This window comes from Mus musculus, chromosome X, assembly GCF_000001635.26.
Source record: "Mus musculus strain C57BL/6J chromosome X, GRCm38.p6 C57BL/6J".
NCBI classification, from domain to species: domain Eukaryota; kingdom Metazoa; phylum Chordata; class Mammalia; order Rodentia; family Muridae; genus Mus; species Mus musculus.
Genome location: NC_000086.7, coordinates 7,468,671 through 7,712,463, shown reverse-complemented (window position 1 = coordinate 7,712,463; position 243,793 = coordinate 7,468,671). Strand labels below are relative to the sequence as shown.

Below are 243,793 nucleotides of genomic sequence, written 5' to 3'. Positions count from 1 at the left end.
CAGAGGTCTGGTCTACGTAATGAGTTGCAGGACTCAAGACTATGTTTGGAGAAGGGGGGGGGGAGAGAAGGAAAGAAAGAGAGAGAGAGAGAGAGAAAAGAAGAGAGAGGAGAGAGGGAGAGAGAGGAGAGAAAGGGAGGGAGAGGAGAGAAAGGGAGGGAGGAGAACGGGAGAGAGGAGAGAGAGAGGGAGGGAGAGAGAGGAAGAGGAAAGGAAGGAAGGAACCCAATACCTTGAAAGGTATTTCTTATGTTTCCTTCTAAACCTTTGAGCATTTCAGGTTTTAAATTATGGCATTTGATAGAGGTTGTAAGTCATCCAGTGTGGGGTCTGGGAAGCAAACCTGGTCCTCTGCAAAAGCAGCAAGCACACTTACCCACAGGGCCATGGCTCTAGCTTCTAGGTTCTTTTTGCAAAGAATGTTCTTGTTTTCTTTGTCAAAAAGAAAGTGGGTATAGCTTAGCCATTTTATTTCTGGGTACTCTATTTTATTGGTCTATCTGCCTACTTTTTTCAAATTCCACTGTCTTCATCACCACAGGTGCATAGTATAATTTGACATCCAGTATAATTGCTTTGACTATACGTGGTATATTGTGGTTCCATATGAATTTTTTTCTAAACCTGTTAAGTATGACATGGTGATTCTGATAGGCACTACATTAATTCTGTAACTTAATTTTGGTTGTATAGATATTTTCACAATATTAATTCTGTCTATCCAGAAGTATGGAATAATTTTCCATTGACTAATATCTTCTGTGACTTCTTTGTTCAATATCTTGAAATTTTCTTTGGAGAGGTCTTTCACTTTGGTTAAACATATTCCTACTTATTTTGGGGGAGTTATTTTGAATGGAATATTTTTCCTGTTTTCTTTCTTGGATAAGTAGACTTAGTATAAATGAAGGCTACTTGTTTTTTGTTGTTGTTGCTGTTTTTTTTTAAAGATTTATTTATTTATTATATGTAAGTACATTGTAGCTGTCTTCAGACGCACCAGAAGAGGGCATCAGATCTCTGTTACAGGTGGTTGTGAGCCACCATGTGGTTGCTGGGATTTGAACTTCAGACCTTTGGAAGAGCAGTCGGGTGCTCTTACCCCCTGAGCCATCTCACCAGCCCCATTGCTGTTGTTTTGAGACAGTTTCGTTATGTAGCCCTAACTGGCCTGGAACTCTATATAGACCATGCTGGCCTTGAACTCATTTAGGAACCTGTCTGTCTCTTGACTTCTGAGTGATGAAATGCTATTTTCAATGCTTATTTTGTATCCTACAACTTATTCTGAGTGTACATCAGGTCTACAAATTTTCTAGTAGGCTCAATAGAGTCTTTTAAGTTAAGAATCATATCAAGAGAACATAATTATATAATAATCTTGATACCAGCCAGGCAGTGGTGGCGCACACCATTAATCCCAGCACTAAGCAGGCAGATTTCTGAGTTTGAGGCCATCCTGGTCTACAGAGTGAGTTCCAGGACAGCCAGGGCTACACAGAGAAACCCTGTCTCAAAAAACAAAAAAAAAAAAAAAAAAAAAAAAAGGAAAAGAAAATAAAGAACAGAAAACTATTATAGACCAATTTCTTTGAACATAGATGCAAAAATCCCTAGGCAGGCATGGCAGAAGCTAGCCACAGGGAACTGTGATGATGTCTGTGGCCTATTTTACTACTGAGGGCCATGCAGATATCTGAGCTGTGTGCTGCAGACTTAGGACTATACTAATTTGAGCGGCCTGCACTGCCATCTGAGGCCATGGTGACATCTGGCATGTACTGCCGATAAGAGCCATGTCTGCGGTCCTACTACAGCCAGGGTCTGTATTGATGTCTGTGACCCATGTTACCACTGAAGACCATGGTCTTTGCTGTGACCTGAGGCCATGTTGGTGTCCTTGTTACTGGATGGGCCTCGTCTGGGTCTGTGGTCCTACTGCAGCTTGAGGCCATGTTCAAGGTCTGTGCTGTCATCAGAAACTTCTGCTGTGAAGAGCAGGGAGGCTACTTTTGCTGTGATATTGATGACTGCAGACGTACAGCTAAGACAGAAGACCACGAAAGGCTTCTGTGACAACCCCTATCCCAACTCTCCAAAAAGTACTAGCCTACAGAGGAAGGACTCAGTTCCTTAGGAGGCAGGCCACAGAGAGTCTGACTATGCTCCAGTGACTACAGAGATAACACAAATGCGACTTAGTTTTATTTTCTAATTTTTATTTATTTTTATTTTAACTTGTTTTGGTAGGGAGGTCACAAAGTAGTGTGGGGGACAGACATGGAAGGACTGGGAAGTGTGACGAGGATGTATGATGTGAAATTCTCAGAGAGTCAATAAAAATGTTATGTTAAAATATCCTAACAAAATGCTTAGAAACTGAATCTAGGAACACATTGAGAAGATTACACATTATGACCAAGTAGGCTTCATTCCCAAAAGGCAAAGGTGTTTCAACATACATATACAGCAAATGGAATACAGCATATAAACAAACTCAAGGACAGAAAAACATGAATTATTAAAGTAAGTGCTGAAAATCCATTTGACAGTGATAAAAGCTGTGAGACTGTAGAAATACATGGAAATATGTCAAAATAATAATGGCTATATACAATAAATCTATAGCCAACATTATATTAAATAGACACACTGAGCATTTCCTCGGAAATCAGGAATGAGATGTCCATTGTCCCCTACAGTATCAAAGTCTTAGATATAGCAATTAGATAAGAGAAGACATAAAAGGGACAATAGGAAGGGAGAAAACCACAGTATCCTTTCCTATTTGAGATAGGTTCTTATTAGGAGTTCTGGCTGGCCTGGGGCCTGTTTTGTAGACCAGGCTGGCTTCGCACTCATGGAGATCTGCCTACTTCTCTCTCCTGCCTGCGAAGCTCAAAGGGTGTGCTACTTCACCTAGCACATTTCCTGCTAGGTTTTTCAGTGAAGCTCCTCAGACTGTCTTGGAACTCGTGGAAATTTTCCTGCCTCAGCCTCTCAAGTGCTAGATTACAGATATGGGCCACCACACTCTGTGTGACTCATGTCCTTTTGTCTGTTTATTTTGGCCAGAGAGTTCAGCCCAGTTCTAGCCACATTTACCAGTCTCATTGTGTTCTGGGATGTTTTGATTCTTTTCAGTGTGTGTGGCGGGCTGACAAGTTGGGTATTTTAACCTGTGGCACAGGCCTAACTTAAATACTATATATATTAGGGATTATCTAGAAACAATTGTGTCTAAGGCTCTGACTTTTCTTCTCCAACCATCAAGCAGGAAAAAGGTTCAGGATTCTCAACAATAACCTTTTTTTAAAAAGAATCTAATCACCCATGGCAAGCAAAGAAAGTGCACGAGTCAGAAATACCTTTTAACCTAAGCCATGTTCGGGGACTAGAAGTGACTAGTCCTTTGGAAACTGGAGCCAACCCGTGCTGTTCATGGGCAGAAGTTCCCCTTTCTCTTCAGTGCATTATCAGCCCAGAGACATTCCTAGAGGTCAAACGTATGTGCTACTAGCATAATCCCGAGCAAGAGTCCTTTACCATATGGGCACAGGAGCTGGAGAGGTGGCTCAGTGCTTAAGAGTGCTTACTGTACTTCCAAAGGATCCAAGTCTGCTCCCATGCAGGGCTCCCATGCAGGGCAGCTTACAATTGTCTGTAACTTCAACTCCTGGGGAACTCAACATTAATGGTCTCTGAGCATTCACATATTTTCTCTCTCTCTGGAAGCATTTGTATTCACAATCACATACTCGTTCTCTCTTACACACATAAAACAACAACAAAATACAATAAATCTTAAAAAAAAAAGAGCCTTTGAAGACCATTCAAGATCCAAACTCAGGAAGTTGTTCTGAGATGCAACATTGCAGATTCTATTGTGTTTGTCTGGGGACAGACTTCATAGATTTCATGTTCCAAGGGTAAACTATGTACTGAATGGGGAATTTAACTTGTCCTGAACCCTCAGCAGGGAAATGAGGCTAAGAAATGAAGTGTTTCCACTTTGATTATCTCAGCTTCCACCCAAATTTACAGTTTACATACTGGTTTTGATTTCATCTTTCCACTATTTAAAATGGTTTTTATCACACTCTAAAGTTTGGTAAACAGTTCTGCTCTATCTAGTCACATCCCCATCCTTGCATCTCAAAGGAGGACAGAACATCTGTCTTCTCCCTGGCATCTGAGCGACGGGCAGTGGTCCATGTGTCAGTCTTCATCTGAGTCACCGGGGCCCATGTACTGGCAGATGGCGTTATAGTGGAGCTCCACCACCTGGTTCTCTCTCCTAAGTTGGACCAAAGCATGACTCTGCGCTCTGTCCCGACTCCTAAGAAGTCCCACCTGAGGAAGGATGGGGCAGAGTAAGCAAGGTCAGCCAACATCCACAGTGATCTGATCTTCAGACTCCTATTTCCAGACATGGGACTTACCTTTCCAGCATGTGGTCCGAGCACCACCATCACACGGTGGCCTTCTCCCTTGGGAATCAGGGTCTCCAGCATATCTTCTCTCACATCTACAGATGAGGGAGAGGGAATGAGGTCCACAGCAAGAACCAGCCTGGTTGGTAGGGCCTTTCTAATATTTATTAGAGCTACTCTTATATCCTGCTGATAGATGGAGTCACACTCTACCCATTTCACAGGTGAGAAAACCAAGGAGTAGTTTACAGAAGTTACCACAATACAGGAGCATTTTCCTACAGAAACTATGTACTGGGCATGTTTTCAGCCTACCCTATAGTGCAAGCTCAGTACACTCCTTCCTGTAAAGGCAATAGTTTTGATAGGGACAAACTGTCATTTCCTGCTACTCTAACTTGGAAAATACATAGGGTTTAGGCTATCTCTTTTAAGGAAGTATCTGCTCTGAAAGAGGATGCTGGGTCTTGCAAACAACCTGAATCCTGCCTAACTTCCCAGATCTTGGCCCGAGATTCTTTTTTTTTCTTTTCTTTTCTGTACTTTTCCATCCCCCTTTCTTTCTCCATTTCTTTTCTTTTTAAAGATTTGTTTATATGACTACACTGTAGCTGTCTTCAGACACCCCATCAGCAAATCCTACCGGTGTGCGCCACTACTACCGGCTTCAGACACCCCAGAAGAGGGCATCAGATTTCATTACAGATGGTTGTGAGCCACCATGTGGTTGCTGGGATTTGAACTCAGGACCATTGGAAGAGCAGTGGGCGCTCTTAACTGCTGAGCCATCTCATCAGCCCCCCTTTCTAGCTTCTAAAAAGTTTTTTTAGATTTTTTTTTTTTTGGTTTTTGAGACAGGGTTTCTCTGTGTAGCCCTGGCTGTCCTGGAACTCACTTTGTAGACCAGGCTGGCCTTGAACTCAGAAATCCCTCTGCCTCCAGAGTGCTGGGATTAAAGGCGTGCGCCACCACGCCCGGCTTAGATTTTTTTATATGCATGAGTATTTTACTTGCATGTTATGCCTGTAGCACCATGTGTGTGCCTGCTGTTCACAGATGTCAGAAGAGGGCGGCAGACAGATCCTCTGGAACTGGAGTTCCAGACAGTTATGAGCTGCCACATGGGTGCTGGGAATTGAACTTGAATCCTCTGGAAAAGCAGCCAGTGCTCTTTCTTAACCACTGAGCCATCGCTCCAGCTCCTCAAATAGACCCGTTCTTTATCATCCTCTAAGATGGGAACATCCCAGGTATAGTAGCTCGATTTACCTTCCAGAACTCGGCCTTCATCCGTCCGACACACACATGTGTCTGGGCTCAGGACATCTTCAATTGTCATCTAGAGAGATGAATAGAAGTAAGATGTTAGAAAGTTAAAGGGTGGCTGGGCAGGTGTATTTCTGAGTTCGAGGCCAGCCTGGTCTACAGAGTGAGTTCCAGGACAGCTAGGGCTACACAGAGAAACCCTGTCTCAAAGCAAACAAAAAACAAACAAAAAAAAAAAACCAACCAAACAAAAAGAAAGTTAGAGGGTACAGTCCTGGGTGAAGGAGGGGCCTCCGGTGGTGGGGAATCATACCTTGGTGTTATAATAGCGGCCACTCTTGTGTAGTTTGTCAATGAACCGCACACGTAGGTCCCTGTGCAACCAGTGCTTGTTTCTAGGGGCTGCTTTCTCAGTCTTGGGCACAGGTCCATCCTGTCTGTGGAGAAAGCCAGAAGCTAGCTTAGCTTGTTATACTCATGTTGTAGCTGGCCTATCTTTAAAAGCCATGCTGTAAAACCTGCCCCTACTGCTGTTCCCAGTCCCTTCTATGCCCTGCTTTGCCTTGACTCCTTGAGCCACCTTATACCATGCAAGTCCAGTGGATTAGCTCCTACCGGTCGGGAGAGTGTTTCCGCTTCTTCTCCGAACCCTTTTGCCTCCTCTTTGAGTCTTCCTGATTCTGTGCAGCCTTCAATGACGAGGCTGTTCCAGTTGCTCTGTTTTGTTGTTCTGTGGAAGTTTGGCTCACATGGCCTGTTCAAGGGGGTATAGGGACAGCAAGAAGAAAGCCTTACTGTATCATCGGCATTTCCATCCAAGGGTCATTGTCCTCCTGGCTAAGGCCCCATTCCCAATCCACCTCCTTCAAGAAGTCCCTCTCAACCACCAGGCCCACAACAAAGACAGCAGAGTCAACTGCCTGGTGTTCACAAGAGTGGAAGAAGAGCCACAGGCACCACTGTTCTGTTAGCCTCTCCTTGCTCATACCCTAACCCTAGTGTCATATTTAGCGAAAGAGGGGACTGCCACTTTAAATACATGAGGACCTCTTGGGGTAGAAACTGGATTCTCTGAGCAGTAAGAGAGGATGAAGATGCATGGTGTTAGATCAAACTCTTCTCAGTTAAGCTGAGGGCAGGGCTCATTGCTAGACACTGTCAAGGCTCTGGGTTCTAATCCCAGCACCATCAAACAAAAAGGAAATAAACTACTCTTGTCGCTTCTCATCCCTGACCTCTGACTGCAAGTCACACAGTGCCCTTTCTCCTTACACATCCGGAGAGCCTGCCTGTCCCCATGCTTCTCTAAGTCTCCAGCTCTAAGAGACTCACCTGGCTTCGAGGTGTGGCTATCAAACTCCTGCTGGGAAACAGGCCGCAGGCAATACTCACTAACAGTCACAATGCGGTTGCCCACTGCCAAGCGAACCATGGCCCGTACGTTGTCAGGATCTAGGCCTTCTACCTAAGGTGGGAAGGAAGGAGGAAGGCAGAAGGCAGAGTGTGAATGGACTACTGTTGCTAGCCCTAAAATCTCTAGCCATTACCTCAACCAGGCTTGGTCTGTCTGTCTGTCTGTCTGTCTGTCTGTCTCTCTCTCTCAGCTGTAACCTTTGCATTTGTTTGTCTTGTTTTCGAATAGGAGTTCTCCTAGGTAGCAGAGGTTGGCCAATAACGTAGAAATCCACGCATCTTTCAGTGCTGTGATTCAAGGTGTATACCACTATGCCCAAACATACACTGGGACCTTTGGTGATTAGGAGCAGGCATGGTTCCTTTGTCTGGTCTCTCAAACCATGACTCAAACCCGAGAAGTGGGACCAGGTCTCTGTTCCTGTGTTTCCCTTAGCAAAATGGAAAACGAAGACATGTGGTCTACATGCACATACCCGCTGTTTGTGTGGTGTGTGCACATGTGTGTGGAGGACAGATGTTGACAGCAGGTATCTTCCTTAAATATTCGTTATCTAATGCTTTTTCCTTTTTTTTTTTTTTGAAACTATGTAGATGTAGATAGCCCAGGCTGGCCTGGAACTCACTCTATTAGCAGGCTATCTTCAAAGTTACAGAGATCTGCCTGCCTTTGCCTGTTGAGTGCTGGGATTAAAGAAGTGAAACACCTTACTTCTTTGACATTTTTATTTATGTGTGAGCAGCGTGTTTTTGCTTGCATGTATGTGTTTGTACACCATGTCATGTGCATGTCTGGTGTCTGTTGAGTCCAGAAGAGGGTGTTGGATCTCCTGGGACTGGACGGTTGTGAGCTGCATGGTGCTGGAAATTGAATCCAGGTCTGGGAGAGCAGCAAATACTCTAAACTGCTGAGCCAACACTCCAGCCCCCACCACCGTTTTTTGTTTTTGAGACAGTGAACCTGGAGCTCACTGACTCAGCTCTGCTGGCTGGCCAATGAGCCCCATAGATCCACCTCGAGTCTCTCCTCCCCAGCTCTGGGCTATAGATGGGTGTATGCTTGGCTCTTCCGTGGTACTGGGGACCCAAACTCATGTCCTCATGCTTGCAAGCTAGTCAGGCACTTTACACACTGAGACATCTCCCCAGCTTTCACTTTGTTCAAGACAGGATCCAAGGCCAGACTAGTGTTTGTCATATACCCCAGGCTAGCCTTAAACTTGCAGCAATTCTGTTGGAGTTTCTTAGGTACTGGGTTAGCAGGGTTTCTTCAGCTTCAATACTGAAGTTTTGTGGAAGTTATGGGATATGGTCTTTTCTCCCTTCTGGCTGAGACTGAGGCTCAAAGGCCTTGCAGCTGCCACACTTTGCTGAGTTTTACACAGGCTTTGGGGTCTTCAAGCTTGGGTAGGAAGCTCTTTTCCATGAGCTATCTCCCAGCCCCTTGTTTTTTTGGGCACAAGTTTTGCTAAATACCTGAGGGTGGCTTTGAACTCACTATGGTTTTATTTTTTCTGCTTGGTGCCTCTTCCTACTTACTGAGCTAGATCCCTACTCCTTTAAAATGTTTATTTTACTTTGGACAATTGCTAGGCTGCCTTTGAATTCCCTACAGAAGCCAAGAAGCTCTTGAATTTGTGATCTCCCTGCCTCAGTGTCTGCAGTGGTAGGATTACAGGCATGTACCATGACACCTGGCAGCCTTTCCTAACCACCAGGCTTACTCACTCCAGCTACCTGACATGGCTTCAGGAATATGTTTTCTTACCTTGCCATAGAGGCCCCGGTAGGGGCCAGAAAGGACAACCACAGCTCTTCCATGCATCAGCCCTTGAGGTTGGCCTTCCTTATCATTCTCTCGATCCCCATCTGGTCTTGGTGGGTGGTGAGAGCCTACGGAGGCCAAGTCCTGAGCCTCCATCCGGTTGGCACCTAGCCCTAAGCCCTTCGGCCTTATAGAGTTGACTCGGGGCTTCACTACCCTGCAGAGAAAAATAGGCTTGTAGGAGTACAAAAGGCAAGCCTTCCAATATCCAACCCACCTCAGCAATCCTTGTTTTAATTGTTAATTTACTTGTGTATGCTTGTACACCACAACACACATGTAAAAATCAGACGACTGCTTGGGGGTGGGAGGGGCTGTTCTCTTTCAGCCACGTGAGTTCTGAGTTCATCAGGATTACAGACAAGGGCCTTTACCTGCCCAGCCATCTCACCAGCTCACATCTGTATTTAATTACCCTTTCTGATACCATATAAGGACTCTGTGAGTTATAAAAATGCCAACTTTTCTTTTTTTGTGGTGTTAGGGGTCAAATCCAGGGCTTCAATGCATAAGCCATTCTACCATTGAGCCTCACTTTTAGTGCCCCCATAGCAATTTCATGTAGTGTAACTAAATTAACTTGTCCCATATACTCTTATTACTCCTATCTACAAGTGCCAAGTTAGGTTTGTATAAACAAATATACTAACTAATATATTTACAGAAGAAATCATAATATGTACACAGAGCAAGGGGAACAGTAAAGAATGTTCACTATCAATCACAGTCATATCTGGCTTACCAAATGACTTAAATTCTTTGGGATTTACAACTGCAAAGGGATTTTGCTTTCAGTTCTACAGATGGAAGACCTTTTACATGGTAGGTAAGCTACACACCAGCCCAACAAAAGGACTATAAGTCTATAAAATAAGAGAAAAGATGCTTAGTTTGGGGGCTGGAGAGATGGCTCAGTGGGTAAGAGCACTGACTGCTCTTCCAAAGGTCCTGAGTTCAAATCCCAGCAACCACATGGTGGCTCCCAACCATCTGTAATGAGATCTGATGCCCTCTTCTAGGGTGTTTGAAGACAGCTACAGTGTATTTACATATACTAAATAAATAAATGTAAAAAAATGTTTAGTTTCTGCTAGTTTATTAGGGACTAAATCCTACTCTTGCAACAAACCTGTGAAGTTAGTACCGCCTGCATTTTTCAGATGAGGAAATTGATCCACAAAGAGGACCTTAGTGTTCTTTTGGAATAACAACGCTGTGGAAACCACAGTTTGAAACAGTAGTGGGTAACTAGTGATAATGTCCTCCCTCAGCACCTAGATAGTTCTAGATTAAATGTAACTACAGGGGTCTTATTTATACCCATTGTCCCCCCCATTCCCCCCACCAAACTCACTGACTGAAGGTATTGCCGATGCCCTTGCCAGGTTTCCATCCCATGCCCCGCAACATGGCCAGCCCATAGGCCTCCACAGGGACTGCCTCATAGTCGGCTTCCTCCGGCACCTATTGGTCAGGCAGGAGAAGAGAGTCAGGTTTTGCTTGGGATGGGCCCTCTGCCATGCACTTGCTGCCTGCCACTCACGGGCTGACTTTCTCTAGCCCTGGCCCCTGAACAGATAGCTTGAAGGACAGTTTTCATTTCTTATCACTCCTCACTCTGCTCCTCCACCCCCGAGTCTTTCAGTAACAACAAAACGTTTTTTAGGATTATTTTATGCTATGTGTCTGAATGGTTTGCTTACATATATGTATGCCCATGATGTGTGTTGTGCTTGGTTTCAGTGGAGGTCAGAAGTGAGCATTTGATGCCCTGGAACTGGAGGTATGGAGCAAGTGTTCTTAACTCTGAGCTATTGCTCTACTGCCCCTTCTTCCCAGTCTGTCTGCTTGAGACAGGCTCTCACTATGCAGCTCTGGCTGTCCTGGAACTCTCTCTGTTGACCAGACCAGGCAGGCTTTAAACTCAGAGATCAGCCTGCCCCTGTCTCCTAAGTGCTGGGATGTAATACATGGACCACCATACCCAGCTTCAACAAATATCCACATGCTTTCAAAAGATTTACAGGACCTTTTATTTAGGTGCTGAGGATAAGGAACTAATAAAATGGAAAAAGTCTGTTGGGCCTTATGATCTAGTTGTCAAGACATACAACAAATCGAGTTCTGAAAACACGATACATCAAGTGGTGACACATTTAAAAATAAAGTGGCACTGTCCAGTAGGCCCTGCTATGTATGAGGTAAGGGAGGAATCTAGCTTAAACCCAAGAATTTGAAACCAGCTTGGGCAACATGCTGGGACTCCCCCCACCCCCAATCTCAAAACCAAACCCAAACTCAAAAAATACCTGGCTAAGGGAATTCAAAGGGAGATGGGAGCCACGACCTGACATTTAATCAGATAAATGATAAAAGATAGCAGAACAGATGAGGATGTGAGAAGACTGCTCCAAACAGACTCGGTTGTAAAAATAAAGGGCATACTTGGGAGGTGGGAGCAGCTTATCTCTGTGAGCTCAAGGCCAGCCTGAGCTACACAGTGAAGCCCTGTCTCAAAATACAAAACAAGCAAAAAAAAGAGCCTGCAGTAAGGTTAGACTTTGTATGTATGGTTAAGAACCATGGAAATCAACAGGAAAGGTGGAAGCAGAGATGGTAAGGAATTAATGAGGAGAACTGGAAACGTCATGGGACCAAGAGTCACATGGGAGCCCCAAGAAAGACCCATGAGAAACTTAGTCCAGATGCTGCCTCTGCCCAGGATGCTAGTAATGTGGATGACTAAGAAGCTATTGGCTTCTGGATCTACTGAAGTGGAGATGATGAGGTTGGGCTGATAGGCTACGTGTAGAATATGAAATAAAAAGGGAAGTCAAGGATTGGCTCCAAGGATTTTAAGCTGAGAGGACGGATGGCTAGAATTGTGGTCATCTGAGATGTAGATGGTATGGAGGCTTGGAGATGGGGAAATTAGAGAGATGAGGTCAAGGCCAGAACAGGATAGAATGAAGTATGGGCAAGAAGCACAGCTCATTCCAGGACAACCAGGGCTATACAGAGAAACCCTGTCTCGAAAAACCAAAAAAAAAAGTATAGCTCAATAACAGGCATTTTAGCACAGGGAAGGTCCTGAATTCCAATCAAAGCATGAAAAGTAAAAAGAAAAAAAAAGTTTTGTTTTCTTAAGGAAGGCAAAGTGGGACGTAGTTTGCACACCTTTAGTTCCAGCACTTGGGAGGCAGAGGCAGGCAGATCTCTGAGTTTGAGGCCAGCCTAATCTACATAGACATTCAGAACAGTCAGGAATACAGCAAGACCCTGTTTCCAAAAAAGTAGGGCAGACCAAAGCCTGATTATAGTTGTAAGCATGAAGTTCAAGGTCATTTTTATCAACAGAGTGAATTCAAGGCCAGCTTAGACAACATGAGACTGTCTCAAAAAGAAGAAAGTAAAGCACACGAGAAGGCTAAGACCAGCTCAGCTGAAAGAGAGGATGTATCACAAAAATTGTCTGAATAAAAGCTAAAATACTAGCCAGGCGTGATGACACATATCTTTAATCCTAGCACTCAGAAGGTAGAGGGAGGTGGATCTCTGTGAGTTTGAGGTCAGCCTGGTCTACATAAGTGAATTCAGGATGGCCAGAGGATCTCTGTTATACAGAGAAACCCTGTGTCAAAAGGAAAAAAAAAAGCTAAAAAGCTAAGAAGCTGAACTCAAAACTTGACTTCCACAAACACACTTTCCATCTCTTTTGCTGTCATTTCTTCATTCCTTTCCAATGATACAGCACACTGCAAGTTGGCTCAGATTGACCCATAAGTGTTGCTTTCTTGGGCTGTTGCTGCCATTAAGAGTGCCCACTCTGAGCTGGGCGTGGTAGAGCACGCCTTTAATCCCAGCACTCGGGAGGCAGAGGCAGGCGATTTCTGAGTTCGAGGCCAGCCTGGTCTACAAAGTGAGTTCCAGGACAGCCATGGCTATACAGAGAAACCCTGTCTCAAAAAACTAAAAAGTGCCCACTCTGATCATTCTTCTCTCACTAAACCCTAACTGTCCTTCCAGCCCTCACTCCAGCCACTCCTATGAATGTGTGTGTCCTTGTGACCTCTATCCTGCATTAGGTTCCTTTCTTCCTTCCCTACCTTCACTTCCTAGTCATTTTTGGTCAGGACAGACAATGGGGACCCTGTTATAACCCTTGTCTGCTCAAGACATCCCCTTAGCTCTCACTTCACTCACAGTAAAAGACAGGAGCCCTCTGGAGCTCAGAATGCCCTTTCTGTCCTGCCCCCCTCTGCCTTCATCCACTGCCCAACCCCTCATCATTCACTGCAATCCAGTAGTAGGCTTTCTCAGTGCTCCTCAAACATGCAGTCTGAAATCAGACCAAAGAAAGAAGGAAAGAGGAAACAGGCCAATGCGGCTCCAAACAATGCACAGCCTCATGGCACCTGTACGTCCTGTCTACTTTGTTGTCCACCTCATTCACATCATCCCAGAATTCAAGTACGTTTTTAAAATGCCCTATCTATTTTGTTAATTTTTCTAATAAGAATGGAAGGAGGAAAGGCTAATTGGCAGGGCTTAGGGACACGCACACACACTTTTCCGGCTATGTGCAAGGAGGCTAGGCAGCCAGGGCAGAGGGAACAGTGTAGGAGGGAGGTAGAGGGGCCGCTCACTGTCTCAGCCTGAGGTTCGCTGTCTGATCCTTCCTCAATGGGAGTACATCCTTTCTGGATCATGGGGATAGTGAGCGTGGGGTCAACACCTGCATTCTCCCTCTCCTCCAGAGACTTCTTGGATTCTAAGGAAGAATGGGAGGGATCAATGAGGCCACAGCCTATCCTTCCAACATCTTCCCCTTCTATCTGCACTGGGGCAGAGCAAAGAGACAGGGTCCACTCACCCTCAATGAGTTCCTTCACAGCCTGGGACAACACACCGTCTGACATCAACACGGTGCTAGTTTCTGAGGATGGCTTAGGGTTCTTGGACAGAGGTTGCCTGCGAGAGCCATTCTGGATCAACGGGATAACCAGCTCCTTGGGGGCTTCTGGAGGGTTCACACTTATGTCGGGAGAGAAAAAAGGTTGGGAAAGTAGACATGTCACAAAGCAGAAATATCAGGCCGGCAGTGGTGACGCATGACTTTAATTCCAGCAGCACTCAGGAGGCAGAAGCAGGAGGATCTCTGAGTTCAAGGCCTGCCCGATCTACAGGGTGAGTTCCAGGACAGCCAGGATGCAGAGGAACCCTGTCTTGACGCCCCCTCCAAAGAAAGAAAGTATAAATATCAAGATAGAAAGGAGGTTAGGAAACAAAGAAAATCAATTTCAATGGCCAGAAAGAAAGAAAGAAAGATCAATGCCCAGTCCTATGGACCATGTTCACAGGTTACTATTCACAGGTCCACTCGTTTTTTTTTTTTTTTTTTTTTTTTTGAGACATCTCACGATTTAGCTCAGGCTGGTCTTATAAACTCTCAGTCAGCCTGGTGCAATCCCCTAGTGCTGGAATTACAACCATGGATCTCTTTAAGTATGTCTTGTGGGAATCAGCCTTAGGCCTTCAACCACAATGGCCTAAAAATCACCATCTTTAGTCCAGATTCTTCCCGGTTCCGGGCCGGCAAGCTGCCTTTTACAAGTCCCCCACTTAGGCCTTTCGGACCTTTGTTTCTTACTTAATTATACTGCTGATGGCCTCCCCAGACTTGAATTTGCCTAGTTCTCCAAATCGGAGAAGCTCCCACAATTTCAGCTGAGACAGGAAGAATCCTGTCATTTTTCCCTCCTTTCCCTTTCTCAAAAGGCACACATACTCAAGTCCCAACGACATTTTTTCTGAGGAATCTATACCTCTGGTTCTCAGGCCCCATTTCACCCACCTAACAAACCTCCCTCTTCTTGCCCTTACATTCTTATGTTCTTCCTGTTTGTTTTTTAGTTGCCCAGGCTAGCGTTCAATTCCTGATCCTCCTGCGCCAGCCTCCCAGGTCCTGACTTATAGGCGTTTGCCGCCACTCCTGGTTACCTCCATAAATTTCCCGAGGCAGTGTTTCAGGCTTTCCAGGCCACTGTCACCAGGACAAACAACTCTTACTCTGCCCTCCTGCTTAAGCCCATTTCACAGATTTCCAAAACGCGAAAGACCCGGCGTTTCACCTCTGCAGCTTCCTCCCTTCCACGGTCGCCAAGAAATCTTTCTCCTCTGGGGCCTGTCTTTCGCTATCTCCGAGGTCTGCCAGTCGCCTCCGGACAGACGTGCGAGTGAACCCGAAAGAAATTGGAGCCATTGACGGGGCAGACGGCGGCGGACTCTCACGGCCCGCCATCTTCGCTCGAGTCACAGGCGAGCGCTCCGCTTGCTGGGAAGTTTAGCTCGAGCCGTGAGGGGCTGGCCGGGAAACGTAAGAATCAATCCCAGCATGCAACGCCTCAAAGACAAGTGCCTTGTAGCCGTGGGAAACAGGAATCAGGGCGCAGAAACTCTTTGAAACGTCATAGGAACGTGCCATACGGCATCCTGGGAAATGTAGTTCTCAGTGGTATAGCCGCTGTGGAAGATTGATTAGGTTATTCCTCGGTATTCAACCGCTATGAATTCAGTTCTAGAGTATCCTATACCCTTTCCCGACATCCTCAGGCACCATGCACGCATGTGATGCACGAACATAAATTCAGGCAAAATGTTTATATACACAAAACAAAATAAATAAAACTCATAATGTGCTTCCACAATGTGAACCTTACTGATAGAGGCTGGAGGCTTCCAGGGCTAGGTCTACTTTAGCAGATGAAAGCAGTAAACCATGGAGACAACAATTACATCAGGCAAATAAAAGTTACATTTACTGCCGGGCAGTGGTGGCGCACACCTTTAATCCCAGCACTTGGGAGGCAGAGGCAGGCGTTCAGGACAGCCAGGGGTACACAGAGAGACCTTGTCTCGAACCCCCCCCCCCAAAAAAAAAAGTTTCATTTACACAAGATGACTTAATGGGTAATAGTGTCTGCTACAAAAGCTGAAGACCTGAGTTCTTGAAGATCCTACATAGTAAAAAGATAGAGTTAGCCACTAGTTGCCTCTGACGGCACCACAAGTGCCATGCTATGCATGAACACATATACATGTAAACATGAACAAATGAATAAAATATGAAAACAAATTTTATCTAATTATATGTAAAGTGAATAACTGTGCAGTGGCTGGTTTTGTGTGTCAACTTGAGACAAGCTGGAGTAGTCAGAGAGGAAGGAGTCTCAGTTGAGGAAATGCTTTTTTTTAAAAAAAGATTTATTTATCTATTATTATCTGTAGCTGTTTTCAGACACTCCAGAAGAGGGAGTCAGATTTCATTATAGATGGTTGTGAGCCACCATGTGGTTCCTGGGATTTGAACTCAGGACCCATTTGGAAGAGTAGTCAATGCTTTTAACCACTGAACCATCTTGCCAGCCCCGAGGAAATGCTTCTATAAAATCCAGCTATAGGGCATTTTCTCAATTAGTGATTAATAGAGGAGGGCCTAGCCCATTTGGGTGGTGTTATCCCTGGGCTGGTGGTCCTGGGTGCTGTAACAAAGCAGGTTGAGCATGCCACAGGGAGCAAGCCAGTAAGCAGTACCCATCCAGGTTCCTGCCGTGTTTGAGTTCTTGTCCTTCAATGATGAACAGTGATGTGAAAGTGTAAGCCAAATAAAACCTTTTCCTCCCCAACTTGCTTTTTGGTTATGGTGTTTCATTGAAGCAATAAAACCTTGACTAATATACGTAGAGAATGCAATAGAAAAATATCCATAGTGCTGGAGAGATGGCTCAGCAGTTAAAAGCACTGACTGCTCTTCTGAAGGTCCTGAGTTCAAATCCCAGCAACCACATGGTGGCTCACAACCATCTGTAATGAGATCTGATGACCTCTTCTGGTGTGTCTGAAGACAGTACTTACATATAATAAATAAATAATTAAATAAATCCATAAAGCTATAGGAAAAAGATTTTTTCAGACCACAAACTCTCAGTGTGGCTAAGCTCTTTAGGTACCTTCATCACCATACTGTGTTTAACTAGGGTTGTTTATATGAGCTGCTTACTTGAGCAAGGGCAGTTTATGGCAGCCACATCACTGAGGAATGTAACACCTACCAACCATTAACTGCCTATAGTTCCCAAGGGAGGATGGGGCCTAATGTGCTCTTCCCCCATCCATGATGGGTTGATAAGTTGTTTTGTGCATGTGAGTTCAGGAGTACAACAGCTGTTGGCATTTAGTCTAAGCTCTGCCCCATAGTTACTTGGCAATAGCCAGGTGTGCCTGACTGAGCTATAAAAGGGGCTACTTGCCCCTCCTCTCTCTCTTACTCCATATTCTCTCTCTCCTCATTCCCCTCCACCTTCTCTCTCCACGTGCTCATGGCCAGCCTCTACTCCTCTCTCTCTCTCTCTCTCTCTCTCTCTCTCTCTCTCTCTCTCTCTCTCTCTCTCTCTCTCCCCTCTCAACTCCCCTCCCCATGCCCTGAATAAACTCTATTCTACACTATACTGTCTGTGGCTGGTCCCTCATGGCGAAGGATTGCTTCAGCATGGACCCGCAGAGGCACCCCCTTCCCCCACACCTGACTGCACATCCACCAGACGTATTCCTTCTCCTCCCTTATATTCTTATAAAGCACAACAACGCCATGCCATGTCCACAAGATAGTCTTTCACTATACTCCTCCCCATCCTTCAAGCTCTTACACGATGTTCTCTCTCTCTCTCTCTCTCTCTCTCTCTCTCTCTCTCTCTCTCCCTGTGTGTGTGTGTGATTTAAATGTCCCATTTAGGACTGAGTACTCAAAGTCACTTCTTCACTTTGATTTTTTTTTGAAGCTCTGCATTCACCACTGCCCACAAAATAAATCTGTGCTCTTAAGCATAAATATTTAGAATGGGGCACAGCAGTGCACACTTTCAATCTCAGTACTTGGGAAGCAGAGACAAGTGAATCTCTGAGAGTGTTGCATAGAGAAACCTGTCTCAAATAAACAAAAACAAATATACAAATATCTAATAAGTAGTTTGACAACATGTCCATTCAGTAGAAACATCAGAGAGTGGCTTCCTACCTCTCAGGACCTGACCATAGGAGCACTTACGTTGCAGTGGGATTTTTATTTAATAACTTATGGCCTCTGGGAGCAGAATTATCCATTAATGCAGAATACTTGTCTTTAAAGTCTTTTTTCTTTTTTAAAAATCTGTTTTTAATTGGCTTATGCGGATGCCATAGTTAGTGTTTTCATTGTGGTGAACAGATGCCATGGCCAAGGCAACTCTTATAAAGGAAAACATTTAATTGAGACTGGCCTACAGTTTCAGGGGTTTAGTCCATTATCATCGTGCTGGGAAGCACAGCAGCATGCTGGCAGACATAGTGCTTGAAGAGCCGAGAATTCTGCCTCTTGATCTGAAGGCACTCAGGAAGAGACTCAATTCCACACTTGCCAGAACCTGAGGCTAGGAGACCTCAAAGGCTTCCTTAACAGTGACACACTTCCTCCAACAAGGTCACAGCTCCTCCAGTGAGGTCACATTTCCTAATGGTGCTACTCCCTATGGCCAGACATTCAAATATATGAATCTATGGGGGCCAATCTTATTGAAACCACCACAACGGATTTATGGGAATGAGCCAATAATCTGTTTTGTTGTATGTGTGATTCTGAGCATGGGTCACCTTACATAACTCAGGCTGGTGTGGAGCTTACTATGTATTGAAAATCCTTCTGTCTGAGTTTCCTGAGTTGGGATTATAATACATTAAGCTATTATCTTCCTTTTATCTATTTTAAGATTTCTTTTTTTTTCCCCTTTGGTTTTTTGAGACAGGGTGTCTCTGTATAGCCCTGGCTGTCCTGGAACTCACTTTGTAGACCAGGCTGGCCTCAAACTCAGAAATCTGCCTGCCTCTGCCTCTTGAGTGCTGGGATTAAAGGCGTGCGCCACCATGCCCGGCAAGATTTATTTCTTTAGCTTGACTTTTGCTGTTATTTTGCTATCGGCAATACAGGTTCTCGCTACACAACCCAGATAGCTATTTTGGAACTTGTCACCCCCATGTCTTGGAGCCTCTTTAGAAGCTGGGATTACAGGTGTGTCGCGCTATGCCTGGCTATTTTGTTGGTGGTGGTTTTGGGGGGATTTTTTTTTTTTTTTAGTGTGTGTGCATGCGTGTTTTGTTTTGTTGTTTTTTGAAAAAGGGTCTCACTTTGTGACACTAAGTTGCTTGGAACTCGATTTGTAGGTGAGGCTAACCTCCAACTCACCTCCCTCTGCCTCCCATATGCTGGGATTAAAGGCCTGTGCCATCACAACAACCTTTTCATTTTTCTGGAAGAGACTGGTACTTGCCATATTTGCCTGGTTTGGCCTGGAGTTCCTAGGCCCCCAGCTCTTGTTGGCTCAGCCTCCCCTGTAGTTTGAACCATAGGTGGCGCCACTTCACTACCCTGTTATTTTTACTACCAACACTATTGATACGGATGAATTAAAGATGGTATCTGCTTATTCTCAATGACGTCACTGCCTTTGAGGTAAATTGTCACAGCTGAAGTGGCAACTACTTCTAGAGGCAGCACAGGCAAAGAGAGCAAGCTTCCTTCTTCCATGTCCTTCATATAAACTCCCAGGAGACGGTCTGGCCCAGATTAAAAGTGGATCTGCCCACCTCAAATATCCTGATTAAGTATTTAATCCCAGCACTCAGGAGGCAGAGGCAGGTGGATTTCTGAGTTCGAGGCCAGCCTGGTCTATAAAGTGAGTTTCAGGACAGCCAGGGCTACACAGAGAAACCCTGTCTCGAAAAACCAAAAAAAAAAAAAAAAAAAAAAAAAAACAAACAAACAAAACAAAACAAGAAAGTAACTTATCACTTTCCTAAAGAAAAAAAAAAAGTTGGGTATAATAGTGCATTCCTTTGATTCCAGAATGTGGAATACAGACACAAGCAGATCTCTGGGTTCCAGGCCAGCTAGAGCTAAAAAAAAAAAAAAAAAAAAATTGTTAAGAGCACTTGCTGCTCTTCGGGAGAACCCAAATTATACACATGAGAGTCTATGCCCAGTAAGAAATTTCAGTTCTTAACACACACTCTCTCTCTCTCCATATATATATATATATATATATATATATATATATATATATATATGTATACACATGTATATTCAGGTACATGTCACCAAGCCTGATTAACTGAGTTTTATCCTTGGGACCAAGGAGAGAACTGGCTCCCGAAGCTGGTCTCTGATCCCCACAGAGAATCCATAAGGTGAACACAGGTGCACACCGAACAAACCAGCAAATGAACGATGGAAGGAAGGAAATTTGGATGACTGGAAATGGGGCTGGAGCGATGGCTCAACTGGTAAAGATCATCTGTTGCTCCTGCAGGGGACCCCAGTTCTGTTCCCAGCACCTACACAGTGGCTTAGAATCATATGTATTCTAGTTCTAGGGGAACCCAAGGCCTCTTTTGGACCTATAAGGGCAGCAGGCACTCACATGATGCACATATGTGCAGGCAAAAACTCATACACAAAAAATAAGTAAAATATCTAAGGGATCCTACATACCTATCAACCAATACCTTATATAGTTGTTACTATTGAGGCAGTATTTCTTCTTCTTTTGTTAACTTCTTTTTTGTTTGTTTCCTGACACAGATACACTTTGTAGTCCAGGTTGGCCTTCAACTTATGGTAATTCCACTGGCTCAGGTTCTGAGTGCTTGCATCAGCATACCTGGCTATCTGATTGTGCACTCAGGACTTGTGTTGGATTTGCTGGCCGGCCAGGTCCTGGACCCTTCCTCCACTCCCACCCTCTCCCACCCACCCTTCTCCAGCACCGTGAACTCTTACAGAATGTCTCCCCTCAAAAATCAAGGTTTTCCTGCCTTAGGGATATTTGTATTCACCATCCTAGAGCCTCTGCCTGAGAAGCAGAAGTATCTTGAAATATGTCATTATTCATGATATTAATGTCTTTCAGAGGGCTGGAGAGTTGGCTCAATGGTTAAGAGCACTGACTGCTTTCCAGAGGTTGTGAGTTCAATTCCCAGCAACCACATGGTGGCTCACAACCATCTGTAATGAGATCTGATGCCCTCTCTGGTGTGTCTGAAGACAGGTAGAATGTACTCATATAAATAAAATAATTTGCTGGGCGGTGGTGGCGCACGCCTTTAATCCCAGCACTTGGGAGGGAGAGGCAGGCGGATTTCTGAGTTTGAGGCCAGCCTGGTCTACAAAGTGAGTTCCAGGACAGCCAGGGCTATACAGAGAAACTCTGCCTCGAAAAACAAAAACAAAAACAAAATCAAACAAACAAATAACATTCTGCTCTCAGTTCTCCTCCTCCTCCTTCTCCCCCTTTCTGTTCTTCTATTTGTTGTTTGTTTGCTCTCATCCAGTTCTCCTACACTAGTTAACTCTTTCAGCACTGCTGCTGGATAATCCTTAAGGCTCCTCCTTCTCCTCTTTCTTTTCTTTACTTTTTTTCTATTGTTGCACTCTCTCTCTCTCTCTCTCTCTCTCTCTCTCTCTCTCTCCCTCCCCCCCTCTCTCTCCCTCTCTCCAGAAACTCATTATGTAACCTAGACTGGCATGGGTAATGCACTGATCTTCCTGTCTGAGCCTCCCAAGGGCTAGGATTACAGGTATGAGCCACCAGTCCTGGCTGCTCCTTCTTCTGAACAAATGATCCCAGGTCAGCTATTTAAATAATCCTCCAGAATTTCCTACCTGCCCCTAGTAACTCCCAGGCTCCTCCCTCAAATAATATGCTAAGAACAACTCTGGAGGTTGTTCTTCCGGGATTTGGCTCCTGAGTATGCAGGCCAGCCCTGTAGCCTCTAAGGGTCACCCCATTTCTCACATTTCAAGCTCTGTTTGCAAAGCACTCAAAGCCACCACACTAGCCTCTCAGCCCAAGTACCCAGCCCTACCGCCACTTTCCAGGGTCTGCATCTCAGAAATGACATTTGAAGCGCCCCTTCTTCTTTCAGCATTTCATTTATTTATTTAATGTATATGTATTTGTGCATATGTAACTATATGGGCGTATATCACAGTATGTGCACTCTTCTTCCACCATGTAGGTCCTGGAAGACAAACTCAGGTTGTCAGGCTTAGTGATCTTTACTGGTTGAGAGCCATCTTGGAATTCATCACACTTTTTTTTTTCTTTTAAGACAAGAGTCTCACTCTCTAGGCTGGTCTTGAACTTAGGAACCTGAGTTTACCCGAGAACCTGCCTTACTTTCCCAAGTGCTGAGGTTATGTGACCACCATACAGGACTGTGAAGTCACACTAAGCTTAGTTACCATCCAGCCCAGCACCCACAACACATTCTCTTCCTCCTTCCTGCTTTCCTCTCTCTCTCTCTCTCTCTCTCTCTCTCTCTCTCTCTCTCTCTCTCTCTCTCTCTCTCTCCTGTTTATGAGACAAGGTCTCACTGTTACCCAGGCTGCCTTGGAACTAGTGGCAATCCTCCTGCATCAGTCTTTTGAGTGCTAGAATCAAAGCTTTGAGCACCCGGCTCAACAAATATATATTTTGAGGGTCCCCTATTACAGAAACCCTAAAGGAATATGTGGACTCCTCTGGGATAACCCCAAGGTGTCACCCCTTTGTCCCCTGCCTCCAAGACTTCTTTTCCCAATCACACTCCCTTGGCCCCATCGAGGGACATAACAATCCTTCATTTGTAGAATCCCCCTCTACTCTGATGTAAACCCAGGAGAGGCTCTGATCCCTGTCTTTGTACTTCTTTGAAGCTTAGGTGCATTGTCGCGTGTGGCAACACACCAGCTCCTATGGTAGGCAGGCAGGCATCCAGGAGAGCCAGAAATTAGTGGGGATTGGATTGGCCACTCACTCTAAAGAGTGTTTGCCTAGCATACATGATACTAGGGGTTCAGTACCTAAAACTGGATAAAACTGAGTGTATTGGGTGTACTGGTACCAGTCTGTAATGCCAGCACTTGAGAGGCAGAGGCAGAAGAGTCTAAAGTTTAGTGTTTCCTGGGCTATATTGCAAGTGTGAGGTCAGCCTAGGCAGTATAAAATGTCAAAAAAAAAAAAAAAAGTCCTGGACAACTTCAAGATTCAGTGAATTGTTTCTGGAATTCTTTCTCCATTAATAGCTAGAGATGTCAGGTTTCTGTAACCATGTCTTGGGGGAACTGTTTCTCCCAGATATTCCCAGAAAACAGGGCCTGTCTACCTCCATCCTCTCCAGGTCTGGGAATCCCTGATTCAGATAACTGTTGTTGTTGTTGTTGCTTATTTGTCAAGACAGGGTTTCTCTGTAGACTAGGCTGGGCTTGAACTTAGACATCTTCTTGCCTCTGGCTCCCTCGTGCTGAAATTAAAGGAGTATACCACCATGCCTGGCTCCTTCGGATATTCTTAATAAGCCCTGCTTACCTCTCAGAAGTTCTGTAAGAAGCCTCACCCCCCACCTCCTAAGACCAAGTACTTCAAGATTTCCCTGCCACAGGAATCCAGAGGCCCTCAGTTCTTCCATCAATTGATAACAGACCTTGCATGCCCTGGCATCCAGAGCGACCTTGGCAGGTCTCTCCTTAAACATCCACCTCCCAGGAGATTCCCTAGAGCCTCTTTTGTCTTGTCTTGTGAAGCACCCTTCTGTTTGGGTGTGGGTTCTCATGGGATTAAGAGGCCTGGAGCCCAGCAACCGGTGCTGGACACTGCTCTTGCCTTCATTGCTTGGCCAACAGAATTGCTCTATTACCAGTAGGACAGAATAGGTGGTAGCAAATAGGTCAGAGCAAGTGTGGTAGGGGACAGACCCTCTTCTTTCCCTGGTTCACATGGCTAACCTCCTCTGCTCATCATAGGCACTGCCACCTCTTACATGGGGCTACATGGCTAGTCGCCTGCCCGGTGGACATATGGCCACCTATGGCATGTTTTGAGCAAAGATTAGAGTAACCATCTGGTGCTCTGATCAGGTCTAGACACTGAGGCTGGCCTGTCCCATGCCTGGAGTTGGAACCCATGACCTACCTGGCTGCCAGCAAGGAGACCTGTGTGAGAACCAGTAGGAACACTGGGACTAATTTGTCCTCAGGTGCTGCCCTCATTATCAGAGAAGCCTGGATCAGAGCTCTTCTTTCCACAGTTGAGATGCTGCTATTCCAGGCACAGGAAGCATAATTTGAGATTCAGAGAAGTTAGAGCACATTCTGAGATTTGACAACCAAAGATTGGCATGTAAAATGGGAGGCCAGGTTTATCAGGACATTCTGCAACCTTCTACTGGGGAATTGGAATGGTATGGTAGGGGCGGGCTGAGGAATACCCGTGGAGCTTTGGAGGCCACCAGATGTTTGGGAGTCCTGAGCTTTACGGGGTTGGAGGATTCTGAAATAAATTGGTCAGGTCCACTGAAGAATGAGTAATGGTGGAGACCTAGAGGGTCTGAGAACACTGGGGTGGAATGAAATACCACCTACCACCAGTGGAGGAGCAAGGCCACTCTTATTTTGTCAAAGGTATATCTGGGGACTTGGGAGGTAGACTTGGGCACAGTAAGACTGTCTTAGAAGGAAGAAAGGAGCTGCAGTAAGATGTCCTATCACCACCACTTTGCAGAGAAATGGATGTGTTGTGTGTGTGTGTGTCTCAGAGGCTCATAAAACTGTTTAGGGCATCAACACTAAGGAACAATGCTGGTCTCTGTCAGTTTACACCCATGGGTCACTGGCCATCTCATTATATGGCACAGACACATTGTGGTCCCGACATGTATAGTAGCTAGCCAAACAGCCTCTCTGGTTCAGCTGTCAGAGCCCAAGTGTTGTCACGGGACAGGGGCTTGGACAGTCTCTCTTTCTTTCTTGCAATCCCTTGCCCTGCATTTTTGGCCTGATCCTGTGTGAGGGAAGACTCATTGGATCCACTACTTGATCCAGTCTTTTTATTATTCCTTCTTTTTCCTTATTTAATTTTTGCTTATAATCATAAACTGAACTCTGCAGTCCATCTATACTTGGAGGGGAATGAGGAAAATATGGAACCCACGGAGCTTCAGTGAGAGCAGAGATTGCAGGGTACTGTGAGCAGGTGGGGTGGGGGCGCTCTCCTGAGCTACAGAAGGAATGGTCTGGTGGGTAAGATATCTGCGAGTCAAACATATCGGAGGTGTCCACAGTAGGCAATGGTGATCTTCTTGCTATTCCAGGACTCAAAATGCTCCATGGCATCTACAGGACTCATGCTCTCTTTCACGAAAGACCATGTGGTGACATCCAGCCATTCAGACTTGGCAGTGCAGATGAACCACTGGAGTTTGGTCCAGCATTTGCCATGAAGAAGCTGCTAGGACTTGAATTTGCTTCAGGATAAAGTTCTCATCCTCAGATTTCTCCCCGTAGATGTCACCACCCTGGCACATGAATCCTGGAGTAATTCTGTGAAAGGACAAACCCTTATATCTGAATCCTTTCTCTCCAGTGCTCAGAGCATGACGGTTTCTGCTGTCTTTGGAACTTTGTCTGCAACAGCTCAAAAGAGACATGGCCCAAGGGTTCACCATCCACTGTGAAGCACTTGGTGGGGTTGACGATGGCTGCAGCAAGCGGTGACAGGGGACAGTGGCATCTGTAAAGCCTATTTTTCCTTTCTGAGACAAGATCTCACTCTAGCCCAGGCTTGCCTCAAGCTTAGAGCAGTCCTCCTGATTCAAGCCTTCCGAGTGCTAGGATTTATGAACATGTGCCACTATATCTGGCTTTGCCTATGTTTTAAAAAGGATTTACTTTTATTTGTGTGTGTGTGTGTGTGTGTGTGTGTGTGTGTGTGTGTGTGTGTGTGTATGTCACTTGTGTGTGTTTGCAGAGTCCAGAAGAGGGTGTTAGATCTCTTAGAGCTAGAGTTACAGGCCAAGATGAGACCTCTGCAAGAGCAGCAAGTGCTCATAAGCTCTGAGCCATCTCTCCAGCCCCCATGCTGCTTTGCTTGAGATATTCCGATCTAGGTGATGTGTAGGACAGCTTCCTTAAAGGCTTGGGCTTTTAGGAACCTGTGGATGGGTAGCAGGGTGCTTATAATTAGAAGAAGGGGGCTTGAAACCTTTTAGCTCCATGGAGGTTAGAGCATTGTCCAAGGGGATGGGTGGAGACAGTGAAGGGAGTGGGGGGGGGCACCTTAGGGGGCATGCAAGTGGGTGATGGGCTCAAGGGCTCTGGAATGGAGAACTACTTGGAAACTGGCAGATGTTCAGGCTTGGGTGCTTGAGATGGAATGGGTGGCTCCAAGGTCGTCTCAGAGATGAATTACTACCCAAGGGGCCCAGGATGCTAGATGAAGACTCCCTGGGAAAGCTGATGCCAGTACAGCTGAGATTCAGGGGACAAGGAGAAGGCATGACCAAGAAGAGATGCTTGTATGACTTGAGGCTCCTAGCAAGGGAGGAGATTTTCTGTGGAACCCTGTGCTTGGGCGTGGTATATCTGTTGCTCTCTTAAAGAAAAGTTATTACAAATCTGGGTGGTGGCGGCGCATGCCTTTGATCCTAGCATTGGGGAAGCAGAGGCAGAGGCAGGTGGATTTCTGAGTTTGAGGCCATCCTGGTGTACAGAGTGAGTTCCAGGACAGCCAGGGCTACACAAAGGAACCCTGTCGCAAACAAAATAAAACAAACCAAAAACTTGTTAAATCTATTGTGTGTGCACACATGTGTCACTGCGTGTGTGTGTGTGTGTGTGTGTGTGTGTGTGTGTGTGTGTATGTCAGAACATACCTTAGGAAGCTGTTTTTTCTGCCTCCCATTATGTGGATCCCAGAAGGCAAACCTCAGACTTCTCAGAAAGTACCTTCACCATCTAAGCCATTTCAGTGGCTCCATTTCCCTCGTGAATTATGAGAGACAGTTATCAACACTGTAGGAGGGAGCTTATGAGGCCACACCATCTCTCTAGGATTTACGGTTAATAATTGCTAGGAAGAGGGGCTTGTGAGTCCGTAGTTTCTGAAGGATTGACAGACTATTAACTGTGACTGAGCTAGTGAGTTAGTTCAGCAGATAATGGCATTTGGTGACTAGCCTGACAACTTGAGTTTGGTGGGAGAAAGATGAATCTCATGGTTTTCCTCTGACACCATGCTTGCCATGGTGTGTATACAACCCCCCCCCCATTCACAAATGATTTTAAGATTGTTGAATTGTTGGTGGAGAGAGGGATTATTTTACTATATTCTATTTGTGTGTGGATGGGGGGGGGGCGGCGAAGATCAGAAGACAACTGGCAGGAGTCTGTTCTCTCCTTAGATCGTGTAGTCACAGGACTACAACTCAGGTCCTATGCCTTGGAGGAGGCAATTGCCTTTACTCCAAGAGACAAGTTGTTGGCCCCTAAAAAAGTTAATTCTTTAAGATTTTTATTTTCTTTTTAATTATTTGCATGCGGATGTATGTGTGCGTGGTGAGTGCAGGGGCACTAGATTCTCTGCAGTTGGAGTTACAGATGTTGTCAGCTGCCTGACATAGATGCTGGGAACTGGACTCAGGTCCTGTGCAAGAACAGCAAGTGTTCCTAATCACCAAGCCATCTCTTTTCTTTGTTGCTCTAAGGAACTCTGATTAGGGACTGGAGATGGCTCACTGGCTAAGAACATTTGGTATGTTTTCAGAGGACCAGGTTCAATTCCCATCACTCACATGATGGGATCATCTGCAACTCCAGTTCCTGAAGGATGATGCCTCCTTTTCTGGCCTCTGTAAACACTAGGCATGTACATAGTGCACAGAGGTACGTGCAATTAAAGTACCCACATGCATTACATTAAATTAAGCTTTAAAGCAATCTAAACCAAACTCATTGATTTACCAAGCCAGAATAGAATAGTTTCTTTGGTTTGTCACTAGTGGGGGTGAATAGATGTTCATTTGTCTCCCCAGGAAAAGTTCAATGGGATACAGACAGAGTGGAACCCCAGCCAGTGCGTTCTCTAGAGCTGTACCCCTTTAAGAAGTGGAGATGGTGAGGATGTGTGTGGTAAGCCTGCCAAGAGAATTAGGAATATAGCTTGTAAATTGCCTGCATGGCACATCTCTCCTGCCACATTTACCTGTGTCCCAGAGACCAACCTTTACCCACTGACCCCTGCAAGGAGCTTCACTTTAATTCTTTTTTTAAAATAAAATTATTTAATAAATTGAGGGGGAGGTGTGAGAATGCTAGGCACACATGCATGTGGAGGTCAGCGGATAACCTGCAGATGATTCCCTCCTAACGTGTGGGTCCTGGAGATTGGAACCAGGTCATCAGGCTTGGTGGCAGCAAATACCTTTACACAGTTAACCATCAGGTCACTATTTATTTATTTATTTATTTATTTATTTATTTATTTATGGGGGTCTCTCTATGTAGCCCTGGCTGTCCTAGAACACATTATGTAGACCAGACTGGCTTCAAACTCACAGAGATCCTCCTGTTTCTGCTTTCTGAGTGCTGATATTAAAGCCACCACAATTCCTTTCCTCATTCACGATTTAATTAAAAAAAAATTAACAATTGCCGGCCAGTGGTGGTGCACGCCTTTAATCCCAGCACTTGGGAGGCAGAGGCAGGCAGATTTCTGAGTTTGAGGCCAGCCTGGTCTACAGAGTGAGTTCCAGGACAGTTAGGGCTACATAGAGAAACCCTGTCTCAAAAAAATTGTTATGTGTATGGATATTTTGTCTGCATGTATATATGTGCACTGCATGCATGCCTGGTGCTGAAAGAGGCCAGGAGAGGGTGTGAGATACCCTGGAGCTGGAGTTAGATGGTTGTGAGCCACCATGTGGGGGCTCGGTATCAAATCTGGGTCCTCTAGAAGAACAATTAGCGATTAAGCCATCTTTCCAGCCCCAAACACTATTTTCTGAGATAAATTCTCTCTCTGTATCACAGGCTGGTCTTGAAATCATGATTCTCCTGCTTCAGCCTCCCAAGTGTTGTGGATTATAGGCAATTGGTTTCATACGCTTGATAGGGTTTGAATATAGTATACTAATAACCACGAAGCTATCATTGTAATGAAGATACTGAACATAGCCATCCCATCAAGTGTTTTCTATTAGCTCTTCCTCATTCTTCCTTCCTCACCCTGGACCCTTCTCAAGGCAACCTCAGGCCCATGATTTGACATTGCACATCAGTAGTATGTATTTTACTAGATGATTATCTAAGTAAAGTCATACAGCATGCCCTCTTTACAGAGGTTTGTCTGGATTCTTTTATATACTATAGTTATTTTTGGTGACTTTCTTTTTTTACAGTGCTGGGTATAGAACCCAGGACCTCAAGCTACTTGTGTACTCTATACTACTGACCTATACCTCCAGTCCATACCATAATCATTTTGAGTTCAAATTATTCATCCTTTTATATCTCTAAGTTGTGTGTGTGTGTGTGTGTGTGTGTGTGTGTGTGTGTGTGTGTGTGAGAGAGAGAGAGAGAAAGAGAGAGAGAGAGAGAACTAGGTAGTACTCAGTGCCTTGTTTATGCTAGACAAACACTCTGCTCTCTGCTACAACTTCTAACCTCAACCACATCTTTTGATAACGTCTCCATTGGCCCTTGCTGTCTTCTGAGTGTGTACCAAATTTTGTAGCCAAGTTGTGTAGCCAAATAACTCTGAATTTCTGATCCTGTCTCAGCTTCCCAAGTAGCTGAGATTCAGGACTGTGCCACTACACCCAACATTTAAGCTTTGGTTGTTGTTTGAGATGGGGGGGGGGTCTCACCATGTAGCTTTGGCTGGCCAGGAGCTCTCTGTGTAGTCAAGGCTGACCTTGAACTCACAGAGATCTGCCTGCTTCTGCCTTCCCAGTGCTGAGATTAAAGGTATGTTCCACTATGCTCGACTAACATTTTAAAAAAATATGTTTTATGCTTTAAAGTTCTTGAGGCAAAGAGTCTCACTGAGTTACCCAAGCTGGTCTCCAATCCCAAATCCTCCTGCCTCAGCTGCCTGAGTGCTGCAACAATAGGTGTATATCACTATATCCAACCCACTGCATCAATACAGCAGTTTGTGCACTTATCTACTGATGGACTTTTGGGTTGTCTCCAGTTTGAGGCTGTCAACAAATGCTGTGAACTGAGTTACAAGCCCTTTCCCTCCTTATTAAGGCTCTAACTCCCAAGTGACTGCAGATAGGGTCTTAGGAGGAATATAAGGTTTTTTTTTTTTTTTTTTAAAGATTTATTTATTGATTATATGTAAGTACACTGTAGCTGTCTTCAGACACTCCAGAAGAGGGAGTCAGATCTTGTTACGGATGGTTGTGAGCCACCATGTGGTTGCTGGGATTTGAACTCTGGACCTTTGGAAGAGCAGTCGGGTGCTCTTACCCACTGAGCCATCTCACCAGCCCGGAATATAAAGTTAAATGGTTATATAAGAAGAGAAAAGTTCTCTCTCCTTTCCCTCTCTCTCCCTCTCCTCCTTCCCCTCCCCTCCTTCTCCTCCTTCTTCTTCTTGTGTGTGTGTGTGTGTGTCTGCCATGTGTATGTATGCATGTATCTCTGGAGGTCAGAAGAGGGAGTCAGATTCCATAGAGGCAGAGAACTTTTTGTTTTTGTTTGTTTGTTTCTTTCTTTCTTATATGTGTGTACACTGTAGCTGTCTTCAGACACTCCAGAAGAGGGCATCAGATTTTTGTTACAGATGGTTGTGAGCCACCATGTGGTTGCTGGGATTTGAACTCAGGACCTTTGGAAGAGCAGTTGGTGCCATCTCACCAGCCCCCTTCCTCCTCCTCTTCCTCCTCCTCCTCCTCTTCTTCTTCTTCTTCTTTCTCTCTCTCTCTCTCTCTCTCTCTCTCTCTCTCTCTCTCTCTCTCTCTCTCTCTCTGTCAACCCAGTGTAAGGAGGACAGCTAGAAAGCAGTTACCTGCAATCCAAGAAGGAAAGACACACCCAGGACCAAATTGGCCAACATCTTGATCTTTCATTTTCCAGTCTCCAGAACAAGAGGGAATCAATTGTATGTTTATGGTTGCCCAAGTGTCTATGGTTCATAAACACTCATACTCAAGTCTTTATGAACACTCTGCATGCTTTTAGATAAGTACTCCGGAATGGAATGGGTAGATCACATGTGTATATTTAATTTGTTTTCTTTCTGATTGTTTATTGTTTAATTTTTAAAATCCTGCCAAGTTGCTTTCTAAAGATAGTGTACCATTGTCCATGTCCAGCCGGCTACTTGAATTCCATTTCCTGCATATCTTGTTTAACTCCGGCTTTTCAGTTTTAACCAGTCTCCAGTTAAGAGAAGCAGATGTACTTGGGGCAAAGCAAGGCTAGACTCTGACTTTACAGCTCCCGCAACCAGGCCTCCTTGCCTGCGGCCAGGTAGGTCACCTCCTGGTCCGGGCGCCAGGCCTGGGACTGGCCAGACAACAGCAGCGTCCAGGCCTGGGCTAGGAGCCAGGTGAGCGCGCCCCTGCGCTAAAAACTAATCATCGGGCTGCCCTGAGTCCACCAGGTTCACCACAGGCCATGGACTCTCGCGCTGGGAACACGGCAGACCCTAGAGGGGGCAGAAGAGGTACTGGCTTGGGTGGAAAAGAGAGAAAGGGAAGGAGCCGACCCAGGCCACCCACTCCTTGCTTGTGGACTTCTAATCATTTCCACCCCACAAGTGGTAAACATCAGCGTTGGTGCCCAGGCAGTCCTGGCAATAGCCAGGGGCCCAGCGATGAAAACCTTGTTTTAGGTCCCCTACCTATAGTCTCCAGGCTGTGTGTGTGTGTGTGTGTGTGTGTGTGTGTGTGTGTGTGTGTGTGTGTGTGAGAGAGAGAGAGAGAGAGAGGGGGGGGGAGGGAGAGAGAGAGGTGGGGGGAGCACATCAGATTCAGGAGACCTATGTCATGAGTCTAGGAAGAAAGCCTGGAGGCATCTGCTGGTCCTAGGCAGGCAGGGTGTGTAGGGAATTAGGTGGGTGGGCTGGGGATCTGAGGAGGTGGGGATCTGGGGATGCTTGCACTCGGAGGGGACACTGGGCCTTTAAGGGAACTCTTGGGAGTAGCAGGGATTGACCAGTGTACTGAAGGTGAAATTGGGGGATTCAGGGTTGTTTGCAGGGAGGAGTTTATGTGGGAGAAGCAGGGTCCCTGGACACATGGCGAAAGAAGTTTGACATTTAGTGTTACTAGGGGACAGTATGGTGACCTCCAAACAAATAAATCTGTTGAGTGCTCAGAGGTGTTCAGGTCTATTGCTGTCAAATGGCTACCTTCGGGGATTTTATGGGGTAAGGCAGCGGGCAATGTATACACTTGCGGCGGTCAGGGGTCCTAGGAGAGGAGGGGACTGTCGGGCAGCCCTGAACAAGTGACCGGGGATCTCCGGATACCTGGAGGGGCATTTCTAGGTCTTGGACTTAGAAATCACTCACGTCGGGACTCCAGCGCTCTGAGTCCAAGACGACTTGTCTCCTTCTCCTCTGCAGGAGGTGGCTTACAAGGGTCCAGGAGTCCCCGAGCTCGGCAGCTCCTGGAGCGGCTGGATGCGCGCCCCCTGGCGGCACGAGCCGCCGCGGACTTGACAGCGCTAGTACGAAAAGCGGGCGCCACATTGCGCCTGCGCCACACGGAGGGTAGGTACAAGGACTTGGTAGGGCGGGGCAGGAGGGGCTGGGCTTCTAGCTAGCCCTGGGACTGTTAGAGAGTGTGATTCCACCCGGAGGGTTCAGAGGCAGCGAGACCGTGTGAACTAGAGTTTATTCCTTTAGGTTTATTGCGATAGATGAGTTTCAGGACATTTGTGGAAAGTGCTGGACTGGATAGTTATTAAGGTCAGCGGGGCTCTGACTTGGCATTCGCAATCTTGAACACTTGGTAGCTGTAACTACCGGCAACACATACACAAACAAACCTAGGTGTAGGAGGGGGCCTAATTGGGAAGAATAGTTAACAGGACTGGGAGCAGATTAAGAGTACATAATGGGGCTGAGCAGTAGTACTTTAATCCCAGCACCCAAGAGAGGTAGATGCAGGTGGATGGATCTCTGTGAGTTCGAGGCCAGCCTGGTCTACAGAGCAAGTTCCAGGACAGCCAGGGTTACAACAGAAACCCTGTCTCGAAAAGCAAACAAACAAAAAAAGTGCATAACAGATGTAAGATTGATTTCAATACATTTTATACATACGTGAAACTGTACCAAATGTCATTTCCAAAGAGGAGAGGAAATGTCATTTCCTTAGAGGAAATGATTTCTTTGTAAAAAGGTGAGTCTGAGGGCTGGAGAGATGGCTCAGTGGTAAGAACGCTGCTCTTCCAGAGGTCCTGAGTTCTGTTCCCAAGCAACCACACGGTGGCTCACAACTCTCTTTAATGGGATCCCATGCCCTCTTCTGGTGTGTCTCAAGACAGCTACAGTGCACTCATATACATAAAATAAATGCATGAATAAAGACATCTTTAAAAAATGGTGAGTCTGAAATGCCAAAGTGTGGAAGCTCTGAATACATTAGAGGCAAATTTTTGTTTGCTTGGTTTTGTGTGAATGTGTATGTTGAAAGATATCATTTTTATTTAATTTTTTCCTGCTCCACCCCTTAATTTTATTTTAGAGACTGGGTCTCTCTATGTAGTCCTGACTGTCCAAGAACTTACTATGTAACCCAGGCTGGCCTAGAACTCAAAGATCCACCTGCCTCTGCCTTCTGAGTGCTGAGATTAAAGGCGTGCGCCACCACATCTGACTTATTTATTTTCAAGTGTGTTTGTGTTGGTAGGTATATACATGTGAGTTTATCAGATTTACCAGTTTCAGGCAGTTGTGAGTCTTCACATGTGTGCTGGGAATTGAACTCTGGTCTTTAGCAGGAATAATAGGAACTCTTAACTACTGAGCTCTCTCTCTAGTTCCTTGTTTTGTTTCATGAGACAAAGTCTCATGATGAAGACCACGTTGGTCTCAAATTTGAGCCAATACTCCTGCCTTAGCTTCTAGAATGCTGGGGTTAGTCTTCTGCTGTTGGTTCACATGTGAGAAATGAAGTGAATTTTGCAGGCTAATTAGAGGTTGTGATCTAGATTCTCAGGAAATAAAAATCTTGAAATGGCAACTTTCCTAGAAGGCCTTGCTTTAAAAAAAATATTGTATTTATTTAACTCTTGGGGTACTGGGACCAAACTCAGGATGTGGCACATGCTGGGAACTCCCATTACCAATAAGCTACAATCACACTTAGGGTGTTGCTTAACGCATACAGCCTATGTGTTCTTCCTTTCTTCCTTCCTTCCTTTCTTCCTTTCTTTCTTTCTTTCTTTTTTTTTTTTTTTTGATTTTTTCGAGACAGGGTTTCTCTGTGTAGTCCTGGCTGTCCTGGAACTCACTCTGTAGACCAGGCTGGCTTCGAACTCAGAAATCTGCCTGCCTCTGCCTCCCGAGTGCTGGGATTAAAGGTGTGTGCCACCAACGCCCAGCTGCCTATGTGTTCTTAGCATCTGGAAGGAAGATATGGAGGACTGATCACATGGATGGCAAAGGATTACCTAAGAAGGAGCCAGGACAGCTATTTCTGTAGGGTCAGCCTTAAAGATTGCTAGAGAAGGAGAATGGTAGTGTGGTCCCTAAATAGTCTAATGGTGGGCAAATCTGTGTGAGTTGCACAAGTGGGCAAATAGGTGAGGTTGAAATGTTAGCTGGTGGGGCTAGAGAGAGATTGTTTCATGGTTAAGAGTACTGGCTGCTCATATGGAAGAACCAGGTTCAATTCCCAGCACACACACATGGTAGCTCACAATCACAATGTCATTCCAGTTCCAGAGCATCTGACATCAGGTACACATGTGGCACACAGACATACATGTCAGCAAAACACCCATACACAAAAATTAAAAGAATATTTAAGGGGCTGGCGAGATGGCTCAGCGGGTAAGGGCACTGACTGTTCTTCTGAAGGTCCTGAGTTCAAATCCCAGCAACCACATGGTGGCTTACAACCACCTGCAATGAGATTTGAGGCCCTCTTCTGGTGCATCTGAAGACAGCTACAGTGTACTTATGTATAATAATAAATCTTTTTTTAAAAAAGAATATGCCAGGCGTGGTGTGCATGCCTTTAATCCCAGCACTCGGGAGGCAGAGGCAGGCAGATTTCTGTGTTCAAGGCCAGCCTGGTCAACAAAGTGAGTTCCAGGACATCCAGGGCTATACAGAGAAACCCAGTCTCGAAAAACCAAAAATAAATAAAATAAATAATATTTAAAAAGTTAACCCAGGAGTCCTAAGTTGGTTTCCATGTCACATCTTTTGATGTCCCTCTTTGTCTCTTTCATATCTAAGGTGTTAGTGGTCTGGATTCTGCAGATATAGAAGTCACAGACAGTCGCTTGCCTCATGCTACTCTTGTGAAACATCGACCCCAGGTACTTAATGCTATGTCCTGTGTTAACCTTTTGCTTCTGTTGAGTTTTAGACAGGGCATCTTCTGTAGCCCAGGCTGGCGGGAACTTGATAGGTACACTAGGCTATCCTCAAACTGAAGGTGATCTCTCTGCCCTAGACTCCCCAATGCTACAATTATAGGCATGTACTTCCTATACTATGCTGGCCAGTCTTATGTCAACTTAACAAACGGCTGGAGTTATCTGAAAGGAGGGAACCTCAACTGAGAAAATGTTTCCATAAGATCCGGCTGTAAGACATTTTGTTAGTGATTGATGGGGGGAGGGCTCAGCCCACTGGGGGTGGTGTCTTCCTTGGGCCAGTGATCCTAGATTCTATAAGAAAACAGACTGACTAGGCAATGGTAGCACACTCCTTTAATCCCAGCACTCAGGAGGCAGAGGCAGGCGGATCTCTGTTTGACACCAACCTGGTCTACATAGTGAGTTCCAGGACAGCCAATGCTACCCAGAGAAACCCTGTCTCGAAAAGAAAAAGAATAAAAGCAGGCTGAGCAAGCTATAGGTAACAGGCCAACAAGCAGCACCCTCCATGGCTTCTGAATCACGACCTGCCTCCATATTCCTGCCCTGTTTGAGTTCCTGGTTTGACATTTTGGTGATGAACTATGATGTGGAAGTATAAGCCAAATAAAGCCTCCCCCCCCCCCCCCAAGTTGCTTTGGTCATGGTGTCTCATCTCAGCAATAGTAATCCTAAGGTACACACCCAGCTAATTTATGTATACTCTTGCCCCTTTTCCAGCATCAAAGGTCTGAGACTCTAGGTACATGGACGGAGCCACTTCCAGTAACCCAGAATAAGGCAAGCTATGCTTTGAAAGTACCCCAAGCCACTGGCCGATTTTCTGTGGAGCTGACCCGAGGTCCGGCAGGTTTTGGTCTCACTTTAAGTGGAGGCCGAAATGTATCTGGGGATGCTCCATTGACCGTGCATGGACTGCTGAAGGATGGGCCAGCACAGCGATGTGGTCGTTTGCAGGTCAGCTCTAAGCAACAGTCCATTCATAGATGTGGTCCTTATCTTTGTCCAGTCTCCATCTGCCCTTCATACAGCACTGTGTTCTTGCAGGCTGGTGACCTCGTGCTCTATATCAATGGCCAGTCAACACAGGGCCTTACTCATGCCCAGGTGGTGGAGAGGATTCGAACTGGAGGCCCCCACCTTTGCCTGGTACTTCAAAGGCCTCAAGACATGGATGGCAGTAGGATCAAGGAGGTTGGAGGACATCGGAAGACAGGTGAGGTGGTGGATTTCCCAGAGAAGAGAGGCAGGCAGAGATCAGAGAGGGGAAGGGGAGGCTCAGAGAGTGGAAAGGCTGGATCCTGAGGAAAAAGAGGTTGCCTAACCACCTGAGAAGCCCTGTGGATTCCATCTCCCAGATACTCTTTTAGAGAGTAGGGAGTTTACTCGTGAGAGACAAAGAAAAGGGCTGGCAAGAGTGCTCAGTAGATGAAGATGTTTGTCACCAAGCCTGATGACATTGAGCTTGATCCCTAAGGTCCCACACAGTGGCAGGAGAGACCTGATCCAACCCCCACCCCCACCCCCCAATCTTTAAGAACTGATCAGTAACTGAAAGAGCAGGGAGCCAAAGAAGGAGAGGTGAGAGAGAAGAGATTTGGAACACTCACAAGGGGAAAGCTTCGTGGTTCAAAAGCCAAGATCAGGGTTTGATTGCCTTTGGGCAATGATTTCTGTGGAGCATGTCCTGGATTGAAGAGGTATATTTATTTGGAGGCGGGGATGTTGAGGTTTGTGATGGAGTGACACCTTTAGGCCTTGATGAGAATTGTCTCTAAGGGCTTTTCTGGCCACTCTTAGCTAAGGCCCCGATTTCCATTGTCTATTCCACCACCCAATCTAACCCCTAGTCTTGCTATCTCCAGATCGCAGCCTAGATCCTAGGGGAAGCAGGGTGGAGTCTCGCAGCACCATTTCCCCAGTTCACCACCGGCCCAAGACCCGGACCAGTCCCAGACCTAGTCCAGAGGCAGTGGCTATTGGCCACGTGGTTCGCGCAGTGGAGCACCCCACAGAAGACCTGGAAAACCGTATCCCTGGTACCCCTGGGCCCTGGCTGGTGCCCAGCGAGGACCGGCTCTCGCGGGCTCTAGGGGTTCGGGGTGGGGGCGCGCAGCTTGCTCTGGAGATGGCAGCCGGAAGGCGGAGGCATTGAGCACCAATAGACAGCTTTGTGCTCACTAGGTGAGGTCCCATAAGGTTCTAGCATGCAGGACCGCCAGGCTCTAAGCTTTTCCCTTAGAGCTTTAACCTGGTTTAGTACCTTCCCACTGCACATTGCACAGTGGAGTGGTCCCCACCCCTTCAAGACGCCAGTGGTATGGCCCTCCCAGAGCCCAGAGCGCTCGCACCCCACCACCCCCACGTCCGCGTGCGCGCAGCTTCTCCTAGTCCCTTCCCGACCGGGAGGTAATAAAATAGTTGGATCCAGTTCTGACTTGCTAGGTGCTCTAGGCGGGGTGAGGTTTCCCAGTCCACCCTGGAAGGGAGGGGTGGCTTGATCTGGTTTCGATGAAGTCCCTTCGAAACCACCCGAAAGCTACGTGCAGCTTCCTTCATGCCTCCAGATGGGTCTTTATTTCTGCTTGCTTCCCAGTTTGCTTTGCTAATCCCTGCCCTTCATTCATTCATTTCACTTTCCGAGTACGCACATTACTGCTTGTGATGTGGGGAATGCAGAAGTAGGCCTGTTGTGGGAGTGTCCCAGTAAACTCAGGATTCCCGCATGGAATTCTTCAGACCCTTAGCTGACATCAAGATAGCAAATCTAGAATTCTGGCGCCTTCCTCCACCCAGAGTCTGTGGTCTCCCACTTCCGGCTTGGAAAAACTAGCTTTAACTGTGGTGTATAGACTGCTGTCCCAGGGGCGCGGGCTGGGGCCTTGGACCCCACTTGGAGACAGAGCGGGGAAGGTGTGAGTCAGCGCCTCCAGTAGGCCAGGCTAAAAAGGGCTGTTAGAAGAAGTCTTTGGGCCACGCCTCCTCTTTTCCTTAGACGGTGACAAACTGCACCAGGCGGTCCTAGCCTGGGACGAGACTAAAGTTTCCTCCGCCCTGGGAGTTGAATCCTACTGTCAAAAGCTTATATGGACAGTAGACTCCAACCCAGGGAGCCACAAAGCAGGTCCTGGCCAATGCTACAAATGTCCAGTCACCTTGCTGCTAACCACATCCTGCATCCTCAATCCCATCCCCCAAAGAGGGAAGTTGTGGTCTAAACAGGCAACTTTCCCCCCCACCCCATAAGGAGGAGGGGGGGAAGGGGAGAAATGACAGGTCCTGAGTCTCAGGTGGCAGTGGGGGTGGGGTGGGGCAGACTGCAATCCGAACAGGGACAGCTAGCAGCTGGGGTATAAAAAAGTGAGCACTTGAAGTGTTAGTGTGTGGTGACATGTGACTCAGAGTACAGTGGGAGTATGGTTCCCCAGAAGTCAGGAAAGGGTTCTAGTACACAGTTCCTAAACAGCCACACCCAGGGGACTAATATAGTAACCTCAGCCACCATTTACTTAGTTTAGCTTTACCCTGCTACTAGCTTTAATGGGGGTTTTTATTTCATCTACTTACATGCCTACTCAGCATTAGGTCATTTCCCAAAGGGGGAAAACGAGGCCCAGCGATCGCAAATAGACTGGATGGTGGAGAGCTCAAAGCAGGATTAGTTAAAGCTTGGTTTGGAAGCCTTTCCTCATAATCTTAACCGTATTTGACAAGTCCCAGTTGAACCTCGACCATATACCTGCTCTAGAGTAGTTCTACAGTGACTCCAGGGATAGTAAAAGTAGACCAGTGTCAGACAAGAATGACAAGAATCCATAAAAGATAACTTCCAAGAGAATTGATAGTTACAGAAATAATAATAATAATGATAATAATAATAAAGGTTATGGCTGGAGATTGTTGTATTCCTGTAATTTCTCCACGTGGCCAGCCAAGACAAGAGGATCACGAGTTCTAAGCCATGCTGGACTACCCAGTGAGAGACTGGCTCAAACAAACAACATCAAAGCAAAAAGGACCAGCTAGACTGTGGGAGGGGTGGTGGGCTGCTAGCCTGCTTGAAGACACAGCTTTTGAAGTGGAACCTGAAAGACCAGAAGCCAAATGAAGCCAACGCTGTGGGGGAGGGGCACGACAGTTATGAGAACGGCGAGTACAGAGGCCAGAGCTAAGTTTGTCATGTTCCACAAGTTCAGGTATTTGTCCCTGCTTGAATGCAGGCACTCAACACTGGGGAAAATGTTTCAACCTTTCCATTACTCAGGCATTCTCTCAACAATGGTGACTGTAAAAGGGAACCCCTTTCTTCATTTGGAAGGGACCTATGTTTGGGGCGGGGCAGGCAGGACCTTAGGGTGAATTCTAGCCTTTCAGTGATTGCGTTATACTTGAGTATAAACCAATGTCCAGAACACATTGGGGTGGGGGGAGTGTCCTGATTTCAGGTAACCAGGCACATGTCTCAGAGTTAGACACGACGAAGGCCAGAAGGAATTAATTAATTGCTTAGGAACACACCTCAAAAAGTCAACGTTTGTACCCCAAATTATACTCAAAGACCATCCCCTTACCTTGCCCAACTCTCAGCAAAAATGTGTGCTTTCTCTAGTCTTTCCCTAAAGCTTGTTTGGCCTCTCTTCTCAGAACCATAAAACAGAGGTCCAGTACCGAGGCCGAGAAGAAGTCTTGCCTGGAATTGGCCAGCACGGGTTACTGGGGGGGCTAGGCTCGAAGCAGACTGATGATATAGTCACTAGTATCCACCAGGTCGATCACCAGGTTCCGTTCCCAGTCTCTGCAGCACTGTCACCACCACTGCCCAAACTCTGGGAACTGACTGCATCCTCCTCATCCCAGTTTGGTACCAGTTGACTACAGAACCTGACCTGACCCAATCAGAAACACCTTTCAATTTTTATTCATCTCACTTATTGTGAACAATTACACCAGATCCAGGGGGAATTAAGTCTTACTACCTCAGACCCTGCCTGTTAGGTGGTTCTCAACCTCCCTAAAACTGCGACCCTTTAATACAGTTCCTCATGCTGTAGGACTCCTGACCACGACATTATTTTTGCTGCCACTTCATAAGTGCATTTTTGTTACTGTTAGGAATTGCAGTGTAAACATCTGTGTTTTCTGATGATCTCAAGGGACCCCTGTGAAAGGATCGTTGGACCCCAAAGGGGTCCTTACTCACAGGTGGAGAACCACTGCTCTATGCAAAGGGAAAACTTTTTAAAATTCAGAGCACTCCGAATTCAGGAAACATACCTGGCCTCGAGAATTTCGAGTTTAAACAGGGCCTCAGCTACCCCTTTTTCAGCTAAGGAAACTATTACTTCTTGACCTTTTGGCTAAGTTCAAAAGTAGAAAATCGAGTCACTCCCTTCCAAAGCCAGATTCCCTCGGTAGCTCTTTTGCATTAAAAAGAAAGAAAGAAAGAAAGAAAGAAGGAAAGAAAGAAAGAAAGAAAGAAAGAAAGAAAGAAAGAAAGAAAGAAAGAAAGAAAAAGTGAAGGGTCTACATATTCTTGCTCCTGGTACCTGGAGTTTCCAGGCACCTTGTAGATAAGGCTGTGTGCGGGACCCGTATCGTCTTCGGCCGCAGGGCAAAGGGGGCTTCCGGGGCGGCCTCCACCTGGCCCGGCCCCCTCCGGCCCCGCCTGCTTTGCTAGGCGCGGTGATTCATTCCCTCCTTTGCCCGGGGGGCCCCCTTCCCGGCCAGACGGCGGGACAGACGGCTGGGTGTGCAGCGACCTCGAACCCGTGAGCCAGAAAGCAGAGCTTCTGCGTCCCAGGGACTCCAGTACACCACCATGGCGGATTCTGAGCGTCTCTCGGCCCCCGGCTGCTGGTTAGCCTGCACCAGCTTCTCGCGCACCAAAAAGGGAATTCTCCTGTTTGCTGAGATTGTGAGTGTTCCCCGGCCGGAGGTTGGGTAGAGGCTGAGTGTGCAGGCTGGACCACTGGGTACGGGACTGTGGCGGTTGAGGCAGGCACGTGGTCCAGCTGCTTGCCAGTGGGATGCAGGTGGGTGAGTTTGTGGAGGAGGGTCGAAGCCAGCCAAGATGCAGGGCGTTCGGTGGGGCATGGGCGAAGGGGTGGAGAGCTGGTGGTTCACTGGTGAGGTGAGTTATCTATAACTAATGTTGGGGGCTGGGGATGTGTGGGTGCGTGTGTGGGTGTAGGTTCATAGTGGTCGGAGAGAAGGGGTCCTGGGGAGTGGGAGCCTCTCGTGGCAGGGCGTGGCCGGCCTGGGCACTAGCTGGCGGGCTGGCAGTGCGCCTAAAGGCGGGGCCTGTTGGGGTGGGGTAGAGCTAGTCCCCTCTAGGGTAGGGCGTTCCACACTTCGCCAGTTCTTCCTTGCCCATTTGGGACTGGATGGGAGGTCCTTTGCTCTTTGGATGGTTATAGGGAACCTTGGTTTTTCCATCCCCCTCCAAGTGGGCACCGCCTTTGGGTCACTCATAAAAGAGGTGCGGTTCCTTTAACGGAGCCCTGCCCTTCTAGTGTCAGTCTCCCCCCCCCCCCTTCCCAAAGGGGTTGCCTGGGGAACCGAACGTCCCTCCCCCTCAAGGCATGGACGCTGGCGCCACAAGCGCTCACAAAACACCTGGCAGAGCCACTCCCCTCAGGGAAAGGAGAACTGAAGCACATAATTCGGCATTTTTCTTACTGGTTGACCCTGGGCAAGCCACTTAACCTCTCTGTGACTCACTTTCCTCCTGTGTAAAATAAATGTATCTAGCTCATTAGATTCTCGTGATGATTAAGTGGAATACGACGTGTAAAGCCCTTAGACAATGCTTGGAAGAACACTGAGCATGCGAGAGGTGTTTCGTAATTATCAGATGTCATTTTCTCACTCCTGGTAGTTATTTGAGAAAAATGTTTTTTTTTTTTCTCTTTCTTCCCCATCCTCCCCTACCGTCTCTGGAGCGTGGGTGCAACCTAGGGCCTTGCATATGTTATGCAAATGCTCAGCCACTGAGCTACATCTTGGAAAGTAGATTTCCTCCCCTCCCCCATGGATATTTAGGTTTGAGAGCCCTCTTTTCTAATTTTTTTTTGTTTGTTTTTTTGTTTTTCAAAACAGGGTTTCTCTGTATAGATAGCCTTGGCTGCCCTGGAACTCACTCTGTAGACCAGGCTGGCCTCGAACTCAGAAATCCGCCTGCCTCTGCCTCCTGAGTGCTGGGATTAAAGGCGTGCGCCACCAAGCCCGGCTCCCTCTTTTCTAATTTAAACCATTGCTTTTAACCCGTGGCTGATTGAGCTCCGTTGCTCCCCTCTCAGATACTGTGCCTGGTGATCTTGATTTGCTTCAGTGCATCTACAACATCGGCCTACTCCTCCCTGTCGGTGATTGAGATGATCTGTGCTGCTGTCTTACTTGTCTTCTACACGTGTGACCTGCACTCCAAGATATCATTCATCAACTGGCCTTGGACTGTGAGAAAGGGGCCGGCAGTGCCGGGGCTGGGCAGGGGTTGGGACGTTGGAATGGTCTGCAGCTCTCACCTTTTTCTTGGCCCACTTCGCAGGACTTCTTCAGATCCCTCATAGCAACCATCCTGTACCTGATCACCTCCATTGTTGTCCTTGTAGAAGGAAGAGGCAGCTCCAGAGTTGTCGCTGGGGTAAGGGGCCCAAGAAACAGATGCAAAGTCTGGCCGCAGCAAGGATCATTTGGTGTGAAAACACTGTCCCTTGTCAGACACAGATCTTGTGAGAGGCAAAGGCAGCCCCTTTGTCAACCTGTTAGACTACCACGTGCTAGAACTTTGTCTCTAGTTGTAGGAAGCAAGCCCTCTGCATATGGGGCAATGGGGGTGTCTGTCCTGTGCTGAGAGGTATTGGGGAGATGGGGAGGTAGTAAGCATTCAGACTTCTGACCAGTCCCAGAGGTTTCCAGCCTTCCTAGCATGAGACTGGCGTCACTAACCTACAAGGGCCCCTCCCTGGAGGTGGATACAAAGACATGGGGGCTCAGTAGCAATGCCCCCTAATCCAGTCTCTTCACTCCTATCTATCCAGATACTGGGCTTACTTGCTACGTTGCTCTTTGGCTACGATGCATACATCACCTTCCCTCTAAAGCAGCAAAGACATACAGCAGCTCCCACTGGTAAGTGTGTGTGTGTACACGTATGTGCACACGTGTGTGCATGAACACTGAGAGCAGAAACAAACAAAAGGGCTGGGCAGTGGGAGCAAACACCTTTAATCCCAGCACCCTGGAGGCAGATCTCTGTGAGTTCAAAGCCAGCTTGGTCAATATAGTAAGTTCCAGGACAGCCAGAGGTATACATAGTTAGAACCTGTTTTTTTGTTGTTGTTTTTGGTTTTTTTGTTTTTAAAAAAAAAAAAATTAAGGGAAAAAAAAGGAAGAAAAAGGAAAAGGACCTCCTAGGGGAAGATATGACTGCCAACTGTGTCCCTTATTGATTCTTAATGTCTTTTGTGTCATGAAATGCCATGTGTCAGCATTCCTGTCTGTATAAATAGGCCTCTAGATTCATCGATGCTTTCTTTCTTCCTCCTGCAGACCCCACTGATGGCCCGTGATCGTCTTTCAGCTGTCTCTGCTACCTGTCAATAGCTCCTCCATCAAAAACTTTCCTCCTGTCGGGCGGTGGTGGTGCTCGCCTTTCCTCCAAGCTCTCAGGAGGCAGAGGCAGGTGGATCCCTGTGAGTTTGAGGCCAGGGCTACACAGTGAGATCCTGTCTCTAAAACAATTCCTTCTCCGGTTTCCACAACACTCCAGCCAATTCTCTGACCCCATTGAAAGTGCTTATGGTACAAGAGATTGAACCTAGAGCCGTGTGCATACTAGGCAAGTATTCTCCACTGAGCTACATCCCTGTAAAAGTGCCTTTATTGGGAGTTTTGTCTTCCAGCCTGCCAATCAACCCATCTGGGTGTGGCCACCTTTATGGGTGTGCCTAGATTCCCCTTTGCTCTGCAGTACCAGCAGCCGACATCAGTTCTGCTTGAACCATATCCCCACATAAGCTACAAAATGAGTGACCCACTACAAATAACCTTTTTCTCTGTGTGGGGTGAGCTGTGAAGGGCTAAATAAACAATAAAAATAATGTTTAAGTCTATAATGAATAAGTTAACTTTTTTTGATGTTAGCATCGGAAATTGAGGCAAAACCATTGGATCCAAGAAGCCAGGCCTGTTTCTTTAACAACTATTACATTGCTTCGCTAATACAAACAAGATGGAGTGCAGAAGGGGACCATGACTTAGTTTAGGACAATCATCATTTACACTGACTTTAGAAAGGTAGAATTCCTTCTAAAGTTGCCTTCCTTTAAGCCACGATGCAGTTCTTGTCCCGGGTCTGGCGAGGCATCACGGGGTGAGACTCCTGGACAAGTGGCTGGGCTGGGGAGTTAAAGGTTTCGGTTGAGGTGTCCTGAGTGGTCCTGGGCCTGCACAGGTGAGGGGGCAGTGGGATACGTTCCCCCAGGAAGAAGCCATCATCCTCAGAAGACTCTGAACTGGGGCTGGAGGGTGAGCTGGAGCAAGATCCTGAATCTGAACCTGATCCCAAGTCACAGCGATGGTGGCCATGTCTGCCAGGATGGTGGTGGTGATGGTGGCTCCCTCGGCGGCGGTGCCGCTGGCGCCGGCGGCGATGATGGTGGTGGTGGTGGCAGCTGGGGGTCCTGGGTGGGGGACTTCGTGGTCTACGGCGCTGGGCTGGAGGTGCACTAAGGGTCCTTCGTGGACCTCCTTCAGACACCAGAGGGTCTCGGAAGCTGACACGAGGTGTACTTTGGCGACCAAAGGCATTATCATCTGGATGCGGGGCAGGATGGCCAGGGGATTCTGTGGGTGGCTCAGGAGCACTGCGGAGTCCCAGTTCAGGCATAGAATGGCGGTGGGGGGCCCCTCTCAGAAAGTGGGAGGGCTCTTCAGGGCCTGCAGCTGGGAAAAAGGAAAGATGGACGACACCAGATATGTGCTTGTCCTGGCTGGCCCTTACCTCAGGAAAGATTTGGGAATGATTTCTTCCCCCTACTAGGACTAGGAAGTGGGACAGGGGTCAGACACTGGATACCCCAAAGTTTGCCTCTTGCTTCAGGCCTTGGGTGGAGAGAAGGATAGGGAGTAAATTAGCATGAGTAGGGAAGGTTTGGCCAGGAAATGGGCAGATGGGTTGGCCAGAAGCGGGTATTATTAAGGGCTGGAGTAGATTTTTGTTGAGATAGAACAAAGGGGAAGCCTGGGTGTAGTGGGTAGAAGGTGACCGGTTGCCTGAAGTGAGGGAATTACTTCAGCTCAGGATGGGACGAGTTAAGGTGTAAAGGCTTTGCAGGCACAGGGTGGACTAGGGTCAGCAGAAAGGTGGGGTCAGGGCAAGAGACTAGTCCTGAAATGGAGAAAGATGGGCCCAGCTATCTAGAGATAGATGCTACAGGATAAGACTGGGCAGCCCAGGAAAGGCCTGGTGGAGGTGGGGCTCACCAGGCTCTGCCTTGGTACAGGTGCCTTTGCTGGCTGTCTCTGATGTCCCCTCCGTAGCTGAGAAAGAAGCTGTAGAAGTTGTGAGCGGTGTGGTGACGGTGCCGGCGCTCCAGCTGCGTCGGCCGGGCCCTGGAGCAGTGGTCTCAGACCCAAGGCTGCAGGCTCGTGAGCAGAAGATCAGGCCTCGGCGTGGCAGGAAAGGGCGGCCCAGAAGAGGTCGACTGCAACGGCTACAGCAGAAGCAGCGATCTGAAGCGTGCCAGTGTTGGCCCTCATAAGCCATCTGGCCCTGGTCCAGGCCTGTGAGGACAAACACACGTGGGGAAACTGAGGGAGCACTCATGGGCTACCCTACCTAAGTGGGCTCTTTCTTAGGAAGAGGTGGGGGATTTGAAGTAGGGGACCCTGACTTTTCTCCTCACTTCCAGAAGGGAGCCTTTCTGTGGAGAAAGCAGATAATGTGAGATTTAACCCTCCTCTCCCTTATCTCTTGGGAATGGTGCTTTCTCTTTCTTTCCTACCATAAGCATAGCTGGGCACTGAGCTCTTACACGTGGCCATTAGGAGCGCCAGTCAGCTTTAGGTAGAAGGCAAATAAATGGAAGGCTGGAACTGGAAAGAGGTGTGGTTGTTGGGGGTGGGGCTTAGGGAGGAGCGGGATTTGGTGGGAAAGAAGCCAGTTTAAGAAGGTAGGATGTCCAAAAAGGTAGGGTGTGCTAGAAAGCAGGACTTCAGGTAGGATGAGGGAGGGAGGAAGGTGGAAAGGAAGAGAATATAGCTCTGCATGGTAAAGGCTTCCTTTTAGCGTGCTGGAATCAGACGGTGCTCTGTAGGTTCAGTTAGGTGTTGTAGGGGCGGCTGATATGTTGGTGGAATTTAGAAAGCATGACATAGGCTGGGGAAGATAGATAAGTGATAGAAAATCTGTTGGGCATGGTAGGAGCTCTGGCCCTGAGTCCCATCTCCAGCACCAAAGGAAAGGAGGGAGGTGGAGAAGGAGCTTTGTGGAGAGGGAGGGAGGGAGGGAGGGAGGGAGGGAGGGAGAGAGAGAGAGAGAGAGAGAGAGAGAGAGAGAGAGAGAGAGAGAGAGAGGTAAGTGGGGCTATGGCCTAGCTGTTTGTATGCCCCTTTGTCTTGTCCCAGCACGTTCTCACCCACCGATGTGTTCCCCACAGCCATCACAGTATTCCGCATGGCGGGCCTCATAGCAGGCACAGCAGTGGGGGCGGCTCTGACGCATGACATAGCGCTGCCCTCCTAACGAAGCTTCACACTCGAAACAGCAGAAGTGACCCATGTGCCAGTGTCGCCCCTCCGCCTCCGTACATTCAGGGGAGAAGATGATCTGTAAGGCACAGATCACCACGGGGCTGTCGAAAGAGCTTGCTTCTGGCTCAGTCCACCCTCCATTCCCACCTCTGGTCAGGGCGGCACAAACCTCATCACACGCTTGGCAGCGAGGACGCAGACACTCAGCATGGTGGCGCCCACAGTAGACCTTGCCAGCATGATAGAAGTAGATGAGGTCAACCAGCAGCTCCTGGCACGTGGTACACACAAAGCACTGAGGGTGCCAACAGGCACCAAGGCCTGCGCGGCTGGCAAAGACTGCAATGTCCCCACCGCCGATCTGCTTGCCACACTGCCAAATGACAGATGCCACCACAGTCACCAAGAGAGTCAGATGGATGGGGTCAGCCAAGCATGTGAGAACTTGGCCTCTCCCATGATGAAACTTTGCATATTTTCTTATGACAGGATCTCACGCAGCCCAGGCTGGTTCTGAATTTAATATACAGCTATGGCTGGCCTTAAACCCCTGATTTTCCAGCAACCAGCATCTCCTATGGGATAAATCTGAGATAGTTTCCACTCACAAGTCAATCACGATTTACTCTGCTTGTGGGAAAATCATAAAGACAAGACTTAATCATGGGTGGCCTTACAGGCAAACCTTTTTCTAGGCGACTGGGGCAAATATTAAGCTGCATCCAGTGGAGGTGCTGTAGAGATAGTCTCCGCCCCACAGAGGTCTCAGCCAATGGACCTCACCAAATAGTTTTAAAGACAGGCCCCCACCCACCAGGCAAGGCCTTGGGGACAAATCCCATCAACTGTGGAGGGTTCTCCGGCAGGATTCAGACTCTGCCACTATGCATCAGTTTATTAATCTTATTATTTGTTGTTATTAATTTGCATGGTTGGGGGATAGGCTTGTGAGTGAGCTCTTTGTTTTGAAACATGGTCTTACTATGGGATGCCCTCGAATTTGACAATCCTGCCTCAGCCTCCCACATTATTGAGATTTCACGTGTGAGCCACAAGGCCCAGCTATATGGATCAGATCTTAAGAACAAGTTCTGATCACAAGAAGAGCAGAAGAGACAGTCCCTGCTCTATGCCTTCTGCATGGGGGAGAGGAAACTACAAAAGTATCCATCAAGGCCTTAGAGACAAATTAGACCCAATATGGGTATCGAAGGGACACAGTATATTCACCAGAAGGCTCTAGAGACACCCCACTGGGTGTTAAGTGGTAGGCCTCAGAGCCTTCACTTGCTGAGACCCCACTATAGCTCACCTCCTCGCAGATGGCCCCAGTAATGGTCACTGGGAAGATTCGAACGGTGGCTCGTCCCAGATTCTCCCGCTTCCTCTGCTGGCTGAAGGCTCGCAACTCTTTCTTCTCCTCCTCTTCCAGGGCCGTGCAGTACTGTGCCTGGGGAGATAAGGAGTCCTTTGGACTTCATCCACGCTCACAGAGTATATAGTTCTAGGCCATTGTCTATAAGATGCCTCCCATTGGTGAGACCCATCCCTCGCCTCTTCTCTCAAGACTCAGCTACGTTTGGTCAAGGCATGTTCCCCTTTTGGCTCCTGCTTCTCCAGGCCTTTCCTGAGCTGACCCTGCCCATTTCTTGTCAGTTAGCCCTGGATTTGTCCAGGCCGTACCCCACTCCTGGCATGCCCGCCCAGCCTTCTCCCCTCCTCACCTCACTGTCGTGTGGGGGTAGCTGGTGCAGTAGCTGCTTTATTCTGTATTTCTCCCCAGGACTGTTGACATAGGGGACCTTGTCCTCTGGAAGGCAACTGAAAAACTGGTAAACCTGGGAGGACGTGAAAGGGTGAGAGAAAACAATTACAGTTAGGGATGAGCTAGGATACAGCGAGGTCATGGGTCCCTGGTTCTATGGGAAAATTAAAGCCATCTGAAGGGCACTTGTCCTGAAGCCAATCTCTTTCTCGAAACTCCTGAATGGTTGAAGGGACCGCAGGGCAAACTCTGCTCTCTTCTTCCCTTTAGAGCAAAACTTCTCAAAAGAGTTGAGCATTCCTGCCCAGTCTGCTTCCTTTGCTCCCATTGTATCTTGGCCCAACTCAGGTCACTGGGGATGTCTGTGCTGTAAAAAAATAAAATCATTGTTCTCGTCTTAGTCCTCATTGGTTAGAGCATCCTTAGTCCAGGTCCCTGCTGATTACTCTTGCTTCCTGAAAACAGTTTCTTCCTTGGGCCTCCAGAATACCACAAAGCCCCAGGTTCCTTCCTTCCTTCCTCACTGGCTGTTTGTCTCATTCTTTATTGTTCCTCAACTAGTAGACATCTGAATATGGGATGGTTATAGGGCTGAGTCTTTGGTCCCCTTGCCTCTGTCTATATATACCTTGTTAAAAATTGTGGGGCTAGAGAGATGGCTGAGCGGTTAAGAGCACTGACTGCTCTTCTGAAGGTTCTGAGTTCAAATACCAGCAACCACATGGTGGCTCACAACCATCCTTAATGACATCTGACTCCCTCTCCTGGCGTGTCTGAAGACAGCTACAGTGTACTTACATATAAAATAAATAATAAATAAAATCTTTAAAAAAAAAAGAAAGAAATTGCATTCACCTTGGCTATAATGGTGATCTGTTGGCTAAGGTGCCAAAAATGCAGCTCCGAGACCTCTCCCCATGTCCTAGGTAATGTGGTTATGTAACTAGCACCACCAACTCTTATTCAAACTTGCTCTTTGTTGGCCTTTTTAAAAAAATCTCTCCTTCCCTGACCTTTCCTCTTTGAGATGGGGGACTCAATATCTAGTTCTTGTTGGTTTGGCCCCTGCAATTTAGATCAGGCCGGCCTTGGTCTCCTAAGGGCTGGGATTACAGGTATGCACTACTGTGCTTAGTTTACCTAAGCTTCTTTCCCTTTTTTTAGGTTTTTCAAGACAGACAGGGTTTTACTATGTAGTAGACCAGGCTCGCCTCGAACTCACAGAGATCCTGCCTGCCTCTGTTTCCCAAGTGCTGGGATTAAAGGTGTGCACCATTCTCATACTACTTCATTCACCCATTCATCTTTAGAGTCATCTTTTACTTCTCAATCCCCAGCTCTGTCTCTCTCATATATATGTTAACTATGTAGGTGCCTGGAGCTTGATATATGGACCAGGTTGACCTTGAACACACAAAGATCTACCTGCCTCAGCATCTCAGATGCTTCAGATGCTGGTACTGAAAGCCTGTGCAACTATGCTTGGCTTTGCATTTATTTCTCTCTCTCTCTCTCTCTCTCTCTCTCTCTCTCCCTCTCCCTCTCCCTCTCCCTCTCCCTCTCCCTCTCCCTGTCCCCCCCCCACCTAGTTAGGGTTTCTCTGTGTAGCTCTGGCTATCCTGGTACTCCCTCTGTAGACCAGGCTGGCCTTGAACATTGAAGGATCTGCCTGCCTCTGCCTCCCCAGTGCTGGAATTCAAGCCATGTGCCCGGCCTGATTTCTTTTCTTAAAGACTGGAACTTGTTATGTAGCCTAGGCTGCGCTGGGTCACATAGTGAGTTCCAGTCCAATAAAGGGACACAGAGCCCTGTATCCTACCAAAACAACAAAAGAATAATGTATCTAGGATTGAGGCTGGGAGGTTGGGAGGTTTCCCACACTCAGTGGTAGTGCATGTACAAAGGTGCAGTGCCTTAGTCCTAGCACTGTGTAGATTTCCAAAAGCAAGCCTCACTCAGCAGTGACCCCGAGTATTGACATAGCTTCCTAGTCAGCAGACCTCATTCCACCCTTGCTATTACAGGCTGTTATAGCAGCCAGATATACTGTTACATAAGAAGACAAGCCATGCCCCTCTTCTCACAGTCTTCTTGAGCCTCTCCCCTCAGAGTAAAGTTGTCTCCATGACCCTCTCCATCCGTTCCTCTGCCCTTCCCTGCAGGCACTCTCACTTTGCCCACTCTGCTCCTGCCCCACTGGTCTCCTCACATTTCTTCACACAGATGTGCCAAGCACACCGTGCCTCTGTCCCTTGGCATTTCTACTTACTTAGCCTGGACTGTGCCAACTTCAGATCTCTGTAAGGCTCACTTCACCTCCTTCAGGGAGGTTCAGATAGGGCTTGCCTGGGCACTCTATTTATAATCCTGGCCGCCCTTCCTTTCCTCCCTCCGCTTTTGTTTTTTTTTACTTCCATATCCCTTATGCCACCTGATGCACAGTCATGCCTTTCCGAGAGTCCCCACACTCCAGGATTTAACTCACCAAAGACAGTTTTTAAAGATCCATATGAACAGAACACCTCTACATACTGACTATTCTTCTGAGACAGGGTTTCTCTGTGTAGCCCTGGCTATCTTGGAACTCACTCTATAGATCAGGCTGGCATTGAACTCACAGAGATCCTTTTTGCCTTTGCCTCCCAAGTGCTGGGATTAAAAGAGTGCACCACCACTTCCCAATAGCATGCATATTTTTTCTTGCCATTATTGTTATTTTTTAAATAGGGTCTTATTATTACTCCTGGCTGGCCTGGCATTCTCTCTATATAACATACAGCCTCAAATTTGTGGTGCTTTTCCTGCTTTAGTCTTCCCAGGGCTGGGATTACAGGCATGTATTACCACACCCAGCTATTTTTTTTTCCTGAACACTATCTTCTTTTTTCTTGGCTGTGGGCTTGAGTCCAAGGCCTTGTACATGTTAGGCATGTTCTTTACAACAGAGCCACAAATGCCAGACCAGACATAATACAACTGCCTATCTGACATTTACAGTGTAGCACGGACTATAATCTAGAAAAGATTTGAAGTGTAGAGAAGATGTTTAGATTATATACAAAAATAATGTGCCATTTTACATAAGGTGTAGGGTATATACAGATATTATGGAGTTTTATAAAAGAGACAAGAATTTTTGGATGTTGGTATTCCCGTGTGGGAATATAAGTGCCAGCACGTGTGTGCATATGTGTGTAATTTGGTGCTGGAGTTAAAACCCAGGGTCAAATACATGCTAGGGCAAAAGCTCTATGCCTGAACCATGCCCTCAGCCTTTGTTTTATGCTTTCTTTACTGTCTGTCCTCAGTGCCTAGACGTGTCCAACAAGTGGCGAATGCTCAGTACCATTGAATGCATGCATAATTCAATGGAGACATAGTGAATGACATGCTGAGATAGTCTGGAGTAAAGGATAGAATAGAAATGGGGCTGGAGAGATAGTTCAGTGGCTAAAAGTGCTCTCCTGCTCATCCAGAGAACTGGAACTCAGTTTCCAGCACACACACATGCCAGCTGACAACCTTTATAACTCCACTTCCAATGGATCTGATACCCTCTTCTGGTCTCTTCAGGCACCTGTACACACACACACACACACACACACACACACACACACACACACCTTTAAAAAAGAATGGGATGAAAAATGAACAAGACCCAGAGGAATTGGCCCAGTGATCACTCAGAACAGAGAGACACTGGTAGGTGGACCACACTTCAGCATTACTCCAGAAATAGGTCTGCACTTAAATGCATATGTGCCTGCATATGTGTGTGCCCATTGGGGAACTAGAGTGGGTAGCCAGCCTTTGGTCACCTGCTCCGGCTTAAGGCCAGGGGGTACCCAGGCATACTCCTCTGAGGCACAGCCTGAGTCGTCATCGGAAATGGAGTGGCGCTGGAAGTCTGAGATGAGCCGGCACATGATGCGTTCTAGGTCCACAGGTACAGTGCGTACAGCATGCTCCTCCCGCGGGCATTTGCAGTGCTGGCAGATCTTTCTGTGAGAGCCAGGATAGGAGTCAATTACTAAGGAGTGGTCCACCCAGATCTCTAGGTACTCCAGGTCCAACTGAAGGTCAGGACATGTAGATTAACACCAAAGGACTCAGAGCTGGGACAGAGCTCTGTGCCTGAGGCCAGGGCTGACAGGAGCTGAGGCTAAGAGCCAGGATCTGACTTTGCCTTGTGACCAGGCCATGGGACACTGGCTGTGCCAGGCTCAGCTTTTCGATGATGACTGGTCTGGAAATAGGGGCCTAGAGGACTGGGGGGTGGGGTGGGGGCGGGTTGGGCTGTGATTCTGGGTACAGGATATGAAGGGGTGGGGCTTCAGTTTCAGCTCTGGTGCTTGGGTCAGATCCTCTGGGAAACAGGTCTGGCAGGGGCGGGACTCCGGAGCTGAGACTAGTATCATAAATCAAGGGATTTCCTTAGGCAAACGAGTCTGTGCTCTGTGGGGTAACCTCTCCTGAAGAAAGGTCTCTAGGTTATGTGTAGGGGGAGAGGGGACACAATTGGGAGTCTGTGGGACTATGGGCTCTTAGACTTTGGGTGCAAGGCCACTGGGTATGGGGGGAAAAGTTCTGAGGCTAAGAAGGGAGGGGCCTGTGGACGGGGCTAGAAGATCGCTCTAGACATGGGACTTAGACTTGAGAGAAGATTCTTTTGGGGTTCAGGGCTGTGGAACTCTTCTGGGAACAGGTCTCTTGGGAATGAGTCAGGGGCGGGGCCCTGGAAAGAACTTTGAGGCTTCTTTCCCAACTGAGCTCTCTGTGGGCGGAGCTCAAGCAATGGGGCGGATCTCTGACAAAGGCTAGGGTCACTTACCTCCAGCCATGCAGCAGGAAGCCTGGGCACTGTTCCCTGCAGGAATTGCAAGGCTGGCCGCGGGCAGGGTCCTCTGCCTCTGGAGGCTGTGGTGGGTGGGAGCAGATGCAAGAAGAAATAAGGTGTGGGAGGAGGGAGGAAGAAGTCAACGCCTGCTACTCCACTCCCAGGCTCACAACCGCAGGCTGGGGCCTGTCTTACTGGGGGCAGCGCTGGGCAGGCTGAGACCGCGCCTGGAGCGCGGGGGAGGAGGAAGCATTCAAATCAGAGGCAGGGCAGCTGAGACTACTTTCCTGTATTCCCTTTCCAGGGAATTCTTCTGTCTGGGCTGGTCTGTCCCTCTTTAGTTCTCAGACAGGTCTGTCAGAGAGAGAGTCCTCTACCTACTAGAGCAGAGACCCTAGTCTGGGCATTCCCTCCCAAGTCTCCCTTCAATATCCAGGGCTCCAGCAGCACTCCAGTCCCACAGGGCAGGCGTCTGAGAACCTCTCCTTTCCCTGGGATCCCTCATGGACTCTGGGCAATGCCATTCCCTCAGAAGTTCTCCCGCCCCTCCCCCAAACCCTGGCTCCATCTCTCCTACCTGAGGACCGCAGGCCATCCCTGCTCCATTCAGAAAGCCCTAGCCCAAGAAATCTTTCTCTTTACCCGTCATAGTTTAGGACTACTCTCTTTTTTGGTCCAGATTCCACCTTTCTTGGTTAAAGATCTTTCAAAACAAGAGAGACACCATCCTATCTAGGAGGTCAGCTTCCAGACTCCGATGGAAACCTGAAATTCTTCTGATCCTAAATCTTAGTTCATTGACTCTTGGTACCCAGGGATGAAGGACCCCCACTTTCACTCTACAGTCCTTCAATGTATGAGGTCCCTTAATCAGACACTCAGGATACCCCACTCTTGCTCAACCTCAAATCTCAAGCCCCTATTCTTTTCACCTTTCAGATTAATTCACAGATAAGGGGGGCATCCCCAGATTGCAACAGTGATAAAAGTATGAGGCGTGTTAGGGGCTTGAGCCACCATATCTACACGTTTTTGCATCCAGGATTCTACTTCAGTCTCTGTGCCCCAGTCTGGGAAAGCTGGGGAAGGGAGTTCCCAGATCCTCCCTTAGGGTGCCTCCCCTCTGTCCCGGTGCCCTGCCCCCCTCGCCTGGATCTTAGTTTACCCCTGACCCCCACCACTGTCCTGAGCCCTGCTCACCGCACGCCCAGAGCGGCGCCTCCGGGACCCACGCGCGAACATGGCGCGCCCAGACAGATTCAAGCACGGCTGGTTCCGACGAATGGAGTCGGCTGCCACGGCGCGTCGGGCCTGGCAGCTCTGTTCCGTAAACTTGACTTAGTGGGAGGAGCACGCTTTCTAGGGCCCGCCCCACGGCCTGTGTAGTGTCTCAGTCACCCTGGTGTCCCCTATCTAAAGGTGAGTGCCTTGCTGGAAAGCCCATTATTGGCGTTCATCCCAGGGCTAGAGCCGGAGCAGACTGTCAGAAGGCTGAGCCTTCAGTATCCCTCGGTGCCGCATGGCCTTTAGTGTTGGAAAGCCGGAAGCAAACGGTTTGGATGTGGAGACATGGTGAGAGTGTTACACTAGAGTGCTTGTTTCTAAGAATAGGGTCTTGAAAGCTTTGGGGGACAGGGGTCAAAGCCACCTCTTGGTCCCTTCCCAGGTTCTCTTTTCCCGGGGTGAGCGTTACAAGGACCATCCCAACTTCATCTTCAGTGGTAGCTGGTGTTCTGTGGCGCTCAGCATCCTGCTAGATCTGTTCCATTTTGGTACCAGCATAGTGGGGTATTCCTGTGACAACCTGACCATGTTTGGGGGAGGACTGTGGAAGGACTTTGGAACTTTGAGCTAGAAGATCCATTCGGTGTTAAAAGCTCTGTGGGATGTTGTGTAGGAGGCTGGAAGATAATGTTGAGAACAGTGCAGAAGATGGAGGTCTGGCTTGTGAAATTCCAGAGAAGATTAAAGACTCTTTTCAGGGCCATTGCTGTTTTGATTGTGAAGATTCTGTGGTTTTAGTTAGTTGGGGCTGAAGAATCAGCTGTGATTAACAAGATACCAGAACTATTAAAGGGAAAACTTTGAAGCCGGGAGTGGTGGCACACGCCTTTAATCCCAGCACTTGGGAGGCAGAGGCAGGTGGATCTCTGAGTTCGAGGCCAGCCTGCTCTACAAAGTGAGGTCCAGGACAGCCAGGGCTATACAGAGAAACCCTGTCTCGAAAAAAACAAAACAAAAACAAAACAAAGAGAAAACTTTGCATTACTGGGACTACTGATGCTGGTTAGCTGGAGCTAAGAAATTAGCCGTGATTAAGAAGAGACCAGCATCACTGAGGTGAAATCTTCTGGGAAGTGTTTTCTGAGAGCACAAAGAGGCTGTGTTCCAGAGATAGCCAAGGTTGTACCTTGTGCTGTGGCTGGACTTGGTAATGTGTAAGAGTCACCCAGGTGGCACTGGTTTTGTAGGCATGAAGGGGTCACGCAGAGCAGCTGAGGCTCGGCACTGAGAGAGGCCATGGGGCCAGTGGTGAAGGTGCAGCCTCAGTTGCAACTGATGGCCCAGGACAGAAGGGGTCATGCAAAGGAGTTGAGGCTTGGCACCATGAAGAGAGCCTATGAGAGGCTGTTGGTGAAGCCTAGTTACAGCAGAAGACAGTAGTGTTTGGAGATGCCAGTACCATGAGATGACCATTAAGGACAGCAGCAGCAGTGGAGTCCAGGCATCTGGAGCCTAGAAGACAACGTGTGTGCTACAAAGGGCATGGCTGGAGAAGTGACCCAAGCCCTTGGAGGAGCCCAGAAGATTGTGAGTTGGATCCCAGACATTGGATGGTTGGAGATTGATTTTTGCTTTTGATTGTGACTGTGCCCTGATATTTTTCCCTCTTGAAGTATTTTAGTGGAGCCCACAGTTAAGAGACTTTTAATTTTAAAAGATACTGAACATTTTAAAGGGATTGAACTTTTAATATGCAAAGACCGTGGGACTTTTAAAGTTATTTAGATTTGGGGGATGAATAAGAAAGTAAGGGTTGGCCAGGTGGTGGTGGTGGCGCACGCCTTTAATCCCAGCACTTGGGAGGCAGAGGCAGGCGGATTTCTGAGTTCGAGGCCAGTCTGGTTTACAAAGTGAGTTCCAGGACAGCCAGGGCTACACAGAGAAACCTTGTCTCAAAAACAAACAAACAAACAAACAAACAAAAACAGAAAGTAAGGGTTGAGGCTTAATAGTGATGTGTTTTTGTGTCAAGTTGACAAGGGGTCAATTGTACTGGCTGGTTTTGTGTGTCAACTTGACACAGGCTAGAGTTATCACAGAGAAAGGAGCTTCAGTTGAGGAAATGCCTCTATGAGATCCAGCTGTAAGGCATTTAGTGATCAAGGGGGAAAGGCCCCTTGTGGGTGGGTCCATCTCTGGGCTGGTAGTCTTGGGTTCTATAATAGAGCAGGCTGAGCAAGCCAGGGGAAGCAAGCCAGTAAGTAACACCCCTCCATGACCTCTGCATCAGCTCCTGCTTCCTGACCTGCTTGAGTTCCAGTCCTGACTTCCTTTGGTGATGAACAGCAATGTGGGAAGTGTAAGCGGAATAAACCCTTCCTCCCCAACTTGTTTCTTGGTCATGATGTTTGTGCAGGAATAGAAACCCTGATGAAGACAAATTGGTACCAGCATAGTGGGGTATTCCTGTGACAACCTGACCATGTTTTGGGGGGGGGGCTGTGGAAGGACTTTAGAACTTTGAGCTAGAAGATCCATTCGGTGTTAAAAGATCTGTGGGATGTTGTGTAGGAGGCTGGAAGATAATGTTGAGAACAGTGCAGAAGATGGAGGTCTGGCTTGTGAAATTCCAGAGAAGATTAAAGACTCTTTTCAGGGCCATTGCTGTTTTGATTGTGAAGATTCTGTGGTTTTAGTTAGTTGGGGCTGAAGAATCAGCTGTGATTAACAAGATACCAGAACTACTAAATCGAAAACTCTGCATTAAAGGGACTATTGATGCTGGTTAGCTGGAGCTAAGAAATTAGCAGTGATTAAGAAGAGACCAGCATCACTGAGGTGAAATCTTCTGGGAAGTGTTCGGAGAGCACAAAGAGGCTGTGTTCCAGAGATAGCCAAAGTTGTAGCTGAAGCTGTGGCTGGACTTGGTAATGTGTAAGAGTCACCCAGGTGGTACTGGTTTTGAAGGCATGAAGGGGCCATGCAGAGCAGCTGAGGCTCGGCACTGTGAGAGGCCATGGAAGGCCATTGGTGAAGGTGCAGCCTCAGTTGCAATTGGTGGTCCAGGACTGAAAGGGTCATGCAGTGTTTTGGAGATACCAGGACCATGAGATGACCACCAAGAACAGCAGCAGCAGTGGAGTACAGGCAGCTGGAGCCTAGAAGACAAGGTGTGTGCTACAAAGGGCAGAGCTGGAGAAGTGACCCAAGCCCTTGGAGGAGCCCAGAAGATCGTGAATGGATCCCAGACATTGGACGGTTGGAGTGTGCTTTTGCTTTTGACCGTGCCCTGAAAATTTTCCCTCTTGAAGGAAGTTTTTCAGTGGAGCCCACAGTTAAGAGTCTTTTAATTGTAAAAAGACTTTGGATTTTAAAAGATATTGGATATTTTAAAGGGATTGAACTTTTAATATGTAAAGACTGTGGGACTTTTAACGTTATTTAGGTCTTGGTTTATGTGGAAAAGTCTGAAATCACTGGCGAGGTTCCCCCACTGCACCTCTGCCCAAAGAAGGAGGTCTCAGAGCCTTCCTTCCTGTTCCCCTATTTGTCTGTCTCCAGGTAGATCTCCTTTCCTGAGTTCATTTCTAGAGCTGGGTCTCTCCTGCTCTCCGCATCTCTGGGCCTTGGAGCCAGGAAAGGGGGTCAAGCATCTGCAGCTACAACTCAGAACTCAGGCGCCTGACTTGAGTCTTTAATTAGGATGAGGCAGCAATGGTCAGACAGGCCTTTCATCTTGGGCGCCCAGGAACTCCTCCTTCTGCCCACCTCAACCCTATTACAACACACAACCTTGCCACTTCCTGACTCTGGTCCAGCGAGAAGCTGGGGGAGGGGGGCACTTCTTCATCAGTTAATCAACCTCTTCTCCCCACCTGGCAGGCCTCTGGTTTTCCTGCTGAGGCTGAGGCAAGAGAAAGGAGGGAAGATACCACAGAAGGGTTCAGAAACAAAGGCTTGCGTAAGGTGAGGTCTTGTGGAGTCTCCTAGTTGGGGAGGCCTTGAGGATTTGAGAAGACTTCCTTGTGGGCCAGGAAGCCAGCAATGGAACAGTAAACAGTTGTAAGGCAGAATGGAACTCAAGAGTACTCTGTAGGCAAGGCTTCAGCAGGATGCTACAGGAACTGAGCTTCCTCTAAGTCCCCTTTCCTCCAGCCTCCTCTGCCTTCTGCATGTCCCCCCACCCCAAAAGGACGCGCACTGAGAAAAAGAGCCGGGACGACTAGATAGTTGAGGAGTTTATTGGGGGGGGTTCTCATATTTGCTCTTCCTTGGGGAGGGGGGTCTTCAAACAATACCGAAGGGCACAGGAAAGTAGGGGGTCTGGAGGGAAAAGGGAGGGGCCACAGTCAGACAAAATGGCAACACACGATCACAGGCACTACCAACGTCACAGACACAGCAGAGGGTCCAGGATTGGGGCTCCAGAGCCAGCCTCCCAGTGCTCCGGGACAGACGGGAGTGTGGAGGGAGAGGGCAGAGAAAGGGTGGAGAAGGTAGGCCAGCCCCACAGACCTGTAGATTCTGTCTTCTGATTATCTAGCCCTCTTCTGAGGGAGTCAGTAAGGGACATTTCGCTCACCCTCCAAACCACAATACTTGGCTCTTCCCAGGTTATGTCCGTTCTGGGGCGTGGGGTGGAATCAGGAGTACTCCTTCCTACTTTTAGCAAAACTCACCTCACAGCTCCCAACCATGGCCTCCTACACCCACTGCTCAAACTCCACTCAACTGAAACCGTATTTTCTTTTCTGCCCCATTACAGAATGGGCTTCCTCTTCTGAGAGCACCACACATCCCTCGTCCTCTTCACCTGCCTGTCTGCAATCCTGACCAGAACCTTCTCTCAAGCTTAGATCATTCCCGAATCCCACTTCTAGCCTTGCTCAAGCTCTTTGGAATCAAGCTCAAACTCCTGAATGTTCCAAGACACACCCCTTCTAGAGATGCTGGATCCAACCCAAACCTGCCCACTCCGGAACCCACCATGTGTTTAAGCCACACCCCTCCTAGTACCCCTCTCCCCAGTCCCTTTTAGCCCCATTCCAGAATGGTGTAGGACACCACTTCCCTTTTAGGCTCCACATCCAGTATGTGTGGAATTCAACTTTTGGCTGACTGGTCCTCTCTCTACAGAGGCCATCTCCTCTCCACCCATTTCATCCAAGCCACCTCCACCCCTCTACTCTTGGGGTTGAATTTCCATTTGAGAGCTTCTTAAGTTCAGGCGATGCTGGAGGAACCAAGGCTAGAGTTAGGAGGGGCAGAGGGAGAGAAGGAAGGGGGAAAAAGTCACATCGACCCACTCCATGCAGCCAAGGTCTGGCCCCCTTCCTGTCCCCTTTCTAGAGCCCCCTTACATCACGGGACAGGGCTGGGGAACCGATAGGGGCTGAGGAGTGCAAGGTCAGGGGTAGGGAGGAGCCCATTCAGGACTGGGCCCCTAGTGCATGGAGGAGTGGGTGAAGGTAGGGCTCAGACAGATAAATAGATATTTATATATAATATATATATATATAAACAGCAAAGACAGGGTCTCCTGGGTTGAGGGGTGGAGACCTAGGATATGGGGATGGGAAGGGGGGCAGGCCTTCTCTTGAGCTCTTGCCCACCCGTGGGGTCTTCGTGGGCTTCACTGACCTGTAGAGAGAAAAGAGAAGGGGTCCAGGTGAGGGCAGAGTCTGAGCTCCCAGAGGAGGGCAGTACCCTCAGGAAGGGATTGGGCCGCTAGGCTTTTTCTTCTCCAACAGGTCTGGAGTCAGCGCCATCCTAGCTGCTCTCACTAGGAAGATATTACCAACCCTGCTCAAACAGGGTACCAAAGGAACGGTTAAGGTCCCCTCTCTTAACCAAAATAGCCCATTAACCAGTACCGTTCTAGTCACTGTTGAAAATCCACATTGAGAAAAAAAAAATCCCTATCTCTGTGAGGTTTACATCATATCAGGAAAGGAGACAGGTTTCACAATGAACATGACATATTAGTAGATTATCAAATATAAGACGATAATAGGCCATGCATGATGGTGCACACCTTTGATACCAGCACTCAGGAGGCAGAGGGAGTTGGATCTCTGTGAGTTTGATGCCGGCCTGATCTACACAGTGAGTTCCCGAACAGCCAGGGCTATGTAGAGAGACCGTGTCACCAAAAAATCAAAAAAAAAAAAAAAAAAAAAGAAAAAAAATCCCTAAGTGAGCCTGTAGAGATGACTCAGGAGTTAAGAATGTGTGCTGCTCTTCTGGAGGACCCACATTTCACTCACAGAACCCACACTGGGTGGGTTACAACAATCTGTACATTTATCACCAAGGAAGCTGACCTTTCTTCTGGACTCCATGGACATTTGAACTTACGATTAAATAAAAGAATAAAAAAAAAAAAGTACTCTAAGTGATATATGGGTAGCACGAATGAGTCTTAGATCTCCAATCTAGTGTAATATATGAACCACAAATTAGTAAATTACAAATTGTGAGAAGGAAAAACATAGGGTATGATGCGAGAGATAACAAGCGGAGGTGTTTTAGACAGACAACCTTTGATATGTAGCTGGTGGTATATACCCGTGCCAAAATTTAGGAGGCAGAAGCAGGAGGAAAACAAGTTCAAGGCCAGCTTTGGTTCCATAATCGGACCCTAACTCAAACCAAAGCAAAACAGGGAGGTAGAGGCACTGTCGGGAAGTCAAGATCAGCTTTAGTGACCTAAGGAGCTCCAGGCCAGCCTTGGCTACAGGAGATCTTGTCTCAAAAATACTATCAACAACTAAGTCAGGTGTGCTGGTGGGTGCAAACCTATGAGTTCCAGCCACATGGGAGATGGAGACAAGAGTACTGCAAATTCACAGCCCACCTGGGTTATAGGATGAGTTCCAAATTGATCTGGGCAATTTAGTAAACTCTGTCTCAAAATAAGAAGTAGAAAGAGACTGGGCAGTGGTGGCGCACGCCTTTAATCCCAGCACTCGGGAGGCAGAGGCAGCTGGATTTCTGAGTTCGAGGCCAGCCTGGTCTACAGAGTGAGTTCCAGGACAGCCAGGGCTACACAGAGAAACTCTGTCTCGGAAAAACAAAACAAACAAAAAAGAAGTAAAAAGAGGCAGTGTTAGAGCACTTGCTTAGTGTGCAAGAATTCAAGTCTCAGTACTTGTAAAACAAAGCAACTCTCCCGACAGCCAGCCAGCCAGCAAAAAACCTCATTGAGTGAGTGACCAAAGCAATGGCTAGGGAAAGGTGTGTATGTAGAAAGCAAAAGCAAAGGCCCTGCAGTGCACCTAGACCTGGCCCGGGCCAGTTTGCCCGAAACAATGCTAGGAGGCGAAGGTCACATTCTGTCTGTGGGGAAGATAGGGCAGTGCTGCATTGGTGGGCCTGGGCGCACACTAACATCGTTTTTGCTTTTAAGTGAGATGCTACAACAGACAGTGAGGGAAGGACAGTGACTTCTGAATCTAGGCCAGTGGCCCAGCAGAATCCTTGAGGCTGCTGGGTGGGTGGTAGAAGGGGTTGTAAACAGGATAGAAGACAGGCACTTGGGAAGCACTCTAAGGAAGATAATTGTGAAAAAAAGGAAAAGGCTGGAGAGATTTTGAAAATAGGAACCAACAGGACTGGAATCCCCCCCCCCCCCCCACACACACACAGGGTCTCCAAGCAGCCTGGAAATTGCTTTGCAAAACAAGAGACCTAGGCCTGTCTCTAATTCCCCCAGAGCTGTGCTTAAAGGTGTGTCTCAGAGCCTGTCCAAGGAGTTTAAAAACAATTAAATGTGGGTTGCTGTAGAAGGCTCACCCAGGACCACATCTGCTCCCACCTAGATGCTGTTACCGTCTCTGTTTAAGACAGGATTGGGCTATACTGACCACGCAGGACTCGAGAACTTGCAATCCCCATGCCTCTACCTCTCAAGTGCTGGGATTATATATGTGCTCCATCACACCAGGCAGGGTTTTTTTTTTTTTTTTTTTTTCGCGACAGGGTTTCTCTGTATAGCCCTGGCTGTCCTGGAACTCACTTTGTAGACCAGGCTGGCCTCGAACTCAAAAACTCCGCCTGCTTCTGCCTCCCAAGTGCTGGGATTAAAGGCGTGCGCCTCCACCGTCCGGCGGCATTCATTTTTTAAAGGCCCAACAAAAAGGCATACTCGTGTTTCTAAGGCCTCCAGCCCTCCCCTTTTCCTCATTTGAAATTCCAAACTCTCTCTTTCATTAAAGGGTTAAGGAGAGGTAGCAGCTGACCTACATCCTGCTTTAGCGCTAGCGCCCTTCAAAACCCAACGTGTTTACCTTCTTCCACCTACTGGCGTTACCGCCTATTGGTTTACCAATGATTTCAAAGACCCTCCTCCCCTTCCCTTCCTGGAAACCTACACCACTTTGGTGATTCTCCACTGCGCAAGTGCCCCTACACTCCTTTCATTGGTTACTCTGAGCACTGCTCCGTCCCCTTCCTTCTCACGGTTCCTCTCATTGGCTAGTTTTACCAAGTTCACCTTTTTTTTTTTTTGGTTCTGCCTATCTATTGGTTCCTTCAAACTTCACTCCTTGTATGCTCCCTGCCTACCGCATCCGCCCAGTTGTCACTCACCAGATTACATCTGATTGGAGAAGGAGGTGGGCGCACCCTGTTGGCCGTAGCCTTGCTGCCCATAGTCGCCCTGAGGCCCGTAGCCACCGCCACCGCCGCTGGCTGGCTGCCCGTAATCGGGTTGATAACCACCCTGAGGCCCGTAGGAGTCCTGGGGCCCATAGCCTCCGGGGCCCTGCCCATAGCCCGCATCGCCGTAGGCATCGCCAGGAGCTGGTTGCTTTTCTGGGGCGCCTGGAGGTGCGCGCATGAATGGGGCGGCCCAGCCTGTCTCCTTGAACACGAACCATAGGTTGCCAACCCAGAGCACCAGGTTCAGGAAGCCAAACACCTGCAGGGAGACATGACCAAAGCTGTTGTCTCTTACCCATTGCCTCGGCAGCCCCAGGGTCTTTGAGGCTGAGTGAACAGGAATGGGCATTTTTAGGGCATAAATTCGTGGGCCTCTATGACTATCAGTGTACAGAAAAACTTGGGAGTGTGTGTGTGTGTGTTAGATTCCCATGATGTTCAACTTCTATCAGTGTTTACATGGACAAGTCTGAAGGCCCACATCTTGTAATCTTAGGAAGCTGGAGGCAGGGGCGATCACTTCAAGGCTAGCTTTTTTTTTTTGAGACAGGGTCTCTCTGCAGCCCTGGCTGTCCTGGAATTCACTCTGTAGACCAGGCTGGCCTGGAACTCATAGAAGTCGCCTGTCTCTGCCTCCACTACCCAGAAATTCAAGTCTACCTTTAAATTCATAGTTTGAGGCTAGCCTGTGCAACATGAAAGTCAGCCTCAAACAACTCATTTTTGGGCTGGGTGTGGTGGTGCAGTCTTCATCTTAGTACTCAGGAGGCAGAGGCAAGCAGAGGTCTGTGAGTTTGAGGCCAGTCTGGTCTGAGTAGTGAGTTCCAGGACAGCCAGGGTCACATAAGTAGATCCTGTCTCAAACAAAACCAAAACCAAAACCAACCAACTAACTAACCAACCAAACAAAAAAACCCAAAACAAACCACCCAACCAAACCAAAAAGACCCTAATTTTAAAAATATATTTGAGTACATGTTTATACATATACAAAATATAAATTTAAATTTATAAAATATATAAATATACATTTTAAAGAAACAGACATCACTCATTGATGCATATATAAACTTATGTATATACAACTTAGCACATAGATGCATATGTACATGTATAAATTTTTTTTGGTTGTCTTTTGAGACAGGGTCTTTTTATGTTCCAGGTCCTGGCTGTCCTGGAACTCCTTATGTAGAAGAGGCTAGCCTCAAATTCACAGAAATCTACATGCTTCTGCTTCTCAAGTGGTGTGTGTGTATATACCTTGAGACACGGGTTTTACTATGTAGCTTGGCAGTCCTGGAATTCACTGTGTAGACCAGGCTGGCCTCTGCCTTCCAAGTGATGGGATTAAAGGGTTCTAGGACTTGAACGCCTGTCCTCAGGAAGAGGGGTAAGTGCTCTTAACCATGGAGTCATCCCTCTAGCCCGTCTTTTTCTTTTCTTTTTAAATAGATTTTTATTTGTTTTGTTTGTTTTTGAGACGGTCTTGCCTTTTATCCAAGGATGACCTGGAGTTTACTACCTAGGCCAATCTGGCTTTAAATTAGCCCTGGGCATAGAGTAATGGCACAGAGGTTAGAATCTAAGTTTAATGACCAGCACCTACATGGTGGCTCACAAACACCTGTAATTCTAGTTTCAGGATATCTGACACCCTTCCTTTACCTCCACAGGCACCAAGAATGCAAGTGACTCATATAAGCAAAACATTCATACACATAAAATAAAAATAATAAGTATTTTTAAAAGTAGTCTTTTAAGTGCTAGGTTTACAGGCATATATTAACATCCTTGGCTCTAAGTATATGCTTTTCTTTTCTTTCTTTTCTTTTATTTTTTTAGACAGGGTCTCACTCTGCAGCCCTGGTTGACCTGGAACTCTTTTTGTACACCAGGCTGGCCTCAAACTCTCAGAGATCCACCAGTCTCTGCCTCCCAAGTGCTGGAATTAAAGGCATGTGCTACCATGTGCCCAGCTAAGTATATGTTATTTTTTAAAAACAATTAAAAATTACAAATAAATATGGAGCTTATATGAAATACTTAAAAGCAAAATTCTATATGCCATTTAGTACATGTTACACCCTCTTCTGAGCACCTTAAGTTTCCTTAAAGTTCCAGGTTTAAGCTGGTTAGTGGTGATCTACAGAGCAAGTTCCAGAACAGCCTGGGCTACACAGAGAAATTCTGTGTCAGAAAAACAAAAAATAATAATAATAAAAAAAGTAAAAAATAAAAATCAATCAATCAATCCATGTTTGGACAGAAAGTAAGACCTACATTTTATTCTGTTTGTTTTGACACAATCTTGAAATGTTGCCCAGGCTGGCCCAGAACTCCTGGGCTTATGTGATTGATCTTCCGCCTGTACTTGCTGAGTAGCAGAGACTATAGACCTATACCACTACCTCCAGTTGATATCCCCGTTCTATTTATTTTTTTAGCATATTTAGTTTATTTTTCTATTTTTGAGACAAGGCCTCTGTAGCCTCAGATGTCCTACAACTCACACTATATAGCCAGAGTGGCCTCAATCTCTTAGCAGTCTTCCTGCCTCAGGCTCCCACGTGCTAGAACTATAGGCCTGTACCACCACACTTGGGCTAATACCTCCATTTTATTTTGTGTTTAAAATGATCTTAAGGTTTTGCTTTATGACTGTAAGCATTTTGCCCACATGCATGCATGTATATCACTGCATGCCCATAAATCCCTTGGGAGTAGAATTATGGATGTTACAAATTGAACATGGGTCCTCTGCATGGTCAGGAGGTGCTGTCCCTTCCTAGCTCCCACCCCAGACAGGGTTTCTTTTTGTAGCCCTGGCTGTCCCGGAAATAGCTTTGTAGCCCAGGCTGGCCTCGAACTCAGATCGGATTGCTTCTGCCTCCCCAGTGCTGGAACTACAAGTGTGTACTACTTAGCTGTTCAGCCACCTCTCCAGCCCTTGTTATGTCCATTTAAAAGCCGAGTTCAGACAGGCTAAATTACCCAAGATTACACAATCAGCAAGTAGCAGGAAAAAAAAAAGACTTCAAATCTTAGCATCTGTAACATTGATATAGGATGTAGTTTTGTGTTGGGTTTGTGTGTGTGTGTGTGTGTGTGTGTGTGTACGTGCTGTGAATTCAGTGGATACTCATGTTTGGAGCAGGACCTATCATCAGCCTTCAGTTTGCATGTTCAAAATGATACCTGAAAGGCTTGTTACTAGCTGTAGGTCACAGAGCTTGCCACGTGACAGGATCTATGGTCAGACTGTTTTTAGCCGCTAGGGGGCGCCCAAGTAAGAAAACATTTCAAGATCTTGTTCTTTTGCATGTAAGGAAATCAATTCTAAAAGGATACTGAATTTCAGCAGCTTTGGCATGACTGGGCTGGGCCCAGTTATCCCCGCCTAATCTGAAAGACCTCATGTTCTCCTACTGGGAACAGATATGTGGTATCCCAGTGGTTATAATTGTTCAACCTTCTTTTGTTGGTGTGCCTCTTCCAGGGAGCCCTCATGGACCAACCTCCTGACTCTCCTCCCATTCTCTCTCTCTCCCCCGTTTCCCATGCCAGACTGTGTCTCCCAGCTTTTCTCTTCCAGCCCGGCCAGCTTCCCAGGGCTTACCACCGAGGTGTTGAGTCCTGAAGTCACAGGGTCCCTCAGTTCCTTGCATGTGTTTCCTGTCTGGCGGCACATAGGCATCTCCTTGATAATGTTCTCTGGGTCAGTGGCCATCTTCACATCGGACAGGCCTTTGGCCCAGGCGGATGAGCTAACTAGCCACATGAAAGCGAACACTGCTGTGGCCAGGAAGTCCTAGGCAGGGAGGCATGAGGAAGATGTTATAGTGAACGCACGGCTTTCTGCTGAGCCTTGAGCCCCTACAGACCCCAAGCCTTTGTGGAAGGGGTCATTTAGAAGAGGCTCGCCTCTTTTCTGCCTTTGCAGCTCTGAGGCTTATTAGATTTTCACCTGAAGGTCTCAGCTTGAGTGTCTGTGAGTGTCTATGATACAGAGGGAGTGTGCTAGTGATGCGTGGGTGCAGACGTTGAGGGAGGAACTAACTCCGTGGGATGTTTCTGAATCTGTGAGAAGTGTGTCTTACCACTTTTATTTGCATGTGGGAATATGTGTCATTTGATGTCTGGGATGAGGGTGTGAGAACCTCTCTGTGTAGGACTCGGTGTCTGTGTGGCAGGGTGACATGCATGACTGTCACAGTGAACCTCGGTACTCCTTCTTTTCATCTAGTCTGTGTGGTCGTGTGAGAGATGGTGGTACGGTTAGGTACGTGGGCCAGTCTGGCATTCTGTGTGGGCTCTGGGTATGTCCCCCATGATTCTATGATGCCCAGTGTGGATGGAGTCTTGGAGAGAGCAGCAGCAACAGCAGCAGCAGCATCAGCGTTGGGCTGCTTGGGTATGGGGCTTGTCTGGGAGTCTGTTTGGCCTGTGAGCCAAATGAGCTGGGCCCCTGCGGCCTCATGTCCTTGGTCACTGCATGCAATCAGCTGTGGGGACTCACCATCATTGGCCCTTTGTTGTTCTCTCGGTACTTGTTCTGCAGGAAGATGTAGGTGGCCAGGGCCCCCATGGAGTAGAGGAAGGCAAACACAGCCACGGTGACAAAGAATTCAGCCGAGGAGGAGTAGTCACCAACTAGGAAGATCTTGGTAGTGCCCCCTTTAACGCAGGAGGGTGCATCAAAGTACACTTGGTGCAGCCTGCAGAGAGAGGTGTTCAGGTGTGGTCCGGAATCCCTTTCTCACCTTCCTGGCCAAGAGCATCCCAGACTGTTTTGAGGTCCCAGGAAAAGGAGGAAATGGCCATTCACAGAGCACTTGCAATGTACCATTGATTGCCGAAAGCATCCTGGTAATATCTGTGGCACCCCTCCCTCACTGCAGCCCAGGTACTCCTGCCTCTGAGTTCACTGTAGAAAGTGACAGGTATCTCTCTAGCTTAGGGCCTTTGCACTGGCTGACCTCTTTAACAGGAATATTCTTCCCTCATTGTTTTTCAGCCTTTTGGCTAAGATCAAGTGTAGGGACGGGTGCTCTTCCTTAAGATAGCTTTCATGCCTTATTCTTTCAGCCCCTTCAGACTTTGCTTAACTATCAGCTTCTCATCAAAGACTTTCTGCATTTCACTTTAAAGGAAAGATTTCTTATCCATGTGTGAGTGAATGTGCACGTGTGTGCAGGTGCACATATGTTGGGGTGTACGAGGTTGCACCGCTTTGTGACAGCCAGAGTTTAACCTCGTGTCTTGTTCCTCAGGTTCCATCCCCCCTCTTTTGAAACAGGGTCTCTCTCTGGCTTAGAGCTTGCTGAGCTGGCTGGCATGGAGTCTAGCATGGGCCACCACGTTGGGCTTTGTTTAAGTGGGCTCTGTGCTCCAAGTTCAAGTCCTCACACCTGTGAGGCAAACACTTTACTGACAGAGCTATCTCCTCAGCCCTAGGATTTGTCTTTTCATCTTGCTTTTTGCTTTTTTTTTTCTGTACCTATGAGGAGGTAGGCCTTATTCCTATTTTTTTTTTCTTTTACTGACAGATCCCAAGGATCTGGAATCATGCCGGCTTCTCGCGCAGTGGCTTTGGGGGTGAAATGTTCAGAGATAGGAAGAGGTTCAGAGAAGTGCATTTGCTTGTATGAAGTCATGCAGCTAGTAGAGAAAGGACAGAACTTCTGTATGCATCCTGTGCCCTCCTAAATCATGTTGGCTGTTTTCTATGTCATGCTTTAGGTGCCTGAGAGAGAAGACAGATGCATGCGTGGCAGAGAAGCCAAACAGCTGTGAAATAGGAAAGGACAGAAGGGATAGGAGGGATCAGGATGTGTGAGGGACAGTCTGGGATGGTACTCAAAGACAATGGCCTTCCTTCCCTGTGCTGTGATGGGGGGGCTCATGTGTGGGCAGAATGGAACTGGTCTGGGGCCCCTAGCTCTGGCCTCAGGTTGATGTCCTTGCATAGCAATGGTTCTGAGCATGGAAGGTTCTAGGGGGAGTTCATGGAAGGCTTTTGTGACCTTGTGAATTCTCAAAAGGCTGGCTCTCATGCTGCTGATTACCCTTCACTCCCCACTGTGTGTGTGTGTGTGTGTGTGTGTGTGTGTGTGTGTGTTTGTCCTCCTCCAAAGTACTGGGGGTACAACCCAGGGCATGCTAGACAGGTGCTTTGCCACTGAGCTATACCCTCAGTTTCCAAACTCTTTTCTTCCTGGCTTGTGTGAACCTGGATACTCCTGGCTGTTCTCCTCTATTATTTCCTGTTTCTATCACTGCTCATAGCTTGAGCTGGCTTTCCTCTCCCTAGTGTGCGACATTCTGGGCCTCCGTTTAATCCTTGGTGTTCCCCAAGTCCCAGATTCCAACTCTTCCCTAAATCTGAATTCTTATACTTAACAAGCTTATGCCGAGCACTTCTCGTGTCCCAGACTTGGCACCAAGTGCTTTACAAGTGTCACCTTAGTGGCAATGTTCCGTCACCTGGAGGGCATCAGTATTTTCTCTGTTTACAAATGAGGACGTTAAGACCCTAACTGTTATATGATTTAGTCTGGTAGTCAAGGAAAGCTAAGTGAAACCATGGGTCTGTCTCCTCATCCTTAGGAGATAGTGACTCTTGCAGTTTGTCCTTACTCATGTATACCTAGTACTTAGCATAGTGCCTGGTACATGGTGGGGAACTTTCAGGGACATCTAATTTGGTCCCTTGATTTCCCACATCTATATAGTACCCTCATTGTTTTCTAGCAAAACTCCTGCATGAAGATATGCTTCTAGTATTTATCTGTATCTGCAGTTATCCTCTTTGTTCTGATGTAGAGCTATGAGGAGAGGGAACTTGGTCTGTTTGAGAAGTAAATGATGTTAATTAATATTATTTTAAAGCGTTTTTTTTAAAGATTGCATTTTATGTATTTAATGGGTGCATACCTGTGTGTATGTAGGTGCATGTATGTCACAGCTCATGTGTGGAGGTCAGAGAAAAATTTGCAGGGAAGTCTGTTCTTTGTACCACATGTGACATAGGGATCAAACTCAGGTTGTCAGGCTCAGTGGCAAGTGCCTTTATCTGCAGAGCACCCTCTTTAGTTTGAGATAGGATCTCACTTTGTATCCAAGGGTGGCCTGGAACTCACTACAATTCTGGCATAGTCTCCCAAGTGCTGGGATTACAAGAACTTGCCATTGTGCCGAGTGACTAATATTAATTGAGCATTTACTGCTTTAAGGTGATGCTCTCTCATCCATGATCCCCCACCCCCCGAACCCATTGCTGTGCAATCTCTCTACCACAGACTCCAACCCCAGCCCTGTCATTTACTTATGAATCTTACTTATTTCCTGTCCTCTATTACTACCCTTTGCCAGAATATAGTCAGACAGGATGACACCCTGTGTCTAGCTTGCACACCAATTGTCATAGAAGCCAGAGCTGTGCCAGCTACACAGCAAAGTGTTCGGTGCACGGGAAGTAATCCCAGGGGCGGTGGCCTCAAAGGTGTGAGCTGTGCAAAGGACTCTGGGAAGAACTGCTCTGACCCACCCTGCCCCTGCCTCTCCCAGGTCTCAGGATACCAGGGCAGGGGCACACCTGAATGGGTACTCAAATTCGACTTCGATGTTGAGGGCACTCTCCGTCTTGTTGGCACACTCCACGCTCAGCCGAAGCTCTCCGGTGTAGCTGCCGCACGTAGCAAAGGCGAAGATGGCAAAGACCTTGGGTAGCAGGGAGGTGGATGGCTGTAGTGAGCCTGTATGCATGTGGGAGGGAGTGCCCTCCTCTGGACAGATTGAGGGGGGGCAGCACAGACAGTAGCAGATGGAGAGGTCCCCACCCCCACCCCTCTAATCAGGGCTCATCGGGTCCTAGCACAAGCTGATTACAGGGGTGTGGCTGTTTCTCTTTCCCTGTGTCTCTCCGTTTTTTTACCTCTAGGTGCTCTGGCTTCTCCTTCCCTCCCCTCCGCCTCGCCTTTCCTCCTCTTTCCTCTATTCGTTTTCTCTCCTCTCCCCTCCCCTTTCTCTCATGATCACTATATCTCTGTCTCTCAGTATCTGTGTGTTTTTATGCATGCTCTCCACCTCTCTCATACACACTTTCCCCATTAATCTCTCTCCTCTCTCCCCCCCCTCTCTCTCTCTCCTCTCTCTCTCTCTCTCCTCTCTCCTCTCTCTCTCTCTCTCTCTCTCTCTCTCTCCTCTCTCCTCTCTCTCTCTCTCTCCTCTCTCCTCTCTCTCTCTCTCTCTCTCTCTCTCTCTCTCTCTCCCCTCTCTCTCTCTCTCCCTCTCCCTCCCGCGCCTGTTTCTTGCCCTGCTTGTCTGTCTGTTAAGTCTTTCACAAGGTCTCTCTGGTTCTCTGGCTCCCTTGTGCCTTCTGTCTGTTGCCTTCTGTTTTCTCTTTTGAGATTCCTTATATCTGTGTGTGCCTTTCTTTCCCCTACACATTTTCCTGCTCTGAGAGCAGCTCCCTGGCTCTCATTTCTTTTACTCAGCACTGCCATTACCACCGTCCCCTGCCTCTCATACTCTGTCTCCTTGGCTGTCTCTGGATTTTTCTGGTTTTGCATCTCTCTTTCAGCAGTCAGGGCTTCAGGCTCCACCTCCCATCCTTTCCTCCTTTAGTTCAAGAGAGGAGGTAGAACGTCACACTCTGTCACTTCACAACAGGGGTACCCACGGCCTTATGTGACGTCATAGCCTTCTGTTCCCTGTCCTTAAATCCCTGGGACCTTACTCTGGAGCCCAATTCCCTCATCTCCTTCCACCCCTGTCGTTCCACCCACCAGTTCAGTAGGACGCCTCCTGCCTCACCCCTCTGTTTTGCTGGAGCCCATCACCACCACCATCTCCCCCTGTACTTCCCCCACCTATAGCCCGGACCACACTCACCCACTGCAGCACCTTCACGAAGCCAAGGGGCTCCTTGACCACCCGGAACTGACCCCCAGCCACCAGCTGAGGAGAAAAACAGTGGGGAGGGGAAGGGGTGTGGGAAATAGGGATGGAAGTGAGGGGCCAGGCTGCCAAGCAATGATCCCTGGGGATAGGACATGTGACCCTCCGGGAGTGGGTGACATATGGAGAGGGAGTGAGGAGGAGAAAAACGACACTTTGGGGACGGAGTAAACATCAGGGTCTCAGCAGCCCCCCACCCCCAGGGCTCAGGAGTGGTGAAGTGTGAGGTGATGAGTCACATGGCAGAGGAGGTTGGGTGTAGAAAATAGATGGGGGTCCAGACTAGTTAGCGAAGGAAGGTCTGAACTGCTTAAAGGTGAGTCAGATTGGAGAAAAGGTTGAGTGGAAGAAGATGGGGTTCATTAGAGTGGGGGAGGGGGCACCAAGTGCTGAAGGTGAGTCACAACAGCAGAGGGGAGAGGTCTGCAGTGGTAAAGGTGAGTCAGATGACGATGGTTGTGTCTGAGGAGATGGGGATGGGGAGGGGTCGCTACCGGTTAGGGAGAAAGCCGATTTTGAGGTGACGAAGAAGAGGGAGATGGCGGAGGTGATCTCTTAAGGTGGGAAAGAGCTGGGGGCATGGGTTTACTGGACATGCGCTGAGAACGAGGAGTCTGGGGTTTTTTGGAGAGGCAAAATTGGATCGTCCTCCTCTAGATCTGCTCCGGGGGTGAAAGGGTCGTCATCTACCGGGGTGCATTCTTTTTGGGAGGGGCGGGTGCCAACCCTCCCCCACCCCGCCCCCACACCTTCTGTCGCTCTATTTCCTAGCTCATCTGCAGCCCCCCGAGTCATTTTTCATTATCCCCTCCCCTTCTCTACCCCTTTGCCCTCTTCCTAGACCCGAATCTCTCTTTTCCCCCTCCAGGTCGACAGTTCTTTTGGGGCATCTGGAGGCCCCCTCTGCGGCAGTGAGGACAGCCTTCGCTGCGGCAAAGAGCGCACTCCTTTTCTCCACCTCCCCCTTTCCCCTTGCCTGCTGCAGACCCCTAGCCCCAGCCCCAGCCCCAGCCCCAGCTCCAGCGACCGTATCTCTGCTCCCCTCGCCACCACCTCTCAGGGTTCGAGGGCCAAAGCCACCCAGATTTCTGCAAGCGCCGGGCTCTGTCCACGGTGCTGGAGCGCGTACCTGATTCACCACGTCCATGTCTGCCAGCAGCAGCATCAGCAATGCGGGGGGCGGAAGGTGCCTGGTAGCAAGGGCGGGCGCGGGGAGCGGCGGGGGCGGTGCGCGATCGTCGGAACAGCCCAGTCGGCGGCAGCCACGCCCCTTGCACCCTGCCTATCTTTTGAGCAAGCGCCTGCGCACCATGGCTCCCCCCCGCCCCATACTCCTCGCCCGCCCCAACTCGCCTGCGGCCATTCCATTCGGGAGGCTAGAGACTCTGGGTCTCTGAGCGAAGGGTCCTTTTAGAAAACAGGTAGCTCTGGGGGAGGGGGGTGGTAAGAGGACCGCTCAGTTCTACCGGATGACATTTTGCCAACCTGAGTCCTGTTTGTTAAGTGTGTTCTCTCATTTAATCCCTATGTAGCAGTGACTATTAGTCCTGTTTTTACAGATGAGGAAAATGAGTCTCCAGAGAGATTAAGTGACTTGCACAAGGTCACACAGCTAGGTAATGGCAGTGTTCAGAGTCCTTGCAGTTTAAACGTCTCCACAGTTTAAAGACAGTTCAAGGTCTAGAGGGTTCCTTTTGGAAAACCTGCATTTTAAGCACATCCAAACTCTAACCATCTCATTTTTTTTCTCTTCTTCTTGGTCAAATTATAGCCGACTATATAGTTTACCTTCTGTTTATTCCTTGGCCCTCTTTTAAAAATCCATGTATTTATTGTGTGATAGCTCCCTTTCTTTTAACAATACATTTATTTAGCATAGAGAGAGGGACGGAGGGAAGGGGAGGGGCAATCCTGTATAAGTGTGAGGAGAGGACTACCTGCCAGATAGGTTCTCTCATCTCACTGTGTGGGTTCTGCTGTCTCTTAACAGACTACTTACCTTCTTTCATGATACTAAAACTAGGCCCAGCACCCTCAGTGATGATTGCCATGTTACAAAATGCAAGGGAAAAAATATAGTTGAGATTAAAATCACCATTTTATACCCTTCTGTTGCTTGAATTTGGAAACATTTGACTGGATACCATTTATTTGTTTGTTTGTTTGTTTCTTTCTTTTTTTTTTTTGAGGCCGGTTTTTTTCTGTGTATCCCTGGCTGTCCTGGAACTTACTTGGTAGCCCAGGCTGGCCTCGAACTCAGAAATCCGCCTGCCTCTGCCTCCCAAGTGCTGGGACTAAAGGCGTGGGCCACCATTGCCCGGCTGTATATTTGAGATAGGATTTCACTTAGCCTGAGGCTGGCCATGCCTTTCCCAGGCAGCTGAGGATGACCTTATCCTCAGCTTATCCTTTTTCCTCCCCTGCCCAGGTGCTGGCATGTTATCTCTGCATCATGTGAGCTCTGGCTTTTTTTTTTCTCTGAGACAGGGTTTGTCTCAGTAGCCTTGGATGTCCTGGAATTCACTCTGTAGATCTCGGACTCATAGAGATCTGCCTGCTTCTGCCTCCAAGTGCTGGGACTAAAGGTGTGCGCCACCACTGCCCGGCTAGCTCTGGCTTTTATACTTTTCTTAACATTTAATTATTTACTGTGTGTATGTGTGGGTGCACAAGTCGAAGTCAGAAGACAGCTTTTGGGAGTCAGTTCTCTCCACCACATTGGTCCTGTGGATCTATCTCAGGTCTTCAGGCTTGGCCATCACTTTTACCTTCTGAGATATCTCCCTAGCCCCTGTACCTTTTATTTTATTTTATTTTATTTTATTTTATTTTATTTTATTTTATTTTTCTGAGACAGGGTTTCTCTCTGTAGCCCTGGCTGTCCTGGAATTCACTCTGTATAGATCAGGCTGGCCACGAACTTATAGAGATCTGCCTGCCTTTGCCTCCAAAATGCTAGGATTAAAGGCATGTGCCACCATGCCTGGCTCCCATATTTATTTACAAAACACAAGTATATAATAGATACTTCCCAATTGTTTGCGTTTTAGCTCTCGGTTGTTTGAATCTCATTTCTAATATTTACTCCTGTTTGATTTTGGACATGTAAAATGTTTTAAAATATTATGTGTATGATTGTGCTGGTTAAAAAAAGATAATTGCCAGGTGATGGTGGCACACGCCTTTGATTCCAGCACTCAGGAGGCAGAAGCAGGTGGATCTCTGTGAGTTTGAGGCCAGCCCAGTCTACAGAGTGAGTTCCAGAACAGCCAAGGCTACACACAGAGAAACCCTGCCTTTACCTCCCCTGCCCCCCACAGATAATCAACTACAGTGCACTTAGAATAGGGTTCATTTTACTATTTTGGAAGCCATTGACTTCTCACTGTTTTCCCCCTTTACCTTCCCTGCTAAGGTAACCATCGTTTCTGCTAATTTTAGCATCTCCAGTCTCTTTCCCTCTATTCTGTTTTCAGCATACCACCAGAGCATCTATTTAAAATGCACAGTTAACTGTGTCACTACCTTACTCAATGCCTTCCTATGGTTCCCCGTGCTTTTAGAGCCTAGCATTCAGGACTGCATGGTAGAGCCCCCAACCTTAGTTTTCAGTGGATTTTATGCTTCCGCTCTAACTTGCGCTTTCACCAGACGTTAGCCCAACTGCTCCAAGCCTTTGTTTCAAGTCCCTGTGTAACTGAGTTTGAGTCCTAGTCTTTGATTGTGGTTTCCCTCAAATTTTCTGGCTTGGTTGACTCAAGAGATAGAAATAAGAACTGCCTGTCTCACGAGTGAGGAGGGCTCTACTTCAGACACTCCCCACTGGTGATCCCGTTTGGCATCATTTGCTGTGCTACCTTCAATCCCTGTGGAGTGGAACCGACTCCCACTTTGGATAACTCTTGTCATATGTCCAAGTCTCCCCAGGTTGCTCCGAGGGAAAACCGTTAGCAAGGTGCCTGGCACACACTAAATGCCCAGTACACTTTCCTTGAGTGAATGATACCCCAAAGGCAGAACAAGAAGCAGAAGGAAGATCCCGTGCATCTGCGTAGGGAGGGAACGACTCTCAGGCGTTTCAGGAGGACCAAGGGGGTGGGGGCTGGGAATGGGTTCCACGGAGCTAGAAGCACCACTGTATGCTGTCATCTAGAATTTCTACCAATGGATTTAGACTTTTCTTGCCTTTCTCAGGCAGAGGTGGGAAATGGGAGACACTTATGATACTAATTCACCATCTCTGAAATTCTTGATGCTGTGCAGGGGACACGTCTGCTTAAGCCTCCAGGTCAGCTCCAACCTCTAGGCCTTTGCTCTGTCAAGAATCTTCTACAGCCTGTCCTTTGCACTGATCCGATCGAGCCTCTGTGATGTCTCTTCCTTTCCTTACTACCCAAACAGTATCTCTTCTCTTTACTTCCTCTTATCTGCCCAGTGCCCTCCTTCTCCCCGCACCTCCACTCTGTCTCCAGCTTTTTTTGGCTGCTGTCTCTTTCTCCTCCACCTCCTCCCTCCTTCCCTGACGCTGAATAATCAGGCCTAGCTGTCCTGGTTTCTGGAAATACTCATGTGTGGGCAGTGGCTGAGGGATGCAATAAGGGATGGATAGAAGCTGTTGGGCTGGCCCAGACTGCCAGTGCAAAGATACTAAGATTCAGCAGTGTGTGGTCCATGCCTGCCTCCCTCTGGGGGAAGGAAGGGCAGGGAGTTTATTGAGCAGTAGATGAGGGGTAAGGATTTAGAGGGCATGGACACAGGCCATCTCATCTCCCAGGTCCTCTTCATCAAAGCGGGAAAGAATAGACTCCTCATCACTGTAAAGGGAGGTGGTTCTCTGTGCCAGCAGGTCACTGGCAGCACTGTCCATCTCATCCAGGGTCAGGTGACATGCATCTGCAATCTCCTGCTTGGCCAGGGCCACAAATCGTGGGTCTTGGGCAAAGAGACCTAGGCCTTCGGAGATGAGCACCTGGGAGGGGGGCGTGGTCAAAGTAGGATTAGTGTTGATCCATGGCACAATGTGCACAGTGCAGGTCACTGTGAATAAATGACACACATGCAGCGCGCAGTGGGACAGGGTCAAGTACAGTATGCCGAGAAGAGGAATTTCCACATGCTCAACATAGAGTCTGGCCACTCTTGATCCTCGGCTCTCAGCTCCCACCTCTGCCCCTACTACTGAAGCCCCTTTCCCCACACCCATCTGGACTCACAGCCTCCACCAAACTGTCAGCACTGCCCCTCTTGCGGTGGCTGGGATTCGGATGAGCTCCAGGCACTTGCAGACAGGTGAAGGTACGCAGTGGGCCGCCAAGTTTGCCAAGGTATCCTTCACCCACTGTAGATTCCTCCACCAACAACAGGGGGGCATATAGCAGTCGACCCTTCTGAGGAGGGGCTGCCCAGGAACCCTGGGTCAGAATAAACAGACACCAGATGGGCAAGGATTGGTAAGTGTGAGAGTCTTCCATTCACTCTTGTCAGTTCCGTTCCTCTCCTCTAGTAGACACAACTGGAGTCACATGGGTGGGTGTAAAACGACTTCTTTATTTGTGGGGATCAAAGCCAGAGCCATAAACATTATGGCCAAGCAAACGTTCTGCTACCGAGCTACATTCCCTGCTCCACACTTGAGTTTATGTCAGAGTATAGACAGTGCCTGTTTGCATGCATTGTGTGGGAGGGAGTTAGTTAGTTAGTTATTTAAGATAGGGCCTTGCTCTAGTATCAAGGCCTGTAATTTACTATGTTGCCCAGGTTGGCCTCAATTTTTCAGCAATTCTCCTGTACTAGTCTCACAAGGGCTGGGATTACAGACACAAACCACCCCATGTAGATGTTTTGGTTCTTTTGAAAGAGTCTCATGTAGCTCAGGCTACCCTCAATTCCATAGATATCTGAGAATAACTTTGAAGTCTTTTTTTGTTTGTTTGTTTTTTTTGTTTTTTTGAGAAGTCTTGATCCTCCTATGCCTACTTCCCAAGTGATAGGATTGCAGGTATGTGCCATCATAGATGACTCTAAAACCTGGATTTAAATGTCAACTGTGGGGGACCAGAGAGGGGAATGAGCAGCCAAGAGCACTTTCTGCACAATCATGGGAACTAGAGTTCAAATCCAAGCACCCATGACCCACGTAGCAATCCAGGCCTCCCACGCATGCCTGTAACCCTAACAGTAAGGAAAGCAGAGACAGGAGGATCGCTAGAGATTGCTGGCTTTCTGCCTAGCCAAGAAAATGTGAGCCATTACTTCAAAGTAATATGTGGAGAGAGAGAGAGAAAGGAGGGCCCTGACACTCTCTTCTGGACTCTGCGCACTCCCATGGAATATATCCACACACACAACATGCACACAGACACACAAAGATACATATACACATACAAAAATTGATAAATGAATAAATAAATACTAACTGTTGTAAAAGTGCCAGTTGTGCTGTATATTAGCTATGTGACCATGGGTGGATAGACACTGAGCTTCAGTGATCTCCCATAAAGTGGGGACAGCAAAGCCATTTCACAAGTACAGTGGAGATTATGTGTGTTCCTTCAAATGCCCCATTCTTCTGAAGTCCCCGAGATGTAGTCTGTTTCTAAAGTTCAGCCTAAGATGCTATTTCCCCAAAGGCCACAACATCTCTTTTCCTCACCTGAGCCCTGCTTGGTCCTGAGGTCCGTCCACGATGGTAGGTGCCTGGGATAGGTAAATCTTCACAACTGCCCTGGCGTTGCAGACACTGGATGGTGAAGGAGGGCTTCCGACCTGATGGACAAAGGACAATGGCAATCCCTCTTCTGTTCTGTTCTGTTAGCCCTTAGGGTTCCATAGGGTCTATTTTTATGCTTGCCTGCAGGCGTGGGGGGCAGCAAACGTCGGCGTGGCACATGGTGCCCGTTTACGTGTTGCTGGGACCAGTGAGGTGGTAAAAGGACTGGGTTCGAAGGAGTCCCGGCCTGCTCATCCAGGTCAGGAGTCCTGTGGAAAAGGCAGAGCTGGCAGTGAACTCAGGTCTGGGATTCAGAGTTGGGGTACCAACACTCCCGTCCTCCCCTGCATGGCCCATGTAGTGTGGTCAGTGTACCAGTCAGGGACTTCCTGTTCCTCATTCTGATTGTCCTGCCCTTGAGTTCCCTTGAGCTGAATACTTCCTTCTTCCGGGATAGTGAACATGAAAACCCCAGAGCTTCTCCTGGAGAAATGATGCGTATTAATAGACTAGGTCTTGACCCTGCAACCCCAATAGCTGACCAGGCTCCATCTTCCTCTTATCCCATGCTTGCCCCATCCCCTGTACAAACACTAGGATTTACATTTACTTGTAGACAGGGTCTAATGATGTTGTCCTGGCTGACCTGGAACTCACTACATAGACCAGGCTGGTCTTGAACTCACAGATAACTGTTTGCTTCTGCCTCTTGAGTGCTGGGATTGAAGGCATATGTCACCATCCTTGATTGCACTGTCTTTCTAATATTTTCTTGTTATTCTCTTTTTCATGCTTCTTGTGTTACCCTCTATTCCTATTAGTCCTTGATTTGTCTTGGTCTTTTTTTTAAAAACAGGGTCTCAAACTCACTATAGAGCCAAGGATGGCCTTGCATTCTGGATTCCCCCTTCCTCTATCTACTGGCATCACTGCTGTGGTCAACCCACCACATGTGACACTCATTTGAGCCCCTGAAACACACCTTTCCTTCCCAAATGTCTTCTTCTTCTTCTAATTCTTTTTTTGTTTTGTTTTGTTTTGTTTTGTTTTTCGAGACAGGGTTTCTCTGTATAGCCCTGGCTGTCCTGGAACTCACTTTGTAGACCAGGCTGACCTCAAACTCAGAAATCCTCCTGCCTCTGCCTCCCAAATGCTGGGATTAAAGGTGCCCAAATTTCTTCTTGAAGGTCGCTAGCCCTTCTCCTATGTCACCCAATATAGTGTCTAATCTTTCTCCATCCTCACAACCTTCCGCAGATGCTTGACCATACCTGTGTGGTTGGGAGCCAGCCTGTATCACACTGGGCTGCCTGGAGTTGGGAGCCAGCCCATCATCATCACTCGGCCCAGTTGAGAGAGAATCTGGAAGTTTCTCCTTAACAGGTAGAGACACCGAAATCCTAGAGTTCCATCGAGATTGGGGCTGGGAGTCTATGGAGTCCTGAGAAGAGTCATTTGTCTTTAGTGTTTCATCAATGTAATGGCTAGGTTACTTGATCAGTGTTTCGCTCACTGGTCCACAGGGAACATTACTCCCTATGGGATGAATCTGGGTCTTGTTTTCCAACAGCCAGTGATAGGTATTGAATAGGTTTCCATTGTAGAGGAGGCTTCTCCCAGACACAGTATGGAATTCAATTAGGGGTCTGAGGGAGTGTTTTTTCCAGTCAAGAGCTTTGGAGGGGAGTAAAAAACTTGTCCTCACTTTGTATGGTTCTGGGTTGTTCTCAGCTTCCTCTTCCTCAGCCTCCTGACCCACTGCCTCTTCCTCTTCCTCTTCTTCCTCAGTGTCATAGGTGAGGGCTTGACGGATCTCAGGACCCAAGTCCTGCAGGCTCCTTAGACCAGCCTGTGGGGATGGATGGAAAAAGAAGGAAATTGGTAGCTCCTGCTCTAAAGTGCCCTTCTATCAGCTTGCTTCCCATGCAGAAGTGTGTGTGCCGGGGCTGTTTCTTCCTTTGTGACATGGGTTTCAGGAGATCATGAGGGAGGTCAGCCTCTATGCACATGGCCACCCAGGGCCCTGTCCTTCAGACCTGGAGGGCAGAGGATGTGCTTGTTGGGGCCTCTCTTCCTAGTAGCCCCTTTTCTTTCCTTCTCCGGAATTTTCGGAAATAATCTTGGATCAGGAATGTGGCATAGAATTTTCCCACAGTGACCTCCTCCTCTGGGGCAAGAAAGAGGGCAAAGTTACACAGGGATCCTGCACACTGTTCCTGCCTACCAGCAATAATCTGGGCAGAGAGTTAAGGAGCTGGGGGGATGGGCAGCTCACCATCGGGAGGAGGGATGACCTCATCCAACAATTTCTGCTTTATCCGCTTCCAGATCTTTTTGATGACCATCCGAAGCTCCTGGTTGGCTTGATCCAGGTTCCCTGAAAGGTAGGAGAGTATGGGGCAGGGGAAATAGAAGTGCAGAAGTTGTTCTTCATTGCTGCTGGGGGGTTGGGGGGGCAGGGCTTTGCTTTGAGTTTCACTTCACTCCTACAGCTAAGGTATGGAAGCAGGCCTGGAGAAGCCAGTCAGCCATTTTGAGGTTCCGACTTAGGAGCTGTCAGTCTCAACCCTCCCCAGGGCTTATGTCACTCCTGCCGCTCCCTTCCCCCATACCTTCTGTCTTGATCTTCAGGGATGTCCGCACCAGGGCAAAGAGTGTAGCGTTGAATGTCACTGTTCCATCTGAGTTGAGGGGCACATTCATTGCCACGAGTCTCTAGAAACACCAGAGACATAAAACCCACTCTGGGAAGATGGTAGGTATACTCTGAAGGCCCAGGGTAGAAACCTTTGTGTCATATATCCATCTCTACCAAAGGCAAGTCCCTTTCCTTTCACATAGAGTATAGAGCCTTCTTGGAGATCAGCAGGTGAGTGGGTGGGCAGGCAAACAGACCTTGCAGGCCACTCGGTGTGGGCATAGCTTTCCAAATCCCAATGGGGGCTGGATGCGTCTCAGCAGGGCAACCACATCCAAGTGCTTGATGCGGCCCCTGCGGCAGTCAGAGAAGTGCCACTGGATCAACAGTCTTCCTTAAGTCCCATTCCCAGTAAATCATTACCTCCCATACCAACACCTTAAGACTTTGAGGGGAGAGCATATATGGGGTGGGCAGAGGATGGGTGATGAAATGTGTGAATATGAAGTTATGGAACTAGGGACCTTGGAGGGCAGCACACTATCCCTAGGATTCTAGGTAAGACATTAGAGGGTATACTTGGCTCCGGGGTCATATTCAGACCAGATCCTCTTGAATTCATCAAGGTGGTGGGGTCCCAGGATAGACCAATCTCTGGTTAGGTAATCAAAGTTATCCATGATTACAGCCACAAAGAGATTTATAATCTGTGGGTCAATGAGCAGAGTTAAGTAAAGGGGCAGAGCTGGGTTTGGGGGTGTGTGGATAGGGGCTGGGATGATCTTATATGGTCATTGGGTCACAAGCTCCTTGGTTGACCATACTGTTGGGACAATGTTGTCAAGAGCTGGGCTGCCCAATCCATTTGGATATCTCTGAAGCACTCAGGGCCAGTTCCCATGGCAACCGTAGTGGCTGTGGGAAAATGGTTCTTACCAGGAAGGCACAGAGCATAAAGAAGCTGATGAAGTAGACGATGGCAAAACTGCTACCACAGGTAAATTCCTCGCCTGGGCCAAAGTCAGACTCAGGGTCACATCGATTTCCTGGAAGGCTGGCTAGCATTATCTCTTGCCAGGCCTCACCAGTGGCACACCTGGGGAGGTTCACAGAGGGGCGGTATTCTGAAGGAAGGGCTATAAAGTCATGTCAAGTACAGTTGTGGGGGTCTAGGGAAGGAAGAGGATAGCCTACTCTCTCACTAGGGGCTACATTTTGCATTTATTTACTGTGTGTGCATGTGTATGTGAGACCGAGATGGAGAGACAGAGACAGAGAGAGACAAAGACAAACAGACAGACAGATAGACAGACAGAGAGACAGACACACATACACACACACACACACACACACACACACACACACACACACACGAGGTGGGAGCAACCTGTGGAAGTCTTTTCTTTTGTTTCATCATGTGCATTCTGGGAAGGGAGCTCAGGATGCCAGGCTTGGCAGCAAATGCCTTTACTTGCTGAACTATCACATCAGCATCCATTTCAACACTTTAACTAGCATGACCATAATAACGGCAGTCAGAGAACGTCTCTTACAGATTAGGGCACTGTGGCCTAAAAAGGGGCCACATCTTACAGCCAGAAAAAGAATGGCTTAGACTAGAATATTTTGAAAGACCCTCTTAGATCACAGCCAGAAAAGGCCTCTGCTTATGTGGAACTCAGGCTGCCCTGATATTTCCATAGCTTAGGCATCTTGGGGCCCATAGCGGGTGCTTGAGTGCCCTAGGTATTCTGAGGGACAATGTAGCAGGGAAGTAGGAGTTTATCACCTGAACAGAAGCAGCACAGCCTGCGGAAAGGTCTGGAAATTGTTGTTTCGATTTATCTGCGTGCCGTCCTGAAGAGCCACCTTGCCAAACATCTATAGACATACAGAGGCTGTGTGCCGGGAGTGAACTTATGTTCCCATCCACTTCATATTCCTAATACCTAAGGGATCCTTATAATCTTGAAAGCAATTACTAATGAGCCCATTTTACATATGCAGACTTACCAAGGGTCATCTAGTGTGTCTACCTTTCTACCCCTCCATCCCCACACTGGGGCTATTCCTACCAAGTCTCTCAGACAGAAGGATTATTCTCTAGGGTTTCCACTTACCTGCATGCCAATGACTGCATAGATGAAGAATATCATTGCTATGAGAAGTGCCACATAGGGCAAGGCCTGGGAGAATGGGAAGGGGATAGATATTTCAGGTGCAGCCAGAGAAGTATAAATCTTAGAATGCACTCCTCTTCCCTAGCATGGGCCTGCTAGGAGATGTAGTCTACACTCAAAGTTCCCTGAATTACATGTGTCTCCCAAATGTGGACACAATATTAAATATAATAGGGTAAAGTCAGTGAAGCTAGAGGCATGTTAGGAATTGAGAATGCAGAGAAAGAGAGAAAGTTGAAAACGGTAGGATGAAAATGCTGTGGAAGGCTGGGAACTGTAGTTCTGAGTGGGGACTTACCTGGAAAGACTTGATGAATGTCCAGAGCAGTGTGCGGATCCCCTCACCCTTACTCAGAAGCTTGACCAGCCTCATGACTCGGAAGAGGCGAAAGAACGTGATAGATATGCGGGAGCTGTCCTCTGAACTCTGGAGTTAGGGATGTAGTGAGGGCGCTCAGTTTACACCAGCTCTAGTAGCTTTTTTTTTCCCTCATGCCTTGGCCCTCCCAGTCCTCAAATCTCTCAGAACTCAGGCCCAAGAGTGGTCAGGGGGCATTTCTAAGGACTCTTGGGCTGGGAGGGATGGTTGAAAAAAAAATTCCTGTTAGGAGTGAGAAGCTACCTCGCCAAGATGGCCTCCGTTCTGGTGGGACAAATGGGCAAACCAGAGGTGATAAAGGAAATGATATAATCATGTGCCCAAATGAATAAGGAGAAATGATGGTGCATACTCAGGGGATCGTGGGAAAGGTTATATGGTAGCAGATCAAGATGGTTGTAGACAAAGTTTTAATGGGGTGGAAATGTAGGGGCCAGGTAAAGGAGATGGTGGAGCAGAGACATTGAAGGAAACAATGGAGCAAAGCGTCATGGAAACAAGAAACAATGGGTGATCATCAGAGAAGCCAGTAATGCAGAAATGCAATTGGCAGCATTGTCCATCAAGGTTATTACCATGTAGTACCCATTGCATGAAATGATGAAGCCAATGATGCAATCAGTTGTGATAACCGAGCCGGGAAAGAGCCAGTATGGAAGATGGAGTTGGTGAACAATATGGAGCCAGCGAAGTAGTCAGAGAGGTGATGAAGCCAAAGCAGGTGTCAATGGAATTGATGGAGCCAATGGAATGGGCACGAGACAATGAAAAAGATAACAGAAATAATAAGGGAGGGATTTGGAGAGGTAGCAGAGCCACTGGGTAGGGTGCAAAATGAAATTGGGGAGCTGGTTAGCTGGTTAGAGGGAGGAATATGTTGGCAGAGCCCAGCAAGGACTCAAAAAAAAAAAAAGATGGATCTAGAATGAGGAGTGCTAGTCTCCGGGACTGGGGAGGATACAAATGGGAGCTGCCTACCCAAGTGAAAGAAGGCTCTAGGGAGAGGATAGAGGGGTTAGCACAAAGCCCAGTCCTCACATTGACTTCTGTGACGGCGATGTCGACTACACTGCCCACTACAATGAGAGCATCAAACGTATTCCAGGCATCTGCAAAGTAATGCTGTAGACAGGAGGAAAGAAGTGTGCTGTGTTCTTTTAGCCAGCAGACTCGTCCGTCCATGTAGGGGACCAATAATGGATACATGGTATTGAGGAGGCAGGGCCTGGCTTGGACCACAGATGGCCTGTACCTGGGTCCCTCTCATCATTATTATTTAGTCTTATGACTACTTGGTTGCTACCCTCCAACCTCCCTCGCCCCCACCAGGCTGTGGAATGTGCTTCCTCCCCCAAGGAGTTTCCTCATAGGGTGTGGGTCTAGGGCATACCTTGGGTTTAAAGGCGATGATTTTGAGCACCATCTCAATGGTGAAGAGGCCAGTGAAGACCATGTTGAGGATGTCCATGGCATAGTTAAAGGGAGCAGTCTGTTCATAGTGCTATGGGAAAAACCAGATGAGGACAGAGCCTAAGGCAGAGACACCCTACACACAAACACATAGTCCCTGGCCTGAGCTGAGGAGTCTAGGGATTGGAAACACTGTGTCTGACAAAACTGGTTCTTGATTCTCAGAGCACCTTGTATTAAGGCAAGGATTGTTCTGGGAACGAAGCATCAACATAAATCTCCCGCTGATTGACAGGTTCAGTGAAAAAAAAACCCTATATCATTAAAATATGCAAGAATTGCTGCTTAATGTAACTTGCTTCCCCGCCCCCTTGGGTGTGGTATTGATGTCTGGACTAGTTACTTATTTTGTGACCACAATGCAACAATCAACTGATAGCCAAATGGTGTAGCAGGAAGATCAACAAAGCCTGGATCACTGGCCAACAATGGGAAGGCAACCTACATTAGTGTTCCTCAACATTTGGGGCAAATAAGCAAACTACACTGACTCTAGGGTGCACGACATTTTTCATCTTAGAATCCGAGTCTGGAGTGCATATTACAATTGGGACAACTTACAACAGTTGTGGACCATTGCTTTCACATTCCAGCATCTTTAAAAGCAGAATGCAGGCTTTGGCCTTATATTTGAAGAAAAGTTACAAATGTGCTAACTTAAGGCTCAGTTTAAGGCTCCGTCAGTTAGGCAGATGTGTGTGGGTGGTGGTGGGGAGAGTGCGGGGCGGGGTTGGGGGCGGGGATGGGACAGGATGTAGGCTTGTTACTTGCAGCCTAATGCATTCCTAATAGCTCTCAAAGAGATTGTGTGAAGAGAACAAATGTCTGGCAATGACCGAGGTAGAGGGTTCAGCAGACCTGCATGGCTAGGGCCACCGTGTTGAGCAGGATGAGCAGAAACATGAGGTACTCAAAGGCAGCAGAGTTCACAGTGGCCCACACGCGGTACTGATGAGGATTCTTAGGGATGTATCGGCGGAGTGGCTGAGCTTTGAGGGCATATTCCACACACTGGCGCTGCAGAGTGGTATAGAGCATGGGTGAGCAGGGAAGCCTCCTAAGACCAGGGGAGACAGTTTGGTGGCCATGGGTCAGGAGGGAGAGGTCACCTGGTTCTTGTCCAGTTCACAGTTTTGGTACTCCTGCTCTCCCTGGGCACGGAATGTGATGATAACAAAGCCCACAAAGATGTTCATCATGAAGAAGGCGATGATGATGATGTAGACAATGAAGAATACTGATATCTCCACATGGTAATTGTAGATAGGGCCCTCATCTTCTGCGTTTGCATCTATGGCCTTGTATAGTAGCCTGCGGGAGACAGTGGGAGTTAGAAGTGAGGGCATGTTCGGGGATTCCCAGCCCTCTCCGACTTCCTTCCAGGCTACATTTCATATTCACCCTCAAATCTCCAAAACTCCCTAAATTTATAACCCAATCACTTTGGACATACACAAAGAGACCCACACAAGGCTTTTAAAGGGGACTACATCTTTGGTTTGTTTGTTTTCCTTTTTTAAAAAATTTATTTATGTGCATTAGTGTTTTGCCTCCATGTATGTCTGTGTGTCTGATCCCCTAGAACGGGAGTTAAAGACAGCTGTGAGCTGCCATGTGGGTGCTGGGAATTGAACCTAGGTCTTCTGGAAGAGCAGCCAGTACTCTTAACCAGTGAGCCATCTCTTCAGCCCCCTATTTTCCTTTTTTGAGACAGGGTCTCATCATGTAGCCTTGGCAGTCCTGGAACATAACCATGTAGGCTAGGATCCAAATTTTTTGTCCCAGAAACCTCCAGAGACTCCTATGCAGCCCTCGAAAGAAACCTATCCAGACCTTCAATGACCTTTCAAAATTCTCTGTTTCTGTAGACCTTTAATCCCCTTATGTAAGGCCCTGAAGCACCTCCCCAATGTGGTTCTCCAGAACTTCCCACAAGCTCTTAAAGATCTTGGACCCCAATCCTACAGTCTCCAATGCTCTGCTCAAATCCCCCATATCTAGGTAATATGTCCAAAAGCCTTTGTTGCTCTTTGTTAAACTTCTGAACCGTATCTCCTCAGCAAACCCCTTTTGAATTCCTCCATCCTCTACTTAACCCCTTGTAATGCTCACCTAGCCTTTTCAAGAGTTTCACCTATTCCCTCAGAAACCTTTCCCCAGTTTCTAGACACCTTTCTCCAAAGTCCCAATAAATTCCTAGCAAGGTTCTGGGAAATCCCCGTCCAGGCTTCTAACACATTCACCAGTCTCTAGAAAGCTATACCCAACTGGGTACAATGGCACAAATCTGAATCTCAGTACTCAAGAGCATGGGGAAGGAGGATCATTAGGTTGAGATCAACGTGGGCTACATGGTAAGACCCTGACTCAAGAAAATAGGCCATAGGGATATAGCTTAATGGAATATCATTGCTTAGCATATATAAAACCTGGTTTCAATTCTCAGGCATTGAAAAGTGGAAAAAGGAAAGAAAGAAAACCCTATTCAGTCTGGAGACCTTTATTACATCCCTAAGACACCCTCCCGTCCATTCCCAGGTGACCCCAGAAATTATCTAGACCCATCTGCCCAGCTTCCTGTCATCCTCAAGACCCTGCCCCTCACGCAGGCCAGCCTTCAAAGGTAGAGACAGTGAACAGGGCCATCATGGCTGAAAGGACGTTGTCAAAGTTAAAATCACTGTTGACCCAGAGCCGCTCCCGGACCAAAGGTCGTGACACATCTCCATCAGGGTAGATGAGGAAGGAGCCCCTGCGGATGTTGTAGACAGGTTAGATGGGGAGGAAGAGGAATGAGGAGTGGTGGCAAAGGGTTTAGGGTCTTTATTATGGATGCAGCAGGGCATAGGGGTGTACCTAGACAGCCTGGCCTCACATCCTGCCCTTTGATTTCCTGGCTGGGTTATTGTATTCATTCAATCTCTGTCTAGTTGATTTTTGCCTTCACTTTCTCTATTTTTTTTTAAATGAGAATACTAACAGAGCCCATTTCCCATTTGCCACAAAGAATGAGTAAGTCAATAAATGACAGTTAATCATGGTGGTGCACACGTTTATAACCCCATTACTTGTGAGGCACAGGCAGGAAGAGGTTAGCAAATTTGAGGGCAGCCTGGTCTATGTACGTTCCAGGTCAGCCAGGACTACATACTGAGACCTTTGTCTCACAATAGACAGACAGACAAAAACCAGATCAAGTCAGGCATAGGGGCACATGCTTATAATCCCAGCAAAACTCAGGTGGCAGAAGACAGGAAACTTGTGAGTTGAAAGCTATCTTGAAACTTTTAAGGCTGGCTTGAAACATATTGAGACCAAGCCTCAAAAAACAAACAAGGGCCAGCAAAACGGCTTGATGGATAAAGGTCCTTGCTTCCAACCTGATGATGTGAGCCCAGTCCTCAGAACTCACATGGTGGAAGGAAAGAACCAATTCTCTCAAGTTCTTCTCTGATCTCCACACATGCTCAGTGGCATGAGTACTCCCCATATGAATAAATACATGAATGCAAAGCAAGCAAGCAAGAAAGGAAAAACAGCCAACAAACCAACAACAAACAAAACTAATCTCTGTAACACAGTTGGTATATCACTGTCACCATTGTCATTGAACATTTTTGCCATCCAGGGGAAAGTAGTTCCAAGTGACCAAAGCTTCCTTGCACTGACTCTACGCCAGGCACTGTGCTAGCTCACCATACAGGCACTTTGCTATGTGTACATATTCCATATGCTACCTCTCTACTTCTCTTAACAGCCCTGTGAAACGGGCACACTCTTTATCCCTAGTTTCCATGTGATCTAACAAGGGCTAGACAAAGTGAAACAATGCTCCCAAACTCCATGAACTGGGGTTGAGTCAGGGATTCCTGGCTTCATGGTCTTTGCCTGAAACCACCTCCATCTACAAACATCTCTAGATGGAAGCTGGCATTCAGAGCAGGAAATTGCAAGAGGTTCTGGGGAGGAATGTAGCTAACACTGAAAAAATGCGGGAAAGGGTTATGGGGAGACTCTGAGGGCTTGCCGAGATATGAGGGCCTCTACATTAATAGGGGAGTTCTGGGGTATAATCTGGGGGGCATTTAGGGAAATTTGAAGGTCTTGGGGGACTTTCAGGAAACAAGACATATTTAGAGTTCTTGGTAAGAGGCTGTAAGCTGCTTCAGGGACCTTAGAGAAATCTATGTGATTTGGGGAGGGGGAGGTTCTGGATTCAGTAGAGGGTGAGGCTCCAAACACTCACTTGCATTCTTTCAGGGTGTGTTTGGCCTCATCAGTGCAACTGTAGAATTTTCCCTATAGGGAGGAAATGTGTCAAGCAGGTTCACCTTTCACTCCCACCCCTGCCTGGACCTCCCTTTGGATCTCCCTCACCTTGAACAGCTGAACACCAATGCAGGCGAACATGAACTGCAAGAGGGTGGTGACAATCATGATGTTTCCGATGGTCCGGATGGCCACGAACACACACTGCACCACATGCTACAAAACACCCACACACTTGACTGATGGACATCACAGGCCATACATAGCATGTAAAGGGAACTTGGGTGATGAATAGAGTTTAAGGACTTGGGTCAGGGGTATGTGGTTGCAAGTCAGAGATGTGTGATCAGGAATAAATGGTCGAAAGGCACTATGGCGGAATAGCATCCACCATAGCTATTATGACCATAGCATGTATGGTATCAATAAGGAGTAAGGGTTTTTCTAGACAAGGATATATAGTCATATGCCAAGGACACAAATTAGAAAAATGTGGCCATTGGTATAGTCACTTGTAAGGAACATAGGTCAGACCACATGGCCAAAAGGCAAGAATATGTGGTCACATGTTGAGTTCAGGCTGCATGCAGTCAGTCATGTCTTTGTACAATAGTCAGTTGGATCAGTTATCCTGATCCAGGGCCTGGGTCCTGTGGGTTTGGGTGAGCTGGGCTTACCTTGAGTCCCTTGGCTCTGTTGATGGCTCGGAGAGGCCGCAGGACTCGGAGGACTCGGAGAATCTTCACAACTGAGATGGCACTGGAGCTGGGGAGTAGAAGTTTTCAGGCCCTAATTAGAGCTTGGTCCTGGTTCTGGGAGGAATGGGGTGGGCTGGGGGAGGTGTCACTCACTGGATGCCGAAGGAGATGAGGGACACACTGACCACAAGGAGATCCAACAGATTGAACCAGCTACGGCAGAAAGAGCCTCGGTGCAGGAAGGCCCCAAACACTGTCATCTGGGGATCAGATTATATTGGATTAGACCTCCAACCTGAGGATATAGCTGATGGGATGGGTAAGAGCAGAGCAAGAGACCAGAGAGATAGGTTGTAGGAGTGGGCTGAAAATGGACTGGGACAACTGAGGGTATGGCTGACAGTCCAGTAATTACCTTGAGTAGAATCTCCACAGTGAATATGGAGGTGAAGGCATAATCAAAATATCCCAGAATCTGGGGACATAAGAAAGAGGAGGAACACTGTCATAACTAATGCATCTCTCTCTCTCTCTCTCTCTCTCTCTCTCTCTCTCTCTCTCTCTCTCTCTCTCTCCCCATCTATCTGAGACAAGGCATCACTTTGCAGCCCAGGCTGGCCTCAGAGTCGCAGTGAAATCCAGGCAGGTACAACCATGCCAGCTTGCTTGTGTACCTCTCAGTGTAAGCCTTGCTTTTCCTCCTCAGCATCAGGAAAGACTTTTATACATGCCAAAAGCCTGGCCATCCAAGATGAGGACTCCTCTGTGTCTGCCCAAATACCTAAGTATCCTTGGCCTATTTGACCTCTGTGAATACGTTTCCCCTAACCCCACCCCCACCCCCAGTCAAATCCTGATCCCCTGTCCCACACTTCTCAGAGTATGGAAATGGCTGCTGGCACTGTATCTGCCATTTTTGATCCTCTTTCCCAGTCCAATGAGGCGTCTTCTGGACTCTCTCTACTCTGGCTTTGTGCCCAGGAGAATGCCCTCTGTGGGTTCCTCCCAGCCCCCTGCCATGGGCTCACATGGTTTCGGAAGGAGTGAGCTCGGATGGGGTCCTCAGCAGCCAGGGACACACTACTGAGGATGATGAACACTAGGATGAGACTGGTGAAGATATGGTGATGTATGAGTGTGTGGCAGGCCTTCCGAAGCCTGGGGAGTGGAGAAAAGGCAGTGAGTAGAAACCAGGATTGGTGTTTTCTGGGAGATCCAAGGGGATACATCTGTGGCCCACTGCCTCCTGGGTAGTTCTAGGGCTCCCCGCCTGTTGCCCTGCCCTACTGGCATTCCCAACACTCACGGGTTGGTTTGGCTAAGGCAGAAGAAGGCACTGCCTTCAGGGATGGGTACCACCTTCTCCTTGGGTACTACTTCCTGCAAGAGTTCCACATGTCCTGCACCATTTTCCTCTTCCTCCTCCTCCTCTTCTTCTTCTTCCTCCTCCTCCTCCTCCTCCATGCCTGGTGCTGGGGATAGAGCAATGAGAAACCACAATGGAAAGCTCCTGGCACTGTGCTTGACACAGGGCGAGTTGCTTTCATTTCCTGCCCAGAATCTCAGCTCCTCAGCGGAAGGGATCTTCCATCTGTTTTGTTTAAAATGGTATGCCCAGCTCTTAGAACAGCGCTGGGACAGTGAGAGCCTGATGAATGTGCCTAGTGAGTGTTATATGCACACACACAATTTGATAACAAAGGCTCTGAGAAGGCCCACAGTAAAAGAAAATGTCCACCTCTCTTGTTTAACCTTGGTGTCCCAAATGTTGCTGGCTACAAACCAAGGCCATCCATTCATTTCAGAATAATTATGTTTTCAGTGCAGATTGTCTTACCCAAGCTGTGCAATCACTTTACCATTGAGTCATATCCCCAGTCCTTATTTATTTAATTTTTTGAGATAGTATCAAGTGTCTCTAATAAAGTCCAGGCTGACCTGGAACTCACTATTTAACAGAACACGGTGTCCTTAAATCTGCTACCTTTCCTGAGTGTTAAGACTACAGGCAGGTGCCACTGTGTTACTGCCTTCAGGATGACCTTGGAAGAGTCTGCTGGCCAGAGAGGATTTTGTTAGGAGTCAGGAGTTCTCTGCCTGCATTCTCTTTCCAATACTCCCTGTCACTTCCAATTGACCTGCCTACTTGCCTGCTCCTTCACTTCTTGCACCCTTTGCGTCCTCATTCTCTCCACCAGGCACCTGGAGACAGGAAGATAGGAGTCATCGATGAGAGACAGCAGGCAATGGACACAAAGGAGGCATAGAAGAGACGGGATATAGACATGGAAATAGATTGACAGAGGATGGGGTTAAAGCTATGCCACATTGCTAGGTATGGGGGGTGAGGGAGAGACAACCCCTAGGCTTTTTTTTTCTTTAGGATTTAGCTTTATTATTTTCAATTACAAGTATCCATGTGTGGGTATGTGTATGTGAATGCAGGTGACTCTTGAGGTCTGGAGGCCAGAGGCATTGGATCTCCTGGACCTGGAGTTGCAGGTAGTTGTGATCCACTTGACACGGGTCTGGGAACCAATTCAGGTCCTTTAGAAGATCATCAAGTACTCTTCAACTCTTCAACTTCTCCACCCTTTTAAAAAGACCTCTCCTTCTCTAGCCCAGGCTGCCTGGAACTCACTATATAGAGCAGGCTAATTTGAAACTCAGAGACTCCCCTGCTTCTGTTTTCCAAGTGCTGGGGTCAAAGGCATGCATCAGCACACCCAGGCTTCTAACTCACCAATACTTTGTTCTCCTTTGGAGGGTTTCCTTCACTGCTCTTCTCTCTGTTCAAGGAAATAAGGACTGATTGCTGCCAGTGGTAACAGATGGATAAGGCTGGGCTGGGCACCGCTGTCAGGACAGACCTTTCTTGGAGCTTCCTGCTTCTGTTCTACCTATAGTCTATCCTGACAGCACTCAGAAGGAGCCCGTGGAACCCTAACACTTCCATGCCTATCACTACCAAGAACAAAAGCCAAAATCTCATCTTGACCGAGAATACCCCCAATCTGGTCCTTTTATTCCTCCTAACGTGTAACCAACCCCATTTTCCTCCTGGCTGCGTCCCTGCCTCACTGGTGGTTTGTGGTTACTTGTTATGGTGCTGGGGATGGAAACCAGAACTTCAAACAAGTACATTTTCTTCCTCTAAGCTAGGTCACAGGCCCGGATGTTTTGTTGTAGATAGGTTAACACCATCACCACTTCAAAGGAGCGATCTTCTTGACCCTCATCTTCTATCCAGTCTCAATTTGGAGTCCATGTTGGCCTTGAAGTCCTTATCCTTCTGCCTCGGCCTTTCAAGTGTTGGGAATATAGGGATGGATCTCCAGGCTTGCTTTCATTTTTCACTATTGCTTTGTTCTGGTTTCTGCTCCGTCACTACTTATTATTAACACATTTTTTTTTGAGAAAGTCTGTGACAGAACTGGAACCCACTACGTAGGCCAGGAGGGCCTCTAACTCAAAGAGATAAACCTGCGACTGAGAGCCGGCATTAAAGGTATGAGCTACAGCACCTGGCCGGCTAACATTATTCTTCAAGTTACATGTCGATGTTCTTGAATTCTGCTTGCACTCCTCAACTACAAACAGCAAGGACTCTGTCTGCTGTCACACTGGCATGTCATGTCTAGCTGCTGACAGCATGTCAACCCATGCTGTCTCCTTAGTATTTCCAGCAGGGCCTAGCATAAAGTGTGTACTCAATGAATATGTGTTGAGTGAATGAATTACTGAGGACTGTATCTGGAGCTGGGGCTTTCCAGTACAAAAAGTCCCATGGGATGTGTGCTTGCGAGATCCACATCAGAGGGAAAGGAAGCCTTGGGGATGAAGCCAGAGCTCACCTGCCCTTGTCTTTGGCAGTGCCTGCATCCCCGCTGGCTAGGTTATCCACGGCAATGGCAAGAAACACGTTCAGCAGGATGTCTGGAGTGAGCTCAGGTTGCAAAGGTGAAGTAGCAGCCTGCCTATGTGCTGCCCGGGCCCACATCCTCACCCTGTCTGCCTTCACCAAGCTCTATCCATTCCCTAAAAGCCCCGAGGATACAGTTGCCACAGATGAAGAGGATGATGAAATAAACACACACCAGCATCCCTGGGAAGAAGGGCCCACCGTAGGCCATGATACCATCATACATGACAACGTTCCAATCCTCACCAGTCAGGATCTGGGGGTAGGAAATCACCAAAAAGTTCTCGGGACCCTCTATAACTCCAGGCCCTACCAACATGTGTACACATCTCAGGGTATCCAGGCCATACCTGAAAGACAGTGAGGAGGGCTTGGGGGAAGGTATCAAAGGTGCTCCTCTTGGTGTGGGTCTGGTCAAAGTTGAACTTGCCCCCAAACAGCTGCATGCCAAGCAGGGAGAAGATGATGATGAAGAGAAAGAGGAGAAGCAGCAAGGAGGCGATGGACTTCATGGAATTGAGCAAAGATGCCACCAGATTGCTCAGGGATGCCCAGTGCCTGCAACAGAAATAAAGTGCAGGGTTAACATTTATTTGGTCAGGAATCAGGAGCCAGGCAGGCCTCCCGTTTGGGGTACACTGGGGCAGAAGGGGTTAAAAGAGGCTGTGGTGCTAAGGTTGGAAGTGGTTTTTGGAACTGAAGTGTGATAAGAATAGGAAAGGAGGATTGCTAAGTTTGGAGTTAGAGTTGGCACCCAGGGTGTGGTGGGAGGTGAAATTAGTGGGGAGGCGTCGATAGAATTGGGTTTCATGTTGGGACTGGGATGAATTGGGCGTCGAGCCATGATGATTTGGGGTTGGAGGAGTTGGGAGAAGGTTATGATTGAAGGTTTGGTCTAGGAAAGGGGATTCAGAGGAGCTTGGGGTTTGGGAGAGCAGAATGGGGTTGCAGTCGGAGAAAGGTGGCTGGCCAGGAGTAGGATGATGAATCAGAGATTTGGGAATGGCATTATGGTTGGTGCTCAGTGATGGCGCTAGGGCTGGGGTTGAGGTGGGAGATTGGGTTGGGCTTGGGATTAGAGAGTGGACCTGTGGATTAGATGTAGTTGGGGCTGGGGTTAGAGAGGTTCTGTGGCTGGGGTGGGGGGTAAGCATGGAGATGGGCTTGGGGGTGGTGAAGTCAGTTGGGAACTGGGATGGAAATGGAAGAGGCACTATTCCTGGTGACTCTCCTCTCCACGAGGGTAGGAATCTGTGCTTTCTTTGCTTTTCCTAGGGCCCAAAGGTCAGCATGTAGCAGTGGGTGCTGAACAGATGCTTGCTAAATGAACGAGGAGGCTGAGAGAATTATCTTTGGAGCAAGGGAGTAGAGTTGGGTTGCATTTTAGGCCCCATGCATACATACCTGGTGACCTTGAAGATCCTGAGGAGACGTACACATCGGAGCACTGAGATGCCAAGAGGCTGCATGGCCCCCACCTCCACCAAAGTGGTTTCTAGGATGCCCCCACAGACCACGAAGCAGTCAAAGCGGTTGAAAAAGGAGGCAACGTAGACAGAGGGGCCCAGGCCGTACAGTTTGAGGAGCATCTCCACAGTGAAGAGGCAGAGCAGAACTTTGTTGGCATACTCTGTTGGGAGCCGGGGTGTGGGGCGTTGTGTAATATGGCAATGTTTTTAGGAAGCCAGGAGCTTTGGTGGGATCTTGGGGGAAGCAGGGAACAGGCCGGGTATGGGCTAGGGTTTGGTTGGGGTTAAGAACTGAAGTGAGTTTGTAGGTCAAAGCAAGTGAGGTTTGGAGCTGGGGCAGAGGGTAGAGTTGAGGCAGGGGCCAGAGTCACCCTTTGTGAGTCCAAGACAACTCCATACTCCATGGTACAGTTAGCATCTAGGATTTATTCTTCTTATTATTTTTTTATATTTATGTCCTATGATTTTGCTTCTGGGAATGAAATCCAGGGCTCCACACATGCAATCTTCCGCTGAGATACAGCCCCAGCTCCAAGCCTAGGGTTTCTTTGGGACTGAACTGGTTTGGAGTGGGGTTAGGAGCAGGACTAATAATAAACTTGGGTTTAGGACTATAAGGAATCATAACAGTTGATACTTGATGTAGGCCAAACACTACGCTAAGCATTTTACAGCTGAGCTCATTTAATCCTCCCAACCACTCCATGCCATGGACACTTATCATTGTTTCCATTTTGCTTATGGGGAAACTGAGGCACAGAGGGGTTAACTTGTTTGGAGAGCATGATGTTAAAGAGTCAGGATTCCACTTCCTGCTCTGACCCTCGGGAGCTGAATCCTGGGGTTAGTTGCTCGACGTTAATGGCATGGTGATCAGGACCCTTAACCTTAAAGTTTTAGTGGAATGACATTTGTGTTTGGCCATGTGCAATACCGAGACTAGAGCTTGATACACATAGCAGGTAGCACGTAAGTGTGGTCTGCACGGTGGGATAAGACAAATTAAGGTTTCTGCACTCGTCTGAATTGGAAGGTGGTATCAGCGGTCAAAGACTTCCTAGAGAGCCTGCCTTTGAACTTCTGGGGTGAAGAGAGCAAGGGATGAAGAAGAGAAGCTGGCAGGCAGAGGCTCACCTTGGGTCTGGGTGAGCCACAAAGGCTGCCCATGGTGCTCTGAAGCTATGGTCAACGTGTTGAGGAAGACGAGCAACAGTACAGCCCAGTAGCAGGCGTTGGACTTGACGGCCCGGCGGCAGCGTGCACGGAGACCCCGGTTGGCTCGGCGGAAGTGGCGGCTGGGCAGAGGAGAGCCCATCACATCATTGAGATTGGCCTATGTCAGCCCAGTGTGCAGGTCGGGGAGCCCAGAAGTCCACATGGGCCATGGAGGTGGACTGGTCTCAAATTCAGGGGGCCAAAAGATTGCACAACCTTTCACAACTTACCAGATCCTTGTTTTCATAATCTTGTTTCTAGAAATGATTGGAAAGGGGATATCATAAGGAGCAAAGAGGGACTCAGCAGCTATGACTGGAAGTCAGGTGTTTGAAGCTAAAGTAAGAGTGGGGGTCTGGGCTACATAGGGATTGAGGGCTGGGATTCCTCACAGGCAGCGTGTACAGCTAGCCATGGTCCCCTCTTCTTCATCCTCATCTCCAGGGGTGTCTGTCATGGAGCCAGTGTCACTGGCTGGGAGGCTGGCTGCAGACAAAGTGAGGTTAGAGGTGAGGACCCAAAGTCTAGGTTCCAGTTTTGGTTTTTCCCTCAGTCCACTCTCCCTAGCTCTGCCCCAGTCCTTGCTGGCTTAGTCCTCACCGTGGCTGCTGGTGGAGTGTGTGGAGCGAGTAGAGTGGCTGAACCATCGCAGCCGTCCGCGCCTCCTATTGGTCAGCTCTGACAGTTGTGGCCCTGTGGGGGATAGTTGTAACTGAGAAGAGTGGCTTGGTGGCAGAATTAGGGTCAAATCTAAGGGACAAGGAACTAGTTGGAGTCTTTGTATCTGAATCTGGGTTGAGATTCTGTGCCCTGATCCAGATTTGGGGCAAAGCCTAGGGTGGCTGCAGGCTTGGTCTGGGTTTCAGGAGGGCAATCACATCAGGGCTAGGAATGAAGCGGGGCCAGAATTGAGTTGCCTACGATGGCCCGCCCGTCCCTCTTCAGCAAGAGAAGCCAAGTTGCCGTCTACTGAGGGGTCATGAAGGTCTAACTCCTCAGCCTGTGTGATCCAGTCCAGGTAGCCCCGAAGGTCTTCTTCCATCTGCTGCTTCTCCCGAAGCTTCTGAAAGTCACCTCGTGCTTTTGCCTTTTCTCTTTCCTTGGAGAACTCCCTGGAGGAAGAGGGAAACAGACTACATAAGGAAGTCACCCCCAGTAACCTTGCCTTTACTACTCCAGCCACAGTAGCTTTCTAATTGTTCTTTGGATAGACCAAGGACATTCTAGCTTCCACGCCTTTGCGCCAGCTGTTCCCATGACTTAGAATACCATCAACACTTTCTCAAGAGGTCCTTCCTGATTTTTAAAAGAATCTATCTATCTATCTATCTATCTATCTATCTATCTATCTATCTAATCATTCATGTGCGAGGCAAGTGGGTGTCATGGCCTGTGGACCAAAGGACAATCCAAGGGAGATGGTTCTTCCCTGCTATTATGTGGGTCTTATGTCTTAAAATTAGGTCATCAGACTTGGCAACAACATCTTTAGCCACAAACCCATGTTGCTGGGTTCTGGTTATTATTAATATCTCTACCTACCTACCTACCTACCTACCTACCTACCTACCTATCTATATATAGACAGAGACAGACACAGAGAGAGTGAGACAGGGTCTCACATACTCTAGGCTGACCTTGAACTTGCCAGGCAGCCTAGGCTGATCTTGAACTTGTTATGTAGTCAATGTGATTCTCCTGCTTCTGCCTTCTAAGTGCTGGGATGACAGGTGTACATTCTAAGCCTGGCTTGATTATATATTTTTGAGAGAGTGTCTCATTACTAGCTCAGGGCCTCACCAAACTTGCAATCTTTCCTGCCTCTGGATGTTGGCTACAGATGTGCAATGCTACACTTAGCTTTGATGTTCCCAGTTATTTCTTTTTTTTTAAAAAGTATTTATTATTTGTGTGTATGTGTGTAAGCCTGCCTGAATATGTACATCAGTTGCCTTCAGGAGCCCCCAGAGGCCAGAAGAGGGAATCAGTTCCTTCAACAGTGAAGTTACAGGTGGTTGTGACCTGTCATGTGGGTGCTGGGAACTGAACTTGAACCTTCTACAGAGACAGGGTTTCTCTGTGTAGCCCTGGCTATCCCAGAACACACTATGTACCAGGATGGCTTCAAACTCAGGAGATCCTTTGTTTCTGCCTCTTGAGTGCTGGGATTAAAGGCATGCGCCACCAAGCCCAGCTTTGGCAAGCATGCTTTACTGAGCCACTTCCTCAGCCCCAGATGTGGGTATTTGTAATTGTAACATCTCCCTGTTCCTCTTTATTTTATTTTCTCTTCACAGTGCATATTTTGTGTGTGTGTGTGTGTGTGTGTGTGTGAGTGATGTGAACACATTTACTTATTATGTGTTGCTATTATTTGTATGTTCCTATGAAAATGCAGGTGTTTCCATGTTCCTTGTTTCATTTCTCTAACAGTGCCTGCCACGCAGTCGATGTGTAAGTTGGAATGACTGAGGGGACACATCAGATTATTTTAGTGCTGTTAGGGATTGAGCCCTGAGCCATAGAAATGCTAGACAAGTGCTCAGACTTCATTTTTTTTAAACTTTAGAAAAAAATGAGGCAGGGTCTCACTAAGTTGTTCAGGCTAGCCTTAAACTTGAGATCTTAGGCTCCCAGGTAGCAGGGATTGCAGGGTTGTGCTGCTAAGCCGAGCTCAGATGGAGTTTATGGAAGATTCTTGGGAATTTGGTGGCACAAAAGGGTGGTGAGGGGTTGGAGAGATGGCTCAGCGGTTAAGAGCACCGACTGCTCTTCCAAAGGTCCTGAGTTCAAATCCCAGCAACGACATGGTGGCTCACAACCATCTGTAATGAGATCTGACACCCCTCTTCTGGTGTGTCTGAAGACAGCTACTGTGTGACTTACATATAATAAGTACATCTTAAAAAAAAGGGGGGTGGCGAGATGGGGAGAATTATAGGGGAGAATATCCAGGCTTCTTACCCGCTTAGGACTCCAAGCACAAGGTTGAGGACAAAGAAGGACCCAAAGATGACAAGGCTCACAAAGTACACCCAAGGCAGCTCATACCCCATGGCATCCTGCATCTGGAGAGAGAACATACTCCATAGCATGCAGACAGGACAATCTGAGCTAGGGAAGAAGGGCAGGTGCAGCCTCCAAGCGGTGTGAGGACTTGTTCGCCTCACCCAGTAGAGGACGTCTGTCCAGCCTTCCATGGTAATACACTGGAACACAGTTAGCATGGCAAAGAAAAAATTGTCGAAGTTCGTGATGCCACCGTTGGGTCCTGGCCAGCGCCCGCGGCACTCGGTATGGTTCAGTGTGCATGAACGCCCAGAGCCAGAAGATGCACAAGGTGATGGGTCCTCCTCTGCTTCCATATCTGCAGGAAAATTGGAGCCTGGGGCTATGAAGCAAGTCACACACTGGTCCCTGCCACTCTGAAGCTCTGCCCTTATAGGGAATTTGTTTCAACGCCCTAGATATTTTTAAGGCAAAAGGAACCCTGGGCTCCTCTGCTAGGGTCAACCCCCTGGAAGTATTTGAACCACTGGGAAGCCGAGTCATTCCAACATGGGTCTGGGAAGAGTGAAAGTACATGAACTGGGGGAAGAGTCTTGTGAATATGAGTCTCTTGAAAAGAGGGCAGAGAAAAGGCTTGGGCTCGGGTCTACATAAATGCCTATGGGTGATTTTGTGGAGTTTGCAGTCTAAAATGCAGCAGACTGAGCCTGTGGCTGGAGTCTTGTGATACCTGCACAGTCATTGCTGAGGGAGGGGTTGTATTCTGGGATTTTTAGGGAGGAGTCTTGAATACAGGGATGGGTTTGGCTATACAAGGTTAGAATCAGAGCCTAGCAACCAAGTCCCGAGAAACGGAGTGGGCTTTCTAGAAGCAAGATGGGAGCCAGAAGTGAGGGCAGGGGGCGTGTCCTGTCCTGTGAGAGGGTGCTGGCTGACCAGATCCCAGGAAGTAGCATGTCTTGTGCATTCGTCCGAGGAATAGCTCGAGTCCGATGATGGCGTAAATGATAATGACGAAGAGCACCAACAGGGCAATGTGCAGCAGCGGCACAAGCGCCTTCATGATGGAATTGAGCACTATGTGCAGACCTGTGACGGGGAGGGGCAGGCTCAGCGCGTTCGCCATCAGCCTGGCGCCCCTCCTCCAACTTGGTGAGGGACGTATACTTACTCGGGACCCCAGACACTAGCCTTAGAGGTCGTAGCACCCTAAATGCCCGCAGTGCCTTTACATCGAAGCCTCCTGGCTTTCCTCCAGTATGCGGGGCATCTCCTGGCCGCCCAGGTCCTTGTTCCAGCAGCACGCTGAACAGCCTGATGGGGAGCATTGGGACGTGGAGGGGAGAGTCAGGGCTTTGGTTCCCGCCCTTTCCCTTATTTTTCATCGGGAAAGCACAACCCCCCTATAACTGGAAACGCAAATGGTTTTAAATATGTTAATATTACAGATTTTAGCTGCTGAATAGGGGCTGTCTGAAGCAAACGCTTCCTTAAGCCCCAGAATTCAATGGATTGCGAACTAGGGTGGGGTGCCCCCCTCCCCTTGCAGACGCGCACCCGACCACGACGATGATGAAGTCGAGCAGGTTCCAGCCATTGCGAATATAGGCGCTGGGATGGAGCACCAGCCCATAGGCTACGATCTTGAGCACTGTCTCCACGGTGAAAATCACCAGGAACACGTATTCTACCTGTTCCTGAGGGCGGAGCAGGGGGCGGGGCGTGAAGGCCTCGATTTATTTCGGGGCAGGGTCAGACCCCGTGGGTGAGTCGTAGGCACAGGTTAGGGTTGCTTTTGCCAGGACCAAGAGTGAAGTAGGGTAGGCCCCGGAGGGGTGGGGTCTGGCTGGGTGGTTTTATCTGTAGCTCTAAAGGGAACTGCAGTCTGGTTGGGGATGGGGTAGACCTCACCAAGTTGTGGTTAGCAGTGTTGGAGTCGTCCTCAGGGAAGGGGATATATACCCCCAATGCCACGCAGTTGGCAAAGATTGTCAGGAGGATGAGAATATCAAAAGGCCTCAGGTGAACACACAGTTAAGGACCCAGGAAGAGTGACATTCAGAACCCACATTCACTTAGTGCCCTCTTCATCTAGAGTTAATTCTAGACTTCAAGGTTTGGACATTCCCAACCCTGCCCTGACCAAGGCCTTAACTTTGGCTCCTCCCCATCATCATCATCATCATCATCATCATCACCACCATCATCATCATTTTGAGAAGAGTCTCATGTAGCTCAGGCTACTCTCAAACCTCAAACTTGTGCTATGTAGTTGATGACCTTCAACTTCTGGTCCTTCTGCTTGTACCTTCTGAGAGAAAGGCTCACAGGCATGTGCCTCCATATTTAGTTTAATGGGGTCCTAAGGATTGAACTCCAGGGCTTTGTGCATGCTAGATAAACACTCTACTGACTGAGCTACATTCCCAAGTTTACTTTTTTTTTTTTTTTTTTGAGACACGATCATGCTATGTAGCCCAGGCTGTCCTTGAATTTTCAGTTCTGCCTCAGCTTCCTGAGTTATAGGCACATGCAAGCATGGCCAGCTTAGTGCTAGACTCTTGATCTTGGTGACCTTCATTCCTCTGGACTCCCTGTCTATTCTCTCTCTCTCTCTCTCTCTCTCTCTCTCTCTCTCTCTCTCTCTCTCTCAATTTGCAATGCTTTGGATTGAACTCAAGGCATCTAATACACTAAATAAATACTTTACCACTGAGCTACACGCTCACCCCAGAATCTTTTCCCCCCAATATTTGATCATTGGTCTCTAGTAATCTCAGGCTTCCTCCAGTCCAGGCTTGACTTAACTCTAGACTCTTCGACACCCTAGTGATCCATCCTTACCCCTGAGCCTCGCAGGATACTTCCACTCTACAATGCTGATGCAGGACCGACGAATGGGATTAGTAAGGGTGAGGCAGAAGAGCGCTCGAGGTGATCTCTGAGCACTGGCCACCGCCACAGTCTTGTGTTTGTTGTGCTGGGTCCTTCTTCTTGGGGTCCCCAGGCCTGACGCCCCGCTGGTATCAGTCCCCACAGTTGGAGGCCCAGGACAGAGCCCCCATTCAGGGCCAGGGCCAGTCCCATTGGCTGGACTGGGCTCTGGGGTTGTATCTGTGTGGAGAAACAGGAGTCAGGGAAGGGACAGCATAGGACAATCATAGCCATTTCTTGTCCAGTCCCATCCCTGTATTTGATGGGAGAAGAACATGTAAAGCTATGGGGAGATGGGGGATGCTTGAGTTATGAGTTGAGGGTTGACAATCAATGTTGGAATGAAGTTTAGGGTAGAGGGATTTTTGCTAAGGAAAGCGGTCGAGGACTTGGTTAGATGATCACCATGCTGTGCATTTCAACTCCAGGACAAATTTAAGTTGTGGATTTTGTGTCTGCGTGGGTCTAGCCTCAATTGATATATGCAAGAATGGAGTTTGGTTGAGGTTTTATTTAGGGCTGAAGCTGGGTATTTGAATGACTTGGGCTTGGAATTAGGATCAAAGTGAGGGAGGGATACATTTTGAGTAGAATTTGCCTTTTGCATTGGTGTTTTCAGACTGTAGTTTCATGACTCTGTCTGTGGCTTTGTTTCAGCTTTTGAGAGGGGTAAAGGGTCAACCTGGTTAAGGTCCCCAGCTTTGAAGGAAATAAGACGTCTGGATTAAAATCCTTACTACTATTTAGAAGTTGTGTATTGCATTGAGTCAATTATGGGATTACATCTGAGCCTCAGTTTTCTTATCTGTATAATGGAAAGGATAATAATAGTTGCCTGAATTATAAGGATGTTGTGAGGAGTAAGTTGAGCTCAATATTCATACGAATGTCTAGTATGTGATATTATTTTGATTTTGAAAATGAGAAAATTGAAATGCAAGCGTTAATAATTTGCCGAAGTGGCTGAATCAAGAGCCAAACCAAGGCATTCTGACTCTTGAGCCTCCGCAGCTTACAGCAGCACTAGCTGTATGTTCCTGATCTGCATTCATTTTGTGTTTGTAGAAGGAAGGGTCTGCTCAACCTGGAGCATTGGCTCTGTGGTTAAGAGCTCATAGTGCTCCTCCAAAGGACATGGGTTTAATTCACAGCACTCACATGGCAGCTCAAAGTCTCCTGGAACTCAAGTTCTAGGAGATCTGACACCTTTTCTTACCTCTGCTGTCAATGCACACACATGACACTCATACATAAACTCAGGCACATACACACACTTATAAGATAAATTAATAACAACTTGAAAAAGGGTCTGTGCTGTTTCTGGACAGCCAGGGAAATCACTCCATAGCAGTACTGGCGTCTAGATGTTAGATGACCTTCAAGTTCATGATAAGGTCTGTAGCTATCATGCGGTTTGGATTCTAATGTCCCATGTGGTGGAGGTGGGGGATTGTCTTTTGGTTAGCAGGGTTTAGATTAAGGTTTAGTGTGAGGCTGGATTTGGAGTGAGTGCTAGGGTCAGGATTGAGTCTGGGTTTCATTTGGGAACTAAGGCTATGCATAAGGTTAGGGGCTATTGAGGATAACACATAGGCTAGGTTGTGCAATTGAGATTGGGTGACAAAGAAGCTCTTTTAAGGGGAGGCTAGGACAGGAAGAGGGGGATGATACTCTAGTTCCCCAGAGACCTCTCTGGGAGTAGGATCCAGGTGGGCAATTGGTAGGTGAGAGGATGAGGGTGGACCAGAGCCCAGGGTCACTTCAAGGGTCTTCAGGGGTGGATGGCTTCTCTCACCTTTCCCGACTTCAGATTCCGACATCCTCCTCAGGAGATATAAGGACCATCTGCACACAGTCCTCCCTCTCCTCTCCCAGCCTTAGAGAGATTAAGGTCACGGGGCGGGGAAAAATGGTGTCAGTTGGGAGGGTGAACAGGGGGAGCAAATGGGATATTTGTAGGTCTGAGATTGGCAAGGGGAAAGGCACTGGTTAAGTGTATAGTAAATCGATATCTGCACCAAGCAGGCAGAAACCAAAATACGAAAAAAAAAAGGTATAATTTTCCAATAGCATATAACACTTGAGGTACATAGGAAAAACCTAATATATATATATATTTATCTCTAGGAAAAAAGTCAGATAGTAAATATCAAAGGGACATAAAATGGAGAAATATGTAACATTTAGTGATGCTGTAAAGTTCCCCAAAGTGATCTTCTTGGCATTCTGCATTAGCTATACCAAACAAAATCTCAGCATAGTTTTCTTTGGAATTGACAGTCTTTGAGACAAATGACAAAAAATAAAAACAAAAACAAAAACAAAATACCAAAACACCACCACCAACAACAAAAAACCCCAAAACCAAAAAACAAAAAAGCCAAATCCATTTTGAAAAAGAACAAGACAACAAGATGGGAGGGCTTGCCATATATGATATCAAGACTCATTGTAAATCTACAGTAATTAAAAATAGAATACAGTCAGGGGCGGTGGTACAAGCCTTTAATCCTAGCACTTGGGAGAAAGAAATATTATTATTACAATTTTGAGGCCAGCCTGGGCTACATTGCAAGATTTTGTTGTCTGAAAACCAAACCAAAGCAAGACAGGATAGCACAACGAGAGGAGAAAGAGAGAGAGAGAGAGAGAGAGAGAGAGAGAGAGAGAGAGAGAGAGAGAGAGCTTAGTTCAGAAACTGAGTCAAGTATGTGATGTGTATGTGTGATTATGACAAATGTTAGCACTACTGGATAGTAGAGACAAAAGAGGCTGTTCAATAAGGAATGGTTTCATAAGGAGGTGATCTCCTTCTGTAGCCCAATCTACACTTGGGACAGGTGCTGAGATTACAGATGTTTACCACTACGCCTGGTCTAGTAATTCTTTGCTTTTTCCATCTATTTTGTGTGCATGATAGTGGTACTGCTGCACATGTGTAGATGTCAGAGGACATTTTGTAGGAGTCCATTCTCTTTTTATGTCTCTTGGGTCCCAGGGAGGATCGACCTCAGTTTGTTGTGGTTGGTGGTTAAGTAGGTTTACTCGAGCAATGACGTTTGTTTTATTTATTTAAAATCTATTTATGATCCTTTTGTGTGTGCTCACGAGCATAAATGTGTCACAGTGCACACGTGGAATTCAGACTCTTATCAAGTCATTTCCTGCCTTCCACCATGTGGATCTCAGGGAGAGAACTCAGGTTGTGAGGCTATCCTGAGTCACATCCCCAGTCGTAGCAATTATGTCTTAACCCTAGGAAGAAGGTATTATCCAAATTCTCACTTTACAGATGAGGCTAGCAAGACACGGGGGAACAGTCATTTTGTACACGTATAAACTTTTATAGCTTGGAAGATGAACGTGTCTTATAAATGAAAATTTTTCTCTGTCCTGTCTCTCAACTCCCCAGCCCATTTCCTTTTTTTTTCCCTTGGAGGAGACCATGGGACTACAAGTGAAAGAACTACAACTTCCAGGAGCCATTACGTAATTCACACCCCGCCTCCAGCGCCGCTGCCTGCGCAACGCTCACTCCTTAGAACTACATTTCCCAATGTTCCTCGCGCGGCACGTGACTCTCTGTCCTCGCCGCGCCGAGAGCAGCGCGGAGAGCTCCAATTTCTCTGATCTGGTCCTAGACCCAGCCCCGGAGTTAGAATTAACTCCACCATGGAGGAGGCTGACCGAATCCTCATCCATTCCTTGCGCCAGGCGGGCACGTAAGTACGCAACCCCCAGTCGCCTCCAATTGCTCACATCCGGGACTCCAAATCCTAGGACCCCCATTACCCGGGAACCTTAAAATGAAGACCTTGACACCCAAAGGCCCAAACTTACAGGATTCCGAAGCCTCTCCTCCTCCTCCCTGCTTACACTCTAACATCATGACTTTCCTAAATACTTTGATGTGGACATTGGGTAAAACCTCGAGGACTCAGACACCTTACAAACTGAGACCTGCATATGCTGGGATCCTGATATCTAGAGGTTCCAGGACACCCACACCAGGAAACTGATAACACAGGAGTCTGGCACCCAGAGTCTCCAGAATTCCTGAGACTGGCAACTTGATCTTCGAACAATAACTCCTGAAACTCCCAGGACTTATCAAAATACCAGGGCCCTACATTCTGACAGTAGCAGCACTTGGTAACACAGGAACACAAAGGATGCACTATTTGAGGGACCTAAAAGTCCTTGATGCCAAAATTTAGGATGCCCGATTTTTTATTTCTATTTATTGACCCTGACATTTGAGACTTCTGAAAACTCCAGCCTCTTCCTATGTAGCTTTCCCAAACCTCGTAGATCTAGGAGGCCTTGCCATGCAAAGAACAATGTCCTGGTGCCCAGAAATATGGAGACTGTGCCACTTGGACCATTTTCACTTTTGCAGATCCCAGAGGTTGGAAACTTTGAAGTGTAGGGGAGTTTGAGACTTTTCTGAATTCAGGTCACCCTCATTCACCGAGGTCTTAGGACTAAGTAAAGGTCATAGTCACCAGCACCCAGGATCTGTTGAAGCCTTGGTTGTTCCCTGCCCCGACCTGGATTCTAGAGCATTCCCTCTCTAGAAGTCTGTACTTTGTTTCCTAACTACTCAAGCCTGGTGCTTTCCTTTTTAGGGCAGTTCCTCCAGAAGTGCAGACTCTGCGAGCTTTCACCACTGAGCTGGTCGTAGAGGCTGTGGTCCGATGCCTTCGAGTGATTAATCCTGATGTGGGCTCTGGCCTCAGTCACTTGCTACCACCAGCCATGTCTGCCCGCTTCCGCCTGGCCATGAGTCTGGCCCAGGCCTGCATGGTGAGTGCCCTCCTCCCAGTGTGCACACTGTCTTCCTTCCTTTTTCACAAAGTCGCCAAGTTCTTTGACACTTGCCTTCTTCTCTGTCCCTTTGTATAGCTAAAGCTGCTGCCTCTGTAGCCAAACTGTGTGACTAGTTCAGACCCTACCTAGTTCAGTTCACGCTTTCTGTGTGACCCTAACTGTTCTATGCCTTCTCCTTATTTGTGAAATGGAGATGATATAATGAGCTTGTGTGGATTAAATGAGCTGATTCGGTTTGTGCTCAGGCTAATGTTAACAGCCACCTTCTAAGCTTGACATCAAAATCTCACTCCACTGTCACATAGTAGGCCATTTACCTATTTATTAGGGCTGAAGGAAGACCTTGACTGGGTTACATTCTCCTAAATAAAGCTCTGACTAGCTCTGCCCAGACCTCATGGGCATCCTATCGGACCTGCGATTACTTGTTTCATCAATGGGACTGGGGAAGAGGAAGGTCATTGTCTGTTCCATTGTATTGTGCTTCTCATAGTTCCAAAAATGATGCTCTCATGAAGCACCCACCCCTCTTCACTTCAGAGCTGTGCCCATTTACTGTGGTCAAGAGCAGAGAGGTCTACCTTTTCTTGTAGCTCACTGTCTTTGCAGCTTTGAACCTGCCTTTTAACCTTTTTGGTCCTCAGTTTCTCTGTGTTGGCTGTGTGTGAAAGCCAAAGTGAACCAGTGTGTAGCTCAGTTTCAGAGTTTGTACTTCATATGTATGAGGTCTTGGGTTCAAGTCTCCAGCATGCACAAAGCAAAAACTGAGTTGCTATAGGAATAGTTGATCACATACTTTGGCAGCCTGTATCCCAGCAGCCTGTGGCTATGGAGTGATTGTTGATTTTTCCAGAATACTCAATAAATTGCTGTAAGTCTATGGTAGATCTGTAGAGTATCCATCCAGTATACTAAAGGGGACAGGTCATCACAGTTGTTCGCCTTGGACCACTGTTTATGCAGTTTTGGTCTGAGCAGTAACCCTGTTGGCTCTGCCTATCCTGCTCATTACTCTCAGGTTTGCCTAGCTATCAAGAGCTCTCACTTTCTTCTGTCTAGGACTCTAGACATGGTCTAGACCATGGTCCCATGAAACTGTCAGTCCACCCCTGATCTGGGACCATGTTCTGGAAGATGGCCTTCAAAGACGAAAGAAATTATGTCTTCTACTGGGCCTGAAAGGAACTCGGTGGGAAGCACCAAGGTGGTGGGCTGAGGCTTTCTCTGATGTTCCCCTTCTCAGTGCTGTCTGCCTTTTGATCTTGTGGCTCCTGTTGATTTCATTGTGGAGTAGAGAACCTGGTGGTTAAGGGATATATATATCTATATATCTCTATATATGTATATACATATATGTATATATACATACATACATACATATAGATACATACACACATACATACATATATACACATACACACAAATATATATATATGTATGTATATATATATATATATATATATATATATGTATATATATGTATGTATATATATATATCATATGTAATTGTCCAGCTCAGTAGCCATGGTTTGCCAGAACAACCAGAAAGTGTCTCCAATTCAGCACTGTGTGTTCTGGTGTCTTCCTCTGTATATACCTTGCTTCTGGTGTCTATTTCTGTACCTAAGCCACCTCTCTCTTTTTGGCATCTCTTACTATATATAGGTGTCTTAGTATGTGCTCTGTTGCTGTGAAGAGACACTATGACCATGACAACTCTTATAAGAGAAAGCAATTGATTGAGGCTTACTTACAGTTTTAGAGGTCTAGACCATTATCATCGTGGCAAGGAGCATGGCAGTACACAGGCAGATGTGGTAGCTGAGACTTCTACATGTGGATCCCAAGGCGGCAGGAAGAAAGACTCTAGTCTTGGTTGGCATGGGCTTCTAAAACCTCAAAGCCCACCCCCAGTGACACATTTTCTCTAACAACACCACACCTTCTAACCCTTTCAAATAGTACCCACTCCCAGGAGACCAAGCATACAAATCTATGAACCTATGAGGCGATTCTTATTCAAACCACCACAACAGCACACTCCTGGAATGAGTTTTCGTATCAGTCACAAGTCTTTGATTGCAGATATCAAATAAAAAATTCCTAAATAACGTAGCATAGAAGCAGGTTGTTTTTATACGTGTGTGGCCATGATCCTCGGATATAACTTTCTTTTGACAGAATGCATGAATACTCATCGGAATGACTTCTTTTGAGTCAATATTTTGTACCAGGCACTGTGGTAACATGCTTATAACTCAATCTTTGTGACAACTGTCTGAGATGAGTACTTTTAGTGTCATTTTGAAAGATACTGAAAGCATTTTACTTATTTGGATTTATTTTTTTTTAAATTTTCTGCATATGAGTGCTTTTGCCTGAGTGTATATATATGTGCCATTTGTGTGCCTGGTAATGGTGGATGTCAGAAGAGGCCATCACACCCATGAAACTGAAGTTACAGATGGTTGTGAGCCACCATGTGGTTGCTGGGAACAGAACCCAGGTCCTTTGGAAGAACAGCTAGTGCTCCTAACCACAGAGCCATGTCTCTAGCCACTGGTATACTTTTCTTTTCACATGACAGAACTGAAGTACAGAGAAGTATTGGCCTTGGGTCACACAGTCGGTAACATGCAGAGCTTGAGTTTGAGTCCAGGAAGTTTGCTTTCAGGGTCTGTATGTCTTTGAACCTATCTTGAACTCTTGAGAGTCCGTCCTTTCTGGCTGTGTGTTTGCTGATATATATATATTTTGTCTGTTGTTGTTGTTGTTGTTGATGATGGTGGTGGTGGTGACGATGATGACGATTGTGTTAGTGCTAGGGATGGAACCCAGGGTCTTCTCATGTTAAGCAAGCCCTCTGAGCCACATCCCTTGTTCTGTTTATTTTTAGGCACTGCTTATATAATAGATTGGGCTATGGCTTCCCTCTCAAAGGCTCTGGATATTGCTTTCCTAAGCGTCAGTGCTCTCTTGACTTTTCACAGGGCAGAGATCCTGTGTCCTCTTGTGGCCTTTGGATTTTGCGTCATATTTCGGTAGCAATGCTATGCTTTTTTTGGTTTTGTTGTTGTTTCTGCTTTTTGAGACAGGGTTTTTATGTATAGCCCTGGCTGTCTTCTGAGCTTTAACGTCTGGTTTTTTGTTTGTTTTTTGATCTTGTAATACTGTCTAGGGTGGCTTTGTAGCTGTCACTGGGGCCTGGATACCTTGGGGATGCAGGGGAAAAGTGGGAGGGTGATGGCTAGTGAAGGCGACAGAGCCGGTATGGTAGTCACAGGGCTTCCAGAGCAGGAGGCACCTCCCTGCTTGGCAGATGGGGGTCTGTTTTTTTTTTTATCCTCAGCATCATTATGTGCTTATACTTGCTAACCCCCAGGACCTGGGCTATCCCTTGGAGCTTGGCTATCAGAACTTCCTCTATCCCAGTGAGCCTGACCTTCGAGATCTGCTTCTTTTCTTGGCTGAGCGACTACCCAGCGATGCCTCTGAGGACGCAGACCAGCCTGCAGGTATGGGGTCCTATAGGACTGGGGAAATGGACTGTGTTCCCAGGGTGATAGGGGCCTGAGAGAAGTGTCAGGAAGGGTAGGGGGCAGGGCATATCTTCTGGAGAATTGGGTGGATCAGAGGTCAGAGAACAGATGGACCCAAGACAAGCAGCGTGAGGACTGGGTTCCCAGCTTACCCTGTCCCTCGCACACTCACTAACTCCAGTCTTCTCACATGGGTGTTCTTAGTGGTCTCCAAATGTACCAGGTGAGAGCTAGCCTCAGGATATTTTGGTCCCTGAATTATTCTTCCCTCAGTTCTCTTCATAGTCAGCTCCCTACCAGGTGAGTCCAAAGCATGGGGCACATGCTGCTAAAGATGGCTATAAACGCCACCCACCCTGGAACTGTAAACGTGTTTAAAATGTTAGGAGATTTTTTTTTTTTGGTGTGACTTGGTTGCACTGTTCTTGAGCATGAACTTCGTAGATGACAACATCATGCCCAAGTGTCAAAAGGTTAAATCTATCCTCAGTGTTCTGTGGCTTCTGCTCTGTTATGTCAAGGAGGTCTTTCTCTGGCTGTTCGTTGAGACGTTCCGGCTCCCCTTTACCATCCTTCTCTTTCCTGCTTAGAATAGATGGTGCTAGTGGTCCTATTCTTGAAGTTCCTTTTCTGTTCTCTTGCTGACTCATGAAGATGGAGACCTCATTTTGGTTTTCCTGAGGTGGTCTTTAACCGGGTAACTGGTACTCCTATGTAGTTAACGCTCAGTGAGTGCTGAGTGGCTGAGAATGGTAGTTGAATCCATCTGCATCTGGAGGTGAGGGATCAGGTGTTATGGCTGGCTTCCCAGATTGGTAGCATGTTACTCCTTCCCTACCCACCCCCCTCGCCCCCTCATAGGTGACTCGGCTATTTTCCTTCGGGCCATTGGGAGCCAAATCCGGGACCAGCTGGCCCTGCCCTGGGTCCCACCTCTCCTTCGAACTCCCAAGGTGCAGCGCCTCCAGGTGGGAATCCCCACCTCCGTTTGGACTTGTCCCCTCCTTGCCTTCTTTGTCTGTCATCTGTTTGATCAGGTTGTTGTCCCTTTCATTAGTACCTCATTCTGGAGGCACTGACTTTGCTTTCCCCACAGGGCTCAGCCCTCCAGCAGCCGTTCCACTCCAGCAGGTTGGTTCTACCTGAGTTGAATTCCAGCGGAGGTGAGGATGCAGCTGTGTGAATCTAAGCGAGGAGGGGAGAGCCTTGTGTGAACACTGGTATGCGAGGACAAATGGCTGACACTGTCTCTGCCTTCAGAGCTATGGGAGTTCCAGGCCAGTCCCCTGCTGCTACCAGCCCCCACACAGGTGCCCCAGCTTCAGGGGAGGGCAGCCTCACTCCTTGAACACCATGCCAGCCAGCTCTGCCAGCATGTGAACAGGGATTGCCCAGGAGATGAAGACCGGGTGCGCTGGGCATCCCGCGTCCCATCCCAGGTACCGCCTGAGTTCAGCTCTCCCTGAGAGGCTCCTGTTTCTGGCGGCTCCTGTTTGTTCTCTGCATCTCGTTTCCCCCCATTCTGGCCCTCTCTTCATTGCTTCTCTGTGTATACCTGCCTGGCTCCCTGCCTGAAAGAGTGGATAAGAAGTGCAGAACCTACACCAAGCCCTTCCTGCCTGCTCTTCTTTTCTGAAAAATGGGGGTGTAGAGTAGTGACCTTGCATGAGTTTTACCTGGGACTGTTGGGGGCATTCCCTGTGGGGACAGGGCCTGAGCCTTTCAGTTTGTCTGACTGTGCATTTGTCAGTGATTCTCCTTTGTCTGGCTCTAGGTGACTGCACCATCTCCTCCTGTCACTGTCTTGTGCTGTAGTTCTCTGATGCACTCTATCAACCTTTCTGTCTCCCTGTTTGTAGCCTTCATCTTTCTCTGTCTCACTTTTGCCTATTTCTTCCTTTTCTTTCTCCGCCTCAGTCCATTCCATGTCTTTCTCTGTCCTCGCTTCCTCCCTATCTACTTCTCTGCTGGTCTCTTCTTTCTACCTTCTTCCTGTCCACTTCCAGTTTTGCCTTTCTATCTGTCCCTGCCGCCCTGATTGCCATTTGCTTATTCTTTCTCCCTCCCTGCCCAGTCTGCTTTTTTGGGGGGTGGGGGTGGGAGTGGGGGTGGGGGATGAGATTTGAGACAGCGTCTCACTAGATAACCCAAGCTGGCATCAAAATGTATAATGCCCTTGCTTCTGCCTCCTGAGCGCCGAGACTAAAAGCATGTGCCACCACACCCAGCTCCCGTCTCTTCTTTACACTTACAGGAAGTTTGATGTGTAAATATAGAGGAATCGCTCTAATGATACTTGTCTTCTAGCCCTTCTTTTATTCTCCTTTAGCTTCCCCACTGTGGTTTTAGAGAAAATCTCAGAGCTTGGACTACAGTTTCATGGTAGAACCTGGTTTCGTGTTCAGGATCAAATCCTAGCGAACCCAAACTGTCACATAATTTCAGCTCTGAGTACTCAGATGTGTCATTACTCACAGGAACATTTTTGTTAATGGAACCACTGTACTGTTTTTATACTGAATGAAATGAATGATTTCTTAGCACCATTTAATACTGACACAGTCTCTATTGTTAACTCTAATTTCTTTATCTTCCTGTCCCCAACTCTAGATTTTTTTTGGCCTGGTACTTTTTTTTTCCTGTGTCTATGCTGTCCATATCTTTCTGTCTCTTTCTAATTTGAAAGCTCCAGGCTCAGTTTCCTCTCTAGTCACTTTCTTCCCCAGGGTCAGGGGTGACTGGGTAGAGAAGTGCAGCTGTGGAGAGAGGGCACTCCTAGGCCAGGGCTGGGACCTACAGTGGTGGGAAGTTCCAGCCCTAGGGACCAGCAGGTATGCCTTCCTCTTGCCCTCTGTCCTTTCCAGGAGGATTCCCGGGCTCCACAGCAGAGACTGCACAAGCAGCTGATTGAACATCTGCGTCAAAGCTGGGGCCCACTTGGAGCCCCGACACAAGTCCGAGACCTAGGAGAGATGCTGCAGACCTGGGGTGCTAGGGCTATGACTGGTGTGCCCAAAGGCTCCCGCTTCACCCATTCAGAGAAGTTTACCTTCCATCTGGTGGGTAGGCTAGAGTGGACAGGGCGTGTCCGGATTGCTTTCTTTATAAATACCACTGTTACTGACAGAGGATCTGGTGCCCACTGAGTAGGTCCTCTCCAACTAGGACAGGGTGTCTAGATGGCTCCCCTAGCTTCTTGAGACTTTAGTGGAGGAAAGGCAGATAGGTGGGACTTGTGTAAGAGTGTGAAGTGCTCCTAGTACAAAGTCCATCTTTCCTTGGGCTTTCCTTTGGAAATTTTTTCCCTTTGGAAACATCTTTTCTCCTTAGACACTCATCTTTCTTGTGGACATTTTGGGCAAGGTCGTTATGGAGTCAGAGTAGTTATAGGGTCAGGGTGGACATAGGGTCCGGGTGGTCAGGTGATTATAGGGTCATGGCGGTTGTAAGGTCAGGGTGGTCAGGGTGGGTATAGAATCATGAAGAGGTTGTAGGGTCAGGGTGGATATAGGGTCCAGATGGTCAGGTGGTTATAGTGTCATGGTAGTTGTAGAGTCAGGATGGTCAGGGTGGGTATAGAATCATGAGGTTATAGGGTCGGGGTTGTCAGGGAGGTTTCCTTGTGGTCAGGCACTCTAATCAGCAGTTACAGATGGCACTTTATTCTCTTGTAGTAACAATCTGAAAACTGTCAGTGGTTGAGTGGACATGGGTACAGTGCTTGAGGGTGCTTTGGGGGTTTGAGGCTGGCCTGGGAGGGATAGAACTTTGTGTGATAGTCAGGTTGCTTTTTCTACCCATAGGAGCCCCAGGTCCAGGCAGCTCAGGTGGCAGATGTACCAGCTACCTCTCAAAGGCTTGAACAGGTAAGGAGACCAAGACAGACAGACAGACAGACAGACAGACACACACATAGAGTCAGCTGGGCTATTGCCTGTCTTCTGGACTTGGTAGCTCCACCTAGACTGGCGTGTGTTTCTCAGGACACACGGGCAGCTCAAGAGCAGGAGTTAGAGTCCCTTCGTGAGCAGCTGGCGAGTGTGAACCACAACATTGAAGAGGTTGAAGCTGACATGAAGACCCTGGGAATCAACCTTGTGCAGGTGAGGGGCTTAGAGAGGGACTTGGGCTGGACCAGGTCAGAACTGGGGCCTTGAGAGATGATCTGACATCTAGAGATCTATAGATGCCATAATCGTTTATGGAGCATCCTAGAGACCTTTGGTATTGTTGAAGGCTAAGGAGAACTTATGCAAAGAAACATGTAGGGTTGATGGCTTGCTAGACTATAGGTCTATATAGACTATATAGGCCTATAGGTCTGGCATCAGTCAGGCTTTGTAGGGGAACATAGGAGCTATGGGCATCAGGGGATCAAGGAGGATGTGTAGGGGCAGGGCCTTACAGGGCTTCTCAGAGCCTCTGGCTGTCAGTACAGAGCTGAAGATGCCAAAGCCTGTAGTAGGTAGGGGCCTTGGAGTTCTCTGAGGTCTTGAGCTGGGCCAGGGCCATAATGGGCTCACTGGGATCGTGGGCTGTGTGTATGACTGGGAGCTTGGCTGTGAGTGTACCAGGTGGAAACCGAGTGCCGACAAAGTGAACTCAGTGTGGCCGAGCAGGAGCAGGCCCTGCGCCTGAAGAGCAGGACGGTGGAATTGCTGCCTGATGGGGCTGCCAACCTCGCCAAACTGCAGGTGGGCTGGGGTTTGGGGTTGGGCTGAGAGGGGTGGGTAGATGGATCCAGCCCATCTTGACATATCCTTGACTCCTGCCAGCTTGTGGTGGAGAGCAGCGCTCAGAGGCTCATCCATCTAGCAAGCCAGTGGGAGAAACACCGGGTCCCACTTCTTGCTGAGTACCGCCACCTCAGAAGACTCCAGGACTGTAGGGAGGTAAGTGGCACAGTGGGCTGAGTGTAGATGGACTGCCCTGATAGATAGGGAGGGGGCTGAGGGAGGGGGCTGTTTCTGAGCTCTGCTCACTGCCTTCTGCCTATGGGTTCCTGCTAGCTGGAATCGTCTCGACGGCTGGCAGAAATCCAGGAGCTGCACCACAGTGTTCGAGCAGCTGCAGAGGAGGCTCGCCGGAAGGAGGAGGTCTATAAGCAGCTGGTAAGGCCTACTTTAGGGCCCTGGGTTGTAAGGGTGGTTGTGGTATAGGGCTTGGGCTCACGCCTGCCATGTTCCCACCTAGGTGTCAGAGCTGGAGACTCTGCCAAAAGATGTGTCCCGGCTGGCCTATACTCAGCGCATCCTGGAGATTGTGGGCAACATCCGGAAGCAGAAGGAAGAGATCACTAAGGTATGATGTCACTGTGGCTCTGATTGATGGCTCATGTAGGCAGACAAGCATAGGGGTGATCACACAGGGACTTTATGCTCACTACTAGGCAGAGCTGTTCAGGCACACTCCAACACATAATAGTCACCCCAACACAGCGACATGGGCCCTGACTGGATGTAAGTATAGGCACGTGAGTGTTATCACTGATCAGCTACCTTGCCCAAGATGTGCACTGATAGTTACCCTGGTTTCTACCAGATCTTGTCGGACACAAAGGAACTGCAGAAGGAAATCAACTCTCTCTCTGGGAAGCTCGACCGGACATTTGCAGTGACTGATGAGCTTGTGTTCAAGGTATGGAGCAGGCTGGCCTCCGGGAGGGTGGAGGCGGGACTGAGTTGTTGCCTGCCCCTCTGTGAGTCCTTTAGGTGCACTGTTGCTTGGGGCCTAGCTTTGCTCTGTGGAGGATGAAGGCAAAGTACTAGTAAAGGGTGGTCTTATAGGGGCATAGAGTAGTGGAAAAGGGGGAATGGCTTGCTGATATCTCGGAGATCCCCTTTGTCTTATCAGGATGCTAAGAAGGATGATGCTGTTCGGAAAGCCTACAAGTACCTAGCTGCCCTGCATGAGGTGAGGGGAGCCATGTGCCTGGTGGGTTGGCTGGAGAGGGCCAGCATAGGTGCAAGCCTTGTATTCTTGCTGTCTCCAGAATTGCAGTCAGCTCATCCAGACCATTGAGGACACAGGCACTATCATGAGGGAAGTTCGAGATCTTGAGGAGCAGGTGAGACCTGGGACTGGTAAGGGGAATGGAGACAGGCCAGGGGATAGTTCCTTGTTTTGCGCTGAGAGTCTTTGAAACCAGACAACTAACAGCTAGAGGCTTTGCCTTCGTGCCCACTGTGCCTGGGACCTGAAGCTAGCCAGTAGCCTACTCTGAGCCCTGGCTTTTAGCTTGCGGCTCCTAATGCCTCCCAGAGCCCATGGCAGAAGTTGCTGCTTTAGGTGGAGTGGAGGGAAGGACATACCCAGAAGCCCAGTGATGGGAAGGAACAGGCTGCTGTTACGGGAATAGGAGGAGCAGGGAGGAGTTCAGTAGAGGGGCAGCCTGCAGGGGCTGAAGAAGTGTGCATCCTGTTTTCTTAGATTGAGACAGAGATGGGCAAGAAGACTTTGAGCAACCTGGAGAAGATCTGTGAGGACTACCGAGCCCTTCGCCAGGAGAATGCTGGCCTCTTGGGCCGGGTCCGAGAGGCCTAGAGCCCTGATGGATGTCTCCTAACCACAGGCAGGAATTTGGGGTGCTGGAGACAGTGCTGAGGCACCTGTTCTAGCACTCTCTTTCATTTGGTATCCGCTTTCTCCTGCTGGGATCTTAAACCCAGCTGTCTGCTTATATGTTCCCATATCTGATCAGGGTGATTGTCCAGCTGACCACAGTTTATTGGATGGGCACTGGGGGCCAGGGGCCTTGGATCCCAAATAAAAGAGAAGTTCTTCTGTGGGCCACGCTTAGGCATGGATTGGGGCTTGTGGGTAGGGAACTGGGGTCAGTGGCAAGTGAGACGTGGGGTACATCTTGGAGAGTCGGTGTGTATTCATGGAACTCAGGAGATAGAGTGGAGGGGCTGCATGTGTGTACGTGCACACGAGCGTGTTCTGACAAGCTGTGTCTGACTTGTATTTTGGGCATTGCTTGAGGCTGCGTATGATCAGTTATGCCTGTGTGGTTTGGGGGGATGTAATTGTGAAGGTTCCAGTGCTGTTGCTGTGTAAGGGTCTGTATATACACCTATGTGTGATAGTGCCCGTGGTTCCAGATGTTGTGGGTGAGTGCTTTGGGGTGTGAGTCAGTAGGACTGCAGTCATGTGTGACTGCATGACTAACTTTGAAAGTTCACGAATGTACCAAGGCAGGCTCTTCATGTTTTAGGGTTTGGGTTGAGTAAATATTAGGATGGTGTCTGTCATCTTTCTGCTTGGCAGTGGCCAAGGCAGATATGTATAGCTGGTTGTGAGGGCTCTTTGACTGGAAAGTTCATCTTGGGGCTAGGTTGGAACTAGGGGCTAGGCTGGGATTGGCACCCCTCTCAGCTGTAAGGCAGATGATATGATCTAGGAGGGCAGCTAGATAGGGAGCAGAGGCCCTGATAGCAGGCACATCATCGCCCGGTTTCCATAGGTACACGTAGGACTTGCCTCCTTGCCCCCACAGCCTCAGTCTCATGGTTTTGGCCCCCTCCCCCGCCCACCTTTTCTTGGTTTTGAGGTCAAGGGCAGGGATTGGAGCACTTGTTGGGGCGTTGGCTCCTCTTCTTGCGAAACTCAAATTCATCTACGGTCCACACTGCTCCCTTCTCGCTCTCCACTCGCACAAAGCACTTGTGCAGGCTCAGGTTGTGGCGGATGGCATTCTGTGGAAGGGGGACCGGGACCCCAGTCAGGGACAGGGTTGACAGTCATCCTGAGTCTGAGACTGACCTGCTCCTTCCCCACATGTCTAGCCCCAGGCTAACCATCCTTGGAGCCATCCCAGCTGCCAGTGTGTACAGAGGAACTCACCTTCCAGGTGGCGGGGTGGTTTCTGAAGTAGGCGAACATGCGAGTAAACCAATGGTAGATTTCATTGAGTGTCCTCTGCCTCTCCGGGGCTTCCAGGATGGCCTGGAAGTTGGAGTCAGGTGGAATAAGGGGCATGTTCCTCAGGGTTGTGGCTGAGGGAGCAGCCTACTCTCGGCCCTCTGAGCTATGATAGCTTTGTAATTGTGGGTCAAGGGGAAGGAGAAAGAATAGGGTGAGGCATGAGGTCAAGGGTGATGTTAGAGATAGGGTGGACAAAGGAAAGGGTAGTTTGTAGTGTTACAGTTTGCTTTGCACTGACCTGGCTTGCAGTAGTTTTGGGTTGAGGGCTAGATCTGAGGTGAAGCTATCAAGAAGGATCACATCTTGGGGCTCCTCAGAGCTGAGGTTTGTTAATGGGTGAATTCTGCTCTTGGTGCAATGTAGGAGGCAAGCACTCCCCACCACAACTCCCCCCCTGCCGCCCACCAGCTGCTGGGCCTCTATTGCCCTGCTTACCCATCGGATAAGGGTGGCATAGGTGAAAGGGGGTCGCATATTGTGGTACTTGAAGTAGTCCATGTTGTGGAAGAACTCTGCAGAAGGTTGGCATAGATCAGAGCCTTTGGCCTCCTCACCCCCTACCCCACCTTTGTCTGCATCAGGAATCCAAGGTCTCAATTCCTACCACTAGCACCAAGGGGGGAGGGACAGTCTATGCTCACACATAGTACTGTTTACTGAGTACCCGCCGTAAGCTGTGTCTTCTTTGCAGTACTCCTGCCAAATAGCTCTCCTCACTTTAAAAAGGAGTCAAGTAATTTGTACATCAAAGGCATGTAAGCAGCTCAAGTGGCATAGCCAGCCTGACACCAAATATCTATGGTCCCTGGTAAACTCACAACCCAGGCCTGACAGGTGGGAGAGGGTTGGTTAGCTTGGTTGAGTGCACCTGACTTCCTGGAGGTGGGGACGGAAGAGAGGGCTCTTTGGACTCACTTGGCCAGGCTCCTCCCTCATGGTGACTGAATGAAGTAGCAGATGCCAAATAGGTCAGGCCTGGCTCCAATCCCCCAAAACACGGGGCCCAAGGCTATGCATTTATAACAGTTGAGGGCTTCTAAGCCTAATAAACTCAGGTGCAGTTTCCTCCCAGCTCTTAGTGGGGGTGAGGGGGGTGGGGGAGCTCCTTTGTACCCCCTGGCACTGGGGTGTGGACTCCACTGACCTGGGAAGGAACTATTGCCATGGCTTCCCCAGAGGTGCCTCCGCACTGCAAACAGGCCGCCGTCTGGAGCCTCCCGAGGAGCAGACCAGGCCGGGAGCACACTGCCCTGAGTACTGGTGGCTACGATGCAGCAAGAGCTCTTGTCCATTGAGGCCTGAGGGGTTGGGAGGGGTGTGGTAATCGAGACACTTAAGCTTGTCATTTCATTGTAGCCTTTCAAACATTAGTTTGTATTTTCTTATTAGTTAAACTTGTTTTTAGACAATTTTGTACATGTATGTAATACATACAGACCACTTTCACCCTATCTCCTCCCTCATCGCTTATCTTCCTTCTTCTCATTCCTTTCCCCCTTCATCCATGTCTATTTATTTTGGTCTTAAAATTATTATTGCCATTATTATTATTATTGACAGGGTCTTACTATGTAGCCCTGACTGGCCTGCAGCTCTCAGAGATGCACTTCCTCTGCCTCCTGAGTGTTTGCCTATTCATTTTCGTTTTGTCTGAGACAGTCTCACTATATATCTCTAGTTGGCCTTGCACCTTCTAGCCTAGTTCTACCTCTGGAGTGCTAGGATTATAAGTGTGTGCCACCACATCTGGCTTCCACTTTTTATTTTATGTATATATATATATATATATATATATATTTTTTTTTTCTTCCAGACAGGGTTTCTCTGTGTAGTCTTGGCTGTCCTGGAGCTCAGTGTATAGACCAGGCTCTGTAGACCAGACTGGCTTCGAACTCACAGAGATCTGCCTGCATCTGCCTCCCGAGTTCTAGGATTAAAGGCGTGCGTGCGCCACCACACTGAGTCTTCCATTTTACTTTAAAAAATGATTGCTTGCTTGGTTGGATATTTATGTAGGTGGGCTCTTGCTCTGTAGTACAGGCTAGTCTAACATGTACTATGTAGCATGTAGTACAGGCTAGTCTAACATGTACTATGTAGCATGTAGTACAGGCTAGTCTAACATGTACTATGTAGCACAGGATGGGCTGAGATTACTGCCAAGTCAGCTTGCATTTTATTTTAGGTATACGGGAGTTTTGCCTGCATGCATGTCTGGGCATCGCATGTGTGCCTGGTACCTGTGGAAGGCAGAAAAGTGCATTGGATCCACTGGAACTGGAGTTAGAGATAGCTGTGAGCGGCTCTGAGGGTGCTGGGAACCAAACTCTGGTCCCCTGAAAGAGCAGCAAGCTCTCTTAATCCCTGAGCTATCTGTCCAGTTCCCCAACCCCACTTTATTTTACAATTTGCATTTCCTGATTTGGTCATATTTCTATCTGATTTGTATGTGTGGTGTGTGTACACATGCTGGGATTACAGATTTACAGTGCTGCATCTGGTGTGGGTGCTGGCATCTAAACTCAGGTCCTTTTTCTGTCAGAGGTGTTCAAGACAGGGTTTCTCCGTGTAGCTCTGGCTGTTCTGGAACTAGCTTTATAGACCAGGCTGGCTTCCAACTCACAGAGATCCACCTGCCTCTGCCTCCCAAGTGCTGGGATCAAAGGCATGCGCCGCCGCCACCACCACCCAGCAAAACTCAGGTCCTTATCCTTGTATGGCAATCACTTTTCCCTCTCAAGTTTCTCCCCAACCGTGTTTCTTTGTGTTTTAGAAGAGTCAGGGTGTCTCTGTGTTGACCAGGCTGGTTTTGAACTTGAGGGTTCAAGTGCTCCTCCTTCAGCCTCTCCAGTAGCCAGGACTACAGGTGCATGCCACTGTGTCCAGTAAGGTCAATGCTTTTGAGAAGGGCACCACCCTATAGTCAATTGCAGGCTCTGGTGGAGCTCTGTAAAGCAGCATCTTAGAGTACAGGCATGAGCATGCGATGAAGCCATAGATGCTAGGGCTGGGGTGAGCAGGGGCAGAATTGGAATCCCCTAGCACCAACTGTGAACCTGGGAGCATCAACTAAATCTTCCTGACCTAAGTTGTCCTCATTTGTGCATTAGGATGATGGTGGTAGCTACCTCTGTTATAGTATAAGACTCATATCAGCCTGAGACTGGGTATGTGAAATGTGTGGTCACACACTGTTCGATGTTCTGAGCTTATCTTGAAATTTGAACATAAGGCCCTCCATTTTCCTTTTTTGCAGTGGCCCTGTGAGTTCACTGCCTTCTGTATGTGCCCTGAAAAGGCAGAATCATAATGTTTTGGAGGTCAGAAGGTTTGTAAGCAGAGTAGGCGTGTCTTTGGATCTGGCATATTAATTAGGTGGGAATGGTCTGTACAGGGCAGGGCTTGCATGTGAGAAGAAGACATTTGGTCCTTATGGGCTCCTGTCTTGCCCCTCAGCAGTTGAAGTCTGCTGCCTCTGGACTTGGGGTACTCACCACAGATGGAGCCTTGGCCAGCGCCATCTTCCCAGCCAGGTGGGCCTGCATAGCTCCCAGCTTCTCCTTTTCCAGCTCCAGCTGTGGGGATGTACACCAAAGTGGGGCTTCCACCTGGTCGTTCTCAGGCACACTTTTGCCCATGCCTTCCCTCACAGGGTCCTCCCTCCCATCCTTCTTTCCCGCAGCCACACCCCGCAGCCACACCCTGCAGGCATTACCTGCTGCTCCAGAGACTGCACCACTTCTCTCTGGAGGAGGCACTGGGCCTTGCCTTTCTCATCCAGGAGATGATCTGCTTGGCAGTGCCTGAGTAAGGAGAAGATTCCATGTAGCTGACCATGGTGGGTCAGGCCTCTTGGCTTAGTGTATCAGTTAGGGACGGCCTAGACCCTTTGGGAGATTTCTCTATGCTCAGTGCTCCCCCCCCCACCCCCTTGCTTGCCTTAAACACATGTGCTTCAGCAACTCTGGGCTGCCAGGCCTGAGCTTATTTACCCTTTGAGTCTGGCCAAAATGCTGGGATGACGTTAGACAGGAGGTATGCAGGGGTATGGCATTTCAGGTGTCAGGCACAGCCCATGCAAAGGCCTGGCCACGCAAACACGCACCATTGCCAAAAGTTAGGGGTGACTAGCAAGATACAGAAGGGGAGGGACAGCAGATAGAGAGCAGAGAGGCAAGAGCTCTATAGTCATCTAGAGGAACAGAAATTGGAGGATCAGGAATGTGTTTTGTGTGAGGGGAAGCGGGACAAAGCAGTTAGGCGTGTGGGCTCTGGAACCTGGCTGCCTGTGTTCATATTCAAGATTCATCACTTAGGTCCTGTGTGAGCTTGATTGACCCTTAATTCTCTGTGGCCTTAGATCCTTCTGCGTGTAACAGGAAGGTAACTATGAGCACATACCTTTATTATTATGTCTCTTCATACATGCGAGGTAAACTGGGCCTAGAGACCCATAACTTGCCCAAGATCACAGAGCCAGGGAGGGATGGAGTCTGAATCTTTATGATTCTTATTATCATCCATTGAGAGGATGGTGAGTTGAGACGTGAAGCCTAGACAGCAGAACTCTGTGGGTAGGGTCAGGCTACTCACTTGAGAAACTCTTCTGGCTCCTCGAAGACCTTCTCACAACCAGGCCACTTGCAGACTCCATTTGCCAGCAGTGGGTAGGATCCTTGGGGTGCAGCCAAAAGGTTGCTGGGGATGGGAGAATATGGGATGTCAGCAGAGGAATAGGTGCAGGGGTGGGGTGAGGTGTGGGCAGGGGCCGTTTCTTGCCAGCCCTGCCAACTCACCTGTCTTTCCTGGGTGTACCCGAGCGTGGGAAGGTGCAGAGTAGAGCTGGCTCCCTGGACACCCATTCCAGACTGGCCACATTGATCCCTGTGGGTAGAGACAGGGTACTTCTGGAGCTGCAGGTTAGACTCTACAGCTTGTTCCAGAAGGCCCCTCCCCTTCCTGAGCCTTGAAGACTCTGTCTCATAGTACTCTGCTGTTCCCACAGTCAAGGGCTTCTGACATAACAGCCTAAAGATGCCCATTGGTAAGTGATGGCATTTTGACTGATAATAGCGATTTGTGGTTTTTTTTGCATTCTATGTCTTCAAGGTTCTAAGTCTGATATTTTTTTTTTTGGAGGTTGGAGTTTCCGTGACTCTTAAGACCCTTCTATACCTCCATAGGGCTATAATTCAGAAAAGTTTACATTGCACATGCTCAAAGATTAGAGAACTTGGAGATACTGTGAAGGTGTTACCAGGTGGCAGGCCAGGCCGGGCCTTGAGGGAGAAGACCCCAGTGGCAGCAGAAGGTGGTGGGAGGCTGATCATGGCTGGGTTGTCCAGTGGACGCACTTGGAGCACAGGGGTCTGGGCATGGGCATCCACAGTGGAGAGCTGGGGAACACATGGACCATGGCTCAGCGGGGCTTGGGGCTCTGCTCCACAGCTGTCCTCTTTGTTCCCTCCTCCCAGCCTGCTCCGATTCCATACCTGATGCATGAAGTGTGGTCTGTCCTGGAGAAGGGCCTGTAGGTGGGGTGAGGGACCTAGTCGGGCCCCAGACGGTGCCACCATGACTAGGGGCACTGTAGGCAGCTGGAGAGAGAAGGGAGATGCCATGAGATGCCATGAGCCTCATCTTAATAGTTCTGTGTCTCATTCATTAGCTCTTTACTAAAGTCTCACACGGTAGCAACAATGGAACTATCCAGTTCACATCAGTGGAATCTGAGGCTCGTGGAGAGTGAATGTATCAAGGTCCAACAGTTTCAAGGGGTAGAGCTGGCCCCAACACTGTTACCTTCTTGGGCCCCAGCCATCTCGTCACAGTGGGATGAGGATACATGGCTATGTCCATGGAATCATAAGGTCTCCTATCGGGATGAGGATTGGGAGGGGTGGGGAAAGCCTTGAATCTCTGAAGCCTGGAGAGTGGGGATTTTCTTGGCCCTGCAATATCTGCATAAGTCAGACTTGCCTGGGACCCATAAACCACTTCCTGTGCCCCAGCCCCCCCCCCCCCCCCCGCCACATGCCACAGTAAAGGTCGACACCTATAGGCCCAAGTACCCCACCCTGCTTACCCCATTCTGGGCCCCGGGCCTCACCTGCAGCTGGGATGGTGGCAGGGGGTTCAAGGAAGAAGAGGTGTGGGCCCCACTTCGCAGGTCCCGACCTTGGAAGGGTCCCCCAGAGCCCCTGGTCCCTAGAAGTTCTGAGCCCTTGGGTGCAGTCTTCCAGCTTGGCAAGACTCCTGGGGATGGGCCAAGGGCCAAGGAAGGAGCCATAGGCTTGGCTGGCCTAGGGTTGGGCATTGGGTTCTTGTCAGAGGCAGGCTGCAGGGATAACAGTGGAATGGAGTCACATGCATTCCAGGGGTGGTGCAAGATAGCCTCATAACTACACCTCTGGTCTGTCTTACATACATATATGCTACCCTGACAGCAGGAACACAGATTGATGGATATATTCTACACATGCACATGTCCAGCACCTCACTTGCTTACATACACCATACCACTCTGTCGTGAATGTGGGGTGATGGGGAGTTGGTTTGTGGGACCCTCCAGTACCCCCTGCACTCTGTGCAGGCCACATAGTCTTTGCTGATTCTACTGGGGCTTGTCTTGGACTCTCTTCTCATCTTTTTATTCCAATGACTTGGGCATAGCCTCACAAGATTCAGTTGGATGCTGTGAGCAGGAAGGCTCCAGGGAACTGTGCTAGTGGGAAGTGTACTGCAATAGTGAGGCGAGTGGTGTTGCTGCTACCAACCTGGATAACGGCAGAGGAGCTGCTGAGATGTGACTGTCTTCCAAGTCTCGTCTGAAGGCAGAGTCAGGAGAAGTTGCCGGGAGCTTGGATGGAGGAGATGAGAGAAAGGGTCAAGATGATGTCTAGGTTTTTGGCAGAAGCAGCTACAACAGGAGCATTACTGGAGATGGAGGGTAGAGGATGGAGGAGCAGAGTATACAGTGATAGTCAGATGTGGCTAAATGCAAAGGTAAGCAGTAGAGGCAGGGAAGACTTGCAGCTGAATTCAGTACTGCAGAGCTCAGGGCCACAGCATGGGTCTGTCTTCTCTAAGCTTTCTTCTGTCTTGGAATTGGCGTGGCAGGTGCCAGGAAAAAAAGAGGGATAGGGTTGCTTGATTGAGGGTCCCTGGGCGCTCCTCAAACTAGCTCCAATCTCTGCCAAGCTTGGAAGTCCACTTCTTCCCTTAGCCATACTGCAGTCTTCTGATTTCCTCTTCAAAGCTCTACATGGTGACCCAGGTCCCTGTGCTGAGCCTCACTACCTTACAGTCCCTTAAAAGTGTGGCTTTCGTTTTTCAGGATCCTATACTTCCAGTCAGAGAGGGAACCAGATCTTGAACTGACTATAGAATTCTACCCTGATTTTAATTAAGAGGATAGCCAGGTTCAGAATTCTATAGTCTTCTCATGGCCTGGGACCTCCTTTTCTTTTTAGATAGGGTTTCTTGTAGTCTGGAACTCCTTATATACCCAGGCTGTCCTTGAACTCCTTGTTTCTGCATTCTGAGTACTGGGATTATAAACCACCATTTCAGGCTGATACTGCCTCATTTTTCTCTAGGAAGTATATATATGTACATTTTCCCTGCTGTGTTTGTGTGTGCATGTGAATATGTCATTCTCCGTTCTACTATATACTACATGTGTTGGGCATGTAGCTTCTGAGAACAGCCTGGGGGAAGCACGGAAGGGTTTTGGAAGGCAATTGCATCTTCTTTGCTATCATGTCTGGGGCTTATCAGAGTTGAGAGATTTATATGAGAACCTAGGTATTAAGACTAGTGTGTCACGGGCTAAAACATTAGCATGAAAAGAGGAGTCTGGGTCTGTGGAAGCTGAGACTGGCTTCCTAGAACCGTGATGCGATGAGCTGAAAGACTGCAGGCAGGCAGCCATGAGGTGATGCTCCTCCAAGAAAGAACAGCAAAGGAAAGCATCAGAGATGAGAAGGAGGCCAGGACTTACAGGAGGAATCAACCCTGCTGACGTCTTCATCTTGGTCTTATAGCCTCCAGAACGCTAACATGATAATTCTATGCTATGTAAGTCCCCCAGTTTGTGATACTTCATTACAGTAGCTCAAGCAAATGCGGATCAGGTTTGGTGAGTAGAATTTTCCACTATATTGGCTTAACCCATATGGCTGGACCATGGTCACTTTTGAAGTGCTCTTTATGTTTGGTCAGAACTTATAAGAAATCTCCTCCTTAAATACTTGTGGAACTGGTGTGACTGTGTGATGCATCAGTACATTCTCAGAAAGAGGACCTGAATTGGATATGGTCTGTCTAGTGGTACTAGGGACCTGGAGGGCTGGGCTGGCCAGCCAGCTTCCTGCACTGTCTGTTGGGGCGTTCCTGTTTGACTGTTTCTTAGAAGCTGTATGGAGGTTGTTTCTGGGACATAGAATATGTTTTCCTATCGGGGTCTACATCTGGGCCCTGTTGTCACAACCTGAACTTGGCCAGATTTTTCTGCCATTGACGTCATGGCGGCCGGATGCATTGGGCTTCATCGGCAACAAGGAGGAAGAGAAGGGGGCAGATAATCTACCCCACAGGTTTCGTTCCGAGAAGTGGCTAGTCTATCCTGTAGCCGGATAGGCCCAGGTAGGGTGATGTGGGTGCTAGCGGATGTGGTAGGTGACGTCCATCTGGCTACCATGCAAAACCCAAGTTCTATCGATTCTGTCTTTCTTGGATGCCAGAGGGGCCCAAGGTTGGATGCTTGGTGAGTATTAGGCAGGCCTCATGGATATTGAGACCCCCTTGAGTCTTCAAATGCTGTAGTAACAGAAACTCAGAACTGTACGATATCATTTCTCAAAGCCAACGGATTTTAGAATCTCAAGAACACAGACTCTGTAGGGTGCATGGATCCACCTTCTTACTGTGTGTATTGATGTCCCAGAGCCCAAAGAAATGGGAACCACCTAAAGCCAGGAAGCTTAAAACTCCATAAGGCCTCTTGCTGGCTCTGGAATGTCAGCCTCCCTCCCTCCTGAGCTCCATTATGACAGAGGATTGGAAAACCCTCTACTGTCCTGATCTGGGGTCAGGCTTTGCCCTCTTGGGACAAAGGGGCCTTCCTGTCCATCTCTGAGCCCAGTTTGCCCTTCTAGACTGGGAAGAGTATGTGATGGAGGAAGGCTGGGGTCTTTCTGTCCTCCTGTCTAATTTGGGACAGTAACAGGAGCCATCTTGCAAAGTTCGTACATACAGAATGCTGAGCAAGTGTCTATGACTGATAAATGGTCACTTACATATGGCTCCAGACCCGCTCTCCTGGGACAACTTTCCCCAAATTATAACATTCTTCCAGATACAGGGACAAGAGGAAGAAGACATTTGGCCTGGCCCTCATGGAAAGAGCACACCACCAGGCTTTTTGGAAGGGCCCCAGAATGGTTGTCCCAAGGAATGCAGTATGAACTCTGAGGGTTCATACTTAACTGATATTTCTCCATCGTTACTAGTGTTCTTTGGTCCGCTAGGACTTCTGACTCATGGGGCCCAGAACCTCACATAGACCAGAGCTTGTGAGATTTGGCCCCATGCTATGGTTATGGACTGGATCCAACTCATGAGGATGTAGAAGAGGGAAGGGCACCTCAGGTCTCCTGTTAATGGCCTCCTGGGTCCTGAGAGGTAAACTAAGGCCTGCAATGTGGAATTGCCAAAGTCAAGGTCCCACTGAGAATTCTGAGATCTGCTCTTGGATTTAACTCTGACACAACATCTCTGTGAGGCCTGGGGGTGGGGGCTGCTCATCTCTGAGCCCAGTTTGCCCTTCTAGACTGGGGAGGGAAGAGTACGAGGTGGAGGAAGGCCAGCATCTTTCTGTCTCGTGGCTGGGGTAAATCTTATGGAGCTATATAGCCGTATGTATGTATGGTATGGTATGAGATATATATATTGATATATATATATATATATATATATATATATATATATATATATATATATATATTGAGATATATATATATATATCATATGTGTGTGAATACAGATATAGAAGAGATACAGATAGAGAAATATATAGAGAGAAACATGAGATGGAATAGGAATCAAGCTCATAGAGAGAGACAGTGAGAGCAGTTTAGAGGAAAAGTGACAGAGAAAGAATGAACAAGACAGAGACATATACAGACAGACAGACATGCAGAGACAGAGAGAGAGGGAGTGAGAGAAAGGACTGAAAATAATCACTGGCCTCTGGCTGGAGGACTGATGCTGCTAGGTGCCAGAGACACCCATGGCTGGTATTGAATTGTTTTGCAAAGCAACATCAGAAAAATAGTGTGGGCTTTGTACAAGAATAAACACTAAGGAGCAGATTAGAGTAGAAAACCGTGGCAGAGACCCATGCACAGAGGGAATGGAATTTGTGATGAACACAACATTTCAACATGAGGAACAGTGCAGGACAGATTAACAAATGATTCTGAGACAATTAGGGGAAAATAAAGTGACTGGGTAGATAGCCCACTTTCCCACCAATACCTCCCTGCCCACTTGAAATGTCGCTGTCATCAGACGCTCTAGAATAATTTCCAGACCCACTAGAGAGATACGTTTTAATGTCTATCATTGTTGTTTGGCCTTGTGCTGAGCACCTACCATCATTAATAAAAATAATCCTCAGAAAGATCCTCTGAGGTAGGTACTGTTATAATCATCACAGTACATACGAGGAAATGGAGGTACAGAGAGGTTAAGAGCCTGGGTAAAATTCACACAGATGACTTGAGTTGAGGCTAGGTTGTTCCAGACAGTCTGGCTCCCATACCCACACTTTTGACCTCTGCAGTAAATGGAAAAAATGAAGCCATAAAGGAGACTGGAAGCCAACATGGGGTGAACAGTTATCTCATTTTCAAGTGCAAAAGACTTAAAACACAAAACCATACACAGAAGCCCCACAAGAAAAGAGTAATCTAAAGACCTAAAAGACACATGCATTACAAAGCACAATAAATAGGGAAAAAAAGCAAGTGATTGCCCGCCGTGGTGGTGTATGTCTTCTATCCCACTTCTCAGAAGGCAGAGGCAGATGGATGGGTCTTTGTGAGTTTGAGGTCAGCCTGGTCTATACAGTGAGTTTTAGGCCAGTCAGGGCTATAGAGTGAGACCTTGTCTCAGAAGACCCCCCCCCCCCATACAAATAGGGCTGGAGAGATGGCTCCATGGGTAAGAGCACTGCTGCTCTTGTAGAGGAGGTAGCTTCTCATTTTCAAGTGGTAAAAGGCTTTTAAACACAAAACCATAGAAAGAAGCCACATAAGCGCCAGCACCCACGTAACCATCTGTAACTCCAGTCCCATGAGATCCCACACCATCTTCTGGCCTCTGTGGGCACCAGGCACACATATGGTGCACATGCAGGAAGAACATGCATGCTCATAAACTAAGTAAATGAATACAATTAAAATACACATACACACAAATGATGAATTTCAGGGAAATATGTGTCATATACATATAGCCAATAGTTATTATCCTTTCTAAATTAAGAGCTATTAGCAATTTTGAAAAATCATGAGCAATTTAGTAGGATGAAGAATGTGATCATAAAACTCTAGCCTACAGAGCACAAATGGTCAGTGGTCATTAAAAGTAACCAAAATGCAAAATTTTAATACTTGTCATTTTTCTTATGATGGGGAAGGATTAAAAATGGTAACACACACCTAAAATTAACTTGAATAGAAACAACAGAAAATAAGACAACGTTTTGGAAAAGCAATTTGTAGAGAGGGCAAAACCCCTTAAGATGTACACCCCTTCTTCCCCAGCTACTCCATTTTCAGGATCCATGGAGTCAGGTATGGAGTTTTAGAATCAGAAGAAACCCAAATATCCCACCATCAGCACTTAATTCAGGTAATCAAATTCATGGTGATGTGAGGACAGTCACGGCAGACATAAAAGATCACGTGTTCGTTATTTTAGTATGCTACAAAAATGGTATCGCTTGAACAGAGCAGAAACAAATCCAATCTATAGCACGATTCTAATTTGTTTAAAAATGCTAATAGCAAACAGTGAGAACTCACCATATACCAGGCACAGTGCCACAGCACTAAACCTGCAGAGACCAGCTCACCCTCGTCCTGAACTGCCTGCTCTCCTTGCACATGGATTCTGCTCACAGTCATATAGTCCTTTGCTAAACTGTGGCTGACTGAGGGTGTTATCTTGCGTGACACAAGCAGAAGGTCAGTTAAATGCTAAGACTGACCTGACAGCTCACAAACCTAAGACACACAGAACTAATGCCCGTTCTTGGAAAACAGAGCTCTTAAGCCATTATTATTAAGCGCCAGTTGTGTACAAATATCTGCGCTCAATACCGGGTGCAAAAGCAGCTGAAGGAAGATGAGCCGAGAGTCAGAGAGCGGGAGGAAAGAAAGGGACTGTGGCTGGCCAGGCTGGAAGAGACAGACAGGCATATAGTCAGAGCCTGGGAAAGAGACAGAGACTGGGCACTGATGGAAGGCAGAGACAGGCAAAGAAGCAGGGGGAGACAGGAGAAGAAATGGAAGACAGCAGGAGGAAAAGAAACAAGAGATGCACTTCTAGTTTCTAGTTATAGCTGGACAGCATCTTGAGTTGCCTAAAGCTCCGGCATTCCTGGAGACCAGCAGTTGATAGACATATGTTAAAAAAAAATCCTGTTTATCTGTGCATCAAACAATCAAAGTACTTCTTTTTGCCCCTGTCTAAGGACCAACTGCTCCACCTATCTGGCATTTAGGATGAATGGTATTAGTTTCCAAAGTCCTTACCTGGAGTGGCTGGGTGTTTCCAGCTGTACTGGTGGGCTCCTGACACCCACCCTCAATACCTCTCTGCCACTTTCGCCAGCAGAGCTGTGTCTGGTGGGGGAGAGCAGGGACACTCGCTCACCTTGGTGAAGTGGACTGCTAGAGGGGGATCAGCCTGGCTTGTGGGAAACTGCCACATTATCAAAAACAACTTTGCTTTTATACCGAGAAGAAAAACCACGGCGTGGAAGCCGCAGACCTCGCTCTTCTAATAATCCAATTTTTTTTTGATGAGTGTGTGTGCTGATAATTGCAGGGTGGGGGGGGGGTTCTTGTAGTTTTTTTTTCTTTGCTCTCTTACTTTGTTTATTCTTTTCTTATGAGACTTAAACGGAAATTTTGAAATTTTGGGTTTTTTCTTTGCCCTTTACAAGTCATCTGAAAATATGATTTCTTCCCCTCACCACAGAGGTAAAAGGTATCAATGAGATAACAGGGCTCATGAGAAACCACAATTTCTTAAACAAAAGTGTGTAGAGTCAGAAAAAAAAAACTGAGGGAAAATAAGTCAAATCACAAAGGCATCCCGAGGCAGGTAGAGACAGCATTGTGTTTGTGAGACGTTGGAGGATCGCTGGGTTGAACAGAAGAAGGGATCTGAAGCCTGCCATGTGAATGGGAAGCAGCCAGGGGAGAGGTGGGGTAGTGCTCTGTCTCCAGAGGCTTCCTTCTGCTCCAAACCTCAGTATTTCCTTAGCAAGCATGCATATGATCACCACCATCATGTTGCCAAGGCTTGGCAGAGCTGGCCACTCCTGTAGCCTTTCTTTCCACAGAAGGCAAGAGGCATGGAAAGCAATTCATGGAGAAAAAAGTGGGCTGTACTCCCCCCACAAATTCACAGAATCAGAGAGTCTCAGAATGGCTGGCTCCCAGAAGCTGCTGCGAGTCTCTGAGTGAGCCCCACATCATGTTTGTGCTGAGTGCCCTGACCCAGCAGCCACCCACCTGGGAACAGCCCCAGTGGCTGTTAATGCAGCCAGCATCACCAAGAAGGGCAAGGGGAAGAAAGGCTGGCCATTGCAGCTCAGTGCCAGAGTGCTTGTTTAACACGCACAAGGCTCTGGGTTGTTAAAACAAACAAACAAAAAAACCATACACATAGCGGCCCAGGGTCCTAGTCCTGTCAGGAACAATATAGCCATAGCCTGATGATTCTAAACTTTGTAACAGTCTACTCTGAAAAGTTCCAGTTTCATCCAGTATCACATACCAGTAATCCCAGCACCCCAGAAACTGAGGCAGAAGAATCAAGAGTTTAAGGTTGCTTGGGGCTATATAGCCAGATTCCGTGTAAAAAGAAAAAGAAAAAAACAAAAAACACAAAAAAACAAAAACAAAAAACCAAAACCACAAACAAAAGGAAAGAAACACTCCCGTTTGCAAAGGTTTAGGATTCTAAACAGCTGTCATAATTTTGGTAGCCAACATTTAACTAGAATTTTCTACATTCCAGACAGAGCCAAACACTTCTCACCCTCTGAGGTCCATCTCATCATGGCTGTATTGTTTTTAGACCGATGGGCAAAATGGAGGTGCAGCTTGCTTAAGATCACAATTTTGGGAAATAGGGGTCCTTAGCATTGGGCTCTGAAGTGACCAGTTTTCCTGAAGCCAACAGTGTCATAGAAGTTCTAGGACTTGGAGACTCCTCTGGAACTTGATGTTTGTGAGGTTTTAAGGTTTGTATTCAAGATCTGGCAGCTGCGTGTCCTCGATTTGGCACAGACCGGCTCCCTGTAACCACTGTTTACTACAGACGAGCCTCCACAGAGTTTTTCCTGACAAGGCACGGCTAAGGCTTCCAGCCTTTGGTGCCCTGGCATCCTGCAGAGAGCTAAGAGTTCCAGGTATCCAACTGCATGGCCACCACCACCTCTTTGCAAGACTGGCTTCAGGCCTGAGGAAGAGAAAGTAGAAATACGTTTTTATTCACATGATGCTAACCTAGTAAACAATTCCCACACTCCTTTGCTCTTTCCCTCATTTGCACTTTTTGTCCCTTTCGGCTATCTTCTGAGCACCTCCCCCCGCCCCAACAACAACAACAAAAAAGAGACTGACTTTCCTCATCTTAACTCACCTTTTTGGAAATAACAAGACTGGAACTGATGGCTTGGCTTTATAAAGACAAGAGGGGAAAACAAAGTGAATAGAAAAAAAAAAGACCCAAAAATACCAGCCAACAACAACAACAATTAAAAAAAAAAAACCCTCAACCCTTCCTATCATTAGTTCAAAGCAAAACTTTCACTGGTTGGGGCTTCTAAGTTGGTGGGACACATCTAAGACCAAACATGGCCTGTGTGGTGCCTGGAAGCCGGGGGAGGTCCTGAGTTGAGAGGGAGGGAGGGGCAGAGGTGGGATGAGGTCCTCTTACTTTGGAGGTCTGCATGGATCTTAGGAGCTTAACAGTTGTGGTTGTGTGTGGGAGGGAATAGGGGAGGGGTGAAGAGCATACCTAACAGGTAATGGGCAGCTGACTGTAGCTATGCCCCAAAGTTAATGGTCCCTGCTCCCTGTACACTTGGGCCCAACTAGTCCCTGTATCTTCTATGTCTCTGAGACAGTTCTAGTCCCCTGCCCTGTCACCTGTCTCTTTTTGGAATAGGTACTCATTTTCTCAGGGTCCATGGTTTGGTCTGCATCTTCCTTTATATCCTCGTCACCATCTTCCTGCCATTCTGCGAAAACTTGGTCAGAGAGGTGGCAGGATAAGTAAATGAGGGGTAAGTGACACAGGTTTCCAGGAGGCTATTTGAATGGGGCTGTGGGTGCGGGAGTGTTAAGGTTACTGAAGTGTAAAGCTAGGGTCTTTGCAGCATGGTGGCTAGGGTTTTGCTTGTCAGAGGGTGGTATTTCCTCTCCACCATTACTATATTGGCTCATGTAGGTTCCTGGGGAAGCAAACTGGGAGGGCTAGGAGTTGATGGTGAATGGGGCAGGATTTAACAGGTCAGGGGGAGCATTCCCAGGGAAAGGGATCTTTGACAAAGAGCAGGCATAGATGAAGAAGAGAGTGATGGGGAGATCTGCAGATCCAGGAGAGAAGGGTCAGTGTGGGTGTCCTGAGGTGAGTGTGCTGGATATGTACAGGGTCAGCAAGGAGTCTTGTGTGGTTGGAGTGACATGACTGGAAGGGAGAGAACAGGAGGAAGGTCAGACGGGGCTAGCTGGCTTGTGCGCTTACGACATGGTGAAGGTTGGCTCTTCCTCTTAGTGTAGAGGAAGCCAGAGGGTGTTGGGAGCAGAGGAGAGACATTGCTGTTAGGACTTAAGAGGATGTCTTAGATGGCTGAATATGGAATAGGGGGTAGAACATGGGATGGAGACCAACCAGGGGGAGGTGACTACAGTAGTCCAGGGGACTGGGACTGGTGCTGGTCCTGTTGATGGAGTGGTAGTGAAAAGGTGGATTTGGGATTTAAAAAAAATGATGCTAGAGATGGGGCCCATGCACTTTCTAGGAAGTGGTTTTTACCGCTGAGCTACACTTAACCCTTTTTATTTTTTAGACAAGGTCACACTTGTAGCCTAGGCTTGGAATTCCGTGATTCTCCTGCCTCAGCCCCTTGAGTGCTGGGATTACAGGCATACATCACCATATCCTGCTTGGAAAATGCGTTGGGTAGATAACCTGCAGGATTTGCTGAAGAATGAGACTCTGAGGCAAGACCGGGGCACAGTTGATACCCAAAATGGGCAGATAGGATGGAGTCCTGAGAGCACTTGCTGCCTTGAACTTTCAGATGAGAAAAAAAAGTTCTACCTTCATTATGCCATTATTCTTCTGCTACTTGTAGCTGGACATATTCCTTTCATGACCCTGGACACAGACAGGAGGAGCAGAGAGACTGTGGGGGCCTTCCTGTTAGGGGTCTTATGAGGGTTAGATAAAAGCACTCCCTGAACCTGGCATATGGCAAACACTAAGTCTTACTAAGTTAGTAAATGGGAGTGGGGGATATGTGAATGAACACGATGGCAAAGTCCAGGTCATTCCCATAGGAGGTGCCATCTCAGAGGGAGAATGGAAAGAATTCACTAGATGAAAGAAACAGATGGGACAGCACTCTAAGCAGAGGAGATTGGGAAAGTGGGGGGGGGGGAGAAGAAAGCCACTGTGGGGTGCAAAGTGTCAAAATGAGCAAGAAGGGCAGGACTCTGATTTGAATGTACATTAGCTGATAAGCTTGTGATGACATACTATCAGTCAATGTGTGCTAAGTGTGAGTTGGAAAAAGCTAATTCTTCCAAAAAGGTTCTATTTCCTATTTTGCGATTGATTCATGCAATAGTGCCAAGTCCTGAAGAACATCAATGCTCAACTGGGGACTTTAAGGAACAGTTAAGAACGTTCATGGCTAGTTGCATTGGTCACAATAAGGCTGGGAGGTGTGTGTGGTGGTGTGGGGCCAGCAGGACACACCCAGTAACTGATAGAACTGTTTTGCTTTGGTCTCACAATCCGGTGCAGTCTGGGCTTTTAGGGGCTCTGGGTATTCGTGGAGCCATGGGGAGTCATGGAAGATTAGGGAAAGGTAAAGCCATTCCCCAGAGGTCCGATCTTACTGGTTGAATGAATTCTGATTCTGCGCTCAATCACTCAATAGCTCAGGCTCAGCCTATGCACCTTCTTCCAACTCAGCCTATTTATTGGCTACTCATGCTTTCCTTCACAGCACCTACACTACCATCCGTGGGTATGAGTTCCCATCTTGCCTCCAAAGTTTCCTTCTGGCTACATTTCTCTAGTTTCAGCTTTGGTTAATCCCATACTGGCACTGTCCTTTGAGATATAACAGCCTTCACCCTGGATCCCCATTTCTTTCTCGCTCCCACCTTCACTCCTCACATGCCTTAGTGCTCCCCCCCCCCCCCGCCCGCTACAGCCCCGCCTCCATGTCTGCTCACACACAGCCTTCCCGTCTCTGTTCAGTCTCTGTATTGGCTAGATCTACCTTGTTACCACCTCTTGAAGCCATAGTGTGCGCTCACTAGACTCCTCCATTGGCTCATTGCAACTATTATCGTCATTCTGTCTCTACATCATTCGCGTGCAGTTCTCCATTGGCTGTTCATTTTATCTGTCTTACGTCTCACCGCCTACGCAACCTGCGGATCTCCCAGTTTTTGGACCTCTGGGTTCGCTCCCCGTTGCCCCCATTGCTTGTAGCCATTTCATCTTCCCGCCGCCTACCATGCCCTTCGTGCTCAGACTTTCCCACTAATTGTCATACTCCTGCTGCTACATCTTCGGGCCCGCATTAACCCTACTCAGGCCTCTCCATTGATTCCGTTATCATCCCGCCTTCCATCCCGCCCACGCGCGGGCGTCCTCATTGGTTGCTAGCTTCTCCTGCTTGTCAATCACCTGTACGTCACTCCCGCGTGGCTGTCCATTGGCTGTTGGCCGTACCTGTCTCTAGCTCACCGCCTACGCTCCACTGGAGCCCCACCCCCCTGTTCTGGCTTTCTCATTGGCTGCCCGCCTTTTCAGGCCCTGCCCCCGCCGGTCCCACCGCCGGTGCCGTCGGTGCCGCCGCCGCCGCCGCCGATATGGCGCGCACGGCCCCTGTGGAGCCACCGCTGCGGCATCCCGCGCCCCCGTCGCCGGCTGCGGGAGAGCCCCGCGCCTCGGCTGAGGCGGCGGTGGCCCCGCGGAGGGTGCTGTTCGCTGACGAGGCCCTGGGGCTGCCTCTGGCGCAGCTACGCCGCTACCGGCCGTGGGGCGGGCCCGGGGCGGGCAAGATGGCGGCGGCGACCGGGCAAGATGGCGGCGGTGGCGGGGCTGATGAGGAAGACGATGGCGAGGATGGGGATGAAGGGGAGGAGGAAGAGGAGGCTTTTCCCGATCCCTCTCCGCCGTGCCCCGTTCCCGCTGGCGGGGGGTTTTACCTGGTGCCCACATTTTCGTTGCCGCCCGCGCTGGGCCGTCTGGAGCGGTTGGGGCGCGTGATGGTGGAGTTGGAGGCGCTGCTGCCGCCTCCTGGAGCGGTTCCCGGGGGTTCCGGGGTGTGGGTGCCTGGGGGACGCCCGCCAGTGGTGCGCGGGTTGGTGCGCGTGCTGAACCGCTCCTTCGAGAAGGCGGTGCACGTGCGGGCCTCACACGACGGTTGGGCTACCTTCTGCGACCACCCAGCCCGCTATGTCCCACGCAGCCCGCCTGGGGCAGGAGTGGGAGGAACAGGAGCAGGAGATCCCCTCCTGGATCCCGGGCTAGGCCTGGGCCCTGGCCAGATGTCAGCCTCCTCACCCGACGACGGTGGCTGCACTGACCGCTTTGCCTTCCAGCTGCCCTTTGCTGAGGGCGCGAGCGATGGGGCGCGCCTCGACTTCGTGGTGCGCTATGAGACCCCCGAGGGCACTTTCTGGGCCAACAACCATGGCCGCAACTACACTGTCCTGCTCCGGATCGCACCCGCTCCCACACCCACTGATGCCGAAGGGCTGCCCCAGCAGCAGCAGCTGCAGCAGCTGGAGCCACAGCCTGAGTGCCAGGGTCCTGTGGAGGCTGAGGCCAGGCAGCTGAAGAGCTGCATGAAGCCGGTGAGGCGCAGGTAATGTCTGCCAGCGCCACCTCCACCAACACAGGGCTGGATGTAGAAGCCTCCCATCCCAGCACTTCCCCCTCCCCCAGGCCTGCTCTCCAGGACAGGCAGGAGGGTGCATTCGGTCAAAGAGTAGTGCAGGCCAAACATGTGCTAGGCACTGTTTTAAATTCTGGGGTATCATCCATTTATTGAGTTCCACTATAAGGCCCTGAACAAGACAGACACCTTCCCTGTCCCCAACCATCCCGCAAAGGCTCCTCTGGGAAACAGAATGCAAAAGCAAACAAGCAGATAAGATAAATAGGGCTAAGGTTAGTGCTGAGAGGAAAATACTGTAAGGCTCTGGAGGGAGTGGCTGCTGCAGACGTGTTGAGGGTGAGCTCTTGTGAAGAGTCCCAGACGGTGATAACGAAGAGTTATGGACGAGCGAGTTGGTAGAGTTTGGACCAGGTAGGACTCTTTCTGAGGAGGTGGCATTTAAACTTGAGTCCAGAGTGGTACGGAGCAGTGATGCACATACAGGGGAGGTAGATGTAGATAGTGGGGACAGCAAAGTCCTGAGGTGGTTCTGGGTTTCGTATGACTGTCAGCCAGTGTGCTGGAGTGGAGAGAACATGACGTGCGAAGGTGTGGACTAAGGGTCTCCCGGCGTGGGGAGTCAGTCTGATTCCTATCTGCCACAGCAGGAAGCCAGAGTTAGAGAAACTGGTTGAGGAAGTGGTGGTACTTGGCTTTTTAGTTTCAACCATTTCTGGCTTTGAAGTCTATGCATCCTTTTTTTTAAAAACTGTTCCTCTGGTAGTCTGAGGCCTCCAGTGGAGTTTAGGGAGCGAGGCTCTATTCTCACATAAAAACATTAGCCTTGGCAGAGGCGGAAACAGATGAGAAGCGGACTTGAAGGTCACATCGCTCTTCTTTTTTTTTTTTTTTGCACACCTCTTGTAAACTGACTGATATAATGCTTTTCTAGGTCTTTACCAGGGCTATACGTTTGTCAAGGGCTCCAGCTAGGCCTAATGCCCGGGGTCAGTTAGAGCCCCTATGAAATGCATACATTTTCCTGCTCCTATGAGAAATGGGAAGGGGAGGTTGCCCTTTTGTCCCTTCGAAGCTGCATGATGGAGCAGGGTGCTGTGGGATCTGCTGGTTGTGGTAAGGGCTTAGGCTGTGAAAGGTTTAGCTCTTCGTGGATGGACCTTGAAGCATTTAGATTCTGCCATTCGATTACCTGGGTTCAAACCCTAAGCCTGCCACTTTTTAGTGTGACCGTATCCAATTCTTAGCTGCATCGTGCCGTAGATAAACACCCTCATCTGTAAAACAGGAAGTTATGGCACAGACCTCACGGGATGAGCAGAAGCACTCAGGATCGAGCCTAGTTCCAAGTAGTGCCATAGTGCTGGTAATTAGCATCGAAGCTTAGATGCTCACTACAGTCCATGTATCCTTTCCCAAACTCAGCTTTGTTGTGTACTCTTGTCTCAGTTTCCTCATTGGTCAGAGAGGAATGGCTTTCCCATTGTGTGGTTGAATTGGATGCAGTACCCGTAGGGAAGGTAACTGAGGCATAATTGTAGCTGTAAAAGGTCTGGTGGGCAGCATTTCTTAATCTCTGTTAAGAGTGGTAGGGACATTCTCCTCTTGAGGTCAGCTGAATGTGCTGTTGACTGTAGGCACTATATTGAGTCCTAGTTCATGGGAAATGGGGTGGGGTGGGGGGCTCGGAGAGGTGCTCGAGCTTGCTCAGAGTCACTCAGCTAGTAAATAGCCAGGCCAGGGAGGAAATGTTAGGGATGCTAGTTTAAAAACAAAGTCCGCATTTCACTGTTGGCGCTCTTAGTTCTTCCTTTCCCCCCTGTACCTGTTACGTGTGCTTCGTGTTTTATTGAGATATACACAAGTGGACGGTACTGACCCCCGAGGGCATGGCTCGGAAGAATTGCACATGTATGTGTATGTAGCCGCCACCCAGTTCCAGTGCCCCCAGAATCGCCTGCATTTCAATCACTTCTTATTCCATCGGCAGTTGTGGGAGCCCTTTCTGGAAGATAAGACAGTTGAGTACTGAAGTTTGGTCATTTTCAAGAATGTGAAAGGAAGGGAACAGACAAATCAAAACCTTGCCGTGCCAAGGTGGGTGGAGAGGGTGTTTTTCTTTTAAAATACATGGGTGGTTTTAAGGAGAAATTGAAGTAGTTCATTTAGACAATTGTTTTGGTAGCTGGCCCCATGTTTGTGGTTCCCAACGTGACTTGAGATGTTATTTTAAGTGGGCAGATGGCTTTTTGATAGCTTCTTTATCTTTTGATCTCAGCTCTTGCAAAGGGGAGGCTGGTGTGCGCTGCTAGATCAGCGATAAGGTTTTCTTTGTAGGTCGGTGACTTTCCTAGCAAATACATTTCAACTTATTATTGTTTTAAGGCCTGTGTGCTGCTGCTGATTTGAAGTGCTGTTGAAGAATAGCTACCCCCCGTGATCCAGCCCTCTGGGGAAATGGTGGTGGACCTCAGGGGATCCCTTTTCTTATCTGTGGGAGGCCTGCTGTAGAGGGCTTCAGAATCGTTGGCCACAGGCCCACTGTGCAGCTGGCCCTTGGCAGGTAGGGTCAGAAGAGATGATTGGCAGCCATGAGGATGTAGTCCAGAGGCTGAGCTGGCTGCTTTCCCTAGCTTGCAGGACCAGGTTTGCAGTACTCAGTAGGTTTAGAGAGAATCCATCAGCAGCATTTTTGGTAGAGCCTGTTATGTGCTGAGCACAGTGCTAGGAACAAGCAGAGAAGACACAGACTGGTCCTAAGACTCCCAGGAGCTTGGGGTAGAGCCAGGGGGCAAGGGTTATGTGAGACCCTACCAAGTGATATGTGGCCAAGCCCCCTTTCCTTGCTGGGCACTTTGCTGAGTATTTTTGTATAGTTTCATTTGTGCTCAACAGCGTTTTCTGTGAGCTAGATTCCTTTAAATCCCTCTTCTGGGTGAGCACAGAGGTTTTGAGTCCTCAGTGATTGGACTGATATGGGAAGGAGCCCTTCTGGTGTGTCTTGGCTTTATACTCTGAGGAAGTATCCTATTCCTCTTAAAAATAAAGACCAACAAAAATCTGGCTGGCCCTTACACACCCTCACCGATGCCTGCTTCAGCCTCTGTTAGCATCTAGTCTGGCTTTATATTGGTTTCTGCTCCCGAGCTCTTGTCGCCACATCCCTTCTGTTACTCCTGCTTTGGGGTTGTCGCTCATACTGTTTGCTTCACCAAGAATGTGTTTACCCCTCAGATTCTCCTCATGGAGACTCCTCAGTTCTAAGAGGGTTTCCTTAGGGAAGGAAGCTTGCGCAGCTTAGCCTCCTTAAGTCCCCAGTTTTATTCATAGCACTGATCAGCAAGTCAAGTTGGAAAATGCCACATAGGCCAGCATGTGAGCCTTCCCCCAAGTTAAGGACCATCTTCCATCCTGCCCCATTGTCCTGTGTGTCCTTTGATCCACCCTCGGCTCCTCTTTCATGGGATCCCGTCAAGTGTTCTTTATCATTACACTCTGCCTTTTGCTTCTTCAAACACAATAGAAACCATAAGAATGGAATGCCTGCTCCTTAGAGCCCCCACGTCTGAACACCAACACCCCTCACATTGTACATGAGGAGGGGGTCCCTTGTTCCCATTTCAGGCCAGTTTCTGTTCTTGACTCCAGAGCTTCATTTTCTGCCATTTGTCCAGAGGCTGCAACCATAAGCCCCATTTGTCTTTCATCAGGCTTTTTTTCCAGGTCTGTCTCACCTGGTCCTCTGTTGACCTAGCCTCAGGCCAGGGTCTCTCTCTTAATTGCTGAGCCACCTTGCCCTTTGCCTCTGGTCAGTACTTGATGATCACCCTTGTCCCCCTCCCCTGAAGAGTCAACAGCACTTGCTTTGTCTGCAGTTTTATTAGTCCCTGGCTTTGGCCACACTGAAAGGCTCCGTTGTTTTCTTCTTGAAAGGGCTAACTGCTCCTACTCGGTCCCCTCTGGCTTTGGGACCGCCCTCTACTTGCTTTCTTCAAAATCTCTGGCCCTTTCTCCTGTTCTGTCAGCCTCAACTACTAAACTTGGTGTCTGCTTGACTGAATCCTTAGTCTTCTCAAGCTTGGCTGTCTCCCACTCAGTGCCCCCAAACAACCTCTTATTCCATACCCATGCACTTGCTTTCTAAGCATCCTTAAGCCCTTGCTGATTCTAGTCTGTGCCAGGGCCTAGTGTTCTAGCATGTTCCTTCCTTTTCTAAAGGCACTGGCTTCCGTCTGTAGTAAGGCCTTTATTAGGGGATTAATGGGTGACTGCAATGCTAGACTGTAAGCTCCGTGAGGGGTAGGGACATGCTCTGCATTGGTGACCACTGTATTTTCACAGGCCTGCCTTAGTGCATGGCACTTAGTAGGTGCTCAATAAATATTTGTTGAAAGAACGAGTTTGAGTATTTTTTCAAATGTCTCCACATCAAATTCTAAATTTCATTGCTGGGTTTGCTCACCAGTGTGTCTCCTGTCACTATCCCTGATGCACAGGTTTTAGGTATACCTGTAACTGAATGAATGGGTAGCTATTGGCAGCCTCACAGAAATGAGAACAATAGAGTTGAAATGGGTGGGGTGGGAATCATCTAAGTGGTCTGGAGAGAGGATTTCATGAGAAAGTGTCCCTTTGTTCTACAGACAACTGGTAGGCCATCATGGTTAAGGTTGTGGGCTGGAGGCTGCACAGCAAAGTGGCAGAGCAGGGATGTGAGCCTGTGTAGTTCTGCTAGTGCTCCAGTTGAGAACTGCAGCGCTAGGCTGCTGGATGGGGCCTACAGCTGGGAATGGCCGGACAAGTTGCTTCCTTTTTTCAGAGCCCCAGCGCTATTCCAAAAGACTTAGTTTTAAGCACTTTATTGGTGCTTTGCATGTTTCCTCAGTCCATCGAAAAGCTCCCTGAAGTATTACTACCATTTCTTCCTTATAGATGAGGAGACTAGGGCACAAGAGATGAGGAAATTTGTCCCGGGTCACAGCTGATTTGTGGTAGAGCTGGGACTATTCAACATTGCATTTTCTGGGCATTTATTGAGATGCAAGATCAGTTTGCTGGCTTCCAACAAACATTGGCAAATGGTATAGGAGATAGCCCAGCGCAGTTTGACATGCAGTAGAGGTGAGTATTACTTTGAAGAGCAAGTGTTTCAGTTCTCAGTGTGTCTGTGTCTGTATTTACTCGTGAATGTGCTGGCTTATGAGGTGAAATGGTTTTCTCACCCTGGGCTGTGGCCACGGGAGTGTCAGTTAGATGAAGCTTGAAGCATGCATGGTAAGCTGCCCTCCAATGCACACAAGTCCTAGAGTTGAGGCTGACACTCAGAGAAAGCAGGGCAGAGTCCTACATAACTTGATGATGTCACAGCCTCCTCACCTCACCCCCCCAAAGCACACGACTTAAGCTGACCAGAATTCCAAGTATCTTGAAGCCACGCCCCCCCCCCCCCCCCCCAGACAGCATCATCAGATTGTCTCCATGGGAGCTGGGCTGTGCGTGTTTCCCTTTGGGGCTCAGCACATGACCCAGTTCGGGCAAGCACAGTTCTTTGAAACTTGGCGTGCTCACGTAGGACCCAGACGATGATTGTGGCCGTGGTATTGAGTCTACTTTGCATTTCTCTTGGGGGCTTGTTGGCCCTCATTCACTCACTCATTCTTTATCTCTGCTAACTGATCTTTCTGTTCTGTCTTGGCTGGCCTGGGCTGGGGCCGCTGCCACCACTTTCTCAAGTCTTATCCCTTGGTCTCCAGGTACTATCTGAAGTCAAGTAGCTGTTGACTTTCTTTATGGTGGGAAGAACTTTCACTCCCAGTAGAGTGGTCCATTCTAGGTAAGATGGGCTGGACTCATTCACAAGTACTCAAGTAAGGCATGCCAACACATTCCCAGCACTGTGTGTCCTGGCCCACTGTGTGTTCACTGCCCCCCAGAGAGACTGCATGGCATTTGTGGGACAGGTGCCAAAAGGTTTTATTCTCGAAAATGAACAGGCACACCGTATGTACAGTTTTGTTCTTGATTTCCTTCCATTTTTCTAAGAACTGTTAACTGATCGGTAAGTCTGTACACTTACACTCGCCTCATTTTGATTGCAGCCACAGCTACTTCCAAAATTTTACTGTGAAAGACGATTCAAAGATTTCTCCCCACCACCTCTCTCTTTCACTCTCTCTCTCCCTCCCCCCCCCCTCTCTCTCTCTCACACACACACACACAGACACACACACCTCTCTGCCTACTGTCTAAGACACTGTCTTCAAAGTGGGGCCAGTTTTGGATGTTATCAGTATGCAGTGTAGTTATCGGGGATAGAGACAGTTCCTTAAATCATACTTTCTATATTTGGAAGAAGGAAAGGTTGCTGTTTGAAAGGATACATGTAAACTTTTCAAATGACTTTGATGTAGTAACAAAAAGGCCCATGGTGGAGGCAATGAGCAACCGTCTCCCCTGCCCCCAGCTTTTCTTTCCAACTCTTGGAGCTTGGGAAGACAACTTGCTGACTTTGTGGATCTTGAGTTGGGCTGATACTTGAATGGCTTCAGCTGTGGAGGGCTGTGGCAGCCGAAGAACACTGTGGACTGTATTTCCTTTCCTTCATCTGATTAGAAGTCTCTTTTCCTGCTAGGGGCTGCAGCCTGAGTTCTCTTCACTCGCATCTATGACTTAATAGAAGCTTGGTTGGTACGCACGGCCGGGTTGAGTCAGATTACGGGCAAGCTTGCATAGGCTGTCTCTGGGAGGAAGGGCTGGCTTTCTATCCAGTTGAGAGTGTTCTTGAAAACTAAAGATTTTTTTTTTTACTACTTTAGTTTTACTTTAGAAGATAACAATAAAGTAGGGTTTTTGTTTTGTTTTGTTTTGTTTTGTTTTGTTTTTCGACAGAGTCTCACTGTATAACCTTGGCTGTCCCTGGAGCTCTTTCTGTAGATCAGGCTGGCCCCGACCTAACAGAGATCTGATTGCTTCTGCCTCTCAAGTGCTGGTTTAAAGGTGTGTGCCATCACTGCCCAGCTTTAGTAAGACAATTAAAAAAGAAAACAAACATAAAAAGTTATCCCTGCTAGGTAAAAGTCAAATGAGCTGTAGATTCAAAGGTCTGGATTTTAGACCCACTGAAGACACTGGTTCAGTCTCAGGTAATTTTTCCTGAATCTTCTTTTTTCATCTGTGTTGTGCTGAGGTTGCTGGCTGGGCTCCTAGAGTCACCTGTCCCAGGCTCTATAATATTCAGACTGAAATACCTCTGGTGGGATGCAGGAGTCCTAGACTATAGAGGAAGACTGAGGGCCCCTTGCAAAGATTCCAGACTCTAGGTCCTTATATACAGTGTTAAATTTCTTCCTCCAAAGTGCTGCTCAGAGGTTCGCATAGCCACTCTGGTAGTGATCTAGCCACGTGTACTATGGAACTGCACACACAGTGAATATGAGAGTAAAGAACAGGTAAAAAGCCTTTGTGAAAGGGAGTGGGGAGGGAGTGTATGTGTCTGTTATAGGTTCTTTCCTCTCTTTCTAGATAGAGCTGGAGATTGAGTTGGGTACAGTCACATAGACTCTTATCTAAACAGCATCAGCTTGTTGGTTAAAAGTCCGGGTTTTGATCCTACCTGCATAATCTTGAGTCATTTCCTTAGCCTGTGCTTCATCATCCATAAGATGGGGATAGTAGAACTGGCCCCACTTGAAAGGATGTAGAAGCGCCTCCCTCGCAGTCACAGTGGGGATTAAATCAGTCCATGTAGACATGTAGACCATTGGCTAATACCATAGCATAGGCCTGCTAGCAACATTCTGGTTTTGGGAAGGTGATTCTCAGTAGGTATTTTCTCAAAGTTGCAACTTTTTTTTTTTTTTTAAATAAGTGTCAACCGTGTCCTGTCACCTCTTAGGAAGAAAAGTTGTGATTGTTTCAGTTTCCCTCAGGTCTCTGGATCTTGTAATCATTGCTTCCGCCCTCTGCCTCATTTGTGAACATTTGATATTCACTAGTAAGAATAAGAACAGTGATCGGTCCACGATAAAGGCACGCTCCTGGGAGGATCTGGCTGAAGTACTTGGTTTATGTCACTCGGGGATCTACCTTGGCTGGCAGAGGAGCAGTTGGGCCAATAGATTTCTCCCATTGATTTACTTACTGCTCTGTTCCAGGCCAGAGAGCTGGCTTTTGATCCTTATTCCTCTTGACTCCACTATACACTCTATATTGCCTACAAGGGGGTTATGGGTCCTGGCAGGCTGGTATGGGGACCAAGGAGGGGTGGAGTAGAGGACACAGGCCGCTCTGACTACCTTCTTGATCTCCATTTGCCTTCTCTCCTCCCCTTTGCTGCTTCCTGTGTCCCTCAGTCTTTTCTGTCTGCCCTTCTTAAAAAAAAAAAAAAAAGGCTTCTGTGATAGCCAGAAACAAACCCTAGAGAAGTGATCCAAAAGTGCCTGTTGATATTTGGTTTGTAACTATAAAGGAAAGAAGCTAGCTACTCAGTCGGAAGGGAATGGCTATATCAATAATGTCAAGGCCATTTGATAGAAGCACAAAGCAGCCGTTTTTTCAATGTTTGCAAAAGTCTATAATGATGTTTCATACTGTTTAATGGACAAAGCCAGCTGTGAAAGTATGTTTGCAGAATCTAAATGGTTTCAGGGAATGTCTGGAATGAAATTTTCCAAATAGTAACAGTGGTTGCCTCTGGCTCATATGTGATTGTTTTGTTTCCTGGATCCTTATGTTTTTCTGTCTTTCGTAAAATTTCTACCATGATTGCGTAGGGCTCTCATGACCAAAAGGACTGAGAAGCAGGGGGGAGAAGAAATAGCAGCTGTCAGGTGAAGATGGGTCATCACAGAGGCCCGGAAGGTGCCTCTGTGGGTGGTGCGACTGACCTCTCAGGGTGTCATATTTACCTGCTGTCTTGTCTGCCCCACAGGCCTTTTGAAGAAGAGCCAAGGATGAGGAGTGCGGACGATAATACCCTAGCAGGTAAGCACCGGGCTGGTGTTGAGAGTTCTAGCCTTTGTAATACTTTGTTTTTCATGGTGCTGGGGCTCGATGTGTGCTAGGCAAGTGCTCTGCTCCTGAGCTATGTCTCCTAACCTTTCTAGTGGCCTTTTACCACTTCTTTCTGCCTTGTTTCTATATAAAAAGGAAAAAGGTCACCTCTTCCTTAGACTGTCACAAAAAGCTTCTAATGTGAACTTCCAGTTAATGTCAGAGAGAAGCAGAATTAGGCTGCTTGTACCTGTCTTGCTTCAACATTGCCTTTCTCTCTCGCAGAACATCCTGATGTTCGAGAGTCACTAGGTCCCCTGTTGGCCCCTACCCCTCTCCGTCCATGGCCCCAGATGACACTTCAGGTGAGCAGGCCCTGGTAACCTTGGTGCGAGCAGCCAGATAGGAAGCTCATAGTGTGACCACAATTGGACCTACTCTTGCCTATCCTAGAAGTAGGGGTGGAGGTGGGGAGTGAAAGCACAAAAACCAGAATTTAATGGGGGGGTGGCGGTAAGGGAAAGATGAAATTATTCACTTGGGTTTAACTGTTAATTAGCAAACATTTAAGGGAAGGCTTGTTGTGTGTGATAGACATTGGAAACCCAGCCCAAATGGCATCTGTATGGGGATTACATGTTAGGGCAGAGACATATTGTAATAATGGTTTAAAGGTGAGACATTTGAGCTGAAGATGAATGCTTAGGCAAAATGGAGGGAGGGAGAGAGGGAGGGAGGGAGGGAGGGAAGGAGAGAGGAATGGAGGGAGAGGCCTGAGAAGTGAGGCTTCAGAAAAGAGCATTCCAAGTCCCAAAGGCCGGGCCTCAGCTACTGTCTGTTAGAAACAAGACTCATGTGGCAGGAGCAGGAACTTCTCAGAGTGAGGGCAAGTAGAGAGTGAGGGGAAGTAGAGAGAGCTGAGGTCAGGGAAGTGCTAGGGAACAGATGGGGTGGGGCCACGGGGATGAAGGGGAAGACCTAGGCTTTACTCTTAGTGAGGAGGAGTCAAGGGACAGAGGCAGGAGCAGAAGAGGAATGTGACCTGCTGTGAGAGGGTGGGGACAGGGGCACCAGGGAGGAGAAAGCTGCTGAACCCTGGTACCCTGATGCTCTTAGCTGGGAGGAAACATTTAAAGTGGCTCTGCTTTAACGTCTGTCTATAAGAACTTTAAGCACATTTATAAAAGAGACTAGTATAATGAACCTGCATCACCCGGCTTCAGTGCATATTGGCATGTGTCCATTCCTACTTACATTATCCCCTTCCCATTTCCTACGGAAGTATTTTGGAATAAAGAGAGCCAGATACTGGTCAGCTCATGAAGGTTATAGTTTATTTCTTAGAAAGATAATCCTAAAAGGAGACAAAACAAAAACTACCGATGATTTATCATAATCATAGCTCCAAAAATTAACAGTATTCCTTCATATCATCAAATGATTAGATTAGTGATACGGTTTTTTTATAACTATTCCCAGGACTCAAAGTGATCTGTTGTCCTCTCCTCTCCTCTCCTCTCCTCTCCTCTCCTCTCCTCTCCTCTCCTCTCCTCTCCTCTCCTCTCCTCTCCTCTCCTCTCCTCTCCTCTTCTCTCTCTTCTCTTCTTTCTTTCTTTTTTTTTGTCTTTTGCTTTTTTGAGACAGGGCTTCTCTGTGTATCGATGGTTGTCCTAGAACTTGCTCTGTAGACCAGGCTGGCCCCAAAATCAGAGCTTTGACCTGCCTCTGCCTCCCAAGTGCAGGGATTAAAGGCGTGGGGCACCTCTGTCAGGCTGATACACTGTATCTCATGGATATGTCTCTTAACTTTTTAATAGTCCCTCAGTTTCTTCATTCCACTTTAATTACTAATCCCTGTTTGTCAAGTACAGTTTGACAGAGTCTGAGTTTGCTTGATTAGATTCAGGTTAAAATCCGTTTCTTACTCTATTAAACAAAGTTTAAATTACATTTATTGAGTGTGTGTGTGTGTATCTGGTGTATGTACATGTCATGGTATGTGTGTTTGTGTGTGTGTGTGTGTGTATGTATGTGTATATGTGTGTGTAAGTTGAGGTCAAAGGACAACTTGTGGGAGTTAGTTCTCTCCTTTTGTTGTGTAGGTCCTGGGTGTCAGACTCAAGCTGTGCGGCTTGGTAGCAAGTGCCTTCCCTACTGAGCTGTCTGACTGGCGCTCTTCCTCTGTTTCCATTCATTCATTAATCTTATTTACCTTAGTGTTTTACTAAATTAAATTTACTAAACCATTAAGTTTGCTAAACATATTTATTAAATATTGTCTATCATTTTAAAATTGACTTAAACAGAACTAATTCCATTAGTTAATAGAACTTAAGTTCTATTAAATTCTAGATTAAATTTTAGGCTGGACTTGAGAGAGAGAGAGAGAGAGAGAGAGAGAGAGAGAGAGAGAGGTCTAGTTTGTACAGAAAAGTGTTGTAAATATTTCATCCCCTTCTGATTTGTCAATATGCATTAAAATGTTGTTTTCTCCAAAGGTCATCAGAAAGGCTTTGAGTTTTGTGTGTCACTCAGATTCCAAACATAATAGTTGATTTTGAGTTCACTGTATTTGTTTATTTTGATGCTTGCATTGAAATATTGCTCTCTGTGGCCAGGAGGATTTTTTTTTCTCTCATCGTCTCCTTTTATCTACTAACATTCCCCGTTATTCTGTGAGCCTGTTCTCACATCTTGCTATGGCAGTCTATCATGGCCTTGTACTTTACCTGCTCTAAAACTGTAGAAGACGATCTCATTAAGAAACCTTGCTTCTTTTCAGTGTCTAGAGACTCAGAGGCTCCATGTGAGTGTTGCTGCAAGATTGAGCACTGTTTTAGAAGACAATTAGGGAGTAAACATTAACATTTTATTATATTTGTGTGTGTGTGTGTGTGTGTGTGTGTAGGTCAAAGTACAGCTTGTAGGAATTGGCATTTTCCTTTCCAACACATGTATGGGTCCTGGGGATCAAACTCAGGTCATCAGGTTTGGCAGCAAGTGCTGTTACCCTCTGAGCCATCCTGCCAGACCCGAAATCAGTCTTTTTAAAAGAGGATTCATTTGTTACTAACCGTCATCTGCTGAGCGCTGATGTCCAGTGAATCACTTAGCATTGTCACCTGCAAAAGGAAGCCACTCTGTACTTGTTTGAGCTCTGCTCTTTGCGAATACAGGACCAAGTCTTTGGTGGTGAGAGAATTACATGGGGTTCTTGAGCAGATTTTTGCTGAGAAAACGCTAGAGACTGGGTGTGGCTATACTGCTTCTTACTATGTCTTCTTGTTCCCCCTCTTCTGCTTTATTCTATTCTGTCCATCTCCCATCCACGTAATGGAAGCAGGTGCCCGAAGTTATGTTGACCAGCAACCCTCAAGAAGAAGGTGACATCCCCAGAAGCAACCCACCTGTGGCTTTTACAGAGGTCCGCCAGGCACCTGCCATCAGGATTCTTCCAGCAACCTGTGGCCTGGGTGGCCCCCCAAGGGACCAGGCCTCAGGGCCCGATGCAAGTGATAGAGCTGCTGGCTCCTTCCTGGAACCCACCCAGCAGCAGGTGGAGGCTGCGTGGGAAAGTGGAGGGGGTCGAAAGGCCCCTATGGTAGGGGCTCTGACAGATGAGCCCGCCAGGGGTCTGGAGATTGTGAGTGGCTTGGATGAGTTGCTTGGTGAAGACACCATTGACCAGGAGTTGGAGCAGCTCTACCTGTCTCACCTGAGCCGCTTGAGAGCTGTGGCAGCGGCGGGTGGCGGGGAAGGCACTTCCCCCACTCATGCCCTGGGCATACTCACAGACCGTGACCTGATCTTGAAGTGGCCTGGCCCCGAGAGGGCCCTGAACAGTGCTCTGGCCGAGGAGATCACGCTGCACTATGCGCGCCTGGGCTGTGGCGTGGAGCTCATCAAGGACACTGAAGACCCAGATGACGAGGGGGAGGGTGAAGATGGGCTCTCCATCACTCCTTCTAGCCCTGAAGGGGGCAGCCCTAAGGAATCGCCTCCAGAAATCCTCTCTGGAGCCCGCTCTGTGATAGCTACTATGGGAGATGTGTGGGTTCCATGGGCAGAGCGCTCTAGCTCTAGATGTGATAGCCCAGTGGTTCTGGGAACACAGGGTCAGTTCACTGAGAATCCAGAGAAAGGGATGGGCAAGGACACCAAGTCTCTGCACCTGAATAGGGTAATAGTTGGGATGAGCAAGTCCCCTGGGGAGGCTGGGACGGAAAGCCAGATGGAGGAGCTACCTACTGAGCGGGAAAGCAGCTGGGTACCTAGTTCTGAGAAAGAGCTGCCTCTACCAGTCCAGCAAGAGCAGAGTCCTGCCCTCCTTGGTCCCACAGGGACTGAAGTCTGTCTGTCTAGTGTAGCCAAGCCTCATGTGAACTCCCAGGAAGAAGAGGGTGGAAGCCTGAATCTTGAGTCCCCAAAGAGGTCTCCCATGCCAGCGGCCCCTGCAGAATGTGCGTGTGGGTTGGCTCCTCAGCTCTGGGGGCCCTTGACCCAAACTTTGGGTGTACTGGCTGGGCTCGTTATGGTCCCCGTGGCTTTGAACAGCGGTGTGTCCCTTCTGGTGCTGGTGCTGTGCCTCTCTCTGGCCTGGTTCTCGTAGGGGCTGCCGGGAGGGTTAGGTTCCAACAGCAGGTTTCCTCCTCTCTGGGATCTGGAGATTGACAGTCCCTCTGTCACCCCAGAGTGTTGAGATGAGACCCAGGGCCTGTGGAGTGAGGGACTTTGATTTTGAGAGTGCTTGACTGGAGAGAGGCCTTCCCATCTCTGAGCTCTCCAGCCAGAAGCAGGCTTCCTGCAGTAGTATTTGTGGAGTGGAATACAATGGTGGATGGTGTGAGAAATTTTAGAATGGAACCAGGCATGCCCCCCCCCCACCTACCCAACCCAAGCCTGTATTTATTTTTGTATAATTCTCTGGATGAGGGAGAGTGGTCATGAGCTGGTCTTGGGGCACAATTACCCAGAGATATATTTATTAACAACCAACCTGTGCAACCTGCTGGAGCTTTATTTTTAATTTAATTTATATAGAGTACATATTATTATATGCCACAATAGAGCTCTATGAGAAATGATGTGTCTTGCTGTGCTGGTCTCCTGTTTGGGCCTGAGTGTATAGGGTAGTCACATTCTGGGGAATGGCTGTGGTCCATGTTGGGAGAGAAGATGGCCACGGCCATACCTACTGCTGCCTCTTCAATGTGTCCTTGAGGATCTGTATCTCTTTGCCTTGTGGTCCTAATATATGTGGTCCTTTGGTCGTGCATATTTTGTCTGGGAGCCTGTGTCTGTGTATATGGGTGGTTTCGGTGGGAGCCGAGAGGAAGGATTGGTTTTAGTCATGCGGCTGAGGTGGTGGCTATGCTCAGCTGTAGGTATGGAGGCATGGATTAGCGACAAGGTTTGGAGGTGACTGCAGCTTTTGACACTAGCAGGGAGACCCCTGAAACCCCTAAATGGGGAAGGCCCCAGAAAGGAGTTAATGTACTGTGAAAAAATTTGTATCAGGTTTGTTGTCCCCAGACATTGCATTTCTACTCCAAACAGGATACCCAGAAGCTTTAAAAGAAAGGTTAGATACATTTATTGCATGCAAATAAAAACTCTTGGCATAGCAAAATAAAACACAATATATTTATTTACTTCCCTTTACAGCAGAACTTTTTAAAAAGTGATAATTGTTTTGGTGATTTTCTTCTTTTAGCAAGGTCTCAGACTGACTGGGAACGCCCAGTCCCCCTGATGCACCCTGGGCGTGCACTAGCATGTATTCCTACAGGTGCCACAAACTCCTTACAGGAACGATTGTAGGAGCTTTTTCCATTTTCCCCATTCTTCCAATACCCCGTGCCTTTCTGAAACGGCACCAATCTGTATTTTTTTCCAGCAATGTTAAAACATCCTGGTGCTGTTGCTGCAACAGATAAACCCATATGTCTTCAATGGCTTCCTGGCAGCATTTGACAGTTGGTCATCTCTGGTCCAAGCCATTTCTTCACTTGGTTTCCAGGATGCCACGCTCACTGTTCCTCATTTCATACTGTGCCCATCAACTAGATTTGCCCAGGAACAGCCCATTGGATGAAACACATGGAACATTAAGTGACAGTAAGAATGCCTCTTGACCAAGGTACAAAAGTGACATTTTGGGAGAAGACAATGGAAGTACCTTTAACTAATGAAGGACTTAATCCTAGAATGTATGAAAAATGATAGAAAAGCCAGGGCCTACTAGGCATACATTCACCAAACAGAATGGTGCGCAGCAGGAAGGGACGATCTATAGCTGCATGAGCTGGGGGACTCTCACAGCTGGGATGCTGAGCAAAAGGAGCCAAAGAAAAGGTTTCACATCATTTGAACCACTTAACCGAAGTTTATAAACAACTAAGACGAACACATCATCCCATGACAGATAATGTAAAGAAAGCAAGGAGATGATCATAAAGTCGCCAAGCATTTCCTCAGTGGGAGAGAGGGCTGTGGCCCAGAACTTGGGAGGACAACATCCTGTCATAGAGTGGGGAGGGGCTCATGGAGCCCCCACACCTTCATGAGGATGTATATGCAGCTCATTATGGGTGGAAAGGGAGAGACATTTTCTTCATGGTGTAGCCAGTTATTAAGGTGTCTGTGATCCATCATCCAATAGTGATCCCTTTGGGTGTGGCTTGTGGGTGTACAGCTCGTTTTATTAACTTTTATAATGTGCATTAGAGGCTCAGTAGTTAAGAGTACTTGCTGCTCTTTCAGAGGGCCTGCGGTGAGTTCCCAGTATCTACATCAAACAGCTCCAGGGGATCCGATGCCTCTGGCCTCTGTGGTCACCTGCATTTATTTGTATATGAGACACATGAACACACACACACACACACACACACACACATATCGACACATAATTAAAAAGTATTACATCTTAAAACTGTGCATTTGTATTTTCTAGTCTTAGGCAGCAAATCAAGTCAGGGTGCAGTAAGAAGAGGGTATGGTGTGGGCCTCTTTTACAAGGCTCCCAGGAATCCCCTTCCCTGGCTAAAGGCATGAAGTATGGGTGTCTTGTATCCCTCTGAAGCTCCCCTCAGTTCAGTCTCTTGCCTTCTTTCCTGGCTGCCCCTGTGGCTTCCTCATCTCGGCTTAGGCAGAGGACGCTGTGAGGAATTGTTTAGCCCGTATCCTAGAATGGTATTGCAGTGGGTTTTCGCATCTTCCCGGCCATGGGACATACCCATCTTGTCCTCAGATGAGGTTCATTTCTCCTTGGGCTTCATCACTCCTTTCATTAAGCAAGACATTTAAAAGCCTGGTTGTGTGACTATAAGCAAATTATGAGTTCTCTCAGAGCTTCAGTTCTTTATTTGTAAAGAGGATCTGGTACCCACTGGGCAGAGTGGTTGCACACCTGAGGATAAAATTTTAGCATAACATTATCCAGACCCACATATATTTAGTGTAGTATTTGATGCAGTATAGCATTGCTGGCAAAGGCAAGGCTACAATGATAGGACCCCAGACTGAATCTTCCCAGCCATCACACAATGGGCCGTTACACTGACTTACTTTTCTGTTATAAAACATCATGCGCAAGGCAATTTAGACAAGGAAGGGTTTACCTTGGGCCTGCAGTTACCAAGGGATAAGAATCCCTCATGGTGGGGAGGAAGGGAGCAGCAGCAAGCTCGCTCACTGGAGCAGCAGAGTGAGAGCTCACATCTCAAACCACAAGCAGGAAGCAGAGAGAGTTAACTCCCAATGGCAGTCTTTTTCAAAGCCCACCTCCAGTGACATACTTCCTCTAGAAAGGCCATATCTCTTAATCCTCCCCAAACAGCCACCAACTGGAGACCACGTATAGAAATGCCAGAGACTTATTGGGAAGGGGCATCTCATTCGAACCACCACAGATGGTGGCATCTGTCACAGAACAAGCTTGACTTCAAGTTTGCCATTGTTATCCATCACAAGAGTTTACAGCTGATGTGCCCACAATTGCCCCAAACCAGTGCATGGGTTATTCCGGTGTGAATGATATGTACGGTGGATGAGGACCTCCAGGCAAATTTCTGGCTTGCTCTCTCATGAGATACTGGGCTCCTCAAACCCTGTCTAGGGGACCAGCATCTTCTCAGTATCTCTGTCACTGAGGCTGACTAGAGGACAGGCACATCACATGCTAGGCTGGGTGTTTCTGACATAGATGGCCCAGAGGGAGGGAGAGAAGCAGGGCAGGATGGGAAATTGACTCACGTTCTTGCCTAACTCAGTTTTCTGTTGCTGGTGCAGATTTACAACAAACTTAGAGGCCCAAACCAACAAATAGTCACTTAGATTTTGGGAGCAGTGTGATGTTAGATTTCTGAGGCAGTTCAAAGAGACAGGAGGCAGAAAAGAGACTAGGGACTGACCTCAACAAGACTGGACTGTTTCTTTCGAACCGTGAGGAGCAGCAGACACAGCAGGAAAGGGGAAGGGGTTACCTGGGCTTCCTAGAAGAGGTTTGGAGAATGGGAAGGGATGCAACTTCTGGAGCTACATGCAAGCCTGCTGTTTATCCCTTATGGGACTGTTTGTCCAGACACGGCCATTTATCTTTAGACAACTGCCTTGTCCTGGCTCCCAGGATGTGGGTGATAGTGGCTGACTGAGTCAGACAATAGCAGTGAGCAGGAAGGGGCTGGCTCTTTTTTTTTTTTTCCTAGAACTATCTCTATAGATTAGGCTGGCCATGAACTCACAGAGGTCCGCCTGTCTCTACCTCTCCAGTGCTGTGATTAAAGATGTGCATCACCACTACCCATCAGTCAAGGCCAATTCTAATAGTCTGAGCTCTCACAGGTTTGTAGTCTGTTCCTTCTGGGGGATCTAGGGCAGAGGTTCTCAACCTGGGGATCGAATGACCCTTTCACAGGGGGTGATTGTCAGCTGCTCGACACATCAGATATTTACATTATAATTCATAAGAGGCACAAAATTATAGTTATAAAGTAGCAACAAAATACTTTTATGGTTGGGGGTCACCACAACACGAGGGGCTGTATTAGAGGGTCCCAGTATCAGGTAGGTTGAGAATGACTGATCATGTCCTTGCCTTCCCAAGTTGTCGAAGCTCCTTGTAGTCGTTGGCTCATTTTACCCTTCTTCTGTGGCCTGAGCCAGTCAGGACCAGTCAAGCACAACCCTCTGATGCCAGGGTGGAAAACATGGCACAGCCAGCTGCCAAGAAGTGATTCTGGTCGTTATGGCACTGTGAGCATCTTCCCACCCTTCCTCTGGCCCAGCAGTGGCTGAGCACTTGTTATGAGGCACACTTTATGTCAAGCACAGAAATGTCGAGTCTGCTTTGCCCACTGGCTAGCAGATGAAGAGATGGCAGCCCTGGGGCCCTGTGTTCTCATCAGCCCTGTGCACAATCCACTGCTGGCCTTTCCTCATTACCCTTTCCCCTCTCTTCCTTGCCTGGCATCTAATTCTCATGTGGTCTCTATTCTCTCTGGCCTCAGATTTCACCCTAGCTGCCCTTTGTCTCTATCCTACAAGCCCTCTGCTTTGCATTCTGGGTGGCTGTGGTCCACGGTGAGAAAGGCAAGGCAAGGCTGCTTTCACTTATCAGGAGTGTCAGGGAAGCCTGTGGCCGCATGGTCCTTGTGCTCCCTCAGTGAGGTTGTATCGCCATCAGACATGCTTGAGCCATGAACAGGTCATGTAATGATGGAAAGGCACATCTTATCTCCAAGACAGGGAAGGCTTCAGAGAACACAGAGGAAGGTCAGCCATTTTTCTTTTTACATTTTTTTTACCTGAAAATTTTATGTTAAAGTTCAGGTTTTATTGTGTGTGTATGTGTCCTTGGCCAAGTTTAGACCCTGTAAAACTATAGGAAGTAACTGTATTTTGAAGACTAAAACCTCAGTTTAAAAAGTGGGGCAAACTGGATGGATGTTGCCACCGGGAAGAAAGGCCTTATTACCATAAAACAGGCTTCCTGTGACAGAGCTAATGAGCAACCTCAGATTCTTGTCTAGAAAAAGGCCATCTGTCTTCTTTGGCCTTTCTAATTACTCTGCAAAGAAAAGCCCAGAACAAAAGCCATCTTCGAAACTCGGAGGCCTAAAAGCTCTGCTCCTCTGTTGCTTTCTCATCCAAAACAGCCAGATGGGGGAGTAGGACCTTGCTCCCAACAAAACTCCCGGACTCGAACGCTTGTCTGGTTCAAGGACCACCAGCCGAGATAGAGTTGAGAACAGGGACAGTGTAGCTAGAGTGTCTCTGCTGCCTTCGGCCCCACTTCTCTGATCCCAGCTTACCTTGTGCATGTGTCTCCACACTGTAGGAACCCCTCTTCCACAGCTCAAGAATGAAGAACCATTGTGCGTGTCCATCACAGAGGCTTGAGCCTCTGCAAGCACAAGCATCACATATTAGCAAGAATTTCACACAGCTCTGTTGAGCCTTCTCTCTAAGCGCTTCCTAGTTCAACCATGGCGCAAGCTTAAGATGAGTAACCAGAAGAGGGTGTGTGTATAAAAGTCTCCTTAGAGAAACACATTGGACACTAGAGCTGTGCTTCTCAAGTGTGGGCGATTTTTGTCCCTACAAGACATTTGGCAATTTCTGGGGAGACATTTTTGGGTGTCAGAACTGGGATGACTCAGGGATGCTGTAAATATTTTATAATGCACAAAGCAGCCCTCTATTACAAAGGAGTTATCCAATGCAGATTGCATTGGCATTTCCAAACAGGAACAGGGCGAGAGCAGAGGTAGCAGCAGGGTGAGAGTAATTAAATGAACTCAAATTAAAGTTTTAATTAATTCAAAAAGGAATATTGTTGGGAGGCTAATGATGCTACAAGAGCGTAGGATTAGATGGCTAACTGGAGAGAGACCCCAGTGCTAGCAGAGTGAGACGAATTGCTACCGTAAGTTCTGAAGTCTACAGTGGACAGGGCAATGGCCACCCTCCCAGCCCCTTGAGCTCTGCATCAGTTCAGACATAGCAGAAAGGTCACGCAGAGTTGCTTTCAGCTTTGGTAATCTTATTCACACGAACCATTTGAGGGATAAAGTTTAAAAACAGATGGCATGGTGGTACACAGTCCCAGAACTTGGGAGGACAACATCTTGTCATAGAGTTGGGAAGGTCACATGGAGCCCCCACTCCTCCATGAGGATGTATATGCAGCTCATGGTTGGTGGGGAGGAAGAGACATTTTCTTGAGTGGTGTAGCCAGTTATTAAGGTGTCTGTAAATAAGCCCCCACCCTTGTTCTGTAAGAGGCCCTAATTAAACTCCTTGCATCACAAAAGAAAGTTATCAAAGTGGAAGTGAGGTTAGTTAAGGAAGAGGAAGGCACCTAGTAGGTGTGAGGCAAGAAAGGGTAAGGGCAGATATGATTGAGATCCATCATGTGCATGTATGAAAATGTAGAAATGAAACCCACCATCACAGATAATTGATATGGCAATTAGATAGGCAGTTAGATAGAGAAAAGTGGGGCCCTTGGGCCACAGGATATAGGAGGGATGGGAGTCGGGTAGTATCTCTTCTGGGATAAACATGGACTCCGAGCTCCAAGACAGCAGAATCACTCCTATGGGAGCTATCTATGGTTGCTCAGTGGCCCATCTTTGTTTTCCTAGGATCTTACATCCTCACCTGCATGGCAACTCTGCTCACAGCCCCATCTTCCCCAGAGCAATGTGAATCAGACAGACAAAACTCATTTGCTCCTCAAATCAGGGTTAGGACAGTTTCTCTTTTCTCTTCTCTTCTCTTCTCTTCTCTTCTCTTCTCTTCTCTTCTCTTCTCTTCTCTTCTCTTCTCTTCTCTTCTCTTCTCTTCTCTTCTTCTTCTTCTTCTTCTTCTTCTTCTTCTTCTTCTTCTTCTTCTTCTTCTTCTTCTCTCTCTCTCTCTCTCTCTCTCTCTCTCTCTCTCTCTCTCTCTCTCTCTTTTGGCCAGAGAATTTTCTACCACAAAGTAACCCAGTTTGTACCAAAATGAGGATGGTGTGTGTGTGGTGTGGGCACACACACACATGGGCTTCTATGTGCTATGTTACATGTGTGGAAGCCAGAAGACAATTTGTGGAGGTCAGATGACACTCTGTGGGAGTTGGTTCTGTCCTTGTGGGTCCTGGGGATTGAACTCAGTCAGGTTTGGGCAGTAAGTATTTTCACCCGATGAACCATCTTACTGGCTCTCTCTTCTTGAAACAATATTCTGCATTCACTCAGCTAGGTGAATCTAGAAAAGAGGATGGTCCTTGAGGTCCTTTTCTGTGCATCGAAGAGCAATGTCTTAGACTATGAACAGGGCCAGTAACAGGACCTGCTCTTGTTCGATATCAAGGCATGTAGCTGGTAGGGGCTCTGGCCTGATGTCTAGGATTGCTCTTCTTTGGGGTTGGGGAAGCCAGGGCAGGTCAGCCTTAGTCTTAAATATGCACTCCTTGTTGGGGTTGCAGAACTTTGTGTTCATGAGCAAAGGCCAGGGTGTTTCTTGGAGCAGCCTCCTGCACATGGATAGGTGTGGGCAGCCTTGGCCTGCCTCCTTAGGTCCAGTAGTGAGAATCCCGAGGTTATGTCAGTGAGCTTGCTGCTGCATTGTTTACTTTGACTCAGACACCATCACTACAGGCATGACTTGTCATTACAAGAGCAGCTAGGTTGACATTTGTGCAATGTATCCACGTAGCTGCTTGTGTGGTCTCAAATGATTCTCATGACTTGACCTAATTTATTACCACATTGTTTCTCTTTCTACAGGATGGCTAGGCATTGTTTGATTTACTTTTCTACTGTCCTAATTTAGAAAAGCTGAACACACTCTCTTTCTGTGTGTGTATGTGTGTGTGTGTGTGTATGCATGTATGTCATATTGGGGATTTATCCCAGGGCCTTAAGCATGCTAGGCAAAATACTCTAACAATGAGTTCCATCCCTAGCCCCCAGCATTCTTGCCCATACGTCCAAACCTAGGAGAAATGCAGGACTGTTCATGCACTAAAACTGCTTGTAATAGCAAAAATCTGAAAACAGCCTGATCATAAATCAACAAGAAATGCATAAGTAGACTGTGCTATCCCAACATCAGGGCCTACAACAGACCCAGAAAAAAAATCTAGATGCAAAAGAGGTGATGCTGTAAGAGTCTTGACAAATGGCTTGGAGAAAAATGAACGGCTCAGGAGCAAACAAAACAAATGGCTAGGCAGGCGAACCTCTGCAGCCAAACAGTTTGAGAGAAAGCAAGGATTTCGATGGGCTTGATTTGGAAAGATTAAAAATCCAATCCATACTAGGGGTGACTGGAAGAAGTGAGCCGGACAAGTTTGGGATGGATATGATAAAGATACAGCATTTACCCATATGAAATTGTTAAAGGAATAAACAAGATCTTGTTTTTAAATGCAAGGAGAGAGTGAGAGGACAAATCTAACCAAGTCCTGTTGCAGTCACTTTGGATTTTATGAAGTTCAACACCCGTGTGGATTTATGGAACCAACAGTACAATGATTCAGAAACAATCCCGAAGTCCAAAAATCTCCATGGTCATTTCCACTTTGTATCCACACCTCCTTCTTGGCCCAAAGTCTCTGTAGCCCTTCGCCACTCTGCTTTTGTCTTTCCAAGAAAGGCATGCCAATGAGATCATACAGTCTCCTATTTTTTGAGACTGTTTTGCTTGGCGTGGTTTCACTAAGGTTCTTTTTCCATTGAGTTTCATCTAAATTGTTGAGCTTATCAACAATTCTTTTATTCTTTTTATTCAATTTTATTCTTTTTACTCTATTGCACACATGTAGTACAGTTTGCTTATCCAGTTTCCCACTGAAGAACATTTGGGTTGTTTCCGGCTCAGGGCAGTTATTAATAGAGCGGCTATCAACATTTGTTCATGAAGTTTATGTGAACATAAGTTCTCATTTCTCTAGGAGAAATATTCTAGATGTGCAGTTGTTCTGATACTATTTGTAAACATGTTCCTTTTTCTTCTAAATAGCCTGCAGAAATTTTTATGTGTGTGTATATGAATGAATGCGCATCTGTGTGAATAAATGCTACCTGTATGAAGGTGTCCTGGGAGGCAAAAATGGCTGCTGTATCTCTTAGAACTGTAGTTAGAGATGCTTGTGAGCCACCTGATATAGGTGATGGGAACCAAACTCAGGTCCTCTGCAAGAGCAGCAATTGCTTTTAACCATTAAGCTGTCCCTCCAGCCAATAGTTTGGATTCTAAATGTCCCCTAAACTCTGGAAAGTTTGGCCTATAACTAGTGTGTGTGTGCACAAGTCCAAGGGCTCTAGGCCAGAGGAGCATCATAGGGTAATTTCCCCATAACTTTCTGCCTCATTCTTTTTTTCCATTTTTTATTAGATATTTTCTTTATTTACATTTCAAATGCTATCCCAAAAGTTCCCTGTACCCCCCCCCCCCGCCCTGCTCCCCTACCCACCCACTCCTGCTTCTTGGCCCTGACGTTCCCCTGTACTGGGTCTCCTCATTCTTTAAGATACCATTTCTCACTCAAGCTGAAGCCAGAGAACTTCTGGGATCCAACTGTCCCTCTTCCCCCAGTGGATTTACAGGCTCAGACAGCAAGTGCTCTTACTGAGCCATGTCCCAAACTTATACACTGTTTTATTTCGGGGGGGGGGGCGTGCAGGGGAGGATGCAGGACGTGTGCGCACGCGCACGCACACACGTACGTACACGTATATATTTATAGAGGCCAGAGATCAACTTCAGGTGTCTCACCCCAGCAGCTGTATACCTTGTTTTTGTTTGTTTGTTTGTAAGACAGGATCTCCCTCACTGGCTCCTGAGGATCAGCAATTAGACCATGTTGGCTGACTAGGGACCCCAGAGATCCTCCTGTTTCCACCTCCTCAGCAGTGGGACTACAAGCTCGCATCACCGCCATTCTCAGGTTTAATGTGGGCTCTGGGCCTCACCCTTAACCTCAAGCAGCTGTGTGGCAAACTGCCAACTGAGCTATCTCCCCAGATACCTAGATTTATTGAAATGAAGGGAACGTATATGATACAGAACTGAAAAGTATTAAAAGTGTGAGATGGTGCTGTTTGGAGACTGAGGCAGGGGAATCATGAACTGAACATTAGTCTGGAGCACATAGGGTTTTTTTGGTTTTTGTTTTTTTTGTTTTTGGTCACCCTGAGTGAAGATGATCGTCTCCCAAGGCAAACTGCCTTCATAGAATTCTGTAGATGACAAATGAATACAAATGGTCCAACTTTATGAACACGTGCAGTTAGAACACATATTTACTCCTTTGTATTTTATACAGACAACCCACACATGCATTATGTCAATTCTGACCAAAAAAAAAAAAAAAAAAAAAAAAAAAAGACAAAAAAACCCAAACCCCAAAACCCAACCAACCATACAGATATCACCCGGAGATGTTAAAAATAGTTTCAAGTTGAAAAGAATATTGTGGAATATGTTTCAATAATAGTGTTCAACCTCCCATAGTTGTTTTTTGAGACAGGGTTTTTCTTTTATGCCCAGGCTGGCTTCCAACTTAATGGGCTGCTGTGGTTCTTCTGCCTCAGTGTCCTAAATAGTTGGACTTACAAGTGACCACTACCTCGTGCAGAAAGTTCCTGGTTTAATTTTGTGATTATATCATGCTCAAAATGTGACAGAGCCCCAGACCTTAGTAGACCCTCAGACCTTAGCACAACTGACTCCATGATGGAAATAAAACTCAACACATAGACAGCACTACCTGGTAGAACCAAAACAAAGGCCTGATCCATCAAAGCCCACCGTTCTGGGAAAGTCTCTGAATGTACTGACCTTGCTTTTTGGCTTCTGTAGTTCTGCTTCTGGCTAACTGAAGTATGTCAACTCAGAACGTGGTTTTTGTGCTCCAAAGCTCACCTTGAGGAGACTTGGGTCTACGCTGTGATCCCAAACACCGAGTGTTGTCACCACTCCACTAATAAAGACTTTCTATTGGCTTAAGCCCATGGCCAAGCAGTCTTCTCTGGTGAATACCCCATAATATAAACATGATTGGTTTGTTAGGAGTGTCTCACTATGTGGCTTGGCTGGTCTGGAACTCATAGACATCTGCCTGTCTCTCTCTACCAAATGCTGGGATTTAAGGTGTATGTCACCACACCAAGCTTGGTTTTAGTTTAAAAAAAAATAATATTGGCATCATGAAACAATTGATTATTAATAATGAAGACATTTTACACACACAGTATCTTACTGAGGTTAAAAAATTAATGATGATGATTTGCTACAATGCTTTATGTTTTCAACATTTCAAGACCAGAAGTTAGCTGCACACCATTAAGTGGCCTTGAACTTCTGATCTTCCTGCTTCATCTTTCTCAATGCTGGGATTATAGGCCTAAGCCATTACACCATTACATCCAGCTTTTTTTTAAAGGCAGAGTATCACCAATATAGCCATCGCTGATCTACCTACCTCTGTCTCCTCAGTGTTGAGAATTAAAGACGTGTGCCGCCACACCTGACCTAAGTATTTATGGAAATATAAAACTGCCTTTAAAAAATTAGTGATTTTGTTGTTGTTGTGCCTAATAAGAAAATTTGGCTTGCGTTTTTCTATGTAGTATGAATTGCATGCTTGTGGAGGAGAGCATCAAGACGTACCTCACTCTTTCCTCGTAAGGTGGTCCATACATGCTTTGATCCATACAATTCAGGAAACTGCGGCAGTGAGTTCAAGGCCACTGTGTACTACAGAAGAAGACTATCTCAAAAGAAAAGCAACCCCATGGAGGCCTGGTGTGCAGTAGTTACAAAGAGCAACTTCCTTGGTAGCGTGTGCAGTCTGTTACCTTAGGTCTCCTAAGGGACCTTGGACACAATTTCCTGTTTCCAGTGTCCGAGCTAACCGCTGTCTAGGTTTCAGACAGGTGTGGGTGCTGCCTTCAGGAAGCCCCAGGGCACAGTGGCCAGGGTTCACTCTGGCCAGGTCATTCTGACCATCTGCGCCAGGCTGAAACATAAGGAACAGGTGATTGAGGCCCTTTGTAGAACCTAGTTCAAGACCCCGGGCCGCCAGATGTTCCACACCTTAAGGAAGTAATGCTTCATCCAGTTGAATGCAGATGGATCTGAAGGCATAGTAATGGAGAAGCAGCTATGAGGTCACCTATGCCGTCAGTCCTGCTACTCTGGACAAGTGGTGGGTCCTGAGGGTTCCCACTGCAATCTCCTATACCTCACCAAATTCTGTTCAGTAATATACAGTCCCACATACAGTCTGAGCAGTCTGAAAAAAAAAAGGAAAGCCTGCAGTAGTGTTTGAAGTATGTCACCAGATAACTACACAACCACGAAACAAAGCAAAGGCAAGAAGCAGCTCCCAGCACACCGTCACCTCATAGATACAGAAGGTGCTCTTTTGGGATATTTTTTCTTTTCTTTCAATGGGAAAGAAATCGTTAGTGTTTTTTTTATCAGCAGTTTCATTATGTGGCTTTTTAAAAAGAAAAGTTTTTTTTTTAAAGGTTTTGATTTCTTTCATAGGTCACAGTTCTCAGAATAGACCTAATTTTGGAAATCATGTGGTCAAGGGACATTTTCAATAACATTTTAATAATGCCCATCCACTAAAGTAGATGAAGCCCACTGCTTCGATGTGGCTGCATACATTGGCACCTTCATCTTTAGCTATGCTCCCAGCAAGCATTCTCTGCAACCAAAGTCACATGGTTTTCTTGTCCTCACAGTCCTCTTGATTGTTGTTTTAAAATTGGAGCAATTCCACCATTTATAATGTCTGTTTTTGGTGATATGTCTGTCTAATTACCACCTTACAAAAAAAAAAAAGACAACACTACTTGAAGCGATCTTAAATGATTGGGCAATTACATAGTCTTCAAATTTACTTTTTTAGAGGCAGTACTGTGAACTGTGAAAGAAACCAAAACCATTTTTTTCCTTTTTAAAAAAAGCCACATAATGGAAGTGCTGATAAAAACCCCAATGATTTATTTCACATCGAAGGAAAAGAATATGCAAAAGAATATGCTGGAGAAGAAGGCCAGGGCCTCATGGCTAGCCCTGCTAGGCAAGTGCTCGACCACTGAGCTACTGCCCCAGCCCGAATATTTGCTGTAAGTGACTTTACTAGTAGCAACAGCCTTAGAATGGTAATGTGATGTTAGGGAGTCATCTGTTAGTCCTGTGACAAAATGCCGAAGACGAAGACGAACACTTTAAAAGGAGATAATAGTTATTTTGGCTTATGTGTTCAGAAGGCCACTGTTTCTGGGCTCTGGTTGAGTGTCAGAACAGTATGGCTAAAGGTTTGGCAGGCTCACCTAAGGGTGGCCAGGAAGCAGACAGAGGGATGTGTGGCTGGATGGGGACTTAGACTTTTGAAAGGTTCTGTGACTTATTTCTTCTAAGTAGACCCCAGCTCCTAGGTTCCACCACCTTTCTTTTTCCTTTTTTCTTTTTTTGGTGTTTTTTAAAAATTTTTATTAGATTTTTAAAATTTACATTTCAAATGTTATCCTCTTTTCTAGTTTCCCCTCTGAAAATCCCCTATCCCCTTCCCAACCCCCGCTTCCCAAACCACCCACTCCCATTCCTGGTCCTGGCATTCCCCTATACTGGGGCATAGAGCCTTCACAGGACCAAGGGCCTCTCCTCCCACTAATGACAGACAAGGTCGTCCTCTGCTACATATATAGTTAGAACCACAAGTTCCACCATGTGTTTTCTTTGATTGGTGGTTTAGTCCCAGGGAGCTCTGGGGGGTACTGGTTGGTTCATTTTGTTGTTCCTCCTATGGGGCTTCAGACCCCTTCAGCTCCTTGGGTACTTTCTCTAGCTCTTTCATTGGGGACCCTGTGCTCAGTCCAATGGATGGCTGTGAGCATCCACTTCTGTATTTGTCAGGCACTGGCAGAGCCTCTCAGGAGACAAGTATATCAGGCTCCTGTCAGCAAGTTCTTGTTGGCATCTGCAATAGTGTCTGGGTTTGGTGGTTGTTTATGGCATGGATCCCCAGGTCCACCACCTTTCAATAATGCCATGCAATTAGGATTTTTATCAGTGGACTAATTCACTGGTTAGATCAGATCCATCAACATCCAGTTACATTCTTGAAGTGCCATCAGCTAGAGATGACACTTTCAACAGATGTGCTTTGGGGAAGGGGGGCATCATATTCAAGCCGGAACAGCAGCCAAGTGCTAGACTGTTGATTTTCTTCTGGTAAAGCATTTGTAAACCTCTTGCTGTTGTTTCATAGTCCTGGGAAGTCCTACGGAAAGTCTTGCCATATTTTGATGATGGTCTTTCTGTCTTTGAAGAACCAGGGACAGTGGAGTTTAGTAAATATGTTGGATTATGATAGTTCAGGAGAGCAACCTTCAGAAGACAGTTCATTGAGGTGTGCTGCATAGTTTCAGGGATTGATTTACCTGGGATGGCAAATTAATGAAGGAACCTCAGACTCACAGATACATGGACATTGAAAAGATGGATTGGGTTGTCTGGGATCTCAGATGATGAAGCCACAGCATCCCGGGAACTCAGCAAGCTGTAGTACTGGAAGGTGGGGTTACCCACACAGATAAACAAGGAGGCAGGGTCCTTATATGTGGCTGAGTAAGGAGGCAGGTTTAGCTCATCTCAGTAGGAATAGACTCTGTAGGTGAGCAGCGTTCAGGCTATAGACATCAGGGGGAGAAATCTATAGTGAACATTTTTTAAAACACACTTGCATCCAAAGAAAGCTTTGCCCTCTCTTTGAGCCCCACCCAGGGAAGGCTTTGCTATTCTTATGGGTTTGAGATATCAGGGTCCTCGACATGGCAGTGCCCATCCATATCAGTGACACACATACACTCAGGACTTCATACACGCAGGGCTTCTTTGCCTCCCCACAGGTCCTCTTTTTTTTTTCTTTGCCATTCCACAGCCCCTATTTCTAGTGGATCAATTTTCTTTCTCTTTCTGTGTGCGCATGTGTATGCATGTTGGTGTGGGTGCATGACTGTTTATGGAGACCAGATGTCAACCTCCAGCGTTATTTCTCCTGTTTATTTTTCTGAGACAGAATCTCATTGGCATGGAGCTCGCCAATGAGGTGAGTTTGGCTGGTGGGCCTGGGGAGCCAACTGTCTTCACTTTCCAGGTGCTGGGATTATAATCGTGTGCCACCAAGCCTGGCTTTTGACTTTATGTGGGTTTCTGGGGATTGAACTATCCATCTGCTCAGTTTCTGTGGCCTCTCCCTCTTACTTCTGTGATGAGGATTTGGAAGGGATGACGAGTGTCAGGAAATAGGTTGCTTTAGCTCATCTCTTTGGACTTAGCTCAGCTTGCCCAGATGCTCTAATTACAGAAGTGGCCACTGTGGGATCTATTTGCTTATTTGTAAAATTTGTGATTCCTTTCCCAGGAAGATCAATGGGATGATTCTCAGCTTTGTAGAAGGTCCATTAAAAATTGTTGGCTTTAGGGCTGGAGAGATGGCTCAGCAGTTAAGAGCACTGACTGCTCTTCCAAAGGTCCTGAGTTCAAATCCCAGTAACCACAAGGTGGCTCACAACCATCAGATCTGATGCCCTCTTCTGGTGTGTCTGAAGACAGCTACAGTGTACTTACATATAATAAATAAAACTTAAAAAAAATTGTTGGCTTTAAATGTCATAATTAATCTCTCTCTCTCTCTCTTTCTCTCTCTCTCTCTTTGCGTGTGCACGCACACACACATACACGCACGCACGTACACATGTACACATGCCTGCACACGTGATTAGGTAGACTACTTCTTATCAACTTGACACAAACTAGAGTCCCCTAGTTGGGAAGAGGGACTGTCAATTGAAGAATTGCTTTCATCAGATTGGAGATTGGCCATTTGGCATATCTATGGGACATTTTCTTGATTGGTTGGTGTAGGAGGGCCAAGCCCACTTTGGGTGGTGCTATCCCTTCACTGGTGGTCCTGATTTGTGTAAAAAGCAAGCTGACATGACCAAGCCTTGGAAAACAGACCAGTAAGCAGTGTACCTCATGGACTCTGCTTCAGTTTGTGCTTCAGGCTCCTGTCTTGGCTTCCCTCAGCAATGAACTATAATGTGTAAACCAAATAAACTCTCTGTTCCCCAAGTTGCTTTTGGTTACACCTTTACATTTTTTCTTTTCTTTATTCTATTATTCGTATTATTGTGTGTGTGTGTATGGTATATGTGTGTACATGTGCTCTTGACACTGGATGCATGTGGAAGTTAGAGGACAACTAATTAAGACAAATCTTTTACCCACTGATAAAGTTCCCTAGAAAAGAATGTGCCTGCATGATAAAAGCTCTGAAGCAGGGAGAAATGGAGAGAACGTACCTCAACATAATGAAGGCGGTGTATGACAAGCCTAGAGCGGACATTACACTTTGAGGAGATGAATGAAAGAATTTTCTCTACAATCTGGAATGAGACAGGGAGGCCACTTTCTCCACTTATACTCAACATGGTGCTTAAATCTTAGCTAGATCTATAGGGAAAGAAAAAGAAATAAAGGGACCATCAGTAAGAAAAGTAAAAAATCTCTATTTGCAGACAACATGATCCTTCACATTTTTCTTCTTTTTTGATTCCTCCCCTCTCTTTCTTCCTTCCTCCCTCCCTCCCCTTCCCACCCTCCTTCTGTTCCTCCCTCCCTTTCTTTATTTTTTCTATCTATCTATCTATCTATCTATCTATCTATCTATCTATCTATCTATCTAATCTATCAATCATATCTATCTATCTATCTATCTATCTATCTATCTATCTATCTATCCATCTATTTATAATGGGGTTTCTCTGTGTGATAACCTTGGTTATCCTGGACTTTCTTTGTAGACCAGACTAGCCTTGAACTTACAGAGATCTGCTCACCTATGCCTCTCAGATCCTTCAAATATTTAAGCTGAGGATTTCATTAGAAAAAGTATGAGAGGAATAACTATGCCCCAAATGACAACGAACAAAACACCGAAAAACAAACCCTGAAAATGGCCAAAGCCAGCTGAGGAATTGAACTTGTTTCTTTCAAACAGCAAGAAACCAGCAGGTTAGCAGCAATATTCGCTGACAGTCACATTGCCAGAACATAAGTCTCCGGCAGGACTGGGCTGCCCTACTCCCTCACAGGTAGGGAGAAGACAGATTGCTGACGTAATCAGTAGAAAGACAATGGTAACCATAGGAACACACACACACAGAGACAAAGAGACAGAGGCAAAGAGACATAGACAGAGACAGAAAGATAGAGAAAGAGAGACAGAGACAGACAGACAGACAGAGACAGAGAGAGACAAAGTTAGAGAAACAGGGAGGACTTGACTAGAGTCCAGCCTTTTGGTGCCAATCCCCTCAAACACATTAACAAGTAGTTCCAGGAATGGTTACTGAAAGGGATTATGTCTAATACTGTTTCCAAGAGTCCCTAAGACATCTTTCTGAAATGTCTCATCTTATCTCAGACCACCACAGCAAGAGTCCAAAGGCCACACTCTTGAAGAAGAAGAAAAAAAACAAAACAAAAAAAAGATCTGTTGTTCTTTAACCAGAGAAGAAGCAGCAGAAGGGTGGTGGGGCCTCCCCATGTGGTTGGTGTTCTGTATGGCACTTTGCAGCATTAGGAAGGCTGAGAGCCACTGACATAGGGTAATAGAATAGAGTGGTGGATCCAGAAGTGAACCCATGTAGAAATGAGCATGTACGCACACTGGGGGAAAGAGAGTCTCTTTAGCATATAGGGCTATGAAACCTGGATCTGCTTGTAGAAGAGTTAAGCAAGTCCCTGAACAAAGATCAATTCAAAGTGGACCAAGGAACTTAACCTAACACCTGAAACATTGAGGCCCTTAGCACTGGTTCTCAATCTTTCTAACGCCACGACCCTTTAGTACAGTTCCTCATGTTGTGGCGATCCCCAACCATAAAGTTATTTTTCTTGCTACTCCATAACTGTACTTTTTGCTACTCTTTTGAATTGTAATGTAAATGTCTGACATGCAGGATATATAATATGCAATCCCCAAAGGGGTCGTGACCCACAGGTTGAGAACCTCTGCCCTAGAGGAAACCATTTCAAGATATTGTCATGGTCAGAATTTTCTGAACAGAACTCCAACAGCATAGGAAAAATATCTCAAAAAACTGGCGAATAGGATTACATGCAGTTAAGAATCCTTTGCATAACACAGGCAACCACCATCAGCATGAAGAGATGGCCTGTGGAGTGGAAAAGAGTCTTTGCAACCTATATACTACTTGGGGGCTAAAATCTAGGACATAAAGAATTGTAAAACTCCCATAAATTATTAAATTAATCAATAAACAGGCTAATGAGGGGGGTGGCAAGATGGTACTGACTGCTCTCCTGAAGTTCAAATCCCAGCAACCACATGGTGGCTCACAACCATCTGTAATGAGATCTGACACTCTCTTCTGGTGTGTCTGAAGACAGCTACAGTGTACTTATGTATAATAATAAATAGATTTTTGGGCCAGAGCAAGCAGGGAGTGAGTAAGCAAGGCTGACCAGAGCAAGCAGGGTTGACCGGAGGGAGCAGAGGTCCTAAAAATCCAATTCCCAACAACCACATGAAGGCTCACAACCATCTGTACGCTACAATGTACTCACATACATAAAAATAAATAAATCAACCTATAAATCTTTTTTAAAAAACAGGCTAAGAATGGAGTAGGCAATTGTTCAAAGAAGAAATATGAACAGCCAATAAATATTATTCACAACAGGCAAGAAATGGATCCAACCTAGATGTCCATTAATAGGTGAAAGGGTAAAGCAATTTGGTGTATATGACAAGGGGATTTTATGCAACTAAGAAGAAGGATGAAAGCATGACACATACACACAAGAAGGATGCAAAGTAAGGCAGTCTCAGAAAAACAAATACTGCACGCTGTCATATGCAGAACACAGATTTAAAACTCACTGTGTAGACAAGGCTGGCCTGGAACTCACAGAGGCCACCTTCCTCTGCCTGCTAAGTGTTGTCACTAAAGGCGTGCACCACTATGCCTGGCTTTGTTTTTTGAAATTTTACAGTTTACAGTTTGGGGTAGCATAAAGATTCAGACTTTCTGCAAGTTGATTTTCCTTTTAGCAAAAGTTAAATACGATTATTCTAAAAAGTTTATCTCACGATTCCTTTGGACACAAACTGCCTCTGAGAGCAATTTTGTCTCTTCCATTTTGAATATTATACCATTTATTTCCTTTTCTCAATTTTTGTCATTGGAAAGATCCACCCAGTACAATGGTCTATTTATTTGACAATAGTTGATATTCTTATTCATGGTCAGAAAAGACGAACTTCAACATTTCACCGTAGAGTTTATTGTGTCTCTTTGTAGATATGTTATAAAGTATTACACAGTAGAGTCATTTCATTATATTCTTAGTTTTCTGAGTGTATTCAACTTGAATAACATGTTGAATTTCATCAGACACTGCATTCATTATTGAGATGGACAGAGTCACTAATCTGTTATTTTGAATTTTACTGATAAATTTTGACAATCATGCACCCCTGTGGTAATACAATTTCATCATGTGCAATCTATGTCTTGGTAATTTCTTTAGGGTTTTTATGAGTCTCATTAGCCTGTAGTTCTGTTTAATGTAGTGCTGTTAGGTTTGGGGTCAAGGTTCTATATAGTAGTGTCATAAGATGAGCTGGGATAGAAGACGTCTTTCTGGTTTTGGAACTGAGCTTTCTGCATGGCTCCGGATAGATAATGTAAGGCTTGGCTTGTGTAGGAGGAACACTTTCCGGATTGCTTTTCTCTTTTAGGAACGGATTCTACTTAACTGAAGGGTACTCCAGGTACTATGTGACAGGAGGGTACACCAGGTTCATACCTGCACAGGCTGGCTGGTTTTCTAGGTCAACTTGACATAAGCTAGAGTTATCTGAAAGAAGGAAGCCCCAACTGAGAAAATATCTCTATGAGATCTGGCTATGGAACATTTTCTTAGCTAGTGATTGAAGTGGGAGGGCCTTGCTCATTGTGGGTGGAGCCATCCCTGGGCTGGTGGTCTTGGGTTCTTTAAGAAAGCAGGCTGAGCAAGCCATGATGAGCAAGCCAGTAAGCAGCACCCCTCCATGGCCTCTGCATCAGCTCCTGCTTCCAGCTTCCTGCCCTGTTTGAGGCCCTGTCATGGCTTTCTTCAGTGATGGACTGTGGAACTGTAAGCCATATAAATCCTTTCCTTCCCAATTTACTTTTTGGTCATGGTGGTTTTGTTGCAGCAATAGAAATCCTAAGGCAATACCCCTGCAGGCTATAATGAAGCTGATTTAGGGAAACTACCTGTTCTGTTTCTATGCTGCTATTGTGCTTTTGTATATACAAGTTCAGAGTTACTCTTATATTTTTCTATATATTTTGATGTATGGCATATGTCTGTGAGTGGATTTATCTGGCTCTATGAATCTGTGAAAATAACTCCACTTATTTAGTTCTTTAATGACACAAACCCACATTTCTTGGCCACCGCTGTCTGTTAACCATGTCTCTGTACCAGATTCCATATGTACACACCCTCATTTAATCCTCACAAGGAAGATGACTCAGCTGACACATTTGGTGGCTCACACCTATAATCTTAGCACTCAGGAGGCAGAGGCAGGTGGATTTCTGAGTCCAAGGCCAACCTGGTCTATGGAGTGATTTCCAGGACAGCCAGAACTACATTGTGAGAGCCTGTCTTGAAACAACAACAACAACAACTAAAAAAATAATAATAAATAAACAAAGTAAAAGAAGATGAATCAGAGTTTCCACAAAATCCACTATACCTGGGCCCAGTAAGCAGCAGATTTGAGATCGCTATTCTTGTTCTTTCTTTTAAAATGCTTCGGAGCTGGGCGTGGTGGTGCATACTTTTAAACCCAGCACTCGGGAGGCAGAGGCAGGCAGATTTCTGAGTTCAAGGCCAGACTGGTCTACAAAGTGAGTTCCAGGACAGCCAGGGCTATACAGAGAAACCCTGTTTTGAAAAACCAAAAAAAAAAAAAAAAAAAAAAAAAAAAAAAAAAGCTTCGGAAGGTTGAGTGCAAAAAGTATGGCTTCAGTTGTAACCTGATGTTTTTATAAAATTAAGAAAGTAATCTTTCTCTCTCAACTACTTGACTGAAATGGCTTTGTTCTTCAATTTAATGAAGCATTCCTCTAAATGTGGCAATTGGTGTGGCATCTGCCAGGCTGTGTATAGAGTTAGCTGCTCTCCCTGCTTTCTATATTGTCCTGAAACACACTAAATGCTTGACTGCCCAAACAGCTATAGGTTTTCCTCTGTAAGTTTGAATCCAAGCTGAGGGCTTTGACATTCCCTGACATGGATAAAGTTATTAAAGCTGTCTCCCAACACACTGAAAGCTCCATCCCAAATTCCTTAATGCCACATGAAAACTCCGTACCCTGACAATCTCACCACAGACACACTTGACGACATGGGGGCAGTTCTTTCTCTTTTAGGACCCTGAAACCCACTCTAAAGTTGCTCAGTAAATACTTATGACTGATCACTCGATGGTTAGTGTTGCTTTCTCTGGAATCCAAACTGGCCCCATTTCCAGATGATTTGTGGTACCACACCTCATGGGCATTACCCCTGCCATTGTTATTGGGGGTCCTCAACTGTGGGCTTGGCTTGACAGAAGAGATGGAGTTATTAATACAGAAACTTAAAAAAAATTGCCATAATAGCACACTTGCTTCCTTGTGCTACAGACTATATGACCAACATTCTTAAGCTATTTGGGGTAGCTTATGGGGAGACAGTTAAGCAGTTATGTCACAAAAAACATATGGAAAAATGTCATGATACCCATCAAACCCATTTGTCCTTCTAACCTCCTTAAATCTCTCTTTCTTCTTCCACACATCTTCTGTTGATGTGCCATTGACCACATCTTACTTAGAAGACCCTCCAGCTACCTGATTCCTGTCTTTCACTCCCGTTTCTGTAAACAGAATCAGCAGGTTACATCTCAGGGCCTTCATTTGTATTTCCTACCACCCCAAAATAGTCCCACAGAAAAATAAATCACCTAAGGATCTATCTTGCTTAAGAAATGGTAGAAAATTCCATGTAGCCATTGTCTATCCTTCTTATAGAGGTTGAAAATATGTCTTGGTCCTATTTGGGTATGGTGGTGCTTGGGTGGAATCTCCCCACTAGGGATCTTGAGTGGGGAGGATCACTTTGGACTGTAGTTTGAGAGTAGCCTGGGTGATAAAATGAGATCCTATCTAAAACTAAATTCTCATTCCTTATCAAGAAGGACTGAAAATCTGTGGTTCAAATGAAGACCGAATGCAGGTTATCTAAGTTCCTGAAGAGCATTAGAGGTCCCTAGGTTGTAAAACTGGATGAAAGGGTTAGAGATTATACAAAAAAAGAGAAAAGAACCCTTTGGACTTGTTGAGGCAAAGTCAACACTGGTCCACCCCCACTGTCTTTGTATAGGTTATGGCAATGAATTAGCCACGTATTTCCACCCTAGTTCTGATAAATACTGACTCTGTGCTGGTGAGGAGACAGTACTGGATCAGTTTCCCAACTTGTAAAGTAAAAATTAAAGTGTTTACACTAAGTGTGAAGAATAACTAATAAACAATGCAGGCTGCAGGGATGCCACACTCTGGTGGGGTAATACACACACACACACACTCACACTCACACACACACATGTATGTGGAGACTATAATACACACACATACATATGCACACACACACACATGTATGGAAAGAGAAGGGATTTATTAGAATGAGGTACACACTTCAGTCCAGGTAATCCAACAATAGCTGGCTGTGTACAAGGCTGGAAGTCTTAGTTAGTCATCAGTATATGCTGGAATCCTGAAGCAGAAGGCTCTAGCACCGGTGAAGGAATGGTTTGCTATGGAGGGAAAGGAAACCAGGCAAAGAGCAACAGTTTCCTCCGTCCATGTCCGTATATGGGCTTTCAGCAGGTGTGGCCCAGGTTAGAGGTCAGTTTTCTCAGCTCAAATGATCTGGATTAGAAGTGGGCTTCCTTTACCCCACAGACAACTGCTCTACCACTGCCTGCCGAGGCCAACTCTATGCCATTGGCTCCCTGGCAGGCAAGAAGGCCATGGTGGTACAGTGCTATGACTCAGACATTGATCTGTGGTTGCTGGTGGACTGTGACCAGCTCTCATCCTGGTCCTTTGCACCCAACACTGTGACTTTGAATGGACTCATGTACTTCCTCAGGGATGACTCTGCTGAGGTGGATGTATACAACCCCACTATGATGACGAATGGGACAAAATCCCATCTATGAATCAGGTACACGTCAGGGGCAGTCTGGCCATTCTGGGAGGCATGCTTTATGTCTCTGGGGGGTATGGCAACACCTTTGAACTCTCAGACGTGGTGGAGGCATATGACCCAGATACCCAGGCATGGAGTGTGGTGGGGTGGCTTCCATAGCTCACCTTCTGGCATGGCAGCATGAGCATCTTCAGCCAGTTCATGCCACATACACCGGCAGGGGGCCTTGGCTTTGAGCTGAACAGTGGCAGCAATGGTGTGGATGCAGGCCACCACAGGTTGCCACAGAAGCCCGAGGAGCTACACTTGCTCAGGCTTGGCCCAGGGGAGGGCTTTAGTGCAAGGGGCCTGGCACCTGCATGGGAGTGGCTCAAGGGTGCTTAGTGAGCCCCTAGATGCACCATGTAAAGGTTCCTGTGCATTCGGAGCCTATGTCACAGCTTCTGGGGACTAAGCTGGTGGTGACCACCATCGTGTACCCGCCTTCAGAAGTCACCTCCAGCTCGTAGCATCCAGCTCACCGTGCAGAGTGACTCTCCTCGCTGACCCCTCCTGGACCCGTGTGCTCTGAGAGCAGAAGGTCCTGTAACGGTCAGAAAATGGCGTGGCCTGGAGCATTGGAGATCAGGAAGACAATGGCTACAGTGCAGTGCTAAACTCCCCATCTAGTACCAAGGGTATCCAGTGCTGCAGGTGGAGGGGCGTTCACAGCACTGTTGGGGTCTCACCATACAGGAGCTAAGTACTGAGACTGAGTTGGAGGACTGTCACAGTGTGAGTTCAAGCTCTGTCTCCACAGCACATGTTCTTGCCTGGCAAGGAGGCCCTCCCTGGAGGACAGGAGCAATGCTCACAGAGCTGGCTTGCTGTGGCTCCTCTCTGGGAGCCTCACTGACATTTGGCTAAGGGCCTGGGAGCAGAGACTCCTGCTTCTAAAGAGAGCCGAGTAGGGTGGTCCCGACAGTTGGCTGTAGGTTTGAAAAGCTTGTGGTTTGACCTCGAAGAGAAGCAGAGTTGGGAGCAGTGGCTTTGTCTGACTTGAAGACGTGCAAGCTATCATTGGGAGCATTTTTCTGCAAGGTGTGGAAAACCTGGGATTTCTATGATCATAGGCCTAGGAGCAACTGGACCACAGCTTATAGGACCCCCCCCCCCGGAGTTCTTTGTGACTTTGAGTGGTTTCATGGGTTTGGGAGCTGAGACCCCTTTTTACCCAGTAGGGTTTGTTATCTTTCTGGGGAAGAGGCCATTAAGACTTCTTGTTATAGACAAAGCCAAAGTTCAGAGTTGCCCTTTCCTAGTGAACTCAAGAGCAGGTGAGGCTCTAGGAACAAAAGTCTCTGTCCCATCACATGCTTACTGCCCTCTTCTTGGCCAGCAGGCAGAGGAGGCCACCTTAGTCCCAGGTACCCACCTGCTTCCTCCTGCTTGATGTCAACCTTGTTAGGTTTGAAAGCCATGTTCTAGAAATGTTCTGTTGGGCACCTGACCAAACACAGTAGGTATGGGACAATGCTGTCCCAACTTAGGCCCCCTGGTGACCTAGGGTTCCCTTGGGGATGTACCCAGTGGCTTGTTTCATTCTCTGGTGCCTCCAGCCCATCCCTGTTCTTCTTTGTGCCTCTTTTTCTCTGAACCTTAAAGAGCTGTCTACCAGGGTCACCAGGAGGTGTTGATGCTCTACTATGGGGTGCCTTGGCATAGCAGTGTGGGGTCCTGTGTGTGTGTGTGTGTGTGTGTGTGTGTTACTAATCTCAGTTCAGTCCTCTTGGGGACATGGCTACCACTGTTAGGTCCTCTTGGGGACAGGCTAGGAGGCTTTCCAGAGGAAGGGCTGCATTGCTGCACTCCTGTGACCTGTAGAAGTTACTGCATTGTAGTGCACATTTGCACAGGGCCCCTCTGCCTGCCTGTGCCCCAGAGCTACTCAGGTTTCCATATCAGGGCCCCACTAAAACTAAGGGACTTCCCATGGACCCACTGGGAAAACAGGACCGCCCCTTCCTCGGCTTTACCTTTGCCACTAGCTCTGGGCTGTAACACACCGCTTAATGCACATCTCTACACTAACAGGGATTGAAGCTGGGTCACCTTGGTATGGGACTGTCCCTGTCACAGGTATAAAGCTTTTATATGTTCGGACAAAATTAAGTTATGAGAAGTTCTGTGCCTGGTATTTGATGCTGATTGACAAGGCATTTTCTTATATTTATGACTTCAGAGACTTATGAAGATCGCCTTCCTTAGGAGGGTGGCACTCAGAGCTATTGGGCACATTTGTATATTTACTTTTGTCTGTTCTGTAGCTTCTGTGTGCAGAATCCTAAGGTTTTAAGATGCTTCCCTAAATTTTGAAATAAAATATTTCCTATTAAAAAAAAAAAGAAGTGGCTCTTCCTATTTCAAATTAAGTAAAAATTTCTCATAGGTGAGTCCCCAGTTTTGGACTTCAGATGCGGATGTACTCAAGTTGACAACCAAGAGTGGCCATCACAAAGAGAAGCCTTTGTGTCATTTTATTTATGAAAGTGTTATGCTTGCAAGAGTTAGGCTACAGCTAGCAGAGCCTGAGGACTTTATCTTAACAGTGTGACTTATGGTGCTTTTGCTGAGGGGATGGGGGTCTGAGTAGCTGAGGTTAGTCTCATGAGTTTTCCACGCCTATGAGGACCAAGCCCAGTAAAAAGCCTGAATGATAAGGCTCAGGTGAGCTTTCCTTGTTTGTCACACAGGACTGCTGGAAAAGTGTGTGTGTGTGTGTGTGTGTGTGTGTGTGTGCAACTCCATTAGAAAGGAGACATCTAGAAACTTGTCTGTGGTTTTCCAAACTTCACCCCATGTATCTTTCCCTTTTACTAATTCTGATGTAGTTCTTTTGACTTTAATAAGTAAATAAAGTACTAGTATATCCCCTTCTGTGTCTTATGAATAAGGAAAGCAAACCTCAGGGCTGTTTAGTGGATTCCTGGCACAGAGCTACTGGCCCTTTCCTCTCTATACTTTAGCCAGAACCACACAGTACTCAGGGAGGAGCTCACTTCATCAAGCTCCTCTGTTTGCATCCTTCATTCACTGCCAGTGTCTCTGGCCTTGTCTCTGTTTCTCTCTGTGTCTTCTTCTCTGTGTGTCTCTATCTCTCTGCATGTATCCATCCTTTCTGCATCTGCCTCTCCTCTCTTTTCCTCCATTTCTCTCTGCCTCTCTCCTCCATCAATCTTTTTCTTCACTATGCCTCCCTTCCTCCACCCCTCTTTGCCTCCCTCTATCTTTTTATCTATGCTTCCATTCACCTCTCACCTCTCTGTCTCTCTCTGTGCCTCTGTGTCTGTCCCCCATCTGTCCATCTGTCTGTCAGTCCATCCGTTTGTTTGTCTGTCTGTCTCTGTCTCTCTCTATGTCTCTGTCTGTCTGTCTCTGTCTCTCTCTCTCTCTCTCTGTTCTCTTTTTCTACTCCAATTGGCCTTGGTTATATGTATCTGTCTGCCCCAATCAGGTAGTGATTCTGACTGCAGCTGCTGTACCAGATGTGTCCTTACTTGGGCAAAGGTATAGCATGCAGCCATTGTTTTAGGAAATGTCATTTTCTTGGTACCTGTTCATAAGAACCACCTGAAGCACTGCTTCACTGTGAAGATATTATAAAGTCTGTGCTCATTAACCCTCTTCTCATTAGACAGTACACATTGCCCCATTCTATTGTCCCCATTCTGTAGGTGAGGCTAACAAGGCCCAGTGAAGACAAGTACTTTATTCAAAGTTCAAATCAGTAGTACTTGATGTAGCCAACTTTAAACCTAGGCTTCTTGGAACACTTGTGTGCTTTTGTTATAACCCTTTACATTTCTTTTTAATTTTAAGAATAGGCTTAGAGGGTCAGGCTTGGTGGTGCATGCCTCTAATCCTCTTTTTCTCGCTTCCTTCTAAGCTTTAATCTGGAAGGTTATGAAACTGTTTGGGTATAAAGCATATGCACTGTTTTCATCTCTGAGTCCTTAGATCATAGTACCATGACTGAAGCTTGGCCTCTCAGTAAGACTTTATTAAGTGAATAATCCCCTCCAACTTTGATCAAAACCTGCCTTCAGAGAGAATTTTTTAAAATATTTTTTATTATGTATTTTCCTCAATTACATTTCCAATGCTATCCCAAAAGTCCCCCATACCCCCCCCCACTCCCCTACCCACCCATTCCCATTTTTTTGGCCCTTGCGTTCCACTGTACTGGGGCATATAAAGTTTGTGTGTCCAATGGGCCTCTCTTTCCAGTGATGGCAGACTAGGCCATCTTTTGATATATATGCAGCTAGAGTCAAGAGCTCCGGGGTACTGGTTAGTTCATATTGTTGTTCCACCTATAGGGTTGCAGATCCCTTTAGCTCCTTGGATACTTTCTCTAGCTCCTCCATTGGGGGCCCTGTGATCCATCTAATAGCTGACTGTGAGCATCCATTTCTGTGTTTGCTAGGCCCCGGGATAGTCTCACAAGAGACAGCTATATCTGGGTCCTTTCAGCAAAATCTTACTAGTGTATGCAATGGTGTCAGCGTTTGGAAGCTGATTATGGGGTGGATCCCTGGATATGGCAGTCTCTAGATGGTCCATCCTTTCGTCACAGCTCCAAACTTTGTCTCTGTAATTCCTTCCATGGGTGTTTTGTTCCCAATTCTAAGAAGGGGCACAGTGTCCACACTTTGGTCTTCATTCTTCTTGAGTTTCATGTGTTTAGCAAATTGTATCTTATATCTTGGGTATCCTAAGTTTTGGGCTAATGTCCACCTATCAGTGAGTACATATTGTGTGAGTTCCTTTGTGATTGGGTTACCTCACTCAGGATGATACCCTCCAGGTCCAACCATTTGCCTAGGAATTTCATAAATTCATTCTTTTTAATAGCTGAGTAGTACTCCATTGTGTAAATGTACCACATTTTCTGTATCCATTCCTCTGTTGAGGGGCATCTGGCTTCTTTCCAGCTTCTGGCTATTATAAATAAGGCTGCTATGAACATAGTGGAGCATGTGTCCTTCTTACCGGTTGGGACATCTTCTGGATATATGCCCAGGAGAGGTATTGCTGGATCCTCCGGTAGTACTATGTCCAATTTTCTGAGGAATTGCCAGACTGATTTCCAGAGTGGTTGTACAAGCTTGCAATCCCACCAACAATGGAGGAGTGTTCCTCTTTCTCCACATCCTCGCCAACATCTGCTGTCACCTGAATTTTTGATCTTAGCCATTCTGACTGGTGTGAGGTGGAATCTCAGGGTTGTTTTGATTTGCATTTCCCTGATGATTAAGGATGTTGAACATTTTTTCAGGTGCTTCTCTGCCATTCGGTATTCCTCAGGTGAGAATTCTTTGTTCAGTTCTGAGCTCCATTTTTTAATGGGGTTATTTGATTTTCTGGAGTCCACCTTCTTGAGTTCTTTATATATATTGGATATTAGTCCCCTATCTGATTTAGGATAGGTAAAGAATTTAAATCAGAAACTACACACACACACACACACACACACACACACACACACACACACACAGAGAGAGAGAGAGAGAGAGACAGACAGACAGACAGACAGACAGAGAGACAGAGAGAAAAAGAGACAGACAGACACACACATGTGCAGATACATGTGTATGGAGGTCAAAGGTCAATCTCAGGAGCCATGCATCTTGTTTTTTGAGATTGAGCCTTTCACTAGAACCTGTGATTCACCAATTAAACTAGGCTGGCTGGCCAGGAAGCCTTAGGGAGCCTCCTGTCTCTTCCTTTCCAGTGCTGGGATCACACATGTGTGCCAGCATGCCCAGATTTTTATTAGATCTCAGCTGTTTATGTTGTATGGCAAACACACTACAAACTGAACTGTCTCCCCAGCTCTCTAAAAGGGATTTTTTTACTATAAGAACTATACCAGACATATGGAGTGTTGATGTGGTGGGTCTGACCATGTTGCTTTTTATGCCCTAGACTGTTGTGTGGGTGGAAGAACTTTGGGCTGGTAAAGTGCTTGAGTACTCAAAGCTTAATGAGCTATCTGTGGGAACTTGGAAGGCAAGAATGTTGAAAGAAATGCAGACTGTAGAGGCTTAGCTTGTGAAATTTCAGAGGGAATAAAAGACCATCAGGATATATATGAATTAAGCCTCTGTGGAAACAAAATCTTTGCTTTACTGGGACAAATGATACTGGCTAGATGAACTGAGAAAATCAGCTGTGATTAAAAAGAAATCAGCATCACTGAAGTGAAATATTTGGGGAAACATCTCCTCAGGGTGAGCATACACAAGGTATGATTTTGGGTCAAGGAAGAACATGTTCATTTCAAGCTGGCAGCAGAGATTGACTAATAATGTAGGAGAGTCTCTCACATGGTCCTAGTTTTGAAGACATGAACAGGTCATAGAGAGTAACTGAGGCTTGGCACTCTATGGCAGGTTCAGAGTCTTCTTGAGGAGAGGTCAGGATAGGCCATTGATAAAGGTGTAGCTTTAGTTGTTGTAGACACCCCAGGACTGAAAGGGTCATGGAGAAAAGCTGAGGCTTGCCAACATGTAATATGGTTGGCCTGTAGAGAGGACAGAGGCGAAGGTGACTCCTCAGCGGTAGTGAGACACCAGGACTATGGGATGACCATCAAGGACTGTGACAAGTGTGGAGTGGAGCAGGCGTGAACCTACCTGATAAGCTGTGTGTGTTGTGGATGAAGAGCTAGAGAGGTAGAGCTACCTAAACCGTTTTGAGCCCTGAAGATTATGAGTGAGTTCCAGATGTTGACACTGAGCTATTGATACTGCTGGATTTTGGGTTTGCTTTGATCTGATATATAACAATGTCCCCATTCTTTCCTCTTGAAATAAGAAAATATATAACTTTTTTTTTTTTCATTTTGCAGGCTCACGGTTAAGAGTCTTTGGACTTTTACAGAGACATTGAACTTAAACAGCATTACAAAATTTAAAGACTGTTGGACTTTTAAAGCTGAACTGTAAGGTTGGAGAGATGGCTCAGTGGTTTTCTTCCAGATTTCCTGAGTTCAATTCCTAGTAATCACTTGGCAGCTCACAATCTGATGCTTTTTTCTGGTCTATAGTCATACATGCAGACAAATCACCTGTATACATAAAAGAAAAATTAAAAAATAAAGTTGAATTGTATCTTGTATTATGATATTAACATGAGATTCTGGTGACAAAGAAAGGCTATAGCTCAATAGTGATATGTTTGTGTGTCAAGTTGATAGGGAGTACAGTGTCCAGGTTAGTTTTGTTGTTGACTTGGTACATCTAGAGAGAGGGACTCTCAACTTAAGAGTTGAGATTTTTGGATTGGACTCTGGGACATTTTCTTAATGGATAATTTGTGAAGGAGGGTCCAGCCCACTGTGGGTGGTCCCAACTCTAGATAGATGGTCTTGGGTTGTATATAAATTCAAGCTAAGGAAACCATACGGAGCAAGTCAATAAGCAATGTTCCTCCATGGCCCCTGCCTCCAGGTTCATGCCTTGAGCTCCTGCTCTGATATGCCTTCATAATGGACTACAAGCTGTAAATCCTTTCCTCCCCAAGTTGCTTTTGGTCATGGACTTTATCACAGCAATAGAAATTAAAATAGAATGGAAATGCAAAGGAAAGCAAAGGTTCTGAATTTACTGTGCTGTGTGGTCCTTAAAATATTCCTTGAAATCATGCATTATACTCATGAGACTTTGTCTCTTCTATTGGACCTTCATCAACATTCAGCCATCATAACTAATGGGCCAGGATAGAAGTCACCAAGTTAGTTTGCCTAAAAGCATGGGAAAATGAAAAAAAGATATATAAAGGTGAGTTTTGACTAGCTGCCCAGAAGTATACATTTAGTAGGGGTGGCAAAGGTTAAAAGATATTTTAAGTGTTACAAGAAGTGTCTGGAAAGCATGCTGTTGCTGCTATCATTAGTGGTGGAACCTGGGGGAATGGAGCCAATAAATGAGGCAAACTAGAGTCTCATGCAATTTCTTCAGAGAATCAGACAATTTATACTTCTGAGGGTTAAGAATAGTCACCTGGACACAAGGACAAGCTGCACATGGCAAAACATGTTTTTTTCCCCCATAGAGGCATATGAATAATAACAGCAGAAATAAACTCACTCCTTTCTGCTACACCTGGGAGGAGCACACAAGACTCTTACTTTGTTTTCTGGACGTTTTCTCACAAGCATTCAGAATTCTCCTCACATGACCACATTCTTGGACTGTATTCTGACATGTTTATAAAGAAATCATCTTAGTTTTACATGGAAATGTCAGTGTTCTTAAAAAGAAAATTCACAAAGTTGTGTAATCATCAGTACTATTTAATTCTAGAAAGTCTTTTTTTTAATCATTTACAAATGAAAGCCTATAGCCATTAGTAATCGCAACCTATTTATTACCCATCCTCAAACCAATTCTTGGCCACAGTGGATCTACTTTCTGTCATTATGGGTTTAACCTGAATATTTCAAATAAACAGAACAAAACATTTTATGGCTTTTCGTATCTGGCATCTTTAGCTTTATATACTGATTTCCTTTCTTCCTTCCTTGCTAACTTTTCTCTATATTTTTTGAAACAGGGTCATGTAAGACTAACATTGGATTCACTATGGTAGGTGAGTATGAGCTTGACTTGCATTCTCCTGCCTCAGCTTTCCAAGTGCTGAGAATATACATGGTCACCGCTGTGTTCAGCTTTGTATAATGCTTTCAACTTACAGCCATGTTGTACCATATGTTAGGATATCATTCTTTATTGAAATTGAAGAATATTCTACTAAATTGCAATTTTATGTCAAATATTCTTCTACTTACTATCTTTCATTTGGTCAATCAAAATTGTACACATTTATGGGATACCATGTGATGCTTTAATCTGTGGATAGAATGAAAAATGTTCAAATCAGTCTAACATTATCATTAAAATTGTGGTTAAATCATAATTGCCAATGATTTTATCACTTACCTATTTTTTTATGAGGTGCCATTACAAATTAGTATATTTTGAAACTTATAAGACATTGTATAGACTGTAGTCAGTAATTTGTTTCTCTTGTTCTAGAACTTTGTACTATTAGTCAACAACTTCCCATGTCCTCTTCTTTTTAGGTTATAGCTATTGTACTGGGTATTAAGCAGTATCTTATGTCATTTGTGGTTACATAGGTGTGTGTGTGTGTGTGTGTGTGTGTGTGTGTGTGTGTGTGTGTGAGAGAGAGAGAGAGAGAGTGTACAGTTACATGTGTGAATATGTGTGTTATTCTGTGTATCTGTATATGAGGATGTGCACAAGTGTGTATATATGTGCATGTATATGTGCTTGTGTGTGTGAATGTATGCGTGTCTGTGCATGTGTGTCTGTGCATGTCTGTGTGGTTCTGCGTGGGTATGTGTATGTGTGGTTGTGTATGTATGCATATATATATATATATATATGTGTGTGTGTGTGTGTGTGTGTGTGTGTGCCTGTGTGGTTGTATGTGCATGTGTGTGTGGTTGTGTGTAAATGTGAGTATGCATGTGTGTACATGTATATGCATATGTGTGTATGTGTGTATATGCATGTGTGTGCATGTGGGTGTGTGTATGCATGTGTGTGCATTTGTGTGCATGTTTGTATGTATGTTCTTTGTGCATGTGAATTTATGTGGGTCTGTATGGATTTATGTGTGGTTGTTTGTGTGTGTGTGGCTGTATGGTTGTGTGTGTAAGTGTGGTTGTGTGTTTGCTAAAGATAAAGTACAGGATTTGGAACATACTTGTCAAGCAATCTACTACCAAGCTAAATCCTCAGCTCATTTTAGTTTTGATTTACATTTCCCCAATGACTATTAATGCCAAGTACTTTGTAAGGTGTCTGCTGTATATCTTTTTTGAAGGAATATTCATTCTTGTCCTTGTCTCTCATCACCTCTGCTGCAACCTGTCTGGCAGCTAAACTCCTATGGCTTAAGACTCCACAGTTGGCTCAGAATTACTAGGACTTTGCATCAGTGACTGAAAAGTTCCATATTTCTTGCCTCACTTTAAGTAAGATTCAGGAATGATTTGAGAAGAATAAGCCAGTTGACACAGCCAATCACGTAGCATGCCTGGGTTTTCGTAGCAAGCTGCCTTCAATTTCCTTAGGCCAATGGCCTCTAATAAGCACACACTTGAAGGCATCCCCAACCCCATTTATAAAGCTTTCTGTCTATTCCCTGCCTGCCATTGTCTGCTAAATGCAAGGTGATGGTGTCTGTCTTCCTTGTTACATATAGCAACAAAGAGCTGAACAAAGAGCCTATTTGTTCTCATTTGGGTGGGTTCGGTTATTTCCACAGTGGACAAACTTCTCACTTAGGTATACTGTTCACTTAAGTTCAAATCTGTTAGCAGGACTGTATCCCGACTGCTGAATAGTCAAGATGTGCTTAGCTGGAGCTCTGTTCATTTGTCCAACTGTAGGCCAGTACAGACTTCTTAGACAGAGGTGTTATAGTGGCTTTCCTAGCACCAGACAGCTGGAAAACTCAGCTCAGCTGAACTCTCTGGCTCACAAAGTGCCAATGAAACTACACCGCTGTTTGGCTCTGCTGTATTCTTGCAGCAGGCAAGCTCTTATCCTTGGATCAATACGTGCTTTCTTTCACATTTATCAAGCTGGGGGACTTGGAAAGTATTGTTTGGGTTTTAACTGCACACAACACAAAAGCATTTCCTTCTAAAAGCCCTTTTTGCTCCTCGCAAGTTAATTAAAGGCACTTCAATGGTCTCTGCTGCCAGTTTCCTTTGATCTTCATTGGAGTTGTGTTAATTTAGGCCCCAGGGCCTCTGGAGATTTGTGCAGGCTTCAATTCTGATTTATTTTTGTCTTGACCAGATGGCTCCAGGTTCCTGGGATTGTACCAATGTCTTTTGGATTATCCTGTTTATCTTTCCCAGTGCCCAAGGTTAGGGTTCATCCTTTTGAGACACCTTTGTCAGCAACCTAAGCCATTTACCTCCACTGCTGCTTGGACATCATAGCCAAAGCTATTAGATGTGATAGATGTTTTTCTAAACTCTGTGACATGACCTGGTCGAAGGTTGGTTTGTTTTTCCACCTTTTAGAAGCCATGGTCATCGGAAAGGCAGCAGGGAACAGGACTGAACAGAGGAAGGGAACCTTCAGGTGCTCCGAAAACCCTCCCTGAGCTCCCATTCTACATTTTAAGGGAGTTGCCATAAAAATACAAATAGAATATCTCTAGTACGGTTCAAAAGGACATATGATGCTTGAAGAAACAATACATCAAAGCCAACAAAAGTGGGATTTCACTGTGAGACTATGGAATTAAGTTCACACAAAGGGTATACTCAGTTCATGTTAAAATGGTGCCTATGTACTCTGACACAAGCAACTCTCATAGTCGTTGAGACTAGAGTATAATATTCCCTGGGTAGTGGGGTTTGAAGCCCCACTCTACAGAGACCTGTAATATTTGGGCTTAGGCATATAGGGATGAGAGAGGATCCCCTGGTTCCCTTCATTCTCATTTATGTTCTTTAGGCTGGATCCACAGAACAAATTACTACAAGCATGACCAACAAGAGGAAGACAGTATCTGTACATGTGACCTCAATACAAGCGCCATTCAAAGAAATGAGCAAAGCTGGATGCTTTTCTTTGTAGACAAAGAACAACAGTTCTGAAGAAGTGAGGGGATGAGTGGCTTTCTAGAGGAGGGTAGGTGCAGTCTAAGGATGTCACTGGAGTCTGATGGAATAGTGTGAGAGCTGGTGGACCGCAAGGGCTGCACCAATGAGATTATTATTTAGGTTCATGATGGCCCCAGCTACACATGTTGGTGACTAAGGCTATTTTCTCACCTTAAGAGGGGAGGGTGCTCTTTTGGAATTAATCTTGATGTTTTCCTGTATGCAGTAAAGGCGAAGCCAAATGGCTCTCTTGACAGTTATGGAAATCAAGTGATTTGGGCATAAAATCATCACTTGATTAGTCTGTAAGTTTGGCCCATTTTGAGATGGCTTCCTTAATTTTTTCACACATGCGTGCACATTCATATATACATATTAACACATACAATCCAGAAATGAAAAATTATAATTTCTTAGGGATTTCAGTCACTCGAACAGATAGACAAACAAACAAACAAACAAAAAGAAAACAAAACAAAGACCCCCTCTCACAACTGTGAAGAGTCCCAGTAGGCTCCAATAGCAGGGGGTACTAATTGCCCTTTACTTTGAAGAACTCAAAACAAGAGTTTATTCTATTTACCCTTCCCAGGGAGATCCTTGGGCCCCATCTTTTTTCCCAAGACCAGTATGTTTATCTTTATTTTTGTGTTTGACTTGAGATTGTTGAGTGATCTATAAGCATCACATTAATTTCCATGCAAAACTCCAAGAGCCTGATTCCAAATGGCCAAAATCCAACCTATGAGTCTGGACATTCAAACCCAAAACAGCCACTGTTGCTTGCTCGACTCTTCCATCAGCAGACATCATGGGTGTCATCCAGGTCAGCAGGCCCATCCATGACTCAAGCACCTTGGGGCCCATCTTAAGCCCTGTCTGTTACTTAGCTTCTCTGGGTCTGTGGATTGTAGCATGGTCATCTTTTACTTTCCAGCTAATATCCACTTATAAGTGAGTATATATCACTTTTATTTTAAAAAGTATTTAGCAAGGGATAAACTAATTTTGTCTTCACAATAAAAAAAATAGACTTCACCATACTTGACTTCTATGGGTCAGGGACAAAAGTCTACCTAATTAGAAATTACTTCTAAAATTTTAATGCAAGTATCTATGAAAGAATGAATTTTCAAAAAGTAAGTATGAAAAAAAAAGAATTTATGAGGCTAGGGATGTAGCTCAGAGCCTTGGTCCCATCCTCAGCATATCCCCTTCTTCCAGAGTTCCTAACATCTGGGATTTAATTAGTCTACTATGTGCCTGATTTTGGCTGGGTGTCAAAAGCTAATAAAGCAGTTTGCTTATCTCTTAGGCTAATTGTACGGTTTTGCCCACAAAAATCCTGTACTCCCTATGGAGGTTCACAGTGTAGGTAAAACATGCAGTCTAGTGGTCGGCGCATGAGCCTGGCAGCATCCCTTGCTCACTTGATCTGCACCTTGAAAATTGAGAACTGGGGAGTGGGCCAATGTATTTTGTGTATCTAACATACCAAGGATGTTTGGGGTGGGTATTTTCTAGAACTAGACTAGGAGCTCCGCTGAGGCAGCGGAAAGCAGCCAAAGGTTCTAAGTATCCAATAGGTGATAGGCTGGCTCTGTTCCTCTCCACCTTCAGGCATCTCACATTTCTTATCTCACATTCACTCTCTTCTGCTCTTCTGTAGCATGTTCAGATGGGGAACTCCCACCCAAGTAGTATTCTACAAGTATTGTTTTATGCATCACTATGACCATCTAGCACCTTAAGGTGACAGATTTCATCCGGCCTTTCCCTGTTTTATATTTTTGATGATTTTATACAAAACCAGACTAGATCAGTGGATTTTTTTAAATTTGTGTGTATGGATGTTTTTCTGCATATATGTATGCATACCATGTGCATGCCTAGTACCTGTCTGTGCAGTTCAGGAGAGGGCTTTAGATCCCTTGGAACTGGAGTTACGGATGGTTGTGAGCCACCATGTGGGTGCCGGGAATCAAACTCAGGGCTTCTATAAGAGCAACAAGTGCTGAGCTATCCCTCCAGCCCCCTCACTTAGAAACAATTCTGTGTATATAGATGTTTTGTCTCCAACTATGTCTGTGCGCCAGAGGCTTGGCTGGTTCCTATGAAGGCTAGATGAGGGCATTGGATCCCCTTGGAATGGAGTTTCAGACAATTGTGAACCATATGGATTTTGTGGATTGAATGTGATTCTCCTACAAGAGCAGCCAGTGCTCTCAGCTGCTGAGCCATCACTCCAGCTCCTGGATTTCATTAGTAAAAATGAGATGTGAGGAGGAAACTTACAGACATATTTGGAAATGGTTAATTTTGCTTTCTTTTGGTTGGTCAACTGGCAACTGCAAAGGGCCAAGTAAGCTGTTTTACTTGGGTATCATTTCAGACCAAAAAAAAAAGAAAGAAAGAAAAAACCATGGTGTGTGTTGTGTGTGGTGCGTGTGTGTGTGTGTGTGTGTGTGTTTTCTCCATAAAACCTTTGCAGTTTAACTCTGAGCAGGGCATACCAGGCAGTCTGTGGGCTCTGTCTGTCACTACCTTTACTTAGCACCTATACCAGATCTGTACCATGTCTCTCCCCAGAAAATGTCAATCCCTGCCTCTCAGCCACTGAGTGAGCAAGCCTGCCTATGATGGCTTCACTTTCCTTCAGATTCTGATCAGAAGTTTACCTCTCATGGGATCATGGCTGTGCGGTAACATATTACCTGCATGATAGGTAGTGGAAGAGGGAAAAAAATCTAAGGAAAACCATAATAATAAGAAACAGTGGAACCCACTTCACATGCAATTCCTTAGTTTTCCTAAGCCCACCAAGGAAAACAAGTTATTGACTTAGCTTGGTCAATATTAAATAAGTAAGTAGCTTTAAACTTAATCGATTGACTGATTGGCTGTCCCACTTCTACTGATCTATTTACTCAGGGATATAAAATACATGATCCATTACCCAGACATCACTTTGGATGGTGAACAAATAAATATTCGGATGCTTTTATGCTTGTTTGTTGTGCTTCTAATGCTTAAGCTATTCTATCTGTGATTGGAGCCAACGTCTGATATAAATTATGAACAACATAATCTAATTCAGAAACTCCTAGTCAGACTATAAATCCTCTCACAAATCTATGAGTACAGTGTCTTGGATACCACCTGGTAAAATAAAAAATCAAATTATAAATTAAAGCAGTGGAAGGTTTGCATTGAATATTTTGAAAGACTAAATGGATGTACGTTGTATAGTATAGTTTAACAGGTAATATATTTGGTGGGTGCCCACTGAGAAGAGCCACAGATGGGTTATGGTAGTTAATTTGTCTGATTGTGAAGTTAAATAATCATACTCAGATGGTCCCCAATTTATGACGATAGGAATTTAATACTCAGTAGAAGGTGTACTGCAAAATTTGATCTTCTTAAGCTAATAAGATACAAGATTTCATGGTACTGGGAAGTGGCAGTGAGTCACAGCTAGTCAGCCACCAGACCGCAGAGGGGAAGAGCTACTACAGTATAAAACACTGTATTGCAAAGGTTTTGGATATTTGTATTTAGTATCTTTATATTCCACGATAGCTACAAAATGCTTACCTGTGTGCATAGGACATAATCAACACCTTACTATAAAACATGGTTGGTTGATTTTCCAAACTGTAAAGCAAACATGTTTTGAGAATGTGTATGATAGGCTAGGCTGAGGTATGATGTTCATTATTAAAATTATATATGTAAGATTTGTCTATGTACCCTGAAACTTGCTATGCGGCCCAGGCTGGCCTTGAGTTTATAATCTCCTGCCACCTTTCTGAATGATGGAGTTACAGACAGGTAGCATCATGCTTGGTTGACTTAGACTTCTGCATTTTTTTTGATGGGCTGATGGCTTTTGTGTAGCTTTGTGAGAAATAATTATAGCTTTTATTATTAGCTCTATGTCCTGTGAAATTTGGTACCATTTTGGTTTATAGAGATAGCTATAAAATTATTACCAGAACATCTGGGGCTGGATGCAAAATCCAACAGTTGGAAACACTGCTACTGTTATAGTCGTTTGAGGATAATGAATTCAGAGATTCTGGAAATCAAAGTATTTGAGGAACCTGAGAAAAAGCAAAATTTAGAGTTAGAATTTTAACTAACTCTTTAGTATTTTGGGGGGTTATATGGTAACTCTTATTTATTTTTCTTTTTCTTTATTTTTGACAGTTTCATATGTATGAAATAAATATTAAATATATGATATATATGAAATGCATGTAAAATGTATATATGAAATATATATGTGAAATGTAGAATGTATATGTGAAATATATATTGTGAGGTGTATACACACACATACACAATGCATTATGGTTATAGCTACACCCATTGTCCTCCAGTGTTCACCTTCCTTTCTCTTTGAACCCTTTCTTCTTCATCTCATGCCCCAGTGGTCACACTATTAAAGAAAATTACACACCTTCCACCAGCAACCATTAACACTCATTAGTGCCTCAGGAAGGGATGGGCCTCACTGACAGCTCTTCTATCTATGATAGACATTTGGAAGGCCCAATCTTACGCATGGTTGAAACAGTAATGTCATGTCTGGACAGCAGAGTTTCATTATGTTCTTTCCTATCCTTTGGCTCATAGGTTCTTTCTCCTTTCCCTACAGTGATGTTCCCTGGTTGATGGTGGGAATGGGGGTGGTGGTGATGGTATAGAAAGATAGCTGTCCTATTTAAGGCCTACTGTCATTAGTCACTTATTCTCAGTCCCTTTATTGACTGTTTCATTTTGCAAAAGAAGCTTCTTTGGGCCAGGCTGAGAGCTGTAGTAGTAGTCTATGGCTTCTTGTTAGGTTCATAGTATCAGGTATGTAATCCCTCCTACAAAGTGGGTCTTAAATACAATCACAACATAGTGGGCTATCACCAAAAATAGTTTTGCCACCATTACATTGGTGGGCATATCTTACCTGCTGGGTCAGGGTCAGAGCAACACATAGCCCATAGCTGGGTGAGACTTGATGAGTTTTCTCCCCCAGCAGCCTACATAGATCCTTGAGGCATTATGAATGCTGGCTCAGTACCATCTCCATTTTTCTGTGAACTGTAACCAAAGTGTATAGCATCTTCAGCTATAGGTCTTTTCATTTAATTATGGTTGACAATGGCAATAGCCTGTATCCTTTGGGTTGCAGAAGAGGGGGTCATCTGAAACCTGTATGATCTAGTCAAAGCTTTTTTTTTTTTAATTTTAAATTTAAGTTTTTAATTAGAGTTTTCATTGTATAAAGAAGCAGGTTTATTTATTTATTTAACTTTTTAAAAGTCCAGTCGTTACCTTTCCTGGCCTGCTCTCCCATAGTTCCTCATCCCACTCCTCCTCCCCCATCTTCAAGAGGATGTCCACCCCCTTCCAGGCCTCCCCACTCCCTGGGGCCTCAAATCTCTTGAGGGTTAGGCATGTCTTCTCCCACTGAGACCAGACCTCTGCTGTATATGTGTCTGGGGCCTTGGACCAGCTCATGTATGCTGCCTGGTTGGTGGCTCAGTGTCTGAAAGATTTCAGGGGTCAGGGTTAACTGAGACTGCTGGTCTTCCTATAGGGTTGCCCTCCACCTCAGCTTCTTCCAGCCTTTCAACCACTGAGGTCCCCAAGTTCAGTCCATCGATTGGGTGTAAGTATCTACATCTGTCTCAATCAGCTATTGGTAGGGACTCACAGAAGACTGCCATGTTAGGCTCCTGTCTGTATGCAAACTATTACATCAGTAATAGTGTCAGGCCTTGGAGCCTCCCCTTGAGATGGATCCCACGTTGGTCTGGTTACCTCAGTCTCTTCTCCATTTTTGACCCTACAGTTCTTTCAAACAGGAACAATTCTGGGTCAGAGTTTTTGACTGTAGGATGGTATCTTAGTTAGGGTTTTACTCCTGTGAACAGATACCATGACCAAGGCAAGTCTTATAAAAGAACAAACAAACAACATTTAGTTGGGGATGGCTTACAGGTTCAGAGGTTCAGTCCATTATCATCAATGTGGGAGCATGGCAGCATCCAGGCTGTCATGGCGCAGGCAGAGCTGAGAGTTCTATGTCTTCATCCAAAGGCTGCTAGTGGAAGACTGACTTCCAGGCAACTAGGGTGGGGGTCTTACTCCCACACCCACAATGACACACCTATTCCAACAAGGCCACACCTCCAGATAGTGCCACTCCCTGGTCCAAGAATATACAAACCATCACAGATGGCAACCCTCTACTTGATGCCCTGTCTTCTACTGGAGATGGCTCTACAAGTTCCCTCTCCCCACTGTAGGGCACTTCATATAAGGTCACTCCTTTTGAGTCCTGAGAGTCTCTCACCTCCCAGGTCTCTAGAGGGACCACCCACCCCCTACCTCCTGAGATTGCATATTTCCATTCATTCTACTGGACCTCAGGGCTTCTCCCCTGTCTTCCCCCCCATACCTGATCATGCTCCCTTTTTCCCTTACCTCTTCCCTTTCCCACCCAGGTCTCTCCCTCCCTTTGCCTCCCATGATTGTTTTCTTTTCCCTCCCAAGTGGGATTATGACATTCTCACTTGGGCCCTTCTGATATTTAACCTTCTTGAGTTCTGTGGATTGTAACTTGGGTACTCTGTACTTTTTTGAGGGGGCTAATATTCACTTATTAGTGAGTGCATACCATGCATGTCATTTTGGGTTTGAGTTACCTCACTCAGGATGATATTTTCTAGTTCCATTCATTTGCCTGCAAAACTCAGGATGTCCTCATTCTTAATACCTGAGTAGTACTCCATTATGTAAATGAACCACATTTTCTGTATCTTTTCTTTTGTTGTGGGACATCTGGGTTGTTTCCAGCTTCTGGTTATCATGAATAAGGCTACTATTAATATAGTGGAACACATGTCCCTGTGGTATGGTGGGGCATCTTTTGGGTATGTGTCCTAGAGTGGTATAGCTGGGTCTTCAGGTAGATCTATTTCCAATTTTCTGAGGAACTGCCAGACTGATTTCCAGAGTGGTTGCACCAGTTTGCAATCCCACCAGCAATGGAGGGAGTGTGTTCCTGTTTCTCCACATCCTTGCCAGCATGTGGTGTCACCTGAGTTTTTGATCTTAGCCATTCTGATTTTGATTGGTGTAAGGTAGAATCTCAGGGTCATTTTGATTTGTGTTTCCCTGATGACTAAAGACTTTGAACATTTCTTAAGTTCTTCTTGGCTATTTGAGATTCCTCTGTTATGAATTCTATGCTTAGCTCTATTTTTTGATTGGGTTTGGTGTTTTGGAGTTTAGCTTCTTGAGTTCTTTATATATTTTGGATATTAGCCCTCTATCAGATGTGGGGTTAGTGAAGATATTTTCGTAATCTGTAGGTTGCTGATTTGTAATATTGATTATGTCCTTGCCTTACAGAAGCTTTTCAGTTTCATGAGATTCCACTTATCAATTGTTGATATTAGAACCTGAGCCATTCTATTTAGTTCTGAGTTTTGTTTAGGAAAAATTTCCCCATGACAATAATTTCAAGTCTCTTTCCCATTTTCTCTTCTATTAGATTCAGTGTATCTGGTTTTATGTTGATGTCCTTGATCCACTTGGACTTGAGCTTTGTGCAAGGTGACAAATATGGATCTATTTTCATTTTTCTACATACAGACAGCCAGTTAGACCAGCACCATTTATTGGAGATGCTTTTTTTCCATTGTATATTTTTGGCTTCTTTGTCAAAGATCAAGTGTCCACAAGTGTGTTGTTTTATTTCTGGGTCTTCAATTCTATTTCATTGATCGACCTGTCTGTCTCTGTACCAATGCCATGCAGGTTTTTTTTTAAAATCTCTATTGCTATGTAGCCAACAAAAACAACAACAAAATAACATGAATTAACAATCACATGTCATTGGTATCTCTCAACATCAATGGTGTCAATTTCTCAGTAAAAAGATAACACTTACAGTATGTATGCAAAACCAGGATTCATCCTTCTTTGGCACCCATGAAACACACCTTAACATCAAAGATAGACATCATCTCAGGGTAGAAGTATGGGAAAAAATGTCCCAAGAAAACAGACATAAGAAGCATTTTATGCTGGGCGTGGTGGCGCATGCCTTTAATTCCAGCACTCAGGAGGCAGAGGCAGGTGGATTTCTGAGTTTGAGGCCAGCCTGGTCTACAAAGTGAGTTCTAGGACAGCCAGGGCTATACAGAGAAACCCTGTCTCGAAAAACAAAACAAAACAAAACAAAACAACCAAAACCAAAAACAAACAAACAAACAAAAACAAAAAAAGAAGCATTTTATTTGTGTAAAATGGTGTAGCCATTTTACTATTTGAAAAAATAGACTTCAAACCAAAACTCATCATAGCAGATAGGGAAGGATACTACATACTCATCAAAGGAAAATTCTACCAAGATCTCATTACAATTCTTAACATTTATGCCCCAAATACAAGGGCACCCAAGTTTTTAAAAGAAACTACTATAGCTTAAATCACATATCAACCCTCAAACAGATAGTGAGAGACTTTAATACTGTATTCCGACCAATAGACAGGCCATCTAGACAAAAATCTCAACAGGGAAATGTTGGCGCTAACAGATGTTATGAGTCAAATAGACCTAACAAATGTTTACAGGACACTTTGCCCAAACACCCAAAGACTTTCTTCTCAGCATTTCGTGTAACCTTCTCTAAAAGTGACACAAAGCAATTCTCAACAAATAGAAGAAAATTGAAATAACTCTCAAGATCCTATCTGGCCATCACAATTCAAATTGGATATCAACAACAAAAGAATCAACAGAAAGCCTACAAACTCAAGGAAACTGAACAAGTCTATACTGAATGAAAAATGGGTCATAACAGAAATAAAGAAATGAAAGACTTTCTGGAATTGAATGAAAATGAATATACATCATACCCAAACTTATGGGACACAATGACAGCACTTCTAAAAGACAAGTCCATAGCACTCAGTGCCTATATTAAAAGCATAACAAAACTGGAGAAATCTCATACTATCAACTTAACAGCATACCTGAAAGCTCTAGAACAAAATGAAGAAACTACACAAGGAGTACAGGACAAGAAATAATCAAACTCAGGACTGAAGTCAATAAAATAGAAACAAACAAAAACAATACAAAGAATCAGTGAAAGAGTTGATTTAAAAAAAAAAAGAAATCAGTAAGATTGATTGTTGGGGTCCAGGAGTCACTCCACAAACCATACAAGCACTGATCTCAGTCAGACAGGGATGGTTTATTGAACACACACCCCGAGACTGATCAATCAGGGATGTAGCTCAGAATTTAGGGACTGAGGCTACGACTACAAACTTTTCTCTGTGTCAGCTTATAAAGGCTAAACCCACAAAACCACAATGAGCTCATATGCAAGTGCTGCCCTGACTCAAGCCATTTTAGACATAACAGTTCATATTGACCTTTAATTTGATGGCTCCTACATGAAGCTTATAGTTGTAGAACTTGTTAACATTAATAAACTTCATAACATACAGAATGTAACAGGATATATGGTCATCATGACCCTTCTCTGAGTTGTTATTTTTCTGTGTCAATGACTGGCAGGCATATTACAGCAACAATATGAAATAGCTGACCAGCGCAGAACAAAATAGCTGCAGCTATATTGTTATTGGTGGTGGGGCAGACCTCAACAGACAAACTCTTATCCAAATTAACTAAAAGCTGGAGAGAGAATATCCAACTTAACAAAATTAGAAATGAAAAGGGGGCAGAACAGTGGACACCAAGAAAATCCAGAGAATCATAAGGACATACTTGAAAAACTTATACTCCACTAAATTGGAATATCTAAAAGAAATGGTTAATTTTCTTGATACATATCACTTACTGAAGTTAAATCAAGATCAGATAACCAATTTAAACAGACTTATGAGTCCTAGTGAAATAGAAGCAGTCATTAAAGTTCTCTGTGTAGAAACCCTACCTCTGTCCTGAGTGTGGCAAAGGTTTTGTTGATGCACCTCTGAACCCATCAGGGCGAACAAACTAAGCCACCACCACCATCTACTCTCTTATGGCCCCATAATCCACCTGGTTCTGTACCCATAATCCCTCAGTCTTGAGTGTGGGGCCAGCCCTCTGGACCCAGCCGGCTTCATGTGTGTGGCTTCTGTGGGAAACAGTTCCCCCAGAGCTCAGATTTAGTCAAACACCCGAGTACACGTACAGGGGAGAAGCCATACACATGTGCAGAGTGTGTAGCAAGGGCTTCGGTGACAGCTGTGCTTGAATAAAGCACCAGCATGGGCATCTGGCCTTAAGGACCTTTGGAGTAGGGGATGGTCGGCCAAGGTCCCTTCAGGAGGAGTCACTAGCTGGAATGAAGTGATGGGGATTCTAGTGAGGGTAGAAGCCCAGGGTACCAGAGGGAGGGTGTCTTCTGCTGAAGGCCGAGAAGAGCCTGGGAAATGGTGGGGTGGATGAGGAAGATGAGAATAGCTAGAAACAGATTAGTGACTGTACATAACCTTCATGGTCAGGAAACTGTCTTGGTTAGGTGTTGGGGCCTTGACAGTTTGAGCTGTATCGAAGCTTCTAGAACACTGCCTAGCACAGATTAGGCCCCCAATAGTTGTAAAATTGATAATCTGGACTCAATTCTAAAATACTTCTGCCTCCTGTTAAGAACACACCCCTCAGCATTTAGTTCCAGCATTCAGGAGGCAAAAGCAGGCAGATCTCTTGAATTCATGGCCAGACTGGTCTACATACAGAATCCTAGGTCAGCCAGAACTCCATGGTAAAACAAAAACCAAAAAAACCCTTGATCTTTTCAACCTTAGTCTGGGAGAGCAGATTGTTGGAATTTTAGGTGTCCAGACAAGGTGGGGGCATCTTGGCCACCCTGAGGGTGAAGTGTTGCTGTGGAGAAGGCAGTTCTCACCTCTGCCTGTGGGGCACTGGGCACGGTTTTATTTCAGAAGGGCACTTTGGGAAAGAGCTTACATCTCTATGCTTTTGAGGGTCCTTCCCACTCAGACACTGGGGGCCTGGTGAAATAGAAGAGCCAGCCGGAGCACTCAGAGCTTTCAGTCTGGATGCAAAGCCTAGGTCGTCGTGGACATCTGCAAAGGCCAGCCTGCTGAGCAAAGGCAGGGCCGATGCAGGCCAGAGAAGCTTCAAGTCTCCACAGCTAAGTGTCTGTCTGTCTCCTCATTAATAGATTGTCCCTTGTTTGAGAAAAAAGTTTCCCTATCCTCCCCCTCTCAAAAGCCTAGGGTCAGACTGGTTTGCACAGAATACTACCAGATTTTTAATGAAGAGTTAATTTTAATACTCCCCAAATTATTCCACAAAGTAGAAACAGAAGGAACATTGTCCAATTTGTTTTTTGAGGCCACAGTTATCCTCATTTCCAAAACACATGACACAACCATAAAAGAATTACAGACCAATTTCCCTTATGAACATATATTCAAAAATTCTCAATAAAATACTTGCAAACCAAATCAAGAACTCATTGAAAAGATCATCCACCATGAGCAAATTAGGCTTTATCCCAGAGGTGCAGGAATGGTTTAATGTACATGAATTGATAAATGTAATCCACTACATAAAAAAAAAACCTGAAATACAAAAAAAAAAAAAAAAAACAAAAAACAAAACAAAAAAACCCATATGATCCCATTAGATGCAGAAAAAGCCTTTGACAAAAATCTAACACCTCTTTATAGTAAAAGTCCTGGAGAGATTAGGGATACAAGGGACATGTCTCAACATAATAAAGGCAGTTTATAGTAAGCTCATAGCCAACATCAACATAAGTAGGGAGAAACTCAAAGGACTTCCACTAAAATCAGGAACAAGACAAGGTTGTCCACTTTCTCTCCATATCTATTCAATATGGTACTTGAAGTCTTAGCTAGAGCAATAAGACAACTGAAGGAGATGAAGGGGATACAAATGGGAAAGGAGAAGTAAAGGCATCTTTATTTGCAGATGATCCGATAGTATACATAGGTGACCTGAAAATCTCCACCTGCGAACTCCTACAGCTGATAGACACCTTCAGCAATGGAGTTGGGCACAAAATTAACTCACAAAAATCAGTAGCCCTCCAATATGCAAATGAGAAATGGACTGAGAAAGAAACCAGGAAAACAACACCTTTCAAAATATCATCAAATAATATAAAATATCTTGGGGTAACTCTAACTAAGCAAGTTAAATAGTCTATAACAAAAACTTCAAGATGCTGAAGAAAGAATCTGAAGAAGATATCAGAAATTGAAAAGATTCCCCAATGCTCATGGATTAGTAGGATTAACACAGTAAAAATGGCCATCCTGTCAAAAGCAATCTACAGATTCAGTGCAATTCCCATTAAAATTCCAACAAAATTCTTCAAGACATTGAAATAACAGTATTCAACTTCATATGGAAAAACAAAAAAAACCAGGATAGCTAAAAAATATTTCTGAATAATAAAAGAACTGCTGCAGGTATCACTGCCCTCAATTTCAAGTTGTACTATAGTAAGAAAACCAGCATTCCATTAGCATAAAAACAGACAGGTTAATCAGTGGAATTGAATTGAAGACCTAGACATAAATCCACACACCTATGGACACCTAATTTATGATAAAGAATTCAGAAGCACACACTGGAAAAAAAAGACAGTATCTTCAACAAATAGTGCTATTCAAACTGGGTGGTGGTATATAGAAGACTCTAAATAGATTCATATTTATCATCCCACACAAAGCTCAACTTAAAATGGATCCAAGACCCATATAACCAGATACACTGAACCTGGTAGAAGGTCGAACTCATTGGCATAGGAGAAGACTTACTAAACAGAACACCATTAATGCAGGGAGAAAGATAAAAAATGAATAAATGGGAACCTATGCAACACACCCTTCTGCATAGCAAAGGACACTGTCATTTGGCAAAGTATCAGACTACAGAATGGGATAAGATTTTGACCAACTACACATCTGATAGAGGGCTAATACTGAAAATATATAAAGAACTAAATTAAAAAAAAACACTAGATGTCAAGAAAACAAATAACCCAATTTAAACAAAGAATTCTCAAGAAAGGAAATTCAAATGGCTGAGAAACAAAGAAACGTTTAACATCCTTAGCCACCAGGGCAATGCAAATCAAAACTACTTTGAGATTTCATCTTATATCTGTCAGAATGACCAAGATCAAGTGACATACATGACAGTTCATGCTGGCGAGGATGTGGAACAAGGGAAACACTCCTCCATTGCTGGTGGGAGTGCACACTTGTACAGCCACTGTGGAAATCAGTGTGGCAGTTCCTTCGGGAAGCTCCACGTCAAGATCCAGCTATACTACTCTTGGGCATATACCCAAAGGATACTTCATCCTACCACAAGGACACTTGCTCATCCACGTTTATTGCTGCTCTATTCATAATAGCTAGAAATTTGAAATAACCTAGATGTCCCTCAATAGAACATGGATAAAGAAAATGTGGTACATTTACACAATGGAGTACTACTACTCAGCCATTAATAAAATGTCATCATGAAATTCATAGCTAAATGGATGGAACTAGAAAAAAAAACATCATCTTGAGTGAGATGACCTAAACACAGAGAGACAATTATGGTATGTACTCACTTATATGTGGCTATTAGCTGTTCAGTCAATGATAACCAAGCTATAATCAGTAAACCCACAGAGATTAGGTATAGCGTAAAGGACTAGGGTGTACAGACAGACCTCTTTAGGAATGGAACTAGAATAGATAATTGTAGGGAGAGATTCCCTAATTATGGATGGATGCTGGGGTAGAAACAGGAGGACCAAGTGTGAAGGGAAGAGGAGAGGGGGAGTGAATATGGGAAAAGACAGCTGAAATTAAGCACCATTTGAGAGGTAGTACGGGAACCTAAAACAGTAGAAGCTTCCTAAAATACATACAGATATGAAGACTAAAGGAAGTCACCTAGTAATGGGGAAGGCAAAGTTACCAGATGAAGCTTCCAGTACCGGGAGTGGGTTACATTTAATTGAGTTGTTGGCCAAAGGGGCCCCATGGTAATTCCCAAATAACCCAGGCTGTTGCCTAGACATGTTGCCCTCTACAAACTGGCAGCGAGGTCCCACTGCTGAAGACAAAACCTACATAATCTACTGAACTTGAAGTTGAGTTGGTACGTTCTAGTGTCTTTGGTACAGGAGGGTACTCTGCGTGTGGTAAAAAAGAAAAAAAAAAGAAATATATACACCAAGTCAGCCACAAACTCTTTGTTCTGCAATTATGTCCTGCCTGTAATAGGGTAATCCTGGCACAAAACTTGTGTGAGTAGCCAAACAATGTCTGATTTGATTTAAGGCCAACTCCATGAGATGGAATCCATATCCAACACCAATTAGATGACCAAGAACCAGAGACTAGGTGTCCCAGGGACCTACGTTAAAACCAAATACCACTGCTCTTTAAAAAAAAAAGTAGCAATAAAATGACTCCTAATGATATTTGGCTATACTCAGAGATCCATGCCTTATTCAACCACCAGAGAAGCTTCCTCCTGCAGCAGATGGGAACAAATACAGAGACTTACAGCCAGATATTATTAAGCAAAGAGAGACCTTGGAACATTCAGCCCTAAATGAGATGTCTCCATCAAATCCCTTCCCTCAGACTCAGGGAACCCAGAGGAAGAGAAGACAGAAAGAATGTAAGAGCCAGAGGGGATGGAGGATACTAAGAAGCAAAACTCTCTAATTCAATATATCAAAAGTCAAATCAAGTCATAGAGACTGAGGCAGCATGCACAAGGCCTGCACATGTCTGCACCAGGTCCTTTGTACATATCATGCCTTCCAGGTTCATGTTTGTTTGTTTGTTTTATAGGATTCCCAAGTCGGTCTCTGATTCTTATGTCTTTTCTTGGGTTCTTTCTCTTTCATTTGTTTTTCTTGTTAAACTCTGGCCAAGCAACTTAGCCAGTTGTTTTCCAATTTAGTCTCTCAAATTTTCAGGACACAGAAATGTAGCCAGTTCTTTGTGAGAGTGCAACATGCATGACCTTGAGTTTTTGCCTTACCTTATTACATTATAGCTTATTATTATGCCTTCGAAGCCTGTTTGTTTTCTAATGAGAGACAGAAAGGGAGTGGATCCAGGCAGGAGCGGGGGTGGGGAGGAGCTGAGAGCAGTAAAGAGGAAACAGTGATCAGGGTATATTATGTGAGGATAGAATCTATTTTCAATAAAAGGAAAAAAACCCTAAAAATTCCAGAAATAAATATTTTTAGTGTATATGTGTATACCCCTTGAAAGCATGTAAACACATCACTGCGTGCAGGAGACCTGGAAGTCAGAGAAGGGCATTGGATCCCTAGAACTGTAATTAGAGGGGGCTGCCAGCTGTCACATGGTGGCTGAGAGTTAAGTCCAGACCCTTTGCAAGAGCAGTAAGCACTCTGAACTACTGACCCATCTCTCTGGCCCCTCAAGTCAGCTTCTTATCTGGGAATCACTGTGAAATTAAAAATGTTACACACTTAAAACAAGCAGTGGTATCTTGGAATCATTTTCATTATAAACTAGAAAAACAGGAGGATAGCAAGGAAAGATTGGATCAAAGCAATGCTGAAACACATAAGGGCAAACACCACACCCTGAAGCTCCGTGCCCAGCATTTGGAGCTCATGGTGGCATCAAAAGGCTCCAATAAGCTTGGGTAATCCTGACCCTACATAGGCTCTGTGGCTTGCAACATACAGGGTTCTTCTCTTGGCTCATTCCACTTGGTGTTTTTATCTTTCCTTTGTAGATGGCCCATATTCATCAGGATGCATCTCTTGCATCCTGGGGTCTTCATTGCAACTTAGGTCTCACTTTCATAGTGGGTCTCACAGCCTACTAAGAAGCTCCACGCAGTGGTTGTTACACATTGCTTGATCTCAGCAGCTTTCTGGGTTCTCAGAGTCTTGTTGCAACGTGCCATGACCCCACAATGCTTACATTTTACATACTTGACAATTCACCCCACCATGATGACGCTAAGATATGCCACCTGCTTGAGATGTAGACTCATAGAGCATAGATGCAGAAGCTTCTGTGTGTTTTTGTGACTGAATCTCGGAAGAATATTTTGTTGGGTGATCATTTTCCAGAAGGATACCCTTAAAAGTCTATCTTTTCGAGAATCTTCTTTTCAATAAATTTTTTATTATATCCTTGAGCTGATGATGGACCAAGTCTTGTCCTTGGGGCACTTTTCCCACAGTCCCAGTTCAAAGTCTGTGGTCCATCACTCACCTCCTTAACAGTTGCAAATGTTTGCTTCATAGCCACTGTGTCTGCAACTGCCAATTCACCCATGCTCATTTCTTTGTCTTCTTTCATTTTTCATCTTTTTGCTTCTTGTTGATCTTTCTCTCTTTAAAATAACTAAGAGCTATGAGAGGTAACTGTGACTCAGCCTAAATGCCACACTATCTTGACATTTCCTTTGCCAAGCAACTTAGCCAATTGTTTTCCAATTTAGTCTCTCGAATTTTCAGGACACAGGAATGTAGCCAGTTCTTTGCCAGAATGCAACATGCATGGCCTTGAGTCCAGTACCTAATAGAATTCCCTTCTGAAATCTCAGGAGACTAGTCTTTACTCTCTGACTTTTTTTTTTTTTTTTTAGCATCCTGATCTGAACTCCTACCAGAATGGACCACTAGCTTTATTTAGCCCTAGGGTTAATCTCATAGCTCCAAGCTCACATTATCCTTGGAAACCAGTTCCAAAGGCCTATGGACCACACGGTCAGGTTTCTCACAGTAAAGGCTCTACTTCTCACTACCAGGTTTTTGTTTTAGCTAACTTTCTTTTTGCTGTGACTTGAGCAATGCGACTATTTCTTTTGGCCCACGGTTTGAGGGAACACAGTGGCAAAGGGATGGTTTCATGGCAGTGAGCACGGGAAGCTGCTTGCTCACATCCCAGCAGATCAGAGACATTGGAATGATGCGCTCTCACTACCCCATTCTATTCAGCCAGAATGGAGTCAGTATGGGTAGGAAGGTTTTTGTTTTAGTGGGAGTGTCTTAGGTATTTTACCTACAATGTGTTATTTTCGGTCACTAGAGAGTAATGAATATACTCTCCAGCTGGGAAAAAGAAAAAGCTATACATCAATACTTTTATTTATTCTTTGATAATTTCATATATGCATATGGGGTGGTTTGAATGAGAATGCTTCCCGTAGGCTCATCTGTGTAAATACTTTCCAATGTCAGAAATGCCTGCTGTTTTCAGTAACTGAGCCTTGCCTTCAAGTTCTAGGAAGAAACCAGGGACAATGATAATAGTCTATTTTAGCTGCACTTTTGGTGACTTTGTGGGTTCTTTTTTTCTCCCACCCCTTTCCACCTCTCTTCTTCCTTTTTAGTCCCCTAAACTAGGTAGGAGAGAAAGAGGGATAAAGGAGAGAAAAAGAAAGAAATCCCCAAATAAAGTCAAGGGTAGGAAAGGGGGCTACTTCATGCTGATTATGGGTATTGAGTTCCTTGGGGCAAGTTAGATCTTCATTATCAGGATAGCTAATTTCATCTTTTCTTTTGTTCACACATGACTACTTGACAAACCACAACCAACCATCAACTGAACCAGATTCTCCCTATTAGGGCTCTAGTATGTCACACACACACACACACACACACACACACACACACACACACACACGCTATCTGTACCTGGTACAACCGCACCCTTGCTAAAGTATGAGGCAAGTCATAGTCACGTGATGTGAGACAGCCTCATATCCCCACACCTGCCATCAAACCAAAACCATATTCCCATAGTATTTTTAAAATCATAGTTTATTTAGTTATTTGTGTGTGTCTCTGTGTGTGTCTGTGTGTGCTCAAGGAGGTCAGAAGGGGATGCCCTGGAACCATAGTTACAGACAGTTAATTGTCTGATGTAGAGGCTGAGTTCCAGACTCCAGTCCTCTGCAAGAGCAGCAGGTTTTCTCTGGTGGTTTCAGTGACAATGACCCCCATTAATTCATATATCTGACTACTTGGCCTCTAGTTATTGGAACTGTTTGGGAGGAATTAGAGGTGTGACTTTGTTGAAAAAAGTGTGTCTGAGGTTTCAAAAGGCCACACCATTCCAAGTTAGCTCTCTCTCTCTCTCTCCGCTTCCTACATTCAGATAAGGATATAAGCTCTTTTTTGTTTGTTATTTTGATTTTTTGAGACAGGGTTTCTCTGTGTAGCCCTGGCTGTCCTGGAACTCACTCTGTAGACCAGGCTGGCCTCGAACTCAGAAATCCACCTGCCTCTGCCTCCCGAATGCTAGGATTAAAGGTGTGTGCCACCACGCCTGGCAGGATATAAGCGCTTAATTCATTTTTATTTATTATACAAAACAGGTTTCCCTGAGAGAACTCAATGGGTAAAGGACCTGCTCCCAGCCTGACCTGAGTTCTTTTCCTGAGACCCTACGTGATAGGAGAGAGCTTACTTCCTGCAAGTTGTCCTTTGGTACATAAACCTGACAGATGTGCCCAAAGGCCAATCTGATCTGGTCGATTCTTCAGTTGAGGATCGCTCTTTCCTGATGACTCTAGGTCAGTGTCAAGTTGACAGCTGAAGCTAATTATGATGTCATCTTTGGGCTGTTTTGCAACTCTTTGTAAGCGATGGGTAAGTGATAGTTCTATCAATTATGTCCTCATGGTGACTTAAATTAACTTTCTTACACTTGTGGAAACAGTTTTGTAGACATGCACTTCAATATTCCTCCATTCACTAATCCCAGCACTCGGGAGGCAGAGGCAGGCAGATCTCTGAATTTGAGGCCAGGCAGGTCTACAGAGTGAGTTCAGGACAGCCAGAGCTACATAATGAGACCTTGTCTCAAGCAACAGCACCAGCAACAACAGCAAAACAAAACCAAAGCACCTCAAATCATTCTTTCATTTGCATAAATCTGAAATTGTAGCCAGGCTCCTGAGTTCTCTTCCCAAACTTTTCCACCCCCCAATTTGCTCTTCCCCACCACATCTTTTTGATAGACCTCTATATATTCAGCAGTAAAAGGAAATCTGTTATATTTCTTTAACAAAAATCCCCACCTCAACATCTCGCCCTAGTAGCTTTTAATCATTTACAGTGTTCATTCTCCTTTTAGGTAGAGATCCCCATTTGCCAGTGCTGTATTTGGATTGAGCATAGTTCTAACCTAAGGTTTCTCGTTCTCTGTTGACAGTTACTAAGTAAAATCTGTGTCTATCACTTTGAACAGGAATAGAATTAGTTCTTTAATGTCTGTTTATTTTCTACCTGTATTATTGCTGAGATTTAAAAATTGTTGTATGTAATGTGTATGGGTGCGCTGAGCCTGTCTCTGCTTCACCCAAATGGAGATTATACACACATATTACAATACCTGACTTTTTACAAGTACAGTTGGCATTATCACGTCCTTATGCTTATAAGGAAGCAGCTTACAAACTAAGCTATTTCTCCAGTCTCCCTAAATTAGTTTCAGGCTGAGAGACAGGTTGCTAGTTTCATCCTTCTACATGTGGATATTCAGTTTTCTCAACGCCATTAATGAAAACGCTTTCTTATCTACAATGTCTGTTTTTGGTACCCTTGTTGACGATCAGGTAACTATAGCTCCATGAGTTTATTTTGGATCTTCTGTTATATTCCATTGGTCTACATGACTGTTTCTGTGGCAATCATCTTGTCTTTGTCTGTATGGCTCCGTAGCACAATTTGAGGACAGATATTGTAATATCTCCAATATTTCTCTTCCTGATTATGATTTCTTGAGCTATTGAGTGTTTTGTATTTCCATATGATTTCTTCCCTCTAGTTCTATGAACATGCTATTAAAATCCTCCAGTGATTTGTAAGGAAGAACTGAAGTTGAATTTGAGATGGAACAGAACCACGGACTCAAAGGTATGCTGCACAAGAAAGCCTTATTTGGATAGCTCAGAGTACAGAGTTCAAAGCAGGGAGGGGCAGAGAAGCATACAGAGAATTTTTTATCAGTATCACCAGGTGTGCTCAAGAGACAGAAAGTCTCATGGCCTATCGGGGGCTGTTTGCATAACTTCCTTGAATGTGGTAAGCTGCATCTCATCTCTAAGGAGGGGAGAGGAAACCTTTTGCCTGGAGCATTCCTGGAGCAGGGGGAGGCATTCCTCTTAGTGTAGTAAACAACGTTCTATAGGAACAGAGTTCACACAGCAGGATAGTGTGGAAAACTCTATTAAATGTTTGCTACAGATGTCATTGGAATTTCGATAAGGATTGCAATAATTTTGTGGATGGCCTTGGGAAAATATCCATTTTCACAGTACATATTCTGTCAGTGCTTGAGTTTTCTCCAGGTTTTCAGTATCTTACAGTTTTTATTGTTACAGGTCTTTTACTTCTTTAGTTAGTCCCCCACCCCAGGTATGTCTAAGCTATTGTGAATGGGATATTGTTTCCTCACCTTTTTAAATTAGGAAGCTCTTCATTGGTACATAGAAAAGCTATAGATTTTTGTATGTTGATTTTGTATCCTACTATTTTGTGAAAAGTGTTTATCAGGATCAAGAATTTTCTGGTGGATTCTTTAGGCTATTTAAAGGATAGAATTATAACATGCCAATAGGCATGCTTACTTCTCCCCTTCTTATTTGTATGCCTACCATTCTTCTTTTTGCTTTATTTCAGCATATTTAGAGTAAAAGTTAAGGGTTTGTTTTGTTGTTTGACTGAACTTGAGAGCCTTCTGCCTCAGCCTCCTGAGTGCTGGGGGTGTGACTCCATGCTTGGTTGCAAGTGAAGACTTGATTTTGAATTTTTAAGTCTTTAGTGCACGGAGTCCCACCATAGTGGGAAAGGATAAGGAACTCCTAGAAGATACTGTCTTGGTACAATGAATATTTTGACTGAAATAATTTTTAGAAATGCTAACTGCAGGAAAGACACTCTGACATTCCCCTGGATATGATCAGATAGGGTTAAGTGAGAGCTACCCTCTCTGTTCATAGGATATGGGTATCTTTATTTCTCAAGATGGAGGGATTCATAGAGTAATAATAAATATGAGCCCCTCTCGTTCCCTGAGTCTCATTTTCCTCTTGGGACCTGGAAGTCCCACCTGTACCTTCCAACAATTGGCCCCTGGCCTTCTTTACTGACAAGTCAAAAACCAATTAGGGCACAAGACCTTAGCAACATATAACTATAGCAACATATAACTCCCCTTACATATAACTTTTCTAAGTTTTCTTAGACACTGTATTGTCTTATCAACATTATTACCACAAGACTTTAATTCTATATTTCATCAAATCTAATATAAAACCTTTTAAGTTTAGCTATTACTCCAGGTCTTCATTTGCTTAAGGCTCCTGTGCCATATGAAACGTATACTTAAGTAAATGGTATGCCTTTACCTTGATAATCTGTTAGTTGTAGTGGCAGCGTTAGTGTTAGTGGCTAAAAGTGTGCACTGCTCTTGCAGAGGACTCAAGTTTCATTTCCAGCACTGGAGTCAGTCACTTAACAACCCAAGGAATCTATCTGATGTTGTCTTCCAGCCTCTGTGTGCACATGCACTTGTGTACACACACACACACACACACCTGCATAATCTAAAATAAATCTTTAAAAATCTTTCAATTGTTACATAGATCTTTCTGAGCATAAGAAAGAATACAACAGAAAGATATTTTCCTTCAGTTCAACATAGACTATCCTAGACTTAGGATCTGTTGAACAGAATTGTGAGAGACCAGGCCTTTGCATAGAGTTCCTGCACTAAGGCCCTAATAGCCGAACAAACCAAAATGGAAAGAGTTATGCTAAACATTACATAATCACACTCAAAAATTAAGAAAGACGATAGATCCCAAAACAAATGAGTTTTTCATGAAAACAAAAGAGTTTTAGTCCACCTGTTTTCTCCCTTAATAACCTAATTAGCTTGATGTTAACCAATATGGACTATTTTGAGTAAAAAGACATTGGAACCAACAGTTGAAAGCAAAGCTATAAAATTTTATTCTATAAAGGAAAATTACACTTATAAAGGGAATTTACATGTGTGAAAGTTCTTCCTTTTTCTTCACAAGGAAGCAGAAAGAATTAAAAATATAAGTTATTTATTTTAATGTGCAATGGTGTTTTTTTTTTTTTTTTTTTGCCTGCATGTATGTCTGAATGAAGGTGTTGGATCCCCTGGAATAGGAGTTACAGGGAGTTGTGAGGTGCCATGTGGGTGCAGAGAATTGAACCAGGGTCCCCTGAAACTACAGCCCAGTGCTCTTAATCACTGAGACATCCCTCCAGCCTGAAGGAAGACTCTGAAATCAATGGAGAAAGTGCAGGCTTAAATCCATAAAATGAAATTTACCAAACAACCCTATATACCCCATCCCACTTTTCATGGTTACAGTTTTTAATTAGCTATTTACCTGCCACTCTTCTTTCTGCTTTAGCCTAAGTTGGTATATAAAATTCAATTCTTTCTGTTATTCATTCATATTCCCATGTGCACATGTGAGATAAATACATTAATACTATTCAGTTGATTTTTTTCTCCTACAACTCTGTCTTTGGTGGGACTTGAGAGATGTCTCAGAGGTTTAAAAGCTCCTGCTACTCTTTCAGATGACCTGGGTTCGATTCTCAGCACCTGCATAGGGCAGCTTACAACCATCTGTAACTCTAGCTCTAGGCTATCCAGTGTCCTCTTCTGATCTCTACAGTGACTACATATACACAGTTTATAGAAGTACATGTAGGCAAAATACCCATAAAAATAAAAAAGTAAATAAAACTTTAAAAAAATTATCTTTGGCAAGTTTAATTTACAAGGCCCTGTCTAGAGAACATGAGATGGATAGTAGATTTTTTTTAACTTATATTACAGATCTCTTCAGAGACTTTTGGCTAGAATATTTACCTACCCAGATTCTCTCTTGGGTTTTCTCATAGCAGAAATTGTATAATCTGTTAGAGATTAGTCATTAAGTGTGGCCCATATTTAAATGGTGAAGAATTAGATTCCACTTCTTGATGGAAAAACTACAAAAGAATTTGGAGCCATGCTACTATGTTCTCAACTTCTGGATGAAGTAGAACAATGTATTTTTGTGAGAGGGGGGAGGCTGGGAAGAACTAGGTTCTAGAAGATTTGAGTATACTTAACCAGTTTGTGGACATATTGATCTGTCCATGTGTCCTGCCTGTCCTCTACTCCCTGCCTGGCTGTGATTCTATTAATGCTTTTGGTTGTCTAACTGTAGCCAGAGTTCCTGTCTCATGACCCCTCTACCGCTGCTTTAGTTATAGCCACTGGGTTGACAACACTGTTTCTTCCCCTTGCTTCTTCTCTTCTAGGGAATGGCAACACATTCTTGATCTTGCTCTTCCTGGTATCTCATCATCGTTGGTCGGTTCTTTTAACTTTGACTAAACCTGCCTGCATGGTTGAGGTGGTTTGGATGAGATGTGCTTCTCATGGGTTCAGGTATTTGCACACTCAGTTGGCGGCACTGTTTGGGGAGGTTGTGGGGACTTTGGGAGGTAGAGTCTTGATATTTCATGTTTTTAAGATTTATTTATTTTATTTATATGGGTACACTGTAGCTGTCAGACACACCAGAAGAGGGCATCAGATCCCATTACAGATGGTTGTGACACGCCCCGCTGTTGCTGAGAATTGGACTCAGGACCTCTGGAAAAGCAGCCAGTCCTCTTAACCTCTGAGTCATCTCTCCAGCCCGATAGTTCATGTTTTTAGCAGCTGAGTAATACTCCACTGTGTAAATGTACCACATTTTCTTCTTTATTCATTCTTCAGTCGAGTAACATCTAGGTTGTTTCCAGTTTCTGACTATTATGAATAAAGCTGTTAAGAACAGAGTTGAGCAAGTGTCCTTGTGGTAGGATGAAGTGTCCTTAGGGTATATGCACAAGAATAGTATAGCTGACTTTTGGGGTTCAGTCCATTATCATCAAGGCATGGCAGCATCAGGCAGACATGGTACAGGAGGAGCTGAGAATTCTACATTTTCATCTGAAGGTTGCTAGCAAAATACTGACTTCCAGGCATCTAGGATGAGGGTCTAAAAGCCCACACCCACAGTAAGACAACTACTCCAACAGGGCCATACCTTCTAATAGTGCCACTCCTTGGGACTAGCATATACAAACATCACATTCCACTACCTGACCCCCATAGACTTGTTCAAACATATGAGTCTATGGAAGCCATACCTAAACATAGCCTAATAAAAATACATTTAGTACAACTTCAAAAGTCCCCATAGTCTATAGCAGTCTCAACAATGTTAAATGTCCAAAGTCCAATGTCTCTTCTGAGATTCACCCAATCACTGAACTGTAATCCCCAAAGCAATATAGGAAACCAGCCAGGCAAACGCCAAACTCTGCATCTCCATGGCTGATGTCAAAGCAGTCTTCAGATCTCCAACTACTTTTTCATCTTTGTTGACTACAACAAACTTCTTTCTCATGTGCTGGTTCCACTCCCTGTTAGCAGCTTTCCTTAGCAGATAGCCTATGGCTCTGGCATCTCAAACATCTTGGGGTCTCCAAGGCAACTTTAATGTAACAGTTTATTATTTCACACATGATCTTCTGGGCTCCTCCAAAGGGCTGCTGTCACTTCTCCAGCTCTGCCCTCTGTAGCACTCTAAGCTCAGATTGATCCACTCCACTGCAATTGCTGTTCTTGGTGATCATTCCATGGTACTGGCAGCTCCAATATACTGGAGTCTTCCTCTGCAACTAGGCTTCACCAATAGCTTTTCATAGGTTTCTCTTCATGGTGCCAAGCCTCAACACTTTTGCATGACCAGTTCTGGGCCATCAGCTACAACTGAGGCTGCACCTTCACCAATGGCCTTCCATGGCCTCTCACTGTGCCAAGCCTCAGCTGTTCTTCATGACCCCTTCATGCCTTCAAAACCAGTACCACCTGGGTGACTCTTACTACCAAGTACAGCTGCAGCACGAGGTACAACCTTGGCTATCTCTGGAACACAGCTTCTTTGTGCTCCCAGAAAACACTTCCCAGAAGATTTCACCTCAGTGATGCTGGTCTTTTCTTAATTACCGCTAATTTCTTAGCTCCAGCTAACCAACATCAATTTTCCCAGTAGTCCCTTCTATTCTGGACTTTAAAGCCAGAACCACATGGCTGAAGCTGCTGAGTTCTGCTGCTTGCTGGAGATGGAACATGGTCCCCTTGCTTTCTGTTTTCCAACTCCTTCACTGCCTAGGCTTGCCTGTCCTAGAGCTTGCTCTGTAAACTGACTTTGAACTCAGAGATCTACATGCCTGTCTTCTAAGCACTGGGGTTAAAGGTGTGGTCCACCTGAATATAAGGTGTGGCCTGGATTTAAGTTTTTCTTCACCTAGAACTTGCTTTGTTCTAGGCTGGCCTTGAACTCAGAGATCTGCTTGTCTTTGCCTCCTGGGATTAAAGGCTTGTACTACCATGCCTAGACCTAAACTTAGCTGGATAGGTTATTGCCCCAAGGTCACTACTCCCCTAATTCAATTTAATATTCTTGAACACAGGATTCAGCTCCATTTCACTTCCTGGTGTCTCTTTAATACTTGAACCATATATCCTGATTTAATTTTGGTACCTGGTACCTGTCTAGAAAATTGTCCATTTCATCCAGATTTTCCAGTTTTGTTGAGTATAGGTTTTTGTAGGAGGATCTGATGATTATTTGAATTTCCTCAGTTTCTGTTATGTCTACCTTTTCAGTTCTGATTTTGTTAATTAGGATACTGTCCCTGTGACCTCTAGTTAGTCTGGCTAAGGCTTTATCTTGTTGATTTTCTCAAAGAACCAGCTCCTGGTTTTGTTGATTCTTTGTATAGTTCTTCTTGTTTCCACTTGGTTGATTTCAGCCCTGAGTTTGATTATTTCCTACCTTCTACTCCCCTTGGGTGAATTTGCTTCCATTTGTTCTAGAGCTTCTAGGTGTGCTGTCAGACTGTTAGTGTATGCTCTCTCTAGTTTCTTTTTGGAAGCACTCAGAGCTATGAGTTTTCCTTTTAGCACCGCTTTCATTGTGTCCCATAAGTTTTGGTATGATGTATCTTCATTTTCATTAAATTCTAAAAAGTCTCTAATTTCTTTCTTTCTTTCTTCCTTGACCAAGTTATCATTGAGTAGAGTGTTGTTCAGTTTCCATATGTATGTATGTGTGTTTTCCATTGTTTTTGTTGGTATTTAAGACCAGCCTTATTCCGTGGTGATCTGATAGGATGCATGGGATTATTTCAATCTTCTTGTATCTGTTGAGGCCTGTTTTGTGACAGATTAGATGGTCAGTTTTGGAGAAGGTACCATGAGGTGCTGAGAAGAAGGTATATTCTTTTGTTTTAGGATGAAATGTTCTATAGATGCCTGTTAAATCCATTTGGTTCATAACTTCTGTTAGTTTCACTGTGTTTCTGTTTACATGATTTGTCCATTGGTGAAAGTGGTGTGTTGAAGTCTCCCACTATTATTGTGTGAGGTGCAATGTGTGCTTTGAGCTTTAGTAAAGTTTCTTTTATGAATGTGGGTGCCCTTGCATTTGGAGCATAGATGTTCAGAATTGAGAGTTCATCTTAGTAAATTTTTCCTTTGACCAGTATGAAGTGTCCTTCCTTATCTTTTTTGGTAACTTTTGGTTGGAAGTCAATTTTATCCAATATTAGTGGCTACTCCAGCTTGTTTCTTGGGACCATTTGCTTGGAAAATTGTTTTCCAGCCCTTTACTCTGAGGTAGTGTCTGTCTTTGTCACTGAGGTGCATTTCCTGTATGCAGCAAAATGCTGGGTCCCATATCCAATCCATCAGTCTATGTCTTTTTGTTATCAGAGGTGGAAATATATTTGTGTGGCTATCTTCTTTTGGGTTTGTTGGAAGAAGATTAGTTTCTTGCTTTGTCTAGCATATAGTACCCTCCTTGTGTTGAAATTTTCCATCTATTATTCTTTGTAGGGCTGGAATTGTGGAAAGATGTTGTGAACATTTGGTTTTGTCATAGAATACTTTGGTTTCTATGTCTGTGGTTATTAAGAGTTTTGCTGGGTATAGTAGTCTGGGCTGGCTTTTGTGTTCTCTTAGGGTCTGTATGACATCTGTCCAGGATATTCTGGCTTTTATAGACTCTGGTGAGAAGTCTGGTATAATTCTCATAGGTCTGCCTTTATGTGTTACTTGACCTTTTCCTCTTTCTGTTTTTAATATTCTTTCTTTATTTGTGCATTTGTTGTTCTGATAATTATGTGACAGGAGGAATTTCTTTTCTGGTCGAGTCTATTTGTAGGCTTCTTGTATGTTTATGGGCATCTCTTTCTTTAGGTTAGGGAAGATTTCTTCTATAATTTTGTTGAAGATATTTACTGGCCCTTTAAGTTGGGAATCTTCACTCTCTTCTATATCTATTATCCTTAGGTATGGTCTTCTCATTGTGTCCTGGATTTCTTGAATGTTTTCAGTTAGGAGCTTTTTGCATTTTGCATTTTCTTTGACTGTTGTGTCAATGTTTTCTATGGTATCTTCTGCCCCTGAGATTCTCTCTTCTATGTTTTTTATTCTGTTGGTGATGCTTGCATCTATGTCTCCTCATCTCTTTCCTAGGTTTTCTAACTCCAGGATTATCTCCCATTGTGATTTCTTTATTGTTTCTATTTCTATTGTTAGATCCTGGATGGTTTTGTTCAGTTCTTTCACCTGTTTGGTTGTGTTTCTTTAAGGGATTTTGTGTGTGTGTGTGTGTTTTCTCTTTAAGGGCTTCTAGCTGTTTACCTGTGTTCACTTGAATTTCTTTAAGGGAGTTATTTATGTCCTTCTTAAAGTCCTCTATCATAGTCATGAGACACGACTTTAAATCAGAGTCTTGCTGTTCTCGTGTGTTGGGGTATCCAGGGCTCGCTGTGGTGGAAGAACTGGGTTCTGATGACTCTAAGTAACCTTGGTTTCTGTTGGTTATGTTCTTGCCCTTGCCTCTCACCATCTGGTTATCTTTAGTGCTACCTGCCCCCACTGTCTTTGATGGAATCTGTCCCCCCTTTTATCTTAGTTGTGTTAGAACTCCTCAGAATCCAGCTGTCTCTGTGATCCTGAGATCCTGAGATTCTGGGTGTGTCTGAGCTCCTGGGAGTCAAGCTGCCTCTGGGATCCTGAAATCCTGGTGTGAGGAAGCTCCTGAGATCCAGTGATCCTATGATCCTATGATCCTGGGTGTGTTAGAGCTCCTGTAAGTCGAGCATTCTCTGAGTGTTGTGGGATTTGGTGCAGAGTTATGATCCTGGGCATGTTAGAACTCTTGGGAGTCCAGCTTCCCCTGGGTGTTGTGGGATTGTGTGCAGAGCTATGATCCTGGGTGTGTTAGAGCTCCTGTGAGTCCAGTTTCCTCTGGGTGCTGTGGGGTTGGGTGCAGAGTTTGAGTCCAAGGTCTGCTCAGGGTACTGGCTCAGACCAGAAGGAACCTGTATCACTGGCCTCCCCTTGAGCTGGACCTCACTTTGGGCCTGTAGCTGGACCTTCTTTTCCTGAGGCTCCTCTCTGTTTCCATCCCTGTAATTCTTTCAGACAGGAACAATTATGGGTCAGATTTGTGACTGTAGGATGGCAACCCTATCCCTCACTTGATCCTCTGTTTCCTGCTGGAGGTGGGCTCTACAAGTTTCCTTTCCCCCCTGTAGGACATTTCATCTAAGGTCCCTTCCTTTGAGTCCTGAGAGTGCCTCACCTCCCAGGTCTCTGGTACATTCTAGAGGGTCCCCCCACCACACACCTCCAAGGTTGCCTGTTTCCATTCTTTCTGCTGGCCCTCAGGGCTTCAGTCCTGTTCCCCCACCCAATACCAGGTCATGTTCCCCTTATCCCCTCCCTGTTCCCTTTCCCACCCAGGTCCCTCCCTCCCTCCTCTCTCCTGTGATTTCCTTCTTCTTTTTTTAGTTAATCATTACATTTGTTTACATCTCAAATGATATCCCTCTTCCCGGTTGCCCCTCCACAATCCCCCATCCCATATACCCTCTCCTTTGCCTCTATGAGGGTGCTCCCCTACCCACCCACCCAGTGCTCCAGCGTCCCCCTACGCTGGGGCACCAAAACTCCACAGAACCAAGGGCCTCCCCTCACATTAATATCAGACAAGGCCATCCTCTGCTACCTATGTATCTGGAGCCATGGATCCCTCCCTGTACACTTCTTGGTTAGTGCTCAAGTCCTGGGAGCTCTGGGTGGTCCAGCCAGCCAACATTGTTCTTCCTATGGGGTTGCAGTCCCCCTCTGCTCCTCCAGTCCTTCCCCCAGCTTCCTTAGCAGGGTCCCCAAGCTCAGTCTGATGGTTGGCTGTGAGCAACTGCATCTGCATTGGTCAGGTGCTGACAGAACCTCCCAGGGGGACAGCCACACCAGGTTCCTCTCAGAAGTACCTCTTAGTAACTGCAACAGTCAGGGTTTGGTATCTGTAGACAGGATGGATCCCTAGGTGGGGCAGCCCCCAGATGGCCTTCCCTTCAGTCTCTGCTCCATTTTTTTTTTTGTCCCTGTCTTTCCTTTGGACAGGAGCACTGCTGGGTTAAAAACTCTGAGATGGGTGGGTGGCCCATCCCTCAATTGGGTGCTGTGTTTATCTAATGGAGATGCTCTCTACAGGTTCTATCTCCCCCTCGATGGATGGGCATTCCAGCTAAAGTCATACCTGTTGGATCCTGGGAGCCTCTTGCTTCACTGGTGTCTGGGACCCTCCAGTGGTCACATACCACACTGCTACATATTTTTATTCAATTTCCTGACCCTCTGTGCCTCTTTCCCATCCTCTCCAATACCTGATCCTGTCCCCGTTTTCCATCCTCCTCCTCTCTCCCCAAACCCCATTTTTTTTTTAAAGATAGGGTTTCTCTGTGTAAGATCTGTGGCTGTCCTGGGATCCATTTTTAGACTGTGATTAAAGGCATGTGCCACTACACCCAGCCTGTATCCCATTTTTAAGTTGGGTTATTTGGTTTTTGTTAATGTCTAGCTTCTTGAGTTGTTTATATATTTTGGATATTAGCCCTCTGTCAAATGTGGAGTTGGTGAAAATCTTTTCCCATTCTTTGGGCTGCCATTTTGTCCTATTGATAGTGTCTTTTGCCTTAGAGAAGGTTTTCAGTTTCATCAGGTCCCATTTATTAATTGTTAATCTTAGTGCATGTGTTATTGATGTTCTGTTCAGGAAGTTTCATGTACCAACGTGTTTCAAAGCTATTCCCCCATTTTATCTTCTATAAGATACAGGGTATCTGGTTTTATGTTGAGGTCTTTGACCCACTTGGACGTGATTTTTGTGCAGGGTGGTAAATATGGATCTATTTGCATTTCTCTACATGCAGACAGCTAGTTAGACCAGTACCATTTGTTGAAGATGCTTTCTTTTATCCACTGTATATTTTTGGCTTCTTTAGCAAAAGCCAAGTGTTCATAGGTGTGTGGATTTATGTCTGTATCTTTGATTCTATTCCATTGATCAACATGTTTGTTTTATGCCAATACCATGTGTTTTTTATTACTATAGCTCTCTAGTACAACTTGAAATTAGGGATGGTGATACTGTTGGAAATTCTTTTATTGTATAGGATTGTTTTAACTATCCTGTTTTTTTGGTTTGTTTTGTTTTGTTTTCATATAAGGTTGCATATTGCTCTTTCAAGGTCTATAAAAGTTATGTTGAAATTTTGATGGGGAATGCATTGAATGTGTAGATTGCTTTTGGTGATATGGCCATTTTTACTATGTTAATCCCACTGATCCATGAGCATTGGAGATCTTCCCATCTTCTGATAGCTTCTTCACTTTCTTTCTTCCAACACTTAAATTTTTTATCACACAGGTCTTTCCCTTGCTTGGTTAAAGTTACCCCAAGCTGTTTTGTATTATATGTGGCTATTGTGAAGAGGTTGCTGCCTTTATTTTTTCCCCAAGCTAGTCTTTGCTTTGTATATAGGAAGGCTACTGATTTCCTGGATACTTTGTGTTACGAATGTTCTAGATTTAACATTTTCTTTGACTGATGAATCTATTTCCTCTATCATATGTTCAGACCTTGAGATTCTCCCTTCCATCTCTTGTATTCTGTTGGTGATGCTTGCATCTGTAGATCCTGTTCGATTACCTAGATTTTGCATTCCCAGAATTCCTTCAGTTTGTGTTTTCTTTATTTCCTCTATTTTCATTTTCAGGACACGAACAATTTCCTGCACTTGTTTGTTTTCTCTTGGCTTTCTTGGCATTCTTCAAGAGACTTATTGATTTCTTCCACTTCATTTTTATTTATTTTTTGGTCTTGTCATAGATTTCTTTAAGGGATTTATTCATTTCCTCTCTAAGGACCTCTGTTATCTTCATAAAGTTGGTTTTAAGGTTATTTTCTTTGCTTCAGCTGCATTGAAATATGCAGGGCTAAATATGTAGGATAGCTGGGCTCTGGTGGTGCCATACTGCCCTGGCTGTTGTTGTGTTCTTACACTGGCATTTAGGCATCTGGGTTTGGGATGCTTATAGTTCTAGGTGCTGATTTCTGCATTCGTCTTTGTTGAATAGGTGTTTCGCTACTTGGTTTCTGTTTACTCTGTCGTCTTCTGGCCTTTGTGGTTTGGGTTTCTGGTGGCCGGCATGACCTCCAGTAGGGATTCTCTGTCCAACTTGGGGGCTGAACCTCTAGTGGCTAGCTTTGCCTTTGGTGAAGCAGGGGGGTCTCTGCCCAAGTTGAGGGAGTGAGACACAATAATGAGGAGGGGAGTGGGGGCTTGGGGCACTAAGTGAGTGTAGGAAGCCCGCTGGTGGACAGCCTATCTGCGGTTCTGGCTGCCAGTGTGGTCTCTGGTCTAGGAGGGAGTCTCTGCCTGAATTCACCTATGTATTTTTCTGGCTTGCTTGGCCTGTACCTGTTCTTAAACTACCGTGGCCTGCACCAATTTTTCTGACAGCTGTGGCTTGCATCTGTGCAGCTGAAGACCACAGGAGTTAGGGAAAGGGGCATAAAAGTGGGGCTGGCAGTGGGGTAGTATGGGGTGGGGCAGTGGAATGGGTCTTTGGAAACCAAATCTAGGGAGTGGGGCAGCTCCAAAGGCAGGAGGGTCACTCACCTGTCATTCTGACTGCTGTGGCCTCTGATTTCCTTCCATTAAAGATTTTATTTCATTGTTAATTCCTATTTGAATTGTTTTCACTATAGTAAAATTATTATGAAATATAATATACATTGTTTCATTCAACTATTGTCACAGTTTTCATTAAAGGATTCATCCAAACCCTCTTCAACTCATAGTTGTGATATTGAACTGCTTGTCCTGTGTTTCACTAAATTACTTTTCTCAATTATCTAAGTTATCAACACAATAAGGTTGATGGCTTCTGAGGAGGCATATTGTCTTGGTTGTGCACGTTTGTGCTTTTGCTCTGGATTGAGACATCCAGAGTTTTGGTGTTTGAAGTGCTTCTTGGTGTAGATATCTGGTCTTTTGTTGGGTGGGTGTTCCATTCATTGGTTGCTGTTGCCTACTGTGAGTCCTAGCCAAGTGTGTTGGGTGTGGAGTCCCTAGTACAGAACTGTTCTGTAGGTTGGGAGGAAGGAGTCACAGAGGAATAGAGATAGGCCAGAAGGAAAGGCTGAGGATGTCGCAGAGAATAACTAGGGTGACCTTGTATCTACATCAAGAGGCCAAGTCCAATGAGGATGAGAAGAAGAGCTCAAGCAGGCAAGCTGCAGCAGGACTAAGGGTAAGTGGCTGAAATGGGGACAGGAAGGAGAATAAGGTATCCTACCTGAGTTCTAGCTTAGTGAGATGACTGGGGGATCCTGCTAGAGAGAGGTTCTGTGGGTGAGAAGAGCAATGGAGATGAGCTTAAAAGAACAGTTGAGAGGGCTTGCAGGAAGAAGTAGAGGGACCCTGGGCTCTCATCAAGAGACTGAGTCTCTAGGAGGTAGATGTGGGCTGTACATTAATACATTTTGATTACACATAGAAAGGATTCTGAGCTTAGTGGTAAATATGATAGAAATACCTTCTCTGGTTGAACTGTAGAAAGTCCATAATGGCTCCCTTCTTTCACACAAATGCCTGTTGTTGTGTCTCTGTTTGCTCATTGTTGCTTTAGTGTTCTTTGCCTTTAAGAAAGAGGAGCATAACATAGATGATCCCTGATAGATTAGTGTTCTTGTGATTTCAAATATCATTCTATGGAGTGTAGGATGCCTACAAGCTATGGTGACTAAGCAATTTGACAAAGAAAAGCAACAAAACAGATTGTATCCAAGACTTCTGCAACAGGGAAAAGGGAGCCTTTGAATAGAACTGGGCTCAGTTCTGAATATAAAATTTGCAAGTGGAAATTTATAGTTATGGAAAGGCATGGGAGTCAGTGTATGGAAAATCACAAGGAAGAGACATGTGGTTAAACTGACCTAACAGGATTCCTCTCAAGAATCCACCATGACCAGACAGCACCTAGAAGACAATGAGTGGGGGATCTGGTTAGCTTGCAGAAGTAGCAGATATGAAGGATGGTACATGCTTGCTGAAAGTTACACAATGTGGAAACAAATGTGGATGTTCAAAAGTCAAGACTTAGTTGAAAAAAAAATGCTCAGGGCAGCCTTAGTAGTTTTTTCAGAGTGGATCATTGTTTGTACGCAGGAGGAGCTCGAGACTGGTCTCCAGTGAAGAACCCAGAAGATAAATGGATCAAGGAGATAGATGGTATAGTTAATATTCTCAAGTACTTTGTGTATATTTATCATGTATACATACATATATATCATATATATATATGGGTATATATATGTGATATATTTTAACTGGAAAAATGCATATTCCAGAATCTACCATCTCACCTATTTTAAGGGTATATTCCAGGAGTATTAGACATCATATTGCTATAATAACATTTCATCTTGGAAAAGTAAAACTCTATAAATAACCATTAGACAATAGTTCCTCATCTCCTCCCTCACTATGCCCTGGTCAATGGCCAATTTCCTTGTACTGTCTGTCTCTGTGAATCTGACTACTTCAGGTACCTCATAAAAGGGGACTCATGCAATGTTTATCCTTTTGTGACTGGCCATGATGCCCTTAAGCTTTATCAATGTTGTAGCATGTACAGAATTGCCTTCCTTTAAAAGACCAACAACAACAATACTGTGTCTCTGTTGGGGTTTCTATTGCTTCAGTGAAACACCATGACCATAAAGAAATTTGGGGAGGAATGGGTTTATTTGGCTCAAACTTCCACATTGTTGTTCATCATTGAAGGAAGTCAGGACAGGAACTCAAAAAGGGCAGGGACCTGGAGGCAGGAGCTTATGCAGAGGCCATGGGGGGGGGGTGGGTACTGCTTATTGGCTTGCTCATCATGGCTTACTCAGCCTCCTTTATTACAGCACTCAGGACCACCAGCCCAGGATGGCACCACCCACAATGGGCTGAGCTCTCCCACATCAATCACTATTGTTTTTATTAGATATATTCTTTATTTACATTTTAAATGTTATTCCCTTACCTGGTTTCCCCTCTGAAAACCCTCTATTCCCTCCCCCTCCCCCTGCTCACCAACTCACCCACTCCCACTTCCTGGCCCTGGCATTCCCCTACATGGGGCATAGAGCCTTCACAGGACCAATGGCCTCTCCTCCCATTGATGACTGACAAGTCTATTCTCTGCTACATATGCAACTGGAGCCATGAGTCCCACCATGTGTACTCACTGGTTGGTGGTTTAGTCCCTGGGAACTCTGGGGGTACTGGTTAGTTCATATTGTTGTTCCTTCTATGGGGCTGCAAACCCCTTCAGCTCCTTGGGTACATCGGGGACCTTGTGCTCAGTCCCATGGTAGGCTGTAAGCATCCACCTTTGTATTTGTCAGGCACTGGCAGAGCCTCTCAGGAAACAGCTATACAGGCTTCTGTCAGCAAGCACTTGTTGGCATCCATAGTAGTGTCTGGGTTTGGTGATTGCATATGGGATGGATCCCCAGGTGGGGCAGTTTCTGGATGGTCATACCTTTAGTCTCTGCTCCACACTTTGTCTCTCTAACTCCTTCCATGGGTATTTTGTTCCCCTTCTAAGGAGGACGGAAGTATTCACACTTTGGTCTTCCTTCTTCTTGAGTTTCATGTGGTTTGTGAATTGTATCTTGGGTATTCTGAGCTTCTGGGATAATATCCACTTATCAGTGTGTGCATATCATGTGTTCTTTTGTGATTGGGTTACCTCACTCAGGACGATATTTTCTAGGTCCATCCATTTGCCTGCAAATTCCATAAATTCATTGTTTTTAATAGCTGAGTAGTACTCCATTGTGTAAATGTACCACATTTTTTGTATCCATTCCTCTGTTGAGGGACATATGGGTTCTTTCCAGCTTCTGGCTATTATAAATAAGGCTGCTATGAACATAGTGGAGCATGTGTCCTTGTTACATGTTGGAGCATCTCCTGAGTATATGACCAGGAGTGGTAATAGTGGGTCCTCAGGTAGTACTATGTCCAATTTTCTGAGGAACCACCAAACTGATTACCAGAGTGGTTATACCAGCTTGCAATCCCACCAGCCATGGAGGAGTGCTCCTCTTTCTCCACATCCTTGCCAGCATCTGCTGTCACCTGAACTTTTGATCTTAGCCATTCTGACTGGTGTGAGGTGGAATCTCAGGGTTGTTCTGATTTGTATTTCCCTGATGACTAAAGATGTTGAACATTTCTTTAGGTGCTTCTCAGCCATTTGGTATTCCTCAGTTGAGAATTCTGTTTAGCATTATACCCCATTTTAAAATAGGGTTATTTTTTCTGGAGTCTAACTTCTTGAATTCTTTGTATATATTGGATATTAGCCCGCTATTGGATGTAGGGCTAATCTTTTCCCAATCTGTTGGTTGCTGTTTTGTCCTATTGACAGTGTCCTATGCCTTACAGAAGCTTTGCAATTTTATGAGGTCCCATTTGTCAATTTTTTATCTTAGAGCATAAACCATTGGTGTTCTGTTCAGGAAAATTTCCCCTGTGTCCTTGAGTTCGAGGCTCTTCCCCACTTTCTCCTCTATTAGTTTCAGTGTCTCTGGTTTTATGCAGCGGTCCTTGATCCACTTGGACTTGAGCTTTGTACAAGGATATAAGAGTGGATCGATTTACATCCTTCTACATGTTGACCTCTAGTTGAACCAGCACTGTTTGTTGAAAATGCTGTCTTTTTCCCACTGAATGGCTTTAGCTCCTTTGTAAAAGATCATTGACCCAAGTGTGGGTTCATTTCTGGGTCTTCAATTCTATTCCATTGATCTACCTGCCTGCCACTGTACCAACACCATGCAGTTTTTATCACAATCGCTCTGTAGTACAGCTTGAGGTCAGGGGTGGTGATTTCACTAGAAGTTCTTTTATTGTTGAGAATAGTTTTTGCTATACTAGGTTTTTTGTTATTCCAGATGAATTTGCAAATTGTTCTTTCTAACTCTGTGAAGAATTGAGTTGGAATTTTGATGGGGATTGCATTGGATCTGTAGATTGCTTTCGGCAAGATGCCCATTTTTACTAGACTAATTCTGCCAATCCATGAGCATGGGAGATCTTTCTGTCTTCTGAGATATTTTCCGATTTCTTTCTTCAGAGACTTGGGGTTCTTGTCATACAGATCTTTCTCTTGGTTAGTTAGAGTCACACCAAGGTATTTTATATTATTTGAAACTATTGTGAAGGTTGTTGTTTCCCTAATTTCTTTCTCAGCCTGTTTATCCTTTGTGTAGAGGAAGGCCACTGATTTGTTTGAGTTAATCTTATATCAGGATCAGATAAATGATCTAAACAGTCCCATATTCCCTAAAGAAATAGAAGCAGTCATTAACAGTCTCCCAACCAAAAAAAAAAAAAAAAAAAAAAAAGCCCAGGACCACATGGGCTTAGTGCAGAGTTCCATGAGACCTTCAGAGAAGACCTACTACCAATGCTCCTTAAATACAAAATACAAAATAAATAGAAACAGAAGGTACTCTACCCAATTCATTCTATGAAGCCACAATTACTCTGATACCTGAACTACATAAAGACCCAACAAGAAAGAGAACTTCAGACCAATTTCCCTTATGAATATTGATGCAAAAATACTCAATAAATTTCTTGTCAACAGAATCCAAGAACACATCAAAATGATCATTCACCATGATCGAATAGGCTTCATCCCAGGGATGCAGGGATGGTTCAGTATATGGAAATCCATCAACATAATCCACTATGTAAACAAACTCAAAGAAAAATCACATGATCATTTCTTTAGATACTGAGAAACATTTGATAAAATCCAACATGATGAAAGTCTTGGAAAGATCTGGAATTCAAGGCCCATACCTAAACATAGTAAAAGCAATATATAGCAGATCAGTAAGTAGCCAGCATCAAACTAAATGGAGAGAAACTTGAAGCAATCCCACTAAAATCAATTACTAGACAAGGTTGCTCACTCTCTCCCTACTTATTCAATATAGTACTTGAAGTCCTAGCAGAGTAATTAGACAATAGGAGACCAAAGGGTACAAATTGGAAAGGAAGAAGTCAAAATATCCCTATTCGCAGATGATAAGTGACCCCAAAAATTCCACTAGAGAACTCCTAAACCTGACAAACAACTTCAGTAAAGTGACTGGATAAGTGTAGCTTCTAACATATACATATGACTAACATTATACAGATGGACCAAATTGTGTTTATGTATTTATATAGTGGTGACTAATGAAAAACAGACCGTAAATCTGAAAGAGAGCAAGGGGGAGTATATGGGATATAAGAGAGGGTCTGCAGGGAGGAAAAGGAAGGGAGAAATAACAAAAAAAGAAAAGAAATAATGGAAGACTTTACATTTCACCCCAGTAAAAAAAAAATCAGTATTTTTTAAAGAAATGTGTGAATAGTTTGTTGTGGTTTGTTTCAAAATATTCAGGGTGGGAGAGTTAATGTGGATAAGAGGACAAATAGGAGTTGATAATGGATAGGTTCAGAAAAGTATATTATGCTAGTGTCTCTATCTTCAGATGTATTTGAAACTTTTCACTAAAAAAGAAAGGGATGATGCTCACACCTGTAGTCCCAGCTCCCAGTTGGGAGATGGAAGCAAGATGATCAGAAGTTCAAGGCCAGCCTTGCTTACGATAAGTTTGAGGCAAATTTAGACTTTGTGGTAACTTGTCTTAAAAAAGGGAAAAAGATGAAAAGGAACATTCTGCTGCACAAGTTCCGTTTTATGGATGCCTTTCGTTTTATTGGTCAGCATCTCAGCAGGCGAGATCTGGAATAGATTATATTGCTAAAGCTAGACCTAGGGTCTACAAGGACTATCATAGATAGTTAGGCACACATAGACACTGGGCACTCTTATCAGTTCTCCTCTAAGCCCTGAAGCAGTACCTGCACAAAGTAATTTGATCTCAGTCGCTTGCTGTGGGGACTACAGTAGAGCTCAGTGGGACAGCACTTGCCTAGCATATGCAAGGGCCTGCGTTCAATCTCCTGCACTGCAAAATGAATTGATTTCTTGCTTCATAGTTTATCTCTCTCCAGGATTAGAAATCTATTCTAGCCACACACGGTGGCACACATTTATAATCCCAACTCTGAGGATACTTAGGCCAGAGGGGTCAGTTCTATACCAGCTTGGACTATATAATAAAACAGTGTCTTAAACAATACCCATAAAACCATTAGTAATACTAAGAAGTGAACTTCAGAGAAACAGCACTGGCCACCTACCTCAAACCTTCATGCCTTGTCACCATCTTACCTTCTTCTCTCTCATCCCTTACTCATTATCCAGTTCTTCTGGCAAGGATGAGTGTCACTAGAGCAAACACAAACTACTTGTTGCAGAGCAGGCATGGTTTCAAATGCATCAGGTCCTGTGAGTCTTCATTCACACTGGCCTTGATTTTAGCAACATTTTAACCTCCATTGAGGCTTTAGACAGTTTATCATTATTTTAGTTACTTTCCTGCTGCTGTGGTAGAACACCATGACCGAAGGCAGCATCAGGAGGGAAGGGTTTATTATATATTATAGCCTACCAGCATTTGTTTTCACTTTTCTATTGTCATGACAAAACATTATGGCCAAGGCAACTTAAAAAAAGTATTTAAATTGGGGACTCATCATATCAGGGGGTTAAAAATCCATCATCATCATGATGTGGAATATGACAACAGGCAGACAGGATGCTAAAAACCTAGAGAACTAGCTGAGAGCTTACATATGATCCACAAGTATGCAGTATGCTAGAGAGACAGACAGAGACAGACAGAGACAGAGAGACAGAGAGAGAGAGAGAATATGAATATGACTGGATTTGGCATGGTCATGTGAAACCTCAAAGCCCATCCCAGGAAACACTCCTTCCAATGAAACCACACCTCCTTATCTTTCCCAAACAGTTCCTCCAACTGGGGACCAAGCATTCAAATATAGGAACCGCTGGGGGGCATTCTCATTCAAACTACCACAGTAACTCAAGATATGAACCTGGAGGCAGAACCAGGGGAAAATAATGCTTAGTGGCTGGCTTCCAAGGGATCACTCAGCTTGTTTCTTTTATAAAAAAGCCAAGGCAGAAGGATTGTGAGTTCAAGGCCAGCCTGGCAATATAGTGAGACCCTACATCAAAATGAAACAAACCAAAGACCCAAGAAATGAGATTTAGTTAACTCAATTATGTTGGAGGCTGAAAGTTCAAGATTTGATGGCTCTATTTGTTTAAACTCTGATGAAGAACTTATGCTGGAGTAAGATCATATTACAACAGTGTTTTGCTACAAATAAATGGCCACAAGCTAGTTCCATATGTTTAAGGGGGGAATGCAGTGAAGATTTTTCTACTACTGAAATTGACTGTAAGGGGCTGGGGTGATAGCTCAGTGGTTAAGAGGCTTTCTGTTATTCCAAAAGACCCAAATTCAGTTCCCAGCACCTACAACGGACAGCTTACTCAGGACCACCAACTCCAGGAGATCTGACATACTCTTCTGGCCTCTTGTGAGAATTCTCATGTCTGTGCATATACCCATACACAATCTGTCTTCTCTCTCTCTCTCTCTTTCTCTCTCTCTCTCTCTCTCTCTCTCTCTCTCTCTCTCTCTCACACACACACACACACACACACACACACATACACACACACACACAATTTTAATTACTTTAAAAGTACTTGCCAGTTGTGGTGATGCACAACGGTAGGATTTGCTGAAGGAAGCAGAGGCAAGAGGATCACAAGTTCGAGGCCAGCCTGGGCTACACATTGAGGAGCCCTGTGAGACCCCCAAGAGCATCCTGCCTCCCTGTAGAAACCATCAGGGGCCCCAAAACAAACCAGCTTGGAGCAGACCTTGGGTGCAAACTCTGCACCCAGCCCCACAATACCCAGAGGTAGCTCCACTACCAGGTGCTCCAATGGGCCCAGGATCAGAAGATCAGAGGTGAGGAGGACACAACATCTGTACCCAACACCAGGAGTAACTGGGACAGGTGGGACCTAGGAACACAGGAACTCCACCAGACCAGTGGCTTGGGTTCCTTCCAGTTGGTCTGGGCCGGTGCCCTGAGCAGACCTTGGGCACAAACTCCACAGCCAGCCCCACAACACCCAGAGGCAGCTCCACTCACAGGCGCTCTAACATGCCCAGGACCAGAGGATCCCAGGAACCCAGGATCTTGGTCACACCAGGATCTCAAGGTCCCAAAGGGAGCTTGGACACACCCAGGATCTTAGGATCACAGGATCCCTGAATCAGGATCACAGAGACAGCTTGACTCAGAGGAGTTCTGACATAACCAGATCACAGGAAGGACAGGTTCCAGTCCGATATAGTCAGGGTAGGGTAGGTAACACTAGAGATAACTAGATGTCAGGAGGCAAGCATAAGAACATAAGTAACAGAAAACAAGGTTACTTGGCATCATCTCACCATAGCAAGTCCTGGATACCCCAACACAGGAGAAAAGCAAGATCTAGATCTAAAATCACTTCTCATGATGATGATAGAGGACATTAAGAAGGACATAAATAACTCCCTTAAAGAAATACAGGAGAACACAGGTAAATAGCTAGAAGCCCTTAAAGAGGAAACACAAAAATCCCTTAAAGAGTTACAGGAAAACACAATCAAACAGGTGAAGGAAAGGAACAAAACCATCCAGGATCTAAAAATGGAACTAGAAAAAATAAAGAAATCACAAAGGGAGACAACCCTGAAGATAGAAAACCTAGGAAAGAGATCAGGAGTCATAGATGCAAGCATTACCACAGAATACAAGAGATAGAAGAGAGAATCTCAGGTGTAGAAGATACCATAGAAAACATTGAAAATGCAAAAAGCAAAAAGCTCCTCACCCCAAACATCCAGGAAATCCAGGACACAATGAGAAGACCAAACCTAAAGATAATAGGTATAGAAGAGAGTGAAGATGCCTAACTCAATGGGCCAGTAAATATCTTCAACAAAATTATAGAAGAAAACTTCCCTAACCTAAAGAAAGAGATGCCCATGAACATACAAGAAGCCTATAGAACTCCAAATAGACTGGATCAGAAAAGAAATTTCTCCTGTCACATAATAATCAAAACACTAAATGCATTATACTTAGAAAGAATATTAAAAGCATTAAGGGAAAAAGGTCAAGTAATATATAAAGGCAGACCTATCTGAATTACACCAGACTTCTCACCAGAGACTATGAAAGCCAGAAGATCCTAGACAGATGTTATACAGACCCTAAGAGAACACAAAAGCCAGCCCAGACTACTATACCCAGCCAAACTCTCAATTACCATAGATGGAAAAACCAAGATATTCCATGACAAAACCAAATTTATACAATATCTTTCCATAAATCCAGACTTACAAAGGATAATAGATGGAAAACACCAACACAAGGAGTGAAACTACATTCTAGAAGAAGCAAGAAAGTAATCTTTCAACAAACCCACACAAATATAATTCCACCTCTAACAAGAAAGTTAATAGGAAGTAACAATCACTTTTTCTTAATATCTCTTAATATGAAAATTAATATTACTAACAAACCCTACTTGATTGAAATTCAAAAATATGAGGAATTAGAAATTTGTCAGCTGTCATCCTGTTGTCTCCTTAATTTAGTAATGGGAAAAACAGGACCAATATTATACAAGCCATATACACTTTCTGCTTGTTTATACATGACAGGATCTTGCTGTGTGCCACATAATGGTCTTGAAATCATGTGTCTCCTATCTCAGTCTCTCTATTAGTAGGATTGTTTATTTGAATTTTTTACACTATCCTATGGTTTTCAGAACAGCTTAAATATTTCAAAAAATTTTATACAGCCAAAAGAAATGTAGGCAATTAACTTGGGAGGTGGCTTGTAAGAGAACAGCAAAGAGTGAGACTGAAGGCTTTGCTTGATATTTATAATTATTGTATCAATTTTAAAGAAGAGAATTTTATAAGTTACTCTTATTCTGAGATGAATGCTTTTCAAAATCATCACAGCCAATGAACCAGAATCTTACCCTCACCTAACTTCTGTGCCACCCTCCAAGCAGAACCATTGTTCATTGAAACAGTTGATGAATGACTTCATGGATAGACCATCTTGATACACACACCATTTCTTAAATGAATGTAACCTGTTCCCTGTGGGCTGAGAATGATGACAATCACTCAAGTCAAAGAGCTTTGACCTTAGCAGGAAATCTATATTCAAAAATTGTGCCTACAATGCATTCCTTAGCTCAGCAGAACTGTAAACTCTTAGCTTATCTACTATGGAGGTAAAATCCTTTGGTGATGTGAGGGACATTCAAGTACAGCCTTATTACAATGAACCCCAATGTTCAAAAACTGTTCTTATTTTGTGTTTGTACCACAGTAAGAGTCAAGATTTTAAGCTCTACTAAGAACAAAACAAACACATGAAAAGACTTTTATCTATTTATATTCATTAAAAACACAATAGTGATATATTATTTTAAAATATCATACAATTAGTTTATTTGGAGTTATTTAAAATTTATATTGAGAAAACGTATGTATTTTCAGTATTGCTGTAGACAAACACCTACATAAGACTGTTCAATTGACTGTTGTTTTATATCAAACAACTTTTATAATACTCATTTTTATTGTTACAATATTTTATAAATTTTAAAGAATATGATAAAAAATAAAAGGTGTTGCAGGGTTTGAAGGGAGTCTCTGGGAGGAGTTGGGGTACAAAAGGGAAAGAAGAATGTGATGTAAGTCTGTTTACTCAAAATATGTTTGTAAATGTTAACAAATTCAGATAAATTGAAATTATGTATCTTTTATCATCACAATGCAATAAAACTTACATCAAAAAAGAATAAAATCCATATTTCTGTGTCTACAAAAAAAAAAAACTTGCAACCCTGACCAACCACCCATCCTAGTTGGAACCCTCTGCCACCCCAGCTGGTCCACTTCAGACAGCCTGGAGAGGTGAATGGTGACCACAATCCATGGAGACCCATTGTCTACCTCTGGCCTTACTCTCTGGCCTGGAAGAGCCATGTAGGATCCCATGGAAACCTTCTGGGTCCCCAAACTAACCAACATGGAATCCTGCCAGACCACCCTGAAACACAGTCTGCAGAGTGGGGCCTGCCTGAGGCACAGCCAACAGAGAAGGGTACCCTGATCTCCACTGGCTGGCTCACAGCTTACCCCACCTTCCAGTGAATTCCCATTGCCATGAGGATTATCCAGCCAACACTGGGAAAGCCCAGATGCCTAATGGATAGCAAAAGAACACAATCAACAAGACCCAGAACAATATGGCACCACTGGAGCCCAACTATCCTGCTACAACAGACCCTGGATTTCCTAATGAAACTGAAGCACAGGAAGAGGATCTTAAATTCAATCTTATAAAGATGACAGAGAACTTAAAAGGGACATGAATGAACTCCCAAAGGAAATACTGGAAAATGCATTCAAAGAGGTAGAAGCATTGAAAGAGGAAGCAAATAGATATAAAGAAATACAGGTAAATTCAATCAAGCAGGTGAAGCATATGAATAAAGCTTCCCAAGACCTGAAAAGGGAAATAGAAGCAATAAAGAAAACACAAACTGAGGCAATCCTGGAGATGGAAAACCTAGGAAAGAAAACAGGAACAACAGATGCAAGCATCACTAACAGAATACAGGAGATGGAAGCGAGAATCTCAGGTGTAGAAGATACTAAAAAAGAAATCAATATATCAGTCAAAGAAAATGCAAAATCTAAAAAGTCCATGACATAAAACATCCAGGAAATCTGGAACACTTAAAAAAAGGACCAAACCTAAGAATAATGGGAATTGAAGAGGAGGAGGAATAGAATGAGAAGATTCCCAGTTTAAAGGCCCAGAAAACACTTTCCAAAAAACCATAGAAGAAAATTTCCCTAATCTACAGAAAGAGATGCCTATAAAGGCACATATAAAGACACAAGAAGCTTACAGAACACCAAACAGACTGAACCAGAAAAGAAAAATCCTCCCATCACATAATAATCACAACACTAAATATTCAGAACAATAAAAGAATTTTAAAAGCAGCAAGGAAAGTAGAAACACACAGTGAGACCAATGCAAGTTCCAAGCCAGCCTAAATATGAGAACCTGTCTAAATAAAGTCCTTATTAGCATCCCAAGGAAAAAAATAGTGTTTAGAAGCCCCCCCAAAAAATGTGGCGCTGATAGCCTAATTCCTTCAAAACTTTTGACTTTGGAGGTGGAGTTAGGTTATGGAGTGGTCTGCCTCCAATGCTTTCAGTAAAGCAAGGAGCATGATCTACACTCTATAGGGAAATTGAAAATATTATACCTGCCCTTTCAAATGCCTTTGCCCTTTTTTATTATTTTTTTCATCTCTGGAGGCAGTGTCATCTTAGAAAAAGAAAACAACAAAATGTGCATACTTATAACATGTTTAGTGTTTGATGCATTTTGTCACATGTAGATACTGAGGAAAACATTACCAAAAGAATAAGAGTGAACATTTTCTTTCAAAAGATAAGGGTTTATTGTTGGTGAGATTGCAAGCTAGTACAACCACTCTGGAAATCAGTATGGCGGTTCCTCAGAAAATTGGACATAGTACTACCTGAGGACCCAGCAATACCTCTCCTGGGCATATACCCAGAAGATGTTCCAACTTGAAATAAGGATACATGCTCCACTATGTTCATAGCAACCTTATTTATAATATCCAGAAGCTGGAAAGAACCCAAATTTCTCTCAACAGAGGAATGGATACAGAAAATGTGGTACATTTACACAATGGAGTACTGCTCAGCTATTAAAAACAATGAATTTATGAAATTCCTAGGCAAATGGATGTATCTGGAGGATATCATCCTGAGTGAGGTAACCCAATCACAAAAGAAGTCACTTGATATGCACTCACTGATAAGTGGATATTAGCCCACAAACTTAGAATACCCAAGGTACAATTTGCAAAACACAAGAAAATCAAGAAGGAAGACCAACGTGTGGATACTTCATTCCTCCTTAGAATAGGGAACAAAATACCCATGAAAGGAGTTACAGAGACAAAGTTTGGAGCTAAAACGAAAGGATTGACCATCCAGAGACTATCCCACCCGGGGATCCATCCCATAACCAGCCACCAAACCCAGACACTATTGCACATGCCAGCAAGATTTTGCTGAAAGGACCCTGATATAGCTCTCTTGTGTGAGGCTATGCCAGTGCCTGGCAAATACAGAAGTGGATGCTCACAGTCATCTATAAGATGGAACACAGGGCCCCCAATGGAGAAACTAGAGAAAGCACCCAAGGAGCTGAAGGGGTCTGCAACCCTATAGGTGGAACAACAATATGAACTAACCAGTAACCCTGGAGCTTGTATCTCTAGCTGCATATGTAGCAGAAGATGGCTCAGTCGGCTATCATTGGGAAGAGAGGCCCCTTGGTCTTGCAAACTTTATATGATCCAGTACAGGGGAATGCCAGGGCCAAGAAGCTGGAGTGGGTGGGTAGGGGAGCAGGGCGGGGGGAGGGTATCGGGAACTTTTAGGATAGCATTTGAAATGTAAATGAAGAAATTATCTAATAAAAAAATTAAAAAATAAAATAAAAAAGTTTAAAAAAAAAGAATATAATGCCTGGCCTTAAAAAAAAAAAATCATGGCATACTAACAGAAGGGAAGAAAGAATTAAAAAAAAAAAAAAAAGCATTACAGGGTTGCCTATAGCCAAAGCATTTTTTTAACTGAGGCCCCTCCTCTCAGAGGACTCTAGCTAGTATCAAGTTGATTTAAAACTATCCAGCTTTAGTTTTAGAACAGAACAAGGTTCAGTTCTCAGCACCCACAAAGCAACTTACTGTTATTTGTAATTCAACTTCAGGAAGGCCAGCACCCTTTTCTAGCCACTGTGGGCACCAGGCTTGTACACCATAATACACATACATACATACATACATACATACATACACACACACATACAGGCAAAACACTTATACACATAAAATACATAGAAATATGTCTTTAAATGAACTCAAAATCTAAGTTATGTAAGGTTTTGCTTCTTTTCGATTTTTTTTTAAATTAGGTATTTTCCTCGTTTACATTTTCAATGCTATCCCAAAAGTCCCCCATACCCACCCCCCCAATCCCCTACCCACCCACTCCCCCTTTTTGGCCCTGGGGTTCCCCTGTACTGGGGTATATAAAGTTTGCAAGTCCAATGGGCCTCTCTTTGCAGTGATGGCTGACAGACCTTGAGCGATACCATGAGGTTATTTGAGATTGTTCTGATTTTATAATGTAAGCATTCATAAACATAAATTTGTCTCTTGGAGCTCTCTTAGCTGTACTTCAGGAGCACATTCTCATTTGATTCTAAATATTTTTTTATTTTCTTTTTGATTCTAAATATTTTAAAGACTTCCCCCGTGATTTCTTCAATGACCCACTCCCTTATTGCTTTATTTCTTTTTCTATTGCAGTGACTTGTAAAACCCAAAAGCTTCCAATACAGGGACAGGAAATACAACCTAGGAGTAGACTACTGAGGATCCCCTATGTAGATTAGTATCGTCATCCCTGTTAGAGCTCTGCTGGACTCCTAGTTATCTTCTGAGTCAACGGACCTCTTTCTACCTGTAAATATGAGCAATTTACAGCATCCAAATGACAGTTTACATTTATTATTTTTAATTAAGTGGTGTGTGTACGTGTGTATGTACATATGTATGCACGCATGCATGTATGTATTATGCATGTATGTATGTATGTATGCATATATATATGGATATGTGAATGCTTGTGTCTGAGGAGGCCAGAGGATGTAGATCCCCCTGGAGCTGTAGTTACAAGCAGCTGTGTGCTGTGTCACATAGGTGACTGAACTTGGATCCTCTAGAAGACATATTCTTAACTCCTGAGCCATCTCTCCAGCTGTCTTTCCTTTTCTTTTCTTTTTTTTTAAATTATTTATTTTTTTTGTTGGTTTTTAAAAATTAGGTATTTTCCTCATTTACATTTCCAATGCTATCCCAAAAGTCCCCCATACCCTCCCCCCCTACTCCCCTACCCACCAACTCCCACTTCTTGGCCCTGGCGTTCCTCTGTACTGAGGCATATAAAGTTTGCAAGACCGATGGGCCTCAAGACCGATGAGCCCTTCCTCTTCCTCCTTGTGCCATGGCATCATTTCAAGCCCATGAGCAACCAGTACTCCTTGCTTTATCCTTACAACCCGAAGCCAAACTGTGTCTCTTCTCGCAGTGAGCTAGCACTGTGTTAACACTGACTAAATCCAAAGCTCGAATTAGTCAGGGAAAGCAGTTTTGGCCATGAATCATTCTTCTGCTTGTAAAGGAACAAAATTTCTGTTCTCTTTACATTTTTTCCCCAGATTTTTTTTGGGGGGTGGGGCTTGTTGTGTTGCCTGGGCTGGTCTGAAACTAATTCCTGGGTTTGTGCCTCAGTCTCCTAAGTAGCACATACCCAGCTCATGTTCATTAAATCTAACAGCCCAGGTAAGGCCCAGTCTGGTGACAGCAAGTGCAGATGTCTCAGCCAAGCAGGATGCCTGGATTGCACAGAGCAGTCACATTCTCCCGTGCTTCTAAATCAAGCCCCACTGCTATGTCTTCATTGAGGTTTTAGGTTATTTGAGATGGAGTCTCACATAGCCCAGGGTCTCATGTAGCCTCAAACTCTCAGTATAGCCAAGGATTACGATCCTCCTACCCTCCAAGTGCTGGGATTGCAAACATGAACCACCATGTTTGGTTTTATACAGTGCTGGGGATCAAACCCAGGCTTCCTGCATGCCAGGCAAGCATTGTATCAAATGACCTAGGCCCCACCCTACCCCAAACCCCTTCACTGGGGTTTCTATCTTTAGACTTAGTCTGCCAGGCATGAAGAAAAGAAAAAGAAAGTAATCTTGGGATAGCTGTGAATATGTAGTGATTCCACAAGAAATCATGAATACATAGCTTGTTTTTATTACCACCAGGTCATCCCCAAAGATGTCTCCGGGTCTTGTGAATGTCATGTTATGTGGAAGCAGAGGTAATTAAGTTGAGATTATTCCAGATTTACAGTGGGCCTGAAACTCAATGAGTGCTACCCTTCTGGGAGAAAGGGAGAAAGGAGAGAGATGTTTGAGACAGAAGAGAATGCCATCAGAAGTGGCAGTGAAGAGTAGAACAGTGTAGCCTCAAGGCCAGGAACATCTGGAGCCACAAGAATCTGCAAGAAGCAGGCTAGGACTTATATTCCTCAAGCCTTAAGAGAGAGCATGGGTCTAGCAACAGCCTTATATTGGAGCTCTGGCCTCCAGTCCTAGGAGAGAATAAGTAGCTATTGTTCTAAATCACATTGTTAGGGTAGCCCCAGGAAACGAATACATGGCCTGGAGAAAGGATGATCATTCATGTACTGGCATGTCCAGAGAAACCAGCATGCATGTTTGCCAGTACATTTCCATCTGGTGTGCTGAGAGGCAGGGGCCCTCCCCAGGAGCCATCTGGTCTCCCTGCCTGGCTCCAGGCAGAGTTGGCACCTACACATAAATGGTGGCATGCTCTGCTCAGGTTGTACATTATGGAGTTTCTGACTGGGATGCTTTACACAGGGGACAATCTGTGCTCCTCTTCACATGCAGGTGGGACAAACACACAGCCTTGTAAATGTTTGCCCAGAAAGATCTGGCTTGAAGCACAATAGCAGCTGCGGGAACTGTGTCTCCCTAGGAACACAAATGACTAGTTACCACAGTGCTAAATAGTAATTCACAACTTTTTCCTGTTTTTGTTTTTTACTTTAAAATATTTGTTGAAATTGCTTTTGATGAAATGGGGTCAGACACTATTATGGATGCCAATAAGTGCTTGCTGTCAGGCGCCTGCTATAGCTGCCTCCTGAGGGGCTCTACCAGAGCCTGATAAATACAGAAGTGGATACTATCAGCCAAGCAATGGTCTGAGCATGGGGTCCCCAATGGAGGAGCTAGAGAAAGGAGCTGAAGGGGTTTGCAACCCCATAGGGAGAACAACAATATGAATTAACCAGTACCCCTCAGAGTTCCCAGGGACTAAACCATCAACCAAAGAGTACACATGGTGGGACTCATGGCTCCAGCTGCATATAGCAGAGGATGGCCTTGTCAGACATCAATGGGAGGAGAGGCCCTTGGTCCTGAGAAGGCTCAATGCCCCAGTGTACGGTAATGCCAGGATAGGGAAGCAGGAGTGGGTGGATTGGTGAGCAGGGGGAGGGGGAAGGGGATAGAGGGTTTTCTGAGGGGAAACCAGGAAAGGGGATAACGTTTGAAATGTAAATAAAGAAAATATCTAATAAAAAATCTTCTAACTTAAAAAAAAACACCCCCAAAAACCCACAAACCAAAACCAAAAACAGAAAGAAGAATGATATTGCCTCTCCTCTGTGGGGTGTGTGTGTGTGTATTTATGTCACCCCTACCTCCCAGAATTCACAGAAGCACATGGAAAGCAGAAATTGTAATGCTAAGTCCATCTGTTTTAGGGGAAGACAATACGTACAAAGCCTGCTGGTTCCCAAGGACAGCCCTGTGTCTCCACCTGCAGGTGTCTTGTGTACATGTCAGGGGAAATCCAACTTCGGTCCCTGCAAGGAGTTGTCTGTATCACTCCTTGCCACTGGGATAAAATTATTTGAAAACTCTAACATCTGGAAGTGCTGAAGTGTTAGTGGGCCTAGGGCAATTGTCTGTATGGTCCTGAAGCTGAAATCAACCCGGAGATACAGGGCGTTTAATCCTGCCATCGTCATGGCTAATCCTCAAAGGTGAGTACTATAGGTTTTCGCTTGCTTTTTGCAAACCTGATTTACTTGGGAACTTATGCGGAGCTGTTTTATGCAAGCAACTTGATGTCATGGAAGAGAAATCTGTGGTCTCTCAGTTGCTGGAAGCCACTTTGGTATCTTAGCACCAAGAGATGCTCTCAGGAAGAGGGAGTGCAATTTTGGGAGCTTTGACAATGGATTCAACCTTCTCTCTTCAGAGAGATGACAGGACTAATGTTCCAGAATGAGCCAACTGACACTTAGATCACAGCTAATGCATGCCATCTTTCTCAGTGGAGCGAACCAGCAGGGCTGCTGTCGTGTACAAGGAACAAGCTCACAGGAGTCTGAGGAACACACACCCTGGGCGTGTTCTCATTTAATGCCTTATAATGATGCACGCTCACAAGTGGGAAGAAACAGACTATGGATCTGTTGTGTGCTTTGCTATCCTTATCCAGTTCCTAAGTAATGACTGAACAGAAATGTCTGTACAGGTTTGGGAAGGTAGAATTCAGGGTTATCTTTTCCCCAGCTCGCTCTCTCTCGCTCGCTCTCTCTCTCTCTCTCTCTCTCTCTCTCTCTCTCTTTCTCTCTCCCCTTCCTTCCTTCCTTCCTTCCTTCCTTCCTTCCTTCCTTCCTTCCTTCCTTCCTTCCTTCCTTCCTTCCTTTTAAATTAACATCCCAAATACTGTCCCTGCCCCCCTCACAGAGTCCCTCCCCCTCCCCTTCTCTCTGAGAGGATGGGGGAGGGCTTGGCATCCCCCAACCCTGATCATCAAGACTCTGCAGGGGTAGGTGCATCCTCTCCCATTGCAGCCAGACAAGGCAGCCCTATGTGCCTGGCATTCTGACTGGGATGAGTTGAAATTCTGAAGTGGTTTTAATGTGCATTTCCTGGATAGCCAAGGATGTTGAACACACTTTCCTGATGTTTATTGGCCATTTGCATTTTAGAGTTCTTTATATGTCCTGGATATTAATTCCCCTTTGTATGTGGGCTGGCTGTCTCTTTTGCATTGCTGAAGACTTCTTTTGCCGAGCAGAAGTGTCTTAATTTTATGTAATCCCATTTATCATTTGTTGGGTTTTTTTCCTGTGTTACTGGAATTCTGTTTAGAAAGTCCCTGCCTTGTCAATAGTTTGAAGGCTTTTCCCTACAATTTTCATCTATCAGTTTCAACGTTTCAGGTCTTACATAATGGACATTTGGATCTACCCTAATAGGAAGTAAAATGAGAGGCATAAGAAACAATAGCAGCAAAGGCTGCTGAGGAGGTCAACGCACTCGGCGCTGTAGACTCACAAACGGCCAACAGTTTTCATGTCCTTAGAAGTTTAATTGAAGTCAGGAAATGGCAAAAGAGAATGAAAAAAAGTTATTTTCTTTCTATGATTGTATCGATGTCATGGGCTTGTCAAAATGTCACATGGGGTGGGGTGGGGTGGGGTTCAGAGCCTCTGTTCTTCCAGAGGTTCTGAGTTCAATTCCCAACAATTTGCATAGATGGGTGGCTCAAAACTGTCTATAATGGAATGATGCCCTCTTCTGCCACATAAGAGTACATGCAGAGGGAACACTCACATCCGTAAAATAAATAAATAAATCTTTTCTAAAAAAGTCACATGGGGCACTGTTTCTGAGAGCCTGAACTAACACATCTTTCTGTTATCTTAAGAGAAATTCCAAATATGGTAGAAACCTTTAATTTTTTTTACTTAATACAGAAATATGAATGAAGCCAGAGGCCAGTGAATATTCACATCTTCATCCCACCTTTACCCTCATTGGTCAACTTGATCCTTGGGGAATTAAGCCAAAAGGAAAGCAGAATTCTAACACCTCTTCCTATTTTTAGGTAATTGAGGGGCTGAAAAGATGGCTCAGATGTTAGGAGTGTGTAACTGTACTTCTAGAGGATCAGGGTTCAATTCCCAGTACCCACATAGCAGCTATCACATATATGTGGTACACTTACATATAAGGAGGCAAAACACATAAAGTTAACAAATCTTAAAAAAATGAAAAAATAGGTAAGTGACTCTGTATCAAGTCTATACAAGTGTTTGTAAAGTTATCTTTGGAATACTAACTGTTATATACTTTCAGGTGTCAGGGATACACTCATGTGCATACATGTATGTGCACACATATGCACACACACCCACATGCACTCATGCATTCCTGCCACTTGATATCCATGGAGATTTGTTCTTGGATCCTTGTACATACCAAAATCTGCACATGTTCAATCCAAGGCCTTGATTTCTAGTTTGTTGCATTTATCTATGAAACCTTAGCCCTTTAGGATATATGTTGGCTCATTCACAAAACCCCCATGCATGCTTTCATCAGGCAGAAATATTATGTTGCTAAAATATTTTATGTAGTTCCTTCATGAAATGTATACGTCTGGAAAGCAGAGATAATAACAAGCATAGAAGGCAATGTTTGCCTTTTTACTCACTACTTGCCTGTTACCAAAGTGTCTGAAGAAGTTCCCATGAAGAACACGAATAATAATCTCAAAAAGCCAGGAGGAAAGTTTGGGCAGAGAAGTTATGGGAAGCACATGCCGAGGCATAATGACTGACATTGGTCTTGGTTCCTCTCTTTTTCATCTTTCATTTTTATCCATATTCCCTTCTTGATTTGTATAAATTATTTTCTCTTCTGTTTCTTTCTTTTTCTTTATTATCTATCTGGTTCTGAAACCTGAAGCCAAAGAGTACTGTCAGGGATACATCATTTAATCCTTCTGACAGTTCATTAGCTATGAGCTATTATTACCCTCATTGAGAAGATGAAGGAGCTAAGGAAAGAGGATCTGAAAGCTTGCCTAATGTCACATAAATGATGGAGTGAGGATTTTTATCAAGATAGTATTCATTCAGTGATTGCACCATTAATCATTATAAGATATACTGGCTGGCTTGTTAGACCATGTTACCCATAATAAAATGATAATTAAGAAAATGACCATAACAGTAATATTTGTGTAGCAGACATTTTAAACTTTTTCAATGTAGTAGCATTAGTCTAAATTAAAAAAAAAGAAGAAGAACTAATTGCTGGGTGGTAATGTTGCATGCTTTTAACCCAGCATTTGGGAGGCAGAGGCAGGTGGGTCTTTGAATTCTCAGCCGGCTTGGTTTACCCAGACAGTTCCAGGACAGCCAGGGCCACAGCAGGAAACCCTGTCTGAAAAACACAAACAAACAAAGCAACAGCAATAACAACAACCAACAAAAAAAGAGAACTCATTAAACAAAATAAAAACTGTGAAGTAGGTACTACCGCTGCTCATGCCTTAGAAAGTCTCATGTCTATTTCTAGCCATAAACTAAAGAACAAGCCATTTATTTTTCTGAAGAGAAAATAATATATAATTCACATAACATAAAAATTACCTTTTCAAAGTCTATGATTCAGTGATTTTTTTAGCATGTCTCCTGTTACACAGCCATCTTCACTGTCTAATTTTAGATCATATTCATCATCCCCAAAGGAACGATGTCCATTAGAAGTCACTCTCCATCCGTTCTTCTCACCAGGCCCTAGCAACCACTAATCTACTTTCAGTCTCCATGGATTTACCTATTCTGGACATTTCATATAAATGGAATCATAGAATATGTGACCTTCTGTGTCTGGCTTCTTTCACATGGAACAGAGAAAAAACCAGCTACCTTTTAATGGTTGCTATGACTACCGTGGCATAGCACCATTATCAGGAGCTCTGTGTGCATTATCTTTAATCTTTCAATAACCCTGTGGCAGAATAGAACTATGATCTTCATTTTAATGAAGAGACACATGCATAGAGCTGTTCAGTAAGTCCCATAGCACATTACAGCTCATAAATGACATAGTTAAAATGCAAACCCAGGTCAGTTTGTCCATCTGTATCCAGATTCCACACATTTGGCATTCCATCCCTCCACCTGAAGGTCACAAGGATATGGGCTAGTAATGTGTTGCTCAAGCAGGGCTGTGGTGGGAAGTGCAGTCTAAGCTCTTGGACTTGGTGCCTTGGTATGGGGTGGGATAAGGATGCCCTCTGTCAAGCCTGACCTCCACAGATTTGCCTGCTGAGGTCCTGCTTGCCTTGTATTCTCCAGAGCTCCCTGGAGACCTCCGATGCATTCCTTACTTTTATTTAACTTGGATGTGTTGTTTGAAGGGCTTGTATGGTGGCATTTCTGCACTTCTTCATCCAACCTTGGCTTACACAAGAAATCATCTCAAAGCAAGCTAAGATCTCTATAAAGTGAAGGGGGAAAAATCAATGAAATCTCTTGACATTTCCACATACAAAACAAAACCAATCAAACCACCACCACCACAAGAACAACAAAGAACACCCCCCCACACACACACACAGTTTAGGAATTTATGAACTCCAGGCTTAGCACCAGCTTGCTTTCTGTGGATTAGCTATAGGAGGAGGTATCAGGGTCTCCCAATGATTTGGTACACAGAGAACCATTTGGGCTGTTAGCTTACTCTGAACACAGAGCTCTTCACAACGTGGCCTGTGAAATGTAGAAGAATGGACTTCAAAAAGAAAGGATTCTACCCAAACTGATAAAACTGAGATTTTTCACCATATGATGATGGTAATTATTCCTTAAATATCTCTGGAAGGAGAGAGAGAGAGAGAGAGAGAGAGAGAGAGAGAGAGAGAGAGAGAGAGAGAGAGAGAGAGTCATATCTCAAATAGCAGCATCCTAGAATGTTAGAGCTAGAGGTGACCTTCAAAACAGTATTTAGCCTAACTTGTTAGAGACAAATAAATGGGGTGCGGTGGTGGTGGTGGTGCATCGACTGTCCACAGGTATTATGGAGACAGCCACAGGGATTATCATGTCCTGGTCACTTTATAAAGTGAAGTAAACTGAATGTCCTGAATGTCACTGACCTACCTGATGATGCTAACTGTGTCAGCGACTCTCTTGGCTCTTGGTCCTGTATGCCAATCACTGCTTGCTTTCTTGGATAATAATGTGGTAGCTCTTAGTGACTACCAAGAACACTGATGATGATGATGATGAGGAGGAGGAGGAGGAGGAGGATAACATCAGC

At 45.7% G+C, this 243,793-nt stretch overlaps 9 protein-coding genes, 3 long non-coding RNA genes, 1 other non-coding gene and 2 pseudogenes across 22 annotated transcripts in view; 8 read left to right on the top strand and 7 right to left on the bottom strand.

Moving 5' to 3' along the window:
• Window positions 1-2,202: 2,202 nt before the first annotated feature.
• Gpkow (G patch domain and KOW motifs) lies at window positions 2,203-15,330 on the bottom strand. Its single transcript, NM_173747.3, has 11 exons — window positions 15,069-15,330; window positions 13,811-13,971; window positions 13,584-13,708; window positions 10,292-10,401; window positions 8,881-9,094; window positions 7,032-7,164; window positions 6,315-6,453; window positions 6,013-6,136; window positions 5,703-5,772; window positions 4,443-4,528; window positions 2,203-4,353 (listed from the first exon to the last, which is right to left on the bottom strand). The coding sequence occupies exons 1-11, from the start codon at window positions 15,236-15,238 to the stop codon at window positions 4,219-4,221; spliced, it is 1,467 nt and encodes a 488-aa protein (NP_776108.2). The 5' UTR covers window positions 15,239-15,330; the 3' UTR covers window positions 2,203-4,218.
• Window positions 24,908-25,580, bottom strand: Gm6079 (predicted gene 6079; annotated as a pseudogene).
• Magix (MAGI family member, X-linked) lies at window positions 31,213-39,298 on the top strand. Of its 2 annotated transcripts, none has more exons than NR_037581.1 (6): window positions 31,213-31,318; window positions 32,418-32,564; window positions 35,262-35,344; window positions 36,128-36,364; window positions 36,455-36,623; window positions 37,273-39,298. NR_037581.1 is itself a non-coding variant. In NM_018832.2 (6 exons), exons 1-6 carry the CDS (start codon window positions 31,466-31,468, stop codon window positions 37,560-37,562), a joined length of 975 nt encoding a protein of 324 aa, NP_061302.2. In that variant the 5' UTR covers window positions 31,375-31,465; the 3' UTR covers window positions 37,563-39,298. The 2 variants fall into 2 exon arrangements, 1 of the variants encoding a protein (NP_061302.2); NM_018832.2 differs by lacking the exon at window positions 31,213-31,318 and adding an exon at window positions 31,375-31,514.
• Window positions 39,299-41,073: 1,775 nt separating this feature from the next.
• On the top strand, window positions 41,074-44,523 carry Plp2 (proteolipid protein 2). Its single transcript, NM_019755.5, has 5 exons — window positions 41,074-41,321; window positions 42,706-42,861; window positions 42,954-43,049; window positions 43,447-43,537; window positions 43,958-44,523. Exons 1-5 carry the CDS (start codon window positions 41,226-41,228, stop codon window positions 43,975-43,977), a joined length of 459 nt encoding a protein of 152 aa, NP_062729.1. The 5' UTR covers window positions 41,074-41,225; the 3' UTR covers window positions 43,978-44,523.
• Window positions 44,267-55,085, bottom strand: Prickle3 (prickle planar cell polarity protein 3). 2 transcript variants are annotated; one of them, NM_001290624.1, is made up of 9 exons: window positions 54,964-55,085; window positions 53,758-53,843; window positions 52,745-52,928; window positions 48,886-48,999; window positions 48,474-48,611; window positions 47,331-47,534; window positions 47,051-47,237; window positions 45,893-46,192; window positions 44,278-45,352 (listed from the first exon to the last, which is right to left on the bottom strand). In NM_001290624.1, the coding sequence occupies exons 1-9, from the start codon at window positions 55,003-55,005 to the stop codon at window positions 44,733-44,735; spliced, it is 1,875 nt and encodes a 624-aa protein (NP_001277553.1). In that variant the 5' UTR covers window positions 55,006-55,085; the 3' UTR covers window positions 44,278-44,732. The 2 variants fall into 2 exon arrangements, with proteins under 2 accessions (XP_006527715.1, NP_001277553.1); XM_006527652.2 differs by lacking the exons at window positions 53,758-53,843; window positions 54,964-55,085 and having other exon boundaries at window positions 44,267-45,352; window positions 48,886-49,293; window positions 52,745-52,834.
• Window positions 55,086-59,207: 4,122 nt separating this feature from the next.
• On the bottom strand, window positions 59,208-73,884 carry Syp (synaptophysin). Its single transcript, NM_009305.2, has 7 exons — window positions 73,736-73,884; window positions 72,541-72,606; window positions 71,243-71,367; window positions 68,165-68,363; window positions 67,265-67,456; window positions 63,577-63,907; window positions 59,208-60,627 (listed from the first exon to the last, which is right to left on the bottom strand). Exons 1-6 carry the CDS (start codon window positions 73,769-73,771, stop codon window positions 63,581-63,583), a joined length of 945 nt encoding a protein of 314 aa, NP_033331.2. The 5' UTR covers window positions 73,772-73,884; the 3' UTR covers window positions 59,208-60,627; window positions 63,577-63,580.
• Window positions 73,885-77,267: 3,383 nt separating this feature from the next.
• Window positions 77,268-105,361, bottom strand: Cacna1f (calcium channel, voltage-dependent, alpha 1F subunit). 3 transcript variants are annotated; one of them, NM_019582.2, is made up of 48 exons: window positions 105,294-105,361; window positions 103,429-103,678; window positions 102,476-102,581; window positions 102,122-102,261; window positions 101,736-101,878; window positions 101,501-101,653; window positions 100,726-100,922; window positions 100,520-100,623; window positions 98,477-98,667; window positions 98,156-98,248; window positions 97,948-98,041; window positions 97,786-97,812; window positions 97,475-97,635; window positions 96,276-96,501; window positions 95,222-95,429; window positions 95,007-95,127; window positions 94,804-94,885; window positions 93,693-93,738; window positions 93,100-93,151; window positions 92,256-92,421; window positions 91,978-92,107; window positions 91,365-91,424; window positions 91,103-91,209; window positions 90,929-91,016; window positions 90,360-90,467; window positions 90,229-90,281; window positions 88,588-88,734; window positions 87,092-87,293; window positions 86,841-86,999; window positions 85,903-86,013; window positions 85,551-85,634; window positions 84,756-84,776; window positions 84,432-84,560; window positions 84,074-84,139; window positions 83,743-83,834; window positions 82,890-83,049; window positions 82,533-82,660; window positions 82,211-82,307; window positions 81,928-82,030; window positions 81,591-81,692; window positions 81,352-81,482; window positions 81,021-81,164; window positions 80,587-80,756; window positions 79,691-79,798; window positions 79,457-79,584; window positions 79,259-79,371; window positions 77,820-78,017; window positions 77,268-77,575 (listed from the first exon to the last, which is right to left on the bottom strand). In NM_019582.2, the coding sequence occupies exons 1-48, from the start codon at window positions 105,316-105,318 to the stop codon at window positions 77,345-77,347; spliced, it is 5,955 nt and encodes a 1,984-aa protein (NP_062528.2). In that variant the 5' UTR covers window positions 105,319-105,361; the 3' UTR covers window positions 77,268-77,344. The 3 variants fall into 3 exon arrangements, with proteins under 3 accessions (NP_062528.2, XP_030107268.1, XP_017174060.1); XM_030251408.1 differs by lacking the exon at window positions 84,756-84,776 and having other exon boundaries at window positions 85,491-85,634; window positions 92,256-92,415; window positions 103,429-103,450; window positions 105,261-105,318; XM_017318571.2 differs by lacking the exons at window positions 84,756-84,776; window positions 93,100-93,151; window positions 93,693-93,738; ... (15 more) ...; window positions 103,429-103,678; window positions 105,294-105,361 and having other exon boundaries at window positions 91,978-92,437.
• A 1,682-nt stretch (window positions 105,362-107,043) lies between these two features.
• Ccdc22 (coiled-coil domain containing 22) lies at window positions 107,044-118,655 on the top strand. The gene is made up of 17 exons (NM_138603.3): window positions 107,044-107,220; window positions 108,127-108,304; window positions 111,711-111,843; window positions 112,729-112,835; window positions 112,964-113,030; window positions 113,128-113,306; window positions 114,732-114,926; window positions 115,671-115,733; window positions 115,851-115,970; window positions 116,442-116,561; window positions 116,643-116,759; window positions 116,877-116,978; window positions 117,061-117,168; window positions 117,409-117,504; window positions 117,721-117,780; window positions 117,860-117,934; window positions 118,297-118,655. Exons 1-17 carry the CDS (start codon window positions 107,171-107,173, stop codon window positions 118,408-118,410), a joined length of 1,884 nt encoding a protein of 627 aa, NP_613069.3. The 5' UTR covers window positions 107,044-107,170; the 3' UTR covers window positions 118,411-118,655.
• Window positions 117,221-132,788, bottom strand: Foxp3 (forkhead box P3). 3 transcript variants are annotated; one of them, NM_001199347.1, is made up of 14 exons: window positions 132,618-132,788; window positions 126,827-126,893; window positions 126,570-126,652; window positions 125,903-126,130; window positions 125,286-125,390; window positions 125,051-125,189; window positions 124,590-124,677; window positions 124,387-124,491; window positions 123,509-123,596; window positions 123,288-123,368; window positions 120,938-121,091; window positions 120,229-120,305; window positions 119,713-119,814; window positions 117,221-119,564 (listed from the first exon to the last, which is right to left on the bottom strand). In NM_001199347.1, exons 4-14 carry the CDS (start codon window positions 126,107-126,109, stop codon window positions 119,421-119,423), a joined length of 1,290 nt encoding a protein of 429 aa, NP_001186276.1. In that variant the 5' UTR covers window positions 126,110-126,130; window positions 126,570-126,652; window positions 126,827-126,893; window positions 132,618-132,788; the 3' UTR covers window positions 117,221-119,420. The 3 variants fall into 3 exon arrangements, with proteins under 3 accessions (NP_001186276.1, NP_473380.1, NP_001186277.1); NM_054039.2 differs by lacking the exon at window positions 126,827-126,893; NM_001199348.1 differs by lacking the exons at window positions 126,827-126,893; window positions 132,618-132,788 and adding an exon at window positions 131,886-131,981.
• Window positions 131,448-138,864, bottom strand: Flicr (Foxp3 regulating long intergenic noncoding RNA). Its single transcript, NR_029473.1, has 3 exons — window positions 138,555-138,864; window positions 134,740-134,776; window positions 131,448-134,556 (listed from the first exon to the last, which is right to left on the bottom strand). It is a non-coding gene; the product is annotated as a Foxp3 regulating long intergenic noncoding RNA (long non-coding RNA).
• On the top strand, window positions 138,183-153,902 carry Ppp1r3f (protein phosphatase 1, regulatory subunit 3F). 2 transcript variants are annotated; one of them, NM_138605.3, is made up of 4 exons: window positions 138,183-139,216; window positions 148,176-148,228; window positions 148,523-148,602; window positions 151,581-153,902. In NM_138605.3, the coding sequence occupies exons 1-4, from the start codon at window positions 138,216-138,218 to the stop codon at window positions 152,844-152,846; spliced, it is 2,400 nt and encodes a 799-aa protein (NP_613071.3). In that variant the 5' UTR covers window positions 138,183-138,215; the 3' UTR covers window positions 152,847-153,902. The 2 variants fall into 2 exon arrangements, with proteins under 2 accessions (NP_613071.3, NP_001277503.1); NM_001290574.1 differs by having other exon boundaries at window positions 151,578-153,902.
• An 11,081-nt stretch (window positions 153,903-164,983) lies between these two features.
• Window positions 164,984-165,116, top strand: Gm23082. Its single transcript, XR_003953168.1, has one exon. It is a non-coding gene; the product is annotated as a small nucleolar RNA SNORA70 (small nucleolar RNA).
• Window positions 176,331-177,096, top strand: Gm14395 (predicted gene 14395; annotated as a pseudogene).
• A 29,806-nt stretch (window positions 177,097-206,902) lies between these two features.
• Gm32874 lies at window positions 206,903-211,976 on the top strand. 3 transcript variants are annotated; one of them, XR_386880.2, is made up of 4 exons: window positions 206,903-206,983; window positions 208,164-208,252; window positions 211,694-211,823; window positions 211,943-211,976. It is a non-coding gene; the product is annotated as a predicted gene, 32874 (long non-coding RNA). The 3 variants fall into 3 exon arrangements; XR_001782787.1 differs by lacking the exons at window positions 206,903-206,983; window positions 208,164-208,252 and adding an exon at window positions 208,359-208,417; XR_878035.1 differs by lacking the exons at window positions 206,903-206,983; window positions 208,164-208,252 and adding an exon at window positions 208,365-208,420.
• A 26,512-nt stretch (window positions 211,977-238,488) lies between these two features.
• Gm32829 overlaps window positions 238,489-243,793 on the top strand; it is a 15,363-nt gene continuing 10,058 nt past the window's right edge. Inside the window, exon 1 of the long non-coding RNA XR_386879.1 lies at window positions 238,489-238,707. This is a non-coding gene — a long non-coding RNA (predicted gene, 32829). The remainder of the gene's footprint in view (window positions 238,708-243,793) is intronic.

What these genes read in the sequence shown, in the direction of transcription:
- Cacna1f (NM_019582.2), bottom strand. Translation starts at nt 105,318, where the DNA reads ATGTCGGAATCTGAAGTCGGGAAAG. An exon ending in ACACTGCTAACCACAACTTG is followed by an intron (nt 102,262 to 102,475) that starts GTGAGGTCTACC and finishes CTCCGCCCTCAG; the next exon opens with GAACAGGTAGAATACGTGTT. An exon ending in TTGGTGTTCAGCTGTTCAAG is followed by an intron (nt 90,282 to 90,359) that starts GTGAGGGAGATC and finishes TCCTCCCTATAG; the next exon opens with GGAAAATTCTACAGTTGCAC.
- Gpkow (NM_173747.3), bottom strand. Translation starts at nt 15,238, where the DNA reads ATGGCGGGCCGTGAGAGTCCGCCGCCGTCTGCCCCGTCAATGGCTCCA. An exon ending in TAGCCACACCTCGAAGCCAG is followed by an intron (nt 6,454 to 7,031) that starts GTGAGTCTCTTA and finishes CCCCTTGAACAG; the next exon opens with GCCATGTGAGCCAAACTTCC. An exon ending in TCGGACCACATGCTGGAAAG is followed by an intron (nt 4,354 to 4,442) that starts GTAAGTCCCATG and finishes ATCCTTCCTCAG; the next exon opens with GTGGGACTTCTTAGGAGTCG.
- Prickle3 (NM_001290624.1), bottom strand. Translation starts at nt 55,005, where the DNA reads ATGTTCGCGCGTGGGTCCCGGAGGCGCCGCTCTGGGCGTGCG. An exon ending in CTGGGGCCATCTGCGAGGAG is followed by an intron (nt 47,535 to 48,473) that starts GTGAGCTATAGT and finishes GTCATTTGGCAG; the next exon opens with TGTGGCAAGCAGATCGGCGG. An exon ending in CTGTACCAAGGCAGAGCCTG is followed by an intron (nt 45,353 to 45,892) that starts GTGAGCCCCACC and finishes CCTTTTTCCCAG; the next exon opens with CTGCAGGCCCTGAAGAGCCC.
- Ccdc22 (NM_138603.3), top strand. Translation starts at nt 107,171, where the DNA reads ATGGAGGAGGCTGACCGAATCCTCATCCATTCCTTGCGCCAGGCGGGC. An exon ending in TGGGAATCAACCTTGTGCAG is followed by an intron (nt 115,971 to 116,441) that starts GTGAGGGGCTTA and finishes TGAGTGTACCAG; the next exon opens with GTGGAAACCGAGTGCCGACA. An exon ending in AGGAGGTCTATAAGCAGCTG is followed by an intron (nt 116,979 to 117,060) that starts GTAAGGCCTACT and finishes GTTCCCACCTAG; the next exon opens with GTGTCAGAGCTGGAGACTCT.
- Foxp3 (NM_001199347.1), bottom strand. Translation starts at nt 126,109, where the DNA reads ATGCCCAACCCTAGGCCAGCCAAGCCTATGGCTCCTTCCTTGGCCCTT. An exon ending in TGCCACCATCCCAGCTGCAG is followed by an intron (nt 125,391 to 125,902) that starts GTGAGGCCCGGG and finishes TTCTCTCTCCAG; the next exon opens with CTGCCTACAGTGCCCCTAGT. An exon ending in GACCACACTTCATGCATCAG is followed by an intron (nt 125,190 to 125,285) that starts GTATGGAATCGG and finishes TGTGTTCCCCAG; the next exon opens with CTCTCCACTGTGGATGCCCA.
- Magix (NM_018832.2), top strand. Translation starts at nt 31,466, where the DNA reads ATGGACTCTCGCGCTGGGAACACGGCAGACCCTAGAGGGGGCAGAAGA. An exon ending in CCCTAGAGGGGGCAGAAGAG is followed by an intron (nt 31,515 to 32,417) that starts GTACTGGCTTGG and finishes TCTCCTCTGCAG; the next exon opens with GAGGTGGCTTACAAGGGTCC. An exon ending in AGCGATGTGGTCGTTTGCAG is followed by an intron (nt 36,365 to 36,454) that starts GTCAGCTCTAAG and finishes GTGTTCTTGCAG; the next exon opens with GCTGGTGACCTCGTGCTCTA.
- Syp (NM_009305.2), bottom strand. Translation starts at nt 73,771, where the DNA reads ATGCTGCTGCTGGCAGACATGGACGTGGTGAATCAG. An exon ending in ACATGGACGTGGTGAATCAG is followed by an intron (nt 72,607 to 73,735) that starts GTACGCGCTCCA and finishes TTTTCTCCTCAG; the next exon opens with CTGGTGGCTGGGGGTCAGTT. An exon ending in CAGGACTCAACACCTCGGTG is followed by an intron (nt 63,908 to 67,264) that starts GTAAGCCCTGGG and finishes GTCTCCCTGCAG; the next exon opens with GTGTTTGGCTTCCTGAACCT.
- Plp2 (NM_019755.5), top strand. Translation starts at nt 41,226, where the DNA reads ATGGCGGATTCTGAGCGTCTCTCGGCCCCCGGCTGCTGGTTAGCCTGC. An exon ending in TTCTCCTGTTTGCTGAGATT is followed by an intron (nt 41,322 to 42,705) that starts GTGAGTGTTCCC and finishes CTCCCCTCTCAG; the next exon opens with ATACTGTGCCTGGTGATCTT. An exon ending in ACATACAGCAGCTCCCACTG is followed by an intron (nt 43,538 to 43,957) that starts GTAAGTGTGTGT and finishes TTCCTCCTGCAG; the next exon opens with ACCCCACTGATGGCCCGTGA.
- Ppp1r3f (NM_001290574.1), top strand. Translation starts at nt 138,216, where the DNA reads ATGGCGCGCACGGCCCCTGTGGAGCCACCGCTGCGGCATCCCGCGCCC. An exon ending in ATGAAGCCGGTGAGGCGCAG is followed by an intron (nt 139,217 to 148,175) that starts GTAATGTCTGCC and finishes TCTGCCCCACAG; the next exon opens with GCCTTTTGAAGAAGAGCCAA. An exon ending in GGCCCCAGATGACACTTCAG is followed by an intron (nt 148,603 to 151,577) that starts GTGAGCAGGCCC and finishes ACGTAATGGAAG; the next exon opens with CAGGTGCCCGAAGTTATGTT.